The following is a 280,470-nucleotide window of genomic DNA, read 5'->3' as shown; positions in this document are numbered from 1 at the left end:
AAAAATTTACTAGTTGCAAACTAGAGTCTCTAGCCAAATTCTTTTACTATTATGGAATAATACACATGTACTAAGAACTAGTAAAGCAGGTGGATAACCATGGATATACAGCTTTATAATGATTGTTCTACATTATTTCCCACGTAAAGCTGCTTATCTTCTAACTTTCAGAATAAAATGTTAAAACCAAACTAATCTCTCTGATGTTAGATGAGGATTTCAACGTGCTCTTTGGAACAAGCTTTTAAATTCTTTTGCTCTTTAAAGCCTTAGAGGGCTAGCAGAGTCAGCTTCCTGCTTTGTGGGAACCCATGGGGCTTCTCCGTATGGATTAGTGACAGTTATGGTGCTATGTATTTTATTTAATCAATACAAAGCCCCCAGGAAACTAAAGTGAAATTAATGAGCCTTCCCAACGGAGCCTAGGTAAAATAACTGCTAGGCTGTTGTTTCAGCTTAGGTGGAGGTTCTTCACAGCAACCTCCACCGAAGAACTCCGATAACAAAGCGAGGCAAAAGCCCCTTCACGTTGGCCTAAGGGAAGAGAGAGTTACACAGTTTGTAACGAGTTAAGAACAAAATGAAGAAACAGAGAGAGTTTTTCATCAACGCTTGCCCAAAGCTGACTGTCTCCCAAGTCTGATCATTCCTCCCTTCAATTCACTGCAGCATGGGAACACCATTGTATTTGCAGCATTATTCTCAACGATCTGTCTTATCCCTGTCCAAAGAAAAGGGCAGGATTGCTCTTTCTGGAGCTATTGGTTTTTTTTTTTTGCTAGGTATTTTTGAGGAGTAACAAGGAAGGGACTCAGTAAGTGCTTGAATACCCATGCCATCTTTTCACTTCTTCTTGGCCACAAGAGTATGACAGAGACCTCTCACGGGAATGCCCTCTTCTGAGGTGAATAGCTCTCCCTGCAGTCCTAACAAAAGAGAGATGCCAGCCAAGGGGAAGGGCTGAAAAGACCTATGAGAAGTATGTGATGGGAGGAAGTAGTATGCTACAAGCAGCAGCAGGATCTCCCACTACTCCTTTGGGGAACACAAGAACAAAACAGCTTTCTTTACATGGTTACTGCCTGCCCAGGTCACCTGGACAACTGCAGGCACAACACAGCAAATGCACCTAAAAAGCCACACACCTCCAAAGAGAAGCAGTCACAGTGCACGCGGGAACAGATCTCACTGGCAAAGGCCTGGCAGGAGAGGGAAATGCTTACTAGCCAGGCAAGAAGCAAAGCAAGCCAGCAAAACAGACACACTCATTTCCCTTGTTCCTCAGAGCAGTTAATTCAGACAGCAGAACTTAAAATAAGGACAGTTTATCAGCAATAGCTGCATCTCTTCCTTTCTGATACAGGCAAAAGAGCAGATCTTGTGCTGAGCTTTACAGATAAAGCTTCCAGCTGTAGCTTACTGTGGATGGAAGCTACAAAAACTGAAAGGAGAATTGGCTCCTGGAAACAGCTTCCTTTCTGCAACCCAAGTTATCCCATATATAACAGGGGCAGGCCAGATCAGGGCTATCTGAAAACTAAATACACATCCATAATAATCCCTCAGCTTAATGTTCCTTTTCTACGCTACAGGCAGCAGCACTTGCACAAAGTGTCAGTATCTTATAGTACAATCCTCCACTATATAAGCTGCTTTTCATTTCCTCAGCAGTACACACACAGCACCTTGCAGAGACACCACCAACAGGGGTGCTCTGCTGCACACAAAGCCTGCCCAAGCATTTAGCAGGCACTACCTAACTGCGCACGACGGACAGAACCCCCACACACGGCACAGCAGCATCTAGAGGTGATCAAGAGCAGAGGGGCTGGGTATGGGAAATGAGAAAGGCATAACACGACCTACCTACTTGCACTACTGCTATTTGCTTAACCTTGGCAGCCCTAACTCAGGACTTTCTAAGTGTGACTCTCTTCTTCCTTTACATTCAGCAGGATTTATAGTACACTCAATTGAGGGGAGCAATAAAAAAAAAAAAAATAATGCCCCATCATAAAGGCAGGAACAGAGCACCACATCCATCAGAGCAACTGTTCAATTTTACAGAAGAAAAAACTCTAGTGGAGAAATGACTAATTTAAAGCTACAGCAATATACAACAGCTGAATGAAATCTCCTTATCAGGGTCCTGAGAACTCTAACAGGCCATGCTTGTCCTGATCAGCCTCACCTGGGGCTCCAATACCCACCCTTTGTCCATAGGCTCAGGAGCTCCCTTTAAGCCCAGGCTTGGACATTCAGTATATGCTTATCCTGATTAATAGGTGTGCTTGTTTTAAGTCTCTCCAGCCTTACTTTCTTGATACTCTTCAAACCTATGTTGTAAGAAATCTTATTCCTAATTTTCTCTCTGGCTTCATCTTACAGACAGCCCCTTTAGACCTCAACATTACTTCTACCCTCTTTCTCTGCACTTTCACTTTGATCCTGCGTAATACCTCATGTGGAACATAGCTCATAGCTCAGCTTTCCTGGGACTGCTGATTAATCTTGTCAACACCTAGTTCTACCTGCCGTGTTCAAGCTACATAGTACTGCACTCTATTGGTGAAGCCACTACCAGGACTGAGATGGTCCGCAGCTACTGGTTTGTTATTCTCTATGCAGCATCCTTTGCTCCTTCGGCTGCCTACCATTCTCCTTTCAGTGACCATATTTAAAATGGATTACAGCCAAGAGTAGACTGATGGGGGGGAAGGCGTTTAAGTGGAGTGGAGCCTTTCCTCTTCCAATGCCATATGCACATTGCAAGTTTCATCGCAGAGATTTCCCGAGTTCCTGCCGCCTCCTCCCCGCGGCGGTCCCTAAGCCTGCCTCTGCCCCACAAGCAGCCTTCCCGCTCTGGTTGATGCCTTCAGGCAGACACAATCACAGCCACTGAACGGACCTAACTCCTTTCTCACCAGGAAGACATTTATGCCTCCCCGATCCCCACTCTGCTCGCCCTTCCCACCCGCACCGCCAGCCGACCGAGCGCCCGGCTCCCCAGCCCCCCTCACAGCCCGGCCAACATGGCGGGGAAGGCGGAGCCGGAGCAGCGCTCCCGCGCCCGCCTGTACGTATGTACGTGGCGCTGCACACGCGTGCGCGCGGGCGGCACGTGTCGGCGGGACAGCATGGCGGAGTGGCGCGTGGTGCCCAGTGACCTCTTCCCGTTCGTGCTTGCCTTCCTGCGCGAGAACCGCTTCGACGGCGCCGCGCGCGCCTTCGCTAAGGAGGCGGCGGCGGTGGGCGGCGGGGTGAGGCTGAGGGGAGAGGAAGGGAGGCGAGGGAAGGGAGCGGAACGCGGCGCGGCCCAGTGGCCGACCGACTGACGCGTCTTCTCTCTTGGTTTAGAAGGAGCAAGACCCCAACGCAGCCTCCCTCCTGGACATCTATAGTTATTGGCTGAAGTAAGTGTCCCTCCGGCGGTGGCGTCCAAGCTTACTGGGGTGGGGGTTTAGAGGGCGCGGGCATGCTCTGCCAGGCTGCCGGGATCGACCAGCGCCGACCACTGTCCGGCCCTTGGATTTCCTCGCTGTAGGTCTCCGGCGGCCAAGAAGAGAAAGCTGGTACCCAACGGCTCCCAGGCGAAGAGGAAGCCGTCCTCCAGCAGCGATGACAGCTCTAGCGAGGAGGATGAGAAGCCCCCAGCCAAGAAACCAGGTGGGGTTTGTGAGAGGCCTTAGGGCAGGCCAGGGTTGTGTTTGGCATTGGCTCCTCATCTGGATATAGAGCTCGGCTTGAGCAGCTCATCTGAGGTGCTTCAACAGCTATCGAGGACTAGGTTTTCATTGACTGATTTATCAGAGGCAAAAGACTTGCAACAGACATGTGAGGTGCATTCATCCTAGCTGAGGGAGATCTCTTTATCCAACTTTAATATAAGCACATCAGGGTTTGTGTGCGCTAGGAAGTTTTAGCCATTCAGCTAGTCTCTTTTGGCTGAGATTGGTGGAGGCATTGGGCCGTATTAAGTTTTGTAGGTGCTATAAAAGTAGCATTTTTATTACCTTGTCTCTGTTGAGATTCTTCTTCCTGAACACTCACTAATAGGATGTCTTGGCAGGGTTACTCCAACTTGATTCAGCACGTTCAAATCATGTGTTGATTTAAATATTGAGCAAAACTTTTTTGAGTGTCTGTAGATTGGACTGGTACTCTCCTCATGATCCTCCACCCACCCCACCCCGTGCTATTTTCCAGGGATTCTCAGCTTCACTGAGAGCTTTAAAGGATGATTTCTTATCTTGCTATTTTAGGAAAACCAGTTCAGGCTTTTTAAGTGCTTTCACATCTATTTAAATATGCGTAATTTGACAAAATTCCTGCGTGGTTAAGATTTATCAGGCTCTTCTTTATTGGTGGGCACTGTGACCTGTTTGATACAGTGGTCAGTACAGTAGTGATATCTTTTACTGACAAAGAAATGTGGAGTATCCCACCTGCGGCTTGTGTGAGGTTACTGCCCTCCTTTCTCTCAAACCTGTGTCCTAGTGTTATCAAAAAATACGTCCTTCCACTGCACTTTGTTATGTGGTGAGCCATATTTTTCCCTTTTTATCTGGAGTTGTTCTTATGCCTTGCCTGGATCGTGGTGTACGCTTCACTTGAGGCAAAATGATTTCTTTTGTCCCATGTTAATAAAAGCAGTCAGTAACCAGAAGGGAGTCGATTTGGCTAAAACTGAAGAAACCAAGTCACTGTTATGAACTTCATTCATGGTTTAATTAGCATATCCTTTTGCCCTGATACACACTAGTGCAGGATATGGGTGCATGAAAGTTGTGAGTTAACTTATTATCGATATGTGCTTTCCCTTATTTGCAGCTAAAGCAGCAGCTGTGCCCAAGGCAAAAGCAGTTCCTCCAGCCAAGAAGGCAGAGAGCAGCAGTGAGGACTCCAGTGATGATTCAGACTCGGAGGAAGAGAAGCCAGCAAAGGTCAGCTTTTCTTTCCAGCCTCTTTCACGCACATTTGACAGTGATGGATAATAGCAAATTTGACCAGCAGAGTTCTCTCTGAAACTGGGCTCACTTTTCTTCAACTATGAAGTGCCTAGGCTTCTGCAGGTACAATGTAAGAAGACATTTCTGTACTGGATGGTGTGCCGTTTGAACTGGTGCTGTGGAAGATGATTTAATGTCCAGCACCCACTTTGATTCATATCCTGCTCCCTGCTTCATCCTCAGACTGCCAGGGCTTACTTTTTTTTTTTTCTGGGAGAAAGATTTATTTACAGTCACTAAAAAAAGTTTTTACCTTTTTTTTTTCATATGGGTGCATATAAAAAAGGCGAATCTTCTCTTTTCTTGCTGTAGTCAAGGTCTTGAGAAGCATGGGGGTGGGAAGAATGATGCCAGGGTGTGCTGGAGGAGACCATCCAGAGTTGCCCAGTCAGTGTCTTCTATCTTCAAATGAGTGTGGTCTGGAGAAGGAAGAGAACAGTGCCAGCCCCAGAGCTCTGCCCCATTTATGGAAGCAGAACAGAAGTGGAGTCTGAGGTGCAAAGGAAGTCTCCCATGGGCTGCTGGGAGGTTTTCAAGAGCAGAATTGTTATCCAGAGATTTTCAGGTCCTAACCATTAGGGAGAGTAGCATTTCCAAGTCAAAATTATAATCTCTTTCAAAGACAGATGTTTATATTATCTGTACATGTGTTCCACTTATTAGCCTCTTTTTCACTGTTTCATGGCTACAAGGGCTAATAATCTTTCCCTCTTGACATTTAGAAAAGTGCAAAACCTGTGGTGAAGCCACCTGGTACCAAAATCCTGCCTCAGAAGAAAGCAGAGAGTTCCAGCTCTGACTCAAGCAGCTCAGATGAAGAAGCACCAAAGAAACAGCCACCAAAACCAGCAGCACCTAAATCAGGTATGTCTTATTGTGTATCGTGAGTCAAAGTGCAAAACCAAAAAAGCCAGGGCAGGAGTGATGTGGGCTGTAGCTACATGCAAAGACACACGTATTAACAGCAGTCTGAAAATCTGCTGACGTTGCCATTTGCACTCCATTCCAGTCTGCTTCTGATGTAGAATAGGAGTAGAACTGACTGCAAATAAAACATCTGGTCCCAGATGCTGCATTGTTTGCATAAGTAGCTGTAATCAGTAACCTTAATGCTTTCTCTAAGCTTGCACTAGGTTAAAACAATTGCTTTGCAATACTCTCTTAATCTGCCATATTGGCTTCCTGTGATTTTTTTTTTTTTTTTTTTTTTCTCTGTGATACTTCATGCTGAGTATAATTACCCCTTATCTACTGTAGCATATTTTCTAATGTCCCTTTTTGCTTATCTCAGAAGGAAGTAAAGTTGCCCAGGCAGCCACCAAGGCCCTCAATGGAAAAGCAGCAAGCAGTAGCAGTAGTAGTGAAGATTCTGATGAGGAAGAAACTGCACCAAAAAAGGTATATTAGGCTGTCAAAAGCTTTGTGAACACTGTAGAAGTCTAGTAAGACTGGGTTTATCTGTCCTGCAGGGCCTGCAAGATTCTTAGACAAAGGCACAGATGACACAGATGCTGAGCCCAGTGTTTGTGGTTCTTGTACCTTCTCCTTTATACAGTGGGATTATGTATTCTAGCACCTCTTTGTGCATTTGCTGTCTTCCCTAATACCTCCTTACCACTTCCTCTGCTCCTTCCTTTTACATGAAAATATATCACTGTGTCATAACCATATTGTAGTCTTTATTATATGTTCACTTTTGCATTTCTTTTGTGCTTAGCTATTTGTAATTTTGAGTTTCCCACTTGGGAGTTTAAAAATGTTTTCTGCAACACAAAAACAATCAGAGTTGTATTTAATCAGCTATTATTTAATTGCTGTCATTTCAGCTAGTTCTGTGTCCCTTGATCAGAAGAGCCCCTCCTTAGGGATGCACGCAACAGAAAGCAGGAGCAGAGTGGCCAGAAAGATTATGCTCATACGTTTCTTAAAATTTACATTTGAGAACTTTCATTAATCTTTCTCACTTTGTCTTTAAAATTTGCTGTCTTACATGAGATGTAGAGTTAAACACGATCCACATCCAGCTCTTCCCACAAGACTTCTATAACTTACTATTTAATGTGAATGTCTTTTCTTCCTGTGATAAGGCTATTCCCAAGAAATCGCCTCTGCCAAAACCTGCAGCCACTCAAGCATGTCCAGGAAAAAACAAACGTGCCAAAGAAAGTTCCAGTAGCGAGGACTCATCTGACAGTTCAGATGATGAAAAGCCGCCTGCAAAACAAAAGCTGAAGTCTGGTAAGTACTAAATATTGTTGCTGCTACGTGGGAGGAGGATGCTTTCTGCTAGTCTCACTGTCCTGAGAGAAGCATGCGCAGGGCACAGGCAAGTGTTGCCGCACACAGAGTTCCAGGTGGTGGTGGTACCATGAATTGGAAAATACAGTAGCTCTCTTCATGTGTGCTGTTGGGGCTAAGCTTACAATTCAGCTCCTCCCTCAGCAAGGGATGGGGTGTGAGAGAGATTGTGACAGAGACTGCTTGGTTTGCATGTCTTCAATGCAGGTAGCCTCTAAGTTTCTTGCAGGTTTCCTGACTGCTAGGATTTGGGAAGTAATTTGTCAGTGGTTTTGTTATTCTGCAGCTGAAGCAATTTAAGCATTTTTAAGGCTTTGAGAGTTTGTGAGGCGTTTTTTTCCTTTTCCTTTTTTTTTTTTTTTTTTGAAGTATCCAGGGCTACTTAGTTGCAGTCCAACTGATGGGCTAAATGGGCTTCTTCAATACAGTGCTTTTAAGATTCCAGTAGAGAGCTGATCTTTGTGGAGGATCAAGCACTGAAACTGAGTCTGGTTTCTAACTAGAGGATTTGAGAAGGCAGTAAAGGAAAACAGTCAACAATTGATATCTCTATTTGTTGGGGTTTTTGAAAAGTTTTGGCAACACAAACTCCCATTCTTACAAAAGTGCAGAAAAAACTTCTGCAGAGATGGTTGGGTCAGTGAACGCCAAGAGGAGAGTTAAGTTCACAGTAGAGACAGGAGGTAGCAGTAGAGTGTGTGTATCCTTTCAAATAAACAATGAATAAATGGAGCCAAATAGCAGAAGTGCTTTATTCTCACTACAATAAATCTCTCATGTGCTACTCAGAATATTATGCAGGCATCTGAATGCTGTGTCTATCTTTGTAGGTCCATACAGTGCTGTACCACCTCCTCAGGCTACACAGACCAAGAAAGGCCTTGCCAAGGCTCCTGTGAAAAAGGATGAGAGCAGTGACTCTTCAGACAGTAGTGATGAGGCACAGCAGGTGACCCCAAAGGGTGGAGCAGGTATGTTGTGAGGAAAGGACTCTGCAGAGGAAGTACTACATGGTGCAGACAATGTTTTGACAATGTCTTGGATTCCTTGAAAAAGCCGTTTGACTTTAGTCTATGTTGCCATTTGCTTCTCTGGAAACTTCTGAATAATTTGAAGGCATCCCAAACAACACTGGATACGATCTGTGGATCCAAACTATGTGCAGGTTGGAGTATTTTGCACATGTTGGTTTGAAAAGTCATCAGGATCTAGTTTAGCGGGAATAAGCCAGGCCTGTTACTGCAGCTGGCCAGGTACTTGCTTGGCTTCCAGTGTGCTGGCTGAATGACAGGTGCACTGAGGATGGAGCATCTGGAAAAATTTGCATCTTAGGACAAAGGTTTAATGTGGATGTGGCCTTTTAATTTTGAGCTTACTTTTGCAGGCAAAGCAGTAGTAGCTAAAACAACGCCTGTCTCACAAAAAAAAGCTGTGACTACCAAGAAGGCTGAATCCAGTTCTGACAGTGACTCAGGTAATTCAAGACATAGTTTTGGGGTTTTTGTATTAATGGTTTTATTGGCTAGGTTGCTGTATAATAGTGTACCTACTAAGATCCTTAGTATAGAAGCTCAAAAGCTTCACAGTCTCCATATCTAACAAGAATGTGAAGTTGGAAAACAGCAGTGTACTATGCAAAGTGAAGCCTGACCATGAGACACCATTGTGAGACCAATTGGCGAGTGCAGGAAGGTCTGTATATTGCTAGATTGAAAGGGTGGGACATCATGCATATCAGGTTTCTCCAGGAAGGTTAATGGTTATATTTTTTGAGGATCTGAGTCTTGAAGATTTTTGGTTTCTGTTGTCCCATTGTGGTCGGGAGAAGCTTCTGAAATGAAAAACGTCATTGCCATACCAAGTTCAAAATAGACTCAAAAGATGCCTTCTCTTAATGTGACTCCAGAAATGGGGACAATGTCCTTTGTATCTTCTGTTCATCAGGTTTAACTTTGCACTGCTGTATTTCCCATACAAGTTCCCTATGTGCTACGTCTCCCCTCCTAGGTCAGGGTGCTTCAGTTGTGTATCTCAGCATCTCTAGTGCCACAGCAGGGACTGTAGGTGGCAGCCTGTCTGTCTGCAGAAAGCTAGCATTTAGAATGGGTGTCTTCGCATATTCTAGCACTTCAGCAAGTGGCAGCAGTTACGTATTTTCTGGTTTTGTTGCCTAGTTTTTCAAAACCATACAAGGTTTTGATTACTGTTGTTAGTGTTCATAAATGTGGGAATAGATCAGGCTTAGCATTCCAGATTGCTGTGACACACAATACAAAGGCATATTTCTATGCAGGAGTCTCCAGTCCATCCTCAGACTGCTGCTAAACATTTAATACAGGAAATAGAAAGCCTAAGTGAGATACTGCAGGGTTGCTGCGTCAGTTTCTCTGCCTTGTCAGTTTTATCTCCTTGTTTATTCCCTGTTCTTTGATTTTTACCACATAGCTTCTTTTCTTGGTTTCTTCTCCCTGAGCTTGTTCCTCATACCTGTACTTTCTCCAGTCCCTTCTGTACCTCTTTGACCTTATTCTCCAAATATGTGCTTCCTTGTGTATGCGTTAGTGAAAAACTTAAAACTGCATGTTTCCACTGCTTCCCAACAAAGAAGATATCTGGAAAGACAAATGCTGTCTCGACCATCCAGATGTTCATCAAATGCTGCTTAGTGCCAGTTACCTAGTCGCTCAGCCCTTGAGCCACAACCCCTTTTGATTTTCACTTCCCATGAGCTCTATACTTACACCAGAAGTTCAGTCACTTAAAGAGCATTCTTTTTGTGTTTGTGTTTAGATTCTAGCTCTGAGGATGACAAGAAGAAGGTAGGGAATAAACTCCCAGCTAAACAACCTGTGCTGAAGAGTACTTCGAAACTAGCAAAAGTAGCTGTCAAGCCTGGACAAGCAAAGAAAAACTCCAGTTCTTCCTCAGACAGCTCAGGTACTGGGGTAGGAGAAAAGGAAAATTTCCACATGCATGTTGTGCTTGCTCAGACATCTGTGTTTCTAGGCAGGGTATGAGAGTGCAGTTGGACAGGAATACCTGTGGCAGTATTGTTTCAAGCAGCTGATGAAGTGCATTGTGTATCAACATTGAATCTGTATGTTAGCTTTATGTTCAAGGAATGGGGCTTAGCCTTGATTATTTTTTTTCTTTCCATTCTAGATTCTGACAAGAAGGCCCCTGTGAAGCCCACAACTAAAGCAGCAACCCCTGCAACAAATAAGTCACAAGCTGTCACAAAGAAAACACAAAGTAGCTCTGATTCAGATAGCAGCTCCAGCAGTTCTGACAATGCAAAGAAGAAGAAAGCCACTCCAGCTAAATTAGCTGGCAAAGTGGGTAAGCCAGTGTCCAAACCTTCTACCCCAGCTTCCAAAGCAGACAGTTCTGACACTGATAGCTCAAGCAGTGAAGAAGAAAAGAAGCCAGCAGTGAAACCAACCTCCAAGTCTACAGGGACAGCAAAAGCAACTGTGGGGAAGAAGGCAGCTGCTTCTAGTAGTAGCAGCTCATCCGATAGTTCCAGTGAAGAGGATGAGAAGCCCAAAAAGGCAGCAAAAGGGGCCCAGAGCAATTCTAAGACTGCTGTCTCCACAGAGAAGGCAAAAGCATCCACACCAGCAGCAAAGAACGTGAAGTCTAAGCCAGCTGATGGCAGCAGTAGCAGCAGTGAAAGCAGCTCTGAAGAAGAGACTAGAGAAGTCAATGGAGGTATTACCTATAGTCTGCCAGGTACCGTTACTGAGCTGAACATAAATGAGAATCTTTCTTAAACAATATTGAGTCTAGTCTCTATGTGCTACTAGATTATGCCATCTGGTGCAGTACTGAGAAGGAATGGCTTGTTTTTCATTTGGTGTGATCCTTTTTGTCTATTGCGTATCTGCTGGCAATAGAATTTATGGTAAAGTTAGGTACACTTCTGTACAGTTGTCAGTTGCCATATGTGGATGCATATGTTAGTGACTGTTAGTGACAGCAAGGCAGAGTGCTGGAGGACATTGTGTTGAGTAGGACACCATGGATAATGTCCCAGTGCACAATCTCAATCTTTTTTCCTCCAGGAGAAAAACAGCTTTGAATGCACTAATGATTTGTGCAAGTGCATACTGTAAGGCTTCAAGAACTAGTACATTTTAAGAAACAGAACTTCAAGTGCACTAAATCTTAAATATAGAGGTACCCTATTCCACAAAATTATCTGTCTCCATTAGGCTAGGATGGCAAAGTCCTTGCTGACCCAGAATGGCTATTAGTGTCTGTTATAGCAGTCTGTTTTCTGGGTGAGATAATGCAGGGACTGGTTCTCTCTCACACGTGTCAAAATTGGGTTTGCATTCTTGGGGAGAGATGCCATTACCTTTCCCAATACTGCAGTTACTTCCTTTGAAGTTTTGCTGTTCTACATCTCACAGGCACAATCGGGAAGAAACAAAAGAGGAAAGATGCTCAGGAGCCAGAGACACCACACAGTAAAAAGGCAAAGATCAAAGCCAAAACACCGCACACAGTTCCCAAAGTGAAGCGGGTGAGTGAGCATGGACTGTGGTGACTGCAGCCAGAGGCATTTCTGCTTCCTGAGCTGTTTGGGGCTTTGGGGGGTGGTTGGTCCCACAGCTTTAATTGTAGTTTTGCTACTTCTTCAAGCACTTGAACCTTGTCTGGAGAACCCTAGGGCGTGCACGTGTGTGCATAGTATTATTGTGGCAAAGGTTGATTGGATGTGCTTGCACAGGAGCATCCCTGAGCCACCTGATCTGAAGAAGGAAAAGAATTATAAACCTGAGAAAGATTAAGGTGACATGAGCAAGACTCTATATTTGCAAGGTGAGGTTGTCACTATGTGAATGTTGTGTGTGTATGCTCTACTCTATCTCGTTTTCTTTCTCTTTAACAGCCAGCCTCTCCATTCCGCCGTGTAAGGGAAGAAGAAATTGAGGTGGATGCCCGTGTTGCTGATAACTCATTTGAAGCAAAGGTAGAGTTAGGTATTGCCCACTACGGTGATGCCTCTCCCCAGCAAATACTGGCCGAGCAGCCTTGGTGTGCCTGTGCGGAGCTTTTTTGGTGGAAATGTTTTCCACCAGGAGGTGCTGTTAAGTGTGTGAGCACTGGCAGAAGGTGCATGGGAGGGTGGTATCAGCTCCAGTGTTAATGGAGTGTGCTGGGTATGGTTAAGTGCAAAGCATTGCCTTGACTCTTTTGGGTAGTGACCTGAATTTCTTTTTCCTCTCCCCCTTCAACTCTCACAGAAAGGAGCAGCTGGTGACTGGGGTGAGAAGGCTAACAATATCCTCAAATTCACTAAAGGCAAGTCTTTCCGCCATGAGAAGACAAAGAAAAAACGAGGCAGCTACCGTGGGGGCACTATATCAACCCAAATCAATTCTGTCAAGTTTGAAAGTGACTGAGAATGTTTCCTTTGGAATTCATAAACCATCTGCTCACCAGAATGGCCTGGATGGGCATGTGAACATTATGAACGTCAAGCCTGCCTGGAATGCTACCTCCCCATGCCCATTGTGGGTCAGGCAGCTCCAGTGTAGGGATGTGGGAGAATGGTTGGCTGTTTCCCCCTTTTGTTTCTAATTCTGGTTTAAGCCCCTAATTTGAAACCATCCTTGATCTGGTGTTATTGACACCACTAGGGTGACTCTCCAAGACTTAAATTTTCTGTGGTCTTATTTTAAAAGGCTGGCAGTGATGTTATTTTATTTTTTTAATTTCTTTTTTCATTTCAATTTCCTGCCAATCTAGTAGAAAAAAAGAAAGTAATTCTTCTGCATCTTAACCTCCCCCTTTTTCAGTCAGTTTAACTGGGATACCTGTGAAATGGCAAGTATTGTAACTTGGTTTTGGTTAGTTACTGTAAAAGCAGCAACTGATTTGAAGCCTTTGGCTGTAATCCCTACCCCAGCTGACATTTCAAGTTCACAGTTGTAGCATGACAGGGTTTCTCTATTCCGTTTCTTTTAATGGTGTCACCTTCCAATAAGTTCCCACCTTCCTCTTCTTTACACTCCTGTTGAGGCCACTAACAAGAGTACTTAGAGAAGCAGAGTCTAAATACACCTTAGTAGTTGAGTATCTGTTGCTTGCATTTGGAAGTTGTGGGCTATTGTTAGGAAGACTAAGGTCTATAGTACTGCTGTGGCACTCCTTGATGACACTTTGGGAATGTAGCTGGGGAGTGGAGATGTTCAGAAACTCTTGACTGTATGGAGATTGTGACATTTGGCTTGGTGGGAGTGGCTAAGGGGGCAGAGGAGATAAAGCCACCTTTTCTACCCAGCTTTGTTTTTTTTCCATGTGTTTGTTTCAGAGGCTCTGACTGCACTGTGGCGTTACTCCTTGTTTTTTCTGGACATAAAACATGCCAGCTTATGCTTACTCCCAGCAGTGTGCTGTGCAGCTTGTTAGGAGTCAAGATGAATGTATCATTAATGCCTTAAACTTCTGGTTTGGATCACTTGCTCTTTGAGCTGTTTTCCATCTGTCAGATCCCTCTCAAGGTAAACTGCATTTCCCCATAGCACTGGGGCAAATAAAGACTGGTGCTATAAGGTTTGAACATGTGCATGTTTGATACAAGGAGCCTCAAACAAGTTCAACAGTTTGCAGCCTAAACAGATACCATGGGCAACTTGAGATAATATAATGGCTTACTGCTGTTGAGAGGAGGGCTTGCTTTCCCTGTAGTTGTGTGACTGCCTCCTTATTTCTGGTGCAGTTTGCATCTCTAGAAAATGGTTCCTCCAACTACATTTTTTCCCCTGTTAGGTAATTAACCCTGTTAGGGTTAATTTTAGTGGTGGAGCAGTCTGCTGAGCCCACAGCCAGTATGAATCGAATGGTGGTAGTGCATGTTTGGGAAGCCGGGGTAGAGGGCTGTGAGAACTGCTACCCCATCTCATGGAACTTCCACCCACCGGGTGAGGTTATGCAGGGCCTGATTTCCATGTTTCCGTTCCCTCCCCAGAGAGTGACAATGAGAAGAGCCCTGTTGTTACAGGAAGCTACGTTTGTGTGCAAAGCAGTGTCACCTAATTGAGGGTTTAGATGAGTCTTGATGAGCCACCCACATATACATGAGCTGCAACTTGTTCCAGTGAACATTTTTCAGGACTTCTCTGGCTTGCACAATCAGTTTGGTGCCTGAATTCTAGGCTACAGTGCAGAGGGGTCCAGGAGGCCACAGTTATTACAAGAAATTAAGGTTTAGAGGCCAAGGGAAGGTGGAAGATGTATTTTCTATCTGGGAATCTGAACATCATCTTGTTTGTGATTTGTTACTTGCCCTCTTTATCAGAACTTACATTTGGAACTCTTAAACTTTTAAGAAACTTCTCTGTTTTGGGGGTATTTTAAGTCTAAGAATTTTAATGTGTCAGAAAAATAAAGATTGATGCTTTTGTAATCTGAGTGAATCTGGTAGTTAAAGGTGTGCAACAGCAGGTGGGAAAAGGGCTGAGGTAATGTACCACGGTCTCTCCATCTGTCTACAGCTTACTGTCTGCCTAGTTTTATGCTTATGTGCATATAACAGGCCTTCAGAAGTGCAAGGTGGCCTGTGCAGCTGGCTGTAGAGTGACTGCAAGAAATCTGGATAAAACTAGAAAAATGCTTGCTTATATCAAGACAAACTGAGGCTGTTCAACTGCCCGTCGGAATACCTGGTTAGCTCTTCTCAAATACTGCTGTCAAAACAGCTGTGTGGCAGCTGGCAATGTAAGTAGCACCAGCCTATGGGAATAAGGAATTAAAGGCATAACTGAAACATTCTGTATATACCTAGTGCAAAGAAGTAATTTCCTTGTCCCCTTAGATGTCTTCCTCTGTTGTGGCCATGTGCGCAGGGAAAAGAAACTCCCTAATACGCAGGGCCTGGTGGAGGTCTTGTGTGCTGTAATGCCTATTTTGACCCTTTCTGCTATGCATATGTGGAAAGGTTGGGAAGAATCACCAGGCAGATTCGGCTGTCAGCTGAGTGTTAACCAAGGCTTTTTGTCATAGCCTTCCACATCAAATGTGGTGGTGTAGGAGAAGGTGTAGTGCTACCTGAAGTTGCAGTAGCAGATGCACAGAATGTCATTATCCTTGCTGGAGATCAGTACATGACTGAGCAAGTGTGACAGGTGCTGGGGTGGCGGGGAATGCTCTCTGAGATGCTCAGAGCTGTGTGATCTTCCATTTGCTTTGACGCTCCTAGGGGAAAACTTTCACAAGCTTTTGCAGCAGCTCAGGCTTAAACGTACATCTCTAGTGCAGTCCTGGTGTGAAGGAAACGCCTCATGGAGCACTTAAGCCCAGTTTCCCAGTGCATTAGTGCTGCTGTGGTTTAATGCTGGAGCTGGCCTAACAGGACATCCCCTCTGGCATGTGGTGTACTTGTACGTGTGTCCCTAGCGCCCTAATTCTCCCAGCGCCGTCCTTTCCATTTTGCTGTCCTGACTGATCTGGGCAGTCCCCTGTCCTGGCCCTGTGGACGTCTGAGCAGGGTCCGGCACCGGTCACTGGAGAGGTGGTTTGGCGCCCTTTTGACACCGTCCCAGGAGGAGCCACAAGTGGCAGCTGCCGGGTGCTGTCCTCCTGCCCGCTGCAACTGCGGAGCGGCGGAGCCGGCTCTCCGCGCTCCCCGTGCTGACTGATCCGCCCTGCCTTTGGCTCGGCCCGGCGGGGCGGCCCCTGGGTGCGGCCCGGGAGCCGGTGCTGCGCAGCCCGCCCCCCTCCCGCCCCGCGCCCGCTGCCGGTCGGCCTGAAAGAGGAAGGCGGGGACGATTGCTCCGCTCCGCTCCTTTCCTACCGCCGCGCCGAGCTTCTCTGTGCCGCGACTGGGGCCACGCTGCCAGAGGGACTCGCTGCAGGTGGGTATCGGCACTGCTGCCACCGGCGGAGGAGCCCCGAGAGGGAGGGCGGTCCGGGAGGAGCCGGCACGGGAGCGGCTGCGGCCGGTGCTCGGCAGCCCCATCCTGCCGGGGCAGCTCTCGGCCCTGTAGTGCCGCGCTGACTCCCTGTAGGGGCATCCGCTGCTGGTGAGAGCACGGCCGAGGGTTGCGACGTCTGTCCCACGGTCCGGCCCCGCTGCCGTGCGAGGGAGAGGGGGAGGAAGAGGGGAGAGGGCGCCCCCGGGCCCTCCCGGCACAGCAGGGTCGCGGCTGCGCCGGCGGCTGGCGCAGTGCGAGCAGTGGGTGCCGGGGCTTGTGGCCCCGCGGGTGCTGCGCTGCTCCTGGCCGTGCTCTGCGGGGGACCCTGACGGGTTGTACTGAAGTTCTTGAGCTAATGGCAGAGGCAGCTGAACGCGTCTCTGATGCTGGGGAGGAGAAACGGGAACGGGCTGAGCTTCCAGCCCTCAGCTTGGCCTTGGCTCTGCCAGGATGCGTGTGAGCAGCCTGGGTAACTGCAACAGGGCTACTGAAGGCCACGAGTCAAGCATCTGCTTAACTGCACAGGATCAGAGTCTTGGCACCTGAGTAAATGTTCAAAGAGCTTTTGTGTAACTTGCTTCATCTTCCTGCAGGAGATTAGATCTCAGGAGCGTATTCCCTCTCCTGCTCTGCCTCCTCATCTTACACATCCCTCCTCAGCCTTTGTTTATAGCAGCTTGGCCAGGTCTCATTCCTCCAGTGTGCTCAGAGCCAAGGAGCTCTTTGGTTTGGTCTTGGGTTTGTTGTTTTTTTTTTTTTATGTGAGGGTAGCAATTGCTTTATTGAAGATAAGACTCATTTCTGGCTCCTCTACTTCTATAATTCTGTCAAATGTGATCAGACTCGTCTGTCAGGGCTTTATCAATCCCCAGCGCTTCCTACACAAGGTTTCACAACCTTCTGGGGTGTTTAATGACTTTTCTTTTAATGCGGTGCTTCTCTGTAGAGCAAAACTGAAATGACAGAGCAGTAAATGGAAGGCTCTTCTCCTCCGCACTCCTCTTGATCACTTCTCTAAAGACTGGTGCACTTGTATTTCTCCAGTCTTCTTTGCAGTCTCAAGAACTTGTTCAACTTGACTGTTGTACAGGCATAACCCCTTCTTAAGACCAGAATGTGCACTGAACTGTCGTGTGCTCTCACTTCAAGGTCTGTGGATCACATGGATATTTGGAAATGGCCCCAAGCCTTTTTGTCTCTTGCGTCCAGGGATTACAAATAAATGCTTCCACACTGCAGACATGAGACCCTCACAAGCAGCACAGCCACTCATCAGCTGCTTCTAGATTGCAACTGTGTTGCAAATGAGGATGTCCTTTTGGATATCCAGAAGAACTTGCTCCTGCAGAGCACAGTGGTGTCCCTTTGAAGAGATACCCAGGAAGCCTGTGGATGTGGAGTGGGGGGAATCTCTCTTACCACGTAGACAGATTTAATCAGTGATGAGAGGCCACATGGGGAAGCAGATGATGGTGTTTGATACCATCCCCATCTCAAGTTCATGGGGATGTATGTAGTTTAAAATGCCTTGACAAGCATCCAGATCTTCATTTATTTTCTCGGTTGTTATGAATCAGTATTTTCTTTAGTACCATGATTCCCTGGCTGTGATCTATGGAATGCCAACTTCCTGCTGGCCCACAGAGTCCACCTTGCCTGTAGAGATTCCTCAAAAAAAACTCTGATGAGCGAGGAAGGATGTTGAAGATGGCTCAGGGTCCCAAAAGTTTGGAACTGACTGGGGACTTTGTCCAAAGCAGATGAGGATGAGCAGAGCACTTCTGATGCTGTTGTGTGGAAGCAGTAGCACCAAGCGTGGTGCAAAGTATGAGTTATTCTGATGCATGCCTGATCGTTGCTGTGGTTGTTCCCTTTGGTCTTTTGTGGATCTGGGCTTTCTTCATTCTGTGTTTTTCTTGGGGGCCACTATGAAGATGCAGAAAGAAGAATAGTAGAAAGAAGTGGTGTTTGGAGCAGACCATGTCTGTGCACTATTCACTCTGTGTGTGAACAGTGTTTTAAAAAACACAGGGCTGTAGGCTACTTGGGGAGGCTTATATTTGAAGACAAAGGGTTTCTTTCTTGTTCATTGTTTTCTATACTAGAATAGTAGTACTAGTATACTGTAATGCTAACATTGTATGCCATAACAGTAATATTAGTATTTTAGTGTTATTGTTATTCACCCAGGTGACTCTGGTGAAGCAGGAGTCTGTGATAATCCAAAACCAGAGCACAGAAACCCACCAAGTACTGGGTTGGATGTGATTGATGGTTAGACTCCACTGCTTCAACACATGCTTTATTAAGTTTACTTTATACAGCATTTTATCTTCTAGGATTTTACTAGAGATTCTCCTGGGCAGCTCCTGCTTGTAGTGCAACATCTTCCTGCAGTGGCAGAATTGCTCTCGGAGCTGCATACCTGCTTGCATGGAAGTTTGGCTTCCATAAATAAGCCACAGCTGGGTTGGCTGTCATCAGCCTGATGGTAGCAGATGGTCCTGTTTTTTCTGGAACATACCCAACAGATGAGGCAAACTTTTGTTTCTTATTCCAGGAATAGTTTTGAGCATCCAAGTGAAGATGCCTTTTCCGTTTGGCTTCAAATGAATTGTGCTGCTTTGCTAACTATTGAGAAGTTCACAGTGCAAACATTTCTTCTTACTGTGGGCAAGAGCTGGATAGAGACTAGAACGCAGGAGGGGAAGTAATTCAGCCCCATGAATATGGGCTTCCAAGTCCTAGGCAGGAACTACATAATACAAAATGCTGGAGGAGAGGCAGAAATGTAAACAGCAGGGTTCTTGCTTTGAAGTCTGTTCACTGCCCTTTCTTTGTGGGCTTCTCTGCCTAGACTGCTGGCAGAGGTCTTAGTACTTCAACCTAGTAAAAGGCACTGGGATTAAAGAAACCCCTATCTTTAGAGCTCTAGTTGTTCAATTACTTCACTTTAGTTAAATTGATGTTACTTTCAGTTAAACTGATGTTATTTTCCATCAATATCAAAGTCGTACCATGCCAAACATGTTAAATGGGGCAAAATCAAGGACAGATTTTGCTGCAGTAAGATGTTTCGGGGGGGGGGGGGGGAAGCGTGTATCAGAGGGCTGCTTTCTCTTTGCTCCTTTTCTGTTGCTCTGTGGCACAGGCTTTATTAACAGTTTTCTTGAACCTTGACTTCTGTGTGTTGGTGCTAACTGTGCTGTTAGTGGGATTGCTCTGCGCAGATCAGCCAGTCAGCTTGGCTTTACTGGGTGCTTGCAATGAAAACAGTGGGAAGGGTCTATTCCCTCTTTACAAGCCTTCTCCTATAAATACTTATTTCTTGCAGGGTTTATGTGACTTAGCCCCTAGTCTAGGACTTCCAGATCACAAGCAAGGAGGTGGTTATGTCTGCTTTGCTCTCAGATCTAGTGTGGGATCTGTCCTTTACTTGGATTCCGCACCTCTCCTGAGGCACAGGCTGTGAATTCACCTCCCCGCAGAATTGATTTCCCATGCTCAGTGGTTTGGAGGTTTCTGTTGAAGACCACCTGAACTCCCATAGCCCGAGGGCTGGGCTGGAGCCAGCACCCCAGCTGTGAAACGTGCTGCACTGGCCACAGCACCTGTTCTTGGTAGAGGATCCTGCTGGAAAGCTCATGGGGTGGCTTTGTTGTTCAGTGTTGGTAAAAGATGAAGTAGAGAAGTGAGCATGTGGATTTTGAGCCCTCCCTCATCTAAGCCGTTTAGCCCTTGTGTGCATAAGGTCACTTTGCTATCAATCTGAGGTCCTAATAGTGACTAGTTGCTGAACAAGGGACAGAGAGCGGAGTATTGCCCTTTGAGCTGATAGTTATGCCTTCATTATATCCCAGGAGCACTGAAAAGCACGATGTGCCTGGGTAGAGCCTGCCTGATGTATCTAGCACAGATCTAGGTCTGGAGCTGTGGCCAGGGTACCCCTCTGGCTATAGACACACCAGAGATCTCTGGTGGTATTGGGCTGAAGTAGGAAAAAAGGTCCCTTCCTGCAGCCTGGCATCCTCTCACCACTTAGGAAGATTTACAGCCTCTCTTGTTGCCTGGATAGGGAGAAGGGGTTCCTGAGCCAGCACCTTTAGGGATTGCTCCTAATGCCGTTAGGGATGAAGCAGTCAAAACAGGTTGCCAGCCTCCTGTGTCAGCACTGCCCCTGGCCTGAGCGCCAAGTTAGACAACTTACTTGTCATTTGGATTTTGGTAGCCCCTAGAGGGTCCTGGCAGAGCTGAGGGTCTCAGCAATATCTTGCACACAGGTCCATGGCAGGCCATGGCCTTTGCTGAAGATGGGTGACAAATTTTTTTCTTTAAAAAACTATTCCTTTTGCCTGCACTGTTTCTTTGCCTTTTACTTGTTGCCCAATGATAAAACACACACACACACACACACACACAAAACCACTTCTTCTGCTCCTCTCAGCACAGTTATGCATGTGCATGACCCACCAAGTGCCCCAGGACAAGTCTATACCTGCTCTTGTCATGGGGCCTATCCTGAGCTCCCTGCTGACCTGGAGCAGTACAGGGCTGCCATTCCTCCTTCTTTCCCTCCCCTGAAAGCTGCATATTCCCTCTGGATCTGCTGTGCGATCTCATAGCCAAATGCTGATGCTGAGCAGGATAAATCCCCTTTGAGCCTCTTAGATAAGCTGAGAACTAGACCCAGCTTCATGGGATATAGCTCTATGGTAGCCAGCTCTGCTGGTATGGGCAGGAGGCAAGATGTTGGACAGATTCTTATTTCCTTGCAGGGCTTTTGCTGTCTTCTTTCCAGCCCATCACCTTTGTCTCCATCCTCCTGGAGTTCTTGCTCTGTGGATCCAACAACCTCCTTGGTATCTGCTAGCATTTCTCATATTTCTTATCACTCCTGCTGGCACAGCCCAGGGTGGGAAAGGTGGGAGACCAAGCACTAGGAAGAGTTGTCTTTGAAATAGGGGAAGGTCTCAGCCAATGGCTGCTCTGTTTCTTTCCCATGTCCGGTCCCCACATGGAGCAAGAGAGCAATGGGGAAAGAGTATGTCACTTTTACCAGCCCCCCATGCACTGTCTCTGGCCAGAGATATCCAGCTGCTGAGGAAGGTCTGAAGATTGTATTTAGCAGCATCTTATCCACTGCTTTTTTTCCTGCCTCTTAATTGATCATGCAATAGCGGAGAGGCTGGCAGAAAATCTTGTACCAGATTCTGCTCTACCACATCCCTTCAGCCCCCCTGCGCTCCAGGCCTTGGCATGTGAGGCCATCCAAAATCCACTTACAATTGTTCCCATTGTAACCTCTCCTCCCCCCTCCCTTCCCAGCATGTCTGAACTGGGTCTTCAGGACATGGCTCTGCTTCTGACCGTTCCCAAATAATTATCACATAATTCTTCTCCCAAAATAATGCAAGGTGTGGGTGAGGTGCGTTCGCTTCCAGTGATGTAGCAACATCCCTTACACAAGAGAAATGTTGGGTGTTTCACCAAACCGGGAGTCGGATGACAGCAGCAGGAGTGTGACTAAGGGACATCGGTGTGCCACAGCTCTAGCATTATCTCTGGGCTACTTTCTGGGTTTGCCTTCTTTCAGTGCATCGGTATCCTGGCACCTGCTTTCCCTTCCCATCTCTTCCCTGGAGCCTTCCCATAGCTAATCTTCACTGGAGAAGCTCTCCATCCAGACCCCTGCTGGGATTGGGGTTCATCTCAAGGGTCCTGCTGTAATCTGGGCTCACTCCTACCCTGTCTGTGCTGAACAAGGTGGCCTTGCAAGGGCCGAAGCCAGAGTGTGCATCTCGGCATTCCCACCAGGCTCTGCAGGCCTCCCAGTGAGCTTGTACAGACATCAAGGGCCCAGAGGGAACCAGCCGTTCTGGCTGCACAGAAATAGAAATGAAATCCAGCTGTGCTGGTTCTGTAGCAGTAACTGGGGGTTGAGCAGCAGATGTCTGCTGGTGCTGTGAGCCAGCAGAGCTCCTCCAGCCACTCTTCCTCTAACCTTCTGCAAGTCAGTCTGCTAGTGTTTGAGCCTTAGGAGCACAGAGAGGAGATCTTGAGATTCTGGAAAACACACTGGTGTTTGACTTTGGTTTTGTTGTTTGTTTTTGGGTGGGTTGTTGGTCTTTTATTTATTTATTATTTATTTATTTATTATTTTTGTGGCTTTTTTGTTTATTTTTGTTGTTGTTGGGTTGTTATTTGCTGGTTTTGGGGTTTTTCCAGTGATGAATTCCAGACGTCTGTCCTCTGCCAGTTCATGAGCTTCTGCTTGGAACAGTTCAGGCTGCTAGTTGCCCAACTATGTGACAGAGCATTTCATACTATATTAATGGCTTGTTTCTCTCCTTGCAGGGATGAAGATGAGGAAGGTGCTGCCATGCCCTGCTGCTGTTCTCTTCCTAGTGGCTGCGTCCACTCTGGAGCTATCTCACTCTGCCAAGGTCCTGATCATGCCCACAATAGTCTTTGACAGCCACTTACGAGTCTTCATGCGAGTGGCAGAGGCATTGACTGACCGGGGCCATGACCCTGTGCTGCTACTTCATGAGGGTCGGGATGTGGAAACCTACCTGCCTGGCTTCCGTGTGCAGAGGTACTGGGGTATCTTCAGCACAGAGAGTGCAGATGCCTGGGTACAGGAGAAGATAAAGCGTGTCTTCCAGGGGAAGATGACCTCTCTGGAAGTGTTTTCCTTTTTGGAGAAGTACCTGGAGAACTGTGACCTGGTGCTGGGAAACTCTACCCTTCTGCAGAAACTCCAGTTTGAGAACTTTGACCTGCTGTTGGTGGACCCTAATGAGATGTGTGGCTTTATCCTGGCCCACATCCTCCAGGTGAAATATGCTGTGATCTCCACTGGTTTCTGGTTCCCAGCAGAGATTGGTGCTACTTCTCCCATTGCCTATGTCCCTGAGTTCAACTCCCTGATGACAGACAGGATGGGCTTCTTTGGTAGGACTTGGAATCTCCTAGTCTACATGATCACTCGTGTGGCTACAAAGCTGGTCATCCTGCCTAAGTTTGAACGTCTCATGGAGAAGCATAAGGTGGAGCCCAAGGTATCCATGTTGGACCTTGTCCATGGAACTAGTCTCTTCTTCCTCTGTAATGATGTGGTGCTGGACTTCCCCCGTCCAACGCTCCCCCATGTCATTTTCACAGGAGGAATCCTCGCTGAGTCTGCAAAGCCCCTTCCAGTGGTAAGTGCAGGAAAGCTTTGAGCTGTGATTGCACATTAACCTGAGGAGTTATGCAATATAAATCATCTTTTGAAGATCCTTGGAAAAGCTTGGAAGCCCCAGGAGTATGGAAAGCTTCTGTGTTTTGGTGCTTGGGTACAGCAGGGAGACAGAGCACCTCGTGGGGTTGCAGGGAGAATGTAGAATTAAGTTGTCCAACCTGCAGTGGGATGTGGCTTTCCTGTCCATGTAAAATAGTGTCTGAAAGTCCAAAATTGGCCATGTTGTTCCTGGGACTTGATCATGAGTAATTTGTTTGTTCCTATATTTGAAGCAGAAATGGGAGGACCAATTATTCTTCATTGCTTCATCAGATGATGTTCAATCCAGAATTTCCTTGTTAATCCTATTTCTCACAGGGTGTTTCTGCCCTTGAGTTTGTAGTCTTAAGAACCCATAGGGGAGATCTGTGCATGTTCCCTCATCAAATTCAACGTGAAATCCCAAAGTGTACAACATTTAAGTATATTATCCTCTTTTTCTCAAGGTCCAGCCCTAAGGGAAAAATTCCCAGGCATTCTGGAGGCTTTCTCTGGCCTGCACCTTACTATCCCCAGTAATAAATTCAGAGGCATAAGCTCTTAAAGCCTCCAACTGAAGACAATATTGAACCAGAGGAGGACCTGTCTGCCATTCCTCCCATTGCCTTACCACTTTCACAAACAGTGAGGGGAACTAAACCTGGATAATAACACACAGGCAGTCAGGTTGATCCTGGTGTTCTGATATTAAGATTAAAGTTTCAAATTATTAGAGGCCTATCAAGATCTCTGATGGCAGCTTTAATTGAGACTGTGGGTGCTAACTTTTTCCCAGCTAAAAGCAAAAAGTTAGATCAGATGCTTGAGAACAGAAGTTCTCCTGATATGTGTGGCTGCACATCACCCTTTCCCATGTGGCACAGCATGCAGGTAATGCAATGCACGTAGGGTGCTCCAGAAGCTGTATCAGAGAGTGGCTGCCTCACAGCTCTTGCAAAACGCTGGCTTGGTCCAATCTGCCCATGTACATGCCCGCCTTATAAAGAAGGGAGTTGTCTGCTGGGGCATTACTCATGTGCTTCACAGCTTCCAGAACAGACCCCAAGGCACCTAAGGGAAGAATGGTGTAGATAAATCCGGAGCCCTGCAGTAGGCAGTGCCTGCCATGCTAGCAGGTAGGCGTGTCTCTGTCAAGGTTATAGGATGCCAGCAGAAGAGAGGGACTCCCTAGGTCTAGGGGTAGCATAAGGAATGTCCCATTCCGAACTGGAGCAGAATTATGTAATTAAGGTGGTTTTTTCTTCCTATTTGAAACAGTATGATTGTGAGTTCCTCTAATTAGGACTCAATGAAATATTAGCTATGTGTTTGAGAGATGGTGAGAACTTTTGGTGGACAGCCATGCTTCCCTAGCAACTTTAATGGTGTTTCTGAAAGAAAAATATTTAAGTCCCAATTGTAATGGATAATGTAATAATCTGGGTTATGAATAATTTTATATAGAAAAGTAAAACTAGCACTTTGTCTTCTGCAGCAGTTTTAGTGGTTTTTTTGATCAAAGGATGTGAAACTCAAGAGAATGGAGAAACCAAAATCCCTTCACTGGAAACTTACGGTTCTTAGTTGTTGGGTTGTTTTGGGGCTTTTTAAACATTTCTGCAAAGATAAGTTTGAGTTCCTGAAGCATACAACAAAGGACAGATATCCCCAGAGAATAACACCAAGATGTGCTTTGTGACTCTTCTGTACTATGATCCCCCAACCTGTAGGCTACTATTAATAAGATTTCTTAATTAGTCATCCAATTTTTCTGCTTTAATAACAGGGAGAACTATTTCTTTTGCCCTTCATGTTCTTCTATGGTGTTTATTTCAAGGAAGTATTCATATTCAAAGCCAGATTTTATGAAACTTTCCTAAAATGCTTCTGGCTGTGATACATGGGAAACCTGAACCAGCATAGAATCCATAATGAGAAATAGGCTCAGCTCAGCCTGGAATAAAAGGGAATAATCTGTGTTTGCTCCACAGCAGCTGTGGTGGCTGACTTCTTCTCCCTGCAGCCTTCTGGTCCTGGTTGAAAAAGTGCATTCTCTGTCCTGGATACACACCTTCTTTATATAGCCTATAAACAAAGGACAAACAACTGTGGGTTTTGCTGAAGCTGTAGCTACCTCTCTGCCGAGTGACCAGAAAGCTAAATCTGCTACTTGCAAGCAGCTATCAAGGATAAGTAGAAGTCTCCTGGCAAGATGAGAAAACCTTCTGCCACCTCCAGGAGGCTTTGCCATTGGAGAGTTTGTGGGGAATCTCCAGCCAGGTACTGGTCCTGACTCTGCCTGTGTGGTGTTTTGTCTGTTGTATCAGCCTACAGCTAGAGATCCTGACAAGCCTCCTGCCTGGAGGATGGAAGATCCCCTTCCTCTTTTTATCCCCATTACCTTCTCAGCTCTGGCTGCTCCTGTGTGGGCCTGATGTTTTCAGAGCTGTATTTGCCAAATGGTAATTGTGTTGCCTCCAAAGCAGGAGGAAATGCTGCGAAATGCCAGTTTTGGACAAACACCTCCCTGCAAGCTCCCAAGCCAAGCAGTTGCTCAAGTTATTTCTGCTTGGCTGGGTGCAGAAATCACAGTGGTTCTTGTCTGTTGCCTGGTGAAAGCCATGTAGCTTTGTGCTCCAGGTGGATTTGGCTTCATCCTCTCTGTAGACAGCTTTCTACTGGCAGAGGCAGCAGTGGGAAGAGCCTTTCTCCAACAAGACTTCAAGGCAGCTGTGTGTGCTTTGCCCACAGGGTCTGCGTCTGTGGGTGGAAGCAGCAGATGCGGGTGTTGTTGTTGTCTCCTTTGGCATTGGGATCCGAGCTCTTCCAAGTGATTTGGTGGAGAAGATGGCTGGCGCATTCGCTCGCCTCCCGCAGAGGGTGGTGTGGAGGTAAGGAGGGAATAGGATTCTTTTTAACTCTGGTTGGATGAAAATCAGTGTTGAGGGGTTATTCATCTCAAAACACAGATTGGCTTTCTATCTCTTAATCTGATTGAATTTACAATTGTTCTCTGTGTGTCTCCCTTCCCCCCCCGCTTTATCTCCTCCCACAGATACTTTGGGGAAAAGCCAAAAAACCTGGGTGAGAATACACTGATGATGGGGTGGCTGCCCCAGAATGACCTGCTAGGTAAGGCTGGGTTCTGTATGTGTGTGTGTGTGTGTGTGTGTGTGTGTGTATGCCACTAGCAACATCCCTGGAGATTAGCCCAAACCACAGCAAAGGTGTATAAGGCCACCAGCACCTTTGTGGCTCTAAGTCTGTTGCATGTTGTGAATCTGATCTGTACAAAACATGGTCCTCTTCTAACACCTGCTTGAAGCTGCATCTTGGCCCCTATCTCCCTCCTCCTCTGGGTGGTACTAAGCAAGTTTTGGGCTGCCGAAAGCCAGGTGTGTTCCCAAATGGTAACATCTTGTCTACTCAGCATGCCTGGTTTTTCCTAAACCTACAAGAGTGCTGTGTGTTGAAGCCACAGTAGCCCTGTTTCAGTGTGGAAGGCACTGACTTGCTGCTGTTTTGTTGCCTGCAGGTCATCCCAACGTGAAAGCCTTCGTCAGCCACTGTGGGATGAACGGTGTATTTGAGGCGATTTATCACGGTGTGCCAGTGGTGGGATTTCCTTTCTATGGGGACCAGTTTGACATCATGACCAGAGTGCAGGCAAAGGGCATGGGTATCCTCATGGACTGGAGCAGTGTAAAAGAAGAGGATCTTTACCAGGCTGTCGTCACAGTTATCTCTGACCCCAGGTGAGGCATCCAGAAGCATTGAGGTCTTCCTTGGTACAGACCGTATGTAGGGACCACTGTTGTGTTGATCCCTACACAGGCTGTGGTGACTTCTGGACCAAGCAGAGTTGCAAGCATTGCTTAGCTGGCCAAATGTGTTAGTGCCTCAAAACCGTGAGGTGCAGTCCAGGAGAAGATACTCCAGCATTAGCTGTTAGAGAGCATGATCTAGTCCTGTTTCACTCCAACTGTAATTTTCTTAGAAAACTTTCTGAGATGCTGAGGCACAAACCTCTTTTAACATCAGCCTGCCACCAGGGAAAGTGAGCTCGCAACCTCACCTTGGGATCTCCTAGGTCTGGTCCAAACTGTAGAAACAGCACAGGAAAATGGACTGAAAGTAATGCTTTATCTCTTCCTTCTGACAACTGATACTCTGCCCTTCCCTAGATGTGCTGCAGCACAGTGACACAGGGCTCCCACTTCCTAGCAGGACACGAGCAACTGCTAGTGTTGGAAATGCCATCTGAGAGCTTGACTTGTTTTTTTGTTTTGTTGGGGTTTGTTTTGTTTTGCTGATGTTTTGTTTGGTTTGGGGTTGTTTTTTGTTACCAATTAGGATCTCTCAGCTACTGACCTCAGTGTAAGTTATTAAGGTGGTGTAACTCAGTACCTTGAAGGAGTTGGCCAGTTGCACATCAAGTGTGCAACTGTTGCTTGATGCTGTGTGAGGTCTTTGGATGCAAACTCTCCTCAGAAAGTAGCAGTCTGCATGAGCCCACTGAGCAGGTAGGTACTCCTGAGCCGAACTCCAGGCTTGTTAACAAAACACAGAATAAAATACACTCTGGCTTGTGCTGCTGTGGCTAACAGTTGCTGTCAGAGTGGCTTACAGAGGCATTTATGAAGAGAATCGGGGAAGAAATTTGCCAGTCTCCTAAGGTAGTTGGGATGTGAAAGAGACCACTGGACACCTCAGACCACAGCTATGAATTTCCTATGAGAAGGATAACTTCTTGTCTTCTTCCCTTGCAGCTACAGAAAAGCAGCCAAGCTCATCTCAGCTCTGCACCTGGACAGACCAATGCATGCTCTCAACAGGACAGTGTATTGGCTGGAGTACATCCTTCGTCACGATGGGGCACCCTATCTTCGCCCTGCTGTCTATGACCTCTCCTTGTATGAGTACTTCTGCTTGGACATCTTGGCTCTTCTCTTCCTGTGCCTGGCTGGTGTTGGATTCGTCCTCTACAAATCTGTGGTGTGGTGCAGAAGGAAGGGAGACAGCCCTGTGTATCAGAATGGCAATTGCATGAAGGGCCACTTCACAGAAGAGAAGAAATTGCAGTAGTGGCTCAGTGTGTTCCACTGAGCCCATCCCATCACTGTGAAATGAACTGCTGCTGTGCCAAGAAATGTATGGCACGCAGGCACGGCAAGAGGTGAAAGATCAGCAAGTCTGGGTGAGAAGCGAGTGGGGAGGGAGGAGTGTTGCAGAGGCCTGTGTGCACACCTCTGTGTACAGCACCTATGGGTGGGGGCGCGGATTCAGGCATGGGTGGAAGCACTTGGCCAGGACGCTGGGAGCAGGGCATGGGTAGGTAGACTTCCAGGGAGGAGCGCAGGTTGTTCCCTTTGTATTGCACGTTGGTTTATGTGCTGGTGTTGCTCTTCTGGCTTTTTTGGATCTTCCTTAGGGGCTCTGGAGATAGGAATAGATTTCATGTGTAGCAGACACTATTTCTCCTCTGCCTTGTTACTAAGAGCCCTGGGAGTCAGGATTCCTTTAAGTGCAGGTGAGGACCTGAAGCAGAGCTGTGGACAGGGAAGGGCACTGAAAGCGTCATCTACACGAGAATGAAATTGGTCTGGTTTAAGTTCTGTGGGTCGATATTGTTCTTCCTGCTTCAACCCTCTGCAATCCTGTTCGTGTTTGAGCTAAATTATTATTTTTTAAAATAAAGTTGTATTCTTTCTCCTGTGTGGCAGTTCTCTGGTCTTGGTTTGATGTGAACCTGTGATCTGTGTAACATGATGTATTAAAGTGCTTTTTCCTTCTCATTACTGCTGCTACGGTCTCCGCATACCTCTGGATCCCTACAAACCTCCATCAGCAATATTTTGGTCTTCCCAGGGGGTTTCAGGCAGTGCCTTCTCTCCTTTGCCAGTGTGACACACACCCATGCTCGTGGAGTCTCCAAACCTCAGATGTGATAAAAGAAGAATTTGGAACAGATGCAAGTGCCAGGACCACAGGGAGAGCTGCCAGTAGCTCAGAGCTGGTCGTAGGCAATGGGCCATACAGCACAATTATAGAAGCAACAAGCTCTGCTCTTTCTGAAGAAAATGGAAGTGCCTGCTCATCTCAATGTGAACATGCATGACCTTGCCCCACTTGGGGACATTCTATGGAGTGATACCTGTGTTTCTACTCACCCTGGACTGTAAGGCAAGCCCACAAGCTTGGGTGCAGCTGCACAACCCACCTGAAATAATGGCTCATGGTCCAACTGGCAATGCCCCATGCTGAAGATCTAGGGCTCTGCTCTGTGCTCTCAGCTGGTGCACGGCAGTGCTGGCACTAACTCAAGAGTAACCTCATTGCCACCGCTGCCCTCGCTGGTGTTTTCAAGCTCTGCTCTCCCTTGCTACTGCATGTGTTTCTCTCTCCAGATGAAAGGCATGTTGCCATGTTTGGCTGGACTCCTGGGATGCTCTGGCTTGGGAAAGTGACCAGTTCTCATTTGGTGGCTCCTCTGAGGTTGGGCAGTGCTTCACGCAACCCTCAGCTTGCAGGGGGGCTGTGGTGAAGGAAGGTTTGGATGAGAATACCATTTGCCATCAAGGACAGATGAGAAATGCCCGTAGACCTCATCTGGGACCTGTAGCAATACCATTGCAGAAGTTGCTCTTCCAGGAGTTTCTGTCTGCCTTCTGGGATGCCCAAGCCTGACCATGGTCGGTAGTGGGCACAGCAATACATCAGTCTTGCTCTGTAGCCAGCCTATGTCACTTTTGAGCTGAGGATATGGAGTCTAATTGTCCCCAGTGGGGGTGGGAGGAGATCAGAGCAAGGTAGGCTGATAACAGGTAGCAGAGGAAAACCAGGGTTTGTAGATAAGCGATAGAAACACTATCTGGCACCTTTCTGCCTTTGAGTTGAAATTTTAAGTTTAATAGGATTTAATAGGGGGGGAGGGAAGATATTGCCACAAATTTTGCAGCATGCCTGCCTGCCTGTTGCCAGTTGCACTATAGTGGCTTTGTGTCACCTCCTAGCAGATGAGAGTGGACAAGGGGGTGGAGGTGGGGCATTTTGCTCAGTTCTTTGCCATCTCTGTGGTGAAAGAGAGAGATGATTACTGCTGCCTATGTGAGAGTTTGGCTATTTATATTAGGCTGAATATAGCATGTGGGTTGGGAAGCTTGTGGCTTGGGGACAACACTGGATTACTTTGAGCGAGGGGACAAATGCACCATGTTTGCAAACTGATGCTCCAGTGGAGCGGCTTGTCTGCAGCCCAGCAGTGTAGCAAAACACAGCGGAGGAGAGGGGCTGCTTCAGTTTGGCCGTGCCCCACAGCAGTCACCTCTGGCCTCGGAGATGCTGGGGAGAGGGCACCAGCATCAGCCTTGCCCAGTGAAATTCTTCAGGCCAGATGTGGATCACTGGTGCTGGGCACTGCAGAGACCTGCATGTTGTTCTGCTTGTGAATATAAGAGCAGAGGGAAGTGTTTGAGACCTAAGGAGCCCTTGTGGGCTTACGAAAAAGTGAGTCTATTTTCAGCTTTCTTAGGACACTGCCTTCTTGCTGTTCACAACTTCAGAGAGAAGTTCAAGCCAGCACCACGTGCAGCATTAGCATGATGTCTCCTATCAGATATGTCCTCAATTCCCTGAGCTTTTCGTGAGTACTTTCATTTCCATATGCATTAGCAGACTTAGAAGGCATGTCTATCCAGGGAGTCAAAATACATATGGTGTATTAAAAAATTATTCAGTAATTTGGTGAGAATGACTTCTAATGGAGTAAAGCACAAACCTGCCCAAGGATCCTGTGAGTAAGAAGCAGACATTCAAAAAGCACCCCTGAAGTGAAGAGTCTTCCTCAGGAAAAGGTGTGTATGGGCTCTAAAAATTGACAGGAGCCGTTCTTTATGTTATGGGGTGGTTTTCTGGAAGTATTTGGATAAAATCCCTAAAGATGAGAGCTCCTCTAGCTTTTCCAGCTTTATTCCCCTCTGTAAATCTTTTCCTATGAAACACATAGGTTCCTTTCTTTCCTTTTCTCCTTGTTATTCTTTCAGTATTGAATGCAGAAAGAAAGTATAACAAAACATTAAGCTAGCTATTAAGTTCAATTATGAATAATGAGTAGCCTGTCACACGCATTAAAAGCCTTGGTGGGGGAAGGGATGTAGGTGAGCTTTATCCTTCAGGCAGCTCTGCCTTCAGCTTGGTACCTGATCTCTGGCAAGGTGCCTCTTGGTTACAGTGTGCCCTCCCCTGCAACAGGTACCAAGGCGGGCAGGTAGGGCTGTGGCGTAACTTAGGAAATTAAAAGCATGGTTTATGAGACAGCGAGCAGGGAACAAGCCCATTTTTTTTCTTTTCCCCTGAAGGAAAAGTAGGACATGAGTCAATACTTTTCTGAAGGCTGAAGAAACCTCACCCAGGAGCTGCAACCGCAGCAAAGCCCTACACAGTTCAAAGCTGCCTTCTGCCCTTCTGTCTCACTCTTGGCAACGCATGGGGAAGCCCGAGCAGGATGCTGACACGCCAGCAGTCTGCTACTGTGTGCAGAGCTCCTTGTGAAGGCCCTGAGTGGCTCTGTGGGCAGGGAGGAGTTCAGGACATGCATGAGCCAGCTTTTCAGGTTGGCCCAGTCCTGGCAGCTCCTCACAAACCTGCTCTGTGCGTGAGGCACGGCAACCCTGCGAGCATCCCACGTTTGAGGCACCCTGGATTTGCAAATGAATGTGTTTTCCAGGTGAAGGCCATGCAGGTCTGCCCAAACCTCTTTCTGGGAACAGTTCCTTGCTGGGGACCCAACCCCCTGCTGGGAGGGGTTGAAGCCATACAGTCATGCTGCTCCAGTTGTGACCCCTCTCCTTAGCCCAGCATCAGTGGCTGTACCGCTGCTGGAGCACACAGGAGGACCTGGCACTGCCTCAAATGCTGCTCTCTTGCAGGACTTTGCAAGCAGCTAACAAGCTGCTGCTGCTTCATACCCAGTGCTTCTGCATGGCGAAGGGTCCTCGCATACCCACTGGCAGCATCCCCGCTGGAGAGCCGGGTGGTGAGCCACAGCAGGGCTACGTCAGCTCCGCGGCTGGTTTTTCCACCTCGGTAAGGTGGCAGCACCAAACTGTGTCAACAAAATTTGTCTAATAAAGAGGAGCCGTCTCCCTCTGCAGGCAAGTGTGAAACCACTCCAGCTGCGGGAGGAAAGCCTGGAGGAGGACTGGCTCCTAGAAGAAGGTGATTTTGACTCACCCCACCATTAAACGTCAATAAGCAAGGAGTGCCTTTGTCCCAGGAGCATCTGTGATGTAGGGGCCTATACATGGCTTAGCCCCAGCCACTCACCCCTCACAGGCAGGCTCTGCCCATGGAGGTCTCCCTTGCGGTCCCCATGACCTTTTTGATGTGCTTGAGATCACAGGCAATGCCTTTCTATGATGCTTCCACATTGCAAATATTTCCCACAGTGGAAGGGAATGAGCCCAGGCTCTGTGGGCGCCCAGTCCCCAGCAGTGGCCATTTGTCATCAAGACAGCTGTTGGAGTGGGCAAGTCCCCCTGGGACCTCCTTGGGACTGTGTCTCAGCAGGCAGAGCTGCACAGCAGGTCTTGCTCCTCATACCTACAACCACCCATGTTCCTGGGAGCAGGGAATTACCAGATTGGTGCAAAGGTCCTAACCCTGATTTATTTGAGGAGGGAGATTTCCTTGGGGGAGCAACCTGGATAGAGCTTGTATTGAAATATCAGTGGTGGGGGATTACGTGGCTCACCAGCTGTGTTGCAGGGGTGAGTCTTTCAGGCTGCTGGAGTTACAAGTCATCTCCAGGCAGTAGCTATTTGCTACTGTGGTGTCAGCCAAGGGACAACATGAGGAGGGGTGTCCTCTGTGGCTGGCCTACAGCAAAAGCCTGCTTGGTCGCACTATGCAGGGACACTGCAACAGCAGCTCCTCGGGTGGTCTGTGTCCTCTCCTGGTACTGGAAGTGAGAGAAATTCCACCTGCAAACAGGGCAAAACATTTGAACAGTGAGGTGATGAGTTCTTGGCAGGCTTTAGCAGATGTACTCACACTTTTGGTCTACTTGTAAATTAGATTTGGTGCCTTTCAGAGAGAAGAGATGTAATATAAATTACAGCTCAAAACATGCATCACCTAGGCGTACAGGGAGGTGGTATGCAAATGGGCTATTCTTTGTTGGGGTGCAGGAAGGACCAGCTGCTCTGTGAGTCTCAGGGAGCCCTGTGTGATGACAAGGTCGAGGGGACAGCACCCCCCTGCCAGGGCCAAACTGCAGGATGGGGGAAGCTTGTGCAAGGCCCTGACACTTGTAACAGCCCCTGCTCACTTGGACAGCCAAGTAGGCGAGTCTCAAAGGCAGTGCAATGGAGAGCAGCTGTTCTCCTGGGCACTCAGGCAAGGCATATCTCAAACAGCAGAAAGACCTGCGATCCTTCCCAAGCTGTACCAGGGAGATGCTGCATGCCAAGGGTGCTGCTGCACACCCAGCGAATAGCGGGCAGGTCTATTGGGATTCAAGAAGCTCCCTCCTCCCTCCCCCAGTCCCTTCCCTGCTCCTCAGGGGCTGCTGCTAAGTAAAATGCATCTCACACTCCAGCTGAGCCTCTTTTGCTTCCCAGCATAGTCACCATCCCTGCTGCTATAAAAGACTCCAGGTGGGGTGTAGCTGGAGTTAATTCCTTTTCAGCTTCTCACAGCTACCCTCAGTGGTGTCTATAGCAGGAATGCCTGTGCACCATTCTTTTTAAGGGAATCTGCGTTGTTATTTAAGAATAAATTTATACCAGTATTATGCTAGCAATGCTGTTGACTAACCTAATCCCTGTCTCCTTTGAATTCAGCTGTATGTGTTCCTGTAAGGCAAATTCTGAGATCAACCCGCATGCTGACATAAAGCTCAGTCTCAGTACAGAATTTTGCAGAATTGAGTTTTCTTCAGCTGTTGGTAATCCTGGGAAACCAGAGTGATCCTGCTGGATTGTGAAGAGGTGAGTGTGTACAAAGAACCTTTTAGCAGTGGTTCAAAGGAAACAAGATGACTTTTTGGTTTTATAAAACACAACAGAACAAGGAAGGATAGAGGAGTTGTTGAAAGCAGAATAGTAGCATTCACAAGGGTAAGGGCAGCCCATACATTTGGTCTTAGGAAAGTATGTAAAGTAATAGAAAAATAGCTAAACTTTTTTGAAAGCAATAGAGATTAACCTGTGTATCATGCCAAAAAAAAAAAAAAAATTAAATTAAAATAGAAACAACATTACATGCTCTGCAAGTGGCAAACTCGATTTTATAATCCTGATGAGAGGATTTCAACCAAATGGAGCTAAGCTTCAACACCATTTGTGCAAAGCTTTGAGTGAGGAAAGCTATTACTTCAAGCAGTGGTAATGCTGGATTTTGAACTCTAGGCAGGGAAGCATTAATGGCTGTGCTCTGAACTCACCAGTGATGTATGTAGATTGCTATTAAGGACAGTCTTTAAAATCTAAACTAACTGGGAAGAAGGGTTGAATGGTTAATTTTTGCTAAAACTAAACTGGCAAGAAGCTGAGGGCCTCAGCAGGGACAAAAGATGGATTGGTTAAAAGGGATCTTAAAAATTGTTTGTTCTCTTCTCTCTTGCACTTGTCCCTGGATCAGAAGAGTGAGGGATGGTGCTAAAGACATGTTGTGGCAGAAGATGGATGAACAAATCTGTGAGTATCAGTTGAATTGGGATCAGGCCTGAAGGCATCTCAGAGGAAGTGTAAAATAATTAATTGTAAGGAGCATGGCTGGGGTGGGAAGTTACAAGTAGCACAGGGCTGGAGCCAGTGGGGAGTAGAGCACTTCAAGCCACGCATGAGCCTGTGTGCTGTGCTGCTGCCCTGCCTGCATCTGCCTAACAGTAGAAACATCCCCCTTCCTGCCCCAGTTCTGGCTGAGGTGGCCTTCAGAGCCACGTTCTTGTTTCAGAAGAAACAGGTTTATATAACACCCCTGCCTCCAGACTTGTATTTGTTCCCTCAGGCCTCAGATCAGGATGTAAAGCTGCATTTCCATTCAGTCTTAGCTCCTTTGAATCACGTGTGCCATTCCTTCCCTGCATGTAGTTTGGGCTGAGGGGTGGGATGGTGGTCATGGCAAAAGCAACTGCAAGCCTTTTGGGCAGCACACAGACACCTTTCACAGTTTGATGTTTGGATTATGACCCATCCATGGTTTGTCAGGAGTTCCCAGTCTCAAACAGAGCACCTGTATTGTAAGAAGAGGTTGAGTCTGATCAGGGAAGTTGTATCACAGTAAGCTTTGCACCAAATGGGTTGACAAAACACCCAGTTGTCAACCCAAAGGCTTCAAGACTGTTCTCCTTCACAGGTCATACCTTGCCAAGCAAGGAGTCCTCTGACTGCATCAGTTCAGTGACTTCTAAAGGAGCATGGGCTCTTGCTAACCGGACTTTCCAAAGATTCTACGAGGGGTTCTCCAAAAAGCAAAAGAGAAGGCAAGTAGCTGGCAGTGGCAAGCAAAGCTTTACCACGGATCAAAATACTCTCGAGACAGAATCAAGAAAAACGAATGCTGTTTTAGGTTTGGGGGGTGGGGGTGTGTGTGTGTGATTTTTTTTTTGTGTCAGGTGTTGGTGTAACTTCTAACTGTAAGTGCAGGTGACTTAACTGGGCTTTGGAGCAGAACACTGATGAAGTGGAGAGGGGCCAGCACAGAGATATTGGCAAGGTCTGGCTGCATGAATGACCCTGGGGCTATTCTGTTTGTCTTAGTAAAGGAGAATGTACTTTATATGTTTGAGAATGCAGGGTGGAGCAATCTTAGACAGCATAGCCGACATAGGCAACAGCTCATGACAGCAATTTGGTTAACTTGATAATGCTGTTATTGTGCTGGGGTTTATTTTACTCGTTTAAAAAAGCACTAGACCTGTTCTGGCTGAGAAATTCACAATGTTGTTTTGTACAAAGTCTGTCTTTAATGAACAGTTCAGAAAACACAAACAGGTACATGCATGAACGCCTGCAGATGTTCTTAAACTCAGCCTGAGCTTTGAAACTTCTGTGACAGAGACATAGCTTATCAGGTTGTTTAAAAGACACCTTTGATCTTAATCTGAAGTCCTTCAATAGGATTTTTGTACCTGCATTTGTTCAAGTACTTGTTAGCAGCCAGACTGAGCTCCCTAATTTTCAACCAACGAACTAAACTGACAAATTCTCTGCTAATCTCAGGTTCTTCAGATTCTACATGTGCATTCAACTGCTGTTTTCAGAATGGAGTTTGAAGACACAGCAGCTCTAGGCTAAAGCCCAGCTGCTCACTTAATGCACTTAGCTTAATCACTGTTTCCAAGCACCAGTGGACCTACTTACAGTCTTTAAAGAACAAAAGGTTTTGTAAATGATACATGCTGCCACAAAACTCATGAGAGCTCCTTAGAGGTGATTTTCATCATTGGCGCTTCATATAGGATTTGTAACCCTTAGTTTAGAGCCATGACAGCACTCATCTGAAGGGTGATTGCAGATTGACATCCTTGGGTTAATAGCTCTTGACATCACCATCATTTTGTTTAACCCTTAGGACATTAGCTATCCCTTACATTATTTTTTCTTTGGAGAAGCTTCACTTTTGCAAGAACAACTAGGTCAGAGAGCAAGAAATAATTTGGAGCAGTAGTAAGGACTCCAGGTTAATCCCTCCTGAGAGGCCTCATCTTCCCGTTCATTCAGTAGGTCTGCTTTGGTTTTGTCCTGTTTGGGAAACAGTCTGCCTGGCAGAGGGAAAGCAGTGCCATCCAATGCCTTCCCCAGAAGCTGTATTTTAGAGCATATATGCATCGATGGACAATACTTTGGCACCATGTAAAAATTGTTCTCTAATGCCGAACTCTCTCAATCCTCTGCAGGGAGCAGGGGATCCTCCCTTCTCCCTGGGTATGAGGGCCCTGGTTCTCCAGGGGAGGACAGCTGACAGCTCAGGAGTCAGGAAGATGCACAGCCAGCCTCCTGCTTGCTCTTCCATTTGAGGAGTAAAGGGTTCTGCTCAGTGGGTGATGTCTCTCTGCAATTGTGTGGGCTTTTGCTCCCCCCTAACGGCCAAAGAGCTGAGAGCCCCTTTGCTGCAGACCATGGTGTCACAGGCTGTGGTGACAGGGTGTCACAGGGTGCCCGTGTGCTAGGAGACCTGTGACCACCACCGAGCCTCCAGGTAGGCTCATGGATACCCAGCACTGCATCGGCTGCAGGGTCTCCCCCAGCTCCAGTTGTTGGGGCTTACTTTTCCTTTCTGTTCCATCTCTCATGAAATGCACGTGTGTTGTGGTGGCTGGTAGGAAAGGCTACAGTTAAACTTGGGAAAGAGGGGCAACACAGGTAAATCTGCACAGATCTGAGAGTCTTCCCCAAGTCAGTGCCTCCTCCTGCCTACACCACTAACTGAAGCTCTCTACCTTTGACACTCACACTGAAGCTCTTCCCTCTTGTTCAGACAAGATACGCCTGCTGCCTGGGTTTTACCCCAACCACCTATAAGCAGTTTATAAACATAAACTGACTGAGCTTATGGCCCCAATCTGCAAAAATGTGAATGTTCATGTGCCTGAAGCTTTGGCTTTCAAACAACTCTGCTATTTATTGTGTTGCATTACCTGCTGTTGCTCTTCTTTAAAAAAAAACTCTGCAGAGCTGCCCACATTTGAAGTGCCAGAAAATGTAAATAATATGTAAATAAATTTTTCGTTAGCTTTTGCATCTCGGGTTTATCATAGAACAGTTTAGGTTGGAAGGGATTTTTGAAGGTCTCCCTTCCAACCCTTCTGCAATGAGCAGGGACATCTTCAACTAGACCAGGTTGCTCAGAGTCCTGTCCAACCTGACCTTGAGTGTTTTCAGGGATGGGGCATCTGCTGCCTATCTGGGCAGCATGTTCCAGTGTCTTGCCACTTATCTGAACATAAGCTTTGTGTTAGCTGGATGTAAGCCCAACAGCCCAGGGTAATTCCTCCAGCATCTTCTGTTGAGCTCTTTGCTGCAGTATGTGTTAAACCTAGGTTGTTTTCCAAAGTTAAGGAGGCAACCAGGTGAGAAAGTTTATTTCCTTATCCTTACCATTTCTTCCCATCTCTTAAACCTACTTAAATCAAACTGCAGTATGCATAACAAAATCGTGGTTTACCTGCCATGTCACCTCTCTCATGTCATTAAAAGGGTTAAAAGATATTTTGACCAAGAATCCAAAGACTGTTTGCTGTTTTCATAGTGTGGTCAGTGTGGTGGAGAAATCATATTCTCTGCAGCCAAGGACATATGGAATCAGGGCATTACCCTAAGCTCTAATAAAACTTATAGTGCTTGGGCAAGGAAATCACTCAATGGCTTCCATTGTGCTCCGATGTGTAAAACACAAGTAACAATCACAGGGCCTTCCCCAGCTTTGGGAAATGCATAAGCAGGCTGTTGAGGTGATGGTGTTTGGGAAGAGGAATAAACTAGCTTCCACGTTTGGAAGTCCTCTTTATAGAGGTGATGGTAAACACATGGGAGTACCTCTCTCTTGCATGGTGCTATTTGGGGCACTTGCTATGACAGCCGTGGTCCGGGTGAGGCATCCACCACCTCTCTCCTCACTTGTGCCTTTGGCTGCCCCAGCAGTGCTCCCCAAGCTGCGGCAGGCATTCAGAAGAGCACCAATGAAGTGGTCTTTCCACATTTACTCTTCTCTGCCTAAACTGCCTGACGTGCTCTTGGTCCTTCAGAGGCGATGCTCCGTGGTGCAGAGCAGGGCACTGGAAGCAGGGCTCCGCATCCCCAGAAAGCTTCACCTCTGGAGGAGCTCATTGCTTCCAGTTCAGCTGTGCAGGCTGCTGGAGTGGGAAGTATCTTTCACGGGGCAGGAATCACCCCAGAAGAAGGAGGGTTTGCTGAGAGTGTCTTGTAGGGACCCTTTCACCCCCTCCAAATGGTGTTGCAGCTTTTTAAACGGCCACATCCCTCCTCTCACAATGAGGGTACCCCCTTTCCAATGCTGCCAGGACTCACCATTCCCTGCCTGCTCTGTGCCCTCCCCAGGGAATGCATGCCATGGGCCCAGCATCAGCCCCTTCACTCTGCTGTTCTCTCTGGCTAAACAAGAAATAACAATAAATCTACCAGACCTAGGCAGGGGAAGACTTTGATTTCTCCTGTGTTTTATTTTGCTGCTGCTGCTCTTTAGCAAGACATCTGGAGAGCTGAACTGTGGATGTGAAGAAAGCAGTGGTGCTTGGTGGGGCTCAGGAACCTAATAACTTTGTCCTTCCCCAGGTCAGTGCTATTTCCCTGTAGCTTTGTGGAAATGACTTCTCCTGGTGCTCTGTGACGAAAAGTCCGTCTTAATGTGCCGTTGGTGAACTGCAATAGCCAACAGGACAGTTTTGGAGGGGAGGTATTTTGAGTTTTAGTCTGGTTTTGTTCTTTTGTACTTTGAGGGCATGGACAGCAATTAGTGCCTCTCTTGTGCTAGAGCCCTTGCTCACTGGGAGCCGTGATCCCCGTTGAAGGCGGCCGAGGGGATGCGGGGAGGATGCAGGGAGCACGGGAGAAGCCCTGCAGCTCTGACACAGGCTGGGCAGCGGACGTGCTGCACAGAGGAAGACTTCAAGGGCCAGGGGCAAGGGAGCCCCAGGCTACGAGAGCAGGAGCAGCCGGGCTGGGGAGCCCTGGGTGCCGGCAGCCGCTAGGTGACACCAGCTCACCGGCAGCCACAGGCTGCGCGGAGGGAGCCGCGTGTGGGAGCTGCGCTGGCTCCGCTGCCGCAGGAGGAAGGTGCGGTGCGGCGGTGAGGGGAGTTTGCGGTTCGGCGCTCTGTGGTGGAGGGACCGTGGTTACAGGTAGCATGCACCAAGCATGCTCAGAGCAAGTCTCCATTAGTAAGAGAATAACCAAGGATGGAGCTGTGCTGCTTTTCAGCAGAGGTGAAAAAACTGGGAGCAGCCGCTCTTTGGTACACTTCTGCACTGGGGAAATGGACAGCGCAGGCCCTGCAGGTGATGGGGGCTAGAAATCTGAGCCTTGAATAAGGAAAGCCCAAGTAAGAGAGTACTTAGATAAACGGATTTTTTTCAGATCGACTGGGCGTGGTGAACATCATGCAAAGCAACCCCAGAAATAGTTGCTGTTATCTGGGAGAGCTACTGCAGGACACTGAGGCATGGGAAGACTGTAAAATGCAAGCTTTGTACCCCTCCTTTGAAATGGGAACTGGGGTCAAAAGCCAGGAACTGCTGCCAGTTAAATCCTTCACCCATCCACCCACCCCTCCCAAAAATGCTGACACAAAGAATCTCACTACTTGTAAGCAGTGGAGATGAGCAGGGGCCATAAGGATCTGTCAAGAGCAGAATCTGTTTTGATCTTTTTCTAAGGCAGGGTAAGAGCATAGTGAAGAGTCCTGGCTGCTATTTAAGTGGGTTTTAAGGATGATGGAGATGGGATAGTGGGTAGATACTAAACCCATTGGATAATTATACCCAGAAAGTTATCTACAGTTCACAGTTGAAAAAGGAGGGGTCTGCTGAGTGAAGTTCAAGGACATCTGTTTTGGGTCTAGTTTTGTTCAGCATTTCCATTAATGTCCTGGATGATGGAGGAGAATGTGCACTTGCTAAATCTGCAGACTGGGATGTATCCAGTGGCAAAGTTGCTTGCCTAGCAGGTCTTTAGAACAAGCAAGACTCTGCTGAAAACCACCTGCTTGGGTTGCAGTGCCAAGGAGGTACAGCTAGGGAGGTACTGGTGACTTGCGAGAGTTCCTGAGAAAGTCTGTAGGACACCTGCTATATTTGTGCTGGACCAGAGAGCATGATGTCCATGTCCTGGACCCATGGGGAGGAAGCCAAAATGTGGGAGGCTGTACTGGCTCAGCTGCATTAGGAAGGCAGGTGCATTTGGAAAGCAGAGGACCTCTCCCAGAGCTCTGCTGCCAACTTGCTCACATTGTTGTTTGCTGTTGGCCATCTCTGGTATCTGCATATTTAAGGTTTTCTGGAGGTTGTGTCATTTATTTGGTGCCATTGTACAAAGCACTCTCAGCTCAGAGCTGGTGTGTGGTTCACCATCTGGTCTGGATCCTACATGGTGCAATGACGTTGACCACAGAAACAGACCCCACCATCTTCTCCATACAGAATTGGGAAAAAGAAACCTGAACCAACTATTCAGCCAGCAGAGCCATTGGCCACATGCACCAGCTGCCTCATGTGCGTAGTGACTGAGTCCGCCCTGCTCAGAAATCAGGCTGGTCAGGGGTAACATCAATTCAAACGACTTCATCGAAAACCTTGGGCTGAAAAATCAGTACCTAAGCTAGGTCTTGACTCTTCCCCCACTGGCTGCAACAGGAGATCATGAGGACCATGTGCTGAAATTGGCCTTCTGCTCTGTATGTTTGGGCGAATCTTTCATCAGCTGAACCCTGCAACAATCAGCAGCAGCCAGCCTTGTACACCCTCAGCACAGCTGAGCCTCACCTTCTCTGTGGGACAAGTAGAGGATCTTCACGAGCATTGTATCAATATGGAGAGCAACAAAACCTGCACAGAAACTGCTCAAGGCAAAGCACAGCTACTAGAGCCAGTTAAAAGGGAAAGAGGAGCTTCTGTTGCTCTTGGCTTCAGCTGGGGAGAAAAGAGAGAATTTTCTTTCCCTCCATAGACACACCACTCAGGAGTAAAGGTAGATTGGGTCTCCTTACAATTGCTTCTCCAGGTGAAGTTGCATCTTTATGAGAGATGCTTGTTCTCTCTTTGCCATGTTCCCATATATGCTTGAAATCAGCACGGGGTCGGGGGGCAGGATGCCTGTGTTGGGTTATCAGGAGGAGTTGCACTACGCTGAGACATGCTCAGTGGAGGAGAGGACATTAGAGAGGAACCCAGGCCTTTCCTTCTTTGGGGAAAAGCAATGGCAGAAAAGGGAGTTAAGCACAGTAGTACTAAGATGATGTGTGTGTTTGGTGGGAAGGCTGCTAGATGGAGGCTCCAGCTCAGAGCAGTAGCACTGGCTCCCAGTGGCAAGGTACAATCCAGGTTACAATGAATGGTCTTGTCTTAGATGTGCTACATCTGTGTTTTAGATGTTTATGCTTGATCTTTGAGTGCCCTTTGCACACAGGGTTGTGCTTACAGTGATAGCTGTTTCAGCGCAGGGTAATTTGGCTCCCTTGTTTTGGATTAGCTCAGAGTAAAGAATAATTTTGTTACAGTGAAGTTAGACTAACATTGGTGGCTGCTTTCAGCATCTGCTCACCAATACCTTCAGCAGCAGCTGCTCCCTGTGGAACAGTCTTTGGCAAGGATTGACTGGTTCATATGCTTTGCTTGTGAAGAATCTCTTACTATGTTCTAGTGAGGATCCCTTCTGAGCAAAGAACTTTCTTCCTCTCTGCATGATAAGAACATATAAACCTAGTTTATACTGGGTTTGCTTGTCCCATTCAATCAAGTAAGATAGTTTGTCGTGGTGATGTATTGGGTTTTGGGGTTTCTGTGTTGGTGGGTTTTTGGCTTTGTTTTTCCTGAGAGGAAAGTAAAATATAAGGACTGTGCTTTCCCCTTGGAGCATCTGCCTGGTGAAGAGAAAGGAGGCTGCACCGGGTAGGGATGTCCTGCTCCCCTCCTACCTGTGGAGCTTCCTTGGGCCCTTGGAGCAGCCAGCTGCATCCCTCCACACTGGCTGAAGCAGCAGGATCCCATAGTGCTGTACATCTCCAGAGAACCACTGATTTCACAGCTTTCCCAAGCAGAAATTGCACCAAGGCAGGCTAGCAGCGGGACAGGATAGCAGGGCAGGTTGCTGCAGCTGGTCTCTCCCCTGGGAATGGCTTTTTGGAGCAGGAGTGCCTGGAGGCACTTCCCTGTCCTGGGCTGCCAGGAGCCCAAAGGCACTAGCCCCATCCAGCACGGTGGGGAAACCTGAGCCAGGAGAGGCTCAACCTTCCTGCTGCAGTGGGTGCATGCAGACAGGGAGTGGGGGGGGGGGGGGGAGGCTTGGTTTCCCCTTCAAGCTGTGACTGTGGCTTTTACTGTCCTGCACGATCAAGTGTTTCATTTGTGAGTGAGGAACAGAGATGGCTCCTCCAAACCTCAGGCCTCCTTCTGCTGATATTCCCATGGATGCTCGCTCCCGCCTGGGCTGCTGGCACTTTATTTCAGAGTCTTCAGACGCAGGTTCATGCTCTCAATAACCAGACAGGCAGATGCCTTAAAGGGATTGTGCCAACTTTTATTTTATTACCTTGTTTGGAAATGGGATTTGGAGAAGGGGAAGTAAGGGAAGATATGCAGGGGGTAGCTGATTGTTGCAAAAGGGGATGCTTTGGATGTACACTGGCAAAAGTGTTCCTGTCTGACTGGAAATGACTGAAGCAGTAAAGCATGACAGGCAGGACATTGCCTCAGTGGATGTGCTTGCTTTATGGGGTTTTTGGTTTTAAGGTCTACGTTGTAAATTATTTCATACACAGAACAAAAAAGCATGTTTTAATGTCTATATATGTATTTGTATATATATGAGATATATACACACACATATTCTTACAACTCTCAGGTCCTAAAGGCTTCAAGTCTGAAGGGCTATGTGTATATATGCATTATAAAGAATGATGCCAACCGACTGAGACAAGGCTTTCTTTACTGGCTGTGTGATAAATATGTGGGCAAGATGTCTCCATCTGAAATCTTGCACGTGTGCAGGGAGAAGGGGTCATCCAAGCACCGAATGGCAGCCTGCATTGCCCTGTTCCTAGCTGTTCCTTCGAGGGGTGGCATTAGCCCTGTGGGGCTCAGAGGGGCAGATAGAAACACATTCAATTCTGCTGCCCGTGGGTCAGACACCCTACACGTTGGGGCTCCTATTTCCCCATAGGGCTTCCAGTAGACTGTTTTGGTTTCTTTACCACAAAGGAGAAGGTTTGGTGGGCAAAGAGGAGAAGGGGTTTGGGAAGGAAAAGACAGTCAAAATTCACCATACGATAGTTAGACAAATCTTCATAAAGGTCCGTCTGCCTGCTCGCCTCTCATTCTTGCTCTCTCACTCTCTTGCTCTCCTGCGTTCACTCTCATTCTCTGCAGTATGTACGCTGTTGTAGGGCTAAAGGTCTCCTTTTGTCAGGCTAAGGTCAAGTCCCTGGTTGGCAGAGGGCAGCCCTTCATACGGGCCTGTCTACGGCATATTGGCAAGGGCTCAGATTGGAAGCTGCTGTCTGCACTGCCGGGTAGGTGAAGTTAGCGTGCTGCTTGGCCTTCAGCCGCAGGCTGGCCAGGCTGGAGTTGCATGTGTCCCTGTACATGTAGGGGCTGGCTGTTGAGGCGTAAGGACAGGCACTGGATGAGACAGCAGAGTTGAGGCTTGGGCTATTCAGGTTGTTGATGTTTCCCAGGTTGTTGAGGCTGGAAGCCGGTACTCCGGTCACTGCAGAAGGGACCATGGATGAGGGCATGGTCATTGAGGTGATGGAGCTGGGTGGGGAGAACATGGGCTGGGAGGAGAGGGGACTGACGTTCATGGAGTTGAAGAATGGGAAGCTTTTGGCTGAGAGTGGGCTGGTGGTGAGCCCCTTGGTGGCCCAGTTGTTGTAGGAATAGCTGGAATACATGTCATCGTAAGGCTGCATCAGTCCATTGAACTGTGCTCCAAAGCTGTTCTTGCACAGTTCGGCCTGTTGGTTCCTCTCCCGTTTCCTCCACTTAGCTCTGCGGTTTTTGAACCAGACCTGTGAGAGAGAGGGAGGAGATGGGAATCACTCCAGGCTGTCCCTGGAAGGGGCCTTGCCCTGGTCTCTTTGCCCAGCAAGGCAAGAGCTGTTGTAGGGCTGGGGATGCTCCCCGGGATCTGGGAGACTGAGCATGAGGTAAGGGTTGAAGCAAGATGTCTGAGCTGCAGGGTCATCTCCCAGCAAAAATCACCACCTTGATCAAAGCCAACCACTGCCATTTTACAACCCAAAGAATAACCCACCTCACTCAACCAACAGATGCCCTTTATATGAGGAAAAGGGAGGAAAATACTTGCTGTATTTCTGAGTGACCACAGCCCAGGAGGAACTTGTGTGACTTGCGAGCAAAGTATTTGGGGGATGTCATTTGAGAGCTGCTGAGTGGAGGAAATAACCTCTCTTGTTTTGACTTCACCTCAGGACCAGCTTGGGGTGAGGTGTTGGAAGTCTGTCTTCTAACAGGAAAATCTGTTGGTGTTGGAGTGACTCAAACAATGTAACTTCCTAGAGCATGGAAGCTGCTGGAAGGCTATTGATGGTGCTGCTAACTCATATTTCTAGTAGCAGAGAGAAGCTCTGATTCCAGCTGGAGCTTTGCCACGCTATGCCTGTGACCGCACAGTGGTTTGGGAACCCCAAAGAGTGACCTCCAACAAAGCTAAGGCTGGGGGACAGTGGCACTGCAAGGAAGGGGTCTGCTAGGTCAGGGCAGCAGCTAGTGGGATTCTGTGGGGCAGACCCTGGACTTTGCATCTCTCTGTGTTTTTGCAAGGTGGCACTGGATGGGGACACACCACCAGCATGGAGTATGTATGTGGCTGATGTGTCAAATTTTAGAGCTTGGTGAGGTGTTTCTAAGATAGGAAATTTTCTGGTGCCCCTAATTCCTTCCTTGGTTTGTGGAGAACTTGGCGGCTTGTGTCAGAGCTGGCTTCCTCCCCACCAGATGAGGCCCAGGAAGCTGGGAGGGCTGCAGTCCTACCCGCACTCGTGCCTCCGTCAGGTTGGTCCAGACTGCAATCTCCTCCCTGGTGCTCATGTCTGGGTAACGGTTTCTCTGGAAAGTGGCTTCCAGCTCCTGGAGCTGCTGGCTGGTGAAGTGCGTCCTCTGCCGCCGCTGCTTCTTCTTGAGTGAGCCGTCTTCAGGGTTGGAGTCGTCCGTCTGGTTTTGCTGGGACTTCTCAGTGTCTGCGAGAAACAGAAAGATGGGAGAGATCTCCTGAGTTAACCTGGAGGCTTGAATGCATTTGGAGATCCTGTCCTTGGGGCAGCCAGTGCATGCCATGTCCCCATCTGCTGTGCCTACCAGCAGCTCCAGCGGCACCTACAGGAGTGGTCCCATCTCCCTCCTTTGCCCTTGTGAGCAGGCAGCCACCCTGCACCAAAACCAACAGCTCCTTGCTGCAGCACAGCTTGCTCTTGTTTAACTGCTGTAATGGATGTCAGCTTCCAAGCAATTGGATTTGGATCTCCTAGGCTTCCAGGCTCTGGTTTTCATTGGTCACAGTTATGATAGAAGATAGTGACAGAACTTACCCAGGCCAGCAGGTTCTTACTCTGCTTAAAACTCTGCCTAGGTGCCCTTCAGAAAAAGTGAACAGAAACTGGCACTTACGACACAGCAAAAGATCCATAGAGGTTTTGAGGACAAATAATGGGAAAAGGCAAACTGCCAATGATAGCAGGTTGAGGCTCTTAAAAATCCATGCTTCTCAGATCTGGTTAATTTGTCCTTCCTCCCTTCTTACTCCTCTACCTTCTTACTTGGGTGCACATCCATTCCTTAAAAGTAGGAAAAGGCCCCTCTTAGAACTTACCATGAAGTACTCTAGCATCTCCCTGTCCTTCCACCCCACCCTCCTAGATCCCCCTCCTAGAAGCAGTATCTTTCATTTTGTGGCCCTTAACTGAACATCCTGAAACTCTCCAGTGTTCAACTGGTATCTAACTGAAAGTAGAGTTCAGCCTCCTCCTAGATGTTAAACCCAGGCCTTAACTCTGAGCTTTGGGCTGCTGTGGCTGGAGGCAGGCATCAGGTACTTCCCTGTGCCACTGCCCCTCCTGGGGCTGTCAGTACTCTGCAAAAGGGCACAAGGCAAATATAAATATCTTCCATTGTCAAAAGAAAATGTCACATTTGAGCACTTGAACAATGGAGGACAACTATAGGGAGGAAAGATACAGCTTGTGTTTAATTCTGCTGGGAACCAAGGTAAGTCACCACAGAACTACTTTATTCAGGAGAAAATAGGTAGCTTCTGATGTTCACCATCTTCTTCCTCTGATCTAGAAGCACAGTGAAGCAGTTCCAACTGAAAATCAGGGTTTTTTTTCGGGGGGAGAGGTGTTATTTTACAGTGGGAAATACTCAGCTAAACTAAGTAGAAATTACTGCAAAGTTACCAAACTGTTGCACCTGGAAAAAAACCTTTAAAAAATTCTGGCATCACTCTACTGAGATTCAGACTAAAAGTATTTATTGTTTGGTTGGAATTTTTAAGTGGAAGCTAGCTTAAAAGGCTTCAAAGTCCATAAAAATGCTAACATGAAAAGTCTATACAGCCCCTTAAAAAGCAGGGAGGCAAGAAAACAGTAACCTGGAATACAGCTAGGTGAAGAAAAATAAAAGAGTTCCTCAAGTCAGACAGGTATGCTCTGGAAAAATATGCCCCATGAAAGCTAAATGGAAAAGAGAAAGCTTAAAGAGAGGCTGAAAAGCATCTGAGCCCCAAGAGAGAAGGGACTCTGCTTCAGGGCTGTGCTGTACCCAACAGCAGGTGCTTTAATGGAGCCCAGCCCCGAGAGAACCTCGTGCCTCAGGAACCTGGTGCCACCATCCTGTCCTGTAATTCAGAAACCTCTTCCTGCTGTTCCAGGGAAAACCCTCCCTGCCCTCCTCCCAAAGGAACAATGCTGGAGTCACAGGGAGCATTTGCAGGAGAGGCACACATTCTTCATGAAGGACAGCAAGGTGCAGTCAGAAAGGGTTTGTTTCTATGGGTATGCATTGCATCGACTGAAGCAATGTGGGTTCCCCACAGGGTCTCACCAGCCACCTCCGCTTCTGTGGCACATTTAATGTTATCCACCAGCAGGAAAGCTAATGCAAGGAGAGTGAGCTGGCTCTGGTCTCATACTCTCCCTGTTTCCATGAGCATCTTTGCGTGGGGATCCCATGTTCAGCAGAACTCTTGGAAGAATGCTCTTTACTTTTTAAGAGCCATTTCTATAGTGGTTCTTGCCAATGAGATAAATCTGATTCCTCCAGCTCACTGCTCTAAGCCAGTGTTGGAAGAGGGAGATTCCTGCATTATCCATCTTTAAAACAGATTAAAAGCGGAGTGATGCTACGGCGTCTGAGCTAGTTATTAGAAATGGCTCAGTACAGATGAAGAGACAACATTTGGTTTGTTTGTTCATCTGCTGAGTCTGGGTTAATTAAGAGCCTGATGCACACAGGAGATGTTCCCACAGGAGCCCCTGACAAATGTGCGTTTCCAAAGGGGCTGCTGTGGAACAGAGGCTGTGCTTTCATCAGGAGCTCCTGATGAAGAAGGACTGCCCTTCTTCATTGCAGGAAGAAACTACACTGAGGGGGGAGGAAAATGGAGCAAAGGTACCACTGGCTTATGGGCTGCAACTGGGTGGATAAGCTCACCAAGTATCTTGCTTTCTTACTGCTCTTCTCTATGCCTTCTGGTGTAGAACTTTTCATAAATCTTGTGAAGTCCAAGGAGTCCTGACTTTGAACCTGGAAAAATCTCTGCAGCTACACATTCTTCTTTTTGATTTCCTTTTCTGTACCTGCTACCTGTGGCTCTTCCTGAGCATTGCTTATAGGAAGCATCATCTCTGTTTCTGCTTCTTCTATAGGCAGGGGAAAAGTGCCCTCTGCAAATGGTGCAGAGCTTGGGCATTGCAATGGGGACCAGAAGCATGGTAACACAGGGAAAAACAGGACCCTGGAGGAACGATGGGCCTTTTCCATGTCCTGAATCCATATTGAGAAGCAGAATATAGGGAGATGCAGGGCAGATTCTCACCACATCCTACTTCATCCTTGCTCTTCCGCTGACCTGTGCTGCCTGATGAAACCTAATGGAAGGGGGTGTCACACACCACACCACGTCACAGAAAGCACTTGGGAAGTCAGACAGCTGAGCCCAGACAAGCAAGGTTTGTACTCCCTTCCTCAGGATCTCTTACACTGCAGATGAATGAAAGAGAGGAGGAGAGAAGAGAGGCAAGAAGTGCCAGAAGTGCAGCCCTGCCCTGTCCTGGGCTGGCCAGCCCTTGGTGGTGTGCTCTGCTCTGCCTGACACCAGTGCCCACCAGCCTCTTTGTGCAGGTAGTGCTGGCAGACACCCACCTCCCAGAACCATTTTATTTCTAGACCAAGGCAGTGGGGAGTGATGTAGCCAGGCACCCAGCATTTTATTGTCATCCCAAAATAGACTGTGGAATATATCTTGCGCACGTTCACCCACTCAATGAAACGACTGTGGTCATAGCTGGAATTAGCTGCTCATGCCTAATGGAAAAAAAAGTCAGCTCCTAAACTGGCAGCTCTGCGGCGTGCCAGGGTAGGCTTGATCGTGAAGGCCACCTGAATGGGGATGACCGCCATGCATCCAAAGCAGCTGATGAGGAGCCACTGAGCTTGGCTGGGGATGTGCCCAACTAAGGTATGTGGGCAACGGGGAATTCGGCGGGCAGATTCTCTGACCATAGTTATTCCAGCCTAACTCCCTTCATGATACTCACTCTGGGGAATTTTAATCTGCATCATTATGCTTATTAGCTTTTGCATGCGGGTGAGCCTGAAGGCTTTACACGGGGAGCAGCAGGCTGTCCACAGCCCTCACCTCCTCTCATGCTGGCACTGGCAGCTTTGTGTTGTCCTGCTGCACCCAGAGTAACAAGGGATGAAGCAGTCACAGGACAGATGCAAAATCCAGGGGAAGCCATAGTGTTTGGTAGCTGATTTCTGAGCCAGGTGTGAAGGGTGATGTTCCTTCTTCAGAGCCTGATAAAGAATGTGGTAGGCCTGGGGTATGTTCAGCCTTTGGGAATGGTCAGAGGCACCTCCCTGGGACAGCAGCAGCTCACTGTGGAGCCTTGCACCAAGGCACAGGTAAGCAGGCTGTTTCAATTAAAGCAGGGGCAAGACAGTACTTCTCTTCCTTATTGCCTAAACCCGGGAAGTTCAGCCCAGGGTTAATCTGTAACATGGAAAGTTTCAACCTAAGCAATTTAAGCACAGGCTTTTTTAAAAAACAATCAAACAAAACGAAGCCAGTTTATAACTAGGTGTAGCCTTCCGGGATGAGATCTCCCGTGTTGCCGGGATTGCTCTCCTGCTCTGGGGACCTGGCTTAAGCATATACAATGAAATCCTGGTTGGACAGTGACCCGGCTTGCCCAGCTCCTGCCTGCCGTGGCTTCCTGCCTGGGCCCAGGCAACCTGATGACTGGGATGGAGCTCTTGCCTTCCCAATGGCTGTCCTTGTGATACACACCCCTGCACCTTCCCCCTGATTGCTGGGATGCTGTGCTGCCACAGCACCACGCTGGCTCATGGTACAAGAGCAAGTTCAGTGGTTCCCCAGGAGCACCACATCCAGCTCCTGCAAGCCATTGGCCACCTGGATCCACCTGCAAGGACAGGTTGGAGCCTCTCTTGCATGCTGAGCCTTGCACTCACCACTGTGGTCCTGTCCTTTGCAGCTGTGCTCGTGTTGAGGGGTTCCAGAGTCTGAGAGAGACAAGGCTGGGCTGCGTGCCTCCGCATCTGCCAGCAGGTTGAAATCCATGGGGCAGGGATGGCTGGCAGAAGAGGTGGAATCTGAAAAAGCAGTAGACACAGAGGGATTAGGGAGATGGATCTCTTGTGTGACCTCTCCCTGCCTCCTCTGGGAGGGACTTGCCAACCCTTCAGGAAAGGTCTAGGAAAAGCAAAGGATCCCTGTGTCATCCTTGGACCCCTTAGAGTTTCCTAGCTGGAAAATGGACATGCCAGGCTTTCTGCTGAGCTTCCCTATAAATCAAAGATCATCTAGTGACACTTCTATTTGCAGCCTTCAGAGAAAGAGCCTGCAATTTATAGGTGACATTCAGACTGAAATAGCAACACCAGGAGCATGCTGTGTAATGGAGATCTGAGGAAGTGGTTCTGGGCCAGTTGAGGGCTGTTAGCACCTTCCCCAGGTGCTGCTTCCCCATGCTTCTCCTATCCTCCCTGCCCAGCTTCCCTCCTCTTTCTCCCTTGCTTCTCCACAAACCGGTCAAGCCCAAGTAACACTGTCCATACAGCACTAATGCAGATGTACATGCACTCATCCCAAAAGAAAAGCACTCCTGTGCCTGGCACTGATAGGAAGGCACGTCTGTCTGCACAGCCACTACCTCGAGCTGGGACCCAGGCAGTGCAAGTCGATTCCTTCAGGGTACATAAGGATCTCTGGAGCCTGAATTAACACAGGAATCACATTACACACCCTTGGGTGCCTGGGAATGAGTGATCCCGGCTGCAGCACCAGCTCACTTCCAGCCTTAGGTCATCCTGGCTGAAGGCCAGCCTCAAGTGACTATCCTGTGCCTGTAAGCCACCTACCATGGCTGAAAGCATCCCCGCTGGTGAGCTGGTGGCACCACTACGGGCACCACTGGGACTCCTCTACCACCTCTTTCCACGTCTTTCTGTCCCAGGATCAATTGTTCTCATCATGCTCTTCCTCAAGGCCACTGCACCCTCCACCTGTATTGCCCAGAACTCAGCCAAGAGCACTGCTTTGCTCTTGACCACACTTGGACACTCATGAAGAGGCAGGCATGAAGCAGTAGGTGCTACAAGCCCAGCCACACCACCTTGGAAGGGTGAGCTGGCCCTGTGTTAGCCCTCAATCTGAGTTTCAAGTCATAACCCTGCCACATACAGGACGATGCGTTGCTACCAATGCAGGTGTAAAAGTTTGTAAAGGCTGGACTGCTTCAAGGGGACCACAGCAGCTCCTGAAGCTCCAGTCACTCCAGCTAATACCTTCCCAGCTAAGGAGCCTCTCTAAAGCATAACAGCAGCTGAGGCACCATGCCTGGATCTGGGATCCCTGGGTTTAGGGGGGTTTGGACCAGGTGTTGTCAGTCGTGAAGTCTGGATTCTAGCTGGTGAAGGATTGCCTGGCCCCTCAAATCCATGTGTGTCAGGGAGGCAGCCTGCTGAAGGCAGTATTTCATCTGGACTGCACTAGCATTTAGACATGTAAACAAGAGATTAATCACATAGCTGTTGCACCTCCTTTGGAGGTGGATGACAGTGACTAAGAATGTATTTTCAGAGCTGTCTAAAACCTCCTGTCAATTTGAGCAGGGCTGCTGCCAGGGCCCTTAGCAAGGCTGACCCCCATACCTGCAGCATGCTTTCCAGGCTGTGGTGAGAGGGCAGGGAGCCATTTCTAATGGTTATCCGCCTGGCTTCTGCAGCAGATGTCACTCACAACCCCCCAGCAGTTTCCCTCGCTCTCCCCTTCGTTTGACCTCCATCCCCAGCCTTTCTCAGGCTCTGATGAACCCATCTCTACACTGGCCTCAATCAGTGCTCTCCAAAAGCAGTATCTAACAAACGGACCTGGTGCCAGTATCCCAGACCTTTGCCTCCCTCCGGACTTCTGTGAGAGAGAAGTGGCAGGGGCTCTGTTTTTGCTGTGAGTCTGCTTTCTATTTCTACCTCACAGCAAGCCTGACCTCTGATGCCCACCGGCTGTATAAGCTCCTGGCAGCAGCAGGGCACAGCCCTGTTGCTTTTTACCATGTGTATGTACATGAAGTGATGTGACAGGGGTTGTGTTTTCTTTAATACCTTTGCATGGAGTAGGGGAAGTCCATCTGCTGCTGATATTGCTATGGCTTTTAGTATTACTCTTGGAATTATGCAGAAACGCGCAGTGAATTAATTCCATGGATTAAGTCTTGATTAAGATGTGTGTCACTTTGCTGTCTCAGAATTTATTAAGAGCCCTTCTTGAGGCAGCGGCAGATGGAATTTCTGCCCAATGTTTGTAGATGATAATTTCCCCTCTTCTACAGCCATTTGCATATGATTGCATCTGTCAAGCACAATTTCCTCTTTTCTAGGGCTTGACTCTGTACTGGACCAGATTTAAGGAGGAATTCAGACTCTTGCCTTGCTGTAACTGAAGGACAGTGTCCTCCTGTGCAGGGTCCTCTTTGCTTTGAGAGTCCTTTTGCACATCTTGCATTGCTTTCATCTGTGCAAACTGGAGTGGAGTTGGAAAATGATGGAGTAGTATTTTACAGCTGGTTTCACAGGTCTAAATGACAGTAAAAGGCTCAAGGTACATTAAAAATTCATGCCCCATCCTGAACCACACCACTGCAGTGATTACAAGGTTGATCCAAGCTGCTGAGCACAACATAATGTGCTTGGCCTGCCTCGGAGAAGCAGTGGTCACCTAGATTAACAGGTTTTACAGTGTGGCCCATATTCAAATTGAAACTGGGACTTGTGGCTATGAACAAGTTTGTTTTTTGAACTGAATTTTAGACTAGGAGGATTTCAGAGAAGATCTTGTGTATATTATATATATATATATATATATATGTAATTGCATATCTATCGCATGTGTCCTACATGGTAGCATCGAGGCAGGCCTTCTCAGCTTGCTTTACGCAGTTCACAGAGAATCAAAAGCAAAAGGAGAGGGGGTTCTGCTCAGCATGGTTACGAAAGCAGGAAAAGTCTGCAGTGGGGACAGCACGTGAGCTCTGTACTAATGGATTTACCCAAAGGCAACCCCATGCCACTGACACAAAAGGCTGTAGGTATTACTTTAGATTATACAGCCTTTTTGGATTTAATTAAAGGAGCTTTCTTCCACACTGGCTAGATTTCACTGTAGGCAGAGACATTAAGAAAGTCAATGCTAAACCTTCATTGCATTTCTACTAAGTTGTTTGCTTTGTCTCAGGGAGTTACTGAAATCGCACCTCAAAAACATCATTAGACAAGATCAAATTTATCATTTCCATCTAAGTCTTTGTCTCACTAGCATAAAAGAAGGGTTTCTTTAGGGACAGCTCCTGTCCCAGCAACATGCAGCCAGGCTTGCTCAGAGGTTTCAGTTTCATAAACGTAGCCCTGGCTCCTAGCCTGTTCTGGCACCTCTAACTTCTTCCATCAACGTACACAATTGTCCCAAAGATAAAGGTTCCTAAATCTGTAACATACACACCTTTTCTTCCAGTCACTACGCGTGCGTATTCTCTCCCTGCCTCCCATACAACAGTGCCGGCAGCATAGCTCCCTCCAGCCAGACTGGGGACTGCCATCCCTGCCCCACAGGCACAGTGCAGGGAAGCAAAAGAGAGCAGCTCTGGCTCTAGGCTTTTTCTCCTTTCAAATTCACCCTCTTCCTATTTCTGGGTCAATGCTAACTTCCCCAGGACAGGGCCACTGGGGCAGGAGGAGGAAGGCACTTCTATAGGGGAAGACAACCTTGTTTACCCAAAAAGAGCAAGCAAGGATCCCCCTGACCTCTCTCCTGGTTCTCAGTAACACGCTGCTCCATCACCCAGGAGCAAAGATGCCTTTGGTTGTTTTTTTTGGATGGGTGGGAAGGAAACGTAAATGCTGACTGTGAGCCAAGGGAGGCTAATTATAGTGGCGGCTTTTGTGATGTGGAAATTGCTCGCTGAGAGTTGCCTTCGGAGTGACAAGTGCATGCTGCTCAACTCTCCACTACCAGGAGGGAGCAGATACCTGCTGAACCTCTTTCATCAGGTCGATCTGGAGGAAAAAAAGCTATCTCTTGGGCTGTTTTGATGTTAATTGGCTTCCATGGGCATGCAGTGATGCTTCAGCAGGAACATGACAGTTGGGGTCCCTAGGCAGCCACACATGGACCACTGGTGACCCACTGGTAGGAGGGAAGCACACCTGGCTTCCCTCCCTTCGGCAGATCAGCATAGCCCTGTGGACCTGTGAGCTTCCCTCACTGCCTGTTTCTCTGGCCAGGGCCATGGAAGCTGCAGCCTCTGCTTGGGATTGCTGATCTCCACAAAGGGTTCAGGGTTATCCCTCAGGCTGAAAGGTGCTCTGCAATCAGTTGTGGGGGGTGGTGTCTTCTTTCTTTCATCCTCTGACGTGAAGGGATGATGTTACACTAGATGTCTTAGGGTCAGAGCTGTCTCCTTCTGCTCCATCAATCCCAGAAGTCAAACTGCTGGGAGTAACTAGATTCCCAATGGAGTCTGTCTGATTGCTTCACTCCTCTCATGCTCACGTTCCCTGCATGCTGGCTTACTTCTAGCAGAGATAAACATTTGGGACTCTATTTAACTGTACATTTTAAGAAGATGATGTGCCTCTGTACTTTGGTCCCCAGGAGGGGATGAGCTAAGTTGGAGCAGTCCCTGCCGCTTTCTCTGCCCTGTGTCAAAGGGTGCCTGTAACCTCCTGGAAGAGCATTTTGTTCTCCGAATACATGCATGTGTTCAGGGGATGGTACTATTGGAGCGCCTGTGGGCTGGGATTTCAAGTGCCACAGCTTGCACAGCACATGAATAGCACAGTGACCTGAGAGTCAGGCTCTCTTTGCCTGCAGACATGAATGCTGACTGCAAGGGGCTCTTTCCCTGCAGCTAGAAAGCAAAAAGGATGGGATGCAAAACAAGACTTAATCTTCATTTCCTCAAGAATATAGAAATATGACTGCAGGGAGACCAGGGTGACCCACTGCTAAACATCTCAGTGTAGCTTTAAGTCTCTAATCTTAATGGAATTGCAGCAGGAACCATGAGCGACCATTAATCACTAGAAGATAAACAGCAGCAGCCAACTGGTGACCCAGAGCACAGAGCCATTACAGGACAGGAGAGCAAGCTGTGTGCCTCCAAAAACTTCAGGCTGTGCAGAGCCCCAGGCTGGCTTTTGGGTGCACAATCAGAAATGGATCACTGACCTCCAGTAAGGGCTGAGTCACAGGTTATAATAAACTTTATTTCTCGATTTAGTCCTTGCAGTTGGGCACTAACGCCTGAGCTCTGGTGCTGGGCGCTTTTGTAGTGGTGTGAACTGCTCTAAAGTATGAAATGTGGTTTGGCTGGCTTTTTTTCCTCCCATTGGGAGGAACTGCCAAAGCTCCCTGTGGTGCTTGGTATCTTATAGCTGTCAGAGCATACTACCTGGCACTGCCCCACACATGGTGTGGGCTGCAAGAACATTACCTGCAGCAGTGTGGTACCACACCAGCTGCAGCAGCCCTTGCTCCCAGCTTTTTACCCACAGCTATCAGCATGGGCTGGCTTTCTGAGGAGGATGTCGATGCTGTTTCCACCGTCTTCTCTTTCTGTGCATGGCTTCACTGAGAAGTTCATGATACTGTGAGGTGGGGAGAGGATGGGGAGATAAGGCACTGTCGCTGACTGGGGTTATGGTGTAGGTAAAACCACTCTGCGGTTCTGGGACTCCATCCTTCGTCTCAAAAATGTTAATGAACCTATCTAAACTGGTAGAGGCTATGAAGCAAAATTCCTTTAAGTGCTTTCAGATCCTCAGATAAGAGGTGCTAGGGAAATGCCCACAGCCTTGCTGGAGACTGCCTAATGCATTCCCCACAGGCTGGCAGCAGCCTGCAAGGTAAGAGCAAGCTACTCACTTCCTCCGCTGCGACAGGAGTCTGTGACTGTGGAGGAGGGCAATGGCAAAAAACTTTTCTCTGGGCAGCAGAGGGTTAATAAATCGCCTGTATTCTGGAGGATTATCACAATGGAAACATCCCAAGGATTGACAGCTCCATACCCATGTCCACAGCAAAAAAAGCCCACAATGGAATGTGTCCTGTTCGCGGATTTGATGGCCCACGCCATGCCCCTGTGCCGGGGAAGAGCCCTGATGTAACCATGCCCTGTACATCACGCACTGCCCTCCCCAAGCAGTGTACCTGCGGCCCCTGACTGGTGCAGACCCTGATGGGTGGCGGTCTGCAGAGACAGAGCAACACACTTGGGTTTGGCTTAAAGCAAGCTATCTGCATTAGTGTCTTTGGACCCCAGTGCTGCCCTTAGCCTACCTGGGTAGTTTTTCAAATGGTGACCATAATTTGGAAACAAAGAGCTAAACCTAACACAGAAGGAAAGTCCTGCCAGACATTCTGCAAAGTTGTGTTTTTTCCTAAACATAGCATTCACACTTCTGCATTCTTGTACGCACTGCACTGCAGGTCCGTGCCCGGCTGCGACTCCAGTATCCCTTGGATGCTCTGCCTCAGTGGGACTCTCAGCACCTTGGCTTCATCAGGGCTGGGATTTTCTTTTTGACAGACCATGCAGTTATATTAATAAAGCCATGCTTTGTTATGGCTTATTTTGTTTGTTAGGCATCTGGAACAAAATAAATCAGCAAAGGCTCAGTTTTGCCCAAACGAATTGCGATCGCACAAAGTTGCTGGCACAGGGAGGCTCCATGGCACAGGAGTGCTGGGAGTGAGAGCATAGTCTGCAATTATTGGGGAAGAAAAGTCCTTCAAGAAAATTAATCCCTTTGCTTTGGGGAAGGGAGAAAATAAACTGATTTCAGTAAGAAATTCTGCCTGGGAGAATCTCGCAACCGAAACAAAGGACCTGGTAAAGCACAGTGCCAGCATTGGCCTGGCCCAGATGTACCAACCCTGCTTGTCCCTGCCTGCCCTTGCCTGCTCCCACAGCAATATGGGCTGGCTTCAAAGTGATTCCTGCCAGCGCTGCAGGATCTGCCTGCATCTGCACTGAGGAAAGAGCTGTACTGCTACAGTGTATGAGGGACCGTGAACTCCCCTTGTACCCACAAGCTGAGCAGAAGCAGAGCCGGGAGCAAGAAGAGACAATTGCAAACCAGGGTCCCAAGCAGGAATGAGAGGCACAGGCAGCCTGGCTGCAGCTCAGGAGCCAGACACGCGCTGCTCACGCAGCAGCACAGGGCAGCGGGGCTGGCATCAGCAGATCGGTATGCGTGGCCGTATTTATTCGGGTGATTGTATGAATTCGACTAATTATTCTGGCATTCAAAGGAAACTGGCCCAATTCCCATGGGGGCTGCGCTCACAACAGCATGGCAGGGTCATTTCTGTATCTTTGCAGCCGTAAAGTTGGCCCATTTTAGGGAGGCTCAGCGAGATCAAGGACTGGAGCTGCATGACTCCAGATGCTGTCAGGAGTTTTGTATGCAGATGGAGGGCTGTGGATGACTCAGACGTTATCAAAGATGTAAATGATTCTCACAATTAGTAAACAAGCTTAAGAAAGCCCCTAATCAAGCGGGTGATGCAGGGGGCTGAAGGTCAGGAAGGATCCCGCCATGCTGTCGGCACGTCACACCCTTTCGGCTGGCTGACCTCAGCGCACTGTGGAGCTGCCGGCGTCCGCCATCCACCAGCACTTCTGCTAGAAAGCCTGGCTTGACTTGATCATAAACATTTGTTCTGTGACAAAACTTGGCAAAACCAGCAGCCAGAAAGAAGCTGCTTTCTGGGGAAGGGTGCTGGTTCGTTGTTTTAAAACAACCTGGTGGAGCTCAGAGGATTGCAGGGCTGCAAAGGGGAAAGTAGTGACTGTTGAGGGTGCCGTGACAGCCCCACCAGGCACCATGACCAACAAATGGCTCTGCTGGTTAAGGCAAGGAGAGCCCAGAAGCGGCTGGCTCGCTCTGAGGGCTGTGTTGTCTCACAGTGCAACCCGCAGCGCCGGAAGAAGCCGATGTCTGCTGTGCCCAGCTGTAAGGTTTCCTGATTATTTGCCTTCTTTCTTTCTTTTTTCCCAAGCAATTTATATTTATATATATATATGTATCTATATATTTAAAAGCTCTCTGGCAGGAAAACCCTTGCGGGACACAGGCTTCCATGAATAAAACACGGGGATTATCTCAGCCTGCATTATCCCTCCGCTCTTCCTTAGGATACCGCAGCAGGTAGGGCTGGGACAGGAGGAGGATTGCTCCAGGAGGGATGATGGAGCTCACCCCCCATACTCTGCCTTTATGGACTTTGCAACATGCCCTGAAGGTCAGCCTGTTTACCCAGACATTGTTTGAAGGGGGCCGAGGGAGGCAATTAGCTGTCCCCACTGCAAACACTGCTGGGTCCATCCAACCTGACAGAATTTTGCAAGCAGCCTGCCCTGGCAGGATCAGGCCCACAGCACATCCGGTTTTGTGCTGTGTGCCTGCAGCAAATGGTTAAATTGTGCATATCAGGGAACATGAGAAGAAGGAACGGTGGGTGGGTGAGCAGGGAGGGATGGCAGCCCTCCATCCCCGCAGCCTCTCACCCAGGTGCCCCACTCAGGGCCATGGCAAACCTCCTTGTTTCCCTGAATTCAGGGGCAAAACAGGCATCACAAGCACCAAAACAAGAGGTTTGAATTTCAGGATCCTGACAAGCACTGTGCTGCTTACAGACTATGTACAAAGTCTGCTTCTTTTTCCTTCCTTCCCTTAAATCCTTAGTTTTTCCATCTGCCGGAGGCTGCATCCCATGCAGAGCCTTGGGAGGTAGGCAGTTTGGGTGGGTAGCAAAGGAAGCTGTACAGCCCTCATTACTCATCCAGCCTGCCCCTCGGGCAATCCCATCAAAGCGGTTCGGACTGAAACGGGACGGGGCAGAGGGAAGTGAACTGTCTCGAAACACTGCCGCTTGGGTCACACCACCTCCCTGCCAGCCTGGCTGCGCTGAGGACGGGGACCTTACACCCTGACATACCCCCGCCCCAGCCAGCCCCCAGCCAGCCTGCCAACAGACCCCACCGGCAGCTCCTCAGCCTCCCACCATGGCCTCGGGCTCGGGATACATCTCAGCTCAAGCACTGAGGTTTTTTTTAAACACCATTATTAAACCCACCCAACGCAACTTAAGCTGTGAAACCCTTTTAAATGGAACACAGAAGCACATATTGTTCATCATTTTGGAATTTCTCCCTTGTTAGGTATGGATACATATCCAGATTGACCTCTATGCCTCAATTAATTTAGCTTAAAGGTTTAGATTTCATATTTTTAATTACCCTTGTACTTATTTTATTTTGGAGGAAAACTTCCACGAATTTACTTTATAAAATAACATTGCAATAAACTCATACAAAAAAAAAACCTCCTAACCCCAACTTGTAGAACTGGAAGTTGGAATATTGTGGCACCAAAAATAAAACTGATGGAACAAAAAGGGAATTTCATGTGGTTTTCATTGTCAAGTCTAAGCTCAGAAACAAACAGGAAATAAAAATGGCTAAAACAAAAGAGATTTCTTTTAAAGTGTGTTCAAGTCTAAGCGGGGAGCTGCTTTATTTGGGAGGGATTCTCTGTTTATTTGTTTTTGAGAAAGAGGAGTAAATAAAAATGTCCACACACAGACAGGTCAATTTGATTTACAGTTGTATCTGCATGCTTCTCACTGGGCATTTTTAATAAGCTTTTTTTTTAAGGAAAATACTTGCATAAATAGCAGCAGCATTAGAAGGGGAAGAAAAGACAATGGGAGGAGGGTGTTCTTTCTTCTTGAGATGAGGTTGGGAGAAAAAGGAACGAAGAGGGAGAAAGGTGAAAGTAACTGCAAACTGTCCGGTCATTTGTCCTATTTCATCTTTGTACTTTCTCAATTTCTGCAGGCAGCTCTGCAGGCACTGAGCCTTCCAGCCCATGCCACCCCACTGAACCTCCCCAAGTAGCAAATAAATTCATTGATATAATAAGAGTGGTCTGCAGGATCAGGGCTACATGGAATAGAGCAGCATACATGCTGCACCCTGCAGAGAAAAGTGTTTCTTAGCTTCCCAGATTTGGGATTGTGGAACTTGTCTTACATGAGATCTGATGGTGATTTTGAATGGTTAATTTAATGCAGGCAGGTCGCAGCTCCCCATATCAGCTGAGATCCCCAGCAGCTACAGACCCATTAGTGTGTCTCTGAACACTCTGAACAGTCAAAAAATCAGATGGACAAAATTAACAGCAGCTTCTGCAAATTCAGCTCTGGTTTCCCTCCTCTTTTGCACTAGTTAACTGGGTGTAAATGTTTATTTTCTGGTGGAACTGTGGTTTGGGACATAGCAAAGAGCCTCAGATTGAGGGTCAAGGGACAGAGGTTGTATTTCTGGCTCAGAACAGGTAATTCTGACAGAGCCGTCTCTCCTGTGCACAACAGGAATACTTCTCTTCGTGCTTAAGCATACAGAGCTCTGCCTACAGGAAGGCTAGGTAGCTCCGGAGGAGAGATCATAAGGTGCAGCTCTTCAGAAATGAGGGCTCTGAGCTTGAACTTGTACCCTGCAAGGCAGCAGGAAATTTCCTGTTCAGTGTGCAGAAAACTGGCCCTCTTCCCGAATCTGCTGGGTAATACTCTGAAACTGGTGGGGAGGGAGGAGGAGGACCTCTCTTGCTTTCTCCCCATCTCCTTTTAAAGCCTAATAATAAGAGAAATATTTCCCAGCTTCTGCCCAGCTAGATCTCTTAGTTCCTGCCTGAAAACAACTTTCAATATTTAACTGTTGCTGGAAAACAGCAGATCCATCACTAACTATCCCGTGCGAATCTGCATCCCTGGCCAGGCTGCTGTACCTGTCCTCCTCCGGGGTTGGGTGGAGACTGATGATTTTTGAGCAAGTCCTTTCCTACAGAAGCAACCCACTCTGCACCAAGTCCAGCCCCATTCCTTGTGCTGCCAAGCCTCCAAGAACAGCCTGTGGACTCCCTTAAATGCCCCAAGGAAGCCCAGAGCTAATAACCAGCTTCATTCAATTCCCAGTCACATTATTATCCAATCTGCCAGAGGCATTAATATTCAGAGGTGAGGCGGCAGGAGGGCAGGGGTTCTGGCGAGGGGGAGCGGCACACAAAGGGGAAGAAGGGAGGCACGGCAGGCCGGCCTCAGAAATCCTCTTTCTCCAGCTGTCTGAAGCCCCAGCCCATTTCAGCCGGGTGTTGACAAGAGAGGGTTTTTTTATACAGCCTCAGCACTAACTCTGATGCCAGCTGGTGGTGGCTGTGCCCCTGCCAACAGCAAATGCCCGGGCTTGGCACAGCCTGATGCCCTTGGCCCCGGTAAGAGGGAGAGCTTTGCCCCCTCTGCCATCGGGCCCTAAGTAAATAGCAATCTCCCATTTTCAAACAGCCAGATAATCGCTGAGCCTGCTCAGAGAAGCCTGTTTCTGACCCCTCTCCCTCCACGGCCGGACAGCCTCATCCCGCTGCCTTCCCGACACAGAGCACACAGCATGAAAATACCAGTTCTCCCCATCTGGGACTTCGCTCCCAGCCCAGGTACCTCCCCTGTCCCCAGAGCTGGGGCACATGTCACGAGACAGATCTTATGTTCCCAGCTCATCTTCCTTTTGAAGCAGTCTCCTAGATCAGGTTTCTGGCTTTTTCTTTTTGGCAGTCTCCAAAGTCAGCCTCACCTCCCAATCTTAAGGTTTTGGGTAGCATCTGACAGAGAGAGGAGATGCCACTCTTTTTTGTTACCTCTCCTTAGGGTACATTAACCAATACTTTTGCAATCCAGTCACAATTTGCAGATCTATTAATTGCCTGAATTAAGTCCTTATAGAAACATAACAGATATAAAGTGAGGCAACAGTTTAACTGCCAGAGAGATACACCGGTTTATAAACCAGTGCCTTGGAACAGGAAACAACTCGGGAATATACGGGGGCTTTCACGGGGGGGAGCCTGGGCTGCAGGTCATGCAAACCCAGTAACACCAAGAACAGCAGGAAAAACACCAGACTCAACCAAACCCCTCTCCAAGTGCTGGGGAAAGACACCTCCCTGTGAGGGCTCCCTGTGAGGAGCACCGGGCATGGTGTGACTGTTTGATAACGAAAAAAGAATCAAACCCTGCTCTGCTTCTGAAGACATTTGTGGAGACTGAAGCAGCTACCATGCTCTGCTGGTCCCCCAGGAGCCAGCAGACAGCGCTTTGTCCCTCACAGCAAAGCACAAACACCCATCCCTCTGCCTCACCAACAGGCTGAGGGGCTGGGAGAGATTGCAGGGAACCAGGAAGACCCTGATCCCATTGCCAAAAAGGGGGTCCTTTCGCGTCCTTTGGAAGGCAGGACAGGAACAGGGGTGACACTTCCGAAAGGCACCTTCCTGTGCTGTTGCTTTCAGCATCTCCCGAAATCGTGGAGGCAGTAGAGCCGTTTCATCCCTCGCATCCTCCAGGCCCCGCTCCAGGCGTGGAGGACCCACAAAGCTTGTCTGGGGATTGCCAAATTCCCCTCTTCGTCTTTAGCACTAGTCTCTACAAAAAAAAGTGCATGGATCACGGACCAATCTGTCCGAAGGCTGCCTCCTTCAACGGCAAGGGAACGGGGAGGCAGGTGAGGAACTGGCTTTGGTTCCTGCACCTCCGGCTTGCAGCACCAACCCGTGCCGCGGCTGGGAGCTCACACCGGGCTCTGCAGGACCCCAGGGCCCTGCAGTAGCGTGTCCTCTGCGGCCATCCGTGCGCAGCCGAGTTCTGCACCACAATAACCCGCCGGCCGGGTGGGAAAGCTGTGCAGGGCCCCGGGAGCCTCGGCGGGGGCATGCTGCTCCGGGCTGCTCAGCCCCGCCGGGGAGGGGGAGGCTGCACCGGCGCCGGCAGCGCCTCTTCGGGGCTCTGGCGCTGACGGGGGGAAGCCATCCCCCTCCTAGCCCGTCCCCCCAGCTGTCCGGCCTCGGGGGCGCCGGGAGAGCGGCCGACAGGTGTGCCCGGCTCGGCGGCACCGGGTCCACCGCCCCCCCGGGCCCCAGCCCGCTCCAGCAGCTGCGGCGGAGCGAGGCCGCCCTCCCCCGCCGGAGCCGTGGCGAAGCCGTCCCTCTCTGCCGCTCCGAGGAGGAGGACGGGGGGAAATGACAAGGGGGTGCCGCGCTGGCGGGTTAGCTCTTCCCCCGGGGCTGCACTCGTTGAGCGGGGAATTGCCGGGGGAGCGGCAGCACAGGGCTCCGTCGGGCGCCCGCTGCGATCGGCCGGGCTTCCCGGGCACCCAGCGGGACGCCGGTTTGCACCGTGCCTCCAGTGCCGGGGAGCCGGCGGAGCCCGTGCAATCGCCCGCAGGTCTGACGGCCGGCTCTGCCAGCAGCCCCCCAGCGCCGGGAGGCCGCGCTCTGCCAGGGCAGTTCGGAGCTCCCAGCGGAGCTCGACGTTTCCCGCCCTCCTCCTTCTCCCGCAGGCCGGACAGGGCTGTTATTCCCTATCAGGCGCCCGGGAGCCCCGGCGCGCAGCCGGCGGCGGCGTTCCGGGGCAGGTTCGCCCCGTCTGCGGGGGCCGGCTCGCCCTCTCTCCGGCGCTGCAGGGAGGTCTGCTCTGCTGTAAACAGGAGCCAGCCCGTTACATAAATATCATTTATCCAACTGTCCAAAAACCGTCGGGCTGCCTTTCTTTTCCCCGCCTCTGCTCCCCGCGCCCTTCTCCCATGGATCCTGCAGAGAGCTGAGCCGCAGCCCGCAACGCCGTTATTTACGGCGAGCCCCGACTAATTTAAACAGCCCCTACCCCACTCGCCTGAATGGAAAATAACTAAGTTTAGCAAGGGCGGAAGGCTCCGGCAGCGCTCGCCGGGAAAGCGCCCGCAGTGGTCCCGAAGGGTGGCCGGGATGGCGGCACCCCGGTGCCGGCGGGCAGGGGACCGCCGTGTCCTGCAAGGGCAGAAGGGAAGAGGCGCCGCGCCCCGCCGCCGGGCAGGCAGCTGTAGGGGCAGCGCTGGGGAACAGCTCCGCCGCACTCAGCCCGGGGATCTATCCTGTGTGGCAGGGTAGGGCTCGAACGTCCTGCTCTCCCCCTGCCCCTGGCTGCAGCTCTGTGCCCCGCGGGAGCGGAGCTGGGCAGAGCGCAATGAGCCGCCCCGCCGGGGATGCTCTTGTCCTGTGGCAGCGTCGTAAGGGCTGCGGCCGAGCGGCTCCGTACGGACGGGCTGGCAGCTAGGGGTTTACGAGGAGAGACGGGGAGAACCCCGCCTGGGAGGCCGGGGACGGAGGGACACTTACAGCGGCTCCAGATGCGGGCTCAGCTGGGCGGCCTTAATCCTGCGAGAGGGGCGAAGCTGGCCCCCGCCCCGCGGCCCGGGCTGCTCTGCCGCCGTCAGAAAGTAAATCCCCCCGGCTCCCCGGGCACTCTGCGCCTTGCTGCCGGCCCGCGGCTCACGGGAAGGGCGGAGGGCGCCAACCGACTGCCTCCCATTCACCCTGGCCATTCACTTTATGGCGGGCGGCCGGCGCCCCCCGCCAGCTGCACTGAGCGCCCCGCTCCCGCCCGCCCCATTCCAGCTGCGCGCCCGCCGCCGCCCGCCCCGTCCAGCACCGCCCGCCCCGGCCCCGCCCTGCGCCCCGCCCTGCGCTCCTGCCGTCCAATCGCCCTGCGCCTCATTTTCATTCCGCCGCACCCCGGCCCCAGGATTCGCAGAGGAGGGCGGTAGGCCCCGCCCCCGCCGCGTTGGCCCCGCCCCTGTCCCTTCGCACCGAGGCCTCCGCCACGGTCGCGCCGGGGCAGGGTGAGGGGGCCGGCGGGAGGACGGGGAACGTGTGCCCGCGGCAGGCGTCCTGCCCCATCAGCCCTGGGGCTTGTAGGGGTGTCCGTGTGTGTATATATATGTACACGTACACTTATGTTACCTCTGCCGTTACCGTTGCCTGCGTGCGCTGTTCGCTGCTTGGCGATCCGGTGTCCTGGAGCCCGTGTTGGGCATCCGCTCGGGACAGTACTGGCGCGGCAAGCATATTCGGGCTTTACAGTTAAAGTCACCAGCCAGGCAGAGGTTTCTGGGGGGAACTGAGTCCACAGTCGGCTGCTGGACGCGTTCCCCTGCACATGCCGCATGGAGCAGGAGTTGCAGGGGATGCTAATTACGGGCTAACTACCGCGCATGCTGTTGCGACTCTCGGCGGTACCAAGAAGCGCTTCTTCGGCAATATCGTCCGTGCCGCTTCTCCCGGGAACACGAGGCTGCCGGCTCTGCGGGAAACACCGCGCTCCCGCCCGCTAGCAGCTCTCGAGAAACCTAAATGGTACTTGTAGCTGAGGCTCCAGCCTGGCTCCTCCCGAGGTTCAGGATAGCAGCATCCCGGTGCAGCCGGGCAGGGCGCGATCCCTGCTTGAAGTGTCGCCGAATGCGTGTCCCCGCTGCAGCAAGCGTTAGGCGTTTTTGCACACACATTTCGCTCCGAGCAGACACGTCCCTTCTCTCCCAGAGCTCACAGGGAGAGGTTTGCAGCAGTCAGGGTTGGCCTCTCCTGCCTTGGGATGCCTGAGCCCAGGGGAGAGGTTTATCCCCGCCAGGCTCTTAGGGAGCCAGCCGCGTGATTCTACGGTCTGATTTTCTTGAGGTCATTTCCATGTCAACCTGTTCTCCGATTTATGATGCCAAAGGTCACTCTCAGGCTCTTCCACTGACATGTTTTAGAGATTAGGAAATAAATTGCGAGAATAGGAGTGAATTTTAACCCTGGGTGATTTACATGCCATATTTAGGGAGCCTGCTAAATGCATAACGTGGCATATAGATATGTACAGGAAGACAAATGTACACGAACAAGCACAGGATGTTAAGAGAGGTTAAGAAGACCCAGGCATTATGGATTACAGTTCAAAACCACACAAAACACGTTGATTCAGTAGAGACAGGAGAGTTTAAAAGGAGTCACAATATTGACACACTTACGAGAAATTACCATGTTTTTTTAACGGTAGTAATCTGGGGTTTGTGTTTGTCTAACTGCTTTTTTGCCTGCCAAAAATGACAGCAAAACAGACCGCATCTTTTTCCAGCCCAGATTTTAATCCACCCTGGCATAGGCTTGTCTCCATCAAGAGAAGCAAAGTGTAACAGCACTAGCACCTTCCATGGGACATCTGTCTCTGCCACCACAGGCCACAGGGAAGCTGAAAACCCTACTCAGGATGGGCAGCAATGAAGGGACCTTATTTTGAATTGCTTCCTTCTCTCTCCTAACCTTTCATCATCAGTAGCCTGCAGCAAATACAGGTAGTGCTTATGCTTTCAAGTAATAACGAAACAAAGATGGTTTTAGCTATCTCCCTTGGGCACTATGTCACAAGCTTGTTCCGTGTGGAGCACGGTGTGAAGACTGATGGATTAGACCATCCAGGGACCTGCACGAGGAGCCTTTCATTAAGGCAACTTCAGCACAACTGCTGGATTTACCCCTGAAGGGTGTCTTTGGGAGGGAGTGCTCCAGAGTGTCTTGTTGAAATGTAGTAGCAGATCTTGCTGCTATCAAGAACTTCACCTGGGTTCAGGAAACAGATATTATAATTTCATATGAAATAAAAAATAGAGGGGAGGGGGGAAGCAAAAGCAAACTAAACCCAGAGTGAACCTGACTCACATCTTGGCAGATGGGATATTCAAAAGGAGGGAATTACTCAGCATCTTTGATGCTGCATTTTTCACCAGCCAGGAAGAGTTTGTTCTCAAAGAAATTCCCGTCTCTGTCACAGGCAGATGCACTCCTCATGTTGGATGTGTTCACTGCCCTTGGAGATCACTGGAGTTGTTGATTGTTGATCATGGTTTCCATCTTTGTGTCCTAACTGATCTTCTGGCCATGCTGGGTCCATGCCATCAAATGCCTTGAAGATCAGGACTCGGGCGTGAATTTGTCTTGGCTTCCAAGCCAGAAGGTGGCCTAGGGAGCAGAAGGTAGGTTTGATGCCTTTGTGGTAGCCAGGGCTCTCACTGCAGCATGCCCTTCTATTTGGTATTTGCCAAGTGCTGTGGGCTTCATGCCTAGGTGTATCACATAGCTGTAGTCCAGCCAAGAGGTGACAAAGGTATGCCTGAGCCTGGGGTGCTTCTTCCAAAAAAAACCATGGCTTGGCTTCGCTAAGGAGAGACAATGGAAAAAATTGTATCAGGATGTTCATCAGGAGAGTTCTGTGTCACTGGGAAGTGCAGGAGTGTTCCTGAGAAATGGGCTAAACAGAGCAGCTGGAAGGGCATTTTAGCCTAAGGAGGCTGCTCTGCACCCTCAATATTGTACTTTGTATTGTTTCCAGAGAAGGGTTTTCATATTCTTGACTCTCAGTTTACCTCTGCTGCTTCAGTTTTAGGTTCTTGCCCTGGTGCATGTTGCACCAGATGCAGCACATCAGTTTTCCCTTGGAGACCCTTCAGCTGGCTTTGGGCTAGCCTCTATCTGAGCTTGCTCTGGAAAGAAGCAGCTGGTTAGAACCACTGTGTTCAGCATTCAGCAGCGTTTTTGGGATGCTCAGCTCTGGGGAGAGTGGCTGCAAGTAGTTTTTAGCCACAGCAATTACTTCTGAGTCAACTCCCTCTTTCTTCTCTTTTTCTGGAAACCTTACTAATCCTCTGAGAAACAGCAAAAGCCTCTAAGAGGAGGGCATGAAATTCAACCTCTCTCAGGCTCTTTAACCTGGTAGGAAATTTGTGTGTTGCATGTGGCCATGGGTCTGATATCTATGGACAACCGTGAACTGGCAGGGGCTGAGCAAGAGTGATGGACCGTGCAAAGTTGATGCAGATTGCAGAGGCAGAGGTGGTTTGCAACATGGTTTTGTGACAGTCTCATCAAAGGCTTGTGGGGAGCAGGCTTTTACTCTGGCATCCTGGACCCAAATGAAGGCAGTTGATGTGGCACATGAGACAGTGCTCTTTGCAAGGAGGTGGCTGCTTGGGTGTCTCAGACAAAAGCGGGTGAGCTCACTGGGTTAGATGGGCAAGGCCTGAGGAGATGACTGTCTGAGTCTGCAGCCCCTCTGTGTGCTCCTTGTTGGCTGAGGAGGAATAAACAAGACAGAAACCCTGCTGAAAAGCTGCATCTTTGCAGTGAGGATAATGCCCAGCTTCCCTGACCAGGCAGCTGGAACCTGAGGGATTTGCACAGATTGTGCTTGTCTGGTGTCTGGTTTCATTGTACCACTTTGTATGTGACAACTAGTGTGTTATCTCGGGAATAAAGGGACTGTCCTGTGTCCTGCTCCTACAACTAGGTCCTTTGGTGCAAATAAGTGCTCCAACGTGCCCACACATGGTCTGTACACAGCTGTGCACCACTCTGGCAAAGTGCCGCTGGATCAGGTGGCCCAAGCAACCCAGGTTTTCCTGTTGCTGCCAGGGTGGAGGCATTGGTGCTGCACTGTCACATCAGCAGGATTTTCTGTGTGGCCAGGGCGGTGCTGGGCTGCCCAAGAGCTGACTAACACAGTGCCAGCAAACTCTTTTCTCTCCAGGCAGCATGAGGCTGTACCATATTGTTTTTCTCTCCAGACAATGCAATGCTGGGTTGTAAGTAAAAATGCAAAGCACATTGTAATGTTTGCTCTTTATTAATGCACTAAGATGCATTTGGGTGAAGCAGAAGGCTCCTGGCTGGCTCGGTTTCAAGCTTCGTGACAGGCTTCCATAAATAACACCTTAGGAGGGTTTGATTCACTAGATTGGAAAGGGTGGGAACCTGAGCTTCAGTGGCTGACACTGAGAGGCAGGAAGGCAGGGAGAGGGCTACAGACCCTTCCCTGAGAGGGCAGGCAGGCTTGGCTGACCTGGACTGAGCTGCACTATGTGCAGTGGCCAAGCCAGCACCTGAAACCCCCTTTCCTGTGCAGGAATTCACACCTGTGAATTTCCAAATGGCTGGCAGATACCACAGGAGCTTCAGTGGCTGCTGGAGCAGGGAGGAAGAGACGGAGAAACACTAGCAACTAATGTGCTTGTTCTGCAAACCTTTGCTCAGTGTTTAGATGATGGCTTTTGCAGTCTCTCTGCACTAGGTATTTGACCACCTGTTTTATAGCTGAGGAAATCAAGATAAAAATTGCATGCTCCATGGCTGCAGGAGAGGCTGGGGTGATACATTTTAGCTTCCGAGCTCATGGTTAGACCACTGGAACATGCTGTATCTTGTTCCACTGTTGGAGAATAAATGTGGGTGCTTAATGCAATTGCAGCTTAAAATTCCAACTCCAAAGACTTCTTAACATGCCATCAGGTAAAACCCAGCTGAAGCAGGTCCCCTGGTCTCCAGCTGTCAGAGCTGGGAGGTAACAGCAGTTTCAGTCTAAAGTACATTGATTCTTGATCAGGCTATTTTGGGCAGCTATTCATGTGGAAAGGGAAGGATATTGGGGCTGAAGCACCTCCTGTAAGAAGACAGGCTGAGAAAGTTGGGGCTGTTCATCCTGGAGAAGAGAAGGCTGCGTGGAGACCTCATAGCAGCCTTCCAGTATCTGAAGGGGGCCTATAGGGATGCTGGGGAGGGACTCTTCCTTAGGGACTGTAGTGATAGGACAAGGGGTAACAGATTCAAACTTAAACAGGGAAATTTTAGATTGGATATAAGGAGGAAGTTCTTTACTGTAAGGGTCGTGAGGCACTGGAATATGTTGCCCAGGGAAGTTGTGCATGCTCCATCCCTGGTGGTGTTCAAGGCCAGGTTGGACAGAGCCTTGGGTGACATGGTTTAGTGTGAGGTGTCCCTGCCCATGGCAGGGGGGTTGGAACTTGATGATCTTAAGGTCCTTTCCAATCCTTTCTATGATATTGTGACCACCATTTCCAGAGTGTCTCATCCCACAGCACACTGGAGGCTGGGCTCTCAAGAGAGGGACATGATGGCCATCTTTCAGGGCAGCATTTGAGTCCACCTCAGATTTGGGTTTGACTGTCCAAGGAGTCCTGCTACACATTCCCCTGGTTCTTTGTATGAGAACTTCCCTCCTTCAGCCATGCTGCAGCAGATGAAGTTGTGATTAGGCCAGTGAATGAACACTTTTTGACCTTTTTACCTTTCCTTCACCTTCAATTTGATTTGCGTTCTTCTCAGAGAAAGATTTTGGTAGCTGCGCCTTTGATCACTCTTAACACCTGCCAAAACAGATCCCTAGGCTGACCTGGCTGCAGGTGCTAGCCCTGTCCTCTGCCCCAAGTTCAATGGCAGAAGCTTAAATAAGCAGAGTGACCTCTGCAGATTACTACTGTTGAACTATACATAGCGCACCAACACTGAAGCATAGCCTCAGAAAATGGCAAAGAAGCTTAGACCAGCACCAAGAATTCACTGTGCTAGATGCTGTATGTTTGCAAAGCTGTGATTGCTCTTGCTGCAAAGTGCTGGTCAATAAACTGGCTTCAAAGAGCAACAAGCTGTGGCTGCCAGGCTAGCTGGGATGGATGAGCAAAGGCCACAGCACATGGCTTGTGGCTCAGCCCAAGCAAAGCATAAGTGGCATTCAGGACTGCGGGAAGTCACCAGGCAACAGGACTGCAGAGACACACACTCCCATTGGGCACCATGGGCAACTGCCGGCCGCATCGTGCGCGGGTTGGCTCCGCGGGCTGTCCGTCGGCGCAGTAACCAGGCAGCGGGTTGCGGTGTGCCTGTTTCCACGTCAGTGAGAGCGGTGCTGAGCCGGTTTCCCTAGCCCGTGCCCGGGAGGACCCCGCTCTCGGAGGCCTCGCCGGGACCGCCGCCGCCTCCCGCCGCCACTGGGAGGGCTGGGGGGGCGGACAGAGGGAGGGCTCAGCCCTCCCGCTAGCGGCGCTGCCCGCCTGACCGATATGTGAAGAGGCCGCCGCCGCGGGTGAACAGGCGCCGCCATTTTGGATGCGGGGGTCAGTGCCGGGCGGCGAGTACCTGTCGCGATACTGTCGCGACGCGGCGGTGGGCGGGAGGCAGGCTGCGACGGGGGATCGGTGCAGGGCCGGTGGGGGACGTGAACGGAGCCAAGGCAGGCCCGGGGGCGGGCAGGGTGTCGGGGCAGCCTCTTCGGCGGTGGCGGGCGGGAGTGGGGGGAATTGGCAGCCGCCCCTCCAGGCCCGGGCGTGACGTGACGCGCGTGGTGGCCTGTCCCGAGTGCCCCACAGGGCGGGAGGCTGCAGGTGTCGCGGCTCGGAGCGGGGTCGTGGCATAGGCACCCACTTACTGTGCTGCCGGTTGCCTTGCTTAAATACCGGTGGAAATGGAGACTTCTGCCGGCGTATGGCCAGCTGCTTGGCTGCTGCAGGAGGAAGGCTCGGGGCTAACTTCGGGCGTACGTTATAAATTCAGCTGGTACCATGTTTCTTGGTTTAAACAGTGTGAAGTAATCGGAAGACACAAATTACCCCTCTCGTATTTCCCTTAGGTTTCATTTTTATTCTGCAGTTTTGACAGATAAATGGAGCTACCTTCTTTTCTTGGTTCCCAGGCCCCATCTCGTTGTTGCAGCTAAATGTGGAGGCTTGAGGAGAAGCCTGTCCCACCTTCCTTTCTGATGTGCCACCGCTGTCATGTTACTGCTGCTTATCTTTTTTAAAGTGTTCGTCACTGCTCAGAATTTTGCCATTGCTGGACTGTGCATAATTATAAATTATACTTTTTTATTATTTTTGTCTAGGCATTAGGAACTAGCATTTGGAGAAACATGCTGACTTCTCTGAACTTTTGCTGCCAGTGATATTTATTGCAGAGTAGTTATTACGTGAAAAACCTAGGCAAGTAAAGTTTCCTGGTAGGGATTTGCGTACCTTCTGCATGCAGTTTAGAGGGACGCAAAGGAGCTTTTTTGTTGCCAGCTGGGCTTCTGGATAACCTAGCTAGCTCTGAGTTAGGCAGGAATTGTTTGCGATTTGTGGACTAAAGGGTGTTACGTTTCTGTTTTGATAGCAGTGCATTATATTTGGACTCCAGTGGCCAAATCTAGGTCAGAGACTATTTATGCATTATCATAAACAGTGCAAATTTCGGTCAACAGAAGCTTACTTTGAAGTACTACCTTTCTTGCATATGTAGTGATTATGTTGTTGTTTATTATTGCTATTTATTGGAGCAGTTTCACCAGGTTTGAGTCAGTTTCCATAGCTGAAGGTGAAAGTTAGTGGTAGGGAGAAGTGACTTGATGGAAGTCTGCCAGACTTTGTCACTTCTGATGCTAACTCTTGCTTGTTTCCAGAAGAGTTGTAGATATTTGCTTGCAAGGGAGGGAGTGTTTCCTAAGAGTATACCTGAGACTTCTTATGGTAATACATAGGAAAAATTTGGGTTCTTGTGCACTGGGATGTTTTGCAGTAGTGTGTTCTAGGGTTGAGCAGTGGAGCATTCAAGTGCATGTGTGAGAGAACATTTGCCAACATAAATTTCACCAGTGCTTTTATGTGAAGACTTCACATCTGATACTATTTCAGGAGTCTCAGAAGTCTCAGAAAAGTGATTACTGCCCATAGAACATTCTGAAGGCTTTGAGAAAGCTTTGAAGATTTTCTTCTTTTATGACATGCTCAGGGATTGACCTTTTTCCACTACTGTTCCCAATCTTGTTAGCAGTGAGGCTCTGAGTGCTGACAGCTTTCCTGTTTCTCAGGTGGGCTGAGCAGCTGTGTAGCCTTGGTTTGGAGCTGCCATTTTGCTTGTTGAAGTTCTGCACAGCAGTGAAATCTGAGGACTGGTCTGCAGATTATGAACCTATCATGAAAAAGAAACAGGAGTTTAGGTAGGACTAAATGAAGGGATAAGGAGCTGAAAAGCATTTGAAATCTATTAGGTAACTTTCCTGTTTTTTCTGTGTAATTTTAGACCACAGAAATTACTCTGATTGTTTCTGTACTGAGTCCACTATCTTGTGTTTGATTAAAGAGTGCTCTCACGAAAGGTATCCAGTCTTGGTCTAAAGACATCAAGAGGTGTTGGAACATGGTGTGGCTAGGTTTTTTTTACCGATCTTCAGCATCGGTAGTTCTGTTAATATGTCCAACCAACACTTATACAATATCCCACTCTTCAGACCATACCTTTGTAACATTAAGCCTGAATTCATGTCAGCAATGCTTTTTTGTGTGTTGACCAAACAGTTAGTGGTTTTACTTGACTACTACTACCATGCTCTCATAAACCAAACTGATCATTTGGTGTTGGTCTGGTAAATCTGGTAACTTTCTCTCTGTAGCTTTAGAGCATTTATTTCAATCTTGAAACTTTTTTCAGTATATCCTTCAGTACATCTATACTGAGCTCTAAAGTGTGACCAGTTGGTTTTAGCAATTAAGATAAGAGTTGAAATAATTCATACTGAAATTACCTGACAGCTTATAAAGGGTAGGCTTTAGGAAATGTGGAGTTTAGAGAAATTATTTCTATTGTCTGAAATAAACTCACAGAAATGGATGGTGCTTTTGGTGGCTTTAGCTTACAAGGTACATATCTGAAAATAGTTTTATGCCTTCCCTCCCCACCGGCTGTTAATTATTTTCTGTTTCCTATTCCAGCATATAGTTGCAAAGGTTCTTGGAGTGAATGAAGCTGTTTGGCTGTGGTTTACTTTGGATTGTGTGTATGCTATTGCTTGGCTAACAGCAAGCTTAAATGTAAAGTAGAATTTCCACACCCCATGCTTAAAATCTGAAAGTGAATTAATGTCTCCAGCGCAATAGATTATTTCAGTAGCATTGGACAGGTAAGTTTTTGGCATGTAAAAAGTGATTTTTTTTTTTTTTTTTTAGTGTTTTTGAATAAAGTTACATTTAATGGAATCTGCAGTGAGGAAAAGAGTGCATTCTCACCAAGGCTTCTCAAATAGTTAATAATGAAAAGATATAACTGCAAAAAAAACCCTTAACTTTTGCAGAATTTTAATGTCAGGAGAGCCTTGCCAAGCAGCATGGATCTTTTGCATCCTTGCTTGAAAGGATCAGCACGTTCAGTTTCCCAGTAGATTAAAAAGAAAAGGTGTGTGTTGGAGGTCTGTGTCTGTTGTCTTCATACTTTGCTGTTAGCACCAGGTTTAGGAACAGCTGATCATTTTAAGTCTTCTACATTCAGGAAGGATTGAGTTTAACAAACTTTTCTGTCTTGATTCTTTTAGGTTAATAGTAGAGGGAAAGAAATAGGAGCCCTACAAGCAGACTCAGTAGTATGCAGAATAGCATTTAAGCTTTGGCATCATCTTAAATATTGGCAAGATTATTGAGTATCTTTGTATGTGCCGGGCATGCGATACGTATGTCTGGTATTCACATGCTTTCTCACCTCAGGTTGGGGGAGACTTTGTTTCCATGCTAGTTTGCTAAATGCCTGGAATGGAACCACAAAGGTTACATGCTCAATATTATTTTGTAATGGTGAATACAGGAAAAACTTGAGTTTTGACAAATTTGAATGTATGAAGTATTTCCCCCAAAGTACTTCTGTAGACCAGAGTTCTGATTCCTCAAACTGCCTGTATAGAAATGTGGAAAATGTTGGAATTGCTGAAAGAAGAAATAAGTAAGTGAGGAATTTTATGTGGAGGAGAAAATCTCTCATTAATGCCTTGTACAAAAACAAAGACAACATACTGAAGTAGAAAAAACTCTTACCAAGGATGTTTTAATGTAGTCAATATATGGAATAAGTTTCTTTTGAGGCTGGGAACATCTCAGGCATTAGATACATAAGTAGGAAGAATATCTGTGGTTCTGTTATATACAGGTGTGGAGGGAGGATATAAACCTTTGTTCTTCAGGGTGCATGCAAACTACTTGGCTGAACTATTTGTTTTTCTGAGTCGTGGTAGTGCATGAGCTAATCTATTGCTCTGGTCTGTGATATCAGTTCCTATATTAGAAAACACATTTGTCTTTACCCCACATTACCTGTGTGACGATTAGGAATACTGTTATCAATAATCTAATGAGGTTAGAAACAGTTTTACCTATTGCAAGCATGTAAAAAGCTGAAACAACAAATCTGATGCTCTCCCTTGAGATTGAGGTTTGGTTTTTTTACTAATATTTTGCTTCATTTCTATTGTTTACGGGGTCCTGAAGCAAACTAGTCTCACTCAGGATATTTATATATTTGAAGTGTTTTTAATAATTCAAACATGTTAATTAACACGAAGCCTGATAGATTCAGGATGTATGTTCTGAAATTTCTGTGGTGGCGTTTCTGAGATCTGGAGTAATACAGCAAAAACCTGTTTCCTTCCAGCTTTGCTTTTGCTACCTGAGCAAAAATCCTTCTTGTATTCTGTGTTTGATTACCTTCCACCCCCTCTTCCCAATTGAGTCCTTTACATGAGCCTGTCTGATTTCAAGAGTTGTGATCAATGTTTCATTTTTCATTCTTTTACTTCCCTATGGATGGCCTGTTGTGATTTCAAGCTGGATTCCTCATTTCCTTCTCACGTCTTCTGAAAAAGTCTCATTACTTGGCTACTATTTCACTAAATCCCTCTCAATTGCAGATATGGTATCTGACTCTCCAGCCTTTTTATGTGTCCTGTTTATTTTTTATAAACAGTTGTGTCTGTTCATTCCACTCCATTCTTATTTCTTTATGCTTGACTGTGTCTGGGTTACAGCTAGTATAGAGAGAAGGATCCTATAGTAATCCACTCTTTCTTTTTCTCAGACCATTACAAATATTTCTTGCTTGTATAGTAGTTTTTGCCTCTTCTGCCTCTCTCTCTGGGTACATCAGTTTAAATTTTTCCCTGTAAAACCTGAGGCTACATAAGAACAAATTTCTGCCATCAGCTTTCTCACTTTTTCTCCCTGTGTTCCATCCAGTTTTGTTTCTAGTTTTGCTCATTTCTTTGTGCAGGTCTTACTCATATTTTTTTTACTTGCCTGCTTTTTTGAAAGGTTTTTTCATGAAGTAAGTGTGAAATCAATATCTGTTATAAGTTACTTTATTTGCTCTGGTAAGCCACTGATGCTTATTTAACAGAGCACACGATTGGCTTTGTGTTCTGTGTAGAGCTGCAGGACTCTGCATGTTGCTGGAGATATGCGTGTGATTGCATTGTCATGGATGCGTGTCCTGGTACCCTAGCATTTTATCTTTCTGTGAGCTTACATAGACTAGAAAAAAAACTGAGGAATGTACCTTGGCAAAGTTGTCTCTTGCTTCGCAGGTACCCTGTTATAACTAACTGTCTGTTCTCATGGTCTTGAAAACACACTCGGTAGAAAAGCGCCTTTCTTTTGTCTTCCTTTTGACAAAATAACCGTACTTGTCTGCATGCACAAAAGAAAGATTTGAAAGAGTTTCTTGTATTGCTGCAGGCCTCCTGCTTGACTAGGGCCAAGTTGGTGTTTCATCAGAGGAAGAGAATGATTGTGAGAGGCTGGAGATTAATTTGAGTTACTTTTATTTTCAGAATTGTCAGGATGGTAGATAAGAACATTTACATCATACAAGGTGAAATCAACGCGGTGGTGGGAGCCATAAAGCGGAATGCCCGATGGAGCACTCACACACATGTGGTAAGTTACCCTGAATTGTTGCTAGCTCTTAATGCTGTAACAGAGACCACCTGATTTTAGGAAAGAAACTCAATTTTTTTTAACATTTGTTACAGTACTTTATAAGTAAAGCTGGAATAACTTTCTACATTGTTTCATGCCAAGCAATTTTGGCTTCTTGTGTGCCAGCAACTGTAAGAGGTACAAAGCTGGAAATCTGCCTATATACCCCTTAAGTAAACAGAAAACCCTGCGTTGTATTCCAGTGGGAATCATCTCATTTAGACTTTTATTGCCTGCTATACCAGAGGTTTTGAATATATAATGTTATTTTATCTAGCACAGTGTTTTTATATATCTTGAGTGCTCTCTTAGTGAAGACAGTCTTTATCATGAAAGTCATGAAATAAAAATTGAGGAAGTCATTATATGTAGGGTATATATTAATTTTTCATATAGCATAGTATCTTTAGTTCTGCTTTGTGACTGTTAGCTATATTCTGTAGTGAAACCTGTTAATAGTTGCAAACCTGTTTTGTTAAAAGCCATTAATACAGTGTTTCCAAGTTTAATGATGCATCGGTCAGTTTATGGCTTCCATAGTATAAATGTGTGCATGTGGTGAACTGCATCTGTGGTGTGCTTCAGAATGTCACATAAATAGCAGATGGCTGTCATCCAGCACAAGTGGTTTCAGTTTGTCAAAGGACAGTGCCCTTGTTCTAACAGACATTTCTTCATTAGAGCTCACTGCTACCTAGTAGGAGGTGTGGCTGCAGATGTGCACAGCTTGGGGAAACTGCTGCTCTTCCTTATTTTAATATTGTAAAGATAGGCTAAGGCTAAAGGATGCTGCTATTCATATAAATTTTGCACTGTGATTTTTTTTTTTCCAAGTTATTTTAATGGCACCAAATGTCATTGCATTTCTGTTCCCATTACAATCTGCATAGATTAACATTATAGCAAATCCAGATGAGCCATTTCAATATGGTATGAGTTAGATTTGCTCTGAAATTTATTGAACAGTGGAAGGCTAATCAGAAATACTTCTAAGGACAATAAAACCAAATCGGAATGCTCAGTCTTGAACCTGTGCTTTGACATTTGAGCTGTATGACATTGGGGAGCTCTAGCAGAAAAATAAAAATGCTTCTCTTGATTTTGATGGAGTAAACACGCTGACGGTGATAAACTCAGACCTGTGAATATGAATGGGTCTTTACAGACCCAATATTAAGATTTGTCTTGAGAAATATGTTTGGCTTGTTAATGACTTTCTGTATATAACCTATAGGATGAAGAAAGGGATCCCCTGCTCCATAGCTTTAGCTACTTAAAAGAAGTTCTGAATAATATAACAGGTAAGCATATACAGAAATCAACAGGTACGTATACCTGCTAGTGTATATGACAATACATGTACACATGTACTTGCTTGTCTTAGTTGCTATCCAGCAGTCAAATATTGAATAACAAGAAAAAAATATGTATATACTTTTAGACAAATAGTACAGTTGTGAACTATTACACAAATACAACTGCTGCCATTGTCTGGAGAGATACATGTATGTGTGCATATGTGTATATATACGTTTTTTGTGTGTGTGCACACAAATATAAATATGCAAGCTTCTTTAATATACTGAAGCTTGTAGTGATATATGCAATCTGGTATATTATTATACAGTCTTTCTGTGCTTTGTTTATGTTTTCTGATCTGTGAATAGTGGGGAAAATCTGCTTAGAAAGTAGCCTCCCATTATCTGTTTTCTCCTTGCATTCTTCAGTTTGTTGGTTTTCATCATGTGTTATCAGTAATAAGTGAAGCACAGGCTTCACTTTTCACTTGGGTCTTTCGAATCTTGAAGTGAAAGGCTTACTTTGTGACCAGTTGCACTGAAAAGAACTGGAAATCTGTATTGATTTCAGTAGAACACAAAGCTGTGATGTCTATTTAGAGCAATTTTTTTTTTCTTAACCTTTTTCCCCTTTTCTCACATGTTTTCTCTTTTTGTAATTTCAGGAGTGATTGTTTAAGTGTATGTTGAGAATCTGGAAGTAAGGCTAATCCTGAGCTCTATGTATATGGCATTCATCTGTTTCTCCCCAGGATTTGTCTTACTGATTGTAATATTTGAAAATAAGCTTTACTTCTGGTCCCTTACAGTGAGTGTTCAGAGCTGCACTAAACGGAAGTCTGAGTGGACTTTCTGCATTTCTAATTGCAAAGCATGCCCATTCTTGTGTTGGCATTGAGCCTGGAATCCCATAGAAAGTATGTTCCCTAGAAGTACAATGGTGCTGCTTCCAGGTGCTAATGAAAGGTGCTGAGGACATGTGCCAGTTCTAAGCCCTTATTCCTTCCTCTTTTGTGGCTGCCTGTAAGTATAATTCTTTGGTTTGCTTTGCCAGGTGAACTTCCTTTGGCTGTGAGCAGGACTATTCTGTCAGGTCATGACATCTTAAGGAACAGCTTACGTTTCTGGATTGTATCTTTGTTCTGGATGTTATACCCAGACTACATGACAGGCTGGATTTGTGGAGTGTTGTAAGCTCAATCATCTTATGTAGGATACGCAGACAGTCACCAGAAGTGTTTTGGGACAAAATTTTCCTTGTCTCCCTTCCATGAGATAAAATTTTCCTTAAAATAAGACTCCTGAAGTTGTTTGCCATTATTGCAGATACTGCTTCTCATCAACAAGAGCAGGGAATGGCAGGATGCTCAAACAGATGCAGTATGAGTAAATGTCAGGGACTGGCCATTTATCTGGAGTAGCTAGATACAACGTGCTGTTGACTTGTTGGGGAAAAATGCAAACCCAGTATCTCCTTGTGTTAGAGAAGGCAAAGTTTAATGTACTGAGAGATTCAAGACTCCCTGTGAGTATTAGTCATCATGTAAGTGTGGTTCGTGCTGAGATAATAATTGCTCATATGTGATGATGATAGCATGTTGGTTTGACTACACTGGGTTCTTTTAAACAGGCAATTTCAGCTTCAGTGACTGCTGTTTACTGACTAGGGTCTTGAGATAGGACATTGTTGCTCTGCTGTCTTTTTTTTCAGTTTTAGACATGGACTGTTCCCAAGCAATACTTTGAATAATACAGTCTCCTGTCTCATCTTCCAGGCAATGAAGGTTTTTTGTGGGTGGTTTTGGGGGTATTTTTTTTGCCTAGACCTTCCTTTCATGTCTCTTTCATTAGCTCATGGAAACACATTGCTTTTATATTTAAATTTATTCAAGCTGTAATCTTTGACATTTGAGTTAGCTTTTAGTACAATTTTGCATTTATAGTAATATATATTATGTATTTTCTCAATCCCCCAAGAACCCATTTTAATCTGTTCCGGATGCAAATTTCAGGCTGCCTTGTCCCATCTCCCCTCTCGCTCTCTCCCTCCCTTCCCCTCCCCCATGGAGCATGTTTGATCAGGTGTGGCAGGAATATCCACTGTCAAGCTGCGCCCTTTATATTAGTCAATATTATCCTTCCTTCCCTCCCACTCCCTTCATTCTCCTCTGGGCTTTACCAGTTGATTTATAATTTTGGAATTCTCATCGGAGTCTGTAATACAGTTTGTTCATTATTTAACCAAAACCTGTTTAATGAGCAAAGAGAGGCAATGTAAATGTTAGGCATGTTGCAGTGGAGTACCTTTTGTTCTCCTCTGAGCTAGTGGGTATTAACTCTGTCATGCCTGTGATGCTGAAATACCCTGGTCCAGGGTATAAAGATGCACCGAATACCTCCAGCAGCTAAAAAGCCACATTACAAAGTACTGCTTCTCAAGAGTAACTAAGTTTTTTATTTGATTACCAAAATAGCTCCAAGCAAGCTTTTACTAAGTAGTGGTATCCCATACCATCCCATTGTAATGTCTAAATAGGCTCTTGAGGGAAGCATCTGGAGAAGATGCTGTTGCTCAGCACAGACAATCCTATGATTGTCATAAGGGTAACTTCACTTCTGCTGTTCAGCATACCTAGCTAATTGTACCTGAATTAAATGGAATGAAGTTGCACTTTAAAATTCTGACACAGAAACGTAATTTCTATGGCAATTTTGTATAGATTTATGAAAGCAATTTAATGATTTGAAAATGAACAGCATGTCTTCTCTTACCTGCTGTCATTTGGTTTACTGTATGCCATTTGTATACTTTAATGGGCTGCATATATTTTAATTATTATTAATAGTAGTTGCCTGAAAAACAGAAAGGAAAAGTAGAGCTTCTGTTATTGTGGGGTGATGCATAAGTTACTCTAAGATAAATTTAACAGCTGAATGCTTGTTGTACTGAGGTATGCACCGTAAGCCTAAGTTGGATGTGGTGTCTTGTATTTCCAGTGCTTAGAAAAAGTGAAAATTGGTGCCCTGAGTTACGACCATATGGAAGCAGTGACTATCAAGCTTTGTCCATGCATGCAAAATTGAAATGCGACTACATCTGCAAAGGGTGTTTTAAAACTGATGGAATCGTTACTGTTGGTACAAGTTTGTATCTAGGGTCACCATCACCACAACTTCCATTTGGTTCAATTTTCAAGTTAGCTGGATATCTAGAAAATGTGTCTGCATATTGAAATATTTGTTCATTTCATCAATTTTCTTACAGATTTAGGTCAACAAAAGGAAGCTTCTTTTTGACATCCAGTGATAATTGAGCATTGTTTTTTTTAATGAGTGTTTCCAACGTAGGATGCTCTTGAGCTCACTAGGGAGAGGTTTTATAACCACAAATGGCTGGAAATATGAGTTAATTATAAGCTTGCTTTTTTACAGTCTGATGAGGATTGGGTTTTCTAAAATCTTGCTTAATTGAAGTCTTCAGACCATTCCAGAATGATATGGAGGTAAGAGCAGATACTTCTGTAGTTGTTCTCCTTATTGCAGAATTTATGCTTTGCTCTGACTGGGGGGGATGAGTCAGTAACCAAGATTTTCGTGATTGAAGTGCTGCTTACTGGTGTGTAGGATGGCTTTAGGACAGAAAATGACTAAATACAACTGCCTTGTACAAGTCGGCACTGCAGTGGGAGAAGCAGGTGTTTGTGGAAAGTGTGTGCATCGAGAGTCTATTTAAATAAGGTTTAAACTAGGTAAACACACCTGTGAAGAGGTGCTTGTGTATATTTTAGGTCCATGAGTACCAGACTGGAAGGTTTGAGTCCTTTTATCCTCTGGTGGTTCAGAGTTAGTGCATTTAAACAGAAGCTGCAAAGTAAGCTGTTAGAAGCACTCTGATTTCATGCACATTCATGACATTTTAAATGAATGCTTGTACAGTGGGTTCAGAAGAATCTTTTCATGGCTTATTTCAGACAAGAAGCTGCTGCAAATCTCCATCTTTAGAGGGTTGGCTGGGGCATTAAGAGCTGGCTAAAGGTCAAATGACTGTAACCGTAAGAGAACCTTTGCCCAGTATACAGACTTAATATACTTGTTACTGTAGCCATCAGTTTTCTGGTATGTAGATTTGATTGCACACTCATTTTCTCATGTCTAAGCTCTGGAAACTCAGGTTTTAGGGATAATCTGACATTCATATAAAACAATATGAGAATTTTATCCTGATTTGGGGTTAATGTCAGAACTTTTTCTGAAAGACCTAGTTTTAAAAAGTGGTGAATCAGTAGTAAATACAGATGAGCAGCCTGATCTCAGTGCTGTTGGATAGAGTCTGACATATTCATTGTGGTCTACTTAAGAAATCATAAAAAAGTAATGTTTTTTCTTAAAAGAGGTGTAAGAATTATGTAGTGTTGCAATGCTTGTTATTTTGCACTTTGCAGATGAGAGCAATACCACGTTTTAATTATTATTTATGTCTTAAGTTTCTGCAGGAAATGCCTGGACTAAGAAGTAAACAAGAAACACTGATGAACTCTTAAGCTGTGGTCCCTTCCAACCCAAACCATTCTATGATACTTCTTTTGTTTGCATTGAAGGACTGCAATGTTACCCAGAGCAGACATTAAAAAAAAAAAAAAATTCATAGATACACAGAATGGTTTGGGTTGGAAAGGACCTTAAGATCATCTAGTTCCAACCACCCTGCCGTGGGCAGGGACGTGTCCTACTAGATCAGGTTGCTCAAGGCCCTGTCCAGCCTGGTCTTGAACAAAAATCACCTAAGCTTTTTTTCTGTTGCGTATCAGTTTCATATAAAAGATCTAGAAAACTCACTGGTGGTGTAGATGATGTCTGTTCCTGTGATAATTAAAAAAACCCAAACAACAACAAAACCCCCAAAACTATTTATTTATATACTTGCAAATAGCAGTTATCCATGGATGTTATACTTGCTGGTTTGGAAGGCCAAATAACTCAGGCTAACATTTAGCTGTTATTGCATCCTCTATAAAATTTTTAAGGATGGAAAGGGTGTAAGAAAGGTCAGGCAATTGGCAGAGTAAGGTTTCTTCAATAACTTAAACTCGGCCTCACTCTGGTGGTTGGCAGTATGACTGTAGTCCACATTGGATGACTTGACACAGTGTACAGAAGTGGTAAATAATTTCCCTTAATATTTTCTGTCACCTTCTTGCCGTAAGAAATACGAAGATTAAGGTAACAACTTTAATTTGACACTTTGCTTGCAGGCTGAATCCAGACTTGAGTTTTGTGAATTGTGTTCAAACAGTGCAGTAAAAGTTGTCATTTTAAAAGCAAGGCACTAGTCTTTCATGAATGCAGACATCCTTCCAAGAGAAGCTGCAGGTAGTTCCAAATATTCTTTCTGAGAGAGATTTAATCTTCTTTTTAATCTCATTGTAGCATCAAATGAATCAAATGACTGTCTTATGGCTGAGGTCTTTGGATTTCCCTCAGATAATAGGTTTCTATTGATACTTTTGGCATAGGTTTTCTTGGTGTTATTGGAGAAATAATAAACCGGTCTTTAACCAGGTGGTTTCTAGTTTTGTGCTTTATTTGCTAAGCAGTTTTCCTAGAGTGACACTAATGTGCTCTAAGAATGTAGCTGCATTGGGAGACGTGGTGTGTGAATTTCTCAAGCCCAAAGCTAATACCTAAATTGTCACAATTTCATTTAAGATTTAATATGTTTTCTGGATGTGTTTGATGAAGAATAACTTGGTGTTTGTGGAGCCTTATTGCACCAAGATAAGCACCATAACTTTTTCCAAGGCTTTTCTGTTGCATTTATGCGGAGTGCTCAAGGAATAAGGTATGGATGGACTCTGAAATCTAGTTGATGATGTAGCTATGACCGAATGTGCAGAAAGGGCTAAACTGCGGTTGTGTAGCATCCTGAACATGATAACTTTATAGCTCTTGTGTTTGTCTTCTATTTTGTGTTTATGAGTAATAGGAAACTTAATAAATTCAAAAGAAGTGGAGTGACTCTGAGAATATCTAGAGGAAAAAAACCAAACTAACCTAGTAAGATGGTCTTCACACAAGGTATTCCAGTATTTCTCTTAACATTAGGACGTCTGAACTGGCACTTCTGCAGTCTGGCACCACCACCGTTGTGGTACCACCTAAGCATCCTTTTAATACAGTTCTTTGGGTGCGGTGTAAGACTAAGATTTGACCTTAACAGTCTTCCATCTGTGCTTGGCTAATGACTGGCAGGTACAGGCAGGAGGTGGTGCTGTTGGAAGGAATCATTTCCTGACCCCTAATCCTTGAGGACCCAAGGATTTTAGATGGACAAGCACTCCTGGCTGCTGGTTGGCAGAGTTCCCACAATGGGCTTGTTCTGTAACACCAGCTTTCTGTTACCACTGCAGGCTGGGCTCTGAAGAGCTGCCACATGTGCATGGTGTGCAACTGACTCTCTCTTGTTCCACACTTGTTGAGCAATTACTTTCCCACTTGTTGGGCACTCCATTATTTCCTTCAGTTACTGCTTCTGTGTGAAGTGGAGCCATAAAGGAAATGGTCTAATGTACATACATTAGAAGGCAATAAATTGCAGTTTGATTTGGTAGAAAGGCAGTACCAGATGCTCTGTTGAAGTTAAGGTTCCTCTTAAATCATCCATGGAGGTTTTTTTGAAGATGATGTCTTTGTTTTGGTTAGGACTAGTTAAAAGGAGTTGCGGCCAATTAAGAGACATTAAGATATTTACATTATAGTAAAAACCCTCTTGAAGTAGGAGTGTATTTAAAATTGCTGAATTCCAGTAGAAGTTTTATATATTAAATATATAGCTCTTCTGTCACCTTTTCTTCTTTTAACTGTCTTCTCTCCTTGCTATACAGCAGCCATCTAAGCTATTAAAAACAATGTCTCAAAGGTGATTACTTCAAAGAAGCAGTAACTTGTGTCAGAAAGTGCAGGTGCATTTTTATATAGTTGCATAATATGTAGTAGGACTGCCAAGAAGCATTGGTCATACATACACAACAAGCACACTGAAGCATTCCTTACCTCAAAGGGTTTGTAGCTTAAAAGAGGAGAAGCAGAGAGAAGTCATTAAGCACACAAAGTTGTTAAACACTTGAGAGTTTTTCTTAATCGCTACCTCCATTTGTTCTTCAAACAAGCTGTTGTTGGGTGATCCCTGATACAGTTTATGGTAAGACGAAAGTTTGAAGGAGAGGTTTGAAATTGGGCAAAATTTCAAGAACAGTGCAGGGATGTGTGGTAAGGTGTTTCAGTAATTAGTGTGGAAGAAAAAAAACTGTCAAGAAGAGAGGTAGAATGGGAGGGATTTAAAGGTAAGTATAAAAGCAGCAGAATGATGAAGAACATTGTTATTAATATAGCAAGTTGATTGGTTAGGGAACATTAATAATGAGGGATGTGGAGTTGATGGCTTGCCCATTTGAGGTAGACTTGCAAGAGCTTTTTGGTTGGTTTTTTTTTTAAGGTAACTACCTAGCTTGGCTGCTCTCTGAGTGCTATGGAATAGATTGTTGCTTACAGGGATTCTTTCAATCAGGAGAAAAACTTCTAGCATGTTATGGACCTCCTCGCTGTAAGCTCTTTTAAAAAAAAATAAAAAAATTATATGGATAGTCATGATCTTAATTTTGTAATTTGCCTTTAGGAAATGATACAATGCAACATTCTTTCTCCAGGAAAGAGCTTGCTTACAGGAAGTTTGACAGAGCCTTGGGTGACATGGTTTAGTGTGAGGTGTGCCTGCCCATGGCAGGGGGGTTGGAACTAGATGATCTTAAGGTCATTTCCAACCCTAACTATTCTATGATTCTAAGTTACAGCTGCATTCAGTCCTATAAAAACTAACATAATCTTTCAGATGACATGATTTTAACTTGCTTTACATCACCTTTGAAAGCTACAAAAAAAGAAGTTTTGGTATATATTGCCTACTGTATTATATATTATAGTTCTATATTATATAATATAGAAAAAATATTATATATATTATATATTATAAGCCTATAATACAGTAAGCTAAAGGTAGGTTCTGAGGTCTTATGATACGATGGATTCTGGGCTGAAAGAGATGGAAATGTTGTATCATGGATGAATCTGAAGTGCATTCATTCCAGTATTGGTGGTATCAACAGATGCTTACTGGGGAAAATGTTTGGGAGTGAATGGATATCTGTGAATTTGTTAATAGAGTAACGAAGACTAAATCGTGAGTGAGCTAAATAGATGTAAGTCTTCTAGGGACAGGTAATCAGTACATGTCATCACAAAATTGTAGGAAATAAAACCCATCTTGAGAAGGAACGTGTATCAACTAGTCATTGTAGAAAATCAATAGAACTGCATTAGTATTGTATGGTGTACTGTATCCATGTGACTTGGAAGTGCCACCAGAAATGTTCAAGCAACCTGTTCTTGTTTTGAACTCCTAACTATATTTGGACATTTCCCCTTTAGTTTAAGGGCATGAATAGACATAGACTCGTTATCCCTTGAATTTGATTAAATGAGTACGTCTGTTGTACTCTTTGCATGGTTCAATTGTGAAGTTAAAACTCGTGAGTTCAGCCTACTTTGTATTCAGGCATGTTGTGAAAGAAAGAGGTACATAGTTACATGACAGTTGAGGAACAATGTGACATGACAAAGACAATGTGAGATGGGTAGAAATGTAAAAGTAAAGCATGTTATATGAGAGCTTGCACATATATGTGATATAACTGAAGTTTGGGGTAATGTTGGCTTTAGCTATCCTGTTAAAATTAATACTGTTTCCATGACAGCTTATGCTAATGTGTTTTGCAGTGTAATCACAATTACACAATTATAATACTCAAGGGGTGCACTTGATTAATGCTTGTTAGCTGAATATGTTAAATTCTTCAGTGATGGTGGTAATTTGTTCAATCCTTTATCTATACCCTAATACAAGCACTTTGGAAGTTTTAATTTCCAGATCTGTCCTTATAGCAGTAAGCTGAAAATTACTCCTAGCCATATTGAAACAGTAAGTTCTAAACACAGAAGACTTTCAGAAAGTGTATGCTGTCTTTGCTTGGTGCAGGAGTCTGAATGCTTGCATAACTGTAAACCTTGATGTGTGCTACTTAGATGAGAGACTTCGAAACAAAGCTGTTCACTCTTGATTTAACTTAATTCTGGGAGGAAGACTTTTTATTAAAATGTGTCTTTGTAATTTTTCTTGATTCAGAGGTGAAGTCTGCCAAGATGTTGCTGAATTAGATTCCATTTACCTCTTCATTAACTTGTTAAATAATTTAGGTGGCAAACTGTAAATACAAGGCATTGTTGAAATAAATAAAGATGTGGTTGTTATTTTGATCATGGCATACTGAAGGAGAACAGTCTATTAGATCTGGGTATAGCTGTGGGGAGAGGGAGATACTCTAGAAATAAAACAAGTGACAGTAGCAAAATATGGTTGCTTATGTAAGCATCTTCAGTAATTGCACTTAGGAACTTGGAAGTTCTTCAAAGCTGGATTGAACAATTTATAGTGGCTTATAATAGTTCTGTAATAACTAAGATGGCAGCATGGGAGGAGCCATCATTAGCTGGTTTTCACTTCAGTCTGAGGTTTTCACATTTGTTGCTCAGAAATGCTATGTTTTCTTTGAATTTCAGCCCTTAGTTAAAACATTTGTGTTTTCAAGTGTCTGAAGTGCAAATATATTCATTCAGACTTAAGATCTGATGAGCGCTGTCAAATTTTACTTCTGTGCTTTCTCTCTCTTAAATACATTCTGCCTCAGTATGAAATTGGCACTTCAGATGTGATCAGGCTAGTACAGGGAGGGGGGAGAACAGAGTCCTAGCAATATTTACTTTGGTGGCATTGTTGATGATGAATACGGAAGTGTAGGAAATATGTTTGCTCAAATATTTACCAGTCTGTTAAAATATTGTCAACAGGAAGGGACTTTTTCACTTGAAGCAGGACTACCATGATCTTGTAGGAAAACTAGGATTTGGTTTGGCAAAGAGATAAGTTTTAAACAACAAACTTTTCTGAAGGCTTATGACTTTGTGTGATACAAGAGTCTGGACGCTTTAATCATCAAGGCTTCTGCTTCATTAAGAACATAAGGGAAGAAGTATCCATGTCTGGTAAATAAAAAAGTAATATTTTCTTGGGGAAAGGGCTTTGCCAAGAGGTTTGGAAACACAGAGGAGGAAGAAATGAAAAGATTCAGACATCATAGAAAACAATAAACTCTGTTGGAGTAGCTGAATGGTAGTTCAATAATTAAAAGTTTTTTTCAGGGAAAAAGAAATTGCTGAAGAAATATATTCTTAAATATAGAGGGGGGAGAGACTATTGTAGGCATCCTGGAATGCTTAATTTAATTGTTGATTGTTGATTGACTATTAAAGCTTCGTGTTAGAGGCAACATCAACTTAAATTTTGCAGACTTTTTTCCTCCCCTCCCACTTTTACTGACAATCCATTAACAATCTGAAAGTGAAGCTCATTCTCATTCATCTGGCTTTGAATTGTAGTTTCTCTTTGGATGGTAGTTCTTAATGCTGTTGAGTTTCGCAACCCATGCTGGTACTTGTTCACATGCACAAGACCCATATGCTGCAGCGGAAGGTCACACACTCTCTTTCACTCTGCAGAAACAGCAGGTGATGGTACCAGCTGTTCACATCCCCATATTAGATGCCTGAATTTGAGCAGCTGTGTGAGGCTGCCAATAAACTCTAACGTAATGCAGTTCATAGTTTGCCCACATTTCACTTGATTCTACTCGGCACCATCCAGTATGTTTTTTTTAAATATCTTTCAGTGCCACCAGCAAGATGTTAGTTTTCTTTCTTGTGCACTCATAAGATGTGCCAGTCAGTTGCTTGAAAAGTGTCCAGTGTTACAGATTTGAAAAGGAAAGGCTACCAGAAAAACTGCACATGCACAGGTTTTAAGGAGGCAGGAGTAATCTATTGTTACTGTAATGTTGAAAGTTTAAAATTTTAAAACATTTTTGCTAATCTAAGCTGTTCTAAAGGATGTTCTTGTCATTAAGCAGTAGTAGTTTTGGATACAAAGCTAGGTGGTGGTTGGAAGAATAGGTCAAAAGTGCTTTCACTCTGAGGAACCTCTGCCTGCATTCAGCTAGCAGAAGAGGTCTTGTTACGTGAATCTGGTATTAGAAGAAGGCTGTAGTGGTTTTTAATTGCACTTCTAGTAATAAAACTTGCTTGGCAATGAGTTTTTATATATCCACAGTTTATTTCAACTTGTGCTTTTTATTTAAAAATCATATTTGTGATGTGTTAGGACCTTTTGTTAACCCAATTAAATAAATGGTGGAAAGGTTGAAACTGCCTGTCTGTATTTTGCAGAAAAGGGGAGGAGGGAGCCAAGTGACGACAAAGTCTTCTTGCTAATAAAATCCCGACAGGTGACTTTAGTGGTTTGTGGGTTTTGTTGTTGTTTTTGTTTGCGGGTTGGGTGTTTCCTTCACTCTCCCTCCTTCCGCACACCCCCCTCTCCCCCCTCCCATTGCTGTAGTCTCAAAAAGTGTTCATTGGAATCAAAGCCATATTGAGGTAGAAGCTATGAAGAGCATCTTTTCTGACATATGGAGGTGGGTAAGAGAGTTCGGTTCTTTGCTCAAAGGATCTTGTGGAACTTCAAATTCACCAAGAGCCAAGGTAATTATTAGAAGTCAGGTGTTACGTGTTTTAGAAAGTTATGAAAATAAAAGAACCTAGCTGTGCAGTTAGTGTTGGAAGAGGTAGCATGGGATCAGAGGAAGAATACAGCTGTTAAAATAGTAAAGTGCCTCAGCTCCGAAGGAAAAAAGCTAGCTTTTCATTAGATCCTATTGTTATTGCTCCACAAACTCAACTCATTTTTCATTTTAGCTGGTCAGCATTCTTCAGTTGAATGATCTGAAATCTAGAACTGATTTTCCTTGCTTTATATGTGTTGTTTTTCTCCAGCAAAGATAGCACACTTTTTTATTTCCAGGATGAGGAATTGGCTCTCCCATAGCAGATGAGAGCTGCAAGCTCTTTTGTTTAGCATCTCACCTTTTTTACGCAGCCGTACAGTTTCTTTGTAGACACCCAGTGTTAATTAGTTGAAACAGCCATTTATTTTTAGCTGCATATTTCAGATATTTAATTAGTTTTACTGTGCAGGTGTCTGTCAGCCATAAAGGAAGTAGTTGAAGTAAACCCTTGTATCAAATGAAGTACCTCTCCATGCCTTACAACTGCTTCCAAAATAAGTTGAGAATAATGCTTTACACATTTTGTCTCCTTTAACTCTACAGGCAAGCAAAAGAGGAAGCATGGATTAACATGTAGTGATTTCGAGGAGCTGTTCTCTGCTCAGATTCCTCTGTACTTGGGGTGACTGACAGGGACACGTGCCTCAAGTGCATCTGGAAATATATCACTGGCAAAATTTGGTTGGGTAAATATAGCAGGAATGGGTTGTCAGGGCAGGAGACATATTGTTCTGGGAAAGGAAGTGCTGTCTTGTCTGTCGCCTGAATAACTATTTTGTATATTTTTGCAACTTGCCTATTTCTTTCAGTGCAACTCGGGTACCAGCCAGATCTGACGTGCATGCTGTGTTCTCTTGTCATGTGCTTTTACAGTGGGAGTGTTACCAGAAATGCTAGAATCGGTAGGAGTAGCCAGAGAACTGATACCAATATTATCCAATGGTGTTGAAATAGTAGTGGCACACACTTTGTTCTAGTTTAAGCCCTTTTTGAAAATAGGCAGGGGCATCAGGTGTGGAAAGTAATTTCGAGAGTCTTAGGATGTGGTAATACTGAAGAACCCTGACTTTTGCTTAGGTGCACAATTGTTTCTGGCCCATACGGTTCCAGCAAACAAACAGAAAATCCCAAAGCCAAATAGAATACCATGACACCACACCTACTCCTGCCAAAAATAGGCTAAAAAGCCATATTCTAAAATTCTTACCTTTTGTTGGCAAATGATATAGGGAAGAAAAGGCCAATTATAAGGCTTTCCTCCAGCAAAAGCTCATGGGCAAAGGCACAAAGCTTCTTGAACCATTGTGATATTGGTCATATCTCAACACAGATTACACTGTTTGTGCAGAAAATTGAACCAGTGGCTTACAGAAATCTATGCAAGCATAGGAAGTGAGGCTGTATTTTATATAGAAAGACATAATCATGGGCAATGACAGTTAAAATCATACCAGATGCAAGCAGTGGAAAATAGTAAATTACAAACTTTCTGAAGTTTATCAAAGGAGATGACTACAGATTGGAGGAGAAAAAAAACCAAGCCAACCCCAGACCCTACTTAAAAATCAGTAATAGCTGACTACGCTTTCTCCCTTACCATAAAACATTAAATAGCTCCATCTTTACCATTTGCAGCATATTCTTCATTCAGTGGGCTGGTTTTCTTTATATTTGCTTACCCAAAAATTTATGGAGGATGGAACCCCTGACAGCTTTATACAGTAGCTGCTTGAGGTTAGTTTCTGACTCTCTAGCCTGTCCTGAGAGGTGCTTTACACCCTAGTCAGGGCTGTCTGCTGCCTTGTGATGTGGCTGTGTCTGGGGTGGGGTTAGCAACCAACAGGTGCCCAGCGTACCACAGGAATGTGGAGGCAGAGAATTTGTGTCCAAGGGCATTGGGGGTAAATAACTGTAGTTGTAAAAAGTGTTACGTGGGTGCTAACCTTTTCACTGAGCAGTGAGTCTTCTAAAATTTGCCCCACAAATGTTCATATAATAAGCTTCAGTTTTTGTCCTTAGAAGTCTGAAGAGCTAAACTAATGTTGGAATTTTGTTTGGTGTATAGGAAAGGCTTAGTTTGCTGGAGGGTGCAACTGATTCAGACTAGAGGCAGTAAAAAAACTTTCTATAGTTACAAGCAGTAGGATAAAATGTGGATTTCTGTGCTTTTAGAGTAAAACCTGCATGACTAAATAGAGAAAACTATTCTGTCAGTGTACGATATTCTTAAGAAATATTTCTAATCCCTTAGGGTTACTTCATTATTTCTTCTGATTGCACCAGGCCCAAATACTCTGCTGCTTGTCATGATTTACACAGGGATAAAACCTCACCATTTCTCATTCACAGAGCCAACTCAAGACTTACTACTCCATTTACTAGCTGTGTTGCATGGCACACCTGACTTGCCAAGGCCTTTTGCAGTGTAAACTTCAGCATAAGGGATGTTACATTTAAAAAATAAACAACAAGAACAAAAACACACATAAATATAAAAGCCTGTAACATCTTACTGTTTCACTATTGCCTGCATACATGCTGCTTATCCCAGGTGTTCTAGCTTCCAGGAATTGAGGTTTGAAGTCTGACACCTTACAAGTCTTTTCTTTTCAAACTACATAGAACTGTTCCTCAAAGCCCTTTTAATCTAGTTCTTTATTCCGTTTTATTTTCACTTTGCCTGCTCACCCTGGAATTAAAGTGAAGGGGCTGAACTTCATGTTGCAGGTGATATATCACATTGAAGGGCACCTGTCTGATCATCTGGTACTGGTAAACTATTGTTTGTATTTCTGTGCATCACCTGTCAGTATGTATGGCAGCAAACTACTTATTTATCAGGTATCTAGTAAAAGAAATCAAACATAACATATATTAAATTATCTTTGCATTTAATAGAAGGATGTTCCTTTCACCAACATTTCTTTTTCTAAATGGCAGGGTTCTGCTTTGAACTAAAGGCAAGAAGCTGAGATTGTTTACAGTGCATTAAAAGAATCACTGTGGTATTAAAAAGAATTGCAGTTACTTAAACTTGAACAAAATCTAGAAAGACCAGAACATAAGGAGGATATTTGTAAAGGGCTTTGAAATTGTGAAGTATTATGTACAATGAAATATGGAGGAGTATGGGGAGGCATGCAGGAGGAGTGTTAGTTTGAATAAGCAGAAGTAATGGGGTATCAGTGTATTAGTAGAGTTTAAATTTCCCACAGACACTTACTGTTTTGGAACGTGAAGAAATGTGAACAGAAAGGCCAAGAATTCGAAGTGCATGGAAATTAATCCATTTTCTTTGACATTAATGAGCAAGATGATTAAATGTGTCTAAACTGTAGAAAGTACACAGGTTTCTGTTGCTTATTTTTGTCATTACATACGTCTTGCACCTAGTGCTCTGCAACATTGTAGGGGAACCAAATGTAGATTAAAAATTGAAGCAGGAGGAATAACAGTAGAAAATTAGTGTAGATTAAACTGGAAGGAAAGGAAAGAGAGGAAGACCCGGTAATAAGTGAAAACCAGAAAAATGCTCAGAGACTGCGTTTCTTGAACAATTACAGAAGTTTATGTAGCTGCTGCTGTGAGGAAAGGGATTACAACAGTTAAAACTCTTCTACAGGAGCCTTTTAGAGGGATTTATTCTTGGACCACAGTTCCACAATATGAATGACTTTGCTCTGGATGTGTCTGCATGATGATTTATTCAGGATAACCATAGAATTGCATGTAACTGTGATCTAGCTGTGTTGGTAGGTGTCTTATAAATAGGAGGCTTCTAATCTCTGTAATTATAACTCTTTTGCATTCTATAACGGTCAGTTGCAACTGTCTGTTGCAATACTGAAATATTGATTAATATGCATTATAAATCATATTACCAATATAAGTATTGGTAATATTGAAAGTTTATGATATTCAAGCCTTATTTACTGACAGTAAATGCTGACTTATTAACCTGTTCTGATAATCTCAGCTATTCAGTCATATGAAGATGATAGTTGCTTCACTTCAAATCTTCAAACTGTTTACTGGTTTTAGCTGCTAATTCTGGACAATAATGTATGAAGTAAGATGATGAAAGGAGTAAACAGGGACATGTGGATGCATAGAATCTAAGTGGGGTCATAGTTACTTTGTTCTTGACCTACTCTTGAACTTCATGGGAAAGGAGATAATCATTGCATTTGTGAGAGAACTTCATGTGTAAGCTGAAATTCAACTTTATGAAAGTCAGCTGAAGTATTAGCTTGCAGTCTGAGCCCACAGACTCCAACGGCACAGAACTTTCTTAGCTACAACAGACTGCTGTAAAATATTTATGCTACAACCTTATTTTTGGTTTTGAGAGAGGAATCACATGTGCTCAGAGATAGGAAAAACAGTGAAAGCAAGGCAAAACTTGGGATCAGAACATAGACCTTTCAGGTGTACTCTGTACGTGCATAGCTGAAGTTTTGTATCTGCAGAAGCTGCCTGAGTTTCTTGTAATACACTAACAAGTGCTTTTCCAAAGTTTATTTTAGCTGTGTCTTCCATGACTCATGTTCCCTTTTCACCTTTTACTTCCTATTTATGCCTTTTTTTGCTGTCTGTTCCCATGTAAGCCCATTAAGACTCTAATCTTCCATATCAAACTTACAACTGTGGTAACTTTTCAATAGAAAACCCCCTGACACAGTTCTCACTTCTCATTCTTTTTGTCCCTTTGCACAGTCAGCGCTGAGTTTTTGTTGGGCTTAATATAAAGGGGCTTAGAAAGGCAGGTGCTTCTGGATTTGAATTTATGAGACTTCCAGACATGGAGTGTCATATGTGCTTCCTCCCCCTTCCCCTGTCATCTTCTGTAATGCTCTGTAGTCTGTAATAGGTTGAGTTGTAACATTCATTAAACCATTCCTCACATTCCCTGCTTTGAAAGCTTATCAGGACTTCTTTGATTTAGTTATCTGGAACAAAAAAAGCTGTTTGTGAAGGTTGGAATGGAGCTCTGGAGCAGTAATATATTGGAGATCAGATTCAGGTCCCAGTTGCATTATTCCTAGGGATTTGTTTGCCTCTGTACACACAGGAGCAGAGTGGTGTGTATGGAAGGCTTGCAGGAATGCAAATTGCACACATTTTATTGGGACCTGTAGGGGATTTTCAGTGCTTCGTAATTTTTCAAAGGTTTGTTATATATCAGGCATCCACTGCCTCTTCTTTAAACCTTTAAATCCCCCCTCTTTTTCCTGTTCTAAAGGTCAGATTTTTTGACAACTGTGTGCAGGAACAAGATTTGTTAAATCCCTTCATTTTTATTCATACAAATATCGGTGTTTAGTGAGCAAGAGTGACCCCAGGATTCAGAGGCACATAAAGCTCAGCACAAGCCATCCAAACCTAAATTCAATTCAGATGTGTCTCTTTGGGACTGAACCTGCCATGTGAATATTAACCCTTGGCACTGCACAGGGAATGCGTGGTAGAAATTGCATATCTCTGTGTCATTGAGTGGGCTGGCTTCACAGGGTGGCTGGTGTCCTCAGCTGTGGAGTTGTGTCCTGAATCTTGTCCTGGATGCTTCCTGGGTGTAGGGCTCAGTTTACTCATTCAGCACTAGTGTTCTCTGGTGAGACAGCAAAATGCTTAATTCTGAGCCTTTCCTGTTCTGATGAAGTAACAGTGTCCCCAGTGTTAAATCCTCTTGAAGCTATATTTAGTTTGGTTTTATACAGTTATATGCAACTCAGCTTTGGAAAAGCTAGATGTACTGCTGATCTTTGGGATGTGAATGAAGAGTAGGTATCCCCTTTCTTTAGGAGTGACTGGCAGCGATTTGCTCCCTGGAGAGCTAGTTATAGGCATTGTTCAGTAGCTGTGAAGTCCTCATCCTTGCCTTTCTTCAACTTGGGTGAAGGAGATTTCCTTTTCTTACTCAGAATAGCTTCTGTTGACAAAGGCAGATGAGATCTGACAAGTCATACTGTGGTGTTTTATACAATATTGTAAATCATTCTGTTGAGCAAAATGCTATGCTGGCAGGGTGGAGTTTTGTAATTATCCATTTAAAAAGATTTTGTCATCATAGGGATAATGCTCAGGGGTTGTGCCTTTTTGTCATCTTCTGGACTTCATACTGAGGTGGCTCTGGAGTGGCCACGTTTCCTTTGTTTAAGTCTGCCGTAGGAATTGATGATTTTAGAGGGAGGTGGAGCAGACAGCTGCAAAGGCTGGGCAGAATCTCGAGGGCCTGTTTCATCACAGTAGGATTCTCCAAAGCTAGTCTCTGTGCTCCTCAAGCTTACCTGTGCTGTTTACATCTGTCCGCACATCCATGCTAGTTATGAATAAGAACTATTCCCTAACCACCATCACTGTGTTTATATAAATTTATGATACAGATTGTTAGATGTGCAGAAGTCATTCTGACTATGTAGCATTTTTTTGGTCTACAAAGCAGTTAACTTTTGTTATGCTAAGTTATGTCAGTATAATAAACATCCTTGCACAGTGTGGCTATGCGGTATATTCAGAACCTGGATCTTACTGTTCCTTTCCATCACACCTAGGAACACAATATGGATAACTTCAGGGATGTTTTTCCTGTGGGTGTTTTGTGTATTGATGCAAAAGTGTGGGGCAGGGAGAAGGGTTGTCAGTCATTCTCATGACTTAGCACATTTACTGGGTTTAGCACACTTTAGATACCAGAAATGGCTGGACTGAGATCTGGTGTTAAGAAAAATAAAGAAAAATGTTAAATGTTTTAGTGGAGATAACTGTCAGCTTGCTTTAATATTAGTGTTGTTTGGTTGGGGGTTTTTAGCTATTACAGAAATGTTTCTTTGGAGATGTTCGGCAACTAGCCAAGAGTTTCTCCACTGCCTTATATGTAAAGTGGCTAAGTATGTACAGATTTAGCTGATTACTTCTTGCAAAGCTCTCAGCCTCATGATGAGAGCAGCAAGCAGTTGAGAAGCCCTAGGGACTGACCTCTGAGACTGTGCTTGCTTGCTCCTGTTTAGAAAAAAGGTCTTTATTCTGACTGGCTTCAGTGCTAGAATACTGTTTCATTCTTGGGGCTGGTGTTCTGAAGCAGAAAGGTCATGGTCCAGAGTATTTTAGTACGCTGACTGCTAGCCAAGTGAGATGCATTCAAAGGCTGGCTAATGAAAAACTATTTTGGCAACCACTTACAATAATGCATTAACTCATCACCTCTCCTTACTAGCCTCTTTTGGCTGCTAAGTAAAAAAATGTGATGGGCAAGGATGACTGGAGCTTGACACCAACAACATAGAAGCCTGCTTGTCACTGTGCTTAGTGATTGTAATGCTGTGAATGAGAAGGGTTGAGTATTGGGGCTCTAGAAAAGGACATACTCTGCTTTCTCAAAATAACAAAACAGTTAACACCACCTTGGAAAAAGACCTGCTCTGTGGAGGAAGCATGTTCAAACAGCATTGCTAGAATAGCTGAACAGACTGTAATGGAATCTGTTGAAGATTAACCTTGGTGCTTTATAGACGAGCCAGGCCTTCAGAAGGGTCTGACCCGAGCAGCAATTTTAAACATAAGGTCGTCATTAATCAGTCAGAATGAGAGGGAAGGGAAGTAAACGCATGAAGTTTGTCCTTCTTGATGATTGCATTTGGAGACTTTGGTATCTCAGAAGCTTTTTATTTTTCTTCCAATGTTCAAATTAAATGTGTTCCACCCAACTTTCTGCAGCCTCTGAAAACTGGTGGGGAAGGCCATTTGGCAGGCATTAAGGTAACAGCTAACTAAAAAGGCATGATAAAAATTAAATAAAACAAGAGGTAATTGCCTTTTGTGTAGATAACCTGGCCTGCAGAGTCTTAATTGTGTTGATAATATAGGCCAGATGTGACTTGAAATAAGCTGTGAGAGAGATTTTTACATGGATAATGAGCTGTCCATCTGGAAGTGTAAAGGATTAATCTGTTAATTTGTTAGAAAGTGGGATGCAATTTATTTCAGTGGGATGCATATGTAATTTGTATCTCTTAAGCAACTTTTTCCTGTGTCTTTGGTGGTAAATGTTTGGGATGACAGCCCTACCCATTGCCCCCTGAAAGACTTGATGGGAAGATTTCCTTGAGTTTAGGTAGCAGTGGAGGCTGGTGATGACTGCCTGACTTGACTCCAGCTTTGTCCTGGTCGCTTCTCTTACTTCATTGGACATGACATTTGAAGACCTTTGAAGGGCATCTTATAATTTTCACTTACTTTTTGAATTTTCTATCACACTGATAGATCCCTTCTATTGCTAGTAATACATGTCTGTAAAGAAGAATGTAGCATGCAGGCATGGTGTAAGTTGTTGCTTAAAGGATAATATTCCAGGATTCATGGACTGGTGAATGACCAGGTGTAGAAACTAATAGTAGTGAATTTTCTTCTAAGCCACCCATGTAATAATACTGGAGGTCACATTTGAAAAGTTTTTGTTTGGCTTGGGTTTTGTTTGGGGCTTTTTTTGGTGTGTGGGGTTTTTTTTGGTTGTTAGTTTTTATGTTTTTTTAACATCTGAAAATTCAATTTCTATACATAAATGAAATGTATATACTGGAATAATAGCATGATTCCTGCTGCTGCTCACGTTACCAGAAACAGAGACAGATGTGACATTCCGATGCCTGTGAGGGCTTCGAAGCATCTTGTGGTTGAGAGCAGAGAGGTGGTCTTTTGGGATGAAATGCTATCTGTGTAACCCAGGCTGGAAGGAGCAGAAGACTGCAAGTTTCCATGTGACTTGGGGCAAACTGCAGTGATTAATAGAAGTCATTACAAAGAGCTGTCCTGGAGCGGCTGGTTAGGAGCTGTAAATCTGGCCAGTTAATGGCACTTTAAACAGTAAATGACAAGTTTGGCTTATGCCTGGTGTGAAGGAGGGTGCAACTGTTGTCCTGCTTCAGCAGCTTTCAACAATATTCTGGGTGGATGGAGGGTCCCAGACAAATGTAATTAATCAGGTTTGGGGTCTCTGAAGTGTTGACAGAAGCATTGTGTAGGATACAAAACCAGCTTCTGAAATGCAGCTGCTGTATTGCTGGGTTAGCTTTGACCAACCAGTAAGGTTTGTAAGAGGGTGAATGGCAATTGCTTGGCAGTTGGTCTGCTGCATGGGGTTTTGGTGGTAGTATAAATTAGAATGGTTGTAATTCTGATTATGGCTGATGAAGCAGTGGTGAAAGCGGGTCTGTGCTCTTCTGTAGCACATTTTAACCTCAACTGGTGACTTCCCTGTACTAGGAAAGAGAATGTGGCTGTTTGCTGTGTTGTGCATCCCCTGGTTCTGGATTGCACTTTGCATTTCACTTGCTGTTAGCTGCAGCAAACAAAAATTCCAGAATTCACAGAGGCTAATAATTTCTAGGGTAACCAAATCTGGCTTCATCATTCTTTGTGTTTGTTCATGTTGAGAGACTGCTCTCACAGTTTTTAGTTTAATCCGTTTGTTTTGGAATGGTTGGTGGTATCTGAGCAATAGCAAACATGGAATCTGTCAGGTAGATTATTTGGTGATAGGATTTGATTTTTACCTTGATATGATGGAGTTGGACTTGGTGGACAGGAGAAGCACTCAAGTGGCGATGTGGAAAATTACCTTTTTTAATATAACAGGGGCAGTTTCTTGTTTAAAATTTGGCATTTAAATTTTTAAAGCTTGTATATGAGCCACCTTTGGGAGGGGGGAGTGAGGGGATTGACTTCCTTTTTTTAATAGGCAAATCCGTTTGAAGACTGAAATACATGACCAGTTTGTGTCAGCAAAATACTTGTTTTACTGCTTTACCATTGCAAGTAAAAATTTCTCTGATCTACTACTGCTGCCTTCCTCTTCAGCCTCAGATAATTGTAGCATGTCAGCTTTTGTCTGGACAGGTACTGGCTTTGGTTTCATACTGAAGACTAAGTTTTAAACAGAAGGTTAGAATTTAGTTGGTTTCCTCTGTGACAAGAAATGGATTTCTGAGAATTGTCAGTAACTTTCTTTAATTAAAAATGGAGATGTAGGGGTTTTGTTTTGTGCCAAGTTGGGTTTTAATGAAAGATTACTTTTTCAAACTTGGGAATAGGGAATCGAGCTAGACCAGGCACAAATGGCAAAAGCAGGTTTTAATAAAGAAGCTGAAAACTTCCGCAGCCTGAGATGTTACAACAGTGGAGGTAACCTGTTACACCGCTGGAGGTAACCATTGCTCTTCCTGTGCTGCCAACTTCTATGCAGAAATTTCAAGTTGGTGTAAAGGGCTCTGGGCATACCCACCAACAAGATACAGAGGTGAATTGATATTTAGATTAATGGAAACTGTAAAATCACCTTGGCAGTCTTGTGTCTTAAATTTTGCATTAGAGAAACTTAAGCTAAAGACACCAACATGTAATGCATTGAGAGATACAAGGTTAAAAAATACATTAATATTGTATAGCTGGTTGTAACTCATACTTAATTCTGAGAGTTTTGTGAACAGTCAAAATTTCATAATATTGCAATATAACAAATTGTTCTGCTTTTCTGTTTTCTGGTTATTTAACCTTTTCTAACCCAGGAAATTATTGTAGTATACAAATATTGATTAAACTAACCTTCAGGAACTGCCAGTAATGCAGTCATGTGATGTGGCAAATAGCTGATGGGTTGCTGTGAGGGGCATTGGATATGGGCCCTGTGCCTCCAAAAATTAGACAGCCCTGTTAAAACAGTCATGCGTTAAATAACACATCACCAGTTCCTTTTGTGTTTCTTTATTCTCATCAGGTGTCAGAAATCATTAGGATCAAAGTTTTCCTTTTCAGTTAGATAATAGGCAGTGTGAAGTGGAGGAGAGGCTGTGACCAGCAGTCCCGTATCCATTAAAGGTACCTTCCTAATTCCCCCTTTTTTTTTTTTTTTTCTCCCTTTTCTCCATTGCTGGACAGAGTCAGTGCTTTGACTGCGTGCAGCCTGCAGGCAATAGAGTTAAGTTTTCATTCTAGATTTGTAGTGTCAATAAGTTCTTTCCTAGCACTGGACATGTATTGGTAGGCAGACTAAGTAAATGGAAGGGTAAAGTGTGAGATGAAGGACAATATGTAAAAGTAAAGATGAGTATGTATTTCTGCCCTCAGATTAGAATTCTACAGGTGGTGTTTTTCCACTCTTCCTTGAATTTTTAATGATTATTGGTAAATTAGATGTTCAAATGCAAGTCATGCAGAGGGTACTACAATAATGTGTTTATTTATGCATGAAAATACACAGTTTTCTGTTATCTTTGCCCTGTTGTTGTATTGTGTGCAAGTAATATCCCTACCTCAAATGCCTTGTGTTAGCAGTCACTTTATTCCCCTGTAAAAATTTATCTGTACTTTAAGTGTTAATTTGTTTTAAGAGAAAAGCTGAATTTAAAGCACAGCAGCTTTTCTGCATAATACCATGTATAGATTACCTTTCTCCTGTTTATCATAGTCCATTTTGAAAGTTAGTATTGAATAATAATGTGTAAACAAAAACCTAATGAATGTCTCATTCTTACCTATTAGGTTGTATCCTTTCTTCTCCCTTAGAGAAGAGATGATGAAGTAGGTATTGGTGGGTCATCAAATTGTACATTAATGCTTTCTTCTGATGTCCACTTTGTTTGCCAAGAGGACTGAATGCCTCCTCTTCTTGAACACATAGAGGGATTTAACTAAAACTGGGAAATGGATATTCTTCTACTTCTTCCTATACATACAAACACTTCTGCTTCTGAATCATGAAGTATTAGTTGCTCTGATGTTTAGGACTAATTATTGCTCACACCATAGTTCAGATGCAGATTTTCCAAGGCTAATGGAAGCAGAGTAATCAGGGAGCAATTTGACAGTTCCTTTATTCTGTTATGGGGGATATGCTTGGATAAAAGTAACACACATGGAGCGAGTAGGGGATTATTTTTTTTTGTGACTTTTTGTTTTGAGTAATTACTTAAACTGTGAGGCAGTTTTTTCCTTATGAAAACAGTCATTCCTCAACACATACTCTTGGAGAGAGGGACTGTACAGCTCATCTCCTGGGAAAAAGTCCTCATATGCCACTTAAGCTATGAAATTGTGATCAGTCTTCAGCATAGAGGGGAGTTCATTTGTTCTCTAACTGTTGATTATACTACATTGGGAGTCTGCAAAGCCACAGTTACTGGTTTGCAATGGGTGCAGAATGGTATTCAACAGTGATTTCAATGAGAATAGTTCACAGGTATCTGGTGACCTATTAAACTCTATTTACTAACTCAAAGTGGAGCTACTGCTTTAATGTATTCATTTTAATCATATTATTTGTACTTCAGTAGTTCTCAGAAGCTTCAGGTATGGTTAGGTCAGTTGTTTTGAAGCACTGAGTGTGCGTAAATATTTCAGTTAAAAGTGGCACAGAGCAGGAGAGAGGAAGCGTTGCTGCCACTTTACAGATGGGGAACTGAAGCTAAAAATTAACCTTCCTGGGTTCCTTAGGAACTTTGTTTTACATGTCCCCATGAATTATATCCATTTTTCTTGTGGATCTAATCTGGTGTCAAACTGCAAAGCTAGCATTTTATATGTGTCATGTTGAAGTAAGCTGAAATGAAAAGGGATTTCTTTATTGGCAGCTTTTGCTTTCTGCTTTCATTTTATGTTTGAACTTAGCTAAAAAGAGTGAAGAATAGATTAAGCCAAAATTCAGACATACATGCTTCTCCACTCTCCTCTGTCCTTGAGATTGAATTTGCTTCCTGTAAAGAAAGGAACTGGAATACAGTTGTGGGTAGAGGAATTTGGTAACTTTTTTTAATACTGCCTAGAAAGCCTTTAATAATCTTATTACAGTGGCATCAAGTCGTCGTGGCAGTGTGGATTTGCAGTCAGTCACTTCTATCAAAAATATTTCTGTTGTAAAGGACAGTTATTATTCTGTATTGTGGTGAACTGTACTGAATTTTTCTGAGCCTTTTGGACTGTTGAACGCGATTTGCTGGTACAGCTCTGTAAATGCATGATGCTAGAGAAGCAAGTCTCTGAGGACTTGAGCTCCTAAGCAGATGGATGGAGAAGTAACAGCTCTTTCATAGGCTTTCTCTGCCTTTGAAGTGGAGATGTGCATGGTGGAAATTTCTTTATTATTAGCAGGTTTTGGGCACCATGCTTTTTTAGTTGTTTGGCATGTTGATCAGAGAAGGAAATGGAACTAGTTTTCATGGCTGGAAGGTGAAGACTGGACTCTGCAACAGCTGTGGTTTCTGGAGTCATTTCCTGCTGTCCAGCTCATGCTCTCTATTAGAAGATGACAGCACCGGGCAAACTTGACTCATGAGCTAAAAAAAATCTAAGGTCATCCTGGCATAGACTTTTTGCACTTGTGGTGGGAAGAAAGGTTTTGTGGAGCTTTGACATTATTACTGATAAACTTAGTACAGGAATGGCTGGACCTGTTTTATTTGGGCCATGTTGCTTGTTTTGAAGTGATTGGTGTGAGCTGGAAATAGCATGGTATAATACTTCTTGCCTGCATTTGCTTAGTGCTGCCTTCGGGCTGCAGACGCACTGGAGGAACAGTGTCTTGACAAGATGGTTGTATCTTTGTAGATGAGCATGCTAGAATGACTTGTGTGGAGCCCTACCTGGCAAAGACAAAACCAGCACACAGCGCAAGATGCTGGAAACATCTAGAATTCTAAATATAAATGCTGAATGACTTTTAATTCATTGATTCATATGTAGCCAAGGTCAGGGTGGCTAAAATAACAACAACAACAAAAAAAAAGGACATGCGATACCTTTTGAACCTCCAAAGCCACAGGTATAATTTAAAATTATTTCTCAGCTACTCCGTATCCTCTATAAGGTGAATGATACAGTTTTGTTACTGCTGTCTTTTTTCAGTTGATGTATTGCACTTGGTGTAAAAATTCAAGTGCGTCTGGAGAGAGACCAGTCTTATTTCAAGAATTACTCTGGAGTTAAACTCTGTTGGGAATTCAGGTTCAAGGTAGTCATTCTTTCTCTTTGCTTTTTTAACTTCCTCTGTGAGTCTACAGAGGACTTTTGATCTCTGGACTTGTTTAGCATTTTCAGCTGTAATCACTGACACACAGAAAAAAAGGAGGGTGTTGTTTTTTTCAGCTATTGCTGCTTTCATTGGCATGTTCTGACCAAGTGTTTGCAAAGATGATAGCAGCTTTGTCCTAAGCAGTAAAGCTGCCTTCTGCTAATGTGGGTATGCCTTTGATTGACTTCAGAGACTGATGTGTAGCTTGGGCTCTAATCATATCTACTTGTCAGGAGAAAGCTCTATCTGATTTCTGCGCCTGATCAGTCACTGACTGATATGACAGTCCATGTGTCCGAAGTGTTGAGCAGCAGGTAAGTGCTGACACTTTGATTGGACAGACCGTGGTTTGGGGATTGACAGCAATGTCTGCAATGACGTTGGAAGAGCAGCCAAGAATTTACTTTCAGTGGACAAATGGGACTAGTTACTATGTTTAGCTGACATTAAGCTATAAATCATCTGAAAGGTGGAAAGAGATTCCATTCAGAGTTCGTGTAGAATTTCCATTTACTAATCTAGTTGCACTGAGTCTGAATGTTTACAAGGGTCTTCCTGTACCATGTTGTGTATGTTTTTGATGGACGTTCTTAGTACGTAATTAGTTACGCCATTCAAAGAAATAAATTAGAAATTAGGCCTGGTCATCGCAGGTGCTGTATAAAGCCGTAAGTTCAAGCCCTGAGGACTCTACATTATATTAACCTTGTTCTGAAAGCATTTGGGTGTTTGCTTTAAATTAGACTGGTAAGTATTTGTGTTGAGGGTTGTGGAGTTTCTATTTTTCAACAATTTAATATTTAATGGCTGTTTAATTCTTTTATCTTCAAAGCACTTACACCCACACATTTATTACAGTAATTCACAGATTCTTTTCAGAAGTGGAAAACAGTCTGCCTTGCTCAGCTCTCTGTGGAGAAGATGGGTGGCCATTGGTGCTGTGCAGGCCCTTCTGGTGTTACATACCTGATTGTAAGAAATTCTCAGGACTGATCTCAGTGCAATTATCAGCCTCAGCAGTCTTCAGCTTGCATTTTAGGGCTTTTTATTCCTAATACTCAGTTGTTGTCTTCAGCAAAATAAGTCATTATCTATTCTTTTAAGATAAAGCATATTAAGCAAATGTAGCAGAGCTCCCATAGGTTCCAGGGTTCAAACTTAAACAGGGGAAATTTAAGTTAGATACAAGGAAGAAGTTCTTTACTGTGAGGGTGGTGAGGTACTGGAATGCATTGCCTGAGGAAGTTGTGAATGCTCCATCCCTGGCAGTGTTCAAGGCTGTGTTGGATGGAGTCTTGGGTGACATGGTTTAGTTCTTTGCACGCATGATGTTTAGGGGTGGCTGGAAGCTGTTTTTCTCTTACAATGTTCTCTTTTGTTGCAACTTCAGTGCACTTTTTTGTACTATTTTTCATATAGATTTAATTTTGGTGTGCATTATGGTTTCAGCGAGGATCCTTGTGGAGAGGTCTCCTGGAGCAACTGCGTAGGAGAAAAGGAAGAGGCTGTTTGTGCTTACATTGCGCAGGTGGCACTTCCTTGCTGTATGCGCTTTGATGTATCAGTACTCACAGTGCTGATGAAAATTTATTTCAGGAAGAGTCTGTTAATAAACTAATTTAAAATTTGGTATGTTTCAGGGTGCAACAGTTGTAATTCTGGTGTTAGTGTACCAAATTTGCTACATTGACTGACATGGTATTCAAAGTAGTCGAAATTGTTGAGAAAGACTGGAATTTTTCATTCAGGTTTTTTCAGTTACTCGTTACCTAAACCTTTACTTATTCAGACAGACCTGAAATTAGAAATGACAAGCATGTTTATTACCTTTATATTTTTTCCTGTGCAGAACCTAGGGATTCCATCTGCAGAGAGATAAACTCTCGGATCCCAGAGCTTGGCTTTACACGTCTCCCACAGGTTTAAAGCAATATTTGCTTTCAAGCCTCAAGTCAGGTTTGGCATAAATAAAAAAATGGAAGGCTAGACCAACTGTTCACACTCTAGTGATAAAAAGAAATCTAAGGAAAACATAGTTCTCTGTAAGGAAGCAGGAGACCTGGTTGCCTGGGACATGGAGAGTGCTGAAGCACTCAAAAGAGTTTTTTGCCTTGTTTTTCACTGGCAAGCGCTCCAGCCACACTGGCTGAGTCAGGGACTGGGAGGATGAAGAGCTGTGCTTACTGCCTGAGAAGATCAGGTTCAAGACCATCTAAAGAAGCTGAAGGTGCACAAGTCCATGGGACCTGATGAGATGCATCCACGGGTCCTGGGGGAGCTGGCAGATGAAGTGGCTAAAACACTGTCCATCATATTTGAGAAGCTGTGGCTGTCCAGTCAAGTTCCCACTGACTGAAACGGGAAACATAACCCCCTTTTTTTAGAAAGGAGAAAAAAGTATGTCCTAGGGAACTACAGTCTTATTGGTCTTGCCTCAGTGCCTGGTAAGATCATAGAGCAGATCCTCCTGGAAACTGTGTTATGGCACATGGAAAATAAGAAGGTGATTTGTGACAGCCAGCATGGCTTCTCTAAGGGCAAATTGTGCCTGACAGATTTGGTGGCTTTCTACAGTGGGGTTACAGTGTTGGTGAATAAGGGAAGAGCAACTGACATTTTCTCCCTGGACTTATGCAAAGGGCTTGACACTGTCCTGCACGACATCCTTGTCTCTAAATGGGCGAGACATGGATTTGATGGATAGACCACTCTGTGGATAAGGAATTGGCTAAATGGCCACACTCTTAAGAGTTGCGGTCAATATCATGATGTCCAAGTGGAAACCAGTGATGAGTGGGGTTCCTCAGGGGTCAGTTTTGGGACCACCACTGTTCAGCATCTTTGTCAGTGACATGGTAGAGGGATTGAGTGCACCCTCAGCAAGTCTGCTGACTACATCAGGCTGTGTGGTGTGGTCAACACGCTGGAGGGAAGGGATGCCCTCTGAAGTGACCTGGACAGCCTTCAGAGGTGGGCTTGTATGAACCTGAAGGCCAAGTACAGGGTCCTACACTGGGTCAGGGCAGTTCTAAGCACAAACACAGGCCGGGCAGAGAATGCGTTCAGAGCAGCCCTGAGGAGACACGGGTTTGGGAGCATTTGTTGACAAGAAGCTCAACATCACTTGGCAATGTATACTTGCATACCAGAAAGCCAACAGTATGCTGGGCTTCATCAAAAGAAGCGTGACCAGCAGGTTGAAGGAGATGATTCTTCCCCTTTACTCCACTCTCGTGAGACCCCACCTGGAGTACTGCCTTCAGGTCTGGGGCCCGTGACACAAGAAGGACATGGGCCTTTTGGAGTGAGTCCATAGGAGGGCCATGAAGTTGATCAGAGGGCTGGAGCACCTCTCCTATGAAGACAGCCTAAGAGAATTGGGGTCAGCCTGGAGAAGAGAAGGCTTCAGGGAGACCTTGTAGCAGCCTTCTAGTACCTAAAGGGGGCCTAAAAGAAAGTTGGAGAGGGACTTTTTAGAAGGGCATGTACTGATAGGATAAGGGGGAATGGCCTTAAACTGAAAGAGGGTGAAGTTAGATTAGGCATTAGAAATTCTTTACTGTGGGGATGGTTAAGCAGTGGAACATGTTGCCCAAAGAAGCTGTGGCTGCTCCATCCCTGGCAGTGCTCGAGGCCAGGTTGGATGGGGCTTTGAGTAACATGTCTAGTGGAAGGTGTCCCTGCCTGTGGCACACGAGTTTTAAGCTTTAGCACTTGAGCAACGCTGCATAAGAATAATCATGTAGGCAAATGCAGTCATTTCACGCATGACCATTTCAAAAGACTCTGAAACATAGACAATTGCGAGTGTAAGAGGCAAGAATTTTCACTGAGTCAGATCTTCTCTGCAGATATTTCTCAGTTAGAGCCTTGTGGATATCAGCTCAAGGCAGTAGATGAGACTTAAGTGGTAAATTAGTGTTCCCTTTTGTCCCTCTCCTTAGGGATCACTTGATTATTTTGTTTATTTATTTTTAAATGGGTGAAGGCTTCTTCATGCACTTCCAGTTTCACCCACTACCTCACACTGGCAGTAAATAGCCTGCAAAAATGTCATTTGCTGGGGGATTGTTTTTCTGTTTATTGGAGGTGACAGGAGCAGTGGGGCAGCGGCAAAGAGGCCTTGTTGCCATTGCTAAATATACATCCCTGACAGTCTGATAATAGGTTCCAGGAAGTTCAGTGGAAAATTAAAACAAAGCAACATTTATAGCTGATTGAACTTGAAAAGCAGTTTTCATGTTGAATGGCAAATATGTGGACTTCAGCATTCCAGGAGACTGATGCAGCTCCACTGGATGGGCCTGACCTTGTGTGCAGAATGGACTGTGGACACAGCAGCAGGCAGAATGGCTTCATCTATAGAGGACTTCATGGAGAGGAAAAATTTGCTATCGTGCACAGAAATAGTTCTCACATATGTCTATATTTATACAGTGTCCACAGGTCTGAATAGCATCTCTCGTATGAGGGCTTTTGCAGCCTGTTAGCACTACAAGAATGTCTGGTACTGGGACTGTCTTTGTCCCTGCCAAAATGCTAAAAATACCCTGCCATCTACCCCCCTTCTAAAGCCATAAGCAGGAGTGTGTTTTTTATTGGTTTTGTAAAATAAGGTCAAAGCTACAGATTGTGTTCTTGGCAGTGGTAGCAGAGTTTGCATGTAGAGGGCTGTATTTTCAATGTCTTGCTTCCTGCATTTGAAAGATCCCCAACCCTAAAACCCTCCAGAAAACAACTTAGGACGTCTTTAGTGTGTAGTTGAGTTTTGTTATTTTTGGTTTATGAAGACCAAACACTTCTAGAATGACACTTAGGAGGCAGAAGAAGACTAGTTTCTTGCTCACAATATTGTCAGCTATGTCACCAGAGTTACAGCTTTCACAGCTAAAAAAACGAACTGCAGGTTGGATAGCTATCTTCCATGAAACCCGTCTTCTAAAAGTAGTTGATGAAGATTGCCTTATGTAAGAGAACCCAGAAAGAGAAATTTTAAGTGAGCTACTACAGTTTTTGAGTACATATCTCAGGTTGGGCTAGAATTCATGTGAAAAGACAACTAATGACTAATGACTACCATTTGGTCGGGAGAGTATAAGGTTTACTACTTTGTTTCTTTTGGCTGGTACTCTGCCTTAGAGTCTGCACATTCAGTATTAAGGGCATACATAGATGAAAACATGCCAAGTTCTCTAGCCTGTTGCAGTCTTAGAAGATTGACACGTTACTTTGCTGTTGGACTAACTATAGGGGTGTTTAAGGATAGGTTAATGTGAACGTAAAACCTTTAAACCTGAGGACAGATATTTACTATTTCTCAGACTTTTCATTTGTTTGTTTTATAATGGTAATTTTGAATTATGAGATTGAAGGTTCACTTTTGTGGAGTTTTAAGTATCACACTTGGTATGTGTCAGTTTTTAAATCAGCCTTTCTGGAGTTAAAATACATTAAACAGTTATGTGGCTATTTTGGCTATCTCTTTACTTGTCCTGAAAACTATATGCAAGTCTGCCTATATCTGAATGTGCATTTGGAAGTAAAATGTTTTGTCCATTCCAAAATAGCATGGTCCACTACACAAAATTTCTCCTTGAGCATCTGGAATGTTTTTAGCTGCATGGTCCCTAGCATGCCTTCACATCTTAAAAGGTACACTGGGACTGGAGTTCTTTGAGTGCTGAGCGCTAATGGAGTATAAAAGCTGTGCACATTATATCTTGTTGAATCTCGATTTTTTTTCTCTTCATTTCTTCCTTGAAAAGAAACAAAAAGCTCCCAAATTCAAACAATGGTGTGAGCTGTGTTCTTCCTTGCTGCCCGATTTTATCATGAGAAAGAACAGCAGATTGTTTACAAATACAGAAAATGTCACCTCCATCTCCGTTCAGTCCTGCCTCTGGAAGGGTTGGATGGTACACTTAGTGGATCTCTTCTTATCTGCTCAGCTGCTTTTCCTGTGTCATATTTAATGCAGTGGTCCATTCCTGTTCTGTCAGTCATGAGCCAGTTGCTTCCAAGCAGGTGTACTGTATTCAGCTCTGCACCGTATCCTCACTGAATTTTTGAGGCTGTTGTGCCTGAAGGACTTGCTGTGCTCTTAATAGCTTGTGATGGGACTATAGTTTAACCTGATCTCTGACTTTTTTTTTGAGGGTCTGGGGTTTTTCAGTGAAGGCAGGGAATATTGCTGACTCAACTCACCCTTTTCCATCTAATGTTTTTCCCAGCTAGTCTCCATGGTGCAGTTGTTTGACTCTTGTAGCTTCTGTGGCACTCTGAATTAACTGTGAGCTGTAAAAAGCTACTCCTTTTTCAGCACTAAACTACATCTACATTTTCAGCAGACCAAGATTGACTTCTGGAATTTTTGTGCTAATGATTAGGGTTGATGTTCTTGCATGTCAATGAGGGTGAGGCCAGGACCCTCACTTTGGGATCTTTGCCAGTGTTACGATGAAATGCAGCACTCTGTCAGAAAATCAGTTAGTTTAGTTGTATCAGTCCATTTCTATGTTTCAGTTTAATACAAACACTGTAGAAAGGGCTTTCTCTCTGTTTTTAAGAACTTCTGCTTGTAATGATCATCCTTGCCAGGAATAAAGCAAGTCAAATCTGTTGGAGTCTGACATCCTTTTTAACCTCAGTGCAATGGGTTACCCTTTTGATTCTGCTGCTGCTCTCATCCTCTCTAAACACAGCTAGTTTTAGCTGTTAGTTCCACAAACTCAGTTAAAATAAGTAATTTGTTATGAGTAATGAGGTGTGTGGTTTTATGTAAAAGCCGCTGTGCAAGCCTTTCAAATTCCGGAGTGTGCTTGGAGGTGTGTGTTACAGGAGAAACAGATAGCGAGTGAAAACAACTCTATGCTGGGCTCAGCTGCTCAAAGTATTTGTGGTCTTGTGTGTTTATTTATGAGCCTGTCTTTGCTGGGGATTCGCTGCCCTGTATCCTGATAGAGAAGACTCACAGGCAGAATGAGGAAGCCCTCATTAATCTTCATGCTTTTGTTTAGAATTTCTTGCACTGCCTGCCGTGGCTCCTGTTGGAGCAGGCACTGGCCTCTCGCAGTGAATTGAAATGGCTAAGATTAATATTAATCCCTTTAATACTGCAGCTCATGATATAGTCATTAGGTGACTTGGAACTAATCCTGCCCACCTAACTAGTGTGATTTATTAAATACACATGGAGGATTTAGTGTGAATACAGCTTGGTGGAATAGGCATCAAATAAATACCGCTGTGTATCTGTGTTAATGCTAGCAGATTGGGACACAATTGCAGGACAGGCTAGGAAGAAACAGGAGTGCAAGGGATACTTACCACACATTTCAATGGCGTAACTTTTTTTTGGATTGGTAGTAATGATTTTTCTAGCTGGACACAGCATGTGCCAAGAGGTAACTGCAACTTAAATGAGGCTTAAAAAATAGAATTAAGAGATTGGGAAGAGCACAGATACATTTATACACTGCACTCAACAGCAGAAATTGCTCAGCTTCCTTGCTGTGCTGTGAGGAGACAGCAGATCCTCTTCGTTGTCTGCTCTGATCCTCCCAATGCGGCATGGAATTACCATCCTGTCTGCAAACATTCAAGAATAGAATAGGAAGACATTTAATTAGTACTAAGCTAATGAGCATTAATCTGCTATTTCAGAATAACAGAGGCGCCTGTTACAATGGTTTGTAAAAATAACTGGCTTTTTTCCTTATGTGCATGATAGAGGTCTCTGTGGCATTGTTTCTGATGGGTTATTTACTGTTTTTGATTAAGAAAGGGTTGTTTAAAGAAACTGAGTAGAAAACAGTGGTCTAGGCAAGGGGTGTCTGTGTATATTGCTTTGAAGAGATGAATTGGTGACCACAGCCCTGGTGACATGCTCATTTTGACATGGTAAGGAAGAGAGATCAAAAGTAAAGTTGATCAGTTTCTAGATGCTGGAGGTAAAAGATCGTGAGAGTTTAGGAAATGATCCAAGTTCGGTCTGATCAGTGCATGTTAAAGCTGGCAGGCTGCAAGGTGCTGCACTGTGAGCAGTACAGGTTTCCTTGCTTATCCTAAAAGAAACCTTACCATGAGCTGAAGAGGTCATGCAAAATCTGACAAGGAAAGATTAAGATCTGTATGTAAGATTTTAAGCTGTTTATGCCTATCATTTACTTTTTGTACTTTAAATCTTTTTAGTTAAAAACATTCAATATGAAGCTTTTCTAGAGACTCTTTTGAGATGCTTTCTGTCACTCACTCTAACATAAAAATATAACCCCAACATGGCTGGATCAGTGGCATTTGACAGGGTGGGAAGTAAACTGTGTTGTGGCCAGATTAATTCTTCCCAAAATGTAGCTCAAAGGGACAGTTTTGTTAAACCAGAGCTGCAGACTGAAGATGCAGAGCTGGGTGTGAGGGGCAGAGCTTACTGAGCTGTGCCTTACACAAATCCAGAAATGATTTATTAGTAAATTTTATTTTTCTCTTAAAATTTCAGAAAAAGAGTACTTGAACTGAAGAGGGATTGTCTCGGTGGAAGGGAGACTCGCAGTTTGTCCTACCGACTTCTTTAATAAGTACCAAAAATTGCATTTCAAGTTGAAATACCTTACCTAGGCAGAGACGTGGAAGATGTCTGTTTAGTATCACACTGATGTTTAACAGAGTAGTCTTTCTGTGCAGTGGGGCAGATATTACTGAATGCTTGCTGACTCTGGGCCAGTTTATTGCTCGAAGTATCAGTCTGATAACATTGGTCATGATAGCCATGAGTTCTTGTATCAAGATTATTGTATTTTTTGCCTTCCTGCTGTTCCCGAGCCTTATTAGCCATACTGTTTCTAACCAGGTATTCTGCTTCCTCAATTTCTATATCTGCTTGTTTGGTTGGTTGGATTTTAGTTTTTGTACCTGACATTTCTTCCCAGCTTCAGAGATTTCTGGTTTTGGACTGGTTCTTCTTTGACATCTAACCCAATTCTGACCATACTAAGATCTGTGTTGCTAGGATGTTAGCCTTTTAAAGGGGATGTATGAAAACCTCATGGTATTTTTCTTACCTTTTGTCACCTGGGATCAGAATATGAAGTTGTCTGGCACTTAAAGTGTGATCTGTTTTGTTTTGAACCATGTAATAGAAAGCCCCAAATGCTTAATTATGATGGCAGCAAATAATTTTTCAGTGATATGAGTTTAAGTGTCTGGCATGTTTCAAAGAGGGGATGGACTCTGCTTGCCTGTTCAGTTGTCTTTATCAGTCAATGTGGGAATACAGCTGTGACTTCTCATAAGAGATGCAAGGTCATGCACTAGCTCTTCAGAGACCATATACAATTTCTGATAGAATAAATCTGGTTGTAGCTAAGGAAATTCAAAGTATGCTAAATATGAAGCTTGCTGAACTGTATGGTTAGGTCTCTTACGTTTAGGGTTTTTTTGTTGGAGATTGTTGTTGATTCTGAAATAAGATTGCCTGATAAAAAATTACAAGATTGTCAAAATAATTGCTGTCCTGTTAATGATTTATTAAGCCAATTTATGTTGATTTATTTTATCTTGTTTTTTACTGAGTAATAATAATAGATCCCTGACATTTCTGTTCTTTCCTCTCTGACTTTGATTTACCTTCTCCCCAGCCTCACCACAAGCCTCCTCCCTAGCACTGCTACAGCTCTGCAGTGGCTAACTGGACAGTGCAAAAGATTTATTTGTGAGACAGTGAAATTCCAGGATGCATAGGAGGATCCATGTCCAAGTCTCATGTCTTCCCAATTGCTGAGTTGATTGTTGCTTTGAAAACTTACTAGAAAGCTAAGAAACTGCTAGGACTTATTTCAGGAAATTAAAATTTTAATGTAGAGCAGAGCAAGGTGTATCATCGCTGCTTCTAAAAAGTCTCATAATAAGAAGGCAGGGAGGGTTTTTTGTTAGCTTACCTGGTGGCTGTTCATATATTTGTCATATTATTTCTGAGATGGTTGCTTAACTTGGAAAAGAATGCTTTAAATAGGCTGCAGTTGTGATTTCTATTAGTCTGTGAAAAGTGCTTTGTTTTGTCCTCTTTGCTTGCTGTCGAGATAGTGCACATTTGTATATGCTGATGTTTGTTCAGTGGTTACAGAGCTATTTAAAATACAGCAAAGCAGAAGTCTGGGTTTTTTGTTTTGTTTTGCCTTTTTTGTGAAATGCAGCATCAACTAAGCAATGGGTAACAGCATGGCTCAGTGACAGATGATTGCTTCCAAGTACAGTTAGGGCAGATATAACTCTTAGCTGGATTCTGTTAGGATGTCATCATACATTGATTTGTGTAGTAAAAAGTAAAATGTGAGGTTCTGAGATTTCTTAAATGCTTCCCACCAGTGATCTTCTAAAGTAAATAAATGCCTCTAAATTAGTTAATAAACAATGTATAGCATTTTGAGTAAAATTATTCAAAATTGAACCAAGTCTAAAAATACAGCGTTTCGTTTTCTTTTGGTAATCTTAAGAACTTGGTTTCTTTATAAGCAAGGCAGCTGCTTACACTTTCAAGAAGAACTGGAAAATATAATGGACTACTTTCCACAAGATAATAGTTACTGAAGGAAGAAAATGTCAAGGTACTACAAAAGCTAATTTCAAAGTTAAGGTAACATCCATCTTCTCCTTTCTAAGAGTTCCATTTAATGCCTAAAATTCCTGAAATAAAAAAAAGAACACTTCAGGAGCTTTCGCAGATGGCATAGTTAATAATAAATATTGGCATCTTGAATTATAGGTCAGTTTCTAATTTCTTCTGAAGTTTGTCTTGCTAGGTAGCCACACTAATCGTCATTCATGTGCATAAGGGAAAGAAGAAAGACTGCAGAGTCTGATATGCTAATCAGTAATTTCCCCCCACCCCCTTGTATATTATATGAGGTACCCTGAAAAGAACAGCTGAATAAGCTTTCCAATCTGTTTCTGGTGTCGATGGCCTCAAATATTGGGAATCATGAATAAGACCTTTAAGTCATGAGATCTTTGATAATTAATTTTAGAATTATTTAAAAGCATTTGAGATTTGCATTGTTGAGATTTCATTTTTTCAAGTGGCCCTCTGTAAGTCTATCATTGGCAGAAAACTAAGTCCCGGGTAATCACAGGATTCTCTTTGGAGCTGAGCACTTAAGAAGCATTTTCAGTAGCATGGCTGTGAAGGTAGAATTGTGAAAGTTGCAGAATGGCTGAGGGTGGAAGGGACCACTGGAGGACATCTGGTCCAGCTCCCCCGCTTAGGCAGGGCCACCCAGAGCTGGTTGCTCAGGACCATGTCCAGGTAGCTTTTGAGTATCTCTAGGGATGGGGACTGCACAGCAACATAATATGAATTATTGGAAGTTACCCACCTTGCCCCCCAAATCTGAACTTCTGCTGTATACTAGTTATAATCAAGTTTGTCACTGGTGCTTAGTGGTCTTTTAAAGGGTTTTTCATAGTGTGTGGAAATAATATTTTTTTTTTTTTAAGAAATCTTTTTATCAGTTTCTTAGCCAATATCTTACAATATCCAGTACAGAAAAATGCTAGATTCTAGGTGGCCCTTCTCTCTAAAACAGAGAGGAATTTCTCATTAGGGTCTGTAGCTAACTACAGTTCTGTAATCTTTGAAATTCAAAGATTAGGTGCAAGCAATATATTGCTTGTGTGAGCACTGTGGTAGATAGTTGAGGCAGGAAGTACAAGTCACTGTCAGTATATGTAAAAGAATATAAATGAACACCTGACTACAATTCAGCTAAAGAAAATAAACTCACAAAGTACTTTTACTTTCATGTAATATGAGTGAGGGATGCATCATGTCTGTTTTACTTGGAGTCTTGGTTAGTTTTATTGGAAAAGGGCACTGGGGAAAAGAAGGGTGTTGGGGTGGGGGTTTTATCAGTTTGTGGGTTGGGGCTTTTTGTGGGGTTTTTTTGTTGTTTTTTTTGTTTTGGTTTGGGGGGTTTTTTGTTTGATTTTTTTGTTTGTTTTTTTCTTTTTTAATAAAGTTGGTGTGTCCATTAGTGAAGAGAATTTAGACCATGAAAGTAAGTACTTAAGGTCAGCTGCAAAGTCTTTTATGTAGCCAGGGTGAAAGCAAGTTATTAATACCTTGCTTTGAGGGTTTTTTGTAACTTTTTAAGTGAGTTTATGTAGTGAAATGGATAGTGAAAACTGATGCATCTATTTAATCTGTTCACTAATTCCCATCAAGGAGATAGAGCTAGAAAACGTTCCTTATGTACTGGAGAGAGCTTTGTGGGCATTTGAGAAATAGAGGCAACAGAAAAAGGTAAAACCTGATACAGTTAATCAAGGTCTTCCCCACCTGCCTTCTTTTTAAATATGGACATATAGTAGTTCCCTTTTGAAAAGGCAGAAATTCTCTGTCCCTACCTGGCACAGTGTTGGGCATCCTGGAAATGACAGTAATTATGTGTCTACTTCTGCTTCAGATATTTTCTCTGCAAGCTTTCTGCTTCTTGTGTAGTTTGGTCAAAAATGTTTTGAGAAGAAAGTGTTATTTTATATTGAATCTACTGTCATTTACTAATTATCTCAAAATGGTAAGTATAAATGTTAAGTTCTCTGTGCCTGTCTTTCGACATTGATAACCCCTCTTGAGAGCTATCCTTTCTGTGAAGATAAGTTTTTTTCCCTTTTTTTTTTTTCCCTGCCATTCTGTAGCAGAACAGTCTTTGGTTAATAAAAGCCCGTATTACAGGTACAAATATTGTTGATCTTTTCCATGCAGTCTGCTAGTCATGGAAATAATTTCCTAAAACACTGATCTGGCTCTCCGGTAGAATGCTGGAGTGTGCCCCTGTCTTTCCTTATGCACCAGCAGAAGAGATCATAGCCTGTCATTTCTGAAGCTTAGAAGTGGTTTTCTAACTGTAGTGTGCTTAAGCAATTAAAACTTCTATGAGAATCATCCACACCATGAGATACTGTATTCTTTTCACTGTTGACTCCAGAGGATTGCAGTCCATTTTGCTTGTTCCTTTTGCAGTCCATTGCTTTCATGCACTTTCTTTATCCCACAACACCATAGCTGTAGTCTTCTAAAAATATGTAGTGGTTTATTTAGTCTGGAATAGGCTGAGTGGGGCCTAAGTGCTGTCTTCCACTTCCCAAAGGAGGATCACAGAAAAGAGCCGCTTCTTCTCAGAGGTGCCAAGAGATCCGTAGTAGTGGGTACAGGGGAAAATTCTTTCTAGAGAAAGTTAAATACTGGCAGGTGGGAAGAGAGAGTGGTACTCTATCCATGGATACTTTTAAAGTTTGACTGAACGAGGCCTCAAGCAGCCTGATACAAGTCCAGAGAAGTCCTCTGGATGAACAGGAGATTGGAGTAGCTTACCTCCAGAGACCTCTTCCAGTCCAAAGCCTTCTGTGCTGGTTGATCTTTGTAATTCTTAATCTCCACTGTCTAGCTATCTCTGACTGGCTAAGTGCTATCTGTTTGATCAGTTGATCTTTAAAATCTATGCGTGTGCAGGCATGTACACACTTTCCTGTTCACTCTGTGCAGTTCCTCTATTTTTATGTACTTGGATGGCACAGATGTCTTCAGTGTCAGCTCAGGTGACTTTTCTGTTGACCTGTCTAGTCTTAAACAGTGGAATCAATTCTGCCAGGCCATAGGCTTGGCTTTACAGTATGTTCCAAAAAATGTCTGAGCAGGAAAGGGAAGGACTACTTCTTTCCATTTCCTTCACACACACCACATTCCCCCCTTTGGCACCTCATCTGTGCTTGAAATGTGAAGTGAATCTGAAGGATTCTGCTGTTCCCCAGAGCATGTGATTATCCATTTGAAGGAACCTAGCAGGTGAAGCTAATATATAAGGAACATTTCTTTTTTTCCGACTCTCTCAAATGCACACAGTTGTGGATGTTTGTACTCAACAGAACCAGTGTGAAATTCAGTCACAGCCACAGCATGTGTTCCAATTTTCCAGGGAAACTTTCTCCCAGCTGTGAGTTAACCCTTTCTCCACTCTTCTTTCTGCCTCTTCAGCATTTTGGGAAATTTCAGTGAACAGTTTCTGTGACCAGGGAAGCTTTGAGAGCTGGAAGAAGTGTTAGATCTCAGTGGTCATACTGGGAAAGGAAACAAGATTAAGTGATGTTGGGTGTTGATATGATGTGTGTAGGAGATTTTTTTAAATTAGTTTCTTTAAATTAATTGAGACACTTGTATTTTTGCAAACTTGTTGTATAATCCCAGTACCCCTCCATTTTTGCCCTGTTCTAGTGACAAATCTTCACTGAAGTTAAACTGCTGCCAGTAGTCTATAGGTGCAGCTTACCTGCTGTGAGAGCTGCCATACTTTGGAAGGGCTCTTACCCAAGTAGAGCTGTGTTCATCTTAGGAATTTTGCCATTCTAACTCATAGGCTTAAATTACACTCTTAGGGAGATGGTACAGATGCTGTGTTGACCAGGGCTAAAGGGTGTGCCTTCCCCCCACATCTCCTAATCAGACTATTGTGCTAAGAGTGAGGTTTCTTTCATGTTTGTGGAAGGAATCTTCTTATGAGTATATTCCTGTTCCAGTTTCACAGTCACTTGTTAAGAGACCAATTATAATAAGGAATAAATGTTTTTGACTTTATTTCTCTGCATGAGAAAAGCATGTCTCAAATTACATTTTTTGAGTTATCAGTATGTCCTTATGTAAAAGAAACTTCCCATCAGTGTATAAAATGAGCCTGCTGACTTTCCCTGAAGAAAGAATATATTTTGCATTCCTAGATTCAAAATTCTCATGTTACTGTGGTAAACAGCACTCATCTGTAATGTGTAGTAAAGTAATTCCAAATCACTCAACAGTGTTGAGTCGTATTTTATACCACTGTTTGAAAAAGCACTGTCACAAATGTGGAAAATAATGCATATTCAGCACTGCCCATAATAATCATCATGAGGCAGAGGGTGAGTAAAATAGTTGTAGAGGGGACCTGGTACTTTGTAGCACACTGTCTTCAGCTGCTCTTTCTCTTTGGCCATATTAAGTTATGTTGTGGTTTCCTTTGCCCGCTGCTGCTCTTTTCACTCATTTCTCTCTTTGGATTCTTTTTGTACTGTGATTCAGTCCTTCACAGAGCAGAAAAATGACATCTTCAGACTGCCTGCTGCCAGATCACAGCAGTTTCAATTGGAAACTTAAAAGCTGAAGCAGGTGCTGGAAACTCTATTCTCCCTTTGGTCTGATTCATTGAGTGCCAGCCTTCAGCTGAGGAATGGGGAGGAGAATTGATTTTGTGACTAAAATCTTGGCCTGATTAATATTTGCAGTGCTTCAAACAGTAGTGTGAAGGCTCCATAAATTAACTCTGAACTTTGTGGGGTGGTTGCAGTGCAACTAAGGGGGATTGTTCTAGACCTGAAGTTGTGGCTTGGGACCAAGGTGCTGTTTGTTTGATCACGTATCTACAGCAGATGCCATACCTTTTTAAGGGAAGACAGGAGCAACATGTTCTGTTTCTGCTAGCTTTCTGGAAGTCCCTAAATTTGGTAAACTGTGTGGGGGTTTGGTTGTTTTTTTTTCTTCAGTCACACCTTGAGTCTGCAGCTTCTGTTTTGAAGACCAATTTAGAAAATCATTAGTGTTTTCTGGGGATAATTCTGGAATGAGCTCCTGCTTTGTATTTCCTTATTGCTGCCACTAAACAGTAGATCTGGGAAGGGAAACTCTTCCGTCGGTGAATGTTAGAGTGGATATATTAGCGATGTACAGTACCAGAGGGGCTTTTGTTTCTGGTGAGCACAAGGAAGAATTGGAATAATTTAGGTAGGAAGAGACCTCTGGAGGTCATCTGCTCCAAACCCCTGCTGAAAACAGGACCAGGTTGAAAGTGAGATTCAGCTAACTGAATTCTGAGTATCTCTGGGGATGGAGCTCTCACAACTTCTCTCAGCAAACTGTTCTGATGTTTGGCCACCCTTCTTTAGAAAATGTCTTTCACAGTATCCAGTTGGCATTTCCCTTGTTGCAGTTTGTGTCCATTGCCTCTCGTATTCTTCCATTGCTTTATTCCTATTAGAAGAGACTCTTCTTAAAAGTGTGAACAAATGTGAGAATGAAGAGACATTTTGGCATGTTTGGACTAGAGTAGAGACATTTTCATGTCCTGTTTGGGAGAAGAGACACAAAGAGTGCTTCTGCTGTGGGCTTTTTCAAGGGCTAGTGTTGATTCAGATATGGCCCTGTAAGCGCTCAGGTTTCCTGACCTGAAGCATGTAACAGTAACAGTTGTGGTATAACAGCAAGCACTGAGTCTTAAATAAGATATCAGTTGAATTTGGATTTTTGGTTCTAAACTTTGATCTAAAACTTGCAGTACTCTGAGTGCAGGTCATTTACTTCTCTGGTTTATCACTCAGCATTGACAGGTGGAAGCAGTGCTAGGAGCAGAAAAACCCATAGCAGATTAAAGGGTGTCTGAGGAATTATTTTTGTAATGCTGAGCAGGCGCAAGAGATTAAAGTATTTTGAAAGGTTTATCTTTAGACAGTGCTTAGTTATTAGTCTTAGCTGTTTTGGAAACCTAATTGAGACATTACAGACCAAAATCCTTTTGAAGGAGCCCTATACTCTCATCTCATGTCACAATAGTCTGGATCAGGACTTGCATGTAGGTAGTTTTCAGAGCAAGCCCTAGCTTGCACGTCATTTCCACTTGTTACTGGAACACACTGAAAGAGTTAAAGTGAAACATCACTTGAATTTCTTTTAACCATGCTTAACAGGAATAACTATTGCTTCTGCTCATCACTGATCCTCTTGTCTGTTACTTTTTTTTTCATTAAAAAAATTCTTTTAATTCAGTGTGATAAAACATCCGTTATTTGTAAGTTGATTGAGCATAAAGTATTCCATTATAAAATGGTCATCCATCACTGGAGGCTGGGGGCTGCAAAAAACATTAACTGTGCACTTTTGGCTGGAATGCAGCTTCTCCAGAATAATGCAGCTTCTGTGTAAAGTATGCAGCATAAAAAAATCAACTGTTAGGGAAAACAGGTGCTTGCCTTGCTCTCCCAGAGCTTTGGGATTTCATCCCAAGTTTTTGGAAGGGCCCTCGAAGTCCTTCTGTTACCTAGAGTCACTTTCTGGTTTTAAGCACTGGCCTCAAACCTGAACAAAATGCTGCTCTGTGTGAAGTGGTTTCATTCTGACAAGGCTGTGAGAATTTATTAGCTGTTTAACTGCTGATTTTTAGAAAATGATGTACGTTTTCTTCCTCATATCCATTAGCTCCTCTGAAATGTAAGTTGCCTTTATTTTTAAATAAAGTTCTTTAACACCTCAAAAATGAGTGGCCAAGCACTGCTAAGTTGTTTCTACATGTGAATCCAGTATGTCCCTGTTCATTTCCCTGATACTTCACAAACTGAACTACTGTTTTTGTTTGTGATGGATTATAAAGTTTATCTTGATCTTCTGTTACATAATGCTTATCATATTTCCCCAAGTATGAACTTGAAAAATAATATCATTCACCAAGAGTCTTAATTAACTTTAGGTTTTGGGAAAATGTGGGATGATAGGGCAGGAAGCCCTTATTGAATTGCTATTACTGTAAGCTGCTTTTTTGATATTATTTCCGGGTAATCTAATGGGAAGCACTTAAAAAGGCAAAAAGGCCCCCTTTTCGTATGAGGAACGGAAGCAAAGATGAAGTTTTTTTCCAGGTCTTGGGAACAAACGCTGTCAAAGTATAGTGTCTCAATCCCAGAGGTTATGGTAGCAAAAATGCTAGGGGTTAGAGGTTAAAACAGAGTTGTGTCCAGTGACCTGTTCAGTGTGTGTTCTATATTTCAGTTGGAAAGCCTGGCGTTATACCCTCAGGGAAGGAGAGAGGGATTGAAGGAGCCCACAGAAGTGTGTGAACCAGGGGCTGGCTTGAACAAACAGCTCTGTTTATCTGTGTGAGTTGAAGTTTTGTGCCATGCTGTCATTTTTAGATTGCTCTTGCTGGACACTATATAATCAGTAATGGCCTTTATAAAGTTAGGACAGGATTGTTCAGTTGAGCTTCTGAAGCACTCTAGTGATTCTTTGATCATAGGCATCTAACTGATCAAAAATATTAGCAGTAGACTATAATAGACGTATTTGGTACTTTCTTTGAGAGTGTCAGCAGTATTTTTTCTTTTTTTTTTTTTTTTTTTCTAAGGTACAGTGCTCGTGGCCAGTGTACCAAGGAGTTACACTGAGCAGCAGATTGTATAAGAAATATGAGTATCATCTGTTAAATGACTGCTTCAGAGAAGCTGATGCAACAGAGAGCAGGGCTATGGGTTGCTAATGTCAGGCTATATTATACCTGAGTCTTTATTTGGTGTTTGCTGTCTTCTCAGGAGAGAAGTGAGCTGTCAGTATACACATGGCCTCTTTCTGCCCTGAAAAACTTTGTCTAAACTGGGAATGGTAAGGATGTGAGCAGAAAAACTTTGTCCCAGATTGCAGCTGATCATTGGCCGAACATGTTGCAGAGGGAGCTTAGACTCAGTCTGCTGCTTCAGAGTATCATGCTGTCTTGTGGAAATAGTTGCATTCGCAGGCTACCTGTACTTGTGTGTTCTGCAATACTAACATCAGTAGGATTTGCAGCACTGATGGAAATCACATCAAAATCACAGGTAAGTTTATAGAACTGGGTAAAGCACAGTGTGTAATATGAAAATCCTAAAATTTTTCCATTTTTGTCACATAAGCTTCTTCAGACAGTGCAAGTGGGACAAAATCAGTAGTATTTAATTTTCCAGGCTGTAAGAAAAAAGTATTCTTGGCAAGTTTCCTTGACCAAAACAACCCTAGCTTTGGTTTAAAAATGACAATTCCATAACCTCACCAACAAAGATTATCTCTAGCCAGGGAACAGGTAGTTGCGAAATGTCACCAAAGTCTTGCTGCTTAGAAGAGGAATCCTTCTAAACTACCCGTACTGTTACTTTCTGAAGACGCATGATCCCTACCTAAGTTAAGTAAGTATATAGGCCCTGGGTCTGGAAGGGCAGGCAGAATAGAAATCAACAAATACTTTCCCACTTCTCACCTGTTAATAAACTTTGCGCTTTCCTTTTGTGGTGGTACTTTGACCCTAGTAATTAGTGGGGTTTGTTAATGGAGGCTGAATTACTGTCATCATGTTCAGTATAATGCTTAGGCTCCCAGCTGGTAGAGGGGATAATTGCTTGTATGTTCTTCTGCCTGGGCTGCAATAAGGGCAGCTAATTTTTTATGAACATTTGGGATCTGTTCATTTCTCCAGGTAGATTTTTTAGGTCATTTTGATTCTTCACAGTCATTTCATTGTTTTACAGCTGATGCATGATTCCAGGACATGGAAAAAGTTTATTTAGTGGAATTAGGGACTTACATGATATTGTTTCCATGATGCCCATTTTAAGATACATCCTGTTTGGTTGTCAGTTGTCAGTGAAGTAGAATTGCATTCATAGATCTCTTCAGCTGCAAAAACTGTGAGTATTAAATCTGCTTCCCATCATGTGCTATCAGCGCCTTTTATCCACAGGTCATTCTGGCACATAGCAGTATGCAGAAATGGATTTCTTTCCCCAGTCCATTCTCAAGAACCTTAACATTCATTTGTTTTCATCATTCTAGGAATTGAGCTGCCTTTTAATGGAGGCAGTCTGAATTTCTGCTTGTATGTGTATAAAGATTACTGATTTCTTCATACATTGCTGGCAGGGGAGGGGAGATGTTGCTTAGTGCTTTTACTGTTGCAATGTCTTAAGGCAACAGTTTGGCTGCCGGCAGGTCAATCTCTTCTCCCTTTTGCTTCTCTTTTCCCTCTGGTAGGTTTGAAACTAAGATTCCCACAATGTTTCACACCCTGCTCTCCCTAAGGCTTCCATTTTGCATCTGTGGTAACTTAGTGTGTTTGTTCTTGAGCTCTGGGCAATTGTGTTTTGCCATTAGCACATGGGAATTTTACTTCCTGGTGATGACGTGGCAAAGCACAATGTCTCCTAGATTAGTTCGAGTTGGATAGAAGAATTTGTGTAAATCATAACAGCGAGGTACATTAAACCCTTGAGAGATTTTGTCATTTAAAGATTCTCTTTCCTCTTCAGCCATCAGGCTTTTCTTCATTTCATTCTTTGGATTTTGTCTGTCTCACTGATGCTTTTTAGATTCTCCGGCAGCACAAGAAATACCTTGCCTTGTTTGGGATTTCTTGTTCTTCAGTTCCCTTTTAATTTTTCCCCTTGGCACTCATGGGCTTCCCTTGAGGAAGGGGTAAACAGAATGGGGTAACATCCAGACAGCTAATTGATGATAAAACTGTAATCTTTTTCTCCAGCCCCTTAGAAGTAGTGAAGCTTTCCTTTTCACAACATGTTGAATTTGCAGTGAGAGAGCTATTCGTAGTGTGGTAGACACACAAAGCTGTGGAGAATTACTGTGCTTTAAAATACCAGGGAAGAAGTTTTAATTTCTCCTGGGCTTTTAAATTGTCTACTTAGTTTGGGCCTGGTACCGTGCAAGACGTGTAAAATATCATAGTGAAGCAAGTCCAGTGACTGAATAGAGTTCTGTAGAGTGTCACAATCTAATTGCTGTTCCTTCGACATGTGCCAATTTCTTTTAGAGAGGAAAAAGAGTGCTTAAACTTGACACACATCAACCTTGTGCTGTCAGTAAGATGGACAGATCAGTCCATCCTCTGGACTTTGCAGTGTGCAATGCAATTCCCCATAGGTTTCATTTAGCCTAGTCGGCCTTGTTAGAGTAGCCATGCTCTCTCTCTCTCGTATTAGGAGGGAACGTTGGGAAACCTGGCCCTAATTCACAACAGCCGCAAGATCAATAACTATCAGCGTTTGGTCAAGGGCAGATGAATTTGTCAAGGGATGACTGCTTTTTGCTTTGGTTTAGTTTGGTTTAGCAATTTCATTTAGAGTTGAAAGTCACTGGATCAGAGGAGTGCCTGTGGGTTCTGAAGTTCAGAGCTGATGCAGGTTCATCACAAGAACCAGCTGTTGTCATGTGCGTGCTGATTTTCTGTAAGAAATCTTTCAAAACCATTTCAGCTGGTTTTAAAAGGAGGCAAAAGGTGACACTCACCTCCATTTCAGTCACCCCACTGTTATGGAATAATGATTTGCGGGGAGGGTTAAGCAATTTAGCTTACTGAAGGACTTCTTCCTTATAGGTGTATGGGAAAGTTGATTTCTCTTCCCTGGAAGTTGTTCAAAGCTTCGTGTTAAGTAACTTCCACCCCTGGGGGGGGGGGAAATACGCCAAACCTTCAGAAAGGGATAAGATCTCAAATCACTTTTTGTAGACCTACTGTGGAGTTCAGTTTTCTGGAGTAGGATTAGGTGCCATTGCAATTGTCACTAAGAGTTTAGAACTTGCATCTGTCTGAAAAGCCACAAAAATAGTTATATATTCCAGAACCTATTAGAGGTTCACATCAGCTGTATTCTCCCATCTCCTTTCCCTGGGAGCAATCACCTTCTCTGTAATGGAGATCAAAATTTATTTAAGTAATTCTGAATTTGCATCTGTGGCTTTACAATTCATGGGTCTTGATCTAATCTTTCTCTGGCATGCGCTGGCATAATCAGATGTTGCTCTGGTATAATGTAGGAGGAAGGGTTTCTAGAAAACAAGGCTGGATTAGTATCGAAATTACACTTAAAGGTATATGGGTATTGTTGTTCACACTGGTAATCAATACACTTGTAGGAGACCAATTTGGAAACAGTAGGCTTTTACTATGTAATTGATTTGTGTGCTTTCAGAGGTATTCAGGTCACAGGGTGGGAGGAAATACCCCAGGATCTGTAGCAAAGTCTTCTCCTGGTGACCTTCAACTTTGCTATACCAAATTATCTCTTGGTTCAGTTTCAGAGCTGCTGTTCTTTTGAAGCAAAGCCTTTTGAATATAACTTCTGACTAATACGTGTCAAGCATAGCTCAGAAAAGTTTGTCAAGGTGCAGTTATTTCCATGTCTGCTGTCTGCTTAGTGCTAAGAAACAAGGGCAGAATTAAACAACTTTCACTTATGAAATAAGGTACTATCCCAACAACTTGCATTGGTAATCTGTATGACCGGTGTTTTAAAAATTCAAGAAGTGAGTAGTCATGCACTTTGTGTAGCTCCATGCTTCCTGTTGATGACATTCATTTTCCTTATGAATGAAATGAGTATCTTATAATATTACTCCCTCTGGAACAGAATACTATGTCTGGGTGAAGAGTGCTTGGAGAATAACACTGGAGAGACAGCTGGAGTTTTCAGTGTAAATTTGGCTGCAAATACTCTAGCAAGTACCTGTATATGAAAAAATACTCAGAGTTTTTTAATGGGCAGTCAGAACAGCTGAATTTGAAGCATGGCATCAGATGAAGCCCCTGATAACTAATTGCTAACACTGGTGGGACTGTCAGTGCTCCTGCTTTGCTGGTAGGTGTAAATAATTCCTGTAGGAGTATATTTCAGTATGGTGCCCTGCACAGAGGATATCAGGAGTCAAATGCTCAATATGCATTCTGTCACGCTTCCCCAAAATAAAAATCTCAGTTCTGAGGGGCGCTTGAGATCATGGCAGTATGGAACAATCATTTGTTAAAGTCATGCTTAATGAAAGGGAGATAAACACATGAAGCTGGAGTGTGACAAATGAAAGCATTTGTGCCATTGTAGTGAAATTAGGCAAACTGAACAGGCTTGACAGCTCTGGGTTCTCCCTGTCAAACTGCATTTGTAATTCTAGCCTTGCATTCATGTGCGTCTGTGAATGGCACTGTTTCCCTCTTGATATGGTGGGCCTGGGCCCCTGATGACTATTTCAATTCACAGGGAATTAGCTTTGAAGGGTATATTTTACAGGCATACTGAAAAGGATGCAGTTAATTCTCACTTCTCCTTCATTGGCTTGAATAATCCTTAATTTTTGGCCTTTGTTTACTTTTATTATACGTAAAGCTTTTGGTAACACTTAAAGTATTGATTTCAGAGATACAAAAACCTTGCTTCCACACATCCCCACGGTGAGCTTGTATGCTGCTGTAATCCCAGCAGCCTTTTAAAATAGCTTGCAGTATTTATGCGTTCTGTAAACTAGAATGTAGACTCCTGGCTCCTCAGCTTCTCTCCTAGCTGTCAGAATTCAGTTCTCTTCATCTATTAAGAACTGCCTGGGGTAAGACAATGATATTTTGGAGAACTTGCAGAGTGTTAGCTGGCTACTCTTTTTGGTGACCTGTTATATATCAGTTGTAGTGGACATCATTATTTTCAGAAAGAAGGACTAGAGATTTCTCTGATCACAGTAGCTGCTAGGTCAGACTGTATAAGTAGTAATCTTTCATTTCAGGTATTAAAATCTCTTGAAATATACTGCACATTGCACCATATTGTAAGGATTGGTCTAGAACTTGCAAGGAAAACAAGACCAAAACAACAACAAAAGCCCCTTGGGGGAAGAGGTGGCAGAGGATCCTAAAACCAGGACTGTTTGGAGGGGAACATACATTCAGGAACAAATGAATGTGAATCATGTAGCTTATTTTTTTTTTACACTTGTTACTCTACATTAATTGGTCAGTAATGAAGTGGAGTTAAATATTGGACTAAACTTCCTAACTAAAAGAACTCGTGGCATGTCTTTCATTGCAGGTGCAGGGTGGGATGTGTTCCAGTCAATCTGGAGAATTTGTTTTCAGAGTGATGAAACATGCGCCCTCTCTGCTCATCAGCTGTAGAGCTGCTGAAATTGTAGTTTTGTCAGGGGACGTAGAACCAGTATGCATATACTGTGCTGTGGCTGTTGCCTAACTGACACTATGGAAAGCAAATTCAAGCTCTGCAAATACGTTAGAGAAACAAGTTACTGTAGTTCTATTTGTTAGATTTGTTAATCTCTAAAATAACCAGTGTAGGACTAACTCAAAGTTATTTCTCCTTTCCCCGTGATCCTGCATTTTAATCTGAGTGAGTTTAAGCCAGTGCTTATTCCAGCAGTTAAGACTTCAAGAAATCTTTTTGAAAGTCTGAAGAGTATGGTTACTCAATACTTTTACATGGTTTTAAAAGGCAAGTACAATTTTTCCTTGCAACTTTTCTTCTTGTACTTTTCCTTGTAACTTTTCTTCTCTCTGACTTACTGAAAGAGATGGAGAGAATTCTCACCCTTGGGTAAAAAGACAAAATGTTTTGGGTTTGGGTGAGTGAACTGAGAATAAAGCACATATGAAATTATGTAGGCCAGAAAAGCAGTCTCTGCAGAAAGTGTTTTTGAGGGTGAACCCTTTGATTTAGTTTGGTTTAGTAATAAAATTACTAAATTGGTTTAGTAATAAATTTTATAAAATTAATTTTATTACTAAACCAAAGTTTAGTTAAACGAAGCAATTGGTGGTGCCTCAGTTTTCTTTGGCATAAACTCACTTATCTCCTAGGCAGGAATCCTGAAGATTTCTACTCTGATATAGCTTTATCTTTTTCCCATCTTAAGAAGCAAAGAGATTGCCTGTTCATTGTAGAGGTCAGTACGTAAGCAAGGAACGTAATAGCACATGCTTGAAGCATTGTTCTTGTCTGAGCTCGTCTGCATTGGAGAGGTGCGTGGGACACGATTGAGACAGCCTTTCTGAAGGCTTGGGTGTCCAAGGCCAACAGCTGCTGCATAAGAGGAGTCCAGGTCATGTGGTTTGGGTTGCAGTTGCCTGTCCTGGGGACAAATGATGTTGAAATAACATGTCATAAACAATTTTTTCTTGTTCATTTACTCTGATTCGGAACGCATAGCCGATCCTGATAAGAGTCATTCAGGAGTAAAGAGTTGAACTGCCAGAGAAAGCAGCTTACATGAGCATTTTAGATCAGGAATGTGCCAACAGTGTGCTACCAATAAGAAAACTGTTCTGAGGGGGACCTGCTCCTGTACTTCAGGAGAAGGGGGATGCCAGAGGTCTGATGCAGCTTGTTTGCTGAAGTGCTAGAACAGATGGATGGGATTGCTGAAATGGGAGTTAGGTGCTTAAACATGAATTATCTCTCTTTATAGATGTGTGTGTCTAAGCGCAAATAAACTGTAAGATGAATGAAGGAAAGTGCTGTCTCCAAGGAATTCCATCCTCATATTAAAATTGCCAACCTGAAGAGGTGGCTTTCTGATACACTACTTAAGATATTCTTCCTTTTCTTCTCAATCTCATGCACTAGTTTGGGCTAGCTGAGCTTCTTTGGGTGTAGTGCTAGTGCTGGTCTCCCCTGAAATTTCAGTGAAGGTACCTGTGTGAAAAGAATGGAAAGTTCTTTCCAGCTGATCCCCAAAGCAGCCCTAGCTCTTCATGTAAGATTATATCATGTTTTAATGCAATTTTTCCCTAACTTTGAGTATATTGAAAAAGAAGGCTGCTGTAGGAATCCCTAATGAAATTTTGGTTTCCTTGTAGACACTTGTTCAGTTCTTTCTCTTGTAATACCCTAGGCTGAGGTCATGATTGTGGGGCTGACGGGGTTTGGGGTGGGTTTTTTGGTTTTGGGGTTTTCCCGCTGAGTTGAAAGTAGTTGTCTAAGCAGAGAACCATGCCGTGTTTTCTAGTTCAAACACTGAGAAGGTTCTCTTGCTAAGAAATATGCTTGGAGAAACAGCTCTCAGCAATTCTCAAGTCTGTCACTGTTTGTGGTTTCCTCATGTGTAATGCCTGAATATAAATCTGGCAGAGGCAGAACCAGAGTTGAAAAATCAGAACTTTTTCTTTTTTCTTTTTTTCTTTTTTTTTTGAAAGCTTTTGTAAAAGTTCAAGTATCTACTTCCAGACATTCAGTATTTATGCAGCCTTTGCTTTGGCAAAGGAACTGTTAAAATTATAATTTATTTTATTGGCCTTTCTGAGGTTCTTACTTTCAGGAGAGCATAGAATTGCTTTACAGTTAGGTGCCGAAAAGATCAAGGTTTTACATAGTGTCACTTTCATGAAGTGTTAACTGGCTAAGCAGAGCAATTCCCATTAAAGACTATGGTCCTGCCTTACCCAGGTATTGTGAAAAGAGCATTATTCAGTTCCTGCTGTTCTGTGGTCTAGATTAAACTTGGGCAGTGTGACTGGTGTTCCATTGAAATTAAGATCCCTCAGACAGTAATCTTTTAGTGGCCAAGTCTTGCACTAAAAGTACTCTCTGATTAGTATGTTTTTAGTTTTCAGTAGCACCATACCAGCTATCCATTCTGAAAGAGTTTTACAGCTTACACAGTCAGTTTCAGAGAGCTTAGTGTAGAATGCTGTGTTACCATAAAAGCTACAGTCTTTGAATATCAGAGAAGTTGGCCAGAGTTGCTGTGTAATCAATAGTATGTGTCTAATTAAATCCTAATTAAGACAAACCACTTTGTGATCTTCGTGTAAATTGGGAATTTCAGTTAGACTGCAGGGGAATCCAGTCTTTAACCACATCAATATTCACAACTTTAATTGAAAGAGAAAAAGTGAAACTCCTCCCCGCTCTTGTAAAAGAAACTGTCTATTTGTTGTCCTGAAAATAGGAAGTGGTGCAACCTAGTTATCCTCTGCTAGGAAGTTTGTCTTCAGAGCTGCATGGGAGGAATGAGATGATAAACATCTATAGGAGTCCCATTTTTTTCCACTAATCAAGGTGCAGCTTTTCCATCTTGGGGCTCACTGGATAGAAGGAAGCTGGAGGAACTGACAGGATTGTAATTCATTCTATGGAAAGGATCAGTAGTGGGAAAAAGAGTTTTGAGTGTTGATCCCCAGTAGTCTTACTATATTTAATGTTGTCCAAGTGCTTGTGACCAGAGAAGTGTTCTATAAAGCACACTTAAATAAACATCATTGAAAGCATGTTTTATGGTCCTCTGCATTTCTATGAGCTATTAAGATGTGACACAATTGTAATGTCACACCAGGATATTATCTTGCAAATTGGGGGACTTGTTCTTAAGCCAAAAAGATTGAATCATCACCTTCCTTTTAATCTCTCATAAGTTAGTTGTGTTGGACTGATTTGAACTGGTAGCTGACTGGAAAGAGACTGTGTAATGATTCCCAAAGTTTCTCTTTCTTTAAAGCAGTTTTGCTTTAATTAACAGCAAAACTGTTGTGCTTCGTTGCTCTCCATGGTCTTAACTATAAAAAAAAACAAACAACACCCTGCATTGTTCTTCCTCCTTTGCTTCTTCACCATAATTTGTCACAGTTATGTTATATGCTTTCTTATAGGCTTTTTACTTTGATACTTGAGGCTTTTCAATAGGAACTATGATAAAATGGAATTTCACTTATCTTAGAATCAGGGGGGTTTAGATGTGTTTTTTTCCTTAAGAAAAATAATTGAGTTATATTGGTAGGTGAGAAATCAGCAGTTTGTCTAAGGATACAGGAATTACAGGATTTTTTTCTTCCCTGCCTCAGAGAATTTCATATGCAATATTGGATCACCAGGAATATAAATGCCAGTGTTCCTGTGACACTATTAGCTATTAGACTTGTTAACTTTTATTAGGAACAAAGTGTAGGTTTTAGGAAGTTGAACCAGGTGTTTGTACTTAATTTTTTTTAGTTTTAGGATTATCCAAGTTGCTTTTAATGTACTCTTCTTTGCCTGTGTAATGGCTATATTGCGGTTGCCTTCAGCTGCCTTTAAATGCTTTTTCTCCTAAGTCTGTCTCAGGATTCCTCTGAGCTTGGTTTCTTATGTTGGATTTTTTGATTGTTAGGGGGTTTTGGTTTGGGTTTTTGGGGTGGGGTTGCTTTTTTTGTCACTTTCCCTAGTTCTGTTTTTTTCCATTCATATTTTTTCCTATTTTTTTCTGTATTTCTTATTTTTATTCCCAAAGCTTCCATTGATCATCTGGAAAAGTTTAGGATGCTTGTTAGTTGTTCTTTCTCCAGTTCAACAGCTCAGTGCATCTGCCTTCTTGTACTGCAGCTTTAGAGAGAATACTTGCTGTCCAAAACAGCAAGTAGAATGCCTTTTTTTTGCTTCTCTGGTCGAGAGACTTACACAGGTATTCTGAGAACAAGACAGGAGGGTTTTTAAATTTACCTTGTGGGGTTTCTCCTGTCTTTGCCAAGCAAACTGATAGTGTTGCAGAAACGCAATTTGTATTGGGGCATAACACTGCAAGAGATCCAATTAACCTGGTTGTACATTTGTACCATGCATGTGCATAGTAGGATGTTACGGAAGTGGTGAAAGGTGGGGCAGGGTCTACATAGTTCATGGAATCACGCAAGTTCTAAGTGCAAGGAGCACTAGGAAAATGCAACAATATCTGCCATTTAGTTAAAACATGAATTTAGGCAGCAGTGGCTCTGTGTTGTTTACAGGCTGTTCATACAATAGGATCTGTTTTAGAAGGCTCCAGAAGGATGTTCTGAAGATCACAAGAAAGTGAACTTAACAAACCACTGCCTTTAAAAATATATACATATGTGTGTGTGTGTGTATTTAAAAGCAACCCTTATCTTCCCAGCAGACTTCTGAAACTAAGCTATTGCAGGCCTCTTTCCTCTGAGATTAAGCTTGCTGTAGATTCTTAAAGAGAAAATGAATCCTAATGAACAAAGTCTAATGCCTCCTTTAAATTATTTTAACAGAGCTATCTGAAATTGAACCCAACGTCTTTCTTCGGCCTTTCCTGGAAGTAATCCGTTCTGAAGACACTACAGGCCCCATAACTGGATTGGCCCTCACCTCTGTGAATAAGTTCCTCTCATATGCACTAATAGGTACGTTATGTGGGACTTAACCAAAATTCCACTAAATGCATCTCCTTGAGATGTGTCTTTGGTCAGAATACATGCTTGCAGTCTTAATCAGGAGATTGGGGAAATAAGAAAATTGTCACTAATGCTGAGGAAATAGACATCTGCAGTTTCTTAGCATCATAACTGCTGATCATTCATAGCACTACAACGATGGCTAGAAGTAGAGCTAAAGCTTCTAGCATTCCCTGACTGCTGCATGTGCTTATGGCCGTTGCTGGACTGTGGTAATTGGCAGCTGCTGTTTAATGCAGTCTGAGCAAAAGGGCCAGGGAGGGGAGAGTACCAGTTTGGATTACAGTGGAATTTATTTTCGTTTGTGGACTAATATTTCTGCTCCAGGGTGAGGATGGTTTTCTGCCCAGTCTGTCTGTCCAGTGGTGTGCCAGTACTCTTCACTTGTCACAGTTATGGCAGAGACAGTTTTGCCACTCCCAGACTTTGAAATGTGTGTGTTCTCCTTTATATTTGTGAAAGACTAACAGTGTGCATGTGGTCAGTTCCCATGGCTCAGCTGGCTTATAGTAACTCATTAGCTGGCTTTCTGTCTGCCTTCAATGCTGCTGTTAGTGGTGCTTGATTTTTCTGTGTAAATTCTGTTAGTACTTTCTGATTATACGTGTAAGAATTACAAAACTTGTCGCCTATGTTTGTTTATACATAGCTTCACTTGGAGAAAATGATTTTACCCGTCTTTCCCCAAGTTCAAATTTCTCAGTTCTTTTCCTCCTTTACACTGTAAGGGAACACTATTGAGGTTTTGGCACTGTTGTTTTAAATATTTTATTCTTTGGCATTAGCGTGAGGGAGGTTAGAAAGTGCTTGATGTAGATGCAGACCACTTTTGAAAGAAGACCCAAAGTTAAAATGAGCAAAAATGGGGACTTGCAGGACAGGAAGGGAAAAAAAAATAATTATAAGTTTGATGGAAATTTAGTGTATCAAGACATCAGTTTGTGGTCGGTATTTGGTGTAATTAATTGGCAAAAAATAACTAAAATTATGCAGGATTGATGTCACTTCATAGGACAAAAAAGAAATCTTAATATGCTTGTGAAACATGTCCCTATAAAGGAGTAAGCAAGGATGCAAAATATGTTAGTTTCAACATAGAACAGGGGGATGGACTCTTTTGGGCTTTTATGGTCTGAGTGGGATCAGAACATCAGGCTGGTATCACATGTCCAGGCAAATGTCTGCACAGGCAGCCGACTACAAATACTTGATTTGAGGCAGAAACAGTAAAAATGTGGTTAAGAATGCATAGTCTTTCTCTAGTTAATTGTTATTTAGAGTATTAATCAGGTTACTCCACCAAGGGTGCATCCCTGTAACTGTTGCTAATCATGTGTTGATGGTAGACAGTAGAAAAGACCCTCTGCCTGGATTATGTTGTGGAGCAGAACCTGTAATCTAAGACCTCTGTTGCTGCTTCAGGTGACATTCACAGCAGTCATGTTCTTTGTGCTGTTCTAGATACACTGAGGCTGGGATTAATGGTGCTGACTGAACATCTGGCTAGGCTTGTGTTGTTAAAGTTTTTGGGTTGTATATTTCTCTTTGTAATATAAGATTAAGCTTGCCCAAAGATAGGAAAAGCTTAAAACTGTCCTTAAGATATAAATCTGTTTCAAACTGTATGGAGCAAGGAAGGATGGACTCCAGCATAACCACAGCAGGCAAATTTCAGTGTAGCTGATATTTGTGGTGCATTGGGGCTGCCAGGTGAAACCAGCACTCTTTTTCAACAGCATCATTAGCTGTGTCCTGTGAGTGGAGGGCTTTTGCTGTACACACTGGGTCGAAAAACTTCATGCTGGCAATGAAAGGACCAAACTCCTCCGATAATTTTGTTTCTTTAAAACAGCTTTCTTTTCCTGTTTCTGAAGTGTTCATTGGTAATCCTTGTGTTATCTCACTGTTATTCTGTCACATGTCGGCAGGTGGTTATCTCTCAGCTTTTCAGGCTAGTATTGGGGAGGGCTTTATTTTAAAACCAATTCAAAAAAAATAGTTCTTTAATAGCCTTTGAGATTTCTAATCTTAATTAGTCTGAATTGTAGAGGTCTGTTCTGAGATTATTGGGTGCAGTTCACCAGCAGCAGTGTGCAATCACAGCTCATTTTTATAAATATGCTTGATATCACCGTGCATATGTTTTAGTAGGAATAGCCTTACAGAAATTATCCTCTGCCTTGAAATAATTACTACTCTTCCAAGTGTTATAGTTGATAAATTACAAAGTAATTTATAGAGTAAACTGTATAATCAGTAAACTCCTACTGATTTTTATCTCTCAGATTAATTATGTCCTTACTCAGCAGCTTTGCAGGAGCTAGCTAGCTAGCTGTCAGCCTTTTTGATGAGCTCAAACCTTAGCTATAGGAAGACTAGTGGCTGAAATGAAAAGGTATGTGCTTTTTTTACTGTAACAGTGTGTCCATAGCAGCTTCTGGCTCCATTTCTACATTTAATTTTCGCTGGTGTTCCTGAAAACTGCATATCCATAAATGAGTAGCTGTTGCTCTGCTGCCAGCAAGAGGACATGCTGTTTGGAGAGTTTAAGGCATGTTCTCCCCTGTAGTTTCTCTGTCTCCTTGGTGATTTATTTTAGCTCCACTAAAGGTGTGGAGCAGGCTTTCATGGATTTCCCTGGTGGTTGAGAGCATGGATTTTCTGCTTTCTGCTTGTTCGTTGGTCACCTGTTGTGAGAGTACACCCCGTATGAAGTGTGTGCACCTAGATGAAGTCTCCAGATCTTTGTGTTGTAGGTAGCAATTTTCAAACTAATGTTTTCCTTCACACAAACTTATTTTTGTTAGTGATTCTTGAGCAGGCATTGACATGTCTTTCCGTACTGTTTTCTCACAGGGGAACAAAGAAGCGGGTTGATCTTTTCTTTATCTTTTTCTGCAAAGTAGGAGTATCTGTGCTTTTAATTGAACTCAGGAGGTTTATAAATTGACCTGAATTTGCAGAGCTGTTCCAGGGAACCAGAACTGAAGTAGTCAGGCGTGTTATGTGTTGGGAGAGAGGTGTGTTTATTAGTATTGAAGGTAAGGGCTAGAACAGCAAAGCTGTAGTCATAGATCTGTTAAAGAAGCATACACACAACTTGCTTGCATTTCCCTTTCACACAGACTGTTTATCCATAACTATGACTAAATGTATCTCTAAGCCTAGAGCAACTCATATCTACTGGAAGAGCTGGCAGTGCTGTACCTTTTCAGCAGCAAGTGGCTTTTTCCTTTTGTTGCCCTTAGGTGCTTTCCACTGTAGTTGTTGAATTTGGTGAACAGTAACGTTAACCTAGGTGCTGGCATTGTAACACGGCTGGTCTTTGCCTCGTTTAATAGAGGCAATTTAGAATGATCCTCTATCACCATTAGTGGTTTAACCTGTAATTTCCATTTGTGAGTAAGAGTGCACCAACATATGGCTGAATGTATTGCCTCTGGTAGGAGAGTGGTAGTTTCTAACTGGATTATAAACCATTGTCAAAGGTACAAAGAGAGCTGCCCTTGACAGTCGGGCCTTTGATACTGGTAAGCATTAGAGAAGAGTTTGGTATTCCATTAAGTGCTGCTGCTTCAGTAGCAGCAAGCATGACCAATGGTCTTAGAACAGACTTCTTGATAGCTCTTTGAGGGGTTTGACTAGCAAACCAGTGGAACTGACCTAAAGCTGAGTTTTTTCAGTGTGTGTGAGAGAGAGCCATACCAAAATTAGGCAAGCTCTGCTCTTAATAGGAATGTATAAGAGATAGCAAGGGCAAAGTGCTGTTTCTATTCTGAAGTACAGTGATGCCACTTCACTTTTGTGCAACTGTGAGAAGTTTCCTATCCTGCAGCCCCTCAGAATTCCCCCAGCATGGTGGTGGCTGCTCACTTTGGACCACAATAAAGACAGCTTTCTTTAATTGCTTGGGTCTTAGACCCTCCTAAGTGTGAACACAACTGAAGTGAAAGAGGGAATCTGCAAAGCTCCTCTGCAAAGTATACAAGGTCTTGCTTGGTTCCTCTGTCAGCTTCATTCTCACTGGAGTTTAAGAGGCCCTGTTGTTAATTAATAAGGTATTAACTGGTGTTTAGGTTGTTTCCTTTCATTCCTAATGACTGTTTAGGTAGGAAGGTAACAAAATTCTTGCCCAGTGCTATATTGTTTAAGTGAGAATGAAATCAAAGCCGGAGACAGCTTTTCTGAAGCCACTGTAATGTGGCACAAGATATGGTTACTAGCAACAATCTAGTCCTAAACATTCTCTCAACTGCACCATTGTTTGTAGCTACAAAAGACTGAAATGGGGAGAAGGAGCCTTGCTGAATGATTGAAGCAAGAGGCCTGCAACTCCGATATCTAAACTGTGATTGTGTGTGTCTGCTGTTTTCTCTGGGGAAAGCTACTAGTCCGTTCCTTCCCCAACTCCTATTGCTTAGGAGGACCGTAGAACAAGAGACAATTTTTTCCACTCAATCTAGTGGAACCTGTTTGGCATTTTCTCCTCATGGGAGTAAATTTGAGGTTCCCTATGTTTAAGAGGTGTTTTTCTCTTCATTCCCAAGAAGGAACAGAATGCATTTAACAGCTGATTGCGCTGTGTTGTGTGGAACAGGGCACAGTCTTAAAAATTAACATCTAAAAAAATACAGAGTTGGTGGTAACTGAATTTGAATTATTTTCTTGTTAAGTTACATCATTTTGCAAATGTAAATAGACTCTTGATAAAGTCTTTCTGAAAACTCAAGTTTTAAAAACTTTGTGCTACTGAGAGGTGAATTTTGCTCTTGTCACACAAATTAAGGAAGCAGATGTCAATAAAGTATCTCTGTGTAGATGTCTCCCCGCAGAGGTGATAGACTGTATGTGGCCTTTTCCTGTCATGTATTTTTATTCTGTTGCTCAGATCCCAGCCATGAGGGCACAGCAGAGGGGATGGAGAACATGGCAGATGCTGTCACTCATGCCCGATTTGTGGGCACAGATCATGCGAGCGATGAGGTTGTGTTGATGAAAATCCTACAGGTAAGTGGAGAGAACTGGTAATTACTATAATGGTTGCTGCCTGTTGTGGAACATATCCTGTTACATGGAGATGAAGAGGAGAGAGAAATGTTTTGACTCTGTGGAGCTTAGTGACAGACTTTATTTTTAAACAGAGAGCTCATATACCTGTGGTAAAAGCTTTTCCAAATGAAAATAATTAAAAGCTTAAATAAAGTGATTTTTAAATTAAGGAGCTTGATAATGTGGTAGCATTGATAATCCTACCTTGTGCATGGTCTGTGTTAGTGAGGGTAAATCAAACATGGATCTCCAACTTATTCTTGAGAAAGATGTTTTGTAGAGACAAACCTATGAACTATACACCTCTTCGGACTCTGTACTTTTGAGCAGATAGCTAGTTACTGAATTTAAGTATTAGGTAGCAGGCAGCATTATCAGACCTCTTTTAGAAGTGGGTTGAGAGATCATTCTTGTCTCCTAATTTGTTTCTTGAGCAGAGCATTCAGTTTGAAATAACTTCTATAAAGCCCTTAGGTTGTCTGCTCATGGCAGTCTGTCTTGAGGTAGCTAACCTCCTCTTGGAAATGCATGCAAGTATGGGACATCTGTGTGCTGTTTATTGCAGGTTTTGAGGACATTGTTACTCACTCCAGTGGGAGCCCACCTCACCAATGAATCTGTGTGTGAGATCATGCAGTCCTGTTTCCGCATATGCTTTGAAATGAGACTCAGTGGTAGGTTTGTTCATACTTCTGCAGTTAAGAAATGGTCGGGTTTCCTCAGCATGAACTAGTTCTGTTGTAGAGCGTGCAGCCATGGAAAGCTGCTGAGCTTCGTGTTACTGTGTCTTTCTACAACTTGCTGGAAAATTTGTTCACGGTACAACTTCGGGCTGCTTTTTCCCCAGCTTTGTGGCGCCACCTTGTGATGATCGGCCCATTTGCAGTAGTGCGGTGTTGGAGCTGGTTTTAATAAATTTGCCGTAATCTCTGTAAACAAGGCTCGGAGGGGAGTCTGCTTGGAGAAGCCTCTTGATAATATCACACTGAGTAATGACACCTGTGTTATTTGTTTTTGTCTTCGCAGAGTTATTGAGAAAATCTGCAGAGCACACTCTGGTCGACATGGTGCAGCTGCTCTTCACAAGGTAAACCTGCTTGTGTTTGCTTCAGCATTGCCGAGATGGCCCTCTAAGGACAGAAAGATTCCAGACTTCCACTTAAGGGGCCTCAGAAAAATCATCCAAAATGGTCATTATTTAGAGGTGGAAGGGGATGAAGGATTTGGCACTTTTCTCTTGTGCTGATCCTGTTAGACTGCAGGGAGACAGAGGTAGGGAAGGTTGCCTGTTTTAAGGTGTCCTTTGCGAAGAGATGGACAGCTAAGTAATGAAGAGCTTTAGGATAGGGAACCAGTTTGAGGACAGAGAATGCAAACTTCACTCAAAAAAAAAAAGAAAAAGGAAAAAAGAAATGCTCAAAAAAACATGGCTCTCTTCAGGAGAGAGAATAGAAATGATGTTGAATAGCCACATGTTGATTTCAAGCTGAGAGCTTTGGCCTCACATATCAAAGAGAATTTTAAATTCTTGAGATCATGTGTCATGGACAAATGTTCTGTCTTTTTCAGCGCCCTTCAGGTAATTAATTAAGATTACTCCTTTTAAGCTCAAGTAAGTTATTTAACTTCAAAACTGTTTCTCCCAATAGTGAAGTAATGATAGACTTTCTCTGGGTATTGTGAAAATGGAATGTACAGATATATAAATACTTTCAGTAGGGAAGGATTGAAGTAAAACTGGCAGCTTGTAAAACACAGCTCATTATTATTTTTTTCCCCATCGTCATGCTCAGTTCCAGTTGGGATCGCACTTGTTTTGTTTGTTTTCCTCTGTGCACCCTGTGTCATGCAGTGGACTGGACAAATGTGGGGCAGTCAGAATCAATCTCTTCAGAGAAGAGAGACTGCATTGCTTTTTCTCCAAATGAATATGTGAATTCTATTTAGTGCATATTCATTACTTATTGTATATCCTTTCCTCTGTCCTTCTTGATAAGGCTTGGAGACATCACTGCCGTCTGTGCCTGTGGACACTGGCCTTAGAGAAGCAAATCAATGACAGCAACTGCAGGGGTGATTTGGCCATCTTGCTTTCCACAATAAGAAACAGCCATAGCTGTGCATTTGTCCCTTCAGCAAGCAAAGATAGAATTGTAGTAAAGGAACAGAAGGGAGAGCAGGGTGTGTAGAGTTGTAGAGCTTTACACATTTGTCTCACCTGGTAGCCCAGGTGAGAGCAGTCTACCTCCTTTAACTCTGAGACAGTGACTGCTTAGCTCAAAGCATTCTGCTTAAAGTTAGATCCACTGTGCACCATAATTGTGTTTATATGATGCAAAATAGAGGGGTAGCTACTGGGGTTTCTACAAAGTTAAAGAAGAGGGTTGCCATGACTAGTAATAACATGTACGTCCAAGAGTCCTGGTGTGGATAACACTGGCTCAGCAGCTGTTTTTAGCAGCATAAGGAGACCTGTTTTGAACCAGCCTAATTAGTCCACTGCTGAAAACAAACACTGAAGGAAAAGAAACTACTTGTATCACCATTAACAATGAGAATCTGAAAATCAATGTAGCAGAACGCCTGTTGCCAGTAAATCATGCAAAGCACCTCACTTTTTTTTTTTTTTTTTTGCCATCAGCAGATTTTGGCAGGAAAAGAAGCTAAGAGCATCTCTTTTTGTGGATAAAACCTAATTTTGGTCTTCTAGTATCAACAGCATGACTAGAAAGAGCAGTCTATTTTTTTTCCCTTGTTAATGCAAGAAAACTTATGTATTTTAACTTGTTCTTTGTCTTTCAGGTTGCCTCAGTTTAAAGAAGAGCCTAAAAGCTACATGGGAACGAACATGAAGAAGGTAAGATTAAGCATCGTGTTGGCTTCTCTTGTCTCAGGCTTGCATTCATCTCTGTATTGTTTGTTTTCACACTTGTGTTCCTTCATTCCTGCAAGTCCCTAGTATACTGAAAGAGCACGTTTAACTGCATAAATGGACATAGCTTCATTAATTCTGTGGGATTAAGCCCACATTGTCCAGTAGTGAATCTTATTAATGATACTGCTGCCTAAGTGAGCCAGTCTGGATTCTGGGAACAGCCATCAGCTGCTGTGGGCTAGAAAACCCCAGAAAGTTACGGGACCTGATGGTGATGTCGTCTGATTTTTTGCTGCCTTCTGCTCTCTCTGCAACTTCCTTCTCATCTTTCTTCATTCACTGCAGGTTTAATGCTGAGCTCTTGGGATATATTTATCCAGTTTTCCCTATGCAGAAATGAACATTTTTGAGGCTGGTGAAACAACATGAAAGCATTATGAAGTCGGGCTATTGCAGAAAAAGCTTTTGTGGCTTCCAGAAGGGGTAGCTACAGAATGTAGCAAAAGCCTTAGCTTACATGAGCAATGCTGTCACTATTAGGAGCCAAATAAAAGTATTCTGTTCTTTTTCTCCCTTTCCCTAAATGCACAATTTTCTGAGGGTGGAAGTTCAGTGTTTCAACACCACCATTTCCCTCTCTACAGTGAGTTTTTCAGCAGCTGGATTGAGTAGGGAAAATATCATAAATGTCACCTTACATGATGGTTAATGTAACAGTTTCTTAGGTGGAGGGAGGTCCACTTGAGGAGCTCCATATATACTTCTATATGTATGTTTCTTATACTCCATATAAAGAATGTCAGTGAGATACAGGTTTTTGGTGCTGAGAGCAACATGATGGAAAGAAAAGTGCTAGAGGAGAAATAACCACTGTTGAACTTGTGCTGAATGTACTTCTTATATATGTTATAATTTCCACTCTGTTTTTATTTTTAATGAGTTAAGTGGCAATATTGGGTAAATGAACATTTCAGAGCCAGTATAGCATTGTTTTGAGGACTGAATGCTTACTTGTAGGAATCTGAAACTAGCTTGGGGCTTTACTGCTTGTGTAGTAACCTAATGACTGCTTGTTTCCCTTGCTGTGGGAGAAAAGTGGCAAGATTTGTGATGATGGTAGGTTGACCTAAGGAAAGCTAGAAGAGATCAGTCTGATGTACTGCAGGTATCAGAATTTGTTGTGGTCTGTGTACAGAAGGTGTAAAGTGAAGGTGAATTTGAACTTGGAAAGGCTACCCTTATCAAGTGATGGCTGCTCCCAGCTCGGTTAAGTGATGCTGTGTCCTGTGTCTGGTCTGTGCAGTTACCTTGTATTGCCTCTTTGTTGTGCATGCCAGGAGTCTGCCCTGCAGCCTTGCACTCTGCCAGGTTTTGTTTTCTTTTCTCTTTGGGTTTATTTTGCTTTGTTGAAACCATACATTTGCCTATCTTTCACAGATGTCTTCATGTCTCCTCAACAAACTGGAGCTAAGTAGTGGGGAACAGCCCAAAGCCCTGAACCAATTAGAGAGGGTATTGCTCTTTAAGAACCTGAAGGTCTCTCTCTCCCTTCTCCCTTGTTACCTTACTCTCCTCTTTCTTCTCTTGTAAACACCACCAAGAGATAGTTATGTTATATGCAGCAGATCTCCCTCCACTCATTTGACATAGCATGGCTTTGGGGGACAATGCATGTAGCGGCTGCTTTGCAGTGTTGTGGCTGCAGCTGGGGCAGGCTTGTGAGGGAGAGACCCTTCTTTTACTGCAGCATTCAATGTCTTGGTGAGTGCCACCTAAGACACCACCACAGCATCCTCTGAAGTAGGGAGTAAAAGGGCGTGGGCAAGATTTGACTCCTCTGTGACACTGAAAAACTGAAGAAAAGAAATATTAAAAATTCAGGTTGCTCTCTGAAGGCTCAAGTGTTGTGTGTTCTGGCTTGTTTGTAGGTGTAGCAGCATATCTGAGGAGTCTCTTGACTCTGTCTGAGCTTTGTTACTTGGTACAGGGCCACAAAATTCAGTGCTCTCTATAAAGGTTTTTGGAAGGAGGCTGCTGTACCTTTTCAACGTCTTGACCATGTTTTTGCTGAAATTAAACATGGCTCCCAGTACAGTATTTGCTAATGGAGGATGAGTGGGGCCAAACCGCATTATAAAATGTGTTAATCCCTGCTAGTTGCTCTAGAAAATACTTCCAAAGAAATACTGTAGGTATGCAGATTGTTGGTTTTGGACCAGTCATAGAAACCCTGAGAAACTAGCTTAGATGGAACCCTTCTCAGTTTTCCATGCTGATTCACAAACTTAATGTAGATATAGTTCTTGTCTATCATTAATTCTATATGGTCCAAAAGGAGCTGAACAGAACATTTAGAGAAGTGTTTGCCATTCTTTTGTCCTGTGTCTGTGGTCAGGATAGTTAGGGAAAGCAGTGGCTGGAGACTTGTAGATTTAAGCAAGGTTGTACAGAAGGAAAGGCTAAGACATGTTTCTCTTTGCAGCAGAAATTTTTGTAGCTAAATATTGGATCCCAGTGAGAATTGGGATGAACCTAAATCTGAGTTTTCACAGATTTTGGGGGTGGACTATGTTCATAGTTGCCAGAGATGCATAAATAACTTTCATGACATAAACTTCATCAGCTGTTGCAATACAGGAAGGTAGGTGAGATGACTGGAATGCATTGGTGTCTCCAGGACTTGGGTTGTGGTCTGCGTTCTCTCTGCATGCTTTTGTGTCTTGAACGCTACTTGGTGTGCTGATCAGTTCCATTCTGCATCTAGAATGAGCTTGTGTTAAGTATAATCGCTTTACTTACTAATCATTGGCCCCTGCCCTTTTCTCTTGAGGCTTACAGTATATTATGGAAAAACAAACGAGTCCAGGTAAGGTGGCTTATAGAAAAATGAGATTTCACAGACCCTTTAAAAAGAATTATGTAGTATTACATTTTTCTTCACCTTCCTAGATCTTAACTGGAGTTTTATTGTTAAAACCTTACTATCAAAGGAAGCATTTGGAGTCTTGTACGCTTCTTCCTTCTGCAATTTTGTGTATATGTTTCTTTTTGCAAAGGTAACTCAGATAAATGTAATAGAATCTGCACTGAGTTCCAAGATGAATGAACAGTAGCTCTGAGCTCCTTCTCTACTCTGGTTTCTAAAGAATGTTTTTTAAACACTAATTTCAGGTAGGTTTACTGTGGAAGTACAAGCTTAATCTAATCTGAAGGATGCTGGCAACTAGAAAACTAATGCAATTATAATGTCACTGAGCATTGGAGAAGGAAGGAAAATTTGAGATTACGACTAAAATTCAGTAAATTTTAGTGATCTAGTACATGTCATTTACCTGCAGGATTTAGTCAAAAGCAACCTTAGGTTTAAAATCTCAGCCTGTTAACATGCAACCAAGCTTTCTAGTGAAATCAGGAAATTACTTGGTATTGAAGGTAAACCCAAGCATTATAAATAGATCCTTTAGTCAAAGGTGAACTGTACAAGGTGGGGGGCATGTTACATTTTTTTATACTAACATAAGAAGCAAGTGTTACCTTTTAATTCAATACAAAATACAGAACTAAAGATGTTACTTTGTTGTCCTTTGATACTCATATTGTTTTAGAATTCCCAAACCCAGGGTTTGTTTGTTATAACAACATACAGCCCCTTGGCACTGGTGAGACATTTCTATTCAGCATTTCTGTTTGCTTTTGCAATTTTTTTTAAGCTATGCCATTGTCGTTGTAGTTTTCTCCCTCTTATCTATAGGAGATAGCAAAAGAAAAAAAGGAGGGAGGGGAAATGATATGGAGGTAGTGCTGGGTAATCCTAGCAGGTAATTCTAATAAAAGGATACATCTTTGTATGGCACGTGTTATACTGGATGGTAAGAGATGGAAAAGACCTACTGGGTAATTTCCCCTGTCTGTTAAATTGTCAACACCCCGCATACACCTCACCCCCGAAGTATAAAGAATGGTTTATACTTTGATTAGGTGTCTGGGATTCTTTAAAAATCAACTGAGTCTTTTTGCTTGTCTGACTAAATGGTTTCCCATCCATGTGAAGCTGTTGTGACTCAGTCTCTGAAATAGGGCACTGGTTCATCAAATTGATGACAGGTGGGCATGCGTCTTATGACCCTCAAGAGGAGGAATCTTGGAGTTAATACAAAGTATGGACAATCACTAAAAATTGATACCGTGTCTGAAGAGAAGTGCTTTTTCGAAAGGGCTAGCATTCAACTGAGGTTGTATTTGGTATCTGCAAGGGGAGATCAGATGTAATACTTAAATTGTCAGCTTGAACCTTCTGATAGCCTGACTGAGGGGCAAAAGAAGTGGGACTGATGTGGTTTATTCATAATAATATCTTGGTTCCATTTTGCTGATTCAATTCTGTGTCTCCCTCCACCCCCTAATTTTTATTAGCAAGTAACTTTTTACATAGCAAATCATGGTAACAGAATACAGTACCTAGAGGCAAACTGTATTATTTTGAAATTAAGCGAAACAGACTTTATTGGGTTTAACAGATAATGCTTCAAGGTTTCCTTTTCTACTTGAGTAGTTTGATAAATGAACTATAAGTCTTCAGATTTGATTTTATAAGTTGATGGAAAGGGAGAAAAAAATAAATAGGGCTATTTCTGGAACAGTTGGTAGGTAAAACTGTATGGTGTAATTAGGAGCTTAAGCCTTTGATGAGTAAAACTGTTGGTAATATTTAAGGCTTGAGGGGTTTTTAAATTGAAAAGGAAACTACTAATAGAGGTGAAGCAATTTTATTTTTAGCTGCGTGCTTGTCACATAAGTGTTTTTCAGAAGCTGTGATTTAGAAGGGGATTCTTGCTTCAAAATTTGGAAGAAGTAACAAGGAGCAAAGTAATTATGCATCTGCTAATTAACAAGCTCATGGAAACTGTAGTGTAGCTAAAACTTGGGGATTAGTCATCAAACGTAGAATTTGTGGTACAAAGAAAAGTTACACAAATGGTTTACTGCACTGGGACATAACATTTTCACGAGCTTTGTTTAAATGAGAAAAATGACAGGCCATGTACAGCAAGTTAAAATTCTAGCTGGAAAAGGGAAAGAGATGGAAAAACAAGTAGCAGAACCTACCTAGAAGGTTTATTGCATGTAAGAAGAGTAGCAGTGGCAGGAGGCAAGTTGCAGAAAAAGGAAGAAGCTAAAGAATATAGCTGTCTTCCAGATAACTTAAATCTGATGCTAGGGATATAAGAAATAAGCGTATTATGCCTAAAATAGAACTTAACTATGATAAATCTACAAAGAAGAATATCAAGTGGGAACCTGGTACTGAAACTTGCTGAATGGTTTCCACTGCATATAATGTACCTGTTCAGTGGTTAGACTTTCACTTCAAATTGAAGAGGTCTGACAGCATTAGAAAAACTGGCTGCAGCTAACAAATCCAAGAGTAAGTGCAGTCCTGCACTTAGAGGAACTTACTTTAGAAGGAAGCTGTTTTCAGGCCTGCCATTGCTATTGTACATGTGGCTAAATGTCATACCAGTTTTAGGAAGTTCTGGAGCATCTGCACGTGACTGAAGTAAAAGCACACTCCAGCAAGTGCCACACAGTCTGCATTGCTCCTGCTGTGGTTCTTGTTTGCCTGATCAAAGACCTGTATAAGAAGTAGAAGTAGGATGCTGGTCAAGAAGGATGTCAAGGATTAGGTTAGATTTAAATCTGAAGCGGAGTAATGACAGAAGGCAGGTGAAAGCAGAATATGGTTTGTTTCTAAACCACTAGGGTAGTTTTTGCAATGTGCCATGCAGTAGGAGCAAGCGAAGTGTTAGAGAAACACTTGTCAGTACTGAAGGATACCTGGAGGAAAGTGAACATGGCATTGCTATGAAGATCAAGAGTGAATTGAGCCCAGAGATAAGTGACAGCTGCAGACTGTAATGTGGGATTCGGGCTCAGGCCCTTTCTCAGCCTCTGTGCATAGGTGGTGAAAATTTAATTGAGTATCAAACCTAACTAGTTTAATTGATGCCCTTTAGAAGTTTGGAAACATTGGCAAAAGGAAAGAGATTTGAGATGTGCCTCTAGGTCTAAGAGAATTCTTTATCTTAATGCAAAGCTAGGACATATTGATAAGGAAGAGGGAGTGCTGTGGTAATTAAACTGCCAAGTATATATTGCAGCAGATTAACTGCAGTAAATTGTTCCTTGATTCAGACACGGAGTGTTGGCTAATATATGGGTAATGGGGAATCAGGGGCTGCTTTGCATGATTTTGAGATGCAGGTTAATTTGTGTGATACATTTAAGTGCTGTTGCCTGACTTTGAGGGTTTTGAGACAGTGTTTGTGTGTTGGTTTGTGTAATCCATTGTGCTGTGTGGTTTTGCTATGCTGATAATGATTATTGGTTTTCAGTTGAAAATGAGAGCTGGAGGAATGAGTGAATCATCAAAATGGAAGAAACAGAAGAGATCACCAAGACCTCCTCGCCATGTAACTAAGGTCTCTCCTGGAACAGAACAGCCAGCAGCTAATGGTAGTAACACCACAGGTAAGTTGAAACCTGTTTCCAGAGACCAGACAGTGTCTGGTCAGGAGCATTTTTTGAATCTCTTTATCTAATTTCTTTTAACATGTTGGTTTGCATTAGATTTTTTTTTTTTTTTTAATATTAGGTCAGTGACTTTGGATTTTCAGGTCCAGGAAAAGGGGGTTGAAGGAGATGGAATAAATATCTGATGGAGGAAAGTGTGGTCCTGTGGATAACTTGGCAGTATTTCTCTGCCTTCGGTGTGCCTTACAGGGTGGTTTGTACCAAAGGGAATGAGGACCTGGAGAGGTGGCTGAGGTTGTGGGCAGCTGTGTGGTGCAGAGAAGTTTGATGATGCAGCAGGTACATGGAAGAAACTGAAAACAAAAACACTGGCAAGAGTAGAGCTAAGAGGAATGGAGCTGGGGAGAAGGTTTCCTGCAACAGGAGATTGCTGACTTAAGTGACACATTCTTTCGTGTATTCCTGCAGGGTGTACCAAATGGTGTACCAAATGGTGTGTTGGTAATGAGGGAAGAGCAAAGTGTGACTGGGGAAAATATACAGGTAGAGCTGAGGGCTGCAAAGAAGCGTGGGTATGAAGGGTGGGTGACTGAACACATCACTCGCTACAGATGTAAAGACTGAAAGTGTGCACCCACAGTCCATGAAATTTGAATAAAAGGCTGCACTCATTAAGGGACAGGGAAATAGGGGTGTGCTTATGACTGTTATGAGAATAGAGGCCTTGATGTGGTAAGGTGGCATGAAGAGTTATGTAGGGAAAAAAAGTAGAGGGAACAGCAAAAGTAGCTGAAAAGAGGTTGTGTGCAGGAAACTAATGAGTATACGCATGAATCCTTTTTCATGTGCTTTGATCCAGCCTGCAGAAATAATACAGTATGTGACTAGTGCAGTGAGCTCAAGAATATAACGTTGGGGAACTTCCTTATCCTGTTGTTGTATGGGAATAGACTAAATAGCTATAACTGGTTTTTAACCCCTCCTGGATAAATTAGTCCCTCTGGCTGCAAAGTACTCTCTCTTGTTCACTCTACGTTTTGGTGTCTCAGACATAAATGTTAACAGTGAAAGGAAGCAGACAGAAAAATAGAAACAATAGCTGTGTAAAATACCTAGTTTGACATTTACTCTGTCACAGGAAAATACTCAGTGTAGTGTGAATGATCCCAGGTGTGTTTCTACACAACAGCGTGATTGGTTGAAAACTTAAGGAAATAATATTAAATGGCATGTAACTCAGAACATCCATCCATATGAGAACTTATCTCTACATAAATCATCATTGTATTTAAGTTTTAAAGTAGGTTCTAAATTCCATTAAAGAGCACTTGAATTCCTGTAACATTTTAGAGAGAAAACTGAGCTGTGGTACAAAGTATATTATTAACTCTGACCTTGTAGTGCTAGATAATGTATTAATGGTGCTTTTTAGGCCAGAATCCCGGCTTAGAGGGTGAAGAAGAAAAGATTGCAAAATTGATTGTGTATTCTGTTACATTTCTTTAAAATTGAGTAACATCCAGCTACTTAAGACATTTTCAAAACTCAAGTCAGCAATAAAACACCACTGGGTGAAACTGTACACATTTCACATTCATAACATAACTCTGGTTTGTACCTTTATTACTGTGCCCTGCAGTATATCATCTCCTTTTTACTCTTTTAAGTTTTTCAAGTTCTTCTCAGAAGCATGGAGCTGCAAATCTGTGGGTTTCCTCAATAAGGAAACTTAGATTCTTGGAGCGTTGTCTCATTTAGAAATAGTAAAAATCCTCCACTTATCCATTTCAGACCCATTTGAATTCTGTTGCAATTCCATTTATTTAGGGAGAATTAAAGAAATAGGTCTTGCCTTCCAGTCAATTTAAAATTCTCACTTTGAAGGAATGTCTTAAAAGTGTGCCATTGTATCAGAGAGTAAAGTACACTTTTCAGACCATTTTCAGATTCCGTAGTTGTAAAAACTCTCTGCACTCTTTAATTATATGATTAAGTAGTTTGATGAGTTTATTGGATTCCAACTGATGTGTTTTAATTGGAAAACTAACTCGTATCTCACCTGTTCACCCATGTAATTCAGCTTAGCAAAAGAGAGCTTTGTTTATGTGCATTCTCTACATTAATGCATAACCATCTGAGATTATTGGTAGTGTGAAGCAGTGATCAAATGAATTCTTTGTTTCTGTATTCAATGTATGAATTTTCAGTTGAGGAACAAAATAATACTGATCTTTTTGCTTATGTTTCTCATCAGCAAGCGGAGTTACTTTCATAGATGCTCCTTCTCCCAGCTCCTCTGGGAGCTCAGAAAATGTTTCATCTGCAGTCAGCCCTTCTACAGACAGTGGTATGGAGTTGTCCTCACAGGCTACCTCCAAGGAAGACCTCACAGATTTGGACCAAGTTGCTTCTTTGGGACTTAATGCAGGAATGCCTTCTAATGAGGCCAGAGTCACTGAAAATCAAAATCAGCCTGAACTCCAGGTACATGAATATAACTTCCAGAGAAAAGTTCCACCTCCTAGCAAAATTAGTTGTGAGTTTAGCACACTCTGTTTCTGTCTCTCTTTTTGGTTGTAGGGAATATGTTCTATTTCAAGGCTTAGGGTCAGAATAAGTGTTCTTCACCATGAGTGATTTATAAATTCATAAACATTCCTTCTTTGTTTTTCTCTTGAGACCATCCCTATTGGCTCAGAAATTGTAACTGTGTGGCTCAACAATGCATCTACATAGCTAGTTGTATTCCCCCCCAATACCATTAACCCTAATGAAAAGCGAAACTGTTAAGGGGGAAACAGAGGAATCTACACAAATCATTTTATTATTTTTAGTGAACAATTCTACCTGAGTTTGTAGAAATAGAGCTGTTGGTGTTTGGTGAAATAGAATAAAACTGAACTAAGGTCTTCACCGGTAAGTTTTCTGTTGTTTCCACCTCCTCTGCAACAGTAATATTGTTGAGGGGATGGATTAGAGCTGAGGTAACATTTCAGAGCTGCAGATGTTTGGAAAGGTAAAAATGCTAAGACGTTATTGATAGTGTGCCGAAATTATGTGGCTTTTAAAATAAACAAACAAACAAAAAGAGCCAAATCCTAACCTCAGGAGCAGCAAGAATTGCTAGTCTATAGAAGTATCTTCAAAGTCCTTAGTCTTGCAACCTGGAGTATTGTAAAATAGATGAGAACTAGATGAACATGAAAGGTCAGAGAGGGCTGCATATTATCTACAGCTGTGCTTTTCTCTTAAATTTTGTTTTCCTGTTCCTCTTCCGTTAGTGACCTGTGTAGTTTTAATAGCGCCAAATGAACTATGAACAAATAAGCCTCTCTTAGTGCTTGTTAACTCTTGTTTTGCTTCTTTCATTCTCAAATGACTGATATCAATGAAGAATGAAAGCCTCAGGGAGGAGAAGATCCAGTCAGCTTCTGCTGAGTCTATCCCTGAGGTCCTAGAGGAGTGCACATATGTAGCAGAACAGTCTGACTCTGCCTCAGTTCATGACATGGACTATGTAAATCCCCGAGGAGTACGTTTTACCCAGTCTTCCCAAAAAGAAGGTGAGAAGTGGGCAATGTTGCTTAAGTCCTTTCTCCTTTCCACTACTCTGTTACCCTTTCTGCTAAGAGGGTGATAAGTTCCTGTTCTTCAGCAGGTCTGTAACAATTTCATTTGCAACACTTGTTAGGCACCTGCAAAAACCAAAAGCAAATTCAGAGTGCTAATCTCTCTTCTTCCTTTAGGAGCAGCACTTGTCCCTTATGGACTCCCATGTATTAGGGAACTGTTCCGCTTTCTTATCTCACTCACCAACCCTCATGACCGCCACAACTCTGAGGTGATGATCCACATGGGGCTGCAGCTGCTAACTGTTGCCCTGGAGTCAGCAGCAATTGCAAATTGCCAGTCTCTCTTGGGACTTGTGAAGGAGGAATTGTGCCGGCACCTATTTCAAGTGAGTCTGGCTTATACTAGCATGTCATATGGCACTGGGGATTCAGGAACTAGTTTGCATCAAAGAGTGTAGTGGAATTTAGTATTCTGAAGTTTGGCAGGTCTCAGTCTTCAAATAAGCTCTCTGCTGCATTGCAGTGAGAGTTCTGAATTGTGCTAGTGAAACAAGCAGTGCTGTTGCAAAGCCAGAGTGGTGTGCTTTTTTTATTCTTTAGACCAGGGCCAAGAAGTATGAAGGTGATTTGAATTAACTGTTACTATGGGATAACACTGTGTTTTGTTATAATTGGTATTGAGGTAATTATAGGTGCAAGTTACCAGCTTAGTCGTAGGCAGAACCTTTGGAGTACTAAGCTATTCATTGCACAAGGGCTATCTCAGAGGCAGGTCTTCTCCCATGTTCCTTTTCCACTAAGATGATCTGTGGATGTGGCAAAAGAATAAAGTTGTACTAGGAGAGGTGTTACCAGAAGCAGAAGGGAATTAAGTATATTCATCCTCGTTACCAAAAACTGATGCCAGGAGATTGAATAAGGGATTGTTTTTGAAATACCATTGTTGTGGGAGGAAGTGTGGCTCTCAAGGCTGTTGCAGAAGACTCCTGCAGTGCCACAGTACTGCTGCTTATAGCGCATAATGATTAGCCTTTGTAATTCTTAAAGGTATTTTTGTTTCTTGTTCAGCTACTGAGTGTTGAACGGCTCAATCTGTATGCAGCCTCCCTCAGGGTGTGCTTTCTTCTCTTTGAGAGCATGAGAGAGCATTTGAAATTCCAGCTGGAGGTGAGTTGTTTTTTTTTAGTATCACAGGGTGCCTAGCAATGGTTTATTGGGCTTCAGTTAAATGCATATAGTTAAACAGAAATATACAATCTAAATGTCAGTTCACCTTTGTATAAATTACTCAGTGGGTTATGGGTAGGCCGTGTAGGCCTTTTCTTGGTGGATAATAAAATGTCTTTGAAACTGGTGTCCTGCACTACCTGCCTTTATACCACTTTTTAGAACAGTAAATTCAGGTGCACTGAAGGGTAGAACTGTATGAAAACTTTTTACAACCTCCACTAGAATGAGACATCATTTAAGACGGAGTGTCATGTGGGAAGATGAAGCTTAAATCTATTTCTGTAGTCCTCAAAGCTGTTCACTGTCCTGCTTTCTCTTTTCTTTCCTTAAACTGAGCTGCCTTATGTTTCTGCCAGATGTATGTCAAGAAGCTGATGGAAATAATCACTGTGGAAAACCCAAAGATGCCCTATGAAATGAAGGAGATGGCTTTGGAAGCCATTGTTCAGCTGTGGAGGATCCCCAGTTTTGTGACCGAGCTGTACATTAACTACGACTGTGACTATTACTGCGCCAACCTCTTTGAGGAGCTCACCAAGCTGCTCTCCAAGGTGCTGAGCTGCAGCTGCTGGGCTAGAGGGAGGGAGCCGTGGGATGTGGAAGAGGAAGCCAGTAAGATGCAGAACATAAGAATGGGAGGGGTCAGAAGGTCCTTGGTGAGTAGTATGTAGAGGTGAAGACAGCCATTTAACATTTAGAAGCAGAAGAGAAAAGAATAGCCATGGTGCTTTGATAATGTCAGAGCAGATGAACCAGTAAGTATATACTAGAAAGTGTCCAGTGAAAAATTTAGGGTGTTCTGCTGTATGCTTTAGGCTTCCCCAAGCTGTGGGGGAAGCTTCCTTCCCCTGTTAAGGTGACAGAGGCATGAAAGTTGACTAATACTTATATTTTATTTCCCAGAATGCCTTCCCAGTTTCTGGACAGTTGTATACTGTTCACCTGTTGTCTCTGGAAGCGTTGCTGACAGTTATAGATAGCACTGAGGCACATTGCCAGGCCAAAGTGCTGAGTAACATACATCAACAAGAGAAGGAAGTCGTCAAATCCAGCCCAGAAACTATGAACAGCACCAAAGAAACAAGCAATAGTAAGACCACTTTCCTTGATATTTTTATATTAAGCTTAGCCTTGTGCTAAACTTGCAGATCTCACTTCGGTAGCTGACATAGTAAGCGCCTTAAATATATCTTTTCAGTCTTCCTGTTGCATGTTTTGTAACTACACACTGATGTTAATATCCTTCCTATTTGTAAAATTTACAGATACTAAAATTTGCCCCTTGTGGAATTTTATATAAAGGCCATGTCAAGACTGGCAGTCAGAACATAAAAAGGGCATGCCATGGAATTCATGCAGACAAAATACTGAGGATACTGAGGAATTGCAGTTACCTGGGGGGAATTCCTTTGAATGAGCATATGTTCAGTTTAGAGTGATCAGTTAATTATTTCTCTGTGGCTATCTTTTCCCTTGGCTTACGGGTTTGTTTATGTGTGAGTTGATTTGTTGGTTTGTTTGATTTTTTTTTTTTTTTTTTTTTTTTTTTTAATTTCTACAGATAATGAGAGAGTACTCAGTGAGGGAAAATCTTCCAGTGCAGTCTCAGAGCCAGCTGGGGCATGTCCTCCCACCAGTGGTTGTCTTATGGCTGACCAGATGAAGGAGGCCTGCATGGAATTGGAAGGAGGAACTGAAGCAGGTAATAGTCTCCGTGGTACCCTGACATTCTGAGTGTATATGACATTTGCTGACTGGTCCTGCTATATGACAGACCATTGTAGCTAGTGTGTGTTCAAAATCAGGAGGAGTTATGTGGTGAATATCATTTTATCATGTGTGTGCTAAATATGCGTGCTAACTGTTGCATTTCTTCTGGGAGGATCACTTTGGGGCAAAAGTCTGTGAAATTCATAAAATCAGTGCTTAGTATTTTTAATAGTCAGGAGGCCTCCAGGGGATCAGTAATGTAGGCAGTCAGAATAGCCAGAAAATTAAATCTTGTGGATGTGTGAAAATGTCCAGGACAAGAAGCCACTCTGCAATTATGCTGGAGAAAATGTAGGTGGGAGGAATGTAGTAGTTAAATAGCACCACATTGCTGTAAGACTCCATGACTGAAAGTTGGATGGGACTCTCTTGTGGGCTGAGTGCTATTCTGGAGATAGATTTGTCTGTAATGATGCTTTATCCTTCTAGCTGAGAAGACTATTCCCAGGAAGCCTACTCGATTTTCTTGTATCCTTCCAAACCCTCAGGAACTTATGCAGATTAAGAACAAAAAGAAGGTATGATTTGGAATATACTATACAAATGGATCTTTTGAGTGTTCTCCTTGTTTCCCATCCCATGTGAGCTTTGCATGAGTGGTCGTATCTTAGAATTTTTGAGTTCTAGTCTCTGCTGGTAAGAATTAAGTAGTCAGAATCTGCTACACTGTAGAGACAGCAGTGATTATTATCTGTTCTGGGTTAGTTGTGCTAAAAGTTGCAAGAGGCATTGGGGAAATTTTGTGGCACAATTTGTAAGCTTGATCCATCTGATTTCTGGGTGGATGGGTTTAGTTTACATTACGTGGACATAAATTGGTACTTTCATTAAAAATGGCAGGTTCCCTGCTCTTACCAAAGCTGTAAATGGAGAGCATACCAAGAGGCACATAGTAGAAATTAACAGTCCAGCCTGCTATTCTGATTTATTATGGGTAACTGAAAAGATGGTCTTGATTGTGATGAAGCCATTTTTTGTCTAGATGTCCATTTCTTTGTACCTCATTAATCCAAGTCATAGTCTAAACTCAGGAATGCAAAACTCTGAGTGGTTCCAGTCTAGGTCTAGTGTTGACAAAGGTGCTCCATGCTGATAGCTTTGTATTTGTCTGTTGTCTTGTGTACTGGCCTGCTTGTTCTTGTCTTCAAAGAACCACTGAGTTTTGGCATTACCTATGTTCTAACAAATGAATACTGATTTAGTAATTGTTTCATTTGTAATGCTTTGCATTAAGTCTAGCTTTCATGGCAGCTTTGCTGAGGGACTTTGTATAAAATATTGTTGAGAAGGCAGCTTGCATAATGCTTCCACTGTTCTAACTGAAAACCTCTCATAATACTCCAGCTTTATTGTGCTGGAAAACAGGGTTAAAAGAAATCAAGAGCATTGCCAGTGGTTGAGAGTTGCTTAGAAGAAGTTTCACGTGGTCATAGAAAAAGGACAGTGCTTTACACTACAGCAGAAGGCAGAAAGATACTCAAAAATCTGTTAGTTTGCCCAGGGAAAAACGTTTTCTGACCTTAAATCTGCTAATGGTTTTATCCTGAGCATGTAAACACGGCACACAAAACAATCAGTTTAAGTAATGTTGATATAGCACCAGCAGTTTCTGCTTCCTTTAACCTCTGAAGTAATAAACATTACCACAGCTGGAAAGAGGAAAAAAGCTAAATAAAAACAGAAAATAACTTATGCATCAAATGAAGATTTTTTCATCGTTTCCAAAGGCAAGGGCCAGAAGCTCAGAAGCATAGGTCTGACATGATTGTAAATGCAATGCAGGCTGCCAGCAGTCTGGTCTCCTTTCAGGTGGTCTTAAGGAGTATAACCAGTCCATTGAACACTTGGGTTACAGGATTTCAAGCTTGAACAGCTGCTAGCAACATACAGTCCCTTCAGGCCTGTTATATCAGGCAGCATATGGTTATTATTTTGTTATGCCCTCACTGGGTCCTTGTGCACTCCATGCTATTTCAGTATTTTGCCGCAATTGGAAGATGTTCCCACAGGCAGGGGAAGTGGAGAACAGAGGGCTAGTGGACTCTGAGGTACTGAGAAACCCAAGGGAGCTAGTAATCATGATGGTCACGAATTCAGTTCACTAGGTCATCGCTAGCAGTTTGATCGTGATAGGAGCTAACAGGGAACTGACATTTATTCTGGTGCCTTAGTAAAGTTCATATAGTTGTTTGTGCTTTTGGTTTTTCTGAACGCCATCAAGAACATTCAGTTAACCCTTTCTTAGGTGTTTTATTACACTGTGACTGGGGTACAGTCTAGTTTCCTAAAAGAGGAATTAAGCAGGACAGAGTAGTTGACTTTCATTCAAAACCAAAAATGCATTTGTTCTTCCCAGCCTATGGATAGCCTTGTCATGCTGGAATACCAGATGTTCCTGGACCATGTCTCACTAGCAGAATGTTTTCTGGTTCTTAGTTTAAGTTTTTGTAGCAGTTCTTCCTTGCACTTGCTGAGTAAGTGCCAAGGATTCTTGCTGCATGTCTCCTGGCAGTGAGATAGAGTATGAGAGCTTGGAGCCAAAGGGTGCAGAATAGGGCATTGGAGCAGAAATGCTGTTGTAACTGGTAGAGACGATCTTGCTGCATGTCTGGGGTTCATCAGAGACTTTGTTTATGTAATAGAGCAGGTAAGATGTCTGGGGTAGCAGAGCTAATTGGTCAGCTTTTCAAAGTCAGCAGCTCATGCTTGCTCTGTCCAGTATTATTTGATAGTGAATCCTTGTGATGAATGCAGGTTTTCTGGCCTTGGTTAGCATTCTTGTCAGATTATGCAGTACAATAAACTTTATTATGCTAAGGTTATTGTATTTTCTACTTAGCTTTTGGCTCAAATGCCAAGAATAATCTAAATTAAGAAATGCACTCTGAGCTTGTAATTTCCATAATGTCTCCTTCAGCTCCTTATAACCGGCACAGAGCAGTTCAACCAAAAGCCAAAGAAAGGGATACAGTTTCTGCAGGAGAAGAACCTTCTTGCAACCCCCATCGACAATAATGAGGTGGCCAGGTGGCTACGGGAAAATCCTCGTCTGGACAAAAAGATGATTGGGGAATTTGTGAGTGACCGTACGAACATAGACTTGCTGGAAAGCTTTGTTGGGTGAGTAACTTTCTTTAACCAGAAAGGGGTGAAAGTCAAGAGTTCAGTGATAAAAAAGCCCTAAACCAGAGTGGAGACATAGGTTTTGTATTGCTTAGTTCTCTGTGAACCATCATGCCTTAATCCTATGCATCTCTTGCATATGGTAATACCTTAGATATATATATAGCATGATACTTGAGCTCCTTTCACTAGAGACATGATTACATACATAATCACCTGTAGGATTGTTGTCTGTCTTTTATTGGTTTTTGCCTGTTTATGGTACATTCTGTTCTGTGATCCTATGATATTTCTTCTCTCCTTACCCTCCCCTCTTTACTGCCTGTTCTCTGTGAAATCTGGTATTCTGATGCAGAAACTAACGGTGTTGTAGTCAGCAGATTTATTGCATTTCATTTCATTGCATTGCATTTCATTCTTCTTGCAGGACTTTCAGCTTCCAAGGTTTAAGGCTGGATGAAGCTTTACGACTTTATCTAGAGGCCTTCAGGTTGCCAGGAGAGGCGCCTGTAATCCAGAGACTGCTAGAAGCCTTCACAGAACATTGGAGGGTGTGTACTTGGTGGGCAGAAAGCTCAAAACTGCATGCTTTCTTGTGCATACACTTGCCAGAATGGACATGTCAGATTAAACTGCTATATAAGCTTACTGTGCCTAGCAGGCAGCAGCTGTTGTTTTGTAGGAGATGGTAGTGGCACATAAACGTCCAGCATTTTGGAAGCTGGAGCCAGAGCCTAAGGTTTTTGTTTGTCCCAGAGGTGATTCAGTACTGTGGGTAGCAAAATGGCTCTCTCAGGACACTGATACCACTGTTCCTGTAGGACTAATTTGTGCATGCCTTTGCCTTTCAGAAATCAAATGGGTCTCCATTTGCTAATAGTGATGCCTGCTTTGCCCTGGCCTATGCGGTTATTATGCTGAACACTGACCAGCACAACCATAATGTCCGCAAGCAGAACGTCCCAATGACTCTGGAGGTGGGTGTTACCAGTGTTAGGCACCTGTCTTCTCTAGTTTTGATATCAATGTAGTACCTGTCTTTATCTAAGTGGCATTCTCCTTTTTTTTCCCTGTGCATTTTGAGAGGGGAGCTGTGGGTAAAGGGCAGTCTGAGGAAATACAAACTTACCAGGCAGCTTGACAAGTTTATCAAAAGGCTTGTGTGTGTGTGTGAGCAAACTGTACCTTAAGACATAGTAAGAATGAGAAGATTGTTGCACTGCTGTGGGCTTCTAGAGGGTTCAGGTCCTGTATCAGTGCAGTGGTACAGACCTGTCATTCTGATGCCTAGTCTTCTTTCCTTGTGGGCAGAGACAGGGGTTGCTCCACACTACTGTCTTTAAGAATAGTGTTTAGCCTTTGAGCTTGGAGGCTGCATGTTGAAGAGCATAGGAAAATCTCCTTCTGGTCCCATGAAAAACAAGTGGAGTACTGATCTTAGCCAACTAGTTAAAGCAGAAGATACTAGGAATTAACTTTGGTGTAACTTTTTTTCAGGAGTTTCGGAAGAACTTGAAAGGTGTGAATGGAGGCAAAGACTTTGAACAGGACATATTGGAAGACATGTACCATGCCATCAAGTAAGAATAAACCTGTGATCTCCTTGTATGCAGAGAGCAAACTGGAGTTGCTTGGTCTGTGAGCCCTCTGGAGAGTATAGAAAGCAACTTACTGGTCATGTGTCTGTTTGCCTCATACCAACTTCCAGCTCCATGTGGGGCTATGTTAACAAGTACCATCACAGTGATTGCACTGGATTTGTATCTTTGGATTCTTGCTATGGTATTTTAATCCACAGAGCTTAAGCTAAAGTTAAAAACTTTACTTCTGTCAACATGCAAAACAATGGCTGAGCAAGACCAGCACATGTGAAATGCTGTATCTAAGAAAGCTCTCTTCTCTAGACCAAGCCTTTAGACTTCTTTAGAACTTTTTGTGTTAGAGAGAGTGTCTAGAGAGTGTCTTCCCCTTAGGAGAGCACTGGTGCCCTAACATAACATGTCTCAATTCACATGTTCTGCTTTTGAGTTCTTCATAGGAGGCTGCTGTCTGCATCAATCTCTTCTGCCATCCTCTGGAGCTCTTGGCACAGTGACAAGTATTTGAGGAGAATTCCTGGTGGCTGAGGCCTTTTTGTGCACAAACTAGGTCTGGGTTGGGGAGTTTAATAATAATTCAGAAATCTAGCTTATCAGTAAATCTAGGCCCAGCCAATTTGAAGCTGACAGGATAACATCTTTGAAGAGACGGGATGTGTCTCTCAGCTGATTTCAGTCTGCAGTGGCAGACAGTGGCTAGGGCTGGAAGCAAGACAGTGTGATGAGGCTGATCCTCCCTTTTGAGCCTTCTCCAGGAAAGTGGGGATGCTCTCTGTGCTGAATGTGTAGAAGTTCTTCAAGAGGTAGCTCTAGCTTTCAAGTAGGGCTCTAGTTCTGATTGGCCTGTTTCCCATAAAGGTGTTCTTAATGTTTTAAGTAGTGCCCTGAGAATATTCTCATATATTTTCATTATCTAGTGCCTCTATTCCAATCTATTCTATTTTATCATCCTTTCACCAGATACTTCAGCTTTTTCAGTATGTTCTATGGCTAAAATAGTTGGTCTGTCATTTCAGTACTGCTTCATCTCAGATAGATTGCCTCAGTGTCATAGTTGATGAGGAGCTATTTGTTTTCTTTTTATTATTTGGGGCAAGGTGGAAATCAGGCTGTAATCTGTGCAAAGTAGTGCATGATCTCTTCAGGATCTCAGCATTTCACTTCTGAGCACAATTTAATCTCCCGAGACTTTCCAAGTAAGCCATTCACTTGCTTCTGTTGGTATTAATCAAATACGGGTTCTTAGAAAAAAATGTGCTATTGACTGCAAACATATTTTCCTATATAATCTCAGTAATTATTTGCTTTTGTCAAAATATGCAGGCACCTGAAACTGAGAAGAGCTTATTTCTTATGCATAAATCAAGAGGGGTTTATGGTTGTTGTTAGCACATGAAAATTGCTTCTGTTGTTTTGATTGTTGCAGAAAGACCTCTACTTTTCAGACTGGCTGCAACCTACTGTATTTAGTAGATCTGAGACTCTTGCTTGATTATGTGGTCATTTGGAGAGGGTTCTCTCTTGTGCAAGTCAAGGGAAGTATGCGTTTAGGTTGATATATATTAACCTGGGATTGCAAGTACTACTTGGCATTAATCATATTTCTTTTATTATTGTATACCTTTAATCCAGTTAGAGTAAGGTAAGCTGTGGTACCCTGGTTATGAATCACCTATCATATATTTCTTGACTTATCTTTAATTTTGTACTACTTGGCTTCCTGACACTTGATTTTGGCACAATAGGAATCTTTGCGTTATTCTTACCCAGCAACATGGCTACTGTTGACTGCAGTGATACGACAATTTTTTTTTATCTGGGAGTAATGAGATATGCAGAGCACTCTTAATGGGGTGAGAGTTGGGATGGGGGCAGTGAAGCTGTACCAGTGGGGGAGGGTGGAAGCTCTGGCAGTGTGCTGTCCAGAATTTCCCATCATTTAACTACAGTATGTGTTGCACTTTGCACTTGTAGTGTAAGGTAACTGTTTCTTCAATACTGTCCTTACCTGGTTGCTGCTGTGTGCAGTTGAAAGCCACCAAACTTCCTATACAAGATAGCAGAGAGGGGCAGGGGAAGCAGGCAGCCCTAGGAAAATAGAATGTTTCAGGAGCTGGGAAAATTACTCCAAAGTAGGTATTGCCTAGCTTGGGGACCATGTAATGAAAGGCACTGTGTAAATGTTATGTTTGGCTCAGAATGAAAAATTCAACCTTTCTGCCTTTCTCCCTTGTAGAAATGATGAGATAGTGATGCCAGAAGAACAGACGGGCCTGGTAAAGGAAAACTATATCTGGAATGTCCTCCTACATCGTGGTGCCACTGATGAGGGAATATTTCTCCATGTGCCTCCTGGAAGCTATGACCATGATCTCTTCACCATGACATGGGGGCCAACCATTGCAGCACTTTCTTATGTTTTTGACAAGAGCTTAGAAGAAACAATCATCCAGAAGGCTATCTCTGGTTTCAGGTAACTCATGCAATCATAAAGATGCAGGAGAGTTAAAATATGGCCATTGTCTCCTGTTTACCTTCTAGAGACATCACAGTGAATATCAGCTGTTATTTTTCTTAGTAATTGAAGAGCATTTTATAGTGACCTGTGGTCCTCTAGTTTTTGTTCTGTCATTTGTATTGATTCATCCCATCTTGGCCTTTCTTGGTTGCTGCTCACTGTTTGGCTTGACTGCTGTGCTGTAATAAATCAAAGTGCCTGAGGTACATATTTTTTAAACTCCAACCTGGTTATATTTAAAAGATCTGCTGACATAGCTGTGCTGCTTAGAAGTGAGGAGAAAAAGTCATTTTTAACTTGCACAGCAATATTGGCAAAATCCCTGTATATGAACAAAACCTCTGGTGTATGAGGCCATAGCAAAACTTGCTATCTGTGGAAACTGTATTAGAACAGTCTTTGGTCATGCTTAAATCCATGTCAAATGATGACTTAAGCATAATTTTAAGCTCTGTTAATACACTGCTGTAACCATGATCTCTTGGAAACTAGACCTCCACACTACTTCCAATATTGGCAACTCTCTTATGTCAAGACAGGAGATTAGCTATTCTGGCTCAGCTCTAAGTGGTCTGTGTTTAGATTCACTTATTGAAAGTGACAAATATCATGATCTATGGAGGAGGATTGAGATTATTTGAGGGATAATATTAGACTTCTATACCTCAGTATTCATTTGGAGTAAGTGGAAAGGGAGGTCTAAAATGTCAACAGAGAGGCTTTCTGATTTGCTATCCTGTAGACAGTCTTGTCTGTGTTGACTTCCTACATTATTTTCTGTCATCTTCTTTCCTCAGAAAATGTGCAATGATTTCTGCTCACTATGGCCTTAGTGATGTGTTTGACAATCTTATAATTTCCCTCTGCAAGTTTACAGCCCTCAGCAGTGAGGTAAGTTTGCAAGGAGGGGAAAGAAGCATGGCTTTTATTATATCTGATCTGTCTTCCTCTGTTAAGCAGTAAAATTTGCTATTCCATGGAACGTACTGTGAAAATAAATTAAAGGTACAGGAGTTGGTGTAAGCTTTTCTTGCCCAAATCTGTTGGTGTGTTACAGCGTTAGCCTGTTTTCCCCCATAGTAGTGTGTGGCAGACTGTGCTTTTGTGCTGAGGAGAAGACAACAGCAACATCTTTAGAGGTTCAGAACTTGCACAGACTCCCACAGCATTGCTCTGAGAACCAGTGCAAGACCTCCATTGTGCAGAATAGAATTGCCATACATACAAAAAAGGGGAAATAGAATCATTCAAGGCTGAAAGCATGGGAATAAAAAGGCCAAAATGGGTGATTTTTCTTCCTTTTTTTTTTTTTTTAATCCCATGAGGGGATAGCAGAAAATGGACAGTCCTGCAAATTAATCCGGTTAATGCAGTTAGGCTGCAGGGAGATGGAATTGCTTGGACTGTGTGTTTTGTGCATTCTGGCATTGATAAGAGTGAAAAAGTACCAGACTGACTATTAAAAAGCAAAGAAATCCCAAGCAGTCCTGTTGCTGTAGATTCCCTCATCATCCACTGCTCACAACAGTAAAGGTGAAATGCTTGATCCTCTCCAGGCATACCAGACCTCAAGAGTACCAATAGATAAACAAGCGGAGGAATGTGCACCATGAAATTAACTGTTTGACACAGATTTACACAGTAGAAGCAACTAGACTGAGCCTTCAGAGGCACCAGCTATTGCCAGCTGCATCCCATTTAGTTGTGAAAATGGAATCTGGAGCAGTCCGAGGTCTGTAGAAATTTAAGCAGGCATGTCTTTTGATGATGACACAGAATCAGCGACTTCTGGATTTGAAGAAAGCTTTGAATTCTTATCTTTGGCCAGATTCCAAGTACACCAGTTACTTTCTGCTGTCCTAAATTCCTGAAAGGCTTGGAGACAGTAGTGGAATAGGACAACTGAACAAATATTTGAGAGACAGTCTGGTGGAAGGAGAGAAGGGGAGGGGCTGTCTTCAGGTGCTGAGGAGGCAAAACAAAGAGCAACTGTTAGAAAGCAAGGGAAGAACATCAAAGTGTCACTTTAGCTGCTCGTCACTTCCCAGGTCAGATCATCCTGGTGATCAGGCATTTTCTCCAAGCACTGCAATCACTATGTATGGCCACTTTGGTTGAAAGGAGAGGAATGAAAAGGAACATGGAGGGTGATCAAGTGATTTAAGAAGAGACTTAGAATAGAATAGAATAGTTAGGGTTGGAAAGGACCTTAAGATCATCAAGTTCCAACCCCCCTGCCATGGGCAGGGACACCTCGCACTAAACCATATCACCCAAGGCCTCGTCCAACCTGGTCTTGAACACTGCCAGGGATGGAGCATTCACAGCCTCCCTGGGCAACCTATTCCAGTGCCTCACCACCCTAACAGGAAAGAATTTCCTCCTTATATCCAATCTAAACTTCCCCTGTTTAAGTTTTAACCTGTTACCCCTTGTCCTATCACTACAGTCCCTAATGAAGAGTCCCTCCCCAGCATCCCTATAGGCCCCCTTCAGATACTGGAAGGCTGCTATGAGGTCTCCACGCAGCCTTCTCTTCTCCAGGCTGAACAGCCCCAACTTTCTCAGCCTATCTTCATACGGGAGGTGCTCCAGTCCCCTGATCATCCTCGTGGGCCTTCTCTGGACTTCTTGATTAACAGTTAAGACTCATAGTGAGTCAGTGTATAAGTAGCAGCAAAACCCATGTGTGTTTTAATTCTGTGGCTGTGGCTTGTTGCCACAGTACAAAACCATGCATATTGCTGTTTGCACTCTTCTAAGACTTCAGTGATGTCTGTATTCATGCGGTTTCCCCATGGCATCAACTGAAAAATCAGATGGGTTGTTACATTTCTGCCAGACCTCCAGACTGGTGCTTCTGAGGGAGTTCACCTCTGTATCAAAGACCCATTTTGATAATAGCTTTTCCAGCACTGTGGCCGAAGCAAGACCTGTTTTTTCTGAATTTCCAGTCTGAGATTGGAAGATCCATGTTTCCAGTCCATCCTATTTCCTGTCTTCTCCCTCCTTTCTTGCTGAAGGAATAAGTATGTTTTTTGTCCTGAGAAGCAAGAGAATGTCAAATCCCATCTCTTGTCAAAAGGAACATTGCAATGAGCTTAAGTAACTGCTGAAACATGGAGCATGTCTGTGTCTGATACTAGCTCACGTGATTGCTGTTTTTTTTCTTCTTTTGGCAGCATACGTTTGGTTTGTTTCAATGACTTAGCACACTTTCTTTATTTTGAAAAGCTGTGAGTGCATTGACCAGATTACGAGGAATTCTTACCCAGCAATTATTGGCAGAAACTGTATGTCAGGGCTCCTCACTCATACTTTGAATCTTGCTCTCAAGTAGTTGTAGGAGTAGCTTTGCAAGTCAGTAATGCTTTTGGCTGTAGTTTCCTTCTATAACAGTAGAGCAGAGTAATTGCTGCTTCCAGAGGAGCTTTTTTTGAGGAAAACTTTGATCCTGGTATGAGTTCCCATGGCAGAATAAACTAGTGTTAGTGAGATTTCAGCAAGTGCTTCCAAAATCCTCTGTATTGTTGTTATTCTTGGAGATAAGCTTTAGGTGTCTAGGTGGTTCAGCAATTCATCTTGTAGTGGGTAAGCTGTTTTGTCCTTCGTTTTGTGCAAAGTGAATATGAGCCGAGGAGTTATCCAAGCATTGTACATAGAACTGTTGTCTTTTCCATACCCAGTTCTGAACAGCCTGCCCTAATTTGTGTTGAAAAGAAAACAACTCTTGCTGACTGATTGCCACCCCCTCTTCTTTCCTGCAGTCTATTGAGAACCTGCCCACTGTTTTTGGAAGTAATCCCAAGGCCCATATTGCAGCAAAGACTGTGTTTCACTTGGCCCATCGCCATGGTGACATTCTGCGGGAGGGCTGGAAAAACATCATGGAGGCCATGTTACAGCTTTTCCGAGCAGAGCTGCTGCCCAAGGCCATGGTGGAGGTAATAATAGTCAGCCTGTCAGTAATTCAAGAGTAGGGGAGTGGGAAGATGGCTTTTCATAGCACCGGTTCAAAGAGGGGAAGAGCTCTGGCTTTGGTAAAGTCTGTACAGAGCTAGAAAGCCTGAAAAGGGTGTCGTGTTCAAGTTTTGTGCAGCCTCCAGCCCCTTTTATTAGGGTTTAATTTTTTTCTCATTTTACTTCCTGTTGTATTTAAGAAATTCCAGTGTTCATTTTACTTGAATAGGTCTTGAATATTGTACAGAAGGACATGCTTACAGGCACGAAGTGTTAGAATACAGTATTGGTACTGCTAGATGGGGGTGAGACTTTACTGAAGGGGTGAGGAGGTAAAGAGCTGGGGTGACTACCTTCATGTGAGTGGTTGTGCGTAGTGTTTCATCACTAAGTGAAACATTACAAGTTTGAGAGGGAAGGCTTCAAAGAAGTAGACAATTGATCATATACATGTTCTGGTCCATCTTCAAGGTCGAAGACTTTGTGGATCCTAATGGCAAAATCTATCTGCAGCGTGAGGAAACACCATCTAACCGGTGAGTGGTGTAGATGGCCTAGGCAGTCCTTTTCATACCAAAGCTGGAGAAGGATATAATTTCTTAGTTTTCACTAACGCAAGTGTCTTCTGATTTGCAGTGGTGAATCTACAGTGCTGAGTTTTGTTAGTTGGCTCACCCTCAGTGGGACAGAGCAGTCTGGTATGAGAGGGCCATCTACAGAGACACAGGAGGCAAAACGAGCAGCTCTGGAATGCATAAAGGTAACATACAGACTGAAAAAGAACTTGCTTTTGTTCATGGTGACCGTACTACGTGGGTAACAGGCCACAGAAATGCATGCTTCTAGGCAGTGTTGCTGGTTCCAGAGGATTTGGGAGTTGTAAGAAACTACAGAGAAGCACATCTCCATTGACAGCTTGCACACTGCTGTGCACAAATGTAGTAACAAATGAAAACAGGAATGATTCCCCACAGGAGGCTGGGATCTGCACTCCTACATTTGAAGACAAATTTAACGATTCTCAAGTTACTATTTTTTCCAAGACAGTGTTCAGTCATATAAGCCAACAAAATCTGAACCTGGTCTTTGAGTAGTGTGTGCACAGAGGAGTTATCTGTTAAAATCTGTCTAGCATAGATCAGGTCTGTTGAAGGTAATTGAAGTTAAAGGAGTGAACTGGCTGGCAAGAGTTTTCCTCCAGGTAATTCTGTTAAAGCCACTATCTGTATCCTTCCTGGAACAAGCTGTATTTCTGTTTGTATGCCTTCCCCATCCCACAGATGCACAGTCCTCTTTTCTGTCTTTTGCAGCAATGTGATCCTGAGAAGTTGATCACAGAAAGCAAATTCCTCCAACTTGAATCCCTCCAGGAGTTAATGAAGGTGAGAGAGATATTGGACTGCTGATGGACCAAGTACGCTATGCATGATCATGCATATATGCTGCTCTAGCTGCTCTCTGCCTGAAGGAGGTCTTAGACCTATTTGGGATATGAAACCAGTCATTAGTTCAGCTGTTACGTGTAACTTCTGTGCTGGCAGCCACAATTGCTTTAGTAGTAGAGGAAGACATTAAATTGTGGAATGTGTTCTAAAAGCCTTGAGGAAGTCACGTTAAGTGTTTGAAAATATGTGTAGCTCTTGTAGGAGCTTAAGGTTATGCTTTTTCATATTTTCTGATGTGCTGTGTGCCTAATGAGAACATTTTTAAAGGCCATTTTAGAAGCAAGAGCTGTACAGAAATATTTGACTGTGTGCCCCTAGGTAGTGTGGTACCTGGCTGCTGCGGGAAGTGTAATAAGGCTGGACTCACTAGCCTTTGGGCTAGAGAAGCTTATTTCCCTGGGGGAGGGTAGTTAGTTACCTGGTTCTGGTAGTGGCTTCTCAGAGTAGTGTGTAGTGTGAGACTGCTCCAGGGTGTGGAACAAATTTGGCTGCTGTTCACCATTTCCAAAAGCAAACAGTGCAGTGCAACCCTTGCAAGGATGCTGTGTGGGCTGACAGTGTGTGTGTTGCCTAATTCCATGGCTTCTTAAAGTGCAAATGCCTTTCCCTTCAGGCTACTGTAATTGCAATTCACTGGCTTCATCAACAGGGTTCATGACATTGTTGAGACTCCTGCTAAAACAAAGGAAGACTTATTTATCAAGACTTGCTGCAGAGGTTATGAACAATAGGTATTGAGTTTCAAAATAAAGATAAGCGGGTAAACTCCAAAGAACAACACTTGAAACAGCTGAAGTGAAATTTGCTGGTTGGATCACACAGACCACTGTGTTGCTGGCCCACATGAAGAAATGGCGACATAGTTTCTGAGTGTCACCTCTGTTCTGGAGGAACATTTTGCTCTTACCCCTATTATGTCAGGAATTCTCCTTTCATGTGCAGGCTGGAGAGGAATAGTTCCAGTACCTGTAGTTATTTCTAGGTATTTGCCTTTTCTGTACTTCACAGTACTCTTAGCAAGAAGCTGCTGGCTTTCACAATTCCTCTCCGTATGAGAGACTTCATCAGTTTAATATTTTTTAAGTTCATCTTGCATAATAAAAATACATAATTTTCTATATATTTAGCTTGACCTCTGTCCAATGCGGTTTTTGATCGACTGTGCATGACCTCTCCAGACAGTGAAGTGCAGTTATGCCCAGACTCAAGCCATTCTTTTGGTCCTCACTTGTTAGTCCCCCAGTTTTGGGGGCTTGTGTTTCACAAATATTTCCTGGTTTTCCTAGGCTCTAATCTCTGTGACTCCCGATGAGGAGACATATGATGAAGAAGATGCTGCCTTCTGCTTGGAGATGCTTCTGAGGATTGTGCTGGAGAATAGGTATGACCTTGAAATACATGCAGATTCAGTGTAAATGTCCCTGCTTTACTGCAGCTGCTGCCTGGGTCCAGGGAATGAGTTCCTTATGTGCTTGATTTGCCAGCTGAAGCAGCATGTGGCTGTAATTTCAGGGTTTAGCAATTCCACTCTACCATGTGCAAACAAAGGGGCTATTCGCCCATGAATTATTGCTTGATATCCTGAGATTTGGAGAATATAAACTAAACTCTGGAGGGAGAATTCTCCCACCTGATCGTTTTGCAAGTAAAGAAGTAAATAAGAAATTTGATGGCTTTGTTTTTTTCTATGTGTCTGTTCTTATATCTGGTGGCTGGTGATTTTTGTTGAAATGAAGAAATACTAGCTTGTCAGGAGCTCAGGGAGAGGTAGCTAGATCCTGCTTGACTCATCTCCTTTCATCCTTCTCTTTCCCTCCTCCTTGTTGTGGCTAGGGACCGTGTGACCTGTGTCTGGCAAACTGTCCGAGACCACCTCTATCATCTCTGTGTCCATGCAATGGAGTTCTGCTTCTTGGTGGAGAGGGCAGTGGTGGGATTGCTGAGACTGGCCATTCGGCTCCTTCGCCGGGAAGAAATCAGCGCACAGGTAAGGGATTTTGGAAAGTCGGTTACTGGGGTTTTGTGGCCACATCTGGCAACACAGGAAACCAGTTGTTGTTGGATGGACCCACATTTAACCTGTCTGTGCTGCAGATAACAAGCAGCAGTTGTAAGTAGCTCTAATTAAATGAAGAGGGACTTTCCTGGAGAATGGAGTGTAAATAATAGGGATTGTTATTCTTGTCTACTTCTCTGCCAGGTTCTCCTCTCGTTACGTATCCTGCTCATGATGAAGCCAAATGTACTGTCCAGAGTTAGCCATGAGGTTGCCTACGGCCTCCATGAACTCCTGAAGACCAATGCTGCCAACATTCACTCTGGGGATGACTGGTACACACTCTTCACCCTCCTGGAGTGTATCGGGTCTGGGGTGAAGCCGCCTGCAGCCCTGCAGGTTACAGCAAGGGCAGATAACGACACAGGTAAGACAGACCAGCTTTTGCTAGGAAATCTGATGCCTGCCTGCCAGATAAGCAGCTGCTTCCTCAAGCTTTTCAATTAGCAAAGGGGACTGCAAGAAAACAAAGCTGATATTAAACTACATTAGCAAGATTAAAGACTAGCACCTGCTGTTCAGTCCTACCCCATGGTCTGTCCTTGTGTCTACTCTGCCATCTCTTCCTACTGAGCGAGAGCAGTCCAGGTGCTAGTCCCTGGGGGAGCAGTGGGAGGAAGACTGATCTCAGCTGTAGCAGCTCTAGGAGGTCTTTGCTCTACCCAGGAAGCATTTTGTGCTGGCTGTGGTCTGGTGCCTTGGGTAATACAGCCTTAATCTCTCATCTGGGTGTGTAATGTAAATCCAGCTGTTGTTTTGTCATACTTGCTTCTTTTTGTGGGACTGAGTCCTTTCTGTCCCCATTTAAAGGATCTCATAAAGGGTGTTGGTCTTTTTTCTGTTTCCAAATACATTTGTGTTCAGAGTGCCTAGACCAACACACTATTTCCCACTTGTCTTAACTATTTTAGAAAGACAGTCTTTTCAGCAAACTGTTCCTCTTTTGCTTTAGCCAGCTGGCAGTGTATTTGAGGCTGAAAGCTTCAAACTTTTAAAGCAAACAGTAAGAAAAGGCTTTTCCAGAAGCCTTTCTTTTCCTCTTTGCTTTTCTAGAGTTTCCTTGCTGGGCCCTGATGCTTTGTGCTTGACAGACGAAAGGAAATTGATTTTGCAAAACTCCTGTGGCCTTTCCTTCTGGGCTAATGCTGGGCTGTCTTCTCCCATCTTTCTTCCCCCCCCCCCCCTTTTCTCCTGTTTCTGTCTTTGCTGATTGTGCAGGCTACTTGACTGTGGCACTTTGCACATCAGAACATTAGTTCCCTCCGAAAATGTTTGGTACACTGTGTTCACAGCAAGTCTGTCTCTCTGCTGGTGAGTTTCTAGGTAATATTGAATGATGGAGAGGATGATCTTTTTCTTCTAAATAACATTATACCAGGAGCTTAAATTTGGCCCTTGCAAAGGCTGCTGTGCTTGAGACATAAAACTTAAGGTTATCCTAAAGGTAAGGGAAGGTAGATCTGACAGGTATAGAACATGCTAATGTAGATTGCTGCTCATGAGAGAGATTTTACCAGTATTAGTTGGAGCAGAGGCCCTGCGTGAGTCATGTGATTCCATGTTGTGCTTTTTGAGTTGTCGTTGGCTGAACCTAGCACCTCAGTAGCTCTTAAATTGTGTAGCACATTTGATTCTTCCCCCAGGGTCAAAGCACTGGACTCCATGCCCTTTTTAAAACCATGGTCAGGCTGACAAGTGATGCAGCAGAGGATGGAAAGCCCCTTCCCTCTGAAGGGGAGGCCCAACACACCTGCAGGGAGAAAGTATCAAAGATCCATTTCCTGCTGTCTTCTGTGCATGCTCCTGTCATAGTTCTCACAGGAGGAGAGGCCTGGTACAGTGTCTTCTAGGGCCCACTGGTGGTTTCTAGCTGATGCTGATCTGACTAATCTGAATTGCTTCTCCCTTACCTGCAGCTACTCTTCCAAGTTGTTGATTTGACATTCATCTAAAACCCATGCCTTTTGTCTTGAAGGTGCTCAGTCAGACAGTGAGGTCTCCTCCTCCTATCATCCTAGTGATATGAGCCTGGACCGTGGCTACACCTCTGATTCGGAGGTGTACACGGACCATGGGAAGCCAGGCAAGATGCATCGCTCGGGGACAGATGTGGATGTCATGAACAGTGGTTGGCTAGTGGTGAGTAGCCAATGGGCTTCTGGTGCCTGAAGAAGACTACTCCTAGCATGGTTGTGGGCAGAGGGTGTGGTAGGGAGAGAAAGAATATGGTAGTACAAAAGAGAGCTAAGATGAACTGACATTGTAAAGGGAGGATGGAGAGGAGAAAGCTTGGAGGCAAGTTAGTTGAAAAGGGAAACAGATCCCCCAGAAGTGTTGCCTGTTGGCTGCAGAAGGAAGTCCCTTTAAGCATGTGCCTGAGGTGCCGTTTGTTATGCTACCCTCTCCTGCTGCTCTCTTGCTATACCCTGCAGGTGGGGAAAGATGACATCGACACCTCGAGATCCACAGCTGGACTCAGCAGGCTGGGGCCGTCTCCTCTTGTCAACCAGTACAGCTTGACTGTGGGGCTGGATTTGGGCCCACATGACACAAAGTCTCTCATGAAGTGTGTAGAGTCCCTGTCCTTCATTGTGCGAGATGCTGCCCACGTTACACCTGAGAATTTCGAGCTCTGTGTCAAAACCATCCGCATCTTTGTGGAGGCAAGCTTGAATGGGGGTAAGATGGCCCTTGGTTTGACAATCACGATTGGGCTTGGGGTAGCCAGAGGGCTACCCAAGAAAAGAAGTATACTGTTAGGGAATGAGTCTCCAGCATTCAGTAGACGGTCTGCTGTGAGAAAAGTGTTCTGGCTCCTACTGGCAGCAGGGACCTTACTCTTATCTCTCTCCCTGGGATAGAGAGGGGGAGGTCTGGAGGTGATGTGGTGGTAGTAGTATCAGCTGTTGCTGAAGGATGTTCCTGAAGGAGTGCTGGGTACATCTTCAAGTGGGTAGCTGTCATTTTACAGGACAGGGCCCTCCTCTGGGGATACCGAAAGGTGGCTCCGTGTGCATTGAAAGGCAGAAAATTTCATGGTGGAGTGTGTGTATCATACGTTGCTACTTTTCACTTTCTAGGCTACAAGTCCCAGGAAAAGAGGGGGAAGAGCCACAGGTATGACAGTAAATCCAGTCGGTTTAAAAAAAAGCCAAAGGAGAGCTCCACACGGCGATCCCGGGTCTTGAGCCAGCACCAGACACACACACATAGTGATGAGGATGAGGATGAGAGCATCCCTGCCAGCTACCACACTGTGTCTTTACAGGTTAGTCAGGACGTAAGTATAGCAAGGATTTCCTCCTCTCCTTTCCCACACTTGGGGGCCCTTCTAGGGAGTCACTGGGATTCTTCATGAGTCAAGGGGAGGCTGCATCTTAGGTTAGTGAGCGCTAGATGTCAGAGGGTGGCTCTGATGGCAATGTGGTTCTGCACTGAAAGAGGAACACTGCAGTTTGGATAGACAAAAGCAAAATAGTAGTGTAGATAGAACGCCTCTGAAAAGCAAGGAGGATGGAGTCTGGAGCTGAGTCACTACAGTAGGTAAGACAGATGGCATAAGGTTCATGTAAGATTAGTGGGGAGTCTGATAAGGCGTCTGAGCTTGTGGAGAGGAGAAAGCCCTGTAGGCTGAGGTACTGGGATGAGGGAGTAATTTCTCTTTCCAGGTGGTACCTCAAAGGTGTGAAGGCACGGGTCTGTTGACTGCCAGGCTGTTGGGCCTCAGTTAAGTAGTAAAGTGACTAAAATGCTGTCATTTGCCCATGTGGAGCTGTTCTCAGGGAGCTTTGCTTGTCCTTCATGGTTTTTTTTGTTAAAAAGAAAAATGTTTCAGAGTTGTCCCTGGGCAGCTTAGCTGAATCACTGTGTTTCCTCCTTTGGCTGCTAGTCAATGCTCTGTGTCAGGAAAGGCTTCATTCTTTCTCCTAGCAAGACTGGGATGCTGTTCCTGGAAGATGGGACTAACATGTCTAGTGAACTGACATAGATCTTGCTGAAGATGCTTGGCATTTGGCTACTTAGGGAGGGCACAGAGAGCAGAGCCTGACACCATCTCCATAGCTATACATGGTTATTTACGTACAGGAAGCAGGCTTGAGTAACTCCGAGTGTTTTCGCATTGGTCTGGGGAAGAGCAGAGACGAGGATTCCTTCAAAAATTTAAGTTCTATGTGTTGCTTAATGTGATGCTTGACTTGCAGCTCCTGGACCTCATGCACACCTTGCACACACGAGCGGCCACCATCTACAGCTCCTGGGCAGAGGAGCAACGCCATCTAGAGACAGCAGGGAAGAAAATCCAAGCAGATTCCCGAACACTGTGGTCCAACTGCTGGTGTCCTTTGCTACAGGGTAAAGCCATCCCCTTGTGATGAGAGTGAGCATAGACAGTTCCAGAATAATAGCAACACTTGGGAAAGTTTAGTTAGCCAAAAAATAAATGCAGAAAGCAGGCAGAGGTGGGTTTTAGGGTCTGCTGTAATTGAAAAAAAAACTTGGATCAGATCTAGTATGGTACCTTCAGCATGAGTTAGCTGCCAGCTTGATTCTGAAGCTGACAGTAGATTCCCAGTCTGTGGCCTGGAACAAATCTAATGCTTTTAGGTTTATTTTTTTCCTTCCCCCAGAGTGTTTGATCTTCATTAGTCTTTTCACCCTAGACTGGGGAGGTAGGGATGTGAGACTTCTGCTGTGGGCTTTGCCCTGAATCCCTCTCTTGCAGGTATTGCCTGGCTGTGCTGTGATGCCCGACGCCAGGTACGGATGCAGGCACTCACTTATTTGCAGCGAGCCCTCCTGGTACATGACCTGCAGGCCCTGGATGCCCTGGAATGGGAGTCCTGCTTCAACAAGGTAACCTCCTGGCTGAGCTGGGCATGTAGGCAGAACAGCATTGTCATGAAGAGCAAAGCTGGGTGCAGGAGTGGCAGAATGGTGTCCTACTTTAGGACCATCTTCCTGAGTAGCCTGTTCACCACAACAGCCAAGGCATTCCCTACTTTGATCTTGTGAAAAGTTCTTCTCTGCTTAGGCTTCTGAGAGAGCCTCTTGGAGTATTGAAACGAGTCCACTCATTTCCACTTCTCACTGCTTATCCCATGCTCTCTGCCTAGAAGCTGCTAGTCCCAAAAGCCAGCTCCTTCCTGTAAGGCTGTGCAAATCTCATCAGTCATTTTGTCAGCTTTGAAATACCAGTGTGTCTGACCCAATAGGTGCTGTTCCCTCTGCTAACCAAGCTACTTGAGAACATCAGTCCAGCTGATGTTGGTGGGATGGAAGAAACTCGGATGAGAGCCTCAACACTGCTTTCCAAGGTGAGTGTGCTTCTGCTGCCTGAAAGCTCAGAGGAAAACATGTGCCTCAAGACAAACAGTTTGCTCTATTAGCTTTTCAGCATCTCTGATCTGGATAGGTGTCTGTTTGCTAGCTTGATTGTCTTCAGTGCTGGGCTTCACCACCTTCTGCTGTTGGGACATGACTTTTTTTCAGAACTGTCTCCATGATCCTGGCCTTTGGAAGAGTTGTCAGGAAGGAGTTTGTACCTTATGAAGTATTTCACTCAACATTGGTTGAAGACAGTCTGTTCTAGTGATGAAATAATGTATGTCACAAGTTGTGATAGTACTGACCTAAGGCAGAGAGCCTGGAAGGGCTGGAAGACATGGTGATGCAGACTGCAGTGGCCTCATGCAAAGGAGACAATATCCATTCTTTTATGTGCAGCTCAGAAGAGTGGAGTCCTCTGACATCCTCATGCTGGCCCTGTGTGTGCTCCTAGCCTGCCACAAGGAGGGGGAATTCCAGATTTGCACAACTGGCTTGTCAAGCTGTGAGCAGCAGCCCTGAAGCTACTTGTTAACAGTAGTTATCGGTTGGTTTTTTTCTAGGTGTTCCTACAACATCTCTCCCCCCTGCTCTCACTGACCACCTTTGCTGCCCTGTGGCTGACAATCCTAGACTTCATGGACAAATACATGCATGCTGGCTCCAGTGATTTACTGGTAAGATGCTGAAAGTGATGCTGCAGTGCTTTGAACAGCCATTCATCAATTTTTGAACTTGAAAGGTACTTTGGTTGGTTTGATTTTTTTTTTTTATTTTTTTTTAATCTTTTAATTCCAAAACCATTTTATTCCATGATTTCTGCCCTTGGCCTCTGTTTCCAAGGCAGCCCATCAGCTGTTTTGAGCTTTTCTTCATTGCTATATGTACATTCTCTGTGACTTGAGGAGTGCTTCTGATTACAGCTGGAAGCCATCCCAGAGTCTCTGAAGAATATGCTGCTTGTAATGGATACAGCTGGGATATTCCACAGTGCTGACTCACGGACAGGATACTCGGATCTCTGGGAGATCACATGGGAAAGGATTGACTGTTTCTTACCTAGGCTGCGGGATGAGCTTTTCAAACAGACAGTCATCCAAGGTACGAAGGGCTGAGAAACCTTAAAAAAACAGGTCTTGGACTCAGTGCTTGCACCTTATCCAGTACACAGCTGCCAGAGTGCCTGGGTGCTACTGAAATTATATTTGCAGGAGGCTGTGGGAGCTTGGCACAAGGAGGGCAAACTGAGGGTGGGCAAAAGGAGTGAGCAAACTGATGTGTGGGCTCAACTGCTTATTTTCTTTTCCTAGATCCTGTTCCCAGCATACCAATAGAGCAGCAGCATCAGAAGTCACTAGTGTCTGCTGTGCCCCCTTCTCCAGCAGGGGATGTGAGACCAGCTACGCATTTGACTCCTTTGGAGAAGCCCTGTGAACCAGGTGCCAGTGGTGAGTCCCCTTTTCTTCTTTCTGGAATCCTCTTCCCAGCATGGTGGCATAGGTCTGCTTTTATTTGGTTTAGCATAATCTGCAGTGATCAGGCCTCTGGTGTTGTGGAATTGTTGTGCTTCCAAATTGACAGGCTGTGGCCTTCTTGCTGAGATTATGGAGGTGGGGAGAAGTTGGGGCAGAATGTCTGGGATAGGGACCTGCTCCTCAGGTCCTTCTAAGAAAGTATGTGGAAGGGGCAAGTCTGAAAAGAACCCTGAGTTGATCTTCAGCCCTGCTTAGCTTTGAGCTGAAAGGTGGCTTTGTCAGGGCCTTGTGTAAGGATGTATTTTGTCTTTTCCAGAGTCTGAAAGAGCTACTGCACCTGCTTCCTCCACCATCGGCAGCTCTGCCTCACCTCCTTTCCCAGCATCAGCTCCAGCAAAGACAAGCCCCGTTACAGACATACCTCCTACGACAGCACAGCCGCCACTCATACTGCAGCCTCTTGCCTCTCCCCTGCAGGTTGGGGTGCCACCTATGACTCTTCCAATCATTCTCAACCCAGCCCTAATTGAAGCCACCTCTCCTGTTCCCCTCCTAGCTACTCCACGGCCCACTGATCCCATGACAACCTCTGAAGTCAATTAGTTTGAGGATGTCTGAGAACTGTCTGCTGAGGAAGCTCTGTGGGTGGAGGGTGCTGGTCAAATGTTCTCTGGTAGCGGGCATGTTTGTTTTAGAAGATGATGCTAACCTGAGCAGAAGGGCTGCTGCCACAAATCCCCCTGGAGCACATCACATTCTGCTCCCTTCTTGTGGCAACCACCTAGAAATATGCGTAGAAATCTATTGGATGGGTGCCCAGTTCCACTGATCAGTCTTCTTCCTGTCTTCAAAATCTCAGGGGCCAGGCAATGCCCACACTTAGCAGCCTGGGACCAAGCTGCCACCAATTCATCTAGTGAAGAGGAAAAAGTCTTTGATGTCACACTAGAGAGGGGCTGCAGTACAGGACTGCCTTTCAGATTATTCAGTACAGTCCCTGGACAATTCCCCAGGCATTCCCTAGCTTTCCTGCCCATATTTCTGGTCGCACTGCTTTGTTTGGGCTCTGCGCATGCCTGGGTTCAGCAGGTTGAGAATTTTGTGTAGAAATGTGGATTGCTTACAGTGCAGCTCCCAGCTTACTACATAGGGCTTCTTGTCGTCTGTAGCCACATGCTTTCCTTGTGCAACATGGATAACAGCAATCCCCATGCCAGATAGGGAGTAGGTAGCCAGGGAGTGTGGTAAGGGCAGCACTGCTTTCTTCCCTGCTGTAAATGTAATCAGGTTTTCTGGCTGGAGAACAAATTCAGAAGGCTATACCTAGCTGAGCAGATGAGAAGGAAATGCAGAGTCCCATGAGCTGAGAGCAGAGCACTGTGGCTATGTCTCAAACAGTGCCTGAGGAGCCACACTCCTGGGGTGCACAGCAGTGCTGAGTTGTCCACCACTCTCTGCTGCATAGGCCTCTTGGTGTCCAGCCCCATTCCTTAGGAGAACTTCCTCTTCAGATAGGGATGTGTTGATCTGTGGCACTGGCTGACAGATGCCCAGTAAGTCTGCAGTGCTTTCTCTTGGAAGCTCTGCAGGGACTGCACCCTTCTGCATCTTCCAGTTGTTGGGAGCTCACCACCTTCTCCACCTAGAACACCCCTGCATCTGAGGCTCTGGTAGTCATTCTAGTGGTTTAGCCCTGCAGCAAGGATGTCCCACTCTTCCACTCCTGGTGCCCAGAGCAGAGCTGCTGCCTGGCAAGTGCTGTGTTTCCATTCTTCCTCCTCTCTCCATTAGTTGGCTAAGTGCTCAATAATACCAATCTTGGAAATCCCACTGGTGACTGGGAGGGCCATGGGCGGCACCCCAACCCCATGTATACTGTACTGAGAGGAACCTATGGTTGAGGTGGGAGTATAACCAGTGTACATACAGAGTAAATGGCTACAAATCGAACAGACTTTTTACAGTGTAATAAATACATCCTGTAAATGAGTGTTCCAGTGTTGCACTGCTTTTCTGTCATGGTTCTGCAGCTCAGAGCTTTGGGAGGAGTGGAGTTTAGCTGCCAAGGTGGTGTGCCCACCTGCCAGTCCCCCAGCTCCATGTACCAGGATCCTCCAAGAGAGTGGTCTGTCCACATGGAGCACGGAGAGACCTGCCCTAACAGATGGTCAGCACATGGGGGAGCTGCAGTGGAGGCCAGCCATCAAGGGGCTAAGCAGAAATGATTCCCATCATAAACAAAGCAGAACTGCAGCAGCTAGATTGCTGTTGCTTCTGGTGATAGTTCAGTGTCGGCTGTAAGATTCCTGGAGTTACGCTGGGGTGTGCTCACACACTGCCAGCACTGAGGGCAGAGACTAGGGCTGAGGAGCAGGTGCCAGGCAGCGTCTCAGCATGCAGCCAGAACACAGACCCCGGTGACAACCTGGCTTGGATGAAAGAAGCATTTTCCAGCTGATGAGAAAGAAATCCTTGTTTCCACTGACAGGATTTGGACTTGGAGAGAGGGCATGAGAGATCCTGGGCTCTTCCAGGGCTAGTGCTTGCCATGGATATCGACAACCCCATATACTTCCCTCCTAATGTTTTCTACTTTGTCTTGTAGCAAAATCCACAGAGTGCCCCTGGAAGCTGCATGAGGCACCAATGCCTTCCCTATCACAAGGATTCCAAGACACTTCTATGAACTTGATAAAGGGTTCAAAAACTTGGAGTATGTTTGAATTGCTTGAGCAAAGGTCTAAATACTGTGTAATGGGAGAGTAACGCACATACTAGGAAAGTCCTGTTAATAAATGCCAGTTCCCTTACTCCATTTCCACCATTCCTGGCATGTTCACTTCCCTTCCTCACTCTCCACTGCTTCCAGATTGTGGTCTTCCAGCCCTTAGATGTCTTCATTCATGTATTTGAGTCCTTGTGCTACCTATAGAATTCTGTATCCAGCCCACCTCCCCACCTTCTATTTCTGAGCACTTGCTTCTGTTTACAGCTCTGTTTTTCTGAGCTGTCTCCAAAATACTCACTGCAATCTTTAGATGGTTAACTCTTTGTAAGCCATCGCTCAGCTGTCAAGTGCTTTGATGTCAGCAGTGCTGCCCTCTGATTCCCGGATGATCCTTCAGCTTCTTGGGGTGGTGTTAGCTGATGGCAAAGCTCAATTTTTCTTGCTGCCTTCAGATACTTGTTTGGGGGATGCTGTGTTTTAAACTCTGTTTGCAAACCCAGTTTCTACTGAGAGCATTGCATATTAATTCAGACAATTGCAGTGCAAAGCAAAAGCCACCCAAGGAAACTGCAGGAAGCAGGACTGGAATGGAAAGAATGTCGACTGGAAGGACAGAATTGCACTTTAAACAGTTTTCACTAGACTGTAAAATGTGTGAATAGATATGGACTGGAAAACCAAAAAAATATCTTTGAGCATTGTTTGGATTTTGCAATAATGAGGTTTCATGTGTTACAGAGAAAAAATAGCATGGAAAGTGTTTGAACGGGAAGGAGATATGAGTCAGCTGACAGGTAGCATGTGCCGTGATACATATTCTTATCAATAAGGCTCTTGAACCCTATTTGCAACTTAAATTACATAAAAGAGAGTAATACCACCAGCGGCTGTTGGGGAGGAACAGTGCTCACAACACTGGCCTTCACGTTTGTCCCAGCATATACTTTTTCTAGGTTTGGACTTCTTTCCCACTCTTACAGGTCTGACTCACTGTTTTCCAGAGGAGGCTGGACAGACATCAGTGTAGTTTGGATTTACATACCCCTTATATTCCTATTTACATGAAGAACTTCCATTGCTGAAACAGAACAGAAATAAGTACTGGCATTTAGTGGGTGTTAGTAGGACGTGCTATGTGGAGCTTGCGTTTTCCTCGTTGATGTGAAGCGTCCTAGTGAGAGAAAACCCTCTGGAACGATAAGCCCTGGATTTAAAGCAGATTTGGCATTGAAACATGTGAATCAATGCTGCCTTTAGTTTCAATTTTTAAAATGAATCTGAGCATACTTAGAAGACCTGGTCTGTGTGAAGTATGTTTTCGGCAGTTACCCTCACTCCTACAAGTGCCAGTTGTTGCGCTCCTCTGTTACAGGGCCTGAAGTATCCCCACAGCTCGCTGCCCCGCTCCTACACACACCCGCACCCGCACCCTGCGCGGGAGGCAGCGGCCGGGGTTTGTGCAGCTCTCCCCTGGCCCGAGCACGACCTGAGCGCCGCCAAGGCTGCTGGAGCCGGCAGCAGCTGCACTGCTGGCCCTGTGCTGCCCGGCAGCGTTCCCAACACCGCCTGTCCCCGCGGCCGGGTGGCTGCCGGGAAAGGGAGGGTCTGCCAGCAGACGAAGTGCAGGGGCAGCTGTGGGAGCACAGCTGGCTCCGGAGCAAAGTTCTAGAGTGCAGCTCCTGCAGCAGAAGGTCGGGGATGCGATGTGCTGAGCAGCAAGGACAGACCCGGTGCCGGAGAGGAGGCTGCCTGGAGCGTGATTCAGTGCAGGGAAAGATGAGATCCCCCGAGACTACAAGTCCCAGTGTGCAATACTCCTCCGGTTGCATAACCCCTGCCCGGGTGAGGGTGTGGGCACTCAGAGGTCCTCTCCCGTGCGGGCCAGGGCCGGTGCTGTGCCCAGGCGTGAGACAGTGGAAAGGCGCAGGCTTCTTGAGCACCAGCCGCTCCGGGGCCATGGCTACACCGGATGTTTTGGGATTTGGAAGCAAGTCTGCAAGCAGCTGCCGGTTGGGAGGGTGGCTTGTTGCCTAGCTGATAGGGATGTGGTGCTGCTGTGGCCTTGCTGGGGAAGTCGTGTTTCCTCTTCTCGAGTTTTCAGCGAAAAATTTCTCTGGGCAGCAGCGTTGGTGGCTCCTAAATATGACCCCTCATTGAGACATTTGTAGAAAGTGTCAGGGAAGGCAGAGGGCAGGCTAGCCAGGTTGGGATGGTGTAGGTGGGAAGTGGCTTGCGATGTGAGGGCCCCGAGATGTGTCTTAGCCATTTGGTGAGGGCATAAGGTCAGGGGAGACAAGGGAGTAAACTGGGCTTTGTCCTCAGGAGGGAAGGCTGAGCCCATGTTAATCCTCTTCCCGGGAGGAAGAAGAGGGGACTGAGCAAGGTCTTCGGTGCCCGGCTGTCACCTCCTGGCTCACCCCAGCACTGAGACAGTGCCCTTTGGGCCACACTCGCTGGAGCTGCCTGCACCCTCCCGGACACGGGCAGAGGGAGCATCGGCTGAGGGGTGGCCGCAACGCCCTGCAGCCAGCTCCTCCTGCCCGAATCAAAGGCGGCAGCGGCTGCTCGGGGCTGCAGCTCCAGGGAGAGCTGTTTGCTGCGGTGGTGCCGAACGGGAGCGTGTTCCTGCACCCGGCTGTGCCCCGGGGGGTCAAGGCACAGACAGCGCGCTCGCCCGTCCCAGATCTGCCTACCCGGGACTGCCGGCGATCCCCACCCCCAGGGCCGGCGGCGCGGCCGCCACGTGGCGCCCGGGGCCGTGCGGGACGTCCCAGGGCCCGCTCCCTGCTTCCCGCCGGACGGGGCGGGCCCTGCCCTCCGAGAGGGACCCGCGCTGCCTGCGGGGCGGGGCCGGCCTGGGCTGTCCCGGCACGGCTGGGCTCGGCTCCGCAGGGCCGGACTTCGCTCCGCCCGGCTCTGGCCGCCCGTGGGGAGCGCGGCCCGGCGGCAGCAGGCTACGGGGAGGCTCCCCTGGCGTCCCCGCTCTCCCGTAGCGTGGCGGGGCATGCCCGGCCCCAGGATGCCGGCCTGGGGGATCCTACCCATCACGCTGCCTGCCTTCACCATCACCGGCATGTGGATCGTGTGAGTGCCGCGGGACGGCCCAAGCCGGCCCCAAAACCCCGGCGGGAGACGCCTGGGCTGCGGGCGGGATGTTGCGGGACAAGATGCTGAGGCCGGGGGGATGGAAGATGCTTCAGGTTGGGATGCAGCAGGGTGTGGCGTTGCGGGGCACTGCTGGGCCCGCATCAGGATGGGGTACTTCTGCACGCTCGGTCGCTCCCACACCTCCGTGTGCCCCACAGCCACCCTATATCCCCTGCAGCCAGGGCTGGCATATGGCTCCCTGGCCTCGCACTCCTGACGCCCCACAGGATCACACATCCCCATCCAAGCATGAGCACAGCTGATGCTTGTGGGGCACAGGAATGGCCTTGGGAGTTCTGCCACCAGCCCGCATCCTGCAGCACCAGGGCTGTAACCAGCACAAGGGCACCCACCCCATGTGGTGGATAGATGGGAGGGCAGGGGACATCTGTCCCTTGTGCTGGGGATAGAGGCTGTGTCACCTGGGTGAGCATCACTAGCCACCCTGCTGGTCCCTACTCTGGGCCTTGGCTTTACAAGCTCAGCTGTTCACATAGGGCTATTCTTCTCCAGACCATTGCTCTCCCTGTGCCACTGCAGGTGCTGGATGAGGACCTTTTCCTAAAGGTGCAGGGAGCCCCAGCATAGGTGATGGGACTTTTTGAAGTGTGGGATGGAGCAAACACACCCCAGACCGTGCAGATCTCTCTCAGAGATTCTCCATGTGGTATCCCCCATCCTCCTTCACAACAAAGCCAAATGCTGACCCAGGTGTAGGGTACTCATGCTCCCAGTGTTTCCTCTGGACTCCTCACAAAGCCCTGTCTGTCTCCCATGGGTGACCCTGCGGAGCAGATGCCCCTCCAGCCCTCAGCAGCTCAGGTGGGAGGTGCTGCTTATAGCCCTCACAGCCAGAGCTGCCCTGGAAGAGGGGGTCTTGGGCACTGCTTCTGTCCCCAAACATGTCCTGCAGCTGAGTGGGGGACACTGTATCACTTGTTAGTGCAGTGGCAGGGTGAAGCCGGGCAGTTGCATGTAGAAGCTTGTTGTGGGTCTACGTGGGGCCATGTGGGGTTGCCGCTGGCCATACCTGGGATGTGGGGGCCACGAGGGGTGACTGGGCACATCCCACTGTGGGGGACAGTGCCAGCTATGCCTCTCTTGGCTTGTTGCCCCTTCCAGGAGAGCACGGAGCACTGGGACAGGGACTTGGGGGAGATCTGTGCTGGGAAGCGGCTGGGCAAGGGGTCTGCGGGGTGCTCTTGGTGGATGACCCTTGGGGTGGGCAGCGCTGCCCCTTGAGTCCTGTCAGCTCCGCTCTTTGCCCTGCCCCTCTTTGCTAGGATGATCCTTTCGCGGCCTGGCTGTTACATGGCTGGCTCGGGCGGGAGAGGGGTTTTCTTACCGGTGCTGGGGCCTATTTTTAACCTGAGCCATTTACGGCCGCTGGCGGCAGCGATTTGAGCAGCGCGGTGCTGCCCGCTGCTGGGGCTGCCAGGCAGGAGGGCTCCTTGCTTGGCTGGGGGGGCTCCAGGGCCGAGACGCCCCTGGAGCTGGGTGGGATGCATGTCATGAAGCCCCTGTTGCAGTGACCCGGGTGCAGGGCAACTCCGCAGGGAGATGCTCGCTGGAGCTGGTCTGGCTTTTTTTCCTGCCCTATGAAGCTGGGAGGTTCCACAGGGTGAGTGCTGGCTCCCACCACCCAGTGGGGGCTTGTACCCCTCTACCCCGCCCTGGGGCTGGGCGCTGAGGCTGGCTGGGAGCAGGAATGCAGGCAGGTGGGTGGCTGTGGTAATCCCTGTTGTCTGTCCCCAGGTATGCCATGGCGCTCTCCAACAACCACATCTGCCCTGTCCACAACTGGTAAGGCCTGGGGGGAGGTGGTGAGGGCCCTTCTCCATGGACCAGCTTGGTTACAGACCCCGTAATGCCATGTCCCCTCCAGACCATGAGCCATGCCGTGCTGTGCTGGACCACTGGCTAGCCAAGGCCCCCCTGCACTTTCACCACATTGAAAGGGGGATTGGGGGCCAGGCTGGCCCTAGGAGGAGACTGAGGATGTTGGGAGAAGTCATCTTAGAGGAAGCACCTTCTCCCTTTGGCAGACATGGTGGTGACAGTGATGGGGCACAATAGCCCCAGGGCACGTCTCCTGTTTGTCCCTGGGTGGCTTTTGGGAGCAGAGCTGCCTGGGGTCTAGCTGCAGGCAGGGTAGGACCCCATGTCTGCAGAGCAGTGAGAGTGCCAGGGCCTGGCAGGGCTACCCAGAGCTGCCATCCATCCCCTGCCTGCGGTTACAGCCGCTCCACTGAACCCCGCTGCACACCAGGCGGGGAGAAGGAGGCCGTTGAAAAAACAGAGCACGGGGAAAGTATGAAATAAGTGGTCAGGGAATTACAGAGGCCGTGTGTCTCCATGGGAAAGGTTGAGGCTTGCTTGAGTGAGGCTAAATCTGTCAGTGCCAGGGGACGGGAAAGCCCAGCCGCCCCGTGGGGGCAGTACCCCCGTGGGTACTGCTGCCTGCAGTACCCTGGGATGGGGGATGAGGCAGGGGAGAGGCGAGGGCTGGAGAAAACACAACTGTTTGCTTTCCTGACAGCTTCTGCTGCAGGGCTTTGGGCTTGTTGTGTCTCCTTAAAAATCTGCCCAGAAAAATCCATGTTAGTTTAATTCTCTCTGGAGTGTTTGAAGGAGAAGGGGGGGACGGACGGACGGATGACACGACACGACCTGCTGCCATTTCCTGCCTAATGGCTTGTTCTGCCCGGGGAAGAATGTGTCGGGTTGTCTCAGCCGCACAGCCAGCCCTTAATGATGAATAATGCTTTCCAGCCTCGGGCGGCCTGCTTGAAACAAAATAATAACAAAAAAATCCCTCCCAAACCAAACACGGCCCCAGGAGCAGCCCTGGAACAGGCCACGGAGCTCCACGCCTCGCCGGGGTTTCGTGGTTGGAAAACAAAGCCACCAGTAAATGAGGAGACTTGAAAAAACACCAGCGCCCAGCCTGGCCCTTTCCAATAAGGCCCTTTTAACTGTACGCTTGCTGGGCGGCTGGAGGTGGCTGAGGGTCAGCCTGAGCCAGGGGAGCGTGGTGCTGCCACCCAGTCCTGTCCCTGCCGTGGGGCAGGGGGTGTCTGAGGGTCATTGTGGGGTGCAGGGCTTTGGGCTCCCTGCCTGCGGGGTGGGAAGGGGGTCCTGCTCAGCTGTGCCAGGCAGAGGTGCTGTCTGCCTGTGTGATGCTGCAGCAAAGGGGTGCCCAGAAACCCACTGTGAGTGTGAGCCAGCTGCCGGGAGGGCAAGGGGCATGTAGTTGGGGGGGGAGTTTGGTTGCAGCAGCAGCTGTGGTACAGGAAGGTGTCTCAGGGTGGCAGGAGCTCTGATTGCCCGGGCTTGCAGGGTCTGTGCTGCAGGAGGCACTCCCAGGCTCTGCAGTGGCTGTGGACAGAGAGCCCAGCTCCTCGGCAGCTCCTTCGCTCCCGGGCAGGGTGGCACTGCCCCGGGTCCTCATGGCTGTGGGCGCTGTTTCCTGCTCAGCCTGGCGTTCCCTGTCCCATGTCCTGTGCAAGCCCAGAAACGTCAGTGGCTGCGTGCCCGGTTCCACCCGTGCTCCCATCCCGGGATGTGTGTGATGGGACTGGCTGGTTCCTGCTCCCACCTGGGGCTGCAGGAACACCCTGAGCCCAGCACCCCAGCCCATGCATCCAGCAGTATGTGCAGCTCCTGCCCCACTGTGGCCGCTCCCTTGCAGGCAGGGACACTGGGTGGGCAGCAAAGCCAGCAGGCAGGGCGCAGCCTGTGGAAACCCAGGTGGGATGTTCCCGAAGGACCCTGTTGGGTTGTGGGTTGCTCACTGGAGGGACTTGTCCTTGGGGTGCGGGCACATCCCTGGGGTCTGGCTGCACTCGCTGGGGAGCAGCTTTGTTGCCCTTGTAGGGGCTGTGGACAGGAGGGTCCCAGGCAGCAGGTTGTCTCTCCCAGCTGTCCCTTTCATCCCGGCAGGAATTACAATCAGTCGTGCGGCGTGGACAGCCCTGGCTCCTGCTGCACACTGGACCACATTCCCCTTGTCAGGTGAGCAGCCATGGGGGTGGGAGTGTGGGGCTGGCTGGGGGTCAGAGCTGCTCCGAGAGCCCCCAGGAGCATGTGCTGGGTAGGGGGAGCAAGTGCTGCACCCCAGTGCTGCCTGGCTGAGAGCTTCCTGGGCCTTGCCTTGTCCCCGCAGCAAGTGTGGCACCCTGCCCCCTGAGAGCTGCTTCTTCAGCCTCATCTGCAGCCTGGGCTCCTTCATGGGTAAGTGCCTGCTGCCTGGAGCAGGGCTGGAAGAGAGGTTCCCTGCCTGGCGGGGGGCAGGAGGAGGGGGATGCACTCGGAGGTGTGTGATGGGGCTGTGTCTCCCTCCTGCAGTCATCCTGGTGGGGCTGCTGCGCTATGCCCACCTCCTGGAGTGCCTCGGGCCGTCCCTCCTCAACACCCTGGGGCTTGCCACCGGCTGGGTCTGCGCTGCTGGCCTCACCATGGTCGGCAACTTCCAGGTGAGGCATCACCTTGGGGGGGCCCAGGGCAGGAGGGGGTCTTGGCTGGAGCAGGGCAGGGGCAACATTCACCAGTGTAGGATTTGGGGTGGTTGTTTTGGTCCCATCTGTGCACTCCTTCACCTCTTCGGACACAGTGCTTCCCCAGGCACTGGGAGTACATTTTGTGCACTCATAGGTTTGGGTCTGGATTAAGCTGGTGGGTTTGGTTTAACCTTATCTGAGACCCTCTACGTGGTCTGTCCCCTCCATGGACTCCTGACCCTGTGCAGGCAGGGACATGCCAGCGAGGCAGAGGAGACCAGGCCAAGCTGCCAGTGCTCCTGCTGCCCTCCATGTGGGTGTTAGCTGCTCTGGGGGTGATGCCAGGAAACTGTCCGGGCAGAGCCTGTGCTCACAGGGTGTCTGGAGCACCCAGGGCCTGGTGGCAGCGCTCCCCCCTGCCTGCGCTGCCAGCCACCAGCCTCCCGGCAGCTGCCAGCCCTCCGCCTGCAGCATCCGGGCTCTTCCGCTTGATAAGAGGCTGCTGCCGGCACCACCACCCCGGAGAAGCTTTTCTGGCTGGCCCCAGTGTGCCGGTGCCGCAACCGTGGCTCAGCTCAGCAGGGCTGTGACCCCCAGGAGGGGTGCAGGCAGCCCTAGATGCTGCTGATGGCACAGGGCAGCTCCTGCCCAATGCCCCTGGGCACAGTAGAGCAGTTGGCCCATGGGGCTCAGGAGCTACCACCCCATGGTGAAACAAACAGAGCGCTTTGAGATCTCAGCAGCGGACGGCGCGTCCACATCTGCTCCTCAGCCAGGAGATGGGCACAGGATGAGCTGCCAGGACCTATCCCTGGCACTGCTGCACCCCTGCGGGGGCACGAGCCCACCCCCTGAGCAGAGCCATTTCGTGCTGGGGAGCATAGGAGGGTGCTGGCACTGAAGGTGTCTTCCCCTGCAGGTGGATCATGCCAAGGTGCTGCACTACATCGGGGCAGGGGTGGCTTTTCCCACCAGCATGCTGTTCCTGCTCCTGCAGTCCATCCTCACCTACTGCATGGCCAAAACCCGTGGGCAGTACTGGACCAGCCACTTACGCAGCATCCTCACCATTGTGGCCTTCCTCACCCTCGTTTTCAGTATCCTTTTGAGGGGTATGGGGAGGAGATCTGGGATGAGCTGGCTAAAGGTGTCCCCTTGGGGGATATGCACCCCACGTCCTCCATCTTTGGTCTGGCAGCAAGGCACGGTGCAGGAGAGGGGCTGGGCAGGGGCTGAGGGTGTGCAGCTCATGCAAGTGTAGGCTGGGGAGCAGCAGTATCAGGGCCATGCAGGGGCTGAGGAGGGGAAGGGACGCTGACGGGCATCTCTCAAGGTGCTGATGTGCCTAAATCAGCCCTGCCCTGGCTGTTGCACCCCAGCCCAGCCACTGCTGCAGGCTCCAGCCTCACACTGTGCAGAGTGGAATCTGAGTTGCCAATACGGCTGAAGCCAGGCACTGGGGTCTGCAAACAGCACACCAGGGAGGGAGGGCATGACAGCAGGGCTGGAAGAATATCCCAAGTGTGTAGCTGGGGAACCAGTGGCTTATTTGGGACTGAGGTTAGGGATAAATTGGGAAACAAGGTGGTGGTTATTGGGCAGGAAGGGGAAAATGCGTGCAGTGTCCACAGGTCCCATAGAGGCTGGCTGGGGTCTGGCCAGGGTGAGCAGTGCAGGAGGAGTCTGGAGGGTGCTGGTGGGTCTGGTATGTGCCAGAAGGCCCTGCTCTGTCACCGCAGCAGGCAGGCGGGTTGGGAAGCGGGCAGGGAGCTGGGCAGGGCAGGAGTGCCATGGGGCCGTGCCAGCTGGGAGGGACCGGCAGGGCATGTAAGGACAAGGGAGACGGCACTTGGTGCCTGTCTGCTGTGGCCATGCTGCTCTGTAAGCACTGGGGAATGGAAGTGGGAAAGCAGTGAGCTGTGTGGGGAAAGGGTTGGGACCTCCCCTGCTGGGATGGGGGGTGTAAGCAGAGGGATCTACCCTGTGCAGGTCAGGTCCCTGCCTCTCAGGCTCTCCCAGACTGTCATCTGCCAGGCAGATGGCAGGGTGCTGCTGGAGGCTTCACCTGGAGGGCTGGGGATGTACCTCCCTTCTCCACTCACCCATGGCTCTGGCAATGAGTTTCCCTAGAGATCCCCAGTGGTGATGAGAGAAGCATAGAGAGACTCTGGCAGCAGTAGGACCTGGAGGAAAGGGAGGAGTCCCCTCTCTGGGGTGAGCCAGCCAGCAGTGCAGAGGGACAGGGGTGCTGCAGGGCTGGGATGCAACAGCCCAAACCCCCTTGCAGAGAGGATGGAGGGCTGATGAGTTTTACTGGCTGTAACTGCATCCTGCAGGAGAATGGGGAGCATCAGTCCATTTGACAAAAGAGGGCGGGGAGGGTGAGGCTGTGGGCACACAGCTTGCCCTGAGGTCTGCACCCTGAGGTCCCCCTGCCCTGGCCTCTTCAGAAAATCACTGCCTGGTATGAGTCCCGGGATTTACCAAGGCTGGTTTGGGCATGTCTGCCACTGCCTCACCCATGCCAAGGCCCTCCCGGTACTGCATGAAGTATCGGGAGTTTCTTGGGTTTAGGGGTGGTGGTGTGTTTCCTGAGGATGGGGCTGCTCACAGCATGCAGTGACAGCAGGACATGGTCCTCCATGGGATGGTAGGGGTCCAGCTGTGTTTTCCTTGACTGGGATGCCCTCAGGTGGTGTGTTCTTCATCCAAGAGAGCTTCGTGCTGCAGCACGTGGCTGCACTGTGTGAGTGGATGTTCATCATCGATGTTCTGGTCTTCTATGGCACCTTCACCTTTGAGTTTGGGGCCATCTCCACAGACACCTTCCTGGTCCTGCTGAAAGCCAGCCGGGCCCCCAAAAGTTACAAAGAGGAGAGCAGCGTGTCCAGCACAGCCCACATCCACAGCCATGCAGAGAGCGTGGCTATGGCCTGACCCCCAGAGGAGGCAGGCTCACGGTAGGGACCCCCAAATCAGGCTTTTCCAGTGACTTCCCTGCCTTAAATGTGTTAGTTCCCGCCTGCTGGGGTGCAGGGGTGCCAGCGTGGTGCTGCTGTCGGCAGAGTCAGGATCTGCCCCTGAGCCTCTGAGGTTGCCCTGTCTGAATCAGGCTGTCAGAGGCAGTCATACAAAGGCAACTTCTGTAAGGAATGTGAGGGAACAGGGACTCACCCTCCCTTCACCACACAATCCTGGTGCACTGGAGAAGGGGAAATCACTGTTCCTCCTTCCTCCATGGCCACAGGATTAAGGTTCAGCAGAGCAAGCCTTCCAGCTGGCTGCTGCAACTGTCAGAGGAGCCAAAAACCCAGAGTGCCTTTTCCCTTTCTGAGGAGGCAATGGCAGTGCCAGTGTGCCTGCCCAGGCAAGGGTGGTGCCTTGTGCGGCTGCAGGATGACACCAGCAGCCCTGGTTAGACCATACAGGCGCTCCTAGCCAGGGCTCTCGCTGCTCGGGGGGGCCTTCCACGCCTCCAGTCAGTGACTCCCACATTCTTTTCAGCTTGGAAAATTGCTGAGGCAGGTTTCACCTCCTGGCCACAGCATTACTGTGCTCCCTGATGGTCAGGTAGGTCAGGAAACGGGTCTCCGCATTTACCATGACACCAGGAAAGTCCTGCAAGCGCAGCGCCTGCAGAGCAGTGGATTTCCCCTGCATAGCACTGCCAGTCTAAGCAGTCCCACTGGGAAGCCTGCACACCCCAGCCCTGGCCTCCCAGCCCTCCCACCCTGGGTGTGCAGGCACAGAAAGGGGAAGCAGTTCTGTAGATACAGAGGAAGCTCATGCCCCTTTCCGCTGGGACTCCCAAATCCGTCCTCCAGTGCCTCTCACAGTGCTCAGTCTGGCCCACGCCTGCTTGGTGGGAGCCTGTCCTGCTCTCAGCCTCAGCCATAGCCTGGGATGTCCTGGGCAAGGGGCTGAATGTGTGTGTGTATATAGATCCACACATATATATATACATATGCATATATATATATATGTAAATTTTCCCTTGTCCCTGGAGAGGGGCATTTGCTGCTGCTGTGCACATTGATCAGGTTGGGCTTCCTGATTTGCCCACCTTTTCAAAATCGGCCTATAAACTTACCAGCATATGTAGTTCAAAGAGGAGCATTTATGACTTTTATATCTAATATATGTTTAATATATATATATATATATATATATGAAGAGAGAACAGTGGATTTACAACAATAAAAGTGAAAATCAGGCAAGGGTGCGGCAGCCGGTCCTTCCCCACTGCGCAGGACTGGGGTGGTGACCGGTTTAGCGGCCGTGGGCCAGAGGGATGGGGGATGAAGGCTCCTGCGGGTCTCAGGGCACAGACGTGAGTGTCGGGCAGGGGGAAGACAAGCGATTTCACCGGGATGCAGCAGCCCGCAGTGGCACGTCCCCTCTCACCGGGGTCCCCTGGCCCCCCTCCCGCTGCTGTCCTCGCAGGGGTGGAGCCGGCCCCGGGAAGCCCCGGGAGGCGGAGCCGCGCTGGGACTTTCCCTGGGCCGAGTCCAGGACCGAGCAGCCGCGCTGGTGCTCGGGCTGAAGGTAAGCGGGTAAGGGGAGAACGAAGACGTTACCCATGGGGTACCGGTCCCGGGGTGAGCGGGCTGAGCCCTGGGCCTGCCAGGCAGTGAGCAGGGGCTGCTAGCATCAGGAGAGTATGCGTTCTGTCAACCGGCCCGGGGGATGCTGAGCCTGAGTGCTGCGGTGGCTGCCCGTCGTGCTCAGCAGTCTCCCGCGCTCTCATGCAGCTGCATCCAGCTCTAGGGATGTGCGTGCTGGGCACAGATGTATCCAGATTCCAAGCAGAACGGGAGGTCGAGAGGTTTAAACTGGGCTTTAAAGCCTCAGTGTCCATGCCCGCACTTGCCAAGGGTTCTGCGGTGGCTAGCCGTCGGCACCTCCTGTACTCCCACTCACCATGGCAGCCTCGCCGGTCTTTGGCTGTGTGGTCCCTGGCTGCCTCTCAGCTGGCTCCGGGGCTAGCTGGGAGAGGAGATGTTGGGAAGAGGCAGGCTGAAAAGACATCTGCTGTCTTCTTGTGGGGAGGAGAAAGCAAGTCTCGGCGCCGGTTTTGACACCCGTTTCCCTGCCAGTGACGAAGCTGCTTATTTTCCCGTTTCCGAGCTGCCAGTGAACGCTGCCTCATCCTGAGGCTCTCCCTCTTCACGCTGATTTCAGCCTGATCCTGAGAGGGCTGGCTTGCTGCCTGCCTCAAGGGGAAGAGATCCACACCCTCAGGCTCAGCTACCTACACCCAGAAAGGAGCCCTGAATGCCGGCACTGCAGTGATACCCTGGGTGGAAACCAGGGAGAGTGAGAGACAGCAAATGCCGAGAGGGGTTTTCTGAGGGTGCACAGATACACAACTGGAGCCGATGGTTCAAAACACAACAGCAAAGCAGCTGATTTACAGGCCCTAGAGGAGAAAACCAGATCAGTGGGTGGCTGGGGTTTGACAAAACCAACTTGATAGCCACAACAGGCATTTTATGCATGGAGGCATAAAAGGCATTTTATGCAGAAAGATACAAATGGCATCAGTGCTCAAAGGCAGGCTGACGGGGAGGGGAAGGCTTGGACAGCTTTCAGGGAGAGGGGATTTGTCTCTGCCATGCCTGCAGGTCAAGGACTTGGTTTCCAGGAAGGGTCTAAGAACAAAATTCCTGTGCTAGAGGAATTCAGCAGCCTCTTGCCACTTACCAGTAGCTATTGGGACTCCTGGGATGGAGCAGAGCACAGGATTTGTGCAGAAAGCAAGGTCAGGTATTTAGGGGCATCATTTGCAGGCATTAGCAGGCCCCAGGGGAAACAAAATGTGCAGGGAATAGTATGTCAGAGCAGCAGCCAGCTGGGTGGCTCGAACATGTCAGCTGTGTGCCAGGGTGGTTCAGAGCAGAGCCATGCTCGTGCTGCCTCCTGGATTGCCCTTTCCCATGGCTGCTAAACACTCTTGCTGCAGACAGACAGACCGACATTTCCCTCCTGCCCGCAGGGCATTGGCTCTACAAGTCAGCCAGCTGTCACGGGAGGAGAGAAAATAGCACCTGCATTACTAGGTCACGTTCAAGGAGCTGCAGGCATGGAAGAACAGCTTTAACTAATGCTGGTTGCCGAAGGTTGGCCTTTAATTGAGGCAGTCTGGCTGGCACAGGCAGGCTGCACCATCCAGAAAGGGTGCTGTGGCAGTGCTGCTCTCTGGGGCAGGGAGCTGGTGCTGCTTCAGGCAGTGCGTCACAGCTGGGTTGCTGCTTTTTCTCCCTGTTCCCAGCAATGCCAGAGAATCCTTCCTGAGCCCTAGAAAGGTCTGAAGATAGGGAGGAATTAGCCCAGCAAAGCAGGGCTGCAGTGTGTGTACAAGCCCAGGGTAGAGGCCAGATGCGCTGGGTACCATGGAGCATGGGATGCTACTGATGGCAGGAGGGGAAGATGGGTCCTCTTCTGGGGTGTGTGGGGGATAAAAGCCAAGTGTGCTGTACTCCTATGGGAAACCTAGGGTCCTGGGGGCCTGAAGGGCATGACTACTTGGCACAGGAGGCAGGACTTACCTTGAGAGTAAGTCTGAGGTTGCCTAAGGTTACTCTTCCAGGAACAAGGAAGCAGGTGATGACGTTCCAGCTCTGCTTGACGAGCAAGGTGGGCTTCCTCTAACATGTACTGGGTGAGCCGGAGCTGGGGAGACGCAGATGTGAACCCGTGGCGTTCCTTAGTCATGCTGTTTGCTACAACAAGTGGAAGTGTTCAGGGCAGCCATGAGTGAGCTGTGAAAACCCCTCTAGAGGGCATGAGGCTGATGGCACTGGAGAAGGGCTGCTGTTCTGTTCAAGGGGCACAGTCTCTTCTCCAGCATCTTTGGTCCTGTGTTCCCCCAGCCAGGCTCAGTGGGTAGGGTTTGAGGTAGCTTTCCCAGCGCACTGAGGTAGGATGTTTGTCCCCTCCTTCACCTCTCTGGGAAATCTGTGCCAGCAGATGAGGTGACTGGCTGGTGGTGCACGCTGAGGCTGCCCAGGCGGGATGTCCTGTGGGATCCTGACAGCAGGCTGTCCGTGCTGCTTCCCACAGGCCAGTGGGCTTGTGTCCCCTGCTCCCAGGCTTTCGGAAGCCCCTGTAGAACTGCAGGAGGAATGTCCCGCCTCATTTTGCAGTGCTGGATCTGCACCCCTGCTGCACCTGCAGGTCCCTCTGATCCCATGTCCCAGTCTGCACCGCTGTCTGGGCTGCATTTGGCAGGCAGGCTGGGATGCATCCTGGAGCTTGGCTGGGCTCAGATGGCAAGCCAGCCGCGGAAAACCTCAGGCCTGGGGCTGCAGGGCAGCCCCTTTGGAGGACTTGAGTGGCTGGAAAATCTTCTTGAAAAGGCTCTTTTCAGCTTCTGAAGAATATGAGTCACGCACGGATTGAACAATCCCCTTCCTTCCCCTCTTCTCCCACACACCCAAAATCCCCTGAGTGGGACCTGTAGCAACCACTGATTCAGAAATTCATGGTATGAGGGCACTGCAGAGTTGGATAAGTTTGGGGTTTTCTCTTTTTTTTTTTTTGTTGTCTCTTTCCATCACTTAGCGAGAAGAAATGTGGATCAAGAAAACGTGCCTGGGGGCTCTGCTCTGATCCTGCCCCTTTGCTAGAAGTCTCTGGTGATTTCCCACAGCCAGGCAGACCTTGACCCCAGCGGGACCCCTGTCTGTGGTATCTGGCAGTCCCCGCCGCGATGCTGGGGCTGGATGGGTTGCTGAGGCCTGCCTCTTCCTCCCCGGTGAGTAGGAGGGTGCTGTGGGTATCGGGAAGGGGCCCCGCTGCTGGCAGTGCCTTGCCAGTGTCGGCGGGAGCGCGCAGCGCTGGGTGGCGGGAGATGCTCCCACGGGGGGCTCTGGAGCTGCCGCTCCTGCTTTGAAACCAGATGCTTCCTAGCGGGAAAGAAGGAATGGGAACACCAACGGCAAATGCCTCTCTGAGGCTACTGGCGCGGGAAGGATGCAGGGGCTGCTGCGTAAGTGGAAACTGGGGGAGCGGGAAAGGACCCCTCTGGGTGCCTGGCAAGGGGCTGACTTTGGTCTGCGGAGCCCTGGAGAGCTTTCCCTGGCCAGGGGGCAGGACGGCTGGCTTTGGGGCAGCCTCTCCTGTTTGGTGCCAGGTCAGCTTGGAGGAGACATCCCTGTGCCGGAGGTGAGATGATGCGATACAGGGACCCGGGAGGCCCCCGGGGCAGCTGCCAGGTTTTTATGCCGCAGTCCGGGTCGTTTCAGCTGCGTTGCACTACAGGTCTTGGTGGGATCGGCGCAACGGCTTGTGAGCGGGACTGGTGCCCGAAGCGTGGCAGGCGGCTGGGGACGGCGGGCGGAAACTTGGGACCTCCGGCGCGGCGGGCGGGCACCGGGGTTTCCAGCCCGCCCGGAGCCCAAAGCTCCCGGGCGGCGAGGAGCGGCCGGTCTCACCGCCCCCGGCGGGCGCAGGAACGGCCGTGCCCCCGTGTCGAGCCGAGCCGTGCCCGGGCCGCGGCCGTGCGGGGCGGGGCGGTGACGCGCGGTCCCGTCATTTCCCGGCTCGGCGGGGTTTCTAGGGACTTTCCGGAGCGGCGGTGCCTTCCTGCCGCCGCCGGTCCCCGCTCACCCCGCGCTCTCCCCGCAGGCCGGCGGCCGGTCCCGCGCAGACATGGACGAGCACTTCCAGCCAGTGAGTACGGTGCGGACCGACCGGGGCGGGGTGGCTCTGCCTGGTCCCGGCATCGGGGCTGAGCTGGAGCAGTGCCCGACCCCGCGAGTGCGGTGGGAGGCGGGCGACTGTGCGTGCCCCGGGGTGGGCAAGGGGGGGTCTGCAGGTGCCACTGCCGTGGGAGGTGCGGCGTCTGTGTCTGTCCCCAGGCTGGGCAAAGGAGGTCTGCTGGTGGCCCCAAGGGTAGGCAATGAGGGGTTGGCACCTGCCCACCCCTCTTCTCCGGGGGAGACGGGAGAGCTGTGCCTGCCTCCCCCATCTCCCCAAGGTGGGCAGTGGGAGTCTGTGACAGACTCTCCCCCCTCCAGGGTAGGAGATGGGGGTCCATACCTGCCCCCTAGGATGGTTGGGATTTCCAGCCCTGGCACACTCATCTCACATATCTTCCCTCTTGCCACCCAGTGCCTGGATGGGATTGACTATGATGACTTCAGTTTCGGCTCCCACATGATGGAGCAGAAGGAGCCCCTGATGGAGACAGGTAAGGGCCCCTTTATCTGTGCCCTCCCGGGGGTCCCCAGCTGCAGAGGGATTTCCCAGCAGGCTGAGTCACGTCTCCTAGTTCCCAGCAACACCACGGGCTGTGTCCCTGCTGGCCCCACTGTGGGCTGGCTGGGAATCCCTGCCCTGTGCCAGCGGAATGGGGTCTCTTCCTGCTGCTCAGTCTACCAGGGACTTGAGGTTGGGCTGTGACAGGTCTTCAGGTGCTCCCCAAGTGCCAGAGCATCCTCTGGCCTTTCCCTCCTCTTCCTGCTGCTCTGCCTGCTACTCCCGGCTGGACTATGACAGCACAGGGGCTGGGGGCTCTGAGGACTCCCCTGGGAGAGACAGGGGTCACCTAACCTTCCACACCATCCCCATACCTCCAGCATCCTTACTGGGAGCATGTACTTGGGTTGTCATGTATTTATCACTGGTGCCTCTTCTCTGTCCTGTAGTGGAAGGTCCCTACATTGTCATCATCGAGCAGCCAAAGCAGGTAAGGACGTCACCCAAGCAAGGGCAGGTGTAGCTGTCTCCCCTTGCTCTTGTAGGCCACCCTTGGCTGACCTCCTCTTTGCCTCTGCAGCGGGGGTTCCGTTTTCGGTATGGCTGTGAGGGCCCTTCCCATGGAGGGCTGCCGGGAGCATCCAGTGAGAAGGGGCGCAAGACCTATCCCACTGTCAAGGTGAGCACTGCCCTGGGGAGGGGACAGGGCAGCATCTTCATTTGGTGTTCACAGGCACCGGGAGAGTGCCTTGAAGGGAGGACAGGAAATGTATATTAAGCTCTTTGTTTCTTATGGCACTGGAGGTATGGGAGGGCTGCAGCAGGAGGAGTGGTGGCCCTGCTGATAAGTAGCAGAGAGGGGTTTGCAGAGTTCTGCAGGCTCCTGGGGTACTGTACCTGACTCGCATCTTCTTTCTCCCTGCAGATCTGCAACTACACGGGGATGGCCCGGATTGAGGTGGACCTGGTGACACACAGCGACCCTCCCCGTGTGCATGCCCACAGCCTGGTGGGCAAGCAGTGCAATGAGGCCGGCAACTGCGTCGCGATCGTGGGACCCAAGGACATGACAGCTCAGTACGTCTGAGGGAGACCCGGGATAGCCTCTTGCCTATGAGGGTTGGTTTTGGGACTGGTCGCAGCTTGCTGCTGGGGAGAAGAAGGGGTTTAGTGCATAGAGTTGGGTTTTGCTGGATAGGGACAGGAGTAGGTTTAGACAAGGCCATCAGTGCAACTCTGTTCCCTGGGCATTTTGCAGAGCCCTGGGTCCAGCATGTGCGGCTTGCTGTGGGGTTCTGTCCTTGGGGTTGCAGCTCCCCAGTTTTGCTGTGGCCAGTCTGCATCACAGGGTTATTCAGTAGCTGCTGCAGTTGCTCTTAGAAATCTAGCCCTGGCTGCTGACAGCCTTGTCCTTTTTGCATCCCTTTGGCGCCCAGCCTTCCTGGTGCTCCTCTTTGGACTTGTCACGTGTGGGAACCCAGAGTTCACCGCACACCTCTTTCCTGGGCTCCTTTCCTCTCCTCTGTGGTTGCTTCTCTTATGCCCTGCACACACTGATCCCCTGCTGCCCAAGCAGCAGTTACTCTGTGCTTCTCTCAGCTCCTTCCTGGCTGTGGGAGCCTGTGTGCGCCAGCCCTGGCGCTTCCAGATCCCAGCGAAATCCCTCTTTTTCTCCAGGTTCAGCAACCTGGGAGTGCTCCATGTCACCAAGAAGAATATGATGGAGATCATGAAGGAAAAGCTGAAGCAGCAGAAAATGCGCAACAGGAGCCATATGCTGACTGGTAAGGGCAGTCAGTGGGACTCAGCACCTGGGAGTGACAGCTGGGCTTAGCATGGGGCTGGGGGGGACATAGAGCCCTATCCCCTTGCTTAAGCCTGAGGGCATCTTCCCCTGCTCTGGCAGAAGCAGAGCTGCGTGAGATTGAGCTGGAGGCAAAGGAGCTGAAGAAGGTGATGGACCTGAGCATTGTGCGGTTGCGCTTCACTGCCTACCTTCGTGACAGCAGCGGGAACTTCACACTGGCCCTCCAGCCTGTCATCTCAGACCCCATCCATGACAGCAGTGAGCATGGGGCGTGGCTGGGGAGGGGATGGGGCAGGATGGGGTAATGAGGGGTGCTCTGTCTGCCACAGCAGCTCCCAATGCCTCCTCTTGCACTGCAGAGTCCCCAGGAGCTTCCAACCTGAAAATCTCACGGATGGATAAGACAGCAGGCTCCGTTCGGGGTGGGGATGAGGTCTACTTGCTGTGCGATAAAGTTCAGAAAGGTAAAAGCCATTCCCCACAGCTGAAGCCTTCAAAGGGGCCATGGCAGGAGAGGTCCAGGGCCCTTGAGCGGGCAGTGGACCATGTTCCCAGAGCCTGGCCAGGGTGGGGAGATGAATGGTGCCAGCACCTCTTCTCTCCCCAGATGACATTGAGGTGCGTTTCTATGAGGATGACGAGAACGGCTGGCAGGCTTTTGGAGACTTCTCCCCCACTGACGTGCACAAGCAGGTACAGGGAAGGCGGGGGCATGTCCTGCCGTTCCGCGGGGCAGGTGGGTGCCCTATGGGGTAGAGGAGCCCCATCCCTAGCTCCAGGGAGGAGCAAGACCCCATGTTCGTCTGTCCTGCCCACAGTACGCCATTGTCTTCCGCACACCCCCGTACCACAAGCCCAAGATCGACCGTCCAGTCACCGTCTTCCTGCAGCTGAAGCGGAAGCGGGGAGGGGACGTGAGTGACTCCAAGCAGTTCACCTACTACCCCGTGGTGGAAGGTGAGCACCCCCGGGGCAAGCCAGCGTGCCCTCCACTGCCGGGGCGGCCCCTTACGCTGCTGCCCCTCTCTCTTCAGATAAAGAAGAAGTGGAGAGGAAGCGCAAGAAAGTCCTACCTCAGTTTCCCCAGCACTTTGGTGGGGGCTCACACATGGGGGGTGCTGGTGGTGGGGCCGGGGGCTTTGGCTCTGGAGGAGGTGAGTGGGGACAGCTCTTCCCTTCCCTTGCTTGTGTGGCTGTAGCCCAGCCCTGGGGGTTCCCTGCTCCTCTCCGGCTTCACCTATCCTTCCCCTTGCTCCATAGGCGGGAACCTCAGCTTCCCCTACTCCCCGGGGCTGGCTTACAACAGCATCTACTCACCTGGCCCCCACCCCGTGGGGGGCTACCAGGGGGGTGTGCAGATGAAGGGCCCCGAGGCAGAGGGGCCTGGTAGCAACGGGCAGGTGCCTGCAGAGAGCACATACTGCAAGGAGCTGCAGAAGCACGGTAGGAGGAGGCTGGGGTGGAGTGAGGGCTGGGGGACATCGCTCGGGAGAGGTGGCATGGGTCAGGGACATCACTCTCCTCCATGCGCCGGGGTGATGCAGGAGGGTAGAGGGGGGTGCTGCTCCTGGAGGTGATGTTCTTGTCCTGCTTTGCCCCCCAGCCCAGCTCTGCCAGCTGTGGATGCTGGCATTGGCCCATCGCAATGCCCATGCCCTGCTTGACTACTCTGTCACCGCTGACCCCCGTGTGCTGCTGGCAGTCCAGAGGCACCTGGCTGCATCACAGGATGAGAACGGAGACACGTGAGCACATAAGGGGTTTGGGGAGAGAGTGTTAGAGCCTTGTTGGCCATTAGAGCCATTATGGGGGCTGTGGGAGGTAGCAGGAAGGACCTGGAGAAGCATGGAGCTGAGCCAGGGGCCATCCTGCTCTCTCTGCAGGCCTTTGCACCTTGCTATTATCCATGAGCAGACAGCTGTGATCAAGCAGCTGATTGAGGTTGTTGTTAGCATACCAAGCCTGGATATCATCAACATCTCCAACAACCTGCAGCAGGTACATGTTTCCCAGAGCAGCCGGTTCTCTACCTGGGGCTCACTCCCATTTCAACACCCTGTCCTGCTTCTGCTCTCACTGAAGGGAGGCTGCAGGGCTGAGCACAGTGCAGCAATGGTGGTGAGGACCTTGGTGCAGGACTCAGCTCCTCTTGTGAGTGATACTGAGGGGTGCTGCTGTTCCACAGACACCACTGCATCTGGCGGTCGTCACCAAGCAGCCCCAGGTGGTCCAGCTCCTGCTGCAAGCCCATGCTGACCCCACCTTGCTGGACCGCTACGGCAATTCCCTGCTGCACTTGGCACTCCAGACTGGTGATGAGGAGGTGCTGAGAACACTGCTGGCCCACCTGGGCTCGGCTGCCCCTTACCTACTCCGTCTGCCCAATTTCCATGGTGAGCGGGGCTTGGAGATGATGGGCAGAAGCCTGGAAGTGCTGTTGTGGGCTCGGCTGGGGACCTGCTGAGCCTCTGCCCCTGTTGCAGGCCTCCTCCCTGTGCACTTGGCTGTGAAGGCAAAGAGTCTGGCCTGCCTGGACTTGCTGGTCAGGAAGGGAGCGGATGTGAATGCCGTGGAGAGGCAGGGTGGGAGAACCCCTCTGCACCTGGCTGTGGAGATGGAGAACCTCAACATGGCCACCCACCTAGTGAAGAAGGTATGGGGCTGGTGGCTGTAGGACAGGGATGAAGTGCAGCATCCTGCAGGGCCCTGGCAGAAGGAGGGGGGTGCCCTGGGATCTTGGGGTGACATGGGTGGCAGGGGACTGCGCCCTGGCAGCCTGTGCTCAGAACCTTGTACTTCCATAGCTGGGAGCAGATGTCAACAGAAGGACTTTTGCTGGGAACACCCCCCTGCACCTGGCTGCTGGCCTGGGCTCCCCCACCCTCACCAAGCTGCTCCTCAAAGCCGGTAAGGTGCTGCCCTCCCTCCTCTCCCTGCACCGCAGGGTGCCCAGGCACAGGGCAGGCCCCTGGGCCGACCTCCCCTGTTGGGGGCTCAGTCCATCCTTCCCTCACAGGGGCAGATGTGCTGTGTGAGAATGATGAGCCCGTGAGCCCGTCCTCATCAGAGGCCAGCAGCGACACAGACGCCGACTCCGAGGAGCAGGAGCAGGCCATGGAGCTGGGGGAGCTGCTCCCAGCCGTGGAGCACAGCACCAACCCCGAGCCCCCTGTGCAGGGTCATGGGCAGGCAGGGCACAGGCTGCGCCGCTGCCACGCACCCCTGGACCTCACTCGGAGCCAGAAGGTGTGTGTCATGGTGGGACAAACCCCTGGGAGCGTTTCTGTGGGGCCAAAGCACAAATGGGACAGAGGACAAGGAGATGCTCCTGGAAGGATACCTGTGCCCTTCCATGTCCTGGGGAGAGGTGTGGTGTGGGAAGGCAAGAGGGGGTTGTTTGGTGTGTTGGGGGATGCTGACATCTCTCTGCCTGTCCACAGGTGCGGGAGATCCTGCTGCAGGCCTCCCAGCAGAGCCCCACGGCAGAGCTGCCCACAGCCCCCCAGCCAGGTGAGCGGCCCCTCTCCCCCCAAAAGCACTGTTCCTAGGCGGGGCAGCACCCGCCTGGCAGTGAGGACGGGCAGCCTGTGATGAAGGAACATCTCCTGTACAGGGAAGGTCCTGTCGCTGGACAGTGAGGCGCTCCAGGGGCTGGAGCAGCTGCTGAACCAGGACTGCAGCGGGTCAGATTGGATCGAGCTGGCCAAGCGCCTTGGGCTCTGCAGCCTGGTGGAGACCTACAAGGACACCCCCTCGCCCAGTGTCAGCCTCCTGCGCAGTTACGAGGTCAGTGCCTGACCAGGGTGCCTCTGTCCCTCCTGTATGGCCACCGGCCCTACTCTGCCTTCTTTCTGCAGCTGGCGGGGGGCAGCCTGGGGGGCCTGCTGGAGGCGCTGGACTCCATGGGGCTCCGCAAGGCCGTGAGGATGCTCCACAAAACTGAGGCACTGGAGAAGTTGCAAAGCACAGGTAAGGGGAATGCAGGGCTGGGGGGTGTTCCATGCTGCTTCCAACTCCCCATTGCTGACAGCACCTGGGGCTTGCTTTGCAGAGCTGAAGGAAGACAGTGCCTATGGCAGCGAGTCGGTGGAGGAGGAGCAGGCACCCACACTGGCCCTGAAGCCGGGGGGTGAGCTGCCCCACAGCCAGCAGCCGCAAGTGCACTGAGGGGCCGGCAGCCATTACATCCACCTGGGGGTCTGCATCGCTCCCCCCCCAGCCCTGCCAACACAAGTGCCTTATGGACTTGCCAGGACTCAGGGGGCAGGACACAGCTGGCTCAGGACACAGCTGGCTCCTGCCCTTCTCTGCTCTTATTTAATGGTCCCTCTTCTGAATAAAGGGACACTGTTTCCATTAGCCAGTGCCCTCCCTCTCTCCAGCCACGGCCCTGAGCCCATGGGCACTAACCCCCTGGCAGCAAGGAGGCTGCCTCCTCACCATCACTCCATGCTGGGGCTGTCCCCAGACATAGGGGAGAAACCACAGCGCACACAAGAAGTGAAGAGCAAGTTTTACTGAAGTAACTGAGAGAAGAAGCTGTACAAAGGATTTTCTCCCCCTTGAGCCGCCTGGGGCAAGGGTGGATTTTTTTCCTTTTTCTTGTTCTATATTTTTTTCCTTTTTTTTTTTTTTTTTTTTTCAATATAATTAAAAGAGCAGAATAAAAAGTTTGACACATTCGCAAAGTCAGTGCTGAAACCAGCCGGGTCCTGGGTGGCTGAGAACAGTGTGTTATGTGCCAGCCCCCTGCCCGCAGCCCTTCCACTGTCCCCAGACCCCTCCCCGCACACCCCAGGCACTCCTGCGGTCCTGCTGCACCGTCAGCACCTTGCTCCAGCCAAGCATCCTCCAGCCCCTGGGGTGCTGCGGACTGCCCCAGCCTGCCCTCACCTTGGCAAGGAGGGAGGCCATGGCCAAGGAAGGGGCTGCACCACTGCTGTTGCAGCACGAGGACTGCACAGTGCTATGGACCAGGCTTTGCTGGCATGCATTGGCCCCAGCCATGCATTGGAGGAGGATCATGACAAGGAAAGCTGGCTCGTGAGGACCCTCAAGTCAACCCTGGCGTCAGGGGTCACTTCCCATGGGAGTACTTACTTACACTGCTACCCAGTGTGCCCCGGGTATGATGCTCACACCCAGGCGATACAAATGGGGCTGGTCCAGCTGCCAGGGTTTGGGGGGCGGGTCATGAAGCATGGGAGCATCAGCCTCCCATGCAGCCACAAGTGCAACAATGGGTGCTGCCATCCCAAGGCTGCCGGCAACTGCAGGGCTATCTCCAAAGGGTTGCTGGTGCCAAAGCAGGGCTGGGGAGCAGGCAGCAACACACACAGGAGCCCATGCTCACCTTGCTGCAGGATGGGGAGCTGGGCCTCCCCCTGAGTCCATGTAAAAATCTCCTGCCCCCCAGAATGCAGTGCCTACAGGACATGGCTGGGTTTGTGGCTTGTTTGGTTTTTTGTTCAAATAGTTCCCCAAAAGCATCAAAAGTAGCCCCCAAAAAAACCCTCCCCGGTGGTCAGCTCAGTCTGGTACTAAAAAGTGCAAAACTGTATCACAAAAATCAGTCAAAAGTTGTAAGAAAGCGGGGAGGGTGCAGAGGTGGCAGGGAGGGGGCCAGGTGCCATTGCCCTGATGCCCCTGGCCACCAGCCCCATGAGAGGGGAGAGGCCACAGCTGGCCCCCTCCTGTCTGCCCCCCATGGCACAATGGGGCTGGAGGAGAAGCGGCCGTTGGCTTTGTTTTGCTGCATTTTGGACTTCTTAAACCACTGAAGAATTGAGCCCAGTGGGTGGGTTTCAGTTGGTCCCTGTCATCGGCATGAGCTCCTGCAACCACGCACAGGACAAGGAGGGGGAGGAACGAGTCTGATGGGGTTGACAGAGTGGGCAGCTCCCACGGGCGAGGACCAGGGACTGTCCTGCTCTGCCACCACCTCTGGCGGAGGCCCTGCAAGGCTGGTGCCTGCATAGCACGCAGCCCAGATGGACGGCTCATGCAGGATCTTGGCAGGCACGTGGCCTCCACCCCGGTGCCGGGGGGCAGAAACGGAGCTGCAGCGCAGGTGGCCGATGCCCCTCGCTTATGACTTCTGGGGATGGCAGGGGGGCTGGCGGCTGGTGCGCTCTGAGATGTTGCGCTTCACCTTGGTGGCCGTGCTGGAGGGCTCCACGTTGAGCGAGGGGCTGGAGCGGGACTTTTTCAGACCATCATCCTCCCCACCCGCTGCATCGAAGAGCGTGGACTCAAACGCTGCTAGGTCCTCGGAGCCGGCCTTCAGCTTGGCCCGCAGCAGCATGGCATAGGTGCCGTAGCGGGATTTCTGGGGGCACAGTGCAGCAGAGAGAGGGGTTGGGAAGCTGGGCCAGCTCAGCCAGCACCCCAGGATAGCGAGGGGATACTTGTGGTCCCTCCACACCAGCCAGCATTCCAGGGTGGGGGGGATGCTCATGGTCCTGGACCATAGCAGTGGCATGGTGCAATTCAGCAGGTGGGGATGGGGGAGAGAGTCCCATCACTCAGGATGGCCAAGCAGACAGGGACAGAGGGGCTGAGGGTAGTGGGATGTGTGTGTGTGCGCGTCTCCCAGCTCACCTCAAACTCCAGGTACTCTTCCTTCTGCTTCAACTCCTCATACTCCTTGCCCTTCACCTTCTTCTCAGGTAGTGAGGAACGATGCTCCAGCAGCTCTGCTGACATCGTCTTGAACTTAGTCTCGTGGCTCTTCACCTGCTCTTCCTGGGGAAGGGTGGCACCATGTCAGTGCCCTGCCTCTGCCCTCTGCTCTTCCCCCATTCTGGCAGTGTGAACAGCCAGGACCAGAACAGGTTTTTCCCCTCTTAGGTGCAGCCAGGATCTCAGCCTCTGCTCCTGGGTTGGGTTTTGTTTTGTTTTCCTTTGTTAAGGGCAGGCAAAAGCACAGGCCCTTGGGTGCGATCTGCTCCTGCCTCGTGGAGGGGCTGGCTGCAGTCTTAAAGCAGAAGAATTTAATCCTCTCTAAAACTAGGCTGGTGTTTTTAATCCTTTCTGCTCTATGAATAACTGCCCTGGCACACGCGAGCGCCAGCTAATCCCCCGGCCTCTCAAGGTCCCGGTAGGACCCTGCGAGCCGTGTTGTGGGACCACGTTCTCCTCCAAGGCTTGACTCCGTTGCCCGTCTCCCACCCCTGCTGCCAGGAACAAGACCTTGCCACCCCCAACAAACTCAGCACCCCTTTGTTCTGTGTCTCCATGGCCATGCTCCCTCAGCCCTGCACCCTGCTGAGAGGCAGCTGGGCAAGGGGCACCATATGGGTCCCTCTGCAGGGGACAGTGCCACCAGCAGATCCAGGGGGCTTGCCCCATGCTCCTGGCTATCCTCACCCCATGGCTCACCTGGGACAGTCTGGTGCAGGAGCTGGGCAGCAGCGGGCGACTAAACTTCTTCTGGGAGCCAATGGCTGCGGGGAAGGGGGGTGCAGAGAACATGGCTGCCACCACATTGATGCGTGTGATCCACGAGTGCATTTGTTCAGGGTTCCTGGGAACAAAGGTCAAAGCACAAAGGAGCTCTAAGTGGCACCATCTATGTCACAGGCAGAGGGAGCTGCCTTGCATAAGATCCGTGCTCCTCAGTTCTGGCCCTTGGCCAGCCAGCACCTGGGGCTCTGCCCACAGTGACTTGGGCCATCATGAGCCCATCAGGGTGGGAAGAAGAGGAGCTGAGCAAAGCACAGTGCTGACAGTGACTCCCTTTCCTTCTAGAAAGGGACAGGACAGGACAGAGCAATGTAGCCTCAATGTCAATCCCACCCACCCCTTCAGTCATATGAGCCCCTGCGCCCCAGCGTGTGGCCCAGCCGGTGATCCTGAGGAACTCACTGTGCTTGGAAGAGGAAGACCCTCCAGTCAGCTGTCCTGAGGTAGAACACATTGGGTCGCTTGCTGTAGTCGGATGCCCGCGTGGCAAGTGAATGATGGATGCTAATAGCGTTCTTCAGCTCCTCTTCTGCCAGAGCCTTCCCTGGCTTATACTCCTCCTGCGAATCACAGGGTGTTTCAGAGCCAGCTTAGGGATGCACCCCATCATGAGCCAGCTCTGTGACACTGCAGGAATGGCAGGCAAGCACCTCCAGCAGAGGTGCTGTGAGCTCTGTCTGCAGCTCATGCTACACACATGCGGAGAGGCTGCACAGCCCAGGTGCATGGGTTTGGCCACAGCATGGTGGCTGTTCCCCGTAGCCCCACAGCTGGGCAAGTTTGTGCCTGCATGAAACTGGAGCTGCAGCACCACACGTTGCCCAGGGCAAAGACCCTCTATCCCCAGACAAGCCCCTGCACTCAGGGCCCTCAGCTGGCAGCTGCTTTCACTGCCCAGGCTGAGCCTGAGCACCCCCAGAACAGGGATGCCACCAGGTCCCGAGCAACAGCTCAACCAGACATTGTGGAATCTGCTTAGGCCAGGCTCTGCAATGCTGCTGTGGGAACTGCCATGACCTCCCTCCTGGGTTGGGGATGATCCCTTTCCCTGGCATGGATGTGGGCAGCCCTGCTGCTACCTACCTTCTGCAGGTAAAGAATCATCCCCTTCAGGATGGCATGGAAGGACTTCCAGCCGCGCTTCCCTCGAGGTGCTGCCAGGGAGAAGAGAGCAGTGTATACATCAGCCCCAGCACCCGGTGGGGGGAAGGCACCCCCATCCCCACCCTCCTCCAGCCAGCCCTGCCGCGACGCACATCACCCACCCCGGGGAAGGGTGGCACGCCAGGACTGTCCCCGCACACCTGAGCCTGTGCCGGCCGCGGGCCTGGCAGATGGTGCTGCTGGAGGGGGGCTGCCTGCTGCCTGCTCCCGGGGCTGCACCGCTGTGCTCCTGCTGAGCCGCTGCCCCCCGGATCACGCTCAGCCTCACCACTGCCTCCCCACTCGGGGATGAGGTGCTGCCACCTGCCAGGTAATGCTGGCTTTGGAGGGAGGCTGCATCTAATCAGATCAAGGCAGCATTAGATGGACAGGTCTTACGAAGGGATTTTATGGTAGAAACTGTGAACGTGCCTGGCAGCGCCCAACCCACTGTGCAGCTTGTTCATCACACCACAGGGTACCTTCCTTTGTCCCCGCTGTCCTGTGGGAAGGGTACATCTCCTGGGGGGCCCAACCCACCTCCCTGCCTGACTCCTTTCCAGCACTGCATGCAGGGGCTGTGCTGCCATCTCAGCCTCTGCCCAGCCCTGAAGACTGCACGGAGAGGTTTTGAATATCCACAAGCTGGGGGCTGAATTATGTCCAGCACAGCCAGCCAGCCATGGCACAGGGAGATGATGCTGCAGGCTGGCATGATGCTACAGTCAGACACCATGTAGTGACTCCTGCTCTGCTCCCTGTATTATTTCTGGAACCCACTGGTGCCCTCTCACCCAGAGTCCCTCCTATGGGATCCCCAGGTACCTACTTTTCTTGCAGTCAGGATCAGCATGGATCTTGCGCACTAACAGACCATGCTTGTAGGTGGCAATGCTGGAGTCTTGGGAGAAGTCCAGAAAGGGGTTACTGCAGCTGCTGATGCGCTTGATGGACTTCGGGTTGGGATCTGCCAGCTCTGAGAGGGACTTTCTCAGCTCCTCTTCATCTCTGCCAGGCACAGATTTGGGTGGGGAAAGGGTTTGTTACCTTGCTAGGGACAGCAAATACCAAGCTTCCCATTTGCCAGTGCCGCCACCTGTAGGCCCAGTTTCTGAAAGGGAGGACAGGAGCAGCAGACCAGGCTGAGCAGTCTCCCATCACCATTGGCAAGCATCCCATAACCAGCCATGCCTCTGTGTCCTGTCCCTCTAGTCAGCTGTGGTGCTGCCTGGCCCCTCAAAACACAAGGCATGGCAGCATCTGCTGCAGGTTCAGGGTGGTCCTGCCTGCCCCAGGGAGCAAGGAGCTTTCTTGGACAGGACTGGGGCTGATGACGAGCCAGGGGCCATGGTGGAACAGCACCCTGGGGCTTGACACTACAATAGCCCCCTGGTCCATGGTGTATGGGCATGCACGTCCCCAGCTGGCATGAGTGAGGGTCTAGAAAGGACACCTACCCCCCAAGAGAGACTCAGGCTGTGGTCTGAATGCCTTCAAGGCAGCAGCTGGACTATGGGGGCTGAGAGCTACCAGTAAAGGGGTGCGGGGAGCCTGTGGTGGGAGGCCTGAGACAGCACCAGCTCGGAACAGGGGCATGTGCGGGCAGGACACAGGCAGCCCCGGCACCAGGAGGCAGCTCTGTCCTTCCAGGTCATGGCCCTTGGCGCTGCGAGCAGGCTGCATCGGTGCTGCTCCCCCCGCCCGGCAGGAAGATGTGGGAGCCCAGAGCTGCTGCCTCCCCCTCCCTCAGACCCGCTGCTGCTAATTAAACCCCTCAGCATCTGCCGGCGTCGCCATGGCAGCAGCCCGAGCGCATTGGCTCAGTGCTGGCGGCACCGCCGGGCTGATTAATCCCCGCAGCGCGGGCGCTGCCGCTCCTGCTGCTGGAGATGGCAGCTGTGGGCGAGGGTGCGGGCACCCCGCGGGGCCCCGGCACAGCCACGGCCCCCAGAGCCTGGCCGCTGCCAACCTGGACACGGCCGCCGAGCCAAGAAGCGACGCCAAAGCCGTAGGGAGCTGGGCTCGGGCTGCCTCCCGCAACATGCCAGGGAAGGGGTCCCCATGGAGGTGCCAAGGGCAGGCAGGGTGCATTCCCTGCATCCCCAGAACATCCCGATCTCCCTGTCCTTCCCATGTCCTCACAGGAGCACTCGCTCTGCAGCATCACAGCTGATAAAGGCTTTTGGGGCAGGGTGATGCTCTGAAGGGAGCACAGCAGGAGAGAGGAAACCCCTGCACCAGCAGGATGGCCCTGCTGTTCACCCCGGGCCAGGGAACAGCAGCATCTCCCAGAGAGGTACTCACATGGCCCACTGCAGCTTCTCATTCTTGATGGAGCCGTACAGCGTCTGCAAAGGGAAGAAGAGGCGGTCAGCAGGAGAGTAGTGCAAGCTCCCAGGGGTTGCTTCAGGGCATAGAGGGGCAAACTCAGGGGTGCTGGAGGTTAAGGCAACCCCAGGTAATTTTGTTCTGGTCCACATGTCCTGGCTGGGCAAGTCGGCTGACCTTGTTTCAGGGCTATAGGCTTACACGTTCTCCTGGGCAACACAGGACCTGCAACCCTACACACAGCCCAGGCACAGCACTGGGGACAGCCCTGGCTGTCTCCACCCTCCTCCCCTCCCTCTCTACCTGCATGTGATGGATGCACAGCATTATCAGCATGATGGCGAGATATACCAAACATCTCCAGTCCTTGGGACAACCACTTCTCCTTGGTCCAAGGTGTCCCAGGCTGGCCAACGCACAGATTTCAGGAGGCCTGGACCCCAGGACAGCAAGCCCTCTGGATGCATTTTGATGGTGCCTGTCCACATCGTGCTTCGCAGGACTTCAGGCTGCTCCAGGGCCTCTAGTAGCTCCACGCCACAACATATCACAGCCAGCAACCTCCCTGCAATCAGCTACATGTCCTGGGCTGGCAGAGACAGCTCATGGCAGCACCCAGTGCTCTGCAGCAATGCAATGTTCCCATTGGAGCACACTTGGGCTTCAGGAGATTTCAGCATGACACTGGCCCTGGACTTGCAGAGACACCAGCATGCTGTCTTTCATAAGGCCCTCAGAGGAACTTGTGGCTGATCAAGGCAGGATGGGTATTTGCCTACTGCTGGGCGGCTGCTGCTTGGGGTGGCTGTGGCCTGTCCCTACCCTCTTCCCTGTACCCCCAAGCACCCTGCCCTCCCTGAGGATCCAAACACCATGAAGGCAGGAACTGCTGCCTGCATCTCAGCACAGGAACAAGGTAATCCCGCGCACATGAGATGCTCCAGGGCCCCACTCCCAAGTGTTTGTCCGGTCTGAGCTGGGCACAAGCCAGAAGCACTCAGCAAGGCTCTGCAGCTGGGGAGGCTCTGGAGAGGGTTTCAACACAGCGCTCGCAAAGGGCTTCGGAGTGAGATCTGGAAGGCATCATCCTTGGAGGAAAATAATTGAGTCTTGTACAGGCTGTTCAGGCAGCTGTCAACATCCATCACTGGACCAGAGGCTGCTGAGAGATCTTACTGGTGGTTGAGAAAGCACAACTGGAGGCATGCAGGGGCATGGGGAAGCCGTCCAGCAGACAGGCCACAGCAGTGTCTGTGGAAGGGACATCCATCACTCCCTCAAGAGGCACAGAGGCCAGGACGGAGCGGGGACCAGCTCCTCCTGCACTTCCCTGTCAGGAGATGCTGGCATAGCACCAGCTTGCTTTCCTCTTCTTGTTCCTCAGAGGAGGAAAGGGATCATCGCGATCTAGCAGGTGGGAAGCAGAGTTCAGTTGTCTGCTGGGAAGACAGGAGGCTTACAGAAGGGGTACAGCCTCAGCACCTGAGAGAAGATTAGACCCCAGTCCCATTCACGCAGTCCTGGTGCTGGAGGGGCAGAATGCTGGGGGGGGGGGGGGGTAGAAGCCAGTGGGGCAGGCAGGGGCATGGACTGCAAAAAGACCTAGAAAAGAGCCTGAGGAAAAAAAAAAGCCAATCCAGAGTCCTGCCGAACATAACCTGGGAGCAGAGCAGGGGGAGAAGCAGGCATCTCAGAGCAGTGTAGATGATAAGGAGTCACCATGGGAAACAGAAGGGATCTTACTCACTGCCAAGAATGCAGCCGAAAGATGCTGAGAACAAACAGACACAAAAAGAAGGCTGAAAAACCAGCACACAGAAGTGGGGACTGGGAACAGCAGAAAAGCTCCTCGGAAAGAGAGGCAGAACAGGACATGTGGCTTGGCTCAGTAGTGATACAGAGAGGGATCAGCTCCCTTTCCCCAAGGAAGGGAGATGTGAGCCAGCTGAACAGGGATTTTGGAGGGCAAGGTGAGGTGCTGCACTGGAAGGGACCATGGTCCTCAGCCCTACCATAGGGCTTGCAGGCAGGTGCTGCTAAACACCAAGTGAATGAGCTGATGTCAGAAGATGCTCAGAGAATAATTCTGGATGGCACAGTGCCGGAGAACAGCCCGGCAGAGCACCTTGCTACAAAAACCTGGCCCTGGGATGGCCAGCGAACACTTCAAAGGCTGAACTGCTTTGTGGCTTCAAAAGGCTGGAGCTGCCCTGCTGCAAGCCCTGACAGCATCACACAAGCCCACTGTGGGCAGGAGCTGCTAAGTACTCCCACCTCAGAGACGGGGAGCACAGGCTGCTCAGCTCCGGTACAGTGGGACAGCGAGAGGCAAATAGGGGGACTGAGGGGATTGTGAGAGGGCAATGCAGAGCTTTACGTTTACACTTATATCCTGCCAAGACTCTGCTTGGCTAAATGCCACCCCCAGCCAACACCTGTCTCAGGAACAAAGCTGTTGGACTCAGCCACAAAGTCTATCCTGCTTTTCTGATTCCAGGGTAGTACCGCTGTCCATCAGTCCACTAAACTCTGGGTTCTTCAGTGCACTGACTGTTTCTGCTGGGGAACCACAGGCAGTGCAGGCTCCTGAAGCCTAACACAACCACGTCAGCAGAGAGTAGGGTCACCAGTTTCATCCCTCAGCAGGTCCCTCTCTCCAGGCTGTGTTTGCTCCATGGATTCACTCCCCCTGAGCCAAAAGGACAGCACCTCTTGGCACCTCTGAACTTGCAATCACCCAAGAGGAAGTAGGGTGCTGGCTTCATGCCAGTGTGGCTGACCCCAAGTATGGCTGGGTTGCTTTTTTTTTTGTCATGGCTGGGTCATGAGCTCACTGCTGCAGCATGCCGGGACAGCCAGCCAGCTCTGTCCTAGACATGCGCAACACTGAAGAGACCTAGGAATATACTGTCCCAGTGGGATTTGTCACTGAATCAACAACATCTCTCTTTGGTGCCCTTCCTCCTAAAAGCAGGCTGAGAGGACGTCCCTGAGTCCTCTAGCAAACATCCTACTCCAGTAAATGTTTCCAGGAAGAGTGGGGGGCTGCACTGGGCAAGAGGCAGATGGTTCTGATGCTCCAGCCTTAGCACCAGTCCTGCTTATGGCAGTCCTGCACAAGTGGGAAGGTGGAAGACATTCCCCTTCAGCCCCTCTGCTCAGAGCAGATCAAAACTGGGTCTGGGGAGCTGGGCAGCAAGCTAGCCTGAATGCAGCCTTGGTACAGGCTGCATGGAGGGCTGTAGTCCAGCACTTAAGTAGCAGAGGAGGGTTAAGGCAGGAATTTAGGCATCTGACAGAGAGTTTTAACCCTTTCTGGGGTGCACCTTTTATGTATCAAAACTGTTATGGATAGACAGGTCCCTTTTCCATTCTGCTGGTTCCTGCATTAAGCAACACAGTGCCCAGCTCTCAGCACTGCAAGATGCCCTGTGCAGGTCAAGGTTCCCCTTCCTCCTGTGTTGGCCCTGTAACCAGCCATGGCTCTGTGACATTCTGCTAGACAGACTTCACAGACCCCAAGCATCCTCCCTGCAGTCATTCTCCCTCTTTCCATGACTGGCAGCATTTCAAGATGAGAGCTCAATTATTGGCTTTCCCCAACTTTTCATCAGCAAAAGATCTTTCTCTACACCCAGTCACAAAGCTCTGTCAGGTCCCCCAGGCACCCAGACCCCCACAGCTGCGCAGATATGAATGGCATGGTCAGATCAGGGCTGTATGTCAGACAGAACATACCTGTGTCAGGTCCCTAATTCACCCTGGCAGCCCCATCTGCACCTCTGCTGCCCAGCATGCACAACCCATTCTCAAGAACAACTCATCACCTGGCACGCACCAACCCTGCTGCGCACATCATGTCCCCCTCCACTGCAGAGAGGCTCCTGAGTGCACACTGAGCAGAGCTGTCCTGGGGACAGACTTTTTTCACTGTAGGATGGGCTGTCACAGGAACAATGTCCTGTGTCACTTTCCACCCTGCTGCAGGCAACAGCAAGAAGCGGGAGACGGCTACCCATCCCTGCCTCAGCAACATCATAAGCTGCACAAACATTTTTTAAAACATTCCTTGCTCAGCCAACTACTACCCCAGGGGCAGTAAATCCCTCCATCCCTCCCAGCACAGCCCCACAGCGCGGGAAGCAACAACCAAGCATCTCCCAACCGCATGTTTCCATCCGAGTGCGTCACAACTTAATGCTGCCCCCAGACCGTACTGCGCTATGACAGCATCGCTGCTTGGCATGGCCCTGATGGCCCCACTGGGCTGGTTTGGACCACGGGGGCTGCCCAGGCGATGCTGGGATCCCCCTGCCCGCTTTGCCCCAGCCTGCCTGCAACAGGGGGGCAGGCGATGACTCTTCTCTCTCTGTTACACTGGAGACGGACACCCGACCGAGGTAGGACGTGCCCAGAGAAAAGCCTGTTTCCTTCTCCCCACCTAGGACCATTGCACACTAGCATAGCACCTCCAAAACGGATACCGGCTCACAGCGAGCAAGCACTTGGCAGTAAAAAGCCCTTTTTTGTCCAGGCAGCCACTCCTTCCTCTCCAGCTCCGCTCGGCAGGGAGCCTGTGCTGCCGCGCTGCCCCTCCGCCCTGCCTGCGGCTCTCCCCGCCGCCCCAGCGGGTGCGGATCTGCCCCGGCTCAGCGCAGCCCTTGGCAGGGAGCCCGCAGAGCTTGTCACTTATGCTAAGCCGGAGGGCTGGTCCCAGCGGTACGGCTCTGTCCTGGATTCTTTTCGCAGCGATGTTTTTCAGCTAGCGCTGCTGTCAAACCACGGCGAGCGGCGCAATGTCACCCAGGTCTCGCCGCGCTCCCGCTACCCTCATGCTTGGGGTGGGATATGGGGGGAATGGCAGGGCTGGACCCCCGGCCGGAGGGGTGGCTGATGGGCACCCTGGTCCGCAGAGAGCGGACAGGGGAGGGAGACGGGGCTCGCCGCTCGCTACATCCACGCCAGGGCTGAGGCTCGTGCAGCGGGCGGGCCGGCGGCTGTCCGGGCGTGTCTGTCCGTCTGCCCATCCATCCGCCCGTGTCCCCGCCGGGGCGCAGGGCGCTGCGCATCCCCTCGCGGCGCCCCCCTCTCCCCCGGCCCGCCACTTACCGGCTTCTTCTTGCGGCGGCTCTGGAGGCGGCTGACCACCAGGTCGGTGTAGAGCACCGGCTTGAGGGTGCGGGAGCGCTGGGGCCAGCCGTAGCAAAAGGTCTCCACGCCGCGGTAGTTGCGCCCGTAGCGCACCGAGCACATGGAACGGGACCGCATGCGCCCCGCGCTGCTATTGATGCTGTTGACGCCGATCATCCTGCCGCCGGCAGCGGGGAAAGTGGCGGTGCCCGGCGGCCCTGCCCTGCCCTGCCCTGCTTGCCGCGGCCCGCGTCGCCACCACCGCCGCCTGTTGAAGCCGGGCCGGGCCGGGCAGGGCTCGGCGACTGCTGCCCGACAGAGGCGGAGCCCGCCCCGCCCCGCCCGCCGCAGCCAATGGCGACCCGCGGCGCCCGGCAGAGCCGAGCCGAGCGGCGGAGATAGCGGCCAGCATCCCGCCCGGGGCGACACCATCCCCGGCGCTGATGCCACACGAGGTGCCTGAGCTGCCCCCGGTGCACCAGCTGCCCGTCCCTGCCCTGCTTCCGCTCCAGCACGGAGAGTGGGAGCAGGGGGATGGACCCTCCTGGGTCCATGGGGCTGGGGGACAGCCGTGGTGACATCTTCTGTGCTCCAGAGGCCGGGCAGCACCTCCACTCTGTGCCAGCTGGGCAGGCTTAGAGCTGCTACCGCAGCCCAGCCCACACCAGGGACCTCCAAGGGCTGAGCTGGTAGGAGAGAGGCCCAGTGGAGGTATGATCAGACCTTCAATCTCTAGTGCCCATCCCACACTTAACCCTCCTGCCTGTCCCTTCTGCTCAGGCTAGAAAATGAGTGGCTGGAGACACCCAGCTGGTTAAGGGCAGGACACAGATGCTCCAGGCAGCTCTCACTGTGAAGAAGCAAAAGGCTGGGCATCCTTGCAGAAGGCATGAGGATCGATGCGTAATTTAGTTAGGCTTGACTGAGTAAGAGACATGGCCAGTGGAGAAGGGGAAATTTTCCACTCTGTCCTAACTGCTTGGTGTAGTGATCACGGGGCAAAACTTGTGAGGGAGGGAGCATGGGTGCCTGGCACATGGGCTGCCCCTGGAGCCACAGGAGCAGGGAGCATATTATTCCTAGGGGAAAGAGGGAAAACAAAAAAGCCATAGCCCAGGGGATCCGACTGAGCAAGCGCTTCCATGATTATAGCTCAGAGGTGGGAGCTGGGGCTTTCTTCCCACATTATATTCACTTACCCAGCACTCCGAGCGTCTGAGCCCCACTGTTGTGCCTCTAAGCTGGAAGGTGGGGGCCCATCCTACCTTCCTCCCCCGGGGACCCGACTGCATTGTCAGCCTTAATTCATTAACATCTGTGAAATGCTCTGGGCTCCTAGGCTGGAAGACAGCACAGATTTGGCTCACTCCTGCAATCACTCATCAGCACTGGGGAGAAATGGGGTCTCATTTGGACATACTGCATTTCTGCCAGCCAGGAAAGCACAAGGTTAAGCTAAACCAGTAAGGAAGGTGGGGAAGAGCTAAGGCTCCATAAAGTGATCAATCATGTAAAAATCAAATCCACACCTCAAATACAACAGACAACCAACAAGAGTGAGTGAAATCCCAGGGGGCCTAGGCTAAAATCACACTGACAAGAGAAGAGCAATATCTCAAGAGCTAATCAAAGTATCACCATCTCCAGGACATCCTGCTTTGCCTCCTTCCTTACTGCATGGGCAGCTGCCTTCATTTGGCCACAGGGGTTTGGGTCCAAGCCTGCAGACATAGGCATCTTTGGGCATGGGTTCTTGTATCTCCAGCATAGCTCCCTGCCCCAGTGGGAAGACACCTGAACTGGAGAGCCGGGCAGCCCTGCCTGCAGGGTACAAATCTTCAGGGGAGGTGTCAGAGCCAGAGGGAAGGAGCATCGCTGGTAAGGCATCACTGCCTTAGCTCACTGGAGTGCTGTGTAGGACACAGCAAAGCACAGCCAGTGAGGGGGACGTGGAGCTCAGCTGTGAAAGCACAAGCTTTCGAGTGTTTTCGTTTCTCCTGCACAAAACTGGGATTGTTTACACTTATTATCTAGTAGCAGATAAAGTTATCGTCTGACTCAAGCTGCCGCTCGCTCTCAGGCATTGTGCTGTGTTTGTCTTGGGTCTCCCAGCAGCCAGATATGAAGGTAATGCCCGGGCTCCCTGTGGGTCTATTCTTGTTGCTGTCCCCAGAGTCACAGGGGATGGTGGCCTTGTGTCCCCTGCAGCCACCTAGGTCCTGCCCCAAGCTTTGGGAAGCTCCTGTGAAGCCTGCCAGCCCTTCCCCTCCCCTGCTGCCCTTAGGAAATGCGCGTGCTCCTGGAGCACTAAAATTAGCCAGCCAGCTGTGCTGCACGCTTGCACAGGAGCCTCAGTCCCCAGGCACAGCCTGCCAGCCAGGTCTGTTGAGGAGGCAGCATCCTACCCTGGTAATGGGGCTAGCCCAGGCTGACACAGGGAGGGCAGCAGGACAGCCTTCCCTATTTCTCTGCCCCCTGAACCTGGGCAAGGACCAATGCACCAAGCAGCTGAAAGCAGCAAGTGGAAAGAAGAGAGCGTCTTCTCTGGCTTGAGCCTGGCCAAGGGGCAAAGGCTGCCCAGGAGAGGCACAGCCCCATCAGTCATGGTTCCTTGCCAGCTCCTTCCCCAGCACAGGCCAACAGCACTTTCCCCATCTCACCCACCCCAGGAACCCGCTCCTCCTTGCACGAGCAGGGTCTTCCTAAAGCACAGTGGTGTTTCAGGTGAGGAGCTCAGCCTGCTCCACACACGGTTCCTCACGTTGCCTCTCGCCCCCCTCCCCAGCACAGCTCCCGTACAGAGGCGGCTGAAAAGCGGCGGTGGGAAGCACCGCAGCTGCAGAGGGAACAGGCCATTTTTAGCAGAGCAACCTCCCTGCTGCTGGGCTGCGGGCACAGCTGTGTGGGGCTGTGCTGCAGCGCTGCAGCCTCCCCCACTCCCTTACACACAGCAAAGGTCTTCGTCTCTACCCATGAGGGAAAGCCTGTGGCTTCATGGCACTTCCTCACCAGCCTATCTCCCACTGGCTGGGATCTGATGGGATAATTTGATCTCGCATCTTTAGACAGCTGGTGCTTTGGGGGGTGAAGTTTAACAGGGACGGGGCAGTACCTGAAGTGCAAATACTCGACCATGGCATGCTGGGGGCTGCAAAGGGGGCATGCCGAGGAGCCTGAAGAGCTTGGATGATCCAGAGCACAGCAGCTTTAGAGGGCAGGGGTTCGGGGTCCTCATTTTGGATGTTTCTATTCCATTTTGGGTGCTTAAAGCTGTTTCTGGAGTTGGGTTTACAATTAGAGGAGGTTTTTTCCCTGAGTAACTCCCTTTACTGGCAAAGTGTGGGCTGAGAGGGAAGACAGCCCTATTGAGAGCTGCTGGTAACCTCATAATGATGGGGCAAGCAACGCAACCAGGAATAGACCCACACAGGGAGCTCAGCTTGCCACCCTCTCACCCTCTGTTGCTTTTTTTCCATCAGCTCTCTCCCCCTGACATGGCTCCGGCACCCTGTGGGAACCCATCTTCCACATCATGAGTAATTTGCCAACTGTAGTGCTTCACCAGCAGCCATGGTTTCTGCCCAGCAGATCCCATGGGAGCTACGCCTGTTCCCAGGGCCCAAGTTGGAGAGACAGCAGCTCAGAAAACCCTCTCGAGGACAGGCTATGCAGAGAAGCACAGCAGTCCAAGGCTGGAGGTGCTTGCTGAATGCTGCCTGCACTCCCTGGCCAAATGCCACAAAGAACTGGGCCAGGCAGGGAGAAGGCAGGAATCCCCCATTCACACCAGTGTGGCGAGTTCCCGGCTTCAGGGCTTTAACCAGGAGCCCACCTGCTCCATCACCATGCCTTGCCCTTGTCACTAAACACATTCCCTCTGCCAACAGAGGTGGTTCCAGTCCCAGGGCCTGGCCACAACTTTGGGCTCCAGTGCTCCACAGAGGCAATAAAGGCTGAGTACCATGGGGTCAACACCACAAAGACGCTTGTTGCAGCTGGGGAAACCAACCCTAGGAAGCTGACCCTAACACATGCCCCCTTGCCTGTGATGTAGGCACAGGAAGGTCAGTGAGGGAATCAGGACTCCAGCTGGAGCTCCAGCATCCTCCTGGGGGAATGGGACAGCCCATGTTCTCCTCAGCAAGATAGGAAGAAAACTGCAGGCAAAGGGACCACCACCATTCCTGTACGAGTATGAACACATTCATTTGCACCCCGGGTAACCATCCACGTGATCCTGCCCAAAGCTCTCACTTTTGCTCAGAGAGACTGAATTTACCTTGAGCAGCTCCTTGGGGAAGTCAGTGCCTCCATTGAGTCCCTCCAAGTTGCCAATGAAGTCGGAGCAGGACATCCTCTTTCCAATATTCTGGGGGAGCCACGGGGAGAGAAACGTGGGGGTTACCTTTGGGCCAGGGGTCAGTGCTGGCTGGAAGAGGTCCCACAGCCCAGGAACACACCCCCTATCCCTGCAGCGGGGTGAGGGCCCAGCCAGGTCTCAGGGAGGCTGCTTGCAGGGGTGGGGAAGCTGCTGGCTTTGCCTTGGCTCAGGGAGTTTTAAATAGCCTTTTTCTAATTTGGGTGCTACCCACTTGCGATGGCAGCCGGCTTTGGAGTCTCACTCCCGCTTTCTCTCCCTGTCCACTTTATTCTTCTGTCCTCAACCAACCTCCACATCTTCCAGCTCAGTGCATCTCCTCCGAAGCCCCATCCCTCCGTCATCAGCCCCTCCTCTCATCCAGCCTCACTCCTCCCCAGATATGTTAAGGGTAACCAATCCTCACAGGCCCAGGGTCCCATGTCTCCTGCTCACGAGGCTCTGTCCTTGCAAATCCTCACTCTTCCTGCAGTACCTATGGTTCAGGGCAGTGGGTGCAGGGACAGTGCAGGGACAGATGGGGCTTCTGGCAGTGGGAACTTACATGTCCATGCAGATCTGTGTTGAGTAGCATCAGGGCACAGGTGAGGGTGTGGGCTCCATCTGCAGCACAAGGACAGGGCAGGAATTAGAACTCCAGCTCAGCACCTGGAGCCGGTGCTCCAGCCCCTCAGCACCCAAGGTGGGGCACGTGGGCTCTGAGCACCCAGGAAAGCCCTGAGAGCCCCCTCCTCCCACCCTAGGCACACAGCAGTCAGTGTGGTGGTGGCAGCACGTGGGTGAGTAGGTAGGAGACCACTCAATTAAAGCTGGTCCCAAACCTGAGTGTACAAACTACCTTCCAAGCCTGCAGTCCCTTCAGCCAGTCAGCAATGCTGCAGCTACTCCTGCAGAGCTCCTAGCACGGCAAGGTGGGACTGGCACAGCCCCCTGCCAGCCAGGCAGCCCAAACCTCACCTGCCCCAGAGCCAGCCCAGAGCAAAGCACGTGAACACACACAGGAGAGGCGCAAAGACATGAAACAGCACGAAGTGGGTGTCCGTGCCACCCCGAGTGCCAGGCACCTGAGTTTTCTCACCTGGCCACTGCCTGAGCCGAGGGTCTGAGAGCTGGGGTCTATTTGGTGAGGAGGGCCTTCTCTTGCCTCTTGTGCTAATCTGCTCAAGGTCAGAATTAAGGATGGGTTGAGCCCTAATTATGCATAATCTAAAAGGAGCAGGTTTGGGGTTTGTTTATTTATAATCGAAAGCATCTGTCATTTGAGGTAAATGACATCTCCCAGTCGGGGATGTCTCATAAGGTGTCAGTATAGGCTATCAGCCTGCTCTCTGGTTTCAGTTTGAGCACCTTCACCGAGATGATGAATGCATGGGTTTGCTTGAAACACACACAGAGACATGCACAGTTTCTTACCTTCTGAAGAGATGGCATTGGGATTACACTCATAATAGCGCTGGGAAAAATGAGCCAGCACTCGCTCTCGCTCTTGTGTCTCTCCCATCAAGGCCAGCTCCTTTAGAAAGGACCTGAAAAAGCAGCAGTGTTGGTGACACATGAAACCCACCAGCAGCTTCTCCAACCCACCCTGTGCAGGAGCAGAGCTGTGCTTTCTGGTTTGCAGACCCCCGTGTGTACTGGATGAAGCCCAGTGCGCTGCATGACTCCCCTCAAGCCCACAGCACCATACCCTGCAGAGACCTATAGTCAGACTGTAGGTCTACACTGGAACTACACTGGGAAAGGAGGTGGGGGTTACATCAGGAAGGTCCAGGGTCAAGGCCTGGAAAGCCAGGCATAGGTGAACCTGCCTGTCACCCAACCACACTGACTATTGAATTAAGACCAGGGATGCTTTCTTGGCTGTGTGGCTGAGAGACCACTTTGGAATCACCCTCCACTATTTAAGAGGTAAGAGGATCTCCACGTGGGAGCCATGAGGTCTGCCTGCTCCTGCAGATCTCTGCATGGGTGCAGAGCTGCAGAGGACATGCTCTGCTGGGACCCACTTGGGTGGCCACCACACATGCACACGTGCACTCAGCTCTGACCTGAGGGCCTGGTCCAGGCTCATCCCCGTGAACACGAAGAACTTCAGATATTCCCCTGCCACCATCCTGCTGAACTCATTGCTGAAATAGAAAAGAGGGAGGTGAGAGTGAGATCAACCAGAATGTGGGGACAACCAAAGGCACACAGTGGGTGGATTCTAGGAGGCTGAGAGCTCCCAAGGGTTGTGGAAACTGTGCTGAGGACACAGACACCCCAGACTTCCATGAAATGCAGAGAAGTCACCCACAGATCCAATTGGAATACTGGGCATGTAAAAGAAACTGGAGAAGCTAGAACTGGAAGGGCTCACAAGACGTCTGCTAACCATTCCCCTGCCCCAGCACCTGTGCAGAGTGGGCTTTGTGGTCCTGCCAGCTATTCTCTGCCAGCCCGGTGCACCACAAGGGCAGCAGCTGTGGGTGCACTGTGGGTGCAAGTGGGCCCCTTGCAGAATGGAATGTTCCCTACGAATACCCACACGTACTTCTTCCCCAAGTGGCGGGCCACATCTGCTTTTTTAAAGCCATCCAGGTTGTAGAGCCTCTTGGCCAGGCGTTTGGCAGCCTCCAGGTCAGCCTTGTGCCCATTGGAGAGGGTGTCCGTGCTGCCCAGGGCCAGCTGCTCCATGCTGTCCATCTCTGAGTCTGAGTCCAAAACCAGCTGCTTCAGGGGGTGGTTGCTGCAATGGGAAGGGACGCTCCATGTTAGCCTGTTTGCAGATGCTCTCCTTGTCCAGCTTCTCAGGAAATGCAGGTTCCTCACCCCCAGCAGCTACTCAGTGCTGGGGCCCAGGGTGAGACACTGGTTAGAGACACCCCCAGGTCAGCTCTGGGAACTAAGGGAAAGTTTGGGGATGTGGCTGCAGGAGAGGTGGGGTGACAGGACAGTTCAAGTGACTGATGACCAAGGCCTCCAAACCCACATCCAAACCGTAAGTAGAGTGACAGCACAACCACTCCAAAGTCCTCCACCCTGAGGCTGGGAAACTGCATGTATGGGCTCAGGCTCTGCCAAGCTCAGCCGTAGTGAAGACTCGGAGCACAAACTTGTGCAAGTCACATGCTGTCCGGCACATCCACACTAATTTTTTAACCTGCACAAACATCTTGTGCTGCTCTTGAGCGCAGTTTCTACCCGAGATAAAGACAATAATTCCTTCACTTGCCTTTTCTCACCCTCCGACTTCAAAGCACTTCACAGAAGGGAAAACTGAGGCAAAGATGAAGAACCTCCCCCACCCCCGGCCTCCCAGCTCACAGAGGGGTGTACTGTCTTCTTCAGGCTGCCCATCAGCTCTCAGCCCACCATGCCTTAAATGGCCACATTAGAAGACACTCTTGGCTTAGCCCCCAAAGCAGTCTGACTCAGTGCCACCGAAGTTATCCCAACCAAGAAGCCGGTTGAATCTAATCAACAACGAACATTAAGTAACTCTGACCTCGCCCAAATTTTCTGGCAGCCCTCGCAATGTTCCAGTCCCATTTATTTTTAAAAGTCTCTAATTGACTTTTAAGAGGCCTGCTCTCCCGAGCCAATTACCCAGGCCAATCGCCTTGAGGCTCCACTTCTTGCACAGAGGCTGAGCCTCCTTGCTGCTCAGCACTGCTTTTCCCAGGGGAGCCACACACAGCACTGACAGGCTGCCCCCTGCCCCAGGGGGCTCCTGGGCACCTTTCTCCCACCCTCCTGGCACATCCAGCAGGGAAGCCCCTCTGTGCTCAAACCCAAAGGATGGACACTTCCCTAGTGAAGATCCCCAGGGAGATGTACTTGGCTTGGACCACTGCTGAGCTTGGCAGTACTGGGCAGTGACACTGGTAAGACCTGGTTGGGTTCCCGGGGCAGATCCTTGCCCAGTTAGCCCCAGCCCTCTCCAAGAGCCTGTCCATCACCCCATGCCACCCTGGTGGGAGCAGCTATGAGGCTTGCCACAAGGTCACTAGGAGCAAACCGGCTCTGAGTCCACCTGCTCTGTGGAACTGTGCTGGGCAGGCATTTCCAGCATCACCACCTGCATCACCAGCATACCCTGAACTGCAGGCATCCTTCCCACCTGCCTAAAACTTCTCCTCCTCTCAAAACAGGGTGGCCACATCCAAAGGTGCTGCTGGTGTGGAATCTGGTGCCCACGGCCCTCCAGCTGTGCCCAACACTCTCTGTCAGTGCCAAAGCCACCCCAGGGGCCAGTACTGGGCACACACCTCAGCACCATCTGGCTCCTTGAGGGCTGCAGCCACTGTGCTCTCAGCCAAAGACAGGGCTCACAGGCTCTCTGCTTCCCAGCAGCAGAGACAAACCCATCCCTGCAACCAGCCCCTGCCAGCCATACGTTGTAGTGACTGTATTTTTCACTAAATTCTATCTGCTGTCACAGCAGCTCCAAGGCTGCTTTTCCAGCTGCAGGCTGAGCTACAAAACTCAAAGCCACAGCTCCACCACTCCCCATCCTCTGACTGCACTTCCAGAGCAAGCAGCTGCTCAGTCACCCTCTGAACACCTTTTCATTCTTCTCAACCACCATCACCAAAATCTCCCAACTAGGCCTGGCCTGTCCTACCTCGTTTGGCTGGCCACTGGAGCCTCCCCGGCCAAACAGGGCTCTGAGCCTCCCACCATGACCTCTCTTCCCAATCTGTGGTCCTCAGCCTTCCTAGCTACTGCTGAGCATCCAGGCATAGGCCATTTACAAAACCTCTCTTGTCCTTAAATATCTGTACCTCCCTGCAGGCTCCCAACCTGTGGTTGCAGTTCTTGCCTTGCTTCTTGCAATGGGCATGCAGGGATCACAGCCTGGGTGTCAAAGCAGCTTTGCTAGCAGGATCTGCTGCTCACTCCCTCACCAAGTCCTCATACTGATTTGGGGATTTACAACAGCAAAGCATAACCTTGCTCTCAGGATTAGGCACTGCCCAGCCATGCCATGAAACGTGTTTTCTTCCAAGACTCAAGCCACTCTCGTGCTTCAGTAGGCTGGAAGTCCCCCATTCGTGGCACCCATCTGTCACCCCTCAAAGCCCCATCTGGCTTGGAGAACGTGGAGCTTAAGGAGAGAAAACCAAGAACCCAATCCTCAAGCAAATGGGGAACAGAGCAAAGAGATGTGTCCCTGTATAAGGCAACTGAGGTGATGTTAATTTTCTTGCCAATGAGCTAATGTCTCAGGGTGGGTTTTTTTTTAGTGTACTTTCTAAAGTGACATTTCAGTTTGGCTTGAAGAAACACTGAGACAATATTTTTTACATTAGATACATTTTCAACTCAAGAAGTGGCCCACACTTAAGAAATAAAGATCAAATTTGGTATTGTGTGAGTATCCTCAGCATGCCTCAGATGAGTCATCCCTGAGCAGACCCAGCACCAGCTAATTCCTCTCTGCGCTGCCCGCCTTGGACAGCCATTGCCACACTCCATGTCAGTGGGAGCACTGGTACCCTGCAACCTCAGAGGTGTTTCTTTGGGAGCTCAAGGTCCCAGCCCATGTATTGGCAGCAGTGAGGTGCTTCTGGAGTCTCTTCCATCAAGGTAGGGACATGATCCAGCTCAGGGCTTGCCCCAGGGCAGAGGCTCTGCACTGACCACCTCCCATCCCAGCTCAGCACAAGGCACATGTGCTCCCAGCCCTGGGGAGCTGCTGCAAGACCATGGTCCTGCTCGTGGCCACCACACCACAGACAATCCTCCGGGGCTCAAATGTTCCTTGTTGGCCAAATGCTCCTTCCCTGGAGCCAGATCTTTGTCTCACCCCAATATTTCTCCACTGGCTGAGTGCCTGGAGCCCAGCAGGAGACACCGCAGCACCTTCCTTCCCTGGCTGCAATGCAGCATGTCACTGCAGGAGCCTTGACTTCTTCTCCCCCCTGCCAACACAAACCAGGCTCACTCAGCACCATGTTCTCTCCATGGTTGCTAGCAACCAAGAATAAATCTCTCCTGGATGTGGGGCAGCAATAAGGCACTAGCTCAGTAAAGCCTGCCCTAGAGGGCTGACCTTCAGCTTCTGGTTGCCAGCAGGGATATATCTGTATGGTAGGATCCTTCCCATATGGTATCTGCAGAGTGGGATCCTTCCTGCACCAACACCCCGCTTCCCAGGAATGGGGGAGGAGAGATGCCCCTGACCACAGGCTGGGTGGGGTGGCCATTCGTTTCAGCTGGGGGTGCTCAGCTGAGCTCCTGTGTTGTCCAGGTCCTGCCTGACATGTTTCCAGGTGAGATACCTGCTGCAGGAAACTCACAACCTCCAACCACAATCCACATGCTGCTTGCTCCCCACAGGAGGCTGGTTTGCATCCTGCACCATGAAGGGACAGCGCAGAAAGCTTTGTCTGAGTCTGTGAGGGACACATGCATGGGGCAGAGCAGCAGTCTGCCCTCGATTCCCAGTGCCCCACATGCATGGCTAGATGCCCAATGCCTCTGCCAAGCAAGCACAGCCTGCCTAATGTTGCTGCTAAGAATGTACCAGACCGGATCTTTGGCTGAGCTAAATAAACTCAGCTCCCTCCTTCGGTCTCAGCGGAGCAACTGTGATTTATGACAGACAAGATCTGGGCTGGTTCATTCCTTGCAGAATTGAAGTTAGGGCTGAGAGGACACTTGAAGGTCAATCAGGCTGGCTTCCAAGCACAGGCAGGGCTGGTCCTGCTTTCTGGCAGCTCTTTTCGATCCTAAAGTCATGGAGCCACAGCAGCACCCTCCAGCATTCCTGCTGCCAGGTCCAGGTAGGACCTAACTTTGGACAGTTGTGCCCCTCCTCGGTCCTCTTTCTTTGCAGACTTCCAGAGCCTCCCCTGCAGCATCAGCCCTCTCTGGAGATGCCTGCCTGTCCTCCATCACCCCTTCCCATCAGGCCCTTGTGGGGGTCACAACTGCTCCTGCAGAGGACAAGGGTGAATCTGCATTCCCAGCAAACAATTTCTGGAGCCAGCGGAGACCCTTAAAATCTGGTTACTCACCTGCTGGGTAGAGAGCTGTCTTCTTCTTCAGAGACACAAATGCCATAGGATCAGCACAAGGAAACCTGAGTCTCTCAGATCCTTGAGCAAAACCTAGCCAAGGGGTTCTAGTCTGACCCAGGGGCTGGAATTAATGCCTGAGATTAATGTGGGCTGTGTCCCGCAGGGATGGGATGTGCCCCTGGAGGCAGCCCTGTCAGACCTGGGACCTGGTCTGCTGCCCCATCCTTCAGCTGATGTGTACCCTTTCCCAGCTCCTGCTGCCCCTCAGAGCTTAACATGGAAATACATGCTTGGGGGAAAATTCCCCCCAGGCTTATGACCCATTTTTTTGCCATGACAGTGATTGTGGGGAACCCCCTTCGTCCTCTGCCCCAGCCCTGTCCCCATCCTGGGCTCCCATCCAATCCCTCCCTGCTCCTCCTTCTCTTTCCTCATTGCCCTCCTTACTCTGCTCACCCTCACCCCCAACCTCCCACATCAAACCCCGAATACACCCGACGGGGCCCCAGACTGGGCACAGCCCTCAAAGGCATCATCTCACCAGTTTCCCCAGTGCCAACTGGGAACTCGGGCCAGCTGACAGACCTGCGCTGGGCTCGGGAAGGGGAGGGGCACCGGCTCACCGACTGCTGCAGTAACAAAAAGGACCTTATAAAGAAACACAGCAGAGCTTATTGGCGGGGGGCTGGCGCTCAAGGAGCTGCAGGCAGCCGCGGTCTGTCGGGATAGAGGGTCTGTCTCCCGGCGCATTCTCCGTCTGGGGCTCCCTGTGCTTCCCCACGCCGCAGCGCCAGCGCGGAGCTCTCTCTCTAGCGAGGCTGCGGGCGTGCCGCCCCTCACCGTGATACGGGGCCCTTTACACCAGGCTGTTTGCAACCTTCCCCCTCCCCCCCCCCCCGCCTTTTGCTGCCGCTTCTCCTCCTGCCCTTCTTCCCGTCCCACCTCAGGCGATGCCCCCGATTCCGGTGCCTCTTACGAGGGGACGAGTCACGTCCCCTCCCTCAGCCGGCACCCTCAGGACCCGGCACGGCTGGCTCTGGAGGAGCGGGATGGGCAGGGGAAATGGGCGGCCGGACCAGGGGGCTCACACCCCCAGGGAGGTGCAGTTTGTCCATTTGCATTCTGCTGGGGGTGACGGCCTGCAGGGTGCGCGGGACTGCGGCAAGTGAGGGCGCACTGTGGGTGCCCGCTTTGCACCAGCAGCGTGGCTACGGCTGGCGATTTGGACCTGCAGTTGCAAAAGTCTGTCCGCCACAGCTGGAGTGACAGCCCTGCAGTCCCGAGGGCTGCCCCAGCTCCCACCCCGCCATCTCACCAGCACCGGAGGGATTCCCCAGCCCTGCAGGGCTCTGCCCCCACACACACCCCGTGGGTCACCATCACCACCCCAACGACAGACTGCTCTAAGTGCAGTCCTGTGCCCAGGGAGAGCAGGCATCTGCACACCTTCACCTCCCCCCAGACAGGTGATAACCTACTCACAGAGCCTCTGCCCCACGCTGGGAGTGCCGTGGGGTGTCCAGCTGTGGAGGAACAGGGAGGAAGTCCCACAATGGGACTCTTGCTGTTCAGCCACTGCTCCCTCCGTTTCAGCCAAGGCCACCAGAGGAGGCACAGGCATCCCAGCGCCCGGGGCAGCCTCACTGGGTCTGCACTTAGACACATTCCCCATGTACAAGGTCAAGATAAAAGCATGGTCTCAGACTATCGCGTGCCAAGGGACACCAGAACCTTGATGTAAGCTGAGGCTGCATGAACCAAGGCTGCCGGCCGCGGGGGACACCACGTCTCCCCGTCTCCCCTGCAATGCAGGGGCCATCACCACCAAGAGAGACAGTTACAGGCTGCAAGGCCATCCCCAGCCAGACCCAACCCCAACCACTGCAACAATTCATGCCACAGGTTTGGCAGATACAAAGAGGACAGCCACAGGGCAGCACACACAAGCCTAGACCTTCTAGTGCTCACCACCAGTCACCCCTTTGCCAAAGCCCTGCACAGCCGCCACCGCAGTGCCCCCCTGCCTTGGGTCCCCAGTCCATCTGAGCTGGTGGCCATCAGTCTGTACTGCCTGTGACCATGGGCAGTGGTGAATGCCGAGCTCTGGCCCCGCTGACAACAATGGCTGCAGAAGTTCCTTAGCTCCTTTCCCCAGCAATTTCCATTAAATACCCCTTAGTGGGAGCATCACAAGGATACTCCCTGCTCGAGCAAATCCACCCTGCCAGGCACCTGGAGCCACTGGGAACCTTTAAGCAATCAGCCATGGAATTCACACCTGGAATACTGTGTTCAGTTTTGGTCTCTGCTATACAAAAAGATGTGGACAGGGCTAGAGAGGGTCCAGAGAAGGGACACAAAGATGATCAAAGGCCTGGGAAGCCTGCCCTATGAAGAAAGGCTGAGAGAACTGGGTTTGTTCAGCCTAAAGAAAAGAAGGCTCAGGGGGGACCTCATCACCATGTTCCTGTATTTAAAGTGTGCTACACAGAAGGCAGCTATTCTCTTTATACAAGGAGTTACATAGAAAAGATGGAGGTGATGGGCACAGATTACTCCTGGGGAGATTCCAGTTGTACACTAGAGGAGAATTTTTCACAGTGAGAACAGTCAGCCATTGGAACAATCTGCCCAGGGAGGTGGTGGACTCCCCAGTGTTAGACACTTTCAAGATCTGGCTGAACAGGGTGCTGGGACATCTTATTTAGGTCATACTTTGCCTAGAAAGGTTCCATCAGATGATCCCTGAGGTCACTTCCAACCTATCCTATGATTCTTCCTCAAACTACTTGAGAGTGCAGTGAGGGCTGCAGCTGGGTTTCCCCTGTGCTCCCCTGCCACCAGAGCAGAGGTACTCCTGCTTGTGAGGGCTGGAAGAGGAGAATAGGCTCAGCAAAGGTGGCAGCAAAGGTGCACGGCAGTTTGGGGGGAAGACACAACACGCCTCCATGGCCTGTGCCACAGCCCAGCACTGCTCTGAAACCTGCAGCAGCCATGCTCTGTGTGTGCTGCCAGCACACTCTGTGCTCCATTGGCTATAAACCAGTGAGGAAAAACCTCTGTTAAGATGCCATGTTGCTGTGTCTCTGCACCTTCATGCCTCCCCATACCCCTGCTTTGGTATTGCTGTGGTACGATGGCAGTCTGTGGATGGTAAGTCAGATACTGTCCTCTTGGTTTCTCCAGGATGCTCTGTTTTGTTCCCTTGCCTTGTCAAAGAAATAGAAAGCCAACTCTTACTGCAGAGAGCACTGATCATGGCTGGATACTGCCACCCTTTGCTGCCTCGTGCCTCTCAGACATCACCTTTTTTACAGCACAAACCTTGCCTGGCCTCTGTGCCACCATGTCCCTGGCTCCTGTGTACCAAAGAAAGGGAAGGCCTAACCCACCACCCCTCTGCCCCAAAATGCCTTTTGAGTGATCTAGGGACCACAAGCATGTGTGATACCCCACTCTCCTCTCTGGACTGCAGAAATCAGAGAGGACACAGAGCTCAGATCTCCACCTGGCCACCCAAAGATGAGTGTATGAGGATGGTGCAGGTTGTGACCAAAAGTGACATCAGTTTGCTGTGGAAAAGACCTAACCCAAAGAAGTCTGGTGTGGAAAAAACCAAAGCCTAGAAAGCAGATGAGGGATTCAGGAGGCTCTGGCATTGCACAGAAGGCCACTGGGCTGAGAGACCTTGCAGGGAGGCAATGTAAACAAGAAGGTCAGCACTGGCATGACTGGGACAGCAACTCCTGCAAGAGTCACCAGTTCTGCAGCTGAACCACTAGACAAGACCTGACATCCAGACTGAACCTGACCACACTCCAGATGAGTGTACCTCGGAAAAAGAAGATGACGCCTGCCAACCTGCCCTATCAAAAGTGCCACAGCCCAAGACCTTGCTGGAAGGCATAGGGTTGCAGGAAGGTAGTGTCTCAGCCTGAACATGGTCTCACACAGAGACAGGTTGGAAGTGGTGGGGCTGAGCTTCCCCAGCTCAGAGATCCACAAGAGATTTTCCCCAGCATGGGGCAGCCATCCTGAGCCCAGGAGCAGGCAGGCTTGGAGCAAGGTACAGGGTGGGTCGTGATAATCTCTGCTCTCCATCTCCCAACACACACAAGCCTGAGGAAGTTCAGGAGGCCAGGACAATACATACAAGACTGTGAGACTCTTGCCCTCAAGAAACAGGAGGGTGCTACTCAGATGGTGAGGAGTGCGGCAGTACCAGGAAGTTTTGGCCTCCAGGAGGGAAAGGCTGTTGAAATTCTACCACTACTCAGCTTGTGACTGGCCTCTCCTCACAGCCACCATGGATACTGGACTGTCCTGCAATGGGAACCACCATAGGATTGAACTCCTGTGACTCCCTGCTTGCTAGGCTGGAGGAAACCTTCCAGCCCTCCAGCACCAACAAAGCTGGCCAAGATCAAAAAGGAGATGTGCTCCCACCAACGTACCTACCACAACACTGTGGTGATCACTGGCCTGATCAGCAGTTTCACAGAAAATCTGTTCCTGACCCTTCACCTCTTCCCCTGCAACACCGGTCTTGGCTGCAAAGCACTCCATACAGGGTTAGACTCCACAGGAAACTTTGGTGGCTCAGCTGGACAGCAAGCAGCTTTGGTCACTCACCTCATGTTGGAGGCCAAGGGAATAGCAAAGCTGTCCTCTGAGTGGCAAGGGCTGTGCCGTACACCTTTGCTTCGTCTCCCCTGCTCCTCCTCCCTCTCTGTCCAGGGGGCATCTGTAGCTGAACTTGTCCCAGAGTCTGGCTCCAAGTGAGCCAGAGGAGCAAAGTTCTCCTCGATCAGCTTGGCGCTGTCTTTGATCTGTCCCTGTATTTCTGGGGTGACAGCTGGGAGGTCAAAAGTGAAAAAGGTCCCATGGGTGCGGGCTGGGGAGGAGAGGATGTCAATGGAGTCCAGGCTGGTGTAAGATGTGCCTTTGGCTCGATGGGACTCCATGATGCTCTCAAAATGCTTGCTGAAAGAGTCCATGCCATCCTTGGAGAGGCTGTGCCCCAGAAGGAAGGGCACTGGAGACTTGAGCATACCTTGTGTGTCTTGGTCCATGACCCTAGAGGGAAAGAAAGTGAGAAGAACTGGTCACTGAGGAGCGAGGGATCAAAGCCCAACAAAAATCCATGTGCTGTTCCAGAAGGAAACTGGGGAGGGCAGAAATCTCATCTGAACATCCACCAACCTCCAAGGAAACACCTTTGCCTGCCCAAGACATCATGGGAAGAAGGACTGGGCTGGCCTCTTTCCAGACATATGCTTCTCCTTTAATGTGCCACAGACTTTTGTTCCTTTAGTAGCTCATCCTCATAAGAAGCTTATGAGATGGCTACTGCTCCCAGACATTTGATTTGAGCTTAGATCCAATAAAGGGCTCAAGCACCAGAAGCAGGATGTGGTTCAGCTCCATTTCCAAACAAATCTAGAAGTGGCTGCATTTTCCACAAGCCTTCAGAGCTCCCAGCACCCACCAGGTTCCTCCTAAAGCTGCTCAGGACAGCGTGACACTTTCTTCCATGAACACAGCACTGTGGTCAGTGAGCACGGCAGTCAGTGAGCGCCATGCTCAGACCATGACCAGCGCCTACCTGCAAGGTCTGCTGGCTGGTCCCAGGAGATATCTGGGACCTGGCACAAGGCAATGCTGAGCCCCAGGCTTCCCCAGACAGAACAGAGGGAGCCTTACACCCGCCTCTGGGCTCAGGGACCTAAGCCAGCCCATGTCCTAGAGGCCAGGCTCGGTCCTGGCTCATCATCTTGTCAGGGATCAGCTCTGCAGGGAGGCCCAGCTTGCCTCACAAACATCTGGGTCCAGCCCAACACAGGAGTTTCTTAACCCTGGAGCCCTAAGTGTTTTGTCCTGTAAATGAGGTGAAGTGTAGCCTGCCCTTCCATCAGAGCATGTGACAACCGGGACATTTCCAACCCAGGGAACATCAATGCTTCAGCTGTACAAGCATAATAAATACAGCCCTAAAAGCCTACTTTGCTCATAAGCCGCTACCATTTTATTAAAGCAGCAGAAAAGCACTTGTTATGCCACTCTCTCCTCTGATGAAAGGAGAGGAACTGCTCCACCTTGTCATAATGTTTGTTATGAACAAACAGCTTTGTACAGAGGGCTCAGAAAAGGCATTGCTGTTACAAGCACCAAATGGTTTTCATTCATTATGCTTCGCATACTGCTCAAAAATCTCACCCTGATTACTTCAGCAGGACAAGAGCTGGCAGCTTGAGTCCCCCAGAGCGCTAGTGGGCTTCAAAGGAGCACAGCAAAGCCAGGAACAGGTAAGCAAGGCAGGGTGGAGGCTGCTCTAACCCATCCACCAGCATATCATGGCTGCGCAGCACTGAAGCTCTTACCATTCCCACCTTTCTGGCAAGGACAAGGCTGAAGAGACCCATTACAGACGCAAATGTGCATTCACTGTCCTTACCACCCAGCTGTGTGCTACTAAACCATGCTAACTGCTGCTGACTTTGTTTTCTGCCTCATATTCATAAGGAGGGCAATGGCGAAGACAGCGCCAGCAGACAGAAGGGATCTTGTTTCCAGGAGGGGGAGCTGGGCTTATTCTTGCGTTTATTGCCCGAAGACACAGAAAAAAAACCCCACAGCTGGTTTTGCCCACATCATCGGAGCTCTCAAAGCAACCTCTCTGCCTCAAAATACCAAGTGCAAAGCCGTTCAGCTCCAGAGGGATCTAGTCACTGCATCAGGGGCGCAGCGCTGCCGGCACATATTACTCCTGCTTGGATCTAGATGCTTCTTCATCAGCTGCTGCTGCACTGCTCATCCCTCCCTACACGGGCTCCAGCCCTCCAGGAAGGGTCATTGCACCGTCACCGAGCCAGACAAACACAGGTGGGAGGAGCAGAGGACGGGAGGAGATGCAGAAGCTGTCATCGAGCATCTGTGCAAGGGTGACTGGCAGCGGGAAGGCACATAGGTTTCCAGCCTTGAGCTGGGGCAGGAGAGGCGGTGAGCCTTCCTTGGGAGAGGGCCAAGCAGATCCCGAGAGCCAACAGCCCCGCTGCATTGCATGTTAGTGCCAAAGCCAGCGGGCAGCCTTCAGGCAAAGGCCTGCCCGCGGGGACCATGAGGGTCTGAGCAACTGGGCTTCAGCAGCGGCACCCTATGGCTGATGAAGGGGAAGGGGTTCTGCCCGCTCTCCCCGCCTGGTGCTGCAGAGCCGAGCAGTACCCAGTGGGGGGAGAAAAGAGGAGAATCTCACTCCTCAGGCCCTCAGAGGTTTTCGCTCTCTGCAAAATGCTCCTCTGACACTCCACACCCCCGATTGCCCCAGCCATGCCCCACTCCTGCCCACACAGGCACGGTAGGCGCTGTGGGGGGATCCCAACTCAGCTTGAAAGTGAAGCCACACAGAACCACCCAACAGCCCCTCATTTTATCCATCCCTGAATTACGCTCTTGTATGGACCAGCCCCAGCAGCTCCTTGCGCTCCTCATCCCCGGCTCCTTCACACACCTCCTCCAGCCTGGCAGCTGCCTGCTTTTAGACCTAATTCCAGCCTGTGCTCAGCCACAGGTACCCACCACGGGCACTGCGCTCCCTCCAGGCTGCCACATCCATGCTGTCACACTGAAGTATCACCCTAAGCTGCAGCTCTGTGGCCATGCTGGGCTCTGGGACAGAGGCCTGTGTGTTCACACCAGAGGCTTGTGACTACTGAGGCAGGTTAAGCACATGCTTAAGTGTTTGATGAAACCCAGGCCGTGACCATTTTTAATCCCCAGCAAGGCTTGCCATGCGGCTATTTTCAGCAGAGCAGTGAGCACAAAGGCTCTGGAAGGGCTCCCCAGGTAGCAGATCCAACGGCTTTCCCAGTTAAGACTGCTCCGCTTGCGGGGAGAAAAGGGAGCTGCCGCTCTCGGGGGAGCAGGCATCGCAGCAGTCTCTTCCCTCTTATCAGCCCAAGGCACCCGTGCTGCGGGACCAGCCCTGCCTCCAGCTCACCCAGCACATCTGCTGGTGCTTGGGGAGGAAGGAAATTGAGCCCACTTTCACTGACAGGTCTTGGTTTCCTGGGACTAATGGGAATAAAGACAATAAAGGCTTAGACTAGTCATTAGAGTTGGTAGATCTGACTCTAAATATATTCAGGGAGCAGATTTGCTGGAAGAAGACACTGTTTCTTCCACCACTTTCCATGTCTCATTTGATTTGGTGTTAGATTTTTCAGCTGTTAGCAGAGGCTCTTACTTTGGGAGGGTAACTCACCAATGTGAAGATGCCCTTTGGCCAGAATATGAAGGACAACAAAATAGTACCAAGCCAAAATCCCCCTCACAGAGGGTGCTAAACCCTTAAGGCTAGATTTTCAAAGGGATTTACATGTTTACATGCTGCAAATTAGCATCCAAAGGTGCTGCAGTAATTCTGTAGGACTGGTCCTTCCCAGGCCTAGGGTACAGCAGCTTGAGCAGCAGCAGAATGGTGCCAGCTCTGGGGAGCTTCTTAATCACCTCAGCATCACCCCTCCTGTGAGCAGGCAAAGCAGAAAGCTTGAAGTAGAAAGCATCAATACTGTTGACTGCTAAACAGGGAGGAGGACTGCAGCTGCAGAGCTCAGAAACAGTGCGTAAGCAAAAACCCAGGGCTGTGATGCAGGGGCTAAACAAGCTCATGGTTTGAGGCTTGTGATTGTCAAGATGCTGTCTGCAGGGTCTGCACCTTCCTGGGGAATATTCAGGGGGCTGCAAAGCAAGAAACCCACTGGTCTACAAAGAAGCCATGTAAAATTAATGACTCTATATACACATCAGTAATTATACCTGCAGCACCATCCTTAGGAGCAGCAACGCATTTAAGGACACATCCAAGCTTTCATGCTGTCTGGGGAGCTACAGTAAGGTGCCTCAGAGGGGCTTACAGCTCATAGGGCTTGTATTGACCTAGTAAATATGTGGAAATAAAATATCATGATGCAAGGTAACTTTTACAGTATCTTGAAGAACTTGTTTGCAATTATAACAACTTTACACCTTACTCAAAACTTCTATCACTATTCATTTGGAAAAGAATACATAAAAATTTGCTTATTTTCAGCTTTTCTCTAGAACCCAAAGTTTTTGAGGCCAGGGCAGAGGCAGACAGCAGGGTGGGAGGTATCTACCCCCTCCACTAAAGATGCAAAGGCTGGACAAGCTGGCAGGAGACCAGTGCCTCTCAGGACACACACCTTCCCTCCCCATTAGCTCAGCACCTTTGGGTTTCTCCTTCCCAGTGCAGGGGCACCACTGGGGGCTATATTTTCATTATCTTTTCCCACTGCCAATAGCAAAACCTCTTTTTTCTTTTTCTTCCACCTAAATGCTCCCCACCTGCCTTCTGCACAGCTATGTGAGCACATGCTGCCACACAGCATCCCAGGCATTGCCCTCGCTTTGTGCTTCCGAGGTAAGACTCTCCCTAACTCTGCAAAGCACTTGCTGATGATGCTGAGCTCCTTATCTCACCCATGAGTCTTTGCCAATACACAGGAAATGCCCTTGGCTGCCACTGCCTGCAGGGGCATCTCCCACCCCCTTCCAGGGCCTTTCCCTCCAGGCAGCTGTCCTGCAGAGGGCTCTGGAGCTTCTTCCCCTCCTGTGTCCTCCTGGGAAAAGTGGATTGATTCCTGTAACTCCTCACGGTCAAACCACCACTCCAGAGGACATTCCATACGCAGAGTCTTGTGCTGCTGGGCCAAAACACCATCTCCCACGCCTGGTGCAGGGTGGACAGCAGCTCAGATGGTGTCAGCTGCCTATGGGTGGGCAACTGAACCTTGGTGTCACCTTCATCAGCTCCTCAGCACAGTGTGTTTTGTCACACAAGTGACAGCACAAAAGACATGAGGCTTTTTCTAGCCCAACACATCCCCCACTCTTTCTCAAACATGGCAAATACCTACTGAGGCCAAGCAAAAGGGACCCCTCTCACCACCAAGGCAGAACTGTCTGCAGATGGAAGGGTAGCCCAGCAGCACTTGCAGCATGCAGCAGTTTCAGGACACGGCCTGGGCTCAGGCACCCTGCCACCATCACCCCAATGCCCAGCAGAACCAGGGCAGGATGCAGTTAACATGGCAGGACCCACTCCAAGGAAGGCTCAGCTTAGCTGGGCAACGTGAGCTGCAGAGCTCACCCCAGGGGAGCAGGGCCCATGGCACACCACCTGGGGCTGGATCATTGGTGCTGCCCTACTCTTTCCATAGGGCAGTGAGGGCCCCCTCCCAGTCTCAGTCCCAGCCACAGCTCCAGAGGGGTGATCCAGGACTCCATCTTACCCCACATGCAACTTGCATAGAGCTACTGGGATTTTTGGCTCAGATGCTTTTGGCAGAACCCATTTCACCACACAGGGGACCATAAAGAGGGTGAGAGGAGCTTTTAGCCCTCACGCACGGAGCCTCACCTTTCCCTGTTCTCTTTCCTCATTGCCTCAAACACCTCATCGTCTTCGTCCACATGCCTGTCCCGCAGCCCATCCTTTGGGCAGTTGGTGCCTGGGGCGGGGGACTCCTCTGGAATGCTGTTCCTCCTGCCTGGGGTGCCCCCAAAGCTTGGGTTGCTCTCACTGTCCTTCTGGCTCTCAATCGCTGAATCCACCTCCTCCTTCTCGGCCAGGATATCATCGATGTTGGTTTCGCGATAGCACCTCAGCGGCACGGTGTCCAGGTCTGTCTCAGAGTACTTCACTGTCCTCCTTATAATCCCAGTCTCGCAGGAGCCGGGCTTCTGGCTGCCCGTAGGAGACATCTCTATCTCCACTTCCACGTGGCTCAGGCTGTGCTCAGGTACCAACCCTGGTGGCTTGGCGGGCAGCGAGCAGACGGGCTTCTGCGGGGGCTCAGCCAGAGGAGTAGAGTCAGGGGCAGAGGAGCCTGCAAGGTAGCCCCAAGCACTCAGAGCTGTGGGGAGCTGCTCCAAGGAGCACTGGAGAGCCGCTCCTGTGGCATCATATATACCAAGAGCAGCAACACACATATGATGGGCACTGGGGAATGGAGAAGGGAAGCCAGAAGGAAGAAGACTGGCAGAAGCAGAGGCAGGGTGCTATCAGTGCTAGTGCACTCGCAGCCAGCCCTGAGCCCCCATCTGAACCCAAAAGCCCTTCTGCAGAGGCAGCAGGGGGCTGCTAGAGGTTAAGGCTCTGTCACCCCCTTTGCATAGCACTGCATAGCCACAGGGAACTCTGTGGGGAAGCTCGTGTGTGCAGGATCTGGCCCCAAGAGGACACAGACTGGCTGATCTTGGGGGGATCTCTTGTTGGGCACCAACAAGCCCTGAAGGATTGGGCAGCCCCAGAGGTAGTCCCGGCAGCAATTTAGACTTGCAAAGGAGACTTGCACTCCCCCCCAACTTCTTACCTGTTTTCGGGGTGTCCAAAGAGCCATAGAAGAATTCCCACTTGGCCCTGGCGATGCGTTGAGCATGGGCTGAGCTCTGCCGGGGGTACGGCCAGGCGCTGCCCTGCAGAGGAGAGAGCGGTGAGTGGGCAAGAGACTCTGGGGCACAGCCCGAACCCAGTGCAGAGCACCCTAGCACCTACCTGGAGCCGGGGCTCTGGCTTCAGGGGGCTCCTGGCGAAGGCAGGGAGGTTCTCCGGCAGCCCGTTGGTGAGGGAGCGGCAGAGGCAGCCAACGTTGAGGGCACAGGGCTCCTTCCCACAGGGACATGTTCCCCCCGGGGTCCTGCCCCCGGACAGGAGCGGGTCCGACGCGGAGGTCTCCAGCTTGAGCGTGCGCAGGAGCCGCTCCTGGGGCCGGGGCTGGGGCCGGGGGCATCCTGCGTCCCCGCCGAGCTCCAGGCTGCGGCTGAGGCTGCGGGGCCCGTTGTCCCAGCAGGGCGGCAGGCCGCCCAGGGTCTGCACGCTGGCCTTCTCGATGAAGCGGAAGGTGACCACGGAGCTATGTCCCTCCAGGGCCGCTGTCGCCGCCGGACTGCGGCTGCCCAGGGACGAGACCCCCGGGCTGAGCCGGCCCCGCCGAGGGGTACAGAGGGCTGTCAGGCGCCCCGTGCCCGGGCAGCTCCCGTTGCTAAAGGGAGCCGCTTCGACCGGCCTGCGGACCAGGGAGCCGGTGCTGCTGTAGAGACCGAGGGGGCAGCGGCGGGTGTCGGGGGCCAGGCCCTTGCGCAGCAGGTGCAGGCGGCCGGCGTTGAGGTTGGGGGTGAGGCAGCGCGGGGGGCTGCACCTCCCAGCCTCGGGGCTGCCCTCCGCCAGCCAAGGCCTGCGGTCCACCCCGCGGGTGCACGGCAGGGGGGAGGTGCTGCAGCCCTCCTCGGGGTGGAAGTGGACGGGTCCCCCCGCCTGGGCCATCCCGGTGGATGAGGGCAGGGAGGTGTCAGGTCCAGAGCCCAGCTGGGTGGCACGGGCACAGCAAGGTGGGTTCCCAGCAACCCTGAGATGATGGACGGGTCGAGGGGCGACACATCCTCAGGCAGCCCTGCAACAAGGGCGAGGAGAGCTGGTTAGGGCAGGGAGGACACAAGAAAAAGGCGAGGCACACTGGAAGGACAGGCAAAAGGTGCCTTGCCCTCGTGGGAGGAGAAAGAGATGCTCCAGGTAAGACAGCCACTTCAAACCTGCTGCAAGAAGCAGGCAAGTTCATTGTAGACATCACATCAGCACCACTGTGGCAGTCTTCTGCTCAATCCTCCGGCACCCAAAGTGTTTGCTTTCTTCCTAGGGTGCCAGGGTGCTCAGGCACTTCCCGCAGAGACCAGCATACAGACACAGCAAGAGAGCACATGGTGCGTTTTAAAGTGAGTTTCATTCATCCTGCTTTAGGATGAATATTTAGTACCAACAGCCTACTAAAATTACTTCAGTAAGGGGGAAAGGATGATACACTGGATCACTGAGACATCCTCCAATTACACTTGCCTGAGGAGTTTAACATGAGCAGCATGGGCAAAGAGACTCTGCCTTTGGAGGTCAGCCTTGGTTTAAAGTGTGTCACACCAGCACATGCTGCAGCTGCTATTGGTGGCACAGACAGAGCTGTCAGCACCTGCAGATCCAAAAAGGAGTGGTTATGATATCCTGCCCTGGGAGAACAGAGCACATGGCCCTGCACACAGCTTACCTGCCTGCCTGCCTGCCTCTGCCCAAGGACCCTCCATACAGAGGTGAGACCAGCCACTCCACGGTAGTGGCCAGGCAGCTGCAGGAGAAGGCAGGAACTGGAGCCCCTACTGGCACTGGCAGGGCTCCTGACAGTTCTGTTTCTCCCGGGGGAGCTGAAACTTATATTCATCCTTCCCTGAGTTTATCTGAATTCCTGGTGTGCAGACAGGACTTCGCCTTGGCAGCTTTTGCCTTCTGACAGATGCCAAGGTACCAAGTCCCTCACTTAGATCTCATCATTTTAAAGTGAGAAACCAAATGTCAGTTGCAAACAGAGGAAAGCATGGTTTCTTCTCTCCATTTCTATGCACAAACTAGGCATGATTAAATTCCCGAAGGACATGGGGCTGGATTTCTCAATGGTGTTTAGGCTCTAGTGATGCAGAGACATAACTCTTAGTAATATAGCTCTGAGGGGCAGGCGCCCATCTATCTGCACTATCACACTTCTAAAAAAATATCTGTCTCCTGCTGAGCAGCAGCAATCTGTAATTCACTCACAAAAATATACCCTTCTGTTTAATATATCAGTTACTGGTTTAACATTTTTTTCTCATGTTATGGTTGCGTTCACATTCAAGGCTGCTGAGGTTAACTGATAAATAACAAAGATGCAGGGCTTCTATGTTCCTAATGAAATTCCACTTTTTATCTCAAAGCAGACTGACACACATGCCAAGGAAAAAAGTTATCACTAGGAATACTTGGCATTCACTGTAACATAACAAATCTATAAAACCCCAGCCTATCTCAGTACATGTAAGTTACTGCTAAAATGAATGGGATAAGCACAGCATGTCCTCCTAGTTAGCAGAGGAGAGTTATCAAATTCAGAGCAAAGGCTATGTGTGCCTGTGACCCACTGAAGCTGGATGGCTACACCATCCAGCAGAGAGAGTTTTCTTTAATAATGAAAGGTAAAAAGCACAAAATGCAACAGAGATGAAAAATCAGTGATGGAGCTAAGGCTTCCTACTTGCTGATTTAAATTGTGAATCAAATTGATGCTCTTTAAAGCACTGTGATGAATGGGTTGGGCTGTATGGCACTGGTGGGCTGGAGGGAGGCTTGCTGATCTCATTGTCTGAAGGCCAGAGAAGTCCTGTGAAGAAAAGCTTACAGGGAGGCTGCCAGGGCAGCCCAGGACATACGTTCAAAGAGAAAAACTCGGGAGGTGCAGTGTGATAGCCGGGAGCTGCATGCCAGTGGGGGATTTCATTTGTTCAGTAAAACATCTCACGCTCACAAGAAGCTTGCTCCTCCTGATTGCCTCTTCTCAGTAGCTAAAGGGATGTCTAGGGATTTTTCCCAGCCCTTGCTTTGAGCTGTACCCGGTGCAACAGGGGACGTTCATGCCGGTGCAGGCGCTTGCTTGGCAGAGCGGGGTGATGGGAGTGAAGGCAGCAGACAGAAGGAGTTGCTCACGCTGCGGGGGAAGAGCGCACCCACGGCAGGGTTGCGTGGGGACAACGCGCAGGAGCCGGGGGAGGATGCCAGGGGAACGGGCGAAGAACGGGACGGGGATGGGAAGGAAGCAGGAGGTGCAGGGCTGGGGGCTGAATTCACGCAATGGGCCGTATTTGTGTGCTGGACACGGTACCACTGTCAGAGGCGATGGCAGGGAATGAGGACAAGCAGGCTGTGGATGCCGGGCCGTCTGCCGGGGAGGGTGGTCCCAAGGAGGTTCCTCTGCACTCGGGCCTCAGGGCAGTTTCGGGGATGGAGTGATGACCGAGGGGTGCCTGCCGGCCCTGGGGCTATGGGACACAGGATACCCCTTCCTAAGGGAGTATCGAGGCAGGGGACTTTCCCCACATCCAAGCTGGGGCTGAGCCTGCCCTTCTCTCCCCGGCCACCCCAGCCTGGCCTCCTTTGTCCGGCACCTCGCGTCTCGGCGGGATCAGCCCTGAGTGGATGTGACATCCATCCGGATGAGAAGGGTGCCCCCCCGGCCAGGGGGGCTGGCGGAGCCGCTCGCTCCCCCCGCAGAGCCGCCCGCCTCACCCCGGCCGCACTCCCCGTGCCCGGGCTGGTGCCCCGAGCCCGTCCCGCTGCATCAGTACACCGGCCGCGTCGAGCGGGTCTCGACACCGCCGGGTGCTCACCGGTGCTAGCGCAGCCCTGTGCCGCCGCCCGCCGGTCACGGCTGCCGGGAGGGCGCAGATCCGCCTCGGCCCCTGCAACAACCGCTGCAACTTTCCCCGCTCCCCCGCCGCCCTGCTCTGGGCCCCGCTGCTCCCCGCTCCTCTCTGCTCCCCGCTCCTTACCGGCAGTGCCGCCGCCGCCGCCGCCGCATCCTGCGCGCCGCTGCTCCGCGCTGCCGCCGGCACGGTACAGTACAATACGGCTCGGCTCGGCTCGGCTCGGCTCGGCTCGGCCCGTCGGACGCGGTGCGGTGCGGTGCAGTACAGTGCCACAAGCCCTAGCTTGCCGCTCCCCGCCGCGCTAATCCCGGCCCGGGCCTGTCACTCCGCCCCGCTGACAGCCTCGTCAGCCAATGGGAAACCCCCGTCGGGCGCCGCGCCCCGCCTCACCCCGTGGCACCGGTACCTGCGGAGCGAGGAGCAGGCGGATCCACGCCGGACCCGGGTGCGTGTCCGTGTGCGGCAGGCGTGTCCCGGTGCACCACTGTGCACGTACTGCTAGAGCACCGCTCACGTGTCCCTGTGTGCCAGGTGCATGTCCTGGTGTAGCACCCCGCACAACCCTGATGTCCCGGTGTAACACCGTGGAGGTCTGGTGTCTCGGTGTGCACATCCCCATGTGCGGTATGAACCTGGCCTCATGCGCTAGCATATGCAGTCTCGTATGCCTTGTGCATGTCCCAGTGTAGCGCCGCACATGTCCATAGCATGCACCTCTCCATCCGTGTGCACATCACTGTGCATGGTATGTCCCTGCTCAGCAGCATACAAGATCCTGTGTGACCGCAGACACTTGTCCTCATGCATGAGCATGCATAGCCCTGTGTGCTGTGCCCTGTGCCGCAGGGTACAGGTCGCCCCCAAACCCCACCACTGCTTGGGATCATGAGGACAAGACAAAAGCTACCATGTGCCCTGGGCCACTGGCCACCTCCAGGAAGGCCCCTTGCTGGAGTCTCACCTCTCCACAGGTCCTGACACTAAGCACACTGTGGCCACAGGTGCCAAGGTGTCCCAGGCAACCAGGGACTTGACATCATTGTGTCACCAGCCGCTCTAAGGATGGGAAATGCCAGCCCAGCCTAAGGAAACCACTTCATGCTACAGGGTGGAAACCCCCGTCCTTTGCATCCTGCCAGGTGTAGGCACCAGAAGCATGTGCAGGACAGCGGAGAACCAAGATGAGGGGTGCTGTGGCAGGGTCCCCAGCCACCACACTGCTACTGCGCTGGGGCTGCACATGGCAGTGGCTGGGGCTGGAAGCCAGCGCTCCCTGCCAGCCCGGGTTGCCTGATTGATTCACTATTAAACAGCACTTTATTACCCAGCCCAGTAATCGTTATTAAATGTGTGTGAGAGGAGGGGCCCAGGGGAGCCAGGGCCTCACACGCACACTATGCCTGCAAGAGGAATCTGGGAAAAGCTGCCCCTCCTTGCTGCTTTCCCTGCCTGCAGCAAGCCCAGATCCAACCTCGCCTGGCCTTGCTGTCACCCCAAAGTGTGCCCCCTTGCCCCCTCCCAGGCATAGGGACACAGGGAGAAAGCAGCAGGCTGGGCACGCTCTCCTCATATTTAATGCATTGAGGCACTGCCATTTTCTCCCTGCTTCTCCAGGCTCCTGCCTGCGTGGGGCTCCCCTCCCCACGCCGGGGACCACAGGTCCCTGAGCTGCCGTGCACGCCGCCGGCTTTAGGCAGGCTCCGGGAAACTGGGATAATTAGGGGCCTCGCTGCTGTAGGATCAACGACCCGATTCCTTCAGCAGCTTCTTGATGGCAGGAGGGCGGGGAGAGGGAAGGCTTTTCTCTAAGCCGCAGCCAGAGTGACAGATTTAACCAAGGGGAAGAGCTGGGAGTTTTCCCCAGTGTGTCTGCACCAGGACACTGTGCCTGTGCCTTCCTGGCACTCACAGGCAGCCCTGCTGAGAGCTGCAGAGGGTAAGGGAGAGTTCCTCTGCTGCCACCCTGTCTGGAGATCCAAGTCATCCGCAGAAAACACATCTCCTTCCAAACCATGCATGTTTCCACTATGCAGCTGTTACTCTCCCAGCCACACTCTGCTCCATATCCCCCTTGCCTTCCCACAGCCCTATAACTCCTAAAGGATGTGCCCACTGACATGGGTCTAGCCAGCGCTGACATAAGCCCCACTGGTTGAGGATTTAACTCTGGATCCCCTGGTCCCTCCTGCTGTGAATCCCTTCCCAGCTGATGCGGAGGAGGGGGAGCAGGGAACCCATCTGGCAGATGACAGAAGGGGACAAGGAGAATTCCCCATGCATCAACCCAGGGGGCTCAGACAGAGAGCCAGGAGAGCAGTGCACAGGGAGCCCTCTTTATAGTCACCTGGGCATTTAAGCATTTCTAGTCCCTGCCTGTGTTATCACATCTTTCCTCCATGGACACCACCCGATTCCATGTCATCCCTTTTAGATTCTTGGGCTCTGCCGGTTCCTCAATCCCATTCACAGGCAGCTTCCAGGAGATTTTTAGCTATTGCATTGCCTCTGCTCATCTTCACAAGCCCTCCTCACACACAGATCTCTCACCTGAGGCCAGAAGGGTGTGGGTTGTCAACAGGGTAGACCAATGATGATGAACTTGCTTGGAAGAGATCAACCTGGATGTCATAGTGTCCCAGCAGTTGAACAGATCTAGATATTGGGTGAGGAAGGGGTAGACAAGAGCTCCATTCCTACCCTTGCTTCAGGAGGAGCTGATGCCAGCATGTCCTGAGGCACACGGATCAGACTCTGGAAAGGTGCTTCTCCTGCAGCTGCACTCCACTTGGAGTAAACACCCTGGTACCTCTTAGGCCAGCTCCTGAGCATACAGGGGCTGTCAGAGATGGTTCCTTTGGTGCAGCTTGTGCTCAAGGCACTTCAAAGAGCATAAGGGCCAATATTCTGCCTCACTGCTGCCAAAGTGAGTGGAGCCATGCTTTGGCCTCAGCGTGCACAGTCACTCTGCTGGCAGATGGGTGCTGCTCACCCAGCTCACTGGAAGCACCACAGAAATAGCAGCTCCAGCCCTGCAGGAGATGGGTCCCAGTGAGCAAGAAAAGCTGAACTTCCGTTGTGCCTGCATTGAGGGCTCCAGGGCAACCAATTAGGTTGCACGTGTTCCCTCAGGACCTAGATTTAACTACATGGCTCTAATTAATGCCTTCAGCCCCTGGTGCCAACACCCAACCACATCCTAGCTGTACATTAAAAGAGCCACTGCAGCATAAGCCAAGTCTTTAATGGGCTGATGCACTTACCTGTTACTCCACCAGGCTGGTGGTTAAGGATAAATGATGAAAATACCCTTCCTTGACAGTCTGTTATATAAATGCTACTTCACAGCTCACCAGGGCAAATAGACAGTGCTGGAGATCCTGCCCACCACTCTCTGCAGACCTGGCTCAGGGTAGGGAACACCTGCACCATTCTGTGCCTCTTGCAGCTCCCTTGCATGGGGCAGGCATTTGGGACCACAGCAGGATTTTTCAGGATGAAAGGCTCTCTGGAAGAGGACAGACTGCAAAATGTCTTACCGGGGAGAAGAGCCAGTGCAGACCTGAGCCTGTGCAAGCGCTGCCTGCCCTGCCTGGCGTCCCAGCTCCCTGCCTGGGGCTACCCTTCCCGCAGGAATGTTCAGAAGAGCCGAGGTGCAGTGAGGAGGCGGTGAAAGCTGTGTGCTGGGCCTCAGAGCGAGCTGTAGCTAAATATTTCTGTAACGCCCTGGGAGTGCCTGCTGTTCCAGAGATCCCCTCAGACGCTGTCCCAGCCCCATGCAGCGGGCGGCCATCCCCCCTGCTCTGACACTGCTTAGTTTAGATGAAGGCAGAGATGCCAGCATGGTAAAACCTGTCCTGGGGATAGGGAGGTGGGGCCTCAGCACAGCTTGAGCCATAAATAATCTCCCTGCACAGCAGTTAGGGGAACAATTGTGTGGGAGTATCTCTTGGTAAAAAGATGCTCAAGAGAAAGATGGTTTTGGAGGAAAGCAGGAGATTTCTGGCTGGTGGAGTGAGCTCTGCACTGAGGATGGAGCTTCCTGGGTGCCAGGAGGTTGCTCACCGTGGTGAGTCACTGCACCAGAGACCAATTTAGTCTGAATCAACCCAAATCAGCAGCTCTTGGGTGTAGCCTCCCAGGACACGGCTTGTGATGCAGCGCTGATCTCCGGAGCTGTTTTCCAGCTAAGCTCCACAACAGTAAAATGTGATCCCTTCCTCCCACCTTCAGTCTCAAGATTCACATGGGGAAAGGTGAAAGGGCATAAGGGGGAGGAAAAGCAAGAATACAGGGAGTATGTGATGCAGAAAAGAGACAGCAAGCCCCAGACCTGCGGCCTGACCTAGCACAGGGAGAACACGATCACATATAGAATGTGTGAAAGGTGTAGAAACTTAGGTGCTCAGTTAAGAAGGAGTGATTAGAACCGGGGGGGGGGGGGGGGGCGGGGGGGGGCGGGGGGACCTGCCACCTTGGCGAAGTGTGTGGAGACACACGCAAAGGAGACATTGAAAGCTTGGAAGCAGTGGATTCATGAGGGGGATGCTGCAGAATAGCCCTGCACTGGCGTCTGGCTAGGAGCTCCTCATGCATGTTCCTCTTCTAACCCTGCCTTGCACAGCTTGGTCTTGCTTTACTTCTATTTTTATTTTTTTTCCTGACTATATAGGCAGGTTCTCAACAAGAGAAAGGGGAAGGTGCCCTGTAAAGGGAAGAGCTGAACAGAAGGCATCATGGGTTCTTGTTCCATCAGCTTAAAAGGGTCTCCTGGCGGCACTGCGCAATCTCAGTCCCCATTGAGAGCAGAGTTTGCCCTGATTAGCCAGCAAGGTGCCAGCCATCACACAAGGTGATAGATCTTAAGACAGCAGGTTAGTATTGGCTTGGCACCATATCGATCTCCTAAAAATAACTTGTACTCTCCCACAACACCAGCCTCTAGGAGCCCCAGAAGGCTTGAAGAAACCCAACCTTTGACATGGAAATAACTGCATTTTTGATGCAAGGGAAAAGTCAAGGGGCATGAGTAGGGAAGACTTGCCCAAGATCAGCTGACAAATCAGGAGCACCTCTGGGAACCAAAGCCTGGGATTTCTGACTTGAGGTCAGCTCTTCTAACCAGCAAACTCCCCTCCCTTTAGGCCCAAATTCCCAAAACCTCATTCCCACTTCCCAAAGGATGAGGTCAAGACCAGACTCCTCAAGTACAGCTAGGCACCAGCACAGCAGTGGAGCTGGCTGAAGTCTCCATTCACTTTAGGGAGAGGGTAAAGATGAGGGTAAAGATGCCAGCAGAGTCAGACCCGAGGCCATGCCCTGGCTCTGAGAGCAACCAGCACCATATGTTTCCAGGGAATACACAAGAAAGCTGCAGTAGCTGTGAGCTAATTTGCTTCTTTGCCCCAGGGCTCAGCTTGGTCTCTTGTCACTGCAGATCAGCTCAAGGCCCAAAGCAGAAGCCCTGCTTTCCCTCACGGGACACCAGTAGTCACTGGGATAGCAGGAGAGCTACCAGACTGACTGGTGTCCCCTGCTTGTGGAAGGTACCTGTGCAACACACTTCCTCAGACGCCCTGCAAGCACTGGGAATGTTACAGCCCAGCACTGCTCTTGGGAACAGGGAGCTTCAGACACACCTTGTCCAAAACAGTGTCTTAGAAAGGCACAAGAAGTGATGGGCATGTACCTGGTGAGTCATGACAAATGAAGTTACCCGTTGAAAGGGAAGCATCTCCAAGCTCACCCCATTGGTCTTGCAAGGGTCACCATCTTTAAGCCAGTAGCTGCTTGCATGGCACCAGGCTCACAGTGTGCTGTGGAGCTAACAGGACATATGCTGAAACCACATCAGCTGGGTTAACTTCTTGTGAGCTCCATTTCCCCATCTCTTGTGTCCTGTCTCCACCACACTTACCACTGAACTCAGCACTTACAGACACTGGTTAACATGCATGTGAGCAGGACCACAGTCCTTTTTATTCCCTTTTAGAGGCTAAATTAAGAGAATTGGTTGGTCTTACAGGAGCTGTTGTGATAATCTTTCCCACATCCTCTTTAAAATCTAGAAGATGGCAGCTATCCAAGCTTATAGAAAGAAGTTTTTAGCCTGAGGTCTGCCCTCATCCTAATGTTTGACTAGCAAGGTGAATTCCCCTGGCCTTAAGGGATCTCCCTGATACGAGTGTCAACCCTGGAAGCTGTTTCGGCAGGTCAGTTTGCAGCTGTCTGCATCTGGCTGAAGCTTAGAAAGGAGACATCCAGACACCTCTCAAGAAAAATGCAGACCCACCTTAGGGAAAGCATGTGTCACCAGAAAGGCAGAAGCTTGCTGCAACTCTTGACTGAGCAGAGCAGAACAAAGCTCTGGTCCTTCAAGCTTGCCTGCTTTGAGTTGTCCCTTCATGGCTGAGCTACAGTGGATAACACCACCCAGGTCCTGTGCTGCAGTGCTGTACAGCTGTATTACATCCTCTCTGCATATAGGAAAACTTTACAGGCATGAGCACAAAAATAGTACCTGTTTGGGATCCTTACCATTGATGTATTCCTATGTTGCTAGCTCCACCAGACATCCTGATGGTGTAAAGCTGTGTCTCACATACACTCCTACAAGGCAGTAACAGGCTCTAATGCTCTTTCTGTACCTGCAGTCAACCTGTGAAGAGAACAGTCTGATTATTTCACAGCTGGAAACTGTCCATGACTCCTACTACATGGCACATACATCTCAGTAGCCATAGCTTCAAACTAACCAACCTCCCTACCTACTTACTAACTCCTCCACAGGCCACCAGCTGTCAGGACCCTGAGTATGCTAATAAATTTTAGTGGTCCTAATCAGCCTCATCTGGAGCCTCCACTACTCCTGACTGTAGGACTGGGGCTCTACTTAAGCTCAGCCTGGGACTCTTGGTTCCTGTTATGCAGTACTGTAGGAGTGCTGGTCTCCATCTTAGCTAAACTAACCTATTCTCATGGTGGGCTATGGGCACTGATGGTCTGGACCCTCTGCTGTTGATTGATGTCCCAGGCGAACCTCAGCCCTACCCCATTGTCGTGGCCCTGCTTGTTCACTGTAAAGCTGTGCTTGACCCTGGTTGCCCCCTCTGGGCACTGGCCAGGTATTGAATGGCTGGTCTCTGGCTGGGGAGGCTCCTGACCATGCATGGGCAGCTGCTGTTGTTGTGCCCTGACACAGCCGGCATGTTCACCCTTCTCTTCCCCACCTTGCTTGCATTCCTCTAAATGCTGAATCAGAAAACTCAGGGGTACTCTGGGTTCGGTAGCTAAAGAGGTTTGTCAGAGCAAGCACCACACTACACTTGCTGCAGGGTTGTGTTAGGGATCCAGAAGCTGTTGGTTGTTTCCAGGGTAATTCTGACCCTGATTGCTGCATCTGGAAAAGAGACAGCACTGCCTGAGAGGCTGCAGTGCCCCAGCACTGACACAGAGACTGCTGTCCTGAAAGCAGGCCGAAATGAGCTGGATTAGGTGCGATTCCTGAGTAGTGCCGTAAGTGGCTCAGTGGAGATGGCCCAACACTAAACAATTCTTGAGGCTCTGCCTTGGCACTAGATCTTAAAGGTAGGAGATTCTTCACCTTCTCCATGTGCAGCACAAGCCGGGAAAAGGCCAAACAAACACAACCATGTGTCACTTCTGTCTTTATTCTAACAGTGCCTCCCAACCTCCTTGCAGTACTTGGAACCTATTAGGGCTCTCAGCCCTCTTCTGAGCCCTGCTACCAGCAGGATGCCAGGGAAGTGATTCAGCCAGCCCAGCTGAATCACACAAAATGAAAAAAACATAAACAGAGGTTGGTGGGGGAGCAGGGCAGGTCCCACTTGCCAGTCTAGCACACATGTTGTCAGGAAGGATAACAAGCAATCCACAACACAGCTCCTCTGAACAAGGACTCAGCACAAGCAGGGGGCTCCCAGCCAGGTCTGTTTTGGCACAGTGAAGGGCAGATGTAATTGAGTGTCGCAATGCCTTGCTCGCTGGTGCTCCCTCACCTCCTATCCAGACCAAGACCACTATTCCAAAAACCCTCCTTGTAGCCAGTTTCAGTCACAACCAGGAGCAATATTAAGGGGCTCCCTGCCAGATGTTACACTTTTATTTCACAGCGGGAACTCAAGAACAGAGTGAGCACACGGCTGAAACCTCCTGAAGGCAAAATGAATCCTCCCAGTCTAGAAGCAGGACCAGCACTCCCAGAGCATTCTGTGCCCCCACTGGAGAGGAAGGAAGCATTGTCCTAGGCCATGGCTGGGGGCATTCTCAGCTCCTTTAGAAAACTGAAAATCCCTGCCTCACTTGTCCTTCTGTAAATGAGGAAAGTGCCGTGCTACTGGGAGCCACTGGGACTCTCAGGGTTTACACATCCAGGGGCAGACAGGTAACATGGCTAGCTACCACCAGAGGACAGGCAATAGGGTAAGAAGACCTTTCCCCATTGGGGGATGCCTCCACACTGGGAGGGAAAGAGCACACAAGGGTGCATAGACAGGTCATTGCTTTCCACGGAACCCGGGACTTATTCCAGGGAATGTGGGACCAGGGAATGTGGGTCCAGGGATGTGGGACTCCTTCACAGGGCACTGCTTTTTTTGGCAAGTGGATCTTTTTATAGTGCCTGTTGCCAGCAGTGATTTGCAGCTTGATGCTGCGCAAGGCGGCAGGGATTGGATCCGAGCCAGGGCTGGGGTCACCCATCCAGGGCTGGTGTGGGCGGTACGAGTGCCGTACTGATGGGGTACGGGGCTGCACCCCAGACCGGCAGCGGGAAGGAGAGCAGAGGGGAAATAGCAGCGTCTGGTTCTGCCGAGTCGTTATGGCAACTGCGCCGGCAGGAGTCTGGCCGCTTCTCGGCGGGGGCTGCCGGCAAGGGACGGACCCCGCACCCCGGGGCTACGGGGACAGGCGGGGCACCGGTGGGGGAGCAAAGCACGAGGAGCCGGTTGGCAGGGCGGGGGGATGCAGGCCGGGTGAGGGAGCTGCAGCAAGCAGTGCCGTCCCACCCCAGACCCGGGGGAGGGGCAGGGGGGCAAGGGGAGGCAGGCCGGTAGTGGCGGCTGCCGGTCGGGGGTGCTGTGAGAACTGAGCCCCAGGGACCGGCCGTTCCCGGGGGAACCTCTGCGGGCGCGGAGTGGGAGGCGGAGCCAGCTGGGAGAGCAGCGGGACCGGGTAGGGTGTTGGAGGCCTGGCCGGGCAGGGCCGGGGCATCTGTCGGGGCCGGGGGTTGGTGCCGTCGCTCACCGGCAGTAGCGGGTCCCGGCGGGTCCCGGCTCCGCATGGTGCTGAACGGACAGCGCCGCCGCGCTGCGCATGCGCCAGTCCGCCCGCCGCTGGCAGGGGCGTGCGCTGGGGACCGGGCAACCGGGGCCAGCCGGTGTGCACCAGGGAGCCGGGGAGCCGCGGGGCTGGAGGGACCGGTGTACACCGGGGAAGTGGGGATCTGGTGTGCGCGGGGTAACTGGGATAACTGAGGGACTGGGAGCGGTGGTGTGCACAGGGAAGCGGGTACGCCCGGGGAGCCCTTGTACCGGGGCTGGTGTGAGAGCCGCGCCGCTGCATCAGCCTGCGGGAGCCGCTGCGGCACCGGTAGGACCTGTGACTGCCGGCGCGCCCGCAGGGCCGGAGTCGCTCTGCTCCGCCAGGTGCCCCAGCGTGTCAGGGCCGAGCCCTCCCCGCCGCCCCGAGCGCTGCCGCTGTGCAAGGTCTGCGGCCGGGCCCCGGTAACGTGCGCGCTGCGGCCACCCGAGGTAACGGGGCGGGGCCGGGGGTGGGCCGGCCGGGCAGGCGTACTTCCGCCCGCCGGCGTGACGTTACGGCCGGACGCCGGCGTCTGGGTGAGGTGCAGCCGGATGGAGCGGGCGGGGCAGCGCCGGGTTGCGGCAGGTACCGGGCTGGGGGGCGCTGGGGCCGCTGGGGCCGGCAGTCGCATCGCTGTGGGGCCCTGCGGCAGGGGGGCGCGGAGCGTGGGTGTGCAGGCCCTGATGGGGCTACTGCGGCTCTGTCGCTTTGGCGGCAGCCCAGGAACTGGGCCGTTCAGGGGGTGAGCGAGGGGCGGTGGGGTAGGAACGGCTGAGCGGGAATGTCGTCCTCCCCTTTCCACCCTCCCCCCCCCCGCGGCTTCTGCTGGGGTCGTGTCAGACCGCAGCTCGGGAGGCTCCGGGCTGCCGGGACCCCTTTGCTCCCTCCTCGGTTCCTGCCCCTCCTCTGGCTACCCGAGGCTGTAGCCTCATCGGAGGGAGACCACTTTCGGGGAGTCCGGAGCGTTGTTGCTTTCCCCTCGAAAGGATCCGAGGGGCTCGGCACCTAGGGGACGAGCTGCCAGGTGGAGCGATGCTTAGCCGTGGAAGGGAGGCACAGCTGCTGTGTAGGTGATGCGGTAATGCTGCAGCAGTCGCTTGCTGCTTCGCTGAGGGACAGGAACACCTCAAAAGGCTGGTGGGAAGTCCCTACCCCGAGGGCAGTGCAGTCAGGTGAACTCGGATGCCTGAGCAGTGAGCGTCCCAGGCTGGGGAGGAGGTGATGCAGGTGGCAGGTGCCTGACCTGCTGACGGTCAAGGGGTGTTACCCTGCGGGCTGATGGTGGGAGACACTGCTGAGTCTTTCTTTCTGTCTGTTCCTCCTAGAAGCACCTGGCAGTAGGTGTGAGGATATCTAGCCTGGCTCCCACTGTAGCTTGGCTCCCTGACGTCTGATGATGAGTTTGACCCCCTCCAGGGGATGCCTCCTGGACCTGCCCTGGGAAGACATCTTGGTTCCACATATTCTCTGTCATCTGCCACTGCAGCAGCTCCTGAGCCTGCAGAGGGTCAGCAAGTCATTCCAGTCTCTCATCCAGCTGTACCTGGCCAATATGCGCTGCTTTGACTCAAGCCAGGTATTGGATGGCTCTGAGGCTGGGGGAGACACAGATGTCCTACTGATCTGGAGCTAACAGGGGAGCATCTGACTATGTGAGGTGAAGAACCCCCTGACAAGGAGGCTGGTTTCTGCTCAGGAGCTTGGGTTAATGGCTTGGGTGTCAGACTGGACAGATGGGCCCAGGGAGGAGAGGCAGTGATTCAGGACCCAGCAATGCCAGTGTCTTTAGCAAGAGGCTTTGGGAGGAGTGAACCAGGAAACTCCACCTGGGCCATTATGGGCACCAGCTGGCAGAGAAAGCCAGTCCTGAGTGGCACAGCCTGTTGTTCCTCACAGAGGCTGTGCGTTAGGGTGGGTCTGGTGGAAGATAATTCTGTCCCTCATCTCCAGGGAAAGCTTGTGCTCGCCCTGGGAGACATTGCCTGGGATTTGGAAAGGCTGGAGTAGCTGTTGTTCCGTGAGGACAGAGTGGTCTAGCAGAGTATTTGAAGAGTAAGGGTGTGGAGTTCATCACAAGTATGTAAATGATGATGTGGGATGGAGAAGTCCAAGCATATTCTAGCTTGTGGCAGTAGCCTTGGCATAAGGGGAGGAAAGTTTGACAGCAGGGTTTACTCTGTAATGAGAAAAGGGAGTGTCTTTGGTCACCACTGTCACAGTGGAATAGAGGAGGGGAGAGAGTACTAGGTGAGGATCAGGTGATCTGAAGCCCTGGGGGACACGTCATTCTTCCTGGGTTCCCCACGCAGATTGGACCTCCCATCCCTCGAGCTGCTTTCGTTAACCTGCTGAAGGACAACGAAGTACTGCAGCAGCTGGCACTCCAGAACTGCTCCGACTGGCTGACAGATGGGGAGCTGCTCCCAGTCATCGGGCAGAACCACCATCTGCACCACATCCAGCTGAAGGGCTGTGCCCAGCTCAGCCGCCATGCGCTGGTGGCCATCTCACTGAGCTGCCCCAGCCTGCGCCAGCTCTCCCTGGCCCACTGCGAGTGGGTAGACAGCCTGTCCCTGCGCAGCCTGGCTGACCACTGCAAGGCACTGGAGGCTGTGGACCTGACGGCCTGTCGCCAGCTGAAGGATGAGGCTATCTGCTACCTGGTGCAGAAGTGCAGCAGGCTCAAGTCCCTGTCTCTGGCTGTCAATGCCAACGTGGGTGATGTAGCGGTCGAGGAGATTGCCAAGTGCTGCCCTGAGCTGGAACACCTGGACCTCACAGGGTGTCTGCGAGTGAAAAATGATTCCATCAGGTACTAAGCAACCTGGGGACCTGGCGTGGGGATGGCAGGTACCTGGGGTGGGAAGTGGAAGAGAACCCAAGAGGAAAAGTTAGATTTCTTCATGCTAAAAGCAATGAGAGCTCAGACTGGGGGAGAAGACACTAACAGGCCCTTCAAGAGAGGCTACTAACAGCAGATTTCCCAGCATGTCGTGGAGGGTAGGTCTGGGACCCAGCCATGTCCCTGGAGTTTCTTTTAGACCACCAGGATACTGCTCCTAAAGGTTGGTACTTGTGGCACAGTGGTGAGCGCTGGGCTTCTGGGAGTAGAGAAGAGGGTGAGCAGTGCACTTAAGAATCCTGGCACGCAACTTGCACATGCTCTTTTTTGGCAGGGTCCTGGCTGAGTACTGTCCCAAGCTGCGCTCGCTGAAGGTGAAGCATTGCCACAACGTGGCTGAGTCCAGCCTGAGCATCCTCCGAAGCCGTGGGGTGGAGCTGGATGTGGAGCCTCCACTGCAGAGGGCTCTTGTTCTCCTGCAGGATGTGGTTGGCTTCGCCCCTTTCATCAACCTCCAGATCTAGAAGTGCTGCTGCTGGGGAGGGGGGGGGACTGACAAGACGCTGGGATCCTGGGAGGATGCCGGAACCAGCTGCTTTGGAGATATGCACAGGGAGAGGTTGGTCCCATTGGCAAGGCTGGCCTGAGTGGGGCTCACTCTTTCCTCTGAGGCTGCTCAGCAGCCACAGGGTCGGTAGTCATGAGTGGGCTTCATTGATGCCTCTGGGGAAAGTAACTCCCTTTGCAGTGGAGAGAGCGAGTGACTTGCAGGAACACCATGGTGCTGAACAGGCCTTGGCCAGGCCAGCTAGTAGATAGGATTTATTATTCGTATTTTAAATCTCTAAATGGCAGCTGTCCCGAGAGGAAAGTCTTTTATGGGGACTGTCCCCTGGGGTGTTGTGCAGGGCATGCCAGCAGAGCTGTGGAACACACCAGGCCAGCTGGAGTGAAGGAGAAAAGCTGCCAGCCCTCCTCCTGGGAGAGGGCAGGCCCCTCTGTGCTGCAGGAGGAGGGCAGAGTGAGTCCAGCTCCAGCCTGCAGCCACTCACCAGCCTGACACCAAATTGCTGACATGGCCCAGATCTAGGGTGCTGGTTTGGGCTGGTGCAAGGTGAGAGTTGTTCTCAGGGGGAACTTGCTTCTAACTGCAGTTTCACTGACAAAAAAACACCAGACCTAGCTGTGCTGTCACTGAAAGTGGTTGGTCATTCCTATTTGTTTCCCCCCAGTTTCTGACTTAATATTTCAGTAGTGCCCAGGCTAGCTATTATATCCTGCTCCATGTGGCATGGCTGAAGCTTTGGCATCCAATACTGTTGAGAAATCACGGAGCCCTTGCTGTGCTGTCAGCTGGAGCTTATGGAGTGCTGCAGGTGGTGTTGGCAGGGAGCCTAGCTCTGGTTGGGAGTTCAGCCTCAGCCCTTGTATCTGCCAAGTGGTTAACCAAACAGCAGCTACATCTTATGGTGAATGCGGAAAGAATAAACAGTGGAAGAGAGAATGACCCTGCTCTTACCTTTGGCCCCAGGAGGGATTGGAGGTGGTGTCCACAAAGCATACGCATGCTCTAGCTGAACTACACGCCAACTCACATCTTTATTAATACTGGCACTCATTTTAAAGCAACAGTGCAGACTTGTAAAAAGGTTGCTGCAAAAGCACAAGCCACATCTTAGATCTAAAAATGTCCCATGCAAGGAATAGCAGAGAATGCCCAGGCCCTGGAGAACCACTGCAGTGTGCCCCTGGGGGCAGAGGGACAGCTACACAAGGAGAAGTCTCCCCTCAGCTGGGTTAGTTGAGGAAGCTGAAAGTAGTGTCCTGGCTCCCGGGTTAGTTCCAGTTAGTGGCAGGTGGAGGAGACCCCCATCCCTAGTGCTGTGTGTCCAGCCTGCCAAACCTGGCTGGCGAGGTGGAGGCTGAAGAACAGGAGGACCTGGCTGTCAGTGGAACTTATACTTCCTGGCTGGTTTGAGGCTAATGTAGGTTCTTTTCATCTCCTCGCTCTCAGGCTTCTTGATGTCTTTGTACCTTTCTCCCTTTGTACTCACCACCTGGTTATCGATATAGCGGATCAACTTCTTGGGAGCCTAGAGAGGAAAGATATTAACACCAAATGGGTGGCCAGCCATGCTGCTAGGGAAAGGGGGTGGACAAGCAGAAGCAGAGCTGTGCTGTCAGGGGGCAGAGGAAGACTGGGGTGTGCTGCTTTACCCATCCTTTGTGTTGGGAATCTTGGGCAAAACGGGAAGGAAGCTGTCTGATGGGCAAGGCCCACGATAGTCAGGAATGGTAGAAACTGACAGACCCTGCCACCCCTTAGCTAACCTGATCTTCCTTCTTCGCTTCCTAGTGGGCTCTGGGAATGTTCCTGCTCTGTTCTGCCCTGTTGTTTTCTGGACATGCAGCCTGATTTTTAAGCCTTGTAGCAAAGGACATTCAAACTGCTGGTGAGCTGGGACTGCTCTTCTTACCTCTTTGGGTGGAGCTGGTCGGTGGGTTTTCTGATCTTCTGCACTATCCACCATCATATATCTGAAACAAGATACATTTAGTGAACACTGTAACAAGCATTGCCTGGAGTTGTTCATAGCCTATGCCCTTTTCCCTCTGGCTGGTTTGTGGCTGTACAATGCGTCCTGCGTGCCTAGGTTGCAGCTAGGAGCACTTAACGTTATCCTCTGGATGAAACGGGCAAGAAGTGGTGTCATCCTTCTGGAAAGAATCGATAAGGATTCTCCTGGAGTAGCATCCTTGGCCATATGTGAATGGTATTGAAAACTTGGGCTGCTGAGAATGCTGACGGGCACTGCAGAACTGGAAGAGGTGCTCAGGTCTGGTGTGCTCTGCCATTGGGGCAGCTTTGCTTCTTCTCAGACCTGATGGCAGCCAAAGGAGACAGAGCTGAGATTACAGGACTAAGTTGGCTGCTTCTGCCCTGAAGAGATGGTGTTCCTTTCACGCTTCACCTACTACTTGATTGTGAAACAGGTCTGTGCTGTAAGCAACTTCATAAAAGCATCACCTCATTCCCTGTATGACTGAAACATCAGGGCCCAAACATTTGCTTGCTGTACTGCTGAGTTACTACTCTTGAGACTGGTGCTGGCTTAGCAGGCGGACAGCACAACTGACCATGACTTCTCCCTGGGTAGTTAGTATAGTTGTATCACTTGTATCTTCAGCTATGGTAATCTGCTCTCTGTACCTGTGCTTGAGTGATGTTTAAAGTACAGGACGTTGCCAAAATGTCATTAAAGTGAAGTTCCCAGAAACATAAATAGCAGCTTGGGCTTTTTTGTTCCCCTGCTTGTCACCCTGAAACAGGCCTGCACAGGAGGCAGGCAAAGACAGGGATTGCTAATTCTGCTTGGATGCCATTCTGCTTTGCTTTATCTTCCTTGGAGCATTGACTGTCTCCCCATTCTGTCACTGGGGAGGATGTAAAGTGGTGGAAAAGATGTGGCTGGATAGACGTGCAATCTGTATGCCCACAGGACATCGGTGAAAGTAGATCGATGAAACCACAGTGTGGGTTCTCCTACTGAAAATTAAATGCTTTTGGAAATGAATAACGGTAAACCAGTCTAAAGCCACTTTCATTCCTAAGAAGTCCATAGGGGCACTTCAGTGAGGTTTCTTTAAATGTATTGAATTCACATGTTCAACAAGTGAGATTTAATCTTCCCAGTGTTGCTGTACACACAGTCTCTTAAAGGTATCTTTAGTCCTGTTTGGACTGTCTCCAAGGATGGCGGTATGAATGAGCTGCTGTAGTTTTACAAGTCACAGTGTGTTACCTGAGCTGCAGCATGATGTTTGTGTGTTGAACTTTTAACCAGGACCTCAGCTGGCAGTACTGTGACTTACACTGTACCTGCAGGAGGTTCAAACCTCACACACAGCCAGTGCTGTGACACAGCTGGTGCAGGTAACCTGTTCCTGTGCCACAGCTCTAAAACAAACCCAAACCTATTTTTTTTTCCCACATGATGGTTCTATTTGTAGTTGCATTCAGCTGTACCTGAATCAGCTTCACAGCATCCTTACTAAACATCGTACACCCCAAGTTCTTTATAGACTATACTGCCATTCTGACCTTCCCCAAACTGTGACCTCTTACTTTATTTGGAGCAAAATGAGGGGTTCTCTGCTGCTGGGTACTTACTTCTGTAGGATAACCTGTTTGAGTTCCTCATGGTTGGGCACTCTCCGAGGCCGTGCCAGTTCCTGGGAAGAGACAAGGTGGTGTGTGAGTGGCACAACATGTGGGGTGTACACCTAATCCCTGCAAGCTTGGTAAGCCCAGCTGCTGCTGGAGCACTCCAGCTCCTGTGGGAAGCGGGGTACCAGCCACAGCTCCACTGGGGTGCTGGCTCAGTGGTGGGCACAGAGCAAAGGGAAAGGAAAGGGGCTGTTGTTCTGGGTGATCCTCCTGGTTCATTGCACAGGGAGTTCCTGTGGTTAAAGCTGCTTGCAGCAGAGAGCGGGGACACCCGCATGCCCCTGAGCTCTGCCCTGCTCCCTAGCCTGCTGCCACCCAGCTATGAGTACTGTACCTTCACACTCGCACCTGCCGGGCCAATTTCTACTTTCTCCTCCACAATTAACTGCACTGCCTCCTCCAAGTTCCCCAAGGCCATGGCAATCGCCTTCTCTGCCTGGCTCACGGTACAAGCCGGGAACATCTCCAGCAGCAGCTCCACACCATCCTTCAAGTTATTGCCTTCCTAGTTGGAGCAAGAGACAGAGGTAAGATGGGGATATGGTGAGCTATTGAAAAGGGCCTTTCTGGTTTTGCATTGTCAGGAAACTTGGCCTCCCCTCAGCTGAAGGCTCTCTCCATACAAACATGATTAAATACCACTCCCAAAGCTAACAGGGGATCGTATCTTTGCAAGAACAAAGCATTGCTCTTCCTTAATCTTCTCCCCCTCTATTTCAACACTCTTTATAGACTATACTGCCATTCTGACCTTCCCCAAACTGTGACCTCTTACTTTATTTGGAGCAAAATGAGGGGTAGGGCTGCTGTGAACTGACTCATCTGTGGCCATGCTATGTGCCTCCGTAGGAGTGAGCTTTCTGGACACCATGGTGTAATGCTTGAACTCCTGCTCACCTTGTGAAATTTTATGTGCTTTGATCAGAAAGGGAAGGGACTGCTAAGCAGTGACCTGTGACTACATAGCAGCAGCATTTGCTAGAAGCCTGTGGATGCAGAATCATTGCACTGCAGAGCAGGAAGAGGTAAGTAGTGGAAAAAGAGCAAGCAGAGTGTGAGGGAAGGAGGTGGGGGAGAGGGATCTACCAGGTGCTGCAGTGACTGTGGCATGGGTCATACTGAATGGTGCCGCAGGATCAGGACCGCTGGGCCAATGACTCAGTGCTGTAAAGCTCTGTAAACGCACAGCGTAGTCATTGAGGGTCTGGACTGGCATCTTCAGGACTGACACACAGAGAGATGGAACTGCTTCCTGTGCAGATAACTGTATGACAGCTGGGGAGAGAAATGGTGATCCACCTCAAACTGCTGAGTGAGGCAAGGGGAACAGGGTGAAGCGAGGTGGAGTGCTGTAGAGGTATCCCCATGGTGCTGCTGTGGGATCTCTGAGGGCACTGGGACAGGCTCTCTCAACCATTGCTCTGGCTCATCTTTTCCATTGGGTAGAAAGGATGAGCCAGAGTGATGGCTCATGTTCTTCTGTCAGCTTGTAATTTTCTCTTTCAATTTACGCAATCTTGCTCAGGCCATACCATGGAGATCACAGACACCAGTGATGCTGTCACAGCCTATGCTGTCATTCCCTCCAGAGCCAGAAAATGCCCTCAGGTGGTGCTGGTAGCCTAGTGCTGGGTGACTGTCCCCATTGCTTCTGCTCCTCTGCAGGGTTCTCATACCTGGACCTCGGCTCCGTCTGTTAGAGTGCACTGCCCTTCCCCGTTGCAGGCTCCAGCTCCAGGCTCCTGGCCCTTGGTCAGGTCTTCAGAGGGTGCTTCACTTCCATTTTTCACAGCCTTTTGGCCAGGTTTTTCTTAAAGACATAGTGATATCTCCTGAGGAACAGTCCCACTAAGGCTAGAGCTCTGTTTTCTGTTGCCATTAGATTGCTAGCACATTGTGTGCCAAGCAAATCCTTTCTTAAGTGACGAGACTGGAAAGTACTACTGTTCCTCCTGCCCTCAGAGGCAACACCTACTCTGCTCATCCTGCCCTGCAGGTAAGCAGTGCTAGCACATGCTGGAGCTTCTGAATGCTGCATTTCCAGGTCTTACAGGGTGCAGGCTGCTTGTGAATTCAATTCTGTCAATTCTCGGCCCTCTAATGCCTTGGCTGTGGATACTTACGGCATTTTTATTAACATTTCTAAGAATGGTGTTTGCTGTAACTTTGAACTAAGGCGTGGTTTTGATTTAAAATTTGGGAATACACTGTGGTAGCCCCCAGGCTTATGTGAGCCAGCACATCCTGTGATCAGGTTACTCTGATGCGTCTCTCTTTACAGGCTCTTTCTGTGTCACTGTAATTGTTTCACCTCTGTCCTGACCTCTCTAAAACTGGGATGGCGCTGGCCTTTCACATTCTGGTTACATCAGGATCCTCAAAAGGAAAGTGTAGGGGACCAGAGCAGAAGATTTTGTCAAGTTCGAGAAAGCAGCAAGTAAGATAAAAGACAGGACTGTCTACGCTGTTCTGCGCTGTGTAGCCTTCTGGCAAGGCAGCAGTAATGTTGCTAGATAAGCAAAACCAAGACTGGTATGTCTTGAAAGGTTTAATATCCAAGCATTTCACATGCCTGTTCTTTAGTGGGAAGTACCTTTGGAGCTGATTAACATAGCAATCCAGCTGATCATGAATACTGATGTTAGAAAGCGCCACTGGGATAATGCAGTCTTCTGCAGTCCTGCATTGTGCAGGCCAGGGCACATCACTGCTGATTTTGCAGCCATGCCAGGATTCATGGGTGAACAGGAAGTGAGCTTTGAGGATGCTGAAAGCCTAGAAGTGATACAAGCAATCAGCTGGATTTTCTACTTGATGAGGCACCTGACATGGGCTACCCAGTGGTGGTGTTGCTTAGGCAGATGGCTAAGAGAGGCAGGCAGAAATGCTCACTTTCAGAATTAACCTAGAGCAGAATTTCAACAAGCAGCACTGTGTCTGTCATTTCTTCCCTATTACTCTGGATGTGATCTCAACGATGCTGTTTGGAGATCTGATCAAGTGTTTTTCACCCCAGTATGTCTTGGACAGTATTCCACGACTCAAACCTCCTATGTATTGGTATCAAAAACCTGACTGAACATAAAACCAAAAAAAAGGTCAATCAATTCAGTTTCCCTTTTGAGAGTGTAAGTGTGGCAAACAAGATTGTATTTTATCCTGTGACACTGCTCAGCTCCAAATACTAGGACTGAAAACACGTGCAGAATATACCTTCTTGTGCTGAAATTGTCTGTGTAACTCACCTTTGTTGCGAGCTTCACCAAGCCTCTCTGAGAGAGAGAACATCATTTCACAAACATCCCCACTGTAAGAGACAGAAGCTGCAAAATTAGTGCGAGGAATAAGAACAGTAGCCTATCCTACTTAGCTACCTCATTACAGGAAGACAAGACTTGCTGGGCAGCCCAACAAAATTAACTGGCATTTCAGATAGCAAAGGACTTACTTGCAAACTATACTGGGATTAGCCATCTGTGTGTTCAGGGAAAGACTGTCTTAATCACAATCGCACAGGTTTGGTACCAATACATCTTCAACTTGGTATAGCAAAAGAAGGGGGGCTTGGGTCCAGGCCCCCAGTGCATGGCATGCACGTACAAAGCAATAACATTCACATACCTGTGGATTTCTGCAAAGCCAGGGATATACGCCTCCATCATTTCCACAAAAGTGTCCATGTCAAAAGTCTCCTCAGAGGACTCTGGTGAGCCCAGCTCTTCTAGGACACCCGTGATATAGGAGAAGAAAACATCATCCATCCCACTGGAGACAGAAACAAATGGGATGTGGCAGCAGAGTCAGCAGGCACTTTTTTTCTCTCTCTCCATCCCATTCCATCTAACCTTGTCTCTTTCTAATACAGAAGCAGAAGGACCGCTGTGGACTGTATCTTGGGCAGATCCCACCAGTAAAGCCAGGTAGCAGCTGGACAGTGGTAGACTGGAAAGCATTTACAAATGAAACACTGCATTGCTGTCCTGGGCAGCACTGAAGGAAAGCTGCAGCGTTTGCCCAGATGCTGTGCTCCTGCAGGTGCTTCAGCTGAGCTAACAAAAATATTCCAAGTGCTCAAACCCTCACTTTTCTGTGCTGACTGGTGTTTCAGGTGGGGTCACCATGTTCTGTCAAGTTGCTATTTCTATGGGATGCAGTATTCTCTGCTTGCTGCTCTCCACACTTGTGTCACTGCTGCCACCAGCTGCCAAAACAGCTGCTGTATTCCAGCCTCAAGTGGGCTGTATCTCTGCATGCATGTGGAATTCAAAATAGGGAGAGCTCTGACATAGTGTTAGGCTGCTCAGAAAGCCCTTAGGGAGCTCTGTGGAATGAAAAGAATTCCATATTCTAATGTGTATTACTGGACAGGAAATTAATTATCTTGGTCATCAAAGATATTACATTACTAGATAGTTATTCAAGCATTCCCATCAGAGCCTGTGCAAATTACCTGCATCCTGGATCTGACTTAAGGAAAGGTAACACGAAGTACAGGAAAACTAGAGAGTTCAGTATAATGTGTAGAGGGACAATTAATGCAAAGTTCAGTCTAGAGCAATGATACTGGATTTTGCTAACTCAACATACCTGAGGTCTGCTGCAGGGATGTTGGACTGGATGAAGTGTGTCAGCGTGCCTCGAATGATCCTTTCAAGCTCCATGTCTCTCTAAACCTTTTCCTCTAAAAAAAAAAAAATGGAGGAAAAAGAAAACTCCATGTAATTTCAAAGGCAAGAAGATCAAAATATCAACCAGATCAAAAGCTAGGCTTGGTATAGGCCAGTGTATTCTCCTCACGAGAAAAATTCACAAACTCCTCCTTGTCATCCCTGGGTAACACTAAGCAAAGATAACCACACCAAGCAGCACTATTAGAATCCACTGGAAATACAAGCCCACAGCAGTCCCAGTATCTTGGGCCTCTCCAGCTCGTGTTGATGCTGTCAGTATGCAGTTGTACTGTACATTTAAAACATCCCTTCCAGGAAGCAAAGCTGGAAATGCAGATGTGTCCAGCTGCAAGACTTCAGAGACACCTCCTGAGTTGGAACGCTGAGTTGTCTGGCAAGGAAGCAGCAACTAGTGAGTTTGCATGCTCAGTGCAGAGAGGGGTGAACCTTCCAGCCAAGAGCATTTGCAGTGATGCTTGGACTCAGGAACAAGTAGGAGGAAGGGTAATGTCTCCTAAAGAAAGGACAACCTAGAGCATATTTTACAGGGAAATACCAAGCAGGGCACAGACAACTAGTCTGCCAGCCAAAATATCAAAGGTCTCCAGGTCAGGCACGGACTGCCAGTGGAATCCCACCCAAACAGGAGCCTGTTGTTCTGCTCAGTAAATGAGCCATTTTGCAGTTGATGCAGCTGCAACAAGCGGCATTTGATAATCCAAAACTCAGGGGAGTTCTAAGAATCACAGAGCTCCTACAGAAGCAATGGCAGAGAGGGGCTGCCCACAGCCTTCCTTCAGCTATCAGTACTAGGCCTGGTCTAAAATGGATGGAAAAAAGCCATTAATGGTAACCATTCCCCCCAGGGTTTACAAAGCTGTTGGGTGGACAAACTCCTGCTGTAAGCACCGAGTTCTTCCAAGGAAGCAAACTAGCCCTGCATAAAGAGAAATTCATGTGGTCATCAGCCAGAGAGCTTCAAAAGGTTATCATTTTCCCACCAGTGCAGCTCCCTCATTCCAACCACATCAGGACCTGACCAGTTCTGTTTGACACAGAACTCATGGGGCAGTCATGTGGGTTGCTGAAAGACAGGACTGTTGTTCCTATGGGAATAGAAAAGGTTTGGCGTTTCCAGAGATGAGACTTCCAGAGCTAGCAGGATATAGACAAACCCCCCCAATGGCACTCAACACTGCTCTTGCATTACCTACAGAGAACCAAAGCCCATCAGCCTGTTGCTAGGTCCATCTCCAGTCTCCGGGCCCATTCAATCTGCCTCAGGCTGCCACTGCAGATGCCAAGAAAGTACATGTACTCCTCTTTGTGGCTGGCCAGATGAGCACACCCAAGCTGGTTAGACTGGCCCCTGGCTATAGCCATATTGAAGTTCTAGAGATTTGACTCTCCATCCTGAGGGAGAAAGCTGTGACACAAGCTTGTGCAAAAGTGCTTTGCTGGGTATATGGCATCACACACTACATCTCCCTGCAGCGATTCCCCATCAAATACTTCCAGTCTGTGCTCTTCTACTCTTCCAGCTTTTGACCAAATGCAGGTTTTGCTACCTTTACTGAATCTCTGTGTCAGTGCCATTCTCTTGGGGCAGCAGGAGACAAATACATACTCATACAGAGAACTGACCCAATTTTCACTGTGTTCAAAGTGAAACACAGAAGCCATCTAAAGTTCCCTGCAGATACTAGTAGTATCAACCCTCCCACTGATCTAGATCCACTAACTAGAAGAGAAAGCAAACCTTCTTCACACGTTTCCCTCTCACTTGGGGAAATGAACAGTTATAAGTGCTGTACCACTGTATGACCAACATCCATGTATTCAAACACAGCACATGCAGAAACAGCCAGAGAAAAACATCATCAGAAAGGACTGTTTACTGTTTCTGTCTTAAGCTAAAATATTTCTTTGCCTCCTGTAATTTCAATTAGGAAATTCCCATTTAATCACATTAGAGGAAGACAAGATTCCAGACTTCTTCAGGTAGGAGCTCTTCATACACACCTAAACTGAGCTGCTGAGTTGCTTTCATTTTTCAGCCTCACAAGGGTCTTTTGTTTTGCATTTTTCTCTCCCATTTGTTTCTATGTGTTTTGTGTGTTCTCTAGTGGTGCAACAGAACCAACTTTATCTTTGTCATCTTTGCAATGTACCCAGAAAAAAAAGGTGAGCTTTGTTCTATCTTTCTCTGTCATGGTTTAAACCCAGTCAGGCAACTTGTTCACTCACTCCCCCCCTTCTTTTCCTCCCCCTACTCCCGGAGGGACAGGGAGGAGAATCAAAAAGAATGCAACTACCACGAGTTGAGGTAAGAACAGTTTAGTAACTAAGGTATAACACAAATCACTACTGCTACCATCAATAGTAATAATGATAAGGGAAATAACAAGGGAAGAGGATACATCACCTCACCACCCACCCACCGATAACTTGCCCCACCCCACCAGACCAAGCACCGACCCATACCTCCTCCAACCCTGCAGTCTACCAGCCCGTCCAGGTAACTCCAAGTTACATCCTGGGCATGATGTGCTGTGGTATGGAATACCTCTTTGGTCAGTTTGGGTCAGGTGTCCTGTCTTTGCTTCCTCCCAGCTTCCCCTCCTCCCTGGCAGAGCATGAGGCTCACAAAGTCCTTGGCCAGACTAAAACATCAGTGTTATCAGCACTGTTCCCAGGCTGAAAGTCAAAACACAGCACTGCACCAGCTACCAAGAAGGAGAAAAATGACTGCTACTGCTGAACCCAGGACATTCTCAGACACCAAAAAGCCAATTATAAGATTCTGAATCTCACTGTTGGCAAGAATACTGTCCTAAGCAGCATGTTTCTGCCCCATTTTAAGCTAAATTTGCAAATGTTGGCAACTACAAAGCCCCCTGAACTTGTAAGTACAAGAAAAGTAATTTTCTTTCTTTACAGAAATCAGGGATGTGAAATCAACATACAGCAGCCAAAATGTAGTTACTATGGTCACTGCTATCAAGAAGAATGCTTATTTCATCCTTAGTCTTCATGATATCCTGGGAACTGGAAGCCTAAAATATTTTGTCCATTTCTGTGAAACAGGCCAATATCATATGAGAGATGAAGCTATAGTAACCAATACCATTTCCTAACAACCCAATTACCTGAACGACAGAGCACAATTCACCATGTCAAAGGCACTTTTGTGAGGTCCATAAATTAAGTGCTGGTAATTTATTCTGATCAATAGCAGAGACAAAGTCACTCATGTCCTTAATCAAAGACACTTGCAGGCAAATGTCAGACTGGGATGAGAGAAACACAGAAAAAAGGAATTCAGCAACAGGATTATTGTAGCTGTGGCCAGTCACTAACTGGTCTTGAATCCATTCCTCAGTCCCTGACAACCACAATAAATGCTGGTGTGAAATGTTTGGAAATATTCAGGTATTTTCCTGTGGAATTACTATGCTGTACCTGAACAAAGGCTATTCTCTTCTGTCTATGAGAGGAGAGAAGGCAGCACATTTTAATAACTGGGCATAAATTCCCTTTGGCATCTGAGTCAAATCCATCCACCAGGATACTTGGATTTAAGGTTTACATCCAGAGAAGGCAAGCTGCCACCTTTAGACTACCTTTGGTGGAAAGAAACCCTGTAATTGACAAAAGCACAGTCTTACACTGAAGGACAGAAAGCAGCTTGGTGATCAAGTATTTCTTCAAGGGTCAGACAACGACCTTTCACGCGAAGAACCCATCCCTACTCCTGTAAAACCCAAGGCACCAAGAGAGACAAATGCACTTGCATTTGAACATTTATTGCCACAAGAGAGAAATTTTGTTACATGGTAAACATTCCTTAAAAAACTTATAATCTGGGGGAATCTGTAGTGCACAATGGTCTTGCCCAAAAGAGGTTCGTGGAAGACAAATCCTGAAGCTCCTCAGGCCTTTCAGATTTGGTGTGTATTTTCTTGAAATAGAGCTGGTTAAAAACATATATACAAACATTTTTAAATGGATTCTTCAAGGAATAAACTGGCGTTGCTGCATGTCCTTTCCCCACAGCCAAGCTCAGAATTACATAACTTAGCACACCAACACACCTGAGGCATTATACCTGCAAATGCCAATTTTTTTTCTAGTGGGGACCTGCAGTAGGTAAGGGGGAGATTTACTAGAAGGGCTTATCCTAAGAGCACAGTTTTGTGAAGGAGTGATTTATAATGCATAGAACAATCTAAAACCCAAATACAGGAAAAACACTCTCCTGAGAACTCAAATTTTACTGAAAAGTGTTACTATTGCTTTAAACTTCCACCTATAATTGCAATGAGGATTTTAAGATCACTTCAGTATTTGTCAGTCAATTCAAATATACCTATGAAAGTCCTGCATTTCTTGTTATTATAATATGGGCTCTGCTTAACGTTTTGCACAGAATCTATTTCTTCAAAACATATGGTCAAGAAATGGTATTGCTATTGCTCTGGCCTTAGCTAGAGCCTCACAGTCTTGCACTGTCAGAACAAGAGACTTTCAACCTTTGGAAACCCCTGTCACTTTTTAGTCTTTAAACACTGGGGTTTATTATTAAAGAGTGAAAAAGTATTGGAGCACTGTATGTCACCTCATTAAGACAGACTTGGTTTGAAATATCAGGAGTGAGCCACATAATATCGCATATGGATTTCTTCACCTTAGAGAAAAATTGTATCAGTTCTTAAAAGTGTGAAAATTACTCGGTTTTGTACTAGATAACTTTGCCCAGCAGCTCAACCGTTTGCCACTCTGCTGTCTGTCTTGAGGATGTAGTAATCTCCATCACCTTTGCGTTTTCCCTCCTAACATGTTAATGTCAGATTTGTTGGTTTTGTGATGGCTTTGTTTTGTTTGTTTTTTTTTTAAACAGCTCTATAAATAATACTCCTCTAAAAGCCTTGTTATCCTTGTGGTGTCTGAAATACCTACTTATGCTATATTCAAGCTTCTTTTTGTACAACTCGTATGAATCTGCCTTCCTTAAAAAGAAACAAATGGTGAAAATCTGAAACATTTACATAAAGCTATATCATTTCCGAAGGCTCTTTCAACTCAAATGTCAGTAATCATTCTCAAATGTCAATGTGACAAGATGGGAATAATTGATTGTGCCTTGGACTTAATGTTAACAAGACAGACTGAGGACAGCAATTTAGGAAGGTGTTTCTGAGCCAAGAGGAACTGCCATTTGGATGTGTATCAACTTTTATGAGATCATAAATTTGCCTACCAATGATTTCAGGTTTCTGCCAGTGGAAGGAGATGGGTGTTGTATGCCTTGGATGTTTCTCAGAACAGGCTAGACAAAGTTTAAGTAAATCTGATCTGGCTGAGGGATTGACTAAAACATCTCAAGAAGGCTCCTTTAGCTCAAGTTGCAGCAATTATTCCTGAGTAAGTAATGGGGCAAGGGTGGCTCACTATGCTCTCTCCAAAAACTTGTTACAAGAAATTGCAGACCAGGTCTTACACAGCTCTGTGTGTGTATACACACGTGCCTCTCCTTGGGGAAGTGTAGATCCCTGAGATATAAGGAGCTCTCAGTGTAGCCTGAGATATACAGCCTCAGAGGAAATCTCTCAAAAGCCAGAGACAGAGCATGAACTGTGGCTACATTCCATTGAACTATTTTACCTCTTGAAACTTTGCTGGCTTAGAAGAAAACTTTCCAGGCCAAGCACCACCTTACAGATGTAATTTCAGAGCTCCCATTTTTTGTTTTGCTGGCTAAAAAAGTCCCTGACTTTCACAGTGTGGGTGCCATGCGAAAGCCGGCTGAGGTCATTGTGCACGTTAACACAATTAACTGCCTAATGCTCTAACACTGAAGCCAGGGTTTTGTTAACAACTTAGTCCTACTAACTGCAGTAATAGAAGATGGTAATGCCAGTGGCCAGCCTCTTCCCTTCCCCCAGATCTACACTGGACTGCACTTGGGTGCTCTGCTGACACAGGTCCCTTAACTGAGCAGAAGTACCACCTGTGCCAGGACCGCAGCTTACCACCAGTGTTTACAAAGTCACTTCAGTGCCTGTGGAAGAGTCAAGGGTCCATCCTATGACTGTTTGGCCCAAGCCATCAATGAGCGAGCAAGTCCTTTATGGAAAAGGAAAGCTGAATTAGCTGGAGCAGGAGCACAACAAAGTCATTCTCTGTGTATTGGTGTCTTTATACTTTCTGTCACTTGTGACTGTTTCCCCTAACACAGAAGGTACAGCTTTAACCTCTGGAATAAAACACACTATATGAAAGGATAACTTGATGTGAGAGTAGCATACTTGTCGGCCTTCAAACCTGCCGCCATGCTTGGGATGCTTTTCAAAACTCAGTTTCTGCAGCAAGGCCTCCAGTGGTCCCTGAATACCACTGATGTACTCCAAAAGCACTGGTGGCTTCACCGCCACTGGGAAACAGGACTTGTTGGTGGTGGCTTTAACCATAAAGACCAAAAAGTGATGGCCAGGCTTCCCCTCTGCAGCTTCACTGTGCTTGGGCACATCACCACAGCTACTGCATCACAAGCCCCCACACTGGATGAATGGCTGGTGGTCACCTGGAGCCGTAATCTCACCCCAACCCACTGTCCGAGCAGCTCTGGGCCATTACTGGTTTCCACGGGGTCTGTTGCCCCCCTCGCTAGCAGACAAGAATTATCCCATGAGGCTTGACAGAATTTGGCAACCGAGCCGCAGAAACACACCGCGCAAAGCCGGAGCCTCCGTGACCCACGTGCAAAACGCGCCAGCTCACACCGCAGCCGGTGACGGCCATGCGGCGCCGGGGCCCGTGCCCAGACCTCGGCCTGCAGACGCCACCGTTACGCACACCTCCCGCTCCGGTACCTGCCGGCGCGTTCCCGCGCTGCGGACCCCAGAGTTCAGCCGAAGGCGCGGGCTCCCTTGGTTCCCGCGCTCCCCGAGGCGCCGCGGAGACACCGGCCGCGGCGGGGGCTGCAGGACGAGTCTGCGGGAGCTGCCGCCAGTGGCCGGCCCCGGCCCCACAGCCCCCCCTTTCTGCTAGGGTCACCCCTGACGCCGTGGGTGAGGTCAGGGTGATCACCAGACGGCCCGCGCGCCCCCGCCGCGGCCTGGTTCCCTCCCGGCGCGCAGGTCCCGCGCGGCGCGGTTGAAAGCGTCACGTGGTCTCGCGCGGCGCCAGCCATAGAGGCGGTCGCGGAAGGGTAAGAGCGGTGTCGTTCTGGTGCGCTGCCCGCGCCGCCATGTTGGTTACGGGCAGGATCAGGGAGGCGGCAGGTGCGAGGCGGTCTCCGCTCAGGCCTGGGCTTGACAGCGGCTCCGAGTCCTGCCGTGCTCTGCGGAGCCCAGGCTGGTGTCCGCGCTGCGGCCCCGGGGTGCGCGGGGCACGGGTGAAGGCGGAGAGGAAACAAAATGCGGCACAGCGGGGCGGCTGCGAGCATGCCCAGACCTTGATAGAACAGTGTCTCTGTGAGGCCCGGGAACGTGGCAGCAGTGCTCTGTGGAGTCACCCTAACGCAGACTTAGGTGTAATTCTCCTCTTTTCCACGTGCAAGAGATAATGTTCCCTCATGAAAATAGTACATATTCAGCTGTTTGGGCAAAGGTAGGAGGCTTCTCCCTAGCCAAAGCTCTTGTCGGGTGGAAACACCTTCCGAAGGGCGTTCTCCAAGCTGATGTCTGCAGAAACTGGGAGCTGCATGCAGAGCCTCCTGGCTCAGCTCCTTCCGCTGCTAAAAACCGCTTCACCCTATGCTCGCCAAGCCACTGCTTATACTTTTATTCTGGCAATTTGGAGGACTACGGTGCATCAGGGCAGCTTTAAGCTCTGGCAGAAATCGCAGTGCAGTCGTGCTTTTGCCCTGCTTGCTGGTTGCAGTCCCCTTCCCCCATCAGGTGAGCTGCTCTTTGGTTTACTGGGCGCTGACTACGACAGTAGGTACTTCCTGGAGCAGCTGTGGAGGAGTAATTCTCTGATGCCAGGTGCTTCTCCTTCATAAAAATGCTAAAGCAGCAAGGCATAGTAATTCTCTGACTCATGCTCCTCAGTAATGTGTTGCTAAATACCAAACAAATGAGTCTGATTCTGCCTTTGGCAGTACCAGGAAAAATCCAGAGTAACACCAGCTGGGTAGGGAACATCCCACTCACTCCAGCGTCATTAAGAGCAGAGGCTGTATCCATTATTTATTTCCATTTAAATGCATATACATTCATCCCTTGATGTGTGAATATACTCCATTGTAGGAGTATACACTGTCTGTGAATTATTCTGCTTTTAACTGTTTTTTTTTTTTTCTGCGCTTACCCATACATTAACTGGAACTAATCAGCCGTGCAGCATTATCTGTCCTCTGATCTGTGGTTTACCTTAGCTTAGGAAATAGTTCGAAAATCTCCCCACAAGCCTGCTGTTTCTAGGATAGGTTTCAGCTTGTGTGACCTCCACTATGCAATGAACACAATGAAAATGCAGCTGCTTCTGGGCCAGGTACACAGTAGAAATTGAATTACAACACAGTGAAGTGAAAGGGGAAATTTTGAGGAAAATCACTCGTAAATCCCCTAAAAATCAACAGTCTTTAAAGCTAAGAGAAAAAAATGCAATTACCCTATCTGACCTAACCCCTCTCCTCAATTCTTGACTGAACTCGAACAGAGCTTCCTGGACTAGTCTATGTTATGAGAGCATATGAGGTTACCAGCTTTTTCCACAGGTGGTTCATGGCACCCTCTTTGTCAGCAGAATTGAAGGAGTTATTTGTCTTGTCTCAGCCTGCTTTGTAGTTTCCTTGACTTACTTGGAAACCTCGAGGCCCATGAGAAATGTTGAGAGTTTTCAGATGCCACCAATTCTGACAATGTGTAAATCCTTACAAATCCTATGGTTTGTAAATTGCAGGTTTCAGGACAACAGGCAGGACTTCTGCTTGGTTCTGTTGTCATGTTTATTTTTTTTCTACTGTAAATACTTTGAAATTTACCATCAACCTGGCTGATGATTGTCACTGTATCCTGGGGTCATGAAGGGAGGAAAAAAACCACAATGGGCTTTGAAGCAGATGTCTCAGAGAATCTAAAAAAGTTCAAATGCCACTAAAATTCTCCTATAGCTGCTCAGACTTCTCTCTTTTAGCCTACTTTCTGTTTTCCTTTACACTAATGGAAAATGACCAATATTGTAGTACTGGTAGTAGATACTGGAACAAATATGGCATCTGATAGCTCCCTAATTTAAAGTCAGAGGGGTTTGACCTAAAGCTCAACAAAATCTCCCCAGGGATTCCCTATACAAACACACAAAACACACCCTTCCCAGATGGTCCAGGTGGAAGGCAGAGACAGCACAAGAAATGGCTCTTGGAGAGTCCTTATACTGGTCAGTCACAGGCTGCTGCGAACCAGGGAACTTCTCGTTATTTGATGGGATTCACATTCTCTCAGATTTGTGTGTGATGAATAATGCAAGTGTGTTGAATCAAGCTGGAGGAAAATTGTTCTTTCTCCAGCTTATTATTAACTCCTTGTTGCATAATATATTTGGCGTAAGTTTGTTCTGTGGCATTTTAACATGTAGGTAGATGATATTTGTATGTGAGTAATTTTACTGTTACATGTGCTTCTATTTTATATTTGATTTTAAATTAGAGAACAAAAAGGCATCCTTTCCACTTGGTTTTGCTCCTTACTTAATGCAGGCACGTTTCCTATGCTGGGTATTCTGCAGTTTTTGCATGCTCTGGCTTTGAAAGGCTTCAGTGATGGGGCTTAATCTGAAAAATGGTACTCATTTGTGGTGTGTGTTTCTTGAGATTCCATCTTTATTTCCCATTTTAATAGTTAATTCTATCACAAGTTCATATGTGTCCTTGGGACTGTTCAAAACATTTTCCCTTTCCTGTTGTTAAGACTAGAATATGAGTGCATAGCTTTAATTTTTGTCTACTGCTTTCATTCTTACTAACCAAACTGCATTTTAATTGTGTTTTATCTTCAATCCTCTAGAGACACCAGGTTTTGCCATTTAGAATAAGTGTATTTTGAGAACAAAATCTTTTTTTTTTTCTAAACAGAAGTGAGTGTTTAATCTTAGAGCTTTTCAGAAGTTTAAACAACTTCTGTACACCCCTCTGAAAACGCATACTGCTCCCAGATTTTCAGCTCCAGCCCAAGGAGATTCCAACTCTCCAATTGCAATTTTGCAGGCACTTCGGGGAATTGCCGCTTTTCAGGACAGCGAGCAAGACTGGGGTCGTGGAGCCCTCTGCTGGGTATATTACAGAAAGCAGACAACTGGAAGCTTAAGTCATTAACTCTGAAAATGCTATTGCTGTGCTCTCATATTCCTTTCGCAGTTGATTACAAATGTGCTTAATTTGAAATCCAAAAGAAGTTTATTTCCATTGCTCCTGGGAAAAATACTGTTACAATTTCAGAGTGGTACAGGTAAGTTAATCTTCATCTCAAGGTGACAATTAGATTTATTAGAGTCTTTTTGTCTTTACTCTTCCTTGGTATCAGGAAAATTCTACATGAATATTTTATTGGTTTCTTACTGCTACACGTACATCTTATCACAGCTACAAAAAGGTCTTGTAGTCAAATGACAGATATTTCTGAGGCTGTCTGTGACAAAAGGGTCTGTTTCATTCCTGTATTGTGACTTATTTAGCTTTGTAGTGTTCACAGGTATAAAAACTTAATTCTTTTTGTGACAGAGAAATGGGCAATTCATCTAAAAATAAATAGCAAAGTACATGAATAACAAGTGAATAATTTGTCATAATTCTGTCAGGGAACTCAGTGTGCTTTACATTTGTGGTTTATAATTTTATATACAGTAGGTTGGAGTAGAGAAAGATGATGACTGTTTCCAAAAATTCTGTGTCAGAGCCAGCAAAAGAAATCAGGAATTTATATTTCCTGACTCATCCTACAGTTAGAAGTGTGCTACTTGGAAGCGTTTGTTGGAGGGGAAAAAAAAATAGAAAAGAAAACATGAACAAAGGGTTTTTCCAGTCTCTGATTACATGTTGGGCTAAGCCAGTCTATAAGGGGCCAGGGTGTCTTGAGCTGCTCCTTTGATTTGGCCAACTGTAAAGGAGCAATAGGAAGATGCTGCTGAAGAGCCCCGAAGAGGGTTTTGTTCTGCAAAAGGCCCTTAATGCTGTTATATAGGATGGTGATGTACTTAAGCCAGTGGAAGAAGTAATTCCGAAGTTGGTAGTAATAGCAAAAAACTTCTGAGAATATCAGGCAATCTGACAGCTGTGAGGAGCTTTTAGACTGCTGAGTTCTTGGATGTGTTTTTCCTGGGTGCAGATCATGTCAGTGTGCTGTGCTCTACATTGCACAGCTTTTCTGAGCTTTAAAATGTTGTGATTTCTTGCATTTTAGCTGTGAATGCATACCCTACTGCCAAGAACTTTCTGACCCGGCAGTACTTCTTCTCAGCCATGTGCCAATGTAAGTATTGGACAGTTTGCCAGGCCAAGGCCAAAGTGTTTTCAATTTAATTTATTGGAAGCTTGTTAGTTTGTCATGTGTATTATAGATAAAATATTGACAGGATCTGTCATACATGAAGGATATTGTCATCTTCTATTTTTTGTAGCAGGTAACGGGCAATATTCAAACATGAAGAAGGCTTTCTCTAATTTAGAGGAATTTTAAGAACTGGAAAATAAGGGTACATACCTAGCTATATTTGAACGTGTCTCTGAATTTACATAACAAATGCCTGACTTTTGCAGTTGGCAGAACTAAAATATGGAGAGGATCAGAACATGATTTAAGCACTCCATCTTACTGCTATCTCTGATTTCTTTTGTTCAGATGTATTTCTTTTGTTTGGATTTAATGGCAAAAATCTATTTCTGTACTGGGAAGAACTCAGGACATTTGGGTTCTGAGCCTCATCTCCTCGGTCTTTAGGTATTTATCCTTATTTCACAGAGAGACAAAGGAAGACAAGCAACATTTGGCCTTTTTTTCTTAAAACACTTGGAGATCTTCTACTGGAAAGTGTATTAAAAAGCTATACACTTCTCATGCAATTATGTAGCCTTTCTTTAATATACCCAACCACTTCATCTCTGGAAGACTGAAAAGAGGAAATGCACTTGGCTGGGATAATGTACCTGCCTGCAGAACATTCTGATTAAATTGAACACAATAAATAATACTTCAGTAAATCACAGAATAAATACTTAAAAAAAAAAAAAAAGAAATAAAATATAGAAAAAAATTAGTTGTTTTTTTTTTTAATTTTTTTTTTTTTAAAAAAAGGATGCTGCCTTCAGGAGTTCCCTCAGAGTTCCAGCAATTTGTGTCTTTCCTATTCTGATGGCTCTTATTTCTGATATCTGGAAAATATGTTGTGGCTGTGCATCAGGTTGCTTGTCTTCTTTTGCTGCCCTTCTCTTGGAGGGTTCTGCTTTCTAGATTTGACTGGCACAGAGAAGAAGAGGAAAAATGAGTTTGAAAAATTAGGGTCGGGACAAATGTGTTGTGAGCAGCAGTGAACAGAAGCTGCAGTATGTGAGAACAGGCCTTTGAAGAAATGTGTAGGAATTTCAATCAGCTTTCCATAGGTGCATGTTAGTAAAACTCCTGCAACACGTGTCCAGTGGAGGGTGAATGTTGTTAAATACAACTTGCCTGCCCTCTTTAAAGTTTGGGCTTTATTACAGAAATTATCCTCTTCATATAGCAGAGTTTGGTGAACAAGAAGGGTAGGTTTACTGCCTTTTTTATTTTACTGTACTACTCATTACTTCCCAATGGGATCAGTTAATTCTGCAGTTTGAGAGAAGTGCACTCATTTCTTTTCCTGGTAGCCCAGTTATTTTGCTTGCTATCCAAGACCAAGTAAGTCTTTGACCATGGTTTGCGGGCAGCAGGTGAACTAATCTGTGCAGGAGCAGTGGCAGAGCAGGGGAACTACTGAAGAGCGTTGATGAAGAACAGTGCCGTGGCTGAGCACTAGATGCCACTCTGAGGCCGTAGTAGGAGCTTTGCAACTCTGCAACACCCCGGTGGAGAAGGCTGGGAGCGTCAGTTCCCGGAAAGCCGCGTGTGGGAGGGAGACAGGCTGTGCTCCTTGCATTACATACCCCTCCAATGACGCTAACAGCACAAATAGCTAAAAGGTGAATCAGGGGCCACCGGTAGTGGATTGAGGGCCACAGCAGGTGCTTCAGATGGGAGCTAAACTTCCAGAGTTAGCAAATAATCTCCCAGCTTCAATGGCTTTGTGCACAGGTGTCCTCACTTCTGACCTATTAGCCAGATGTGCTCAGAAGGAAGGAGGAAGAGCTAGGTAAAAGGGCAGTTATAGCTCACTGAATGGGATTTCATGAGAGTTTAAGATTGATCTGAAGACCTGGGGCTCTTACAGCATTTCTGCTGGTAGAGACCCTCTGCAGGTAGGCCTGTAAAAGTCTCTGATGATAAAATTGGGGTTAACAGCCCCCTCTTTCACAATTCCTATCCATGTCTTAAACATTGCAGCATTGTATTGAGAACCCGATATCAAAATAGTCTATAATCTGACTAAACTAATAATGGGCATGAGTCACAAACCTCAGCATGGGTTTCTGTGCAGTTCAGAAAATGTAGGGGTATCTGAAGAAAGGTTTGGCTTGCTGTCAAGATAAAAGGCTAGTTGTGGAATTTGGATTTAGATCAAGGCTGAAATAACTAAAGTTTTGATGGGGCAGCATCTTTTCTGGGAAGTGAGCCTGCTTTACTGAACAGTTTGAAAGTGAACACACTGAATGACCCACACTATACATCTTTTAAAAAATACTCTGTGTTTGTACAAAGTACTGTTAACAACTTGAACATGTTGATTTAAAGTACTGAAGAAGCTTGTGAATAGGGGTAGTGAAAGCAGAGAAAGATAAATAAATAAATATTTTTTTATATGGAATGATTTACCAGTGCAACATCAGAGTTTTAATTTAACCGTGTGGCTTGTAGTCGTTAGCCTTGAAGATGAATACATATCAATCTGGAGGAAACAGGAATGGATACATCCTGATAAAAAATCCTAGTCGTGGATGCATATTATTTCTCTTCAATTACTTGGTATTCCTGCATAATCAGGAATAGCGTGTGATGCATTGCTAAGTGAGTTCTCTTGGTCTCAAACAGCAGGCTTCTAGAGAAAATAAGATCTTGGCTGCTATTAGCTACGGGAGGTTTTTAGACCCGAATGGTAGAGGTGAATGTCGCACAGCTGAGGTTTTTTTGGAGTGCTGACTTCCAGCAGTGCTTTGGTGGCGTGTAGTCTTCTGCAACCCTTCCATGTGAGCTGTGATTGGATCCAGCCTTGGTACAGTAGAAAATTGCTCTTGGCAAAGTGAGAGTATAATGCCTTGTTTGTCTGTTTTATTATCTGTACCTATTGGTCTGTACAGAGAATAAATATCTGTTACAGTAAATATCTGTTTGAGTTAGCTCACGACAGATATTTTTGGTGCTGAAGTTCCTGTATTTGCTTCTTGATGACCAGCTTAAGCATGTGTTATGTGGGGGTCATAAACCTTATTAGTGAAACATAACCCGTGTGGGCTAGAAATTTTGTGGCACTTTGGTAGCCTTGCAAAATGGTTTCTAGTAAAAAGCAAACGAAAGAAATATTCTGTCTCTCCTGCCACCATCTACTTTCTGGAATAATTACCTTCTAGCAGAGTGATTGGTCAGTAATGGACAGAAAGCTCATATGTATCTTTCAGTGTATCTATGAATATGTGAAGTGCATTGTCCTATGGTTGTCTCATCCCACTAAGTAATCCAGCTGGGGTCTCTAGCTGTGTGAACTAAAATCCCTACAGTCAGTCTGTTTCTGGTTTCCCTAACTTGAATTTGAATGTAGAAGTGACTACTTTGAAGTAAAGCATTCTTAGGTAGTAAGGAAGGAGTTTGCTCTTGTGTATTTAAATTACGCTGCCATTGCACACACAGTTTTTTATCCATGAAGCCACCCAAGTCCTAACCTGGAATTTCAAGCTTTTCTGTCGGCAACATCTATCTTCTATGGCCCTCCTCATATTAGCATTGATCTACAGGGGAAATAGAGAACACGGCTGTGTTATTATATACCTGGCTGCAATTTCTGTTCTAGTGATTGAGTGTACATACAGAATTTTTGAAACATGGGCATTCTAACTTATTTTGTCTTCCTGTCAATAGCATGGCACTTGTCCAAATTATGGGTCGATATCTGCTGATCTTTTTATGTTAAACTGTAATGAAGTTGCCTTTCTTATTGGAGATGTGATCTTGCTCTAGGCAATGCTTTTAACTTGGAACTTTTGGAATGGAAATGGGGGGAGAGGGGAAAGGGAAGCAGAGGAAAGACTCAGAGAGGAATGAGAAAAAGCGGGGGGTAGGAGAGAAGTAGCAGAAAAAGTAAGAGGTAGGAACAGAGGAAGAGGGGGACTGGCTTGTTAGGACTTGTGCTACCATGGATAAGAGCTGTTAGCCTCTACTCTGTTGTTGAAGTACTGTCAAAAAGCCAGTGGTGGATGCTGGGAGTGGAAGCCTGGCTCTCTGGAAATTTCAGACAACGTTACCTTTAAATTCTGTTTATGGTTGTCTCACTCCATTTCATCTAGTTTGTGAAATTAAATAATTGAAAGAACACAGGATATATGGGATCAGGCAAGGAATGGGGAATGAGAGATGTAAAAAGGGGTATTAGACCAGCTATTCTTTCCCTTGCATAGAAGCAGTGCAGGATCATCTGTATATTGACTTCTCCAGGTCTTTATCTAGATCTGAAGAGTTTCAGGATATCAGTGTTGTGCACTAGCTATAGCACAGAACCACTAAATGCCTGTCACTTCCTAGTGCTGCCTCTGCTTTTGTTTTATTCTTGTTTCACTTTCTTGGACAAAATGTAGAGGGGAATTTTTGTAATGTTGTTTCTAGGGTAAAAGGTTTGTGAAAGGAGATGGTGTGTCAGCTTCTAGAAGGGAGTTGGGGTACTATATTAATTTTATTTCATAGGGAAAAGCAGCGAAGAGGGGAACTTAGAGTCTGGAACTGATAGTCCGTGGTGGAAGTTAACAAACACTGTTTTCTAGCAGAAAAGTGATACTGATATTTTGGTGGGGTTGTTTGTGACAGATTTAAGAATAAGTTGGTTCCTTTTGTGGCCTCTCTGACAAGTGTCTCTGAGCCACTCTCTGTTATCTCAGGTTTCTTTGCTATGGATATGTGCAAGCTGAAGAAATGCTTCAGAGTCCAAATGTGTCTCACTTGTGCCTTTGTCCCATTCGGAAGGGAGGGCTGAGGCATGAGTATACACCAGTTCCCCCTAGTTTCTCTGTGGAGGCAGGTAGGCACACCAGTAGGTAAAGCGCTGTGGGACATGCCAGCCTGGTCCCTGAGCTGGCTGACGTGAGGGTGTGGAGCCACCACTGCATCTGCCTTGCTTAGAGTAAAGGTAGCCAGTCTTGCATTCTCCAAAGTATGTGAAGTTCCCTGATTCTTCCACTGGATTTCATTGGTCTATAATCCCAAATACCAGAGCCTTACTTCTGTCTAATTGTATGCAAGAGATTGTTAGTTTCTACCTTGTTTTGCTCTTGCCTTAATCTTTTTCAGTCATATAATGCAGGGTAGGAAAAACAGCAAAACACATCCATGCATGTATATTGTTTTTTATCTGCAAGGGTCTTCTAATACTTTTTCTGAGACTCTGTTTTTTTTTTCTGAGACTCTGGTTTTGTTCCTAATTCTGTGGTAGTCAGCTTTCCTCTCTGTCCCTTAATTTTCCTGCCTATAGCTTAGAGATAGGATATTTAATACCATATGGAGATAAACTTCAAGTTTACAACAAAAGACTGATAAATGTGAGCAAAATATCACTCTGCGCTTGTAGCTGGCTCTCTCCTCTGGCCTTTTTGTTGCTCTGCCTGTCTTACCTTGCTTTTCCCATCCATACATCTCTGATTTTCACTTAATGCAGTAAATAATGTGCTGACCTTCTACTGTCTTCTGATTGTATGTATTATAATAGTGTGTGCATTTTTCTTCAAGAAAAATACAAAGTAAAACAATTTGAGAGAAAATCACAGACATTTGTTTATACTACAGCAGTTCAGGAACATGTTTTGTTGCTGTGTAATGAGATGGGAGGTTCACAAAGCTTTTTGTTCCATGTTACATTTCCACTTTCTTTTAGTAATTACTGTAGCAAATCCATTTGCTGAGGATCTCATAAGTGTCACTTCAACTTTTGGGATAATCATGGCAATGCTGAACTTGGAATTCAGATTGTGTCTCAAAACACATTGTTTCAAGTGCCCAGAGACGGTGTTATATATGGCTTGCATTATGTTTCTACCCAGGACAGACTGTGGCCTCCAACCCACGGACTTGGTTCTGGATTGTTTCCTGTTTCAAGTTGAACATTTGGACCTCTTGGTGCTGGTATAAGAGAAAACTGATTGGTGTTTTCCTTGTTGATAAGTTTTAGGGACAGGGACTGATAGCTGGAGGAGAAGAAAGGACCTGTAGCCGAATTGACCCATGGGATATAGGCACTGCATTATAGTTCAATATTCTAGTGACAGGTAGTTTAGAAGTGAGACCTAAAGATTAGATTAGATTATATGGCAAATTTGCTGTCAGTAATGGTGTCATGGGCTTGAATGTCTGGAGCAATATATACATCACTGACAGGAAGGGCTCAGAAGAGAGTGCAACCTCTCTGCTTCTTGTCTTGGTTTGGCATTTTTTAGATGCTAAGATCAGCCTGGTCCCTGTTGTTTCCACCACTGATACGAGGCTCTTGCCTGCAGACTGCTTAATGAAGGGTTGGCCCCTCTCAAGCCCTACCAACAAGGGCTCTATAGTTGCTCTTGCTCCTCTGTTATTTGCTAACTGAGAAATACCACACCATCATTGTTGTCCTTGCCTCTGTAGGTTTTAGAAATTAGTAACGGTTGCTATTTTCCCCATACCTTCTTCGTGCTTTTTGTGTTTCCTCTTCAGGTGACGCTTCTAGATCTTTTCCTGTTCCTGATGGTTTGTAAGGCTTGGTCCTGGAGGCTTCTTCTGCCTCTCCAGCATTCCCGTTGCCTGGTGCTGCCCTGCTGCAGCCTTGGTCCCATGGGGCTTGTGTGTTCTGCTTCTCCAGCTTTTGCCTTGCCTGGTGCAGCATTCAAGCAACACCTTAATAAAAAGCTTTCCTCCCTTATCTCCTCTCTGCTGCTCTGCCACTGGGCTGGGGATCGGGTTCCCATCTCTTTCACACGCACACCTGGCCATAAAACACCGGGTTTGTTTTTAACCTCAAACCAGGGAGCTTTAATTAAAGAGACAGTGACCTCTTTTATGAGTTTGCTCGCATAGGGTTTCAGGGCTATTGTCACATACAGCTCACATAACAGAGCACTATTGCACAAAGCTCCATTTACACATCCTTCCCCGGCTTTTTTCCTCTCCTCTTTTTGTTTTCCAAACTCAGAAGGAGGTTGTTTTCTTGTTTACCCCTAGGCAAAGTTGTCTCTCATGTAGTAGTACCCTATGGCTAACAGTTTCTTTGAAGAGAACCTACCTTTCTTACTAACAACACATAGATGTCATTAGGCTTGGAGAAATGTTGTTCTTTAATCTATGCAGGAAATAATCTGCCTCACCCTAAATTTGCTGGATATGAGTGACTGGCTAAAATGGATCTCATCCTCTGTTCCAGTCTCTCTTTAGCTAGTTCTCATACCTGTGTAATGGAATTTGTGTGTTTCTTAAGACAAATACTTCTCAGTATTCACTGTTATATTTACCTATATAATTGATTTTTGTGTGCAATAAGTAGTCAATCGCAACAAATAGAATTTTTATATATACTCAAAAATAATGTGTACAGGGACAGGCAGCAAAACTTGGCCAGTTTTACACAGAATAGTTTACATGTAATTTACAGAAAAAGTTTCACAACTATGGACATGTGTATTCCCATGCACATGTATTCAAAGGTACACAAACGGACACACAGGAGCATGTCTGCAGACCAGAACTTTTTTGATATATTCAGACTTCTGAAAAAGGCATTTAGGCACAGAAGAGACCCAGCTGGGACACAGGGACAAGCAACTACATAACTGGTGGAATACAGAAGCACACATGGAGGATATGCACACAGATATATGTGGAAAGGTGTAGGTGCCTCTGGAGAGCACCCTGTATATAGGCCTTCAGAAGCAGGTACGAGGGTAGGTCTGCAGGAAAATATGTATGTAGAAACTTAGATATGCCCAGTAACTGTGTAAGTTGTATGTGAGTTACTGT

At 47.7% G+C, this 280,470-nt stretch overlaps 9 protein-coding genes across 22 annotated transcripts; 6 read left to right on the top strand and 3 right to left on the bottom strand.

Moving 5' to 3' along the window:
• The first annotated feature begins 3,107 nt into the window (after nt 1-3,107).
• On the top strand, nt 3,108-13,878 carry NOLC1 (nucleolar and coiled-body phosphoprotein 1). The gene is made up of 14 exons (XM_057425719.1): nt 3,108-3,260; nt 3,358-3,413; nt 3,545-3,666; nt 4,831-4,943; nt 5,732-5,873; nt 6,304-6,407; nt 7,097-7,247; nt 8,138-8,278; nt 8,692-8,781; nt 10,098-10,244; nt 10,470-11,018; nt 11,723-11,835; nt 12,205-12,285; nt 12,560-13,878. The coding sequence occupies exons 1-14, from the start codon at nt 3,138-3,140 to the stop codon at nt 12,716-12,718; spliced, it is 2,091 nt and encodes a 696-aa protein (XP_057281702.1). The 5' UTR covers nt 3,108-3,137; the 3' UTR covers nt 12,719-13,878.
• A 2,177-nt stretch (nt 13,879-16,055) lies between these two features.
• On the top strand, nt 16,056-29,207 carry LOC130608092 (2-hydroxyacylsphingosine 1-beta-galactosyltransferase-like). Its single transcript, XM_057425744.1, has 6 exons — nt 16,056-16,171; nt 22,586-23,433; nt 26,244-26,383; nt 26,548-26,624; nt 27,028-27,247; nt 28,262-29,207. Exons 2-6 carry the CDS (start codon nt 22,588-22,590, stop codon nt 28,575-28,577), a joined length of 1,599 nt encoding a protein of 532 aa, XP_057281727.1. The 5' UTR covers nt 16,056-16,171; nt 22,586-22,587; the 3' UTR covers nt 28,578-29,207.
• A 14,504-nt stretch (nt 29,208-43,711) lies between these two features.
• PITX3 (paired like homeodomain 3) lies at nt 43,712-65,515 on the bottom strand. The gene is made up of 4 exons (XM_057425706.1): nt 65,251-65,515; nt 50,941-51,081; nt 46,219-46,424; nt 43,712-45,233 (listed from the first exon to the last, which is right to left on the bottom strand). The coding sequence occupies exons 2-4, from the start codon at nt 51,047-51,049 to the stop codon at nt 44,670-44,672; spliced, it is 879 nt and encodes a 292-aa protein (XP_057281689.1). The 5' UTR covers nt 51,050-51,081; nt 65,251-65,515; the 3' UTR covers nt 43,712-44,669.
• Nucleotides 65,516-71,569: 6,054 nt separating this feature from the next.
• On the top strand, nt 71,570-177,962 carry GBF1 (golgi brefeldin A resistant guanine nucleotide exchange factor 1). 7 transcript variants are annotated; one of them, XM_057425677.1, is made up of 41 exons: nt 71,570-71,821; nt 77,357-77,462; nt 78,739-78,805; nt 133,264-133,395; nt 138,335-138,453; nt 139,061-139,169; nt 139,522-139,582; nt 141,298-141,352; nt 144,201-144,236; nt 147,763-147,898; nt 150,156-150,385; nt 151,296-151,464; nt 151,648-151,859; nt 152,542-152,640; nt 153,060-153,254; nt 153,607-153,793; nt 154,265-154,405; nt 154,903-154,991; nt 157,391-157,593; nt 158,024-158,147; nt 158,448-158,573; nt 159,094-159,176; nt 161,431-161,667; nt 162,510-162,603; nt 165,480-165,656; nt 166,144-166,208; nt 166,309-166,432; nt 166,983-167,054; nt 168,404-168,498; nt 168,951-169,104; nt 169,318-169,540; nt 171,149-171,312; nt 171,606-171,852; nt 172,254-172,453; nt 173,376-173,526; nt 173,897-174,027; nt 174,387-174,488; nt 175,062-175,175; nt 175,422-175,599; nt 175,809-175,946; nt 176,290-177,962. In XM_057425677.1, the coding sequence occupies exons 2-41, from the start codon at nt 77,367-77,369 to the stop codon at nt 176,574-176,576; spliced, it is 5,622 nt and encodes a 1,873-aa protein (XP_057281660.1). In that variant the 5' UTR covers nt 71,570-71,821; nt 77,357-77,366; the 3' UTR covers nt 176,577-177,962. The 7 variants fall into 7 exon arrangements, with proteins under 7 accessions (XP_057281660.1, XP_057281657.1, XP_057281659.1 ...); XM_057425674.1 differs by having other exon boundaries at nt 71,570-71,852; XM_057425676.1 differs by having other exon boundaries at nt 71,571-71,852; nt 172,254-172,441.
• Nucleotides 177,963-181,642: 3,680 nt separating this feature from the next.
• On the top strand, nt 181,643-189,372 carry TMEM150A (transmembrane protein 150A). The gene is made up of 7 exons (XM_057425713.1): nt 181,643-181,785; nt 183,604-183,651; nt 185,791-185,862; nt 186,014-186,081; nt 186,196-186,323; nt 187,267-187,444; nt 189,040-189,372. Exons 1-7 carry the CDS (start codon nt 181,706-181,708, stop codon nt 189,282-189,284), a joined length of 819 nt encoding a protein of 272 aa, XP_057281696.1. The 5' UTR covers nt 181,643-181,705; the 3' UTR covers nt 189,285-189,372.
• Nucleotides 189,373-193,540: 4,168 nt separating this feature from the next.
• On the top strand, nt 193,541-201,714 carry NFKB2 (nuclear factor kappa B subunit 2). Of its 2 annotated transcripts, none has more exons than XM_057425686.1 (23): nt 193,541-194,103; nt 194,976-195,020; nt 195,462-195,540; nt 195,998-196,038; nt 196,129-196,227; nt 196,474-196,625; nt 197,226-197,332; nt 197,455-197,613; nt 197,715-197,819; nt 197,963-198,048; nt 198,174-198,312; nt 198,390-198,509; nt 198,616-198,798; nt 198,959-199,100; nt 199,239-199,353; nt 199,541-199,748; nt 199,839-200,008; nt 200,160-200,262; nt 200,372-200,601; nt 200,796-200,865; nt 200,969-201,141; nt 201,213-201,324; nt 201,407-201,714. In XM_057425686.1, the coding sequence occupies exons 1-23, from the start codon at nt 194,059-194,061 to the stop codon at nt 201,520-201,522; spliced, it is 2,799 nt and encodes a 932-aa protein (XP_057281669.1). In that variant the 5' UTR covers nt 193,541-194,058; the 3' UTR covers nt 201,523-201,714. The 2 variants fall into 2 exon arrangements, with proteins under 2 accessions (XP_057281669.1, XP_057281667.1); XM_057425684.1 differs by lacking the exon at nt 193,541-194,103 and adding an exon at nt 194,125-194,337.
• Nucleotides 201,715-203,120: 1,406 nt separating this feature from the next.
• On the bottom strand, nt 203,121-249,421 carry PSD (pleckstrin and Sec7 domain containing). Of its 2 annotated transcripts, none has more exons than XM_057425682.1 (18): nt 249,364-249,421; nt 246,637-246,757; nt 236,381-237,275; nt 236,199-236,301; nt 235,244-235,712; nt 229,438-229,881; nt 220,326-220,526; nt 219,847-219,927; nt 219,212-219,324; nt 218,343-218,401; nt 217,700-217,789; nt 208,267-208,310; nt 206,792-206,970; nt 205,903-205,973; nt 205,222-205,379; nt 204,736-204,880; nt 203,956-204,099; nt 203,121-203,683 (listed from the first exon to the last, which is right to left on the bottom strand). In XM_057425682.1, exons 3-18 carry the CDS (start codon nt 237,146-237,148, stop codon nt 203,444-203,446), a joined length of 3,309 nt encoding a protein of 1,102 aa, XP_057281665.1. In that variant the 5' UTR covers nt 237,149-237,275; nt 246,637-246,757; nt 249,364-249,421; the 3' UTR covers nt 203,121-203,443. The 2 variants fall into 2 exon arrangements, with proteins under 2 accessions (XP_057281665.1, XP_057281666.1); XM_057425683.1 differs by having other exon boundaries at nt 220,332-220,526.
• FBXL15 (F-box and leucine rich repeat protein 15) lies at nt 249,073-253,766 on the top strand. 5 transcript variants are annotated; one of them, XM_057425707.1, is made up of 4 exons: nt 249,073-249,291; nt 250,746-250,996; nt 251,730-252,232; nt 252,597-253,766. In XM_057425707.1, the coding sequence occupies exons 2-4, from the start codon at nt 250,814-250,816 to the stop codon at nt 252,784-252,786; spliced, it is 876 nt and encodes a 291-aa protein (XP_057281690.1). In that variant the 5' UTR covers nt 249,073-249,291; nt 250,746-250,813; the 3' UTR covers nt 252,787-253,766. The 5 variants fall into 5 exon arrangements, with proteins under 5 accessions (XP_057281690.1, XP_057281691.1, XP_057281694.1 ...); XM_057425708.1 differs by lacking the exon at nt 249,073-249,291 and adding an exon at nt 249,437-249,498 and having other exon boundaries at nt 250,749-250,996; XM_057425711.1 differs by lacking the exon at nt 249,073-249,291 and adding an exon at nt 249,545-249,565.
• A 1-nt stretch (nt 253,767) lies between these two features.
• Nucleotides 253,768-268,320, bottom strand: CUEDC2 (CUE domain containing 2). 2 transcript variants are annotated; one of them, XM_057425705.1, is made up of 8 exons: nt 261,078-261,171; nt 260,112-260,255; nt 259,736-259,797; nt 258,167-258,300; nt 256,825-256,995; nt 256,434-256,495; nt 254,740-254,800; nt 253,768-254,355 (listed from the first exon to the last, which is right to left on the bottom strand). In XM_057425705.1, the coding sequence occupies exons 1-8, from the start codon at nt 261,149-261,151 to the stop codon at nt 254,209-254,211; spliced, it is 855 nt and encodes a 284-aa protein (XP_057281688.1). In that variant the 5' UTR covers nt 261,152-261,171; the 3' UTR covers nt 253,768-254,208. The 2 variants fall into 2 exon arrangements, with proteins under 2 accessions (XP_057281688.1, XP_057281687.1); XM_057425704.1 differs by adding an exon at nt 268,250-268,320 and having other exon boundaries at nt 254,217-254,800.
• Between the last annotated feature and the right edge of the window lie 12,150 nt (nt 268,321-280,470).

This window comes from Pezoporus wallicus, unplaced genomic scaffold (genome assembly GCF_028554395.1).
Source record: "Pezoporus wallicus isolate ANWC-B61680 ecotype Strahan unplaced genomic scaffold, APGP_CSIRO_Pwel_v1 contig_7892, whole genome shotgun sequence".
Lineage (NCBI taxonomy): Eukaryota > Metazoa > Chordata > Aves > Psittaciformes > Psittacidae > Pezoporus > Pezoporus wallicus.
Note: the sequence above shows the minus strand (reverse complement) of the source record. Positions and strands in the feature narration are given on the sequence as shown.

Bases quoted from the DNA above. Each gene is read 5' to 3' on its own strand.
- NOLC1 (XM_057425719.1), top strand. From the start codon at position 3,138: ATGGCGGAGTGGCGCGTGGTGCCCAGTGACCTCTTCCCGTTCGTGCTT. The intron at 6,408-7,096 runs GTATATTAGGCT...TCCTGTGATAAG, and splicing joins AAGAAACTGCACCAAAAAAG to GCTATTCCCAAGAAATCGCC. The intron at 8,782-10,097 runs GTAATTCAAGAC...GTTTGTGTTTAG, and splicing joins CAGTTCTGACAGTGACTCAG to ATTCTAGCTCTGAGGATGAC.
- LOC130608092 (XM_057425744.1), top strand. From the start codon at position 22,588: ATGAAGATGAGGAAGGTGCTGCCATGCCCTGCTGCTGTTCTCTTCCTA. The intron at 23,434-26,243 runs GTAAGTGCAGGA...CTTTGCCCACAG, and splicing joins CTGCAAAGCCCCTTCCAGTG to GGTCTGCGTCTGTGGGTGGA. The intron at 27,248-28,261 runs GTGAGGCATCCA...CTTCCCTTGCAG, and splicing joins ACAGTTATCTCTGACCCCAG to CTACAGAAAAGCAGCCAAGC.
- PITX3 (XM_057425706.1), bottom strand. From the start codon at position 51,049: ATGGATTTCAACCTGCTGGCAGATGCGGAGGCACGCAGCCCAGCCTTG. The intron at 46,425-50,940 runs GTGAGTGCAAGG...TGTTTCTCGCAG, and splicing joins CAAAGGACAGGACCACAGTG to ACACTGAGAAGTCCCAGCAA. The intron at 45,234-46,218 runs GTAGGACTGCAG...TCTCTCTCACAG, and splicing joins TGACGGAGGCACGAGTGCGG to GTCTGGTTCAAAAACCGCAG.
- GBF1 (XM_057425674.1), top strand. The intron at 144,237-147,762 runs GTAAGGTGGCTT...ATTGGTTTTCAG, and splicing joins GGAAAAACAAACGAGTCCAG to TTGAAAATGAGAGCTGGAGG. The intron at 153,255-153,606 runs GTGCTGAGCTGC...TTTATTTCCCAG, and splicing joins TCACCAAGCTGCTCTCCAAG to AATGCCTTCCCAGTTTCTGG.
- TMEM150A (XM_057425713.1), top strand. From the start codon at position 181,706: ATGCCCGGCCCCAGGATGCCGGCCTGGGGGATCCTACCCATCACGCTG. The intron at 185,863-186,013 runs GTGAGCAGCCAT...TTGTCCCCGCAG, and splicing joins GACCACATTCCCCTTGTCAG to CAAGTGTGGCACCCTGCCCC. The intron at 186,324-187,266 runs GTGAGGCATCAC...CTTCCCCTGCAG, and splicing joins CCATGGTCGGCAACTTCCAG to GTGGATCATGCCAAGGTGCT.
- NFKB2 (XM_057425684.1), top strand. From the start codon at position 194,248: ATGCTTCCTAGCGGGAAAGAAGGAATGGGAACACCAACGGCAAATGCC. The intron at 200,009-200,159 runs GTATGGGGCTGG...GTACTTCCATAG, and splicing joins CCACCCACCTAGTGAAGAAG to CTGGGAGCAGATGTCAACAG. The intron at 201,325-201,406 runs GTAAGGGGAATG...CTTGCTTTGCAG, and splicing joins GGAGAAGTTGCAAAGCACAG to AGCTGAAGGAAGACAGTGCC.
- PSD (XM_057425682.1), bottom strand. From the start codon at position 237,148: ATGGCCCAGGCGGGGGGACCCGTCCACTTCCACCCCGAGGAGGGCTGC. The intron at 229,882-235,243 runs GTGAGGCTCCGT...CTTTCCCTCTAG, and splicing joins AGGAAAGAGAACAGGGAAAG to GGTCATGGACCAAGACACAC. The intron at 208,311-217,699 runs GTAAATTCAGTC...TTCCCTTTGCAG, and splicing joins TCCCCAAGGAGCTGCTCAAG to ACGCTGTACGGCTCCATCAA.
- FBXL15 (XM_057425707.1), top strand. From the start codon at position 250,814: ATGATGAGTTTGACCCCCTCCAGGGGATGCCTCCTGGACCTGCCCTGG. The intron at 250,997-251,729 runs GTATTGGATGGC...TTCCCCACGCAG, and splicing joins GCTGCTTTGACTCAAGCCAG to ATTGGACCTCCCATCCCTCG. The intron at 252,233-252,596 runs GTACTAAGCAAC...CTTTTTTGGCAG, and splicing joins GTGAAAAATGATTCCATCAG to GGTCCTGGCTGAGTACTGTC.
- CUEDC2 (XM_057425704.1), bottom strand. From the start codon at position 261,151: ATGGAGCTTGAAAGGATCATTCGAGGCACGCTGACACACTTCATCCAG. The intron at 258,301-259,735 runs GTGAGTTACACA...TATGTCTTTAAG, and splicing joins TGGTGAAGCTCGCAACAAAG to AAAAACCTGGCCAAAAGGCT. The intron at 256,996-258,166 runs GTATGAGAACCC...TGCTCCAACTAG, and splicing joins CAGACGGAGCCGAGGTCCAG to GAAGGCAATAACTTGAAGGA.